The sequence below is a fragment of the Filicampus tigris genome, chromosome 20, assembly GCF_054856515.1.
Source record: "Filicampus tigris isolate MCC_2025a chromosome 20, RoL_Ftig_1.0, whole genome shotgun sequence".
Classification (NCBI taxonomy): domain Eukaryota; kingdom Metazoa; phylum Chordata; class Actinopteri; order Syngnathiformes; family Syngnathidae; genus Filicampus; species Filicampus tigris.
Genome location: NC_141236.1, coordinates 5,110,414 through 5,359,342, shown reverse-complemented (window position 1 = coordinate 5,359,342; position 248,929 = coordinate 5,110,414). Strand labels below are relative to the sequence as shown.

General features: G+C 41.0%; 15 protein-coding genes, 1 long non-coding RNA gene and 1 other non-coding gene across 36 annotated transcripts; 10 read left to right on the top strand and 7 right to left on the bottom strand.

Annotated features, from left to right (window-relative positions):
- Positions 1-700: 700 nt before the first annotated feature.
- LOC147127959 (uncharacterized) lies at positions 701-1,390 on the top strand. Its single transcript, XR_015083979.1, has 3 exons — positions 701-960; positions 1,037-1,120; positions 1,254-1,390. It is a non-coding gene; the product is annotated as an uncharacterized LOC147127959 (long non-coding RNA).
- Positions 1,391-5,661: 4,271 nt separating this feature from the next.
- cdc42bpab (CDC42 binding protein kinase alpha (DMPK-like) b) lies at positions 5,662-67,448 on the top strand. 5 transcript variants are annotated; one of them, XM_086018613.1, is made up of 44 exons: positions 5,662-6,991; positions 27,261-27,352; positions 31,367-31,450; positions 31,643-31,738; positions 33,191-33,339; positions 41,325-41,418; positions 42,115-42,315; positions 42,411-42,552; positions 42,766-42,875; positions 43,619-43,698; positions 44,539-44,717; positions 45,422-45,544; positions 45,673-45,806; positions 45,916-46,037; positions 46,586-46,706; positions 46,931-47,041; positions 47,477-47,724; positions 51,477-51,582; positions 52,595-52,719; positions 53,771-53,876; positions 53,951-54,099; positions 54,185-54,276; positions 54,669-54,745; positions 54,986-55,033; positions 55,574-55,612; positions 56,092-56,211; positions 57,200-57,283; positions 57,377-57,482; positions 57,845-57,981; positions 58,063-58,202; positions 58,341-58,422; positions 58,611-58,830; positions 58,973-59,035; positions 59,116-59,369; positions 59,453-59,577; positions 59,663-59,877; positions 59,966-60,063; positions 60,416-60,500; positions 60,724-60,847; positions 61,055-61,172; positions 61,773-61,890; positions 61,971-62,128; positions 62,703-62,777; positions 65,407-67,448. In XM_086018613.1, exons 1-44 carry the CDS (start codon positions 6,814-6,816, stop codon positions 65,536-65,538), a joined length of 5,460 nt encoding a protein of 1,819 aa, XP_085874739.1. In that variant the 5' UTR covers positions 5,662-6,813; the 3' UTR covers positions 65,539-67,448. The 5 variants fall into 5 exon arrangements, with proteins under 5 accessions (XP_085874739.1, XP_085874740.1, XP_085874741.1 ...); XM_086018614.1 differs by lacking the exon at positions 54,986-55,033 and having other exon boundaries at positions 5,663-6,991; XM_086018615.1 differs by lacking the exon at positions 62,703-62,777 and having other exon boundaries at positions 5,664-6,991.
- Positions 67,449-74,891: 7,443 nt separating this feature from the next.
- On the bottom strand, positions 74,892-78,668 carry LOC147127957 (uncharacterized). Its single transcript, XM_086019737.1, has 14 exons — positions 78,623-78,668; positions 78,436-78,496; positions 77,385-77,520; positions 76,713-76,757; positions 76,612-76,657; positions 76,331-76,387; positions 76,134-76,191; positions 75,934-76,067; positions 75,770-75,840; positions 75,636-75,693; positions 75,495-75,567; positions 75,276-75,414; positions 75,125-75,187; positions 74,892-75,046 (listed from the first exon to the last, which is right to left on the bottom strand). Exons 1-11 carry the CDS (start codon positions 78,666-78,668, stop codon positions 75,533-75,535), a joined length of 747 nt encoding a protein of 248 aa, XP_085875863.1. The 3' UTR covers positions 74,892-75,046; positions 75,125-75,187; positions 75,276-75,414; positions 75,495-75,532.
- A 1,283-nt stretch (positions 78,669-79,951) lies between these two features.
- fzd3a (frizzled class receptor 3a) lies at positions 79,952-95,057 on the bottom strand. Of its 2 annotated transcripts, none has more exons than XM_086019320.1 (9): positions 94,912-95,057; positions 93,721-94,233; positions 85,914-86,110; positions 84,754-85,216; positions 83,496-83,795; positions 83,153-83,404; positions 82,039-82,187; positions 80,802-81,056; positions 79,952-80,696 (listed from the first exon to the last, which is right to left on the bottom strand). In XM_086019320.1, exons 2-9 carry the CDS (start codon positions 93,919-93,921, stop codon positions 80,444-80,446), a joined length of 2,070 nt encoding a protein of 689 aa, XP_085875446.1. In that variant the 5' UTR covers positions 93,922-94,233; positions 94,912-95,057; the 3' UTR covers positions 79,952-80,443. The 2 variants fall into 2 exon arrangements, with proteins under 2 accessions (XP_085875446.1, XP_085875447.1); XM_086019321.1 differs by lacking the exon at positions 94,912-95,057 and adding an exon at positions 94,739-94,895.
- An 883-nt stretch (positions 95,058-95,940) lies between these two features.
- Positions 95,941-104,959, top strand: fbxo16 (F-box protein 16). The gene is made up of 10 exons (XM_086018911.1): positions 95,941-96,047; positions 96,403-96,510; positions 97,626-97,661; positions 97,755-97,961; positions 98,039-98,209; positions 99,162-99,412; positions 100,041-100,152; positions 100,430-100,676; positions 101,768-101,858; positions 104,690-104,959. Exons 2-9 carry the CDS (start codon positions 96,403-96,405, stop codon positions 101,830-101,832), a joined length of 1,197 nt encoding a protein of 398 aa, XP_085875037.1. The 5' UTR covers positions 95,941-96,047; the 3' UTR covers positions 101,833-101,858; positions 104,690-104,959.
- fam49a (family with sequence similarity 49 member A) lies at positions 101,934-134,912 on the bottom strand. 4 transcript variants are annotated; one of them, XM_086018912.1, is made up of 12 exons: positions 122,602-122,723; positions 113,344-113,394; positions 108,350-108,429; positions 106,579-106,700; positions 106,290-106,395; positions 106,080-106,216; positions 105,937-106,014; positions 105,589-105,705; positions 105,326-105,405; positions 104,792-104,918; positions 104,653-104,723; positions 101,934-104,081 (listed from the first exon to the last, which is right to left on the bottom strand). In XM_086018912.1, exons 3-12 carry the CDS (start codon positions 108,420-108,422, stop codon positions 104,018-104,020), a joined length of 975 nt encoding a protein of 324 aa, XP_085875038.1. In that variant the 5' UTR covers positions 108,423-108,429; positions 113,344-113,394; positions 122,602-122,723; the 3' UTR covers positions 101,934-104,017. The 4 variants fall into 4 exon arrangements, with proteins under 4 accessions (XP_085875038.1, XP_085875041.1, XP_085875039.1 ...); XM_086018915.1 differs by lacking the exons at positions 108,350-108,429; positions 122,602-122,723 and adding exons at positions 108,678-108,757; positions 134,878-134,912 and having other exon boundaries at positions 102,247-104,081; XM_086018913.1 differs by lacking the exon at positions 108,350-108,429 and adding an exon at positions 108,678-108,757 and having other exon boundaries at positions 102,247-104,081.
- Positions 134,913-154,057: 19,145 nt separating this feature from the next.
- LOC147127953 (uncharacterized) lies at positions 154,058-160,159 on the bottom strand. Its single transcript, XM_086018906.1, has 6 exons — positions 159,541-160,159; positions 158,481-158,521; positions 155,949-158,409; positions 155,361-155,504; positions 154,954-155,034; positions 154,058-154,477 (listed from the first exon to the last, which is right to left on the bottom strand). Exons 3-6 carry the CDS (start codon positions 158,389-158,391, stop codon positions 154,353-154,355), a joined length of 2,793 nt encoding a protein of 930 aa, XP_085875032.1. The 5' UTR covers positions 158,392-158,409; positions 158,481-158,521; positions 159,541-160,159; the 3' UTR covers positions 154,058-154,352.
- On the top strand, positions 159,816-179,130 carry vsnl1a (visinin-like 1a). Its single transcript, XM_086018916.1, has 5 exons — positions 159,816-159,995; positions 160,115-160,164; positions 163,446-163,612; positions 175,050-175,265; positions 176,765-179,130. The coding sequence occupies exons 3-5, from the start codon at positions 163,451-163,453 to the stop codon at positions 176,960-176,962; spliced, it is 576 nt and encodes a 191-aa protein (XP_085875042.1). The 5' UTR covers positions 159,816-159,995; positions 160,115-160,164; positions 163,446-163,450; the 3' UTR covers positions 176,963-179,130.
- Positions 179,131-179,871: 741 nt separating this feature from the next.
- On the bottom strand, positions 179,872-181,909 carry sf3b6 (splicing factor 3b, subunit 6). The gene is made up of 4 exons (XM_086018974.1): positions 181,748-181,909; positions 181,111-181,229; positions 180,509-180,647; positions 179,872-180,338 (listed from the first exon to the last, which is right to left on the bottom strand). Exons 1-4 carry the CDS (start codon positions 181,775-181,777, stop codon positions 180,249-180,251), a joined length of 378 nt encoding a protein of 125 aa, XP_085875100.1. The 5' UTR covers positions 181,778-181,909; the 3' UTR covers positions 179,872-180,248.
- Positions 181,910-183,145: 1,236 nt separating this feature from the next.
- Positions 183,146-194,159, top strand: tdrd6a (tudor domain containing 6a). Of its 7 annotated transcripts, XM_086018902.1 has the most exons (16): positions 183,146-183,405; positions 184,744-184,797; positions 185,420-190,279; positions 190,910-190,983; positions 191,117-191,180; positions 191,270-191,328; positions 191,402-191,447; positions 191,726-191,799; positions 192,253-192,304; positions 192,418-192,479; positions 192,553-192,574; positions 192,643-192,716; positions 192,790-192,880; positions 192,979-193,022; positions 193,192-193,247; positions 193,881-194,159. In XM_086018902.1, exons 2-16 carry the CDS (start codon positions 184,785-184,787, stop codon positions 193,882-193,884), a joined length of 5,595 nt encoding a protein of 1,864 aa, XP_085875028.1. In that variant the 5' UTR covers positions 183,146-183,405; positions 184,744-184,784; the 3' UTR covers positions 193,885-194,159. The 7 variants fall into 7 exon arrangements, with proteins under 7 accessions (XP_085875028.1, XP_085875030.1, XP_085875031.1 ...); XM_086018904.1 differs by lacking the exon at positions 185,420-190,279; XM_086018905.1 differs by lacking the exon at positions 185,420-190,279 and having other exon boundaries at positions 184,744-184,854.
- pla2g7 (phospholipase A2, group VII (platelet-activating factor acetylhydrolase, plasma)) lies at positions 194,084-199,834 on the bottom strand. Of its 2 annotated transcripts, none has more exons than XR_015083886.1 (11): positions 199,453-199,834; positions 198,681-198,818; positions 198,448-198,598; positions 197,723-197,816; positions 197,546-197,614; positions 196,361-196,526; positions 196,056-196,169; positions 195,445-195,536; positions 195,003-195,162; positions 194,757-194,905; positions 194,084-194,675 (listed from the first exon to the last, which is right to left on the bottom strand). XR_015083886.1 is itself a non-coding variant. In XM_086018909.1 (11 exons), exons 1-11 carry the CDS (start codon positions 199,513-199,515, stop codon positions 194,575-194,577), a joined length of 1,308 nt encoding a protein of 435 aa, XP_085875035.1. In that variant the 5' UTR covers positions 199,516-199,834; the 3' UTR covers positions 194,084-194,574. The 2 variants fall into 2 exon arrangements, 1 of the variants encoding a protein (XP_085875035.1); XM_086018909.1 differs by having other exon boundaries at positions 194,992-195,162.
- ints9 (integrator complex subunit 9) lies at positions 194,314-206,441 on the top strand. 2 transcript variants are annotated; one of them, XM_086018907.1, is made up of 18 exons: positions 194,314-195,591; positions 197,076-197,142; positions 200,255-200,382; positions 200,519-200,579; positions 200,695-200,757; positions 200,903-201,042; positions 201,271-201,357; positions 201,591-201,711; positions 202,275-202,409; positions 202,477-202,588; positions 202,678-202,858; positions 202,989-203,049; positions 203,682-203,853; positions 203,976-204,100; positions 204,916-205,083; positions 205,277-205,375; positions 205,712-205,849; positions 206,159-206,441. In XM_086018907.1, the coding sequence occupies exons 2-18, from the start codon at positions 197,107-197,109 to the stop codon at positions 206,333-206,335; spliced, it is 2,004 nt and encodes a 667-aa protein (XP_085875033.1). In that variant the 5' UTR covers positions 194,314-195,591; positions 197,076-197,106; the 3' UTR covers positions 206,336-206,441. The 2 variants fall into 2 exon arrangements, with proteins under 2 accessions (XP_085875033.1, XP_085875034.1); XM_086018908.1 differs by having other exon boundaries at positions 194,314-200,005.
- Positions 206,442-206,677: 236 nt separating this feature from the next.
- On the bottom strand, positions 206,678-208,527 carry glrx5 (glutaredoxin 5 homolog (S. cerevisiae)). The gene is made up of 2 exons (XM_086018917.1): positions 208,110-208,527; positions 206,678-207,418 (listed from the first exon to the last, which is right to left on the bottom strand). The coding sequence occupies exons 1-2, from the start codon at positions 208,405-208,407 to the stop codon at positions 207,246-207,248; spliced, it is 471 nt and encodes a 156-aa protein (XP_085875043.1). The 5' UTR covers positions 208,408-208,527; the 3' UTR covers positions 206,678-207,245.
- Positions 208,528-209,093: 566 nt separating this feature from the next.
- Positions 209,094-210,034, top strand: prkrip1 (PRKR interacting protein 1). Its single transcript, XM_086019894.1, has one exon. The coding sequence runs from the start codon at positions 209,128-209,130 to the stop codon at positions 209,695-209,697; it is 570 nt and encodes a 189-aa protein (XP_085876020.1). The 5' UTR covers positions 209,094-209,127; the 3' UTR covers positions 209,698-210,034.
- Positions 210,035-210,355: 321 nt separating this feature from the next.
- Positions 210,356-210,627, top strand: LOC147127945 (small Cajal body-specific RNA 13). Its single transcript, XR_015084088.1, has one exon.
- A 1,278-nt stretch (positions 210,628-211,905) lies between these two features.
- On the top strand, positions 211,906-217,437 carry clmnb (calmin b). 4 transcript variants are annotated; one of them, XM_086018935.1, is made up of 10 exons: positions 211,906-212,088; positions 212,235-212,354; positions 212,448-212,543; positions 212,794-212,877; positions 212,969-213,061; positions 213,122-213,336; positions 213,415-213,608; positions 213,762-213,844; positions 214,744-215,525; positions 216,878-217,437. In XM_086018935.1, exons 1-10 carry the CDS (start codon positions 212,071-212,073, stop codon positions 217,002-217,004), a joined length of 1,812 nt encoding a protein of 603 aa, XP_085875061.1. In that variant the 5' UTR covers positions 211,906-212,070; the 3' UTR covers positions 217,005-217,437. The 4 variants fall into 4 exon arrangements, with proteins under 4 accessions (XP_085875061.1, XP_085875058.1, XP_085875060.1 ...); XM_086018932.1 differs by having other exon boundaries at positions 212,969-213,336; XM_086018934.1 differs by having other exon boundaries at positions 211,911-212,088; positions 212,293-212,354; positions 212,969-213,336.
- Positions 217,438-222,140: 4,703 nt separating this feature from the next.
- On the top strand, positions 222,141-224,826 carry LOC147127943 (alpha-1-antitrypsin homolog). The gene is made up of 5 exons (XM_086018937.1): positions 222,141-222,244; positions 222,905-223,523; positions 223,597-223,867; positions 224,005-224,152; positions 224,322-224,826. The coding sequence occupies exons 2-5, from the start codon at positions 222,914-222,916 to the stop codon at positions 224,511-224,513; spliced, it is 1,221 nt and encodes a 406-aa protein (XP_085875063.1). The 5' UTR covers positions 222,141-222,244; positions 222,905-222,913; the 3' UTR covers positions 224,514-224,826.
- Positions 224,827-248,929: the final 24,103 nt, after the last annotated feature.

The following is a 248,929-nucleotide window of genomic DNA, read 5'->3' as shown; positions in this document are numbered from 1 at the left end:
ATATATATATATATATATATATATATATGTAAATCAAAACAGTTGGGTTAAAAAAAATAACATAATTTGGGTCTAAAATGGACCGATACACTACTTGAGTCAATTTCACCCAACTTTCTGGTTTGTTTTTGCATTAAAAAGGATAGTTTTGTACAAAACAACCTGAAAAATGTTTGTACAAAACAATGCAAGGTGGGCCAAAATTTACCCAATTTTGGATCGGTCCATTTTTGACCCAAAATTGGGTTATTTTTATCCTAACTGTTGTTAGTGTGTATATAACCTAATGACCGGTTCATTGATATTGACCACGACAAGAAACTCATTTCATCATAACTTCTTGAAATGAGCTGCACCATATTGACTTAAATCGTAATGCCACTGAATTGGCTGAATTGTTCCACTGTAAAATAAACTTAGAATTTTGAATGCTATCTCACTCCATGTATCAACATAGATATCGAATCGTCTTTTATTGGAGATGCACACCTCTAATAAATACATATATACATATATTGTACATTACAGTTGGAATGTGATTGTGAATAGTTGTAGCTCTACAGTATGTGCCCTGTAATTGACTGGCAATCATTTGAAAGTGTAGTCAGCCTTTCTCCCAAAGTCATCTTGGATAGACGCAAAATGGGTGAATGGTTGTTCTTATTGTGTCTGCTCCAGATGTGCCCCAGACAGACATCTCTTGACCCTGTGAACCCGGAGTGCCCCCTCTTCACCATAGCACCCTTGTCTGTACACACACCCCAAACTCTGATGTGTACATTCCACCGGACGATGTCAGGTCTGGGACAGTCTGGCAGTAGTCTCTCACACGCCAGTCTAATTTCGGGCTGTCTGAAGAGCCGTTGTTTTGTCCAGCGACAAAAGCGACGATTGGGTCATCCGGTCCGTGCCCAGCATGCAGCGTTCAATTGAGGTTTTCCCCAAAGGAGGAAATGCAAGGTAAGGGAGGGAGGGGCTGGAGGATTCGATGTTTATTCCGAGCCCTGTCACCCATTCTTGGTCCTCTCCCTGGCAGATTAAAATTATTAGCCAAACAGACAGTTAATCCAAGAGCCGGGGGGGCCGGCGAGGGATGTGGATTGGGGCAGGCTCTTCACAGGTTGGTGATTATCTGATTCCATTGCCAGGATTTGCCTTGCCTTTTTTGTCACACAAACATTACAAGAGGGCCGCTCTCACTGGCTGCCCACAAGGCCCTGCCTCTGATTGTGTATTGGCCTCTGTTTGCTTAGAGATGTCAGACAGACTGAAGAAGCACACAGGAAGAGCAAATGACAGATGACTGCCAGGCCTGCAGCTTGTGAGCGGGCAGAAGTCGGATCCTCATACTTCCTTGGCGTATGCATCACCCCAAAAAGTTCAAATCGGGCTTGGCATTCAGTAATGCAGTTAAGACAAATGCAAAAAAAAAAAAAAAAATTGGCAGAACTATGTGATAGCCAGGGGTGGTGAGGAGTCATATCTGAATGCAAATTTGATAAGAAATGTTTGCAGTCAATATCAATTATATCCATTATTTTTACAATCATACCACCCACAGTCATGGTTTCATGAAATAAAATGCACACATATCCAAAACCTTGCTCAACACATTCATAACACGAGCAGGAAAGCAGTATTTAGAATTGTGGAGAATTAAGTGATTTTTTTTTTTTGTTTGGCGTTGTGCTTTTTGATATGATTTGAATGAATGGTCCATTAATCACAGTATACAAAATGGTGTTGGCTCTGATTGGCTGTTAACTAGCGAACACGTGGGATACACTAAAAGCAGAGCAACGGCAAATAAAATTATCATTATTATTATCGTTATCTATTCTAGTAACATAAGATCAGCAAAACGTTGCTTGTTTACCTTTACTTGATCATACTTGTGTTGAGCAATGTTCTGGATATGCATGCATTTTCTTTCATGAAACCCTGATTGTGGTTGGTATGACAAACAATGACTTCTCAGAGGGTTATGCGACTTCCTGCACACTCACGTGGGCCGGTCAAAATGCCAGGGCCGATTTTTTTGTACCAGGCCCTGGAATTTAGCCCTTCTCGGACCATGTCTAAATAGTGGAGCTGCTGATCTAATGCAATGTTGGTGAATGTGTCCTTAGTCATCTACTTTTGAAATCATTACAAGGGTATATTATAATTATATTCTAATTCATCATGATGCTGACATATCTGAACCGTATCCCCCGCCCCACTCCTTCTCTTCCCCTGATGTGTGGGCCAAAGTGCTCAATCAGGCTGTCTGGTGTGTTCCGTTGTTGAGTTCAGTCAAGAGCCAGTCTAAGTGCCTATACACTAAAATACATTTGTCCTCCCTAATCATTACAAGGCCTAATTCAACAACTGAAGACGTCCTTTTGTGTGACGCTTCTCAGTCTTTCTTCCTTCCCATGTCGATCGGAGACAAGTTGCCTTTAGTTCAAAGCCACATCTCAATGCAACTAGGTGCCATTTCTTTTCAATCAAAGGCCACTGAACTCCCACAATCAACAATGGAGGTGTTAATTAACATGCAACATTTGCATTCAAAAGGCATCCAATTTATAGGTCGTTCCCTTCCATTTGTGCGCCACCAGATCCCCTTTGCATACCCCCAAAAATGCTGACCATGGAAGAATAGTTTTTTTTTTTTTTTAATTCGTTGTAATTTACCGTTTAAGTGGACAAGAAGCTGCGCTTGTGCAAATGCAAACACTCTTTTAAAAAGATCGGAGCGAAGGCGGAGCAGCACAGCAGAGTCAATATTGAACTTGTTGGTGGTCAGTGCAAATTCGTCATTATTATTCACATGCTCCCCCGATCTATATCTGAACGTCAAATATTTGACGAATCGCTCCTTTGCACCATAATAGGCCCCCGAGGGACAACTAGACGTCCAAGACGATCCACCGGCGCAGTCTGCATGCAATACAAACAATTGCTCAATAATCATCGATCAGTCTATCACAGGTGGAAAGCGCCAGACCAGACTAGACCTATGAACAATTATTGCTCAACGACCCAGTCAAGTACACGAGCGTCTAATTGCATTTCAGTATGGCTCTACTCTAACTAATCCCACGCGGCACAGTAGATTTAGACAAATAGGATCAGACATGATTAGATAGGACTGAACATTAATATTTGCATTAACTTTTAATTAATTGAACGCATTGGTCTCCCAAGATTTTTTCTTTTGTATTGTGGGAAAATCACAAATAAGTACATAATAAAGCACACATTTTCAGTCATGTGCACTAGGGGGCGGCATTGTCGCATAACTTGTATTCTATCTATCTATCTATCTATCTATCTATCTATCTATCTATCTATCTATCTATCTATCTATCTATCTATCTATCTATCTATCTATCTATCTATCTATCTATCTATCTATCTATCTATCTATCTATCTATCTATGTATCATGTAAAATAGATTGAAAAAAACAAATAATAGAAAAACAAACGGACGAAATAGTCCATAATTTGTATTTATTATAATCATGATAATTACGTCTATGAAAACCATACAGTAAAAAGCAAAAATGAAAATATAAAATATTTAATAAACATAAAAATGAAATATCTGTACAGTAATGTGACTTTTTTAATGAACGATTATAGAATTGAATAGAATATCATCATACAGTACATAATACATAGTGGGCTACGTAATATTTTTATTTATATATATTTATTATTCACACACGTGCCCACATGCGCACGGGCAAACGCAGGCCTTTATTTATTCTATTTGTAATATTTTTCTACCAATAAATGATACATGTATCATCGTATCGTAAAGTATTGGCATCTAATAGGGTATGTGTTTATTAGGTGTGAGATCCGTGATCATCCAAATGCATTTTAATTATGTGGTAAAATGTCTACTGTGACACACGGTGATATCAGATGTCATGATAAAGGTACTTACTGCCACCTAACGGCATCCATTGTTATTGTTTTCCAGAGGTGAAAAGGAGGTAGGTGTCTTGTTTTTCTCATTTGTAAGGGCCCTATTTTTTTAGACTGGCGCACACAGATGCACGATCGGTGGTGGGAGGCGGTTTCCGAGTGCCCGCTTTGCAGCGGCCAACTTAACATCATGAAGTTTTGATGATGATTTTATCTTGGTCTCATTTTTACATCACAAAAACCTGTCATTTGACTGGCGACCAGCCAAACTTCTATTAAAAGGTAACGACTTAAAAAGTGCATCTGCGACTGTGGATCTTCATGCCTACATTTAATCAAAGATGTCTACCAGGAAAGTCCACCAGAAATAATAGTAAGCGGCTGGGTATGTCATGCAATGACAAATACACAGTTGTATACCAGACGTTAGTTGCATAGCATTAACATGACAGAATGAAATGAATAAAGCTGTTGTTTGGAGGTCAAAATGAATGCACAGTGTTGGTTTCAATTATGTTCATGCTGTTGCATTATTGTACTTTGACACATAAATCTGTCAAAACTCAGTAGGCCCCATCTATCATCTTATGCTGGTTTCATACATTGTCGCTCTGGTGTTCCTCAGTAAAACCGCGCTGAGATAGTATGGCTCCAATTACACCTGATGTAGATATATTTTTAATACACAAATCTTGCATGGTAAATTGCCCCATGTAATGTGTACGGTATGAGATTGCATAACCACTGTCCTCTTTTTGCCCCTATTGCTAGTCCAAAGTAGGAAAGCCAGAATTGTGTGCAATATAAGAGTGCATTTTGGACCTGTGCACAATGACAAACACAAGGCCTCGTTCTTGATCTCACTCCAACCCCAGCCCCCCACCATTGAGCACACTCTAGTCAATTTTGCCTGTTAATCATTCATCGATGTACTTTGAGCTGTGATAAGCACCTCACTTCAAAAGCATGCGGTGTGATAAGTCAGAGTAATGAAAAATAAAATGTCACATGTTGAACTCCATTTGTGGTCAAAATGATTAGCAAATATTCCTTTTGGACCCCCTCTGCTTATAGAGGTTAATGTGATTTAAGGCTTTGAGTATACATAATTATTTCGAACCGGGTTCATACAAAGGTTGGACATACATCGTGCAAGTGATCTCTTGCAGATAGCATGTGATAGTCCACAGTACTGATAATGCACGCTAAAATTGAGCCGTTGGAAGTCATATAGCATACAGTACCTCCAAACCACTACGTGTGACTGCAATGCAACAGATTCATTTTTATTTTAATCCCCCATATTGTTGTACAGTACACTTGTGGTGTTTTACAATGGAACAAGCACTCGTAAAAACAAAAAAAAAAGAATAGCAATGCACTCCTTGCTATGCACCACGCCACCAGCAGCCTGACACAGCCCGCAGTTTCCATTCACATTTTTTGACAGCCCCCAGCATCACTCCCCTCCCCATTCCCTCCCTCTTTTCCGCACAGCAGATGCTGCGATGGGCGCCATGACGGTGATCTGGGATTTTGCCTGCAGAAGCAACCAAAGATGCTATAAGACGAGGAAGAGTGTGTCAAAATGAACTCCAAGATGGCGGTGTCGCCCGTTATACGCATGCGCGGCAACTTCAACCGTTTTGTATAATATGCGTCTCCGCCTCCCATTGTTGTTTTTGTAGCACCTTAAACTAAAATCTGTAACATGTCCTGTAAGCGCTTACATGGGCTGTTCGGGATTTAAACGTCTCCCTTTTATGCTTCGTTCATATTTTACAGACGAGCAAAGCTTCCCACAATGCAACGCGAGGCCACCACCAGGCCGGTTTACTTTGTCATCTCAACGTTTGAATGTCTCTGGTAGCGGGTAGCTTTGCTGTGTAAAGGCAGCAAAGAGGCAACCGAGCGGCGGGGGAGGTAGCAGGCGAAGCAAAGGAGACGAGGACAGAGGACAAGAGGGACTTTCGGCTGCGTCCTGTGTTTGGAAGCAGCGACACCAGACTTCTGCGTCCCCCTTGACGCAAGACGGGCTCCAGTGTAACCTTCAAAAAAAGAGAAGAAACCCACGCACATTTTGACGGCCAACTTACTTCTTTCGAACTCTTTAAAACAAGCGTCGTGTCGAAGTGGGTTGGAACTAAGGAGACGTTTTGGTTTGAGGACGGACACTGGGATTTAAAGAACCTCTCTGGCTGCACTGTGTTGCGACAACAAGAGGATATTTCGGGGGTGTAAATTACGAATACTATTTGAAAGGGCCCGACTTGGCTTACGTTTGACAGGCACGGTGAGCACATGACAAGGGGACCCTTTGAAGAAAATTGCAATGATGACATTTGGAAGTAAAGCCAAGTAACGTTCACATCGCTAGCTTGCAAGCTACTGGGCTAAGGTAGCAGACTGCTAACTAAGCCTGTGTCGCCCTTTGCATTCCCGGAGCAGAGGAGGGGCATTGAGGCTTTGTAGCATTGCGGCTGGAATGGAGAATCCCAAATGTGTGCCACATCTACTCAGGGGAAACTGTTAAACCGCAGCGAGAGGACCGTTTTCCATTTTTGTTCATTCAAGGAGCAGCGTCTAAACCAACCGGCCTGGGGCAGCTAGGCTATGTTATTTGGACGACTCCACTTTTCTCTTCTGCCCTGCGGCGATCAGGAATGTTAACATGGGGGGCTGCTGCAACCCATATGCACCCAAAATGTGGATCTCGAAGCAAAGATCATGAGCAAATCGGCAATACAGCGACTTCCCCGTAGCTGAAAGTTTGTGATTCTTATTTTCAAAACATATTCAAAGTGAGATAACTTTTTTTCAGTGGCCTGTTTGAGCCCACCTTTTTCATATTTTCACTCACTCATCATTAAACCCAACTGGACTGTACAAGCATGTCGGGAGAGGTGCGTTTGAAGAAGCTGGAGAAGCTGATTTTGGACGGGCCCACTGATTCCAATGGCCAGTGTCTTAGTGTGGAAACCCTTCTGGACGTCCTGATTTGTCTCTACGATGAGTGCAACAATTCTCCTCTCCGAAGAGAGAAGAATATCCTGGAGTTTTTGGATTGGGGTAAGGCACACCATCTTTTTCTATTATTTATTCCTGATTCCAATTTCTTTAGCCGGTGCACCCAGCCTCATTGTTGTTCTTTTTTGGTAAGACGATAGGCTAGTAACGTTGGTTGTGCACTGGCCCTCCCTTCCACATCACATTCCTTTTATAGTAGTCGTGGGGCTCACTTGGCCTTCTCTTTTCCTCAACAGGAACACTCCCTAAATAACAAAACAAAATTAAAAAAAAAACTACAAGCTAGCATACTTGAATGTGTCCTGCCTTACCCTTTTTTGAGACACCATATATAACCTTTTGTTGAGTTTAATTGCACACAGATTTGTATTAAGTATATGTATCTATGTATGTTCACTTGTATTAACTCTCCAAGCACCAAGGAGGCTTTTCTGAATAGAATCACTTCGAGGATGAAGTCTATCAATGTAAGAATTATATTTTGTAGAGGAGCAACGAATAATAGATTAAGCAACAAGAAATCAATTCCTCAAAATAAGCGCTACTTATTTTTGGTCGATTTCATCATTTGAAAACTTTTTTTCATTAAGAATTCTCTGAATTTCATCTTCTCTTCAGTAAGTATTCTCCGATTTCTGTTGTTGCGTTGAATCAAAATAAAACATTTGCTTTTACTTTGCAAAGCAATGATCAATGTTTGCGCCTATTTTTCAACATGTTACGTCCCAAACCAGTAATCATGAATCATACTTGTTGTAGTGTTATGTTTTTGATTAAAGGGGTCGAAATTAAAACCGTTAAAAAAAAAAAAAAACGGATTAATCAATGATTAAAATTATCGTTTATTGCAGCCCTAATATTTTGTACTTAGGAGAGGTGGCATTTTACAAGAATAATGTCGTATCATGAGAATAAGTTGTTAAAAGTCAAATTGAGTCGTTTTACTGTATTAAAGCCACAATTACAAACAGTAAGAAAACAAACGCATAATAATCACGTTTATTCTCGAGCCGCCGATGGCCACAGATGACGCCAAGTCATTTAAACATGCAGGCTAACTCTACACTCTTGTTCACTGATGCCTATGGTATTCACAGACCAATCCCCCCATTTTAAAGCCGTACACACTCAACGTCACAGATGTTACAGCATAATGAAAGGATGACGACCCTCAGAGGACAAAAATGTCCACTTCACATGTGCAATGTTATTGTGTTTTATAATCCAATCAATGACATAATCGGTAGAAAACTCAATTCTATCCATATTCAATAGCTGCCACCTTGCATGTAACTTCCCTATAGGTGTCACAACTTTTACGTCCTTTTTAGGACCGTAGGAGTAAACTTTTTGTTTGCTCTTCCAAGGCTGTTTTGTTTCCATGGTTGCACTCTAATCACTGTCGCTTGGCCTCTCCTTTCTAAGTTCTTGTGAGTTTATAACCAGGAAAGGTGTTTTCAGTGTAAAGCTTCCAGTTTTGTTACTTTTCCACTCCTCTCATGCAAAGATGGGGGGGGGGGGGGGAAACATCACATGAACCTTGGGGGACCACACACACACGCGCGCACGCATACTCACTGGTTAATGAGAAGCTATGAGTGTGTGCACGCCTGTGTGACACGAGGAGTTTAGTTTGTGCATGAAGCAGGAATGTGAACAACTCACCTTTTTTTAGCTAGCTGCCGGAGCATGCCTGCCCTGCCCTGCATGTCTGGGAAAGCCCTGGAAGCAGAAACAACTATGTGCCCTCACAGGAGGGAATGTGGCTTAATGATACGCCCGACAATGAAAGTTAAAACATCTAATGGAAGAAAAACACTTAAAAGTGTCAACTATTTTGCCCCAATTCATTTGTAATCATTTTTTTTTTTTAAAGACAGACAATAGCTGTGGTAATTACAGTAGGCGGCATGCGAGTTAAACGGTCAAATGGCGTTTCATTTTGGTCGTGGTTGCTCGGTTTTGCCGACCCCACCCATCGCCATCGGTACAACCTGTTGTTGGCCCGTTCTAAAAACTGATCTCTGTGGGCTGGTAAAACACTGGACGTGGTCGCTTGCTTAGCGTGGGAATGGAATGGCCTTTTCCCGTTTTGCCCGAAATATACCCAACTATTTCTTCTTCTTTCTTCAGTCTACACCTCCCGCGGCCTCGCGACTGGAGCGTGGCCGTCTCGGCCGTAACCGAGCGGTGCGAAGAGGGACGCTGGACAGGAAACTCGGCACTTGTTTGTAGTCGGCTAAAAGTGTCTGTGTATACCTTTTTAGTGTCTCCGCACAGCTGACGTGGCTCCTATCCAGATGTCAAGCTGGTATCATTGTCGTAGTGTTGGAGCATTCTTACAAGTATGAATATAATAGAGATGTGGAGTACTGAATGGTCTTTTTTTTTTTTTTTTTTTAATCATTGGACCACGGTAGCACATTTGTAAAATGATTCGTTCTTTCCACTAGCTTTCTCGGTAGATCACCCGGTCCAAAGCCCAGCGCACCTGTAGTAAAAAATTACAAGCGCTGTATTAGTTTGACAGCCTCCAATTTCTGCTTTACCACTACAAAGCAAATGTCACAATGGTAGCCTATTAAAAGCAGGCTACATCTGATAGATGGCATAAACACGGTTTAATTCTACATGCTATAAAACGGTTCAAGATGGTCTGTGTGAAACCCAATAACACTCCAGTTTTGAACTGAGCCGCCTTTTTCAGCAAACTTAAGAATGTCAAACAGTCATGGTGCGCATACACCTTTTTTTTTTTTTAAATGATATATCAATAAGGTGGCACATTGTTGTTTCTTTTCACCCCGCAAAAGCGAATGAGGCACCGTAGAAAGCAAACATTCAAATTGGGTGTGTTTTTCTTCTTGTTTGGTGACCTCATTCCACCTGAAATGGAGACCCCTGCGTGACCCAAAGCCACAGGGGGATACGAACATGGGAAAGTACGCCCTATCCCGATTTCTCGTGTTTACTTCAGCAGTTACAGTGTGCAGAGCAGACTTATCGAGTTCGGGCTTGTGCGCCCTCTCCTTCACTCTAACCGCGCAGATTGACTTGAATGTCTGCCCCGTTGGAATCGTTATCACAATACAATGAGTACCAGCACATTATAGACAGCCATATCTGCTAAATGGCTTTACATGGCAGCTTGCTAAGCACCAAAGTATTCCAAGAACTCCACAGCTACGTTTTATTTTGAATAAACCGACTATTCTGAGTCAGCCTTTGTGTGTGTGAGTCAGTTTTACTTATTACTCTGCTTTGCTCTTTCCACGTTATTGGAAGCGTTTTCCGATTTGCACAGAGAGCAATTTTCTGGATATCCTTCATTCTTCAGCTGCAGCTCATACATGCGCATAGTAGGGCTGTGCAATGAACGGAAATTCAATCACAATTACGATTACAGTCGACGATTTCAAAATTGGCATCATTGTAAAAAAAAACGATTATTAATGGGCATTTATACTGTTTGTTTACACAAGGAAATTATACTTGAATTTATACATTTGTTATTTATGCCTTTTTTTATTTTGTAATAACTAATTTTGTGAATTTTATTTGGTCCAAAAGGAACTTACATAATTAGTATTTAAAAGAGATTTGTCATTTTTTACGCTTAAACATTTTCTTGTTTTGTACCAAAAAATAATCGTTTGAATAATCGTGATTTCAATTCTTACCAAAATAATCGTGATAAATATTTTTTTCATAATCGAGCAGCCTTAATGCATAGTATGCGTGCTCCGTTTTGCAGACACACACACACACACACACACACGCACACACATACCCCGACACTCACACACACTTTGCTCTGTATGTGTGTGCACTCACATTTATAGACGCGCACTTGTTGTTTTGACTTGTGGCTCTAAGTGTCCTCGCTCCAGCCATTAGAATTAAAGTTTGGTTCCAGGGAGTAGGTGTTGTTTTACACGGTTTGAATTCTACGTCAAGCCCCTTTGGTTCCACCTCATCCCGAACAAAAAGCCTTGTATGTAAGACTGTCCTCTCAGCCCGTTGGCATCTTATACTTTCTGCCTATTACTGTTCCACCAGCAAGCATGTGATTAGATTCAGATCATTCAGGGGCTCAGTGAATTGGCTTTCTCAGTTGAATCGAAAGATTAAGATCACCCGGTCTGTGTTGCAATGATCTCGGTCCTGGGCCTGAACGTTTTATAGAAGCGGCCTCCTAACAGGACATCCTCACAACCTCTCAGGCGGTTCTGACGGTTCCTGTCTGGCTGTCCGGTGGTGACGGTGGGCACAGTGAACAGGAAGAAAGCACAAGAAGTCAATGAGCTAGTTGGGACTAAATGTCTACATGATGTCATTCGAGGAAGTGGGACAGCTGTACCGCATTGTATCATTGTGTTCTCACTCGTGTCCAGCACTGTGGTGGTGTTGACAAGCGGTTGAAGTCATTAACACGGTCATTTCCTTGCCAGTGAATGCAGCTTGCATAAAGCTCATGTCTCGTTTGTGTTGCTGGTTTAATACTACACTCAAAGGAGTTCAATGATGCTTGTTTGAAAGCACTTTGAAACTATTTGAGTCCTTGTATTCATGACGTCAAAGCCAATCTTAAATCATCCAACTTAATTTGATTATACACCGTCGAGCCCAAAAATGCCGTCCGCGTCTGTGTTTTGTCATCATTTTGCTGTTATCCTGTTGAGCAGTGGCGAGCAAAGGTGCGTTTGATGCGAACGTGTTAACGCAGGTGGATTGGTGGTTGTGGAATGGAAATCAGTCGTCAACAGTGGTTTCAAAGCGCTGATGGAGAATGAATGCCCGCCTGCCTCTTTTGGATGCCCCCGTTGAGTTCACTGCTGTGGAGCGTGCGCTCAGCTGTCAACTTCAATTAAAGTATTTATTTTACCTGGTTAATGTGTTTTTTTTTTTTTTTTTTGCTTCTGGACCTCAGTGCAGCATGTCACGGCTGTGACTCCGACTTCAGCTTCACACGCTATTGTCAGCTGTCTTCTGTGATGTAGCCCGTAGCATGAAATCTTCTGTTTTCTTTAGCAACTTTTCTTGGATTTACATGCCAGAAGTCGGATGGATCAAGACATTTCGGCGCCAGGTGTCGCACATCGCTGTCGTGCATATTTTGCGCGACCCAAAAAAAGCAGACAGATCAAAGAGCTGTGGGTTGCCGACCTGTTTTTAGAGAATATTAAACAGTAGTGATGGGAGAATGGAGCTTCAAGATGCTTCATGAACCATTTGTTGTATTTTTTTTTTTGACTCCTTAGATGGCACTCTGTTAAACATCGGGCTGAAAAAACACTGACTTTCCATTTCTTAAACCTCTTTCTTCGAGCCAACAATGCCATCTAGAAGAGACAAAAATACAACAACTGGTTCGCGAAGCATCTTGAAGCGTCATTTTCCCATCACAATTAAACAGCAGCTTTCCTGGTTGTTACAGTTTTCTGTGTATTTGTATTTTTCAGCTCAATAAGTAAATGCACTGTTCAAATATGGTTTAAGAAGAGCAAGATTACGTACATGGAATTTTGTGAAGGCAACATGAGTGACATTTTGTTGTTGACATCAATATTTGGCTTCAGGATGGGCATGATTGAAGGATTTATTCGAAAGTTTCGAGTATCCAGAAAGAGTTTCCCATTTAAGTAAAAGTACTATTTAAAAAATAAAAGAAAAATCAGTGAATTGATTAATTTTCACCTTTAATCATCAAACGTCATCGCACATGTGGCTCTGCCTGTCCAGACATTCCCTGGATTTTGGTTTGAATGTTTTGTTGTCAGAGACAGGCTTACTGTTAATTGTGATGGCTCATTAGAATGTGGCAGGGGCTGCTTTGACTTCCTTTCTGCGACTCTCAAAGGACACACTGCAGCACACGGGTCATTAGCCAGGCCCGCAGGACCCCCAGGACCTGACCGCGAATGGCATCTACCCCACCATCCTTCCCCTTCCCTCTTCCCCTGCCCTTCCCCACCATCTTGCTTTTAATCTTCTTGTCCTCTTCTGCCTCATTCTTTCCTTGTGGCTTTGGCTGACCCCTGCTCAGCTGGCTGTGTATCACGAATGCTTTCATGAATCTTCTTTATTGATTATTTTAGAGCTCTTACCTTCATCAGGTAGATGTTTTTATTTATTTTTTATTTTTTTTTTTTATCAGCTTGTCTGTTTATTTGCAACTACCTTCCTGCAGCTTTTCTTAAAGCATTGTATTAGGATCCATACACATTGATTGTTATGAAGTTATTTTTGTTTATTTCTGTGATGCCTCTTTATGGGCATGCATGCTGTTTCATGTGTACAGTGACTGTACACACGATGGCAACGTTTACATTGACACATTGACTCGGATTAAAATCCCGATTGGAATAAAAGTGCTTCATGCACACACCCCGTTCGGAATATTCTGACTCGATCAAGCCCATTCTGAACGAGAGGGGTGGTTTATGTGGATTGATAATCGGCGAGCATGGAAACGCATATTCCGAAAATTCGGAACAAACCGTCTTCAAATCGCGTGTCTGTGACGCCATTATACACGTTCCTTTTATTCCCGGAAGCTTGTAGAAGCAGAGCGAGCGAAAGACATGGCGGGTGCAAGACATTAGGAAGTGCTAACTCGACCTAACAACGCAAACAGGAAAAATAGGCGAAATAACGCTCAAATTCAAAAAGAGAAATGGACACAGCGATGTTTTGTTGACACGAAAGTCGCCACGGCTTCTTCTTCTACAACTGTTTCCGGTGTATTTGTTCAGTCTGCGCATGTCAAAATATTTTTTTTCCGATCGAGTGTGATGCATGAACACGCAAGTCCTAATCAGATCAATATGTTTAGTCTCCATCAAAACAGTGCCTCCGATAATTTTAATCCGAACTCTGATCGGATGAAAGAAATGTCCATGTAAACGTAGCCAGTGATATCGGATACCTACCGTTTTAAAAGTACATGCAGCTGGGATATTGAATTTGGGAAACTCCAGCCTTAAATTTGTTTCTCTTCCTCATGGAGCCTTTTAAAAACACATTTCTAGTGGATTTCTGTAGTTTAGCATAAAGCACACGCCTCATACCTCCATAACCACAAGTTTTTGTTCTAATGACTGGATTTGCAGGTGTTAGCTTGAGTTTATTTGTCATAGTACTATTATCCAAAGTGTCTACATTAACGTAATCAGGTTGTGTTTCTACAGGTCCCACGGGCTTAAGCATGGGAGAAGTTTGAACCATGGGAAATTACTCAACGCTTTAGTTGCGCTTTTAATGCCATGTCAACACTTTCAATCGGGAAACATGTCTGCTAGAAATGACTTTTCAGCTTGGAACTCCAATTAGCAAGTTCTTTATTTGTCTGCCAGCCTAGCTTACAATGAGTGACACGTCAACAAATCAATGCCGCAGACGGGGGGAAACATCTTGAATACCTTCTTCAAAGTTTCTCATGTTGTTAACGGGTCAAGTTTTGGAATCCTGCCTACCATTTGGGATCAAAGGGATCCACAGTCAGTTTGCCGAGAGCAATTGACATTCACATAGTTTTCTCTGTTCCCATTTGGTTGAGAGGAAGTGCGAGCCAGGAAATGAAAGCATGTCAGCTCTGGTCTGAGAAAAATGCCAGCTAAAATTGGTGAAAAGTTAAGTGATGATGAACATTTTTTTTGTCTCTAGTTGACTCTAATTTACAGAGTGTTGTGAAAGTCACTTTAAACTTTGTCAGATTTGTCAGTGTAGAATACAAGAGTACAAGAGGTACATAGTTATTCTATATTGTAACAACTTTTTTTTGGTGAGGTCACGGTTTGGTTGCACTTAACAGTACTTTTCAGGACGTTAATGGGAAGATGAAATTAGGGCAGACTGTAATGGCAGGAGAGTGGCTTTATTCAAAGCCGTTTTTTTTTTTTTAACAGGTACTGTCAGCACACTTCACCGAACTGTCCCCGTCTTTATTGGCTTTAATACGAATCAGATGCGGTTGAAATTAGGGCTGTCACCAACGACTCTTTTTAGAATAGATTTTCCAATGGATTATTCCTGATTACTCGCACTTTTTTCTTCACGTTTACCACAATAATCACTCACACACTCATCACTGCTTAGCCATGAGAGACAGCCAGCAAGCTATGCTAAGCTAAGTTAGCTGGAGAGGCTTTAACACCGCTTGGCCATTGGTTCCAGGTGCCGCATAGATGGTTTTAAAACTCTTAGTTTCCAGGCAGGAATTTTTCCGTCAACCAATTTTTGTGGTCAACCTAAACCAGAGTTAGCAGACTTTTTTTCCCCTAGCCCACGTTGCAAGAGTATGCTGCGATGTCACACCACTTAATGTCGTCGGACTTCATGCCCCAAAGTGCAAACAAGGTTTACTTGAATCTTGACCTAAACTGAAGTGTACTGTTAGTTGGAAATACGGCTATACGGTTGTGGTTTTCAGCTCAGTTGCCTCTAACGTCAGACGTCAGATTTATTCAGTTCTTTCAATTCTGGGGCAGTAGAACTGTCTGCCCAGTCTACTGAGCACATAGTGCCCATGATAAAATTGATACGGAAAGAGGATTAAAACAATGCAAAACGTTCCAAATTTGGAGCAAACTTCCTCTACCCGCTGTTAAATCTAAGGATTAGAGAATCAAAGGCTTCTTGGGATTCAGCCACAGAGGCAATTTGGCTTCCACAGTAGATCCGTTTTAAACCATGTGTACACACTATTATATCTCCGAAGTAATCTTTTTTTTTAGTCATGATAATCCTTTAATATGGAAGATGGGTTTGAAGGGTTACCGTAAAATTTAAATTGCAATGTCCATAAAACGATCAGTATGGGAGCCTACACTGTCTCGACCCCAGGACGAAACCTATTTGAGGCTCTTAAAACCAGAGCCTTCCACAGCTTTGTCACAGAACAGCTTCATAAATAACGTGACTTTTCTCTGGCCTCTGGTTTCTCCTCCTCCAGCTTGGCTTCTCTTTCCTGTTGCAGGATGTTTATCTGTCAGCAGAGTAACAAGCACAAAACCCCAGCTATGGTTGGATGGGGGATATGCCAAGGAATCCAATCAAAATCTGCTTGTCTCCGCTTAACAGCTGTGGGCATGTACTTACTAGTGGAGAAATACTTCTTTTTTTTTTCCAGTTTAGAAGCCTTATGACTTGCAGTTCTTGGGATTATTTAGAATCTTAAATCCAGAGCTCTAGATAAGGGTTTCCCCAAACGAAGGATCGCGGCTCCATTTTTGAGGGGCCACCTGTATGAAATTGCATGTATGGTATAATTTGGTATGTTGGGGTCCTGGGAAAGAACAGAATTCCTAATGTGGGTCTTGCGCTGATGTGTTTTGGGACACCCTTCTCAAGATTGTCATTTCCATGTGGTACCATTTGTTTGGACTACCTGCATTTTTGGAGTCCTCACTTGTATTATTAACTACATATGGGAAAGTGGTCAACATGTGTTAATGTGGTTTTGGTTCAATCACAAGATACTCCTCATGCTGCCGTACAACTCCCAACTGTGTAGACAGCAGACTTTCTAACTTCACGTGTGGTACAGGAATGGAACCATGACCTGGCACTGTGAGGCAGAAGCCCTTGCAACTGCTAGCTACAAGAGCGAGTTAGCTTCAGTTTATGATGCTAACACAGTATTACCGTACCAGTTTGCCCAGCTTGTACCTCGATCAGACAACATAGTATTGTACTCACATTCCTGAGGATTACTGCTTTGCAGCAAGCGGGCACAGCTATGATGCTTTATATTGCAGTTTGTATTAAGTTTTTAAAATAAAGAATATTCGCGATTCTATTTTTTTTCCCATAATTGCCCAGCCTTAAGTTGGCCAGAATTTAACAGGCTTTATTGGTCTTGCAGGGTCTTAGCCCTGTTGCTACTTGCAATTTCATTTATCCCGTTTTTGCTTTGTGTTGATTCATTATTACTTGGAGAAAAGATCATTGTCCTGACGAGTGCTTCGGTCTTAAGTTAAATTATGCAATTAATCAGAATAGCTTTGTGATGCCAGTGTCCAACCAATTTATTGTATATATAGCAGACCGCTGGATCTGCCTACTTTATATCTTTCTATGTTTGCCGCACATCTCCTGGTTGCTTTGAGCAGAGGGCTCAGTTGTGCGTGTAAAAAAAAAAAAAAAATGCTGACTCAGTCCGCAGCCCCCATTGCTGTGCTGCTTGTGGAATTTGGAGCTGAGGTGCAATGTACGGGAGCACAGCAGCTGTTTGGAAGGGGCCAGATCGACCTCTTTGTCCACCAGTTCCCCACTCACCCCTCCTTTGCATTCTGTGTGTCTTTCTGTCTGTCGGCCTCTACCCTCATTGTGGATTTCTTTGTGATGGTCAATGACGGTCAATCGGCTTCCATTCACTGGCGCATTCTTGAAATGCTGCACTCCAGCTATTGCTGATTTATTGTAATCGAGCATCTCCACTTGCTCTGATGTTTTTAGAGTTGTTTAATTGTCCGTTTCCTGTTCCTCATGTCCTCGTCGCACACCCTCCTTCCCTCTTGCCTATCCCAGCTTTGCCTAGTGACTGACAAGAGCGTCTTTGGGTTTGTCTGTGTGGGCCATGCACCATTTGGACAGCATGAGCTGTCATACTTTTTTAACGTTTGCATAATTAGCATGGTAAAGACTCGTCTATGAGTTTTAGTCGATCATAGTCAATTTAGGCTGCATTGCCCTGAAAGCACAGAAATGATCTGCATTACTAATAGAGCCCCTTTACTGCATTCATGCACATGTAGTTTGATTGATGTAGTCTTAATTTTATACAACATGGCTTTAGAGTATAATTTACTCAAATGTGAGAGCACCGTTGACACCGGTGTCAGCACCGTTCATCCATCCTGCAGCTCAATGTTGCTCATTGACTTGGTGAAGTCTCACATGCTGTTGATCTGAGAGCCTCCAGCCTGAATCACTTGCATTGTCTGGATTAACCTGATGATGTAGTGAAACTCCTGTGCATTGCCTGACATTCTGTTCAAGCATTCTCTCGTAAGCAAGATTCCTGTTCTAGCATGCTTTCAGAAAAAGTTGTCTTTTTTGAGGTCGTGGGTATTCCCGTGAAAGAAGTTTTTGCAGCACTTCCACAGAATGAATACCAGTGGCTAGAAATGTCGGTATAGGTAACTGTTGTTTCATCTTCCTAAAAAGTTTCTTGAGCAGGACTGGTTAAAAGACGCATTTTACTCATGGCCGTTCGAACCTCATTGCTAGCTAAGAATTGTTTTCGACCCCAGATCATTTACCATGTGGAGCAGGGCAACCTGAACATTCCAGAAGCTCGATGGCACAAGAACATTGTTTTCACGTAGAAAGTACGATCATGCAGTTGGCCATGGTGGGATGTTTTATTCTCAGAGGAGTACGTTATGGTTCCTTATGCACCAGCGCAATCTAAACGTGTTGTATAATCGATGCAGCATTTCCTCCATGTTACAGAATGTAAATAAACAATGACTTCAAAAATGTTAGTGGTATAATTTCCCTTTTACAAGGGTTCATGGAAAGGTTCCTTATTGTATCTGTCATACAATAACTATACTAGCCAAGACCTTTGAACGATACTGCAGTTGTTGCGTAATCATGCTAATAACCAACAAATGACAATGAAAGTTTAACCAACTTGACTTGCTCTGTCATTTATGTGCTGCACCCACATTCATCAAATGGTGACATGATAACTGTTACTATTTTAGTCCTTTCGTGATATGCAGGACATTGCTGCCCATTGGGGGGTGCGTGCAAAGCCCATTTTTGCGTACCTCATGGTCACGCTGGAGTTTTGCAACGTGGGCAGAGACATTTTTACAGAAACGCAACTGCAGCCTGCTTCTTTGATCTATGCACATGTGAGGCACGCAGATGCATTATAAAATGACACAGGTGTGGCAGTCTAGCCTGTTGAGCGAAAGTTGGCGCGCTACCTTGGCATGTAGTCGCCGGCATAGCCAGAGTGCAGCGAGTAGTTTATAAGTCTACACATTCACCTGGATGGCAACACGGCTCACACTCTATCCTCCCACGCAGACGCAATCTACTTATCTATGAGGTCACTTGTCTCCTACCTGTTATCTCGGACTCTGTCTGCTACTGTGCCAGAGCCTTGTTTGTTGCCACATTTTATAGGTGTGCATCCATCCTAAACGGATCAGGCCTGTATTTTGCAGGGAAATTGAGATAGTTTATTTGTCGGAAAAATGGCCTTTAGGTGTATTCACTATATGAAATCGAATTATTCATGTATCGAGACATACAATTTGAGTGACTTCCAACAGCATGGCATATTATCACAGTTGGAGTTTAAAACGACACCGGTCACATAACCGGTTTCTGTCGGAGCTTCTCGGCCTCCTGAACTTGGCCTCGCAATTTTATGAGCAGGAAAAACCGAGGATTCCTCTTTTCAGTTCGAGATCTTTTCTTCCCTGTCTCAATCGTTCTCCAGACTATGAATGACCACCTGGTAATGTTATCATAGCATCTCCTTCCCTCTTGACTCAAAGGTCATAACAAAAGACTTGTGGATGCTCTTTATACAAATGGGTGAATCCATTTATAGTAACGGGTGGACCCGATGGGACTCAAACCCTTAAATGGAGCAAAATCCTTGCTGGGCCGCACCACTTGAGGCACAGAGTGCTGTAATATAGTAACAGCAACCCCTCCACTATCAGCTGGGGAATAACGATGATGTGCCCAGAAAAGGCTTTTGGAAACGTGTGACGTAATATCTGCCAGGATGTTGTGACATGTTGCTGTTTGAAGGTGGATGGGATGTATACTGCCGATTGGTGTCTTTAATTTGCCCATTGTTAAAATGTATTAAGTGTTTCTTTCTGGAAGTTAACAAGGTGCCACAGTATTTCTACATCCTTGTACGCATAATGTGCCAACTTTGTCTTTTTTGTAAAACCACAGCGCTTTGGAAAATGTTGTCCAGGTTACAGAACATTTGTACGGCGTGGTATTCCTAGCTCTCAGGGTCAGGTTTAGATACTGCCATAAAGGCACTTGCTCCTGGAAATCCAGGAGAAAATGTTTCCTCTGGCTTCATACCGTTGACAGAAGAGTCATCCAACGATTAGTTTCAGTTTCACCAGTCACCAGCAAACATTGGAGATCATTCCAAGTTCCACTTGTATCTAAATGGTTCGATTCGAGAGGATTATTTTAAAGTGCTGCGGGCTAAAAAAAAAAGGGCAGGAAAAAAGGGGGTTTGCACACCCGTCATGCTCTTTGAGGTGTCGTGTGTTACAGCCGTACAGAGATGCTTCTCTGTGGGGACAAAACACACAGAAATGCACAAGTAGTGATAAAGTGCTACATTCTTGGTTTGAGCTCAAAATGACCTAATAGTTGTGCTGATTTCTGGACCACCACCTTGGCAGGCAGTTCGTATCATTCATGCAGTATACAGAAATCCAACCCTGTCTTGGCAACATATCGTGGAACGCTCCTGACAAGCTCACCTTCTCGACACTACACATTGGGAGGGCATGTTGACACAGAATTGCATAAATCAACTTGTTTGCACTGTGTGTCAAACATGTTGACTTGAAAGCTCGGAGAGTGTTTTAAAGTATACTTGCATGAACTTACATTATATGCTTGCATGAACAGAGGTGTGAAGGTTGACACCCAGCGCTTAATTTCTCCTGCCAAGTTGTTGGAATCAATTCAGTGAAACACAATTTAAAATGGGGAGTTGGGCGGAACCTTCACTAAAAATGGGGGCGTGTACCAATGTGTGACAACAGTGGCATGGACATGCACTGTTTTCAAGGACACTAAAAATGTTGATCCGATTAGGACTTGCGTGTTTATGTATCACACTTTTGATCGTAACAAATTATTTTGAGATTTTTGATATTTTGGTGGAAATAGTAGTCGAAGAAAAAAACGCCTTAGCGACTTTTGTGTCAACAAAACATTGCTCTGTTCATTTCTACTTAAAACGTTATTTATCTTGCGTGTTTTTTGCCTTGTTACATTGAGTAAACAATTCCTAATGGCAATACAGACCAGTTCAGTCTTGCCCCCGCCATGTCTTTCACTTGCGCTTCTTTTACTAGCTTCCGGGAATAACAGAAAAGTAAAGATGGTTTCTTCCGAAATTTAAAAAAAATAAGTGTTTTCATGCACGCCGATTGGATTATCAATCGACATAAACCACCCCTCTCGTTTGGAATAAAATTTTGATCGGAATGGGCTTGATTGGGACAGGATATTCCGAATGGGATGTGTGAATGAAGCATTTTTATTTCGATCAGCCTTTTAATCCAAATAAATGTGTCTGTGTAAACGTAGCCAATGTTACCTCTGGTGTCATTGCTGTGCGTTCTAGCATTAAATTGTATTTACTGCTCCAGAGCAAGGTTGTGTGCTGTTCTAGTGATGCCCATTCTGCCCTTCACTTATTTCCGGTAGTGGTGAACGATTTAGTGACAAATATTTTGCATTGCAAACTGGGAGTTTGGCTGCTGTCTGGAGCCTCTGGCTCTGCCCGCGGTGATCTCACAGCTGTCATTCACTAGAGAGCCAGACTCCATTCATTTGGGTTGGTGGTGCCCCACACACACATCTGTTGGGAGGACCCCTGTCTTTGACAAAGTGGCCTGCTTCTATTTTCATCTATATTTGAGGCAATTTACTAAATGTGTTCGGGCTACTTGCAGTTGTTTAGCTCAAGAGATGCTGTGTGCAGAGTCACTTTCCCCTTTGGTGACCTTGTAATTCTTTATTCAACAATTTGAAGCTCAATAACTCCCTTAAATGTTATTTATCAGGAAAGGAATTTGGAATAAATTTACTGTGAAGAAGCATGGGGCAACCAGCTCATTTTTGGAGTAGACGGTTCTGGAACACAATATTGAAGTTGTTGGGGCCAGCTTGAATTGATTCAGATGTTTCTGATGAATAAAAGGGAAATTAAACGGAACTCCTAGCTGGCGGTGACCATGTGACCCCACAGGAAAACAGCTGGTTATAAATCTATTAGAATTTTCGGGGGAAATGTGATTTCCTCATTTTTTGTGAAATGACAGTAGTCAACAGGAATTATATGAGCTCAGCTACTCGGTGAAATCCATTTTGTTGTCATAGCTGTGCACTAATTATGCTTTTATGGAGAACGCATTTGCTCATTTTTACGATGGATGGATGCATAGCTTATTCTCAACAAGGTTATTTTTTTTTGTCTCAAACTAGCCTCTGAGTTCTCTTCCATCCAGCATTGCCGTTACGGTCAGACAAAGGGGAAGGCCATCCACAGGTTTCTTCCTTTCCTCGTCTAATCCTGAAAAGTCACCCTCTCTTTCCATCTCTCTTTTCCCCTGTCTCTCTTGAAAACTGCATTTTTGTGTCGTTACCTCACTGTGGTTGTAAATAATATCCATGATGGCTTCCAGATGTCCCTCCATCCCACTGTGGAAGTGGGAATGGGGTTTGAATGTGGTGCGGTTGTAAAGGTTGGACACTTACTGTAACTGGCTCAACTGCTGACTGGTCTCACTGGCTCGTCACTCCGCACTCTGCACTGTCCGGTATGGCTTTGTGTTCTGAGGTGAACCTGACTGCTTTTCCAGTCCTTCGCTGCCTTGTCTGCATTTTTCTTATGTTCTCCTTCTGCTGTATGTTGTTATCCCACAATCATGTTCTCTAGTAGTTTGAGAGTTCCTTAACCGCAGACAAGGAGCAGACATCATCATCATCGTCATGTTAGTTTTTCCAGTCGAATTCATTAGTCCACTGATTCCTCACGTTTTCTGCCCTCCGCCCCATTCACAGAGGTTACGGAATTGACAAGGATCTGTGTCAAACAATGCCCACAAATTCTTGACGAGGAACCATACACAGTGCACACACAAATATACAATGCTCTGTAACTATTCACTCACTCACTTTTTACCTTTTGACTTTTGGCTTCATGAGGTCTGTGCCCATGTATGTTTGTTTTCTTAAATATTGACTGAGCACGGTGAGTGTGTCTTGCCTGACAGAACCACGGACATGAAGCGCAAGGCTTGCTCTAACATGAAAGTACAGCTTAAGGTGGTGCTGCGAGTATTTACATTGGAAATATACAGTGCTACCTCCAAGGTTGACTTCAGATTCCCATTGAGCTATATTTGGATACACTTGTTCCAGTGTTCCCACGCAAGTATTAGCCGCCATTAACCAGTCTAAAGAAAAATACTCTCTTAACCTTTAATGACAAACGAGAAGGGAAACGGCTAACCTTTAATGACAAATGAGGAGGGAAAACAAATGTTCATTGCTGACACACCTTACATGGCGCACAAGTATAAAATGACATCAGCTGCGACTGTAATTTTAAAACATAACACGTGACACACAATATTCAACCTCAAGATCACAATTGAAAAATGGCAGCTAGCCAGTAAGCACCAAGCTGGTAACTAATTATGGTGTGCTTACTTACTGTACAGTTTTCTTTTCACATTATTATTGTCATACTACAAGTCCTCTTTTTTTCAGAAAATGTGTCAAGAAGAGCAAAAACAAAACAGCAAATGTAAATTAATCCTGTGTGTGCTGATGTACAGTATATTAGTATTATGACACTTAAAGGGGAAGTCAACCTCCAAATTTTCTTTACAATAATATGCTCTATGCAGCCCCACTAGTCTAAACACTGCAACCAATCATGGCTCAGCTTCAGAAAACAGGTGAGACATAATTAGTTGTTACCTGAGCAACTGTGATGTCATTTTCAGTCAACTGCAAGTGACAAAATGGCCGCCACCTGCGGTGGGTAAAATCCGGTGGATTTGCCGCTTAACTCATATTCCGCAAACACAATATTGATCAGAATATCAAGTTTAGACTAGTGGAGTAACATATAACATATAATTGTCAAGAAAATTTGGCGGTTGATTTCCACTTTAAGGTGTATTTTCCCCTAAAATGTAGCCTGTACATGAAGCACTACACTAGAAATGATGCACTAAGCCAGCCCAGCACATAGAGAAAACCCAACAATTACAATCAAAAGCACAATAGTGTACTTTCAACATGAAAAACGTGCTGGTATATGTCTATACATGCATTCATTTTGACCGCTCTAGTCTGAGCTTCCTGCTGTGCGAATGAAGCATCAGTCACGCTGACATGCCAACTTGAGCTAAACCAAGCCAGCAAAATGTACTGAAATGCCTCATAAGTGTGCCGTTTGAGCTAAATAAACACACTTGCCTGAAACTGCACAAAAATGGCCCCTGTTATGATAAGGATGGATGAGCCAGATAAATGGTCTGGATTTTTGGGTGACAGCACAGCGCTACTACTTAGCTACATGGATAAGTTTGGCGTCACTCACGTTTTTCCAGTTTCACTGGCTCCTGAGGCCCGACATGCCTGTGTGTTTTTCACAGTGCAGATTGCAAATATGGCCCATCGTATGCAGCGTGCTCATTGCATGTAGAAGTCTTTCCCATGTAGGGTGCAAGACATAAAGTACTTGTGACGGACTTGTCATCTTTTTCCAATCTTGACTCACCAGCTGTGTTGTCATTGCAAAACCTCTTGCAAACAAAGAACTTCAGTCATGCTCTTGGATTGACACTTTCCCAATCGTTGCCAGAGGTTCTTGCCACACCTTGTCTTAACAACTGTTGCTATGTTTGGGTCTACCTGTGTGTTTTGCTAGCGAGTAAAGATGGATGACAAAACTGGATGGTATTTGCTTGTTTTGTGGTTTAGAAAAAAAAAAAAAAAAAAAAAGGAGCACAGCATGTTCAATTCAGCTGCTGGAAAGCAGACACATTGATTGCTACGTAAATGTGGGTTAGTTCATTGCTTATTGAATACAGGGCAGTGAGTGTGCATGACCTTACCTACACGCTCACACCCATAAGACAAATGCCAATAATAAATGACATGCCAGTAAAACAGGTTTTAGGCTGTGTTTCCATAAACCACTATGTTTTTTTTTTTGTTTTGTTTTTTTTTTAAATGGGACGTCAACCAATTTCTTTACAATATTATGTTCAGTGTAGTAGCCTCACTAGTCACGAGAAACACGAGATTCAGATTAATATTGCCCTGATCAAATGTCATGTCATTTTCAGTAGACAGAAGTGATGAAATGGCCATCCCCTAAGATGGCCGAGTTGAAACACAACATTCTGATTAATTTTGCGTTTGTGGAATATAAATTAAGCAGCAAAATGCACTCGTTTTTAGTCATCTCTGGGGACGGCTTTTTTGTCTTCTGTCGACCAATCGCGGCTGACCTGTTTTCTATATCTGAGCCGTGATTGGTCCTTGTGAGCAGTTGTGATGTCATTTTCAGTCGACAGAAGACAAAATGGCCGCCCCCAGAGATGGCTAAAAACGAGTGGATTAACACTTATTCCACAAACGCAATATTTATCAGAATGCCTTGTTTCAACTAGTGGGCCTGCTGGGAACGTATTCTTGAAAAAAATATGTTTGGGTTGACTTCCCCTTTAAGTCATATTCCACAAACAATATATTAATCAGAATGCCGTGTTTAGACTAGTGGAGGCACATAGAACATATTGTGAAGACAATTTTTGGGTTGACCTCCCCCTTTAAATTCTGAAGCAATTTTTAACCATGGAATTTCTATGAAAACCAGAGAGACAACAGCTCAGCATTCATCTGGTTTTGATGTGGGGAACTAGATATCATTGGGTGGATGTACACATATTTGCATGCGTGCTCTGTTGTGGCTAGGACCTGTGGGCTCCGAGATGAAAGCCGTTTCATGTGGTCGGAGCTCCTGACTCAGCAGACAGCTTGCTAATCACTTCTTCCTCTTCCTTGCTCCGTTACCTTTGCTCTGTGCCTTAACATTCATTTTCATGAAGAAGTATCAGGATGTCAGTGGAGGAGGAAGCAGCAGCAGTGCCAAAGGTTGAGGTTGACATTTCTCTTCATGATCTTCCTCGTGATGGGAATGAGACAATAAACAATTATAACCTGTGTGCTAAGTGCTGAATAATTGATGTTGCCTTTTAGAATTTATTGATACGGCCGTCCCCAATGACCTATGCCGATATAGCTTGCCTCGAGGGATTGATCGGATTTCACAGGGGTTTCGTTAATTTTGCTACTAGAATTAAATAAGTGGAGCTAAGACAGATGTATTCGGTAAATAAAATGACAGAGGTAGGAGAACTTGGGGCATCTGCCAAAGAACAAACGTGTATTTTGATGTATGTTCTGCGAAGTCATCTCATAAATATTGTAGTAGTCACATCATATGCTGGCACTTTTATATGCAGCATGCCTGTTGAATTTAAACATGACGCTGGAGTTGCAGAAAGCAGGATGGGAAATTAAATTACCGCCAGCCACAATTACTGAAATCATCTTTTTTTTACTACTTAGCTGTGTCTTGTTTCTCTATTTGGCAGCAAAGCAGTGTTCTTATGCAAAGATTTTTGGTTCATGGTGTAACCCACCAGACTTTCTTTTTTGTGGACTCCTCTGTGAGAAAATGCTTTCCAGGTTTCTCGCAAATATTTAAAATCCACATTTTTCAAATCAGCAGTGATGCAAATTTTACAACCTCACAGTTTGTCTGTTCAGGCCCGAGTATGACTGTCTCTACTGATTTAAGTTTGACAGATAATTTTAATGAAACACAACTCGCTTTTTCCAGCATCTTTGTTTTGACATCCTTGTATGTTTTTTTCCTAAGATTTCATTTTGAAAATGCAATTGCAATACTTGCACAGTATCCTCGTGCTTTGCAAGTTATGCGCTGAACATGTTGAACATGGTCTGTTTACTAAAAAGTTAAACGCAATTGCCTTTTAAAATTTTTTTTAATTGGCCCTGACAACATGGCCAGTTCACGAGTATGCGTGACATAATGTGTGCGGCAGTCATAGCAGCCCGACTATGTCAGCCCCTCATGACTCCGCTAAGAGTGAGCACTTACTGACCTTATGTGTTAGCTTACTTTGACCAAAGGCGTTTCCCCCACAGTGTCAGAATGTCATTTTCCGGAACACTTGTGGTTCTTCTATAAAATCATGGCACACACCCACGCAAACACAAGTGTAAAGGGCGTGGACATGCGTAGTTGTTTGACTAATGATATCCATTGTCTACCAGTAGTATAATTTTCCTAATTTGATAGGTTTCCACATCCATATATGGTTAATTACTATGGAATAGGATCTATTTTCTGATCTGACTCTATTGTTGTCAATGTATGGTTCACTCGTACAGTTTTGTAGAAGTCACCTGATACAGATTTGAATGAACTTGACCTCTCTTCTCTTCTTCCTCCTTAAAGCAAAACCCTTCACATCCAAAGTGAAGCAGATGCGGCTGCACAAAGAAGACTTTGAAATCCTCAAAGTGATTGGACGAGGAGCTTTTGGAGAGGTAATGTTCCTTTGTGTTTTCGTACACTCAACGTTACCTACATTCACAACCTCCAATTGCCCCCCCCCCCCTCCTTTTTTTTCATGCGTAAACAGGTGTCATGAGGGCTGTTTGAAGCGGCTCTTTACTCACGTCAAATCTAATGTGTTTTTTGTCTACTTGTCTGCAATGACTTGAGACATGTCAAAATCTGCAACTTGTTCCTTGGAGCAAGTTTTTGCAATCTGATCCAAAGATAACACTTAGCAGCAAAAGACAATTATCTTGTACCTTAATGCCTTAATTACGAAGACATAACAGGCGAAGAAGTCTGATATTGGGCAGCAGTGTGATGTACTTGACTGCTGCTTCAGTGTGACTCCACTTCTAACGTTACAAGATAAAAGTACCTGTGAAACCAACCACTAAATACCACTTAGTTCATTTTGTTCTTCCTTGTATGTGTACATATAAGGAGGTTGGAAGATATTTGTTAATGGGTTTCAGTTGATTATGTCAAAGCAGTGGAATGTTGTAAGGACAGGTATCGTGGCCCTCAGCCAATACTCTTACATAAAAACGATATTCAGCAAAAGCCAGCTCCAAACTGATTGACAATTACCTACCTTGAGAATGTATTTTATTGCTTAATTGATATTGATATTCCCCTACTTTTTATCAAAGCAATTATTGCAGCAAATTTGTACAAACCAAGTCAGTGAGTTCCATTAATGCATAGTTTCTTATATTGCAGCTCCTAGGAATTTCACTAGCATCCAAATTTGCTAAATTACCTAATGTGTTACCATAATAGCAAGAAAAATAGATTGAAAATAACTGGCGATAAAGCAGAAAAGCAGAAGACATTCATTTACTCCAACAAACAAGTAATTGTGCCAATGATTTGTGTGGCTGGTTGGAAAACTAGCTTTCAGCATTTGACTCTTGACGATTGGCCAGTCACCCATTTTTAAGAGAGATTGCTTTAAACAAAAATGATGGTGGGGAAACTGAGAGGGAAAATAGCAAATAAAGCGACTGCTTGATTGATGGATGGTTGGAGATACATTTGGACACAACCATCAGCTTGTAGCTATAATTCCGATGCAATACACCAATGTCTTCACTTGAGCCTCTGCAGCCAGTGCTGGAATGTGCATGCATGAGTCATGTGTTTCCCGTGTGTGTGTTTTTCAGCATTGTATTCGGGTTTATATTGGGCTTTGTGAAAAGGTGTGAACTTGTGGTAACATTCTGTCAGCGGTGCTACGGCCACCTTACTTAATAAATAAACAGTGTGGTTATTCCATTACTGTACCATTCAGTCATCTGATGGAAACACTTTTAGGGCGGTGATACCAAAATCATTAAATTTAACCGTCTAGACGTGTAGGCAAAAGATGATTCCAAACGGCGCACATAAATGAGCTATTGTGAGGTCATTGGGTTTCCACTATCATACGATAAAGTTTTGAGTAATTTGTCACGCAGAGCAGCGGTTAGAACTCTTGAGGTTTTAGAAGCCCTTTTTTCAAAAACATTTTGGTCAAATTCCAATTGTTTTGGATATGTGTCATAAAATTAAATACCAAGTGACTAATGCAAACACAGATAGAGATACATTATGTTCTGTTTGTATTGTCACCTAACGTGAACCTTCATTAAAAATGAGCATATAACTGAAATTAGGAGGGATATAGGAACAGATAAATTGTTGTTGAAACCATCATTGAACATTTTTCCAAGCAACCTGCATCAATTCAGATCCGTAAAAAGTATGAAATGCATTTTTTGGGCCAAAACAAAACTTAAAAAAAAAATCATCTCACTAGTTGATTAAAAAAAATAAATTGCATAATGAGTCAGAAAAGTCAATAAATATAGTGATCAAATTGCTAACGTTGTCTTTCTTCTCACTGTTTGCAGTCAATGGGAACTAATACTAATATGAGAGCAATACAAATAGGATTAAAAAAATCTGACTCCTCATCAATTATAATTCCAGATGAATGCTGTAAGGTGTCCACATCAAGTTAGAAAATCTTGACTTTCTCTGCAACAATCTGTCCCCGCTTTAAGAATTTAGTTCAAGTAGCCGGAAACAGTTGTGCACTTTTGTGAGCCATGTCGTCGTTTCTTTCCAATACAAGGTCAGGCCTTTGCATGATTGAACATCCCATTGTTTTTCTTCCAAAAGGCTACACAACCAAACAGACAAAGAGGAGATTTTCAGCCATGTCTAAAAACCCAAAACATGCATTTGATTACATTTACTGACTGCCCACTTCATTAAGTAAACAAACTGCCCTAAAGTATACTTAGAATGAATAATTACGGAAAAGGGATGAACAGATAATGCTGGGGGGGCGGGGAGCAAGAAGCAAGTGAAGTGACAAGAGAAGACAAAAACACCAAGGCGTTGCCAAGAACAGTGCGCTCTCCCCCGGTCCTGCTTGCTTCTTCCTCCCTCCCGCTATGGAGGGATCCAAACACTGCAGGAATGTTATCGTTGTATTGCATTAGCAACATTCCCCAGCTCATTTAATAGACTACAGACCCCGTTGCATGGGCTTCTGTTTGTTTCTGTGTGTGTATGTGTCACAAATTCTTCTCTGTTTACTCTTCGGTTCCTTTCTGCCATACAGAAACAGACATTTTGTTTTTTACATTGCAGACATATATATTACCACCCAAGACACTTAACTGCATAAAGTGACACCTAAATAATTCAAAACAGTAGCTATGTTGGGAAAGAGGTACAAGTAGGTATTAGAAGTGTAATATAATAAAAGTTGAGAGGCACTAAAAAGGAGTTGTGAGATAGTTTGTAATTTCTAAAATGTTGTTTGCAGATGTTTGTACGTTCAATAAGAGCAGGAAGTCGTTTTCAAATGCCTGAAATGATCCAACCGGAATAGCCTTCTGTTTCTACTGCGTTGTCTTTTTCCATTGTGTTCATGTCAACAGTGGTTAGCAACTTCCATCCAAATATCGCATCTGCACAAATGTTCCCATTCCCAGTTGATTGGCTTGCAGTTTCATATCCATAGACAAGACTTTTTTTGGAATTATGAATCATAATTAAAGTATCCAGCTGTGATTCCCTCCTACATTTTTTGAACTTTGTCAGCCTTTCTCCGCTTTGTGACAATGACTGTCATATCTCCCATATTGTCAATTTTATACTACTCCACCGAGTTTGTGAAATAAAGAGATTAGAGATTAAGTGGCTGCTTACTTTTACTTTGGGTGACACAAACCTAATCCTATTTCAAGTCTCCTAATTCGTACTTTCTCTTTCACGGTTTGATTGATCCTCTTAATATCCCTTATATTTATGTCGCAGACAGGTGCAAACTGACATTTAAAATTAGAACCCATATCTTTTTATCATTCAACCACAGCATGGATGGGCAAATTAAATGCTGGGGGGGACACAGTTTTTCATTGGTGTTGCTGGGGGCCCCACATACACACCTCCTATCCAGATATATGAAAAAAAAAAGTTATTTTACCTATGGACAAAACAAATGCATACATCCAAACAACAAAATAACCACATACTGTATTTTTCCCCCTGAGTGCAACGGGCTCTCTTGCGTAAAAATTACCGTTCAAGGCTGGCACAAAACTGCTCAACAAGAAACCAACATTAAGTGCAAGAACTCATTTTGTACATTTTTTAAACAAAAATCAACTCACACAAAATGTTAATATTATTGAGCTGCTATCTTAGTACTTCATATCATTTCAAATCTGAAATTAGAAATAGAAACAAATTAGACCATTTGTATTAACAGTTACTTTGCCGTAGTATCTGGGCGCAAGTGTTGGTTACTGATACTTCGCTTTGTGTGCTAAATAGTTAACACCAGGCAAAATTGTATAATCGTTAATTTTGGTGAATTTATGACAAATGCCTAATTTATCGCCTTCCCCGCTCGGTAGAGCACTTGAGATAATTGACAGTCTGGTAAGATGCATTGTGGTTGTCTGTATGCATTCCCAGTTCTTATCAACCTGGTCTGTGTACAGGTAGCAGTCGTGAAGGTGAGAAATACAGACAAAGTATTCGCCATGAAGATTCTTAACAAATGGGAGATGCTGAAGCGAGCAGAGGTAAGTGTCAAGTCGCCAGCTGCTAGGGGAGCAACAGTGAGTTTGTGTTAGCATTGAGCTAACATGGATTCTTTTCCCCACTATGTTTACGTCATTATATTCACAGTTGACTCGCATCTCAAGAATGCTCGTAATATTTTTTATTTTGTGTGACACCTTTTGTAAATTGCAAAATCTATGTTGTTTCTTTAGACGGCATGCTTTCGAGAGGAGCGAGACGTGTTGGTAAATGGGGACTCCCAGTGGATTACCACCCTCCACTATGCCTTCCAGGATGATAACAATTTGGTAGGCTGCAATAAGAGTTGTTATGTTTACATGACATGTTCCAAGCTTCACGTAATAGTCTTTGTATTTTTCGGACCATGAGGCGCACTTAAAATCTAAAATTTTCCCCCAAATTACGTTTGCGTTGTCATTCTCATTCGCATCTACTCGCTAGCAGGCGAGGAATACTTCCTGCTTCTGTGTCTTAGAATAATGGGAAATGTAGTCCTACTAGCCCGATTTGCAGCGCCGGTACCCCCAAAGCTTCCGGCTGCATATATCCAACGTTACAATGTGTGACCGGACCGACGCAAGGTAAACAACACAGGTAGCTTCCAGTAGCTGCCAAGACCAAGCAAAAAATGTGAGATAATGGTGAGTGTATTGACTTGTTGACAGATCTTGAACTGTCAACCACGACAGCATTTATCATTAGTCAAAGTAATAACACAGCCACCGGTCACCAGATTGACTTCCGATGTTCAAATGGTTTTTTTTCGTCTGTCAGAGGAGCCCCTCCTCCGCCCGAAGCAACCCCCGGTGTAATTACACGGAGAGGAAAAGCAAGCGATACACGCGGCGCTACCCGATAGCATAATCGCGCTAAATCAATCAAATAAACAGACGGTACAATTAGAACAAACTATTTCACACACAATGCTTCACAAAAATAATGCGCCCTATGACCCGGGGTGTCTTATGTATGATATTTAAAAAAAAAAAAAGAGACCCTTTCATTGATATTGCGCCTAATAATACGGTGCACCCAATGGTCCGTAAAATACGGTAGTCTTTACTCGGTCTCTTTTTGCACCAAGCAGCTCCATCTGTCACTTTCACCAGTTCACTCAGCAATCCACGTTTAGAACACAATACTATCTCTACAGTATGGCAGATGACCTGCCAGCTGCTGACCTGCACATTCATTTACTACAGCAAAGCACAACATGATGAAGTATTGCAGGAAATCAGGCAACACAATTGCCAATTAACATGAATCCAAAGAGTTGTTAGACTTGCAAACCTTCCATTTTGAAACCATAGCCATCATTCGCCATTTAACCTGACAGTCTGTCCTGGCTCTCTTTCTCCCTTTGACCCAGAGTTTAAATGCCGGGACTGCTTGTCATTCCATTTCCCACATTCTCACAACAAATACTTTACCCGAGACACTCCCAGAGACTCTTAAGACTAGACACCACTGCCCTTCCAGTTATCTCATTATAGAAAGGGCAAATTGTGTGTACATTTTTCAGCACTCACATCCTCTGGTCCCATCTCTAGTAATAAATGAGAAGGGAAGGGGTTGTCTGTCTTGAGTGGCTTTACTTTGGCTTCTGCCCAAAAAAATAAATAAATACAGTCCCACATAAATGTTAGGATGTTTTGCCTCCCCCCAACCCCCGCACTACACACTTGTCCATCTTAGTCCTCTGTCACTGCAATTAACACACATCTCTAATGTTGTTTTAGTACCTGGTCATGGACTACTATGTGGGTGGTGACCTGCTTACATTGCTCAGTAAATTCGAGGACCGACTGCCCGAGGATATGGCCAGATTCTACCTGGCCGAAATGGTGCTTGCTATCGACTCTATTCACCAGCTTCACTACGTTCACAGGTAAGGCGCAAGTGCAACACAGGACGAAACCCGGTGTTTCTTAATTTATTCTAGAAGGTTTTCATTGTTTCTGTTCTTTGTAATACTCGGGCAACTCCTGGTCAATAAAAAAAAAAAAAAAGGTTTTGGTACCCTGTCAGTAAGCAATGAGAATCTAAACACGGCATCGTTCATTTTTAGACTATCAACGGTTATTTGTGACTATACTGAAAAGATTCCAGATTTTTTTTTTTGTTATGAGAATAAAGACATAATTTTACACATTGAATGTCATAATTTCCACACAGGTGAAACCGTTTAATACCAGCAGCTGCTCTGTGCCACTTGACAGAAGTCAGGAATGAATCATATGATATCATAAAACATTTTTGCTTCTAGTTGATGATTCAACAAAAGATTTCAGGTCAAATGTTTATATGGTAACATTCAACCATTACAACACTCATAATGGTGTTGATGTGCCTAAAAATATTTGAGACTTTGCAAAGTGCACCTTGACAAGATCCTCACGACTCATTTTCCAAAACCGTATTCTTGTTTCAACTTCATTCTTTTCATTCTTGCCCTAATACTGCTTCTGAGTAGACCCGAAGATAAAAAGGAGGAATAAAAACAGCGTTTCCATTGTCAGCATCCTTTTAATCACTGTTTTCTTTCAATTAGTCAATCCTATTACTGTTTTCTATCCCTTGAAATGCCAAACATATCACATGTGCATTACTGCATGTGTGACCCAAGTGTTATTTTATGACCCTTTTCTTTCAGTACTAAATTGGATGTAATAAAAATGACTAATCACCGATAGTTTAACTACCCAGCTGCAGGGATTGTTTGATTTGAGAATCAAGTCGGGGAGACAAAACACTAACTATTCTAATTCTCCAAAGGGGGTTAGAGGGTTTGGCTTGAAACTGAGCAGAGGACAAAACAAAACATGTTGCAGCCGGACTGCATCGCTCCCGGCTGCTTGCTGCTGCCGCCTCCGCCACTGTATTCCAAAAATGAAATGGTTTATTTTCAAATGGCAAATGAAGAGAAAGAGGAGGGGACTGGTGGGAGAGAAGAGCCACTTGATGATGACAGTGTAATCAGGCAAATCAGTGGCTCCAGATAGTCAAAAGGAAAGTTGTTCTTTCAACCACAATGGCGGTACCTGTGGTTGCGCTATTACAGAAATGCTCTGCACGTGCATGTGTGTGTGTGTGTGTGTGTGTGTGCGTGTGTGTGTGTGCAAATTATACTTTCATTTACGTATGAATGGATTTGTATAATGTATATAGGGTTGGGGTTACAGTCATTACATTTTGCGCTTAATGATGCACAAAAATCCCAATTTGATACGGACCTCGTCTTTGAGTTACTTTTTGGTTTAGTGTCGGAATAAATGCTGAAACTAAATTTGCAATCAGGGGTTAAACCGACTAGTTGATGCAATGACTTAACCACTCTACAATGTCAGTTACAGCTTGAGCACAATAAATAGCCAGTCTCGTGTTTTGGCAACAACGCAATCGCCTTGCAGAACCCACCAGGTAGTGGGCGCCTCAAGTGTATGCAAAATGCAAGCTCCTCCTGTCGATGATGGTTTGAGAAGGTGCATAAAACGATTGGAAGATGCATCCGTCCCAGAAAGCAAAGCATAAACCCCATCAGACAGCGGATGTGCATCTTCACTGAATGTCAAAATTATCCACACTTTCAGGTACATGTGTGTATAAAATGGTATCCAGTATATAAAAAAACGATTTTATTCTTAAGTGCACTTGAAACTTAAACCATCGGAGGGGGTAACCCACTTTTATAGCGTGGAAGCCCACTGTAGTACAGAATGTACTATAAACACAATGACTTGGAAAGGACTTCTTTGTTTTAACATTTTCTATGTGTGCTTGCCAAGTTCACTGTCATCCTTGTCAATATTAGCTTAGTGAGCTTAAATGATGGTTCAAGTTTAAAGTGTTGAACACTATTTCATATTTTGTACCACTTGTGCAGTACCAAGGAAGTCTGACATTGCAAAAAGGGACTGTCACTCTAAAAACAAAATTTGAAAATAAATGCTGTGATCCTGCTTGTGCATTGCCACAATAGTGCTGACAGGCAGCTAACTTAGTGTCTAACTGGCTAACAAACCAACTGTGCTACGATGCAAGAAAGCTTGGAAATCAATCACAGAATGAAATGATCTTGTGTTTAAAAATACTGGGGAAAATCTCTGATTACTGAGTTGAGAATTTCTGTGGTCACACTGGGGGATTGCGAGCCTCGCGTTGGCCACCTCCGCCGTGTAGTGAGTGACAGCTGCATGGGACATTTGATATGAGACAATTTCAAGTGTTTCACTGAGCTATTAGCGCAATGCTTGTTCGCCAGTAACAGCAAGTGGAATGCTGCAGCCCACCATCCGGTTCCATGTCTGTGCCCACACATCAGGAATTTGACACGCTTATCTCACAGGTTTAAAATTTACATGAGAAGCTGATTGTGTTATCATGTTGTTTCGGGTTGCCATAGTTTGTTATTCCTATAGAGAGTACAAACCACCAGCATGGGTCTTTTTAATTGTAAGACATTACGTTTCGAAGGCAGATTGGGTATGTTATTTACTACGTTTGTTACTGGCCTTGCTTCAAGTTTCAATTGTCACATCCTCTCCCTTTGACTAGATAAAAGTGGCGCCTTGACTCACGAGTTAAATTTGTTACGTCACCACACTTGTAACTTAGATAACTAGTATCTCAAATCCAATATCGTCATTGAAATGAATGGGAATTCCATTAATTAGTTCCAAATCCCTAAAAAAAACAACAACAAAAAAAAAACACGTTTCTGGTCGGCCCGGTTCACGTTTGATGGAAAGATGCTGACATTAAAATGTAGACACAAATGTAAGAATAAAGAAACTGAGCGGGGAGCCGCTAATTGTATGTTGTAATCTTGGGGCCGCTGTGGGGGCTGGTAGGAGTGGCAGACATGGAAGAGTGGAAGGAAAGGGAAAGGAACATGAAGGGGGGGATGACACTGTTTCCATTGAAGTCCCCTTGTGGACTGCTTGGGACAATAATGATGGGGTATGAGAGGTGTGTGGGTGTGGTGTTGATATGTCGCCCTATGTACTCACCCTCAGCTCCTCCCCTCCTCTCTGTATTTTATGTCCGTGCCTTCATGAGAGAATTAGTTTTTTTTCTTTTCTTTTTTGCAGAGGGTGGAGTCAGCCAGACACATCCCTTGAGGAGGGTGTGTTTTGCTGGCTGGTCCCATCTGAGAAAGTGTGTTCATGTGTGTGTGTGGGTGCGTGCATAGGATCTTGCCCGTGTGTGCGTGTGACACTGTATGTGTGTGTAGCAGCATGAATATGAGGATGTGTGTTTTCGTTCTGGTTGTGGCGTGTCTACAGATGACGTCAAACCTGTTTCCTATTCTCATGACTAAAGTAAAGGACAATGCAATCACCCTATAAATTAGAAGCCCATGGTGGTCATTAATTAGGAAACCATTCCTTCTCTTCATCCACCCAACAGACTTTATTCAATTTCTATTTGCCCTTGTAAAGGTTGCAGTTCCAAAGTAGATCAAAGATGGTTTCCCCCTGGGTAATCACAAATGAAGTCTCCAGGGATCATTAATGGTCCCACTCTTTGTTTTGCAGGGACCCATCTTGAAGCCTTATTTAAGACCTCAAATTTTAGTGTGGCCTTAAAATTTCAGATGGATGGTAGTGGTATTATTCGTAGACCAAATTTATCCAGGCACAGATTGACATTGATGTGGATGACGGAGACAAAATCAAGCATGGATGGAAGAACACCAAAGCTTTTTGTTAACCGTTGGCCAGCTCCCATGAGAGACTAAATGTGTACGAGTCAAATGAAGGGTGTGCGTTCGCACGTGCATTCAGTGGCCAGTGATCTGCGTGGCCTCACAGAGGGGCCTGACAAATGTTTCAATAGCCAAACCCACGATGGCTTAGCGCTGCCTAGCACCACATCTGTCCCGTGTGGGTTTGTGTGGTGAGCAAAAGGCCTATTCTGCCAGAGTGAGAGGAGATGTGGGGGTTGGTACTGAGGAGGGGTTTGCCATGTGTGGACAGATAGAGGAAGAGCTGCGCTGATGACAATGTTGACTATTATTCCAGTCCTTTAGTCATGAAATATACTGTGTCCTGTGTGATAGTAATCCTTTGTGAGTGGAATCTGACCACTGCGGAGGTTTGCATGTGTGTAATATGGTAGGTTGTTTTATTATTGATCAGGACCATGTGTTGCTTCGTGGCTCGCTGATGTATGAGAGAATGGCTTTATTTCTCTGTGATAACTGTTCATATTTTAAAGGCACTACACTTGAGCATTAATGCTTCAATCAATGCTCTGCTTTGAGATTTTTTTTGTAAGCCTGTTTTAGGAATAGGAAAACAAATAAAATCTTATTTAAGTGATGCACAACTACTATGTTCTATAGACGAATACCGGTAACTGTAAAATAAATATTCCGAATCATTGACAATTCTGATATTGAAAGGGGAAGTCAACCCACAATTTCTTATTTTATCAACAATATTATGTTCTTGCCCCACTAGCCTAAACTTGATATTCTGATTAATAATGCGTTCGTGGAGTATGAGTTCAGCAGTAAAATCCACCTCTTTTTGCCCATCTCAGGGGCGGCCATTTGCCACTTTTCTGTCGACTGAAAATTGCATCACAGTTCACACACACACAACCAATCATGGCTCAGCTTCAGAAAACAGGTGAAACGTAATCGGTCGCTACCTGAGTGACAAAATGGCTGCCCCCCTGAAATGGATAAAAATCGGTGGATTTTGCAGCTTAGCTCATATTCCACAAAGACGATATTAATCAGATCGCCATGTTTAGACTAGTGGCGGCACGTAGAACACATTATTGTCAAGAACATTTTTGTGAGGACTTTGCCTTTAAAGATTCGGCCCTGTCAAATGCAGAGCTGGTTTCAATGCCCCCCACCCTACCCCGTGTCAAGTGGTACCAGAGGTCACACAGTCAGAACAATTGCTTGCCTAGATCCATGTGAGACATCCTTGTCTGTGCAGCTTCCTGTGTGTGTGTGTGTGTGTGTGTGTGTGTGTGTGTGTGTGTGTGTGTGCATGTAGGGGTGTGCGCGTGTGTGTGCGCACGTGCGGGCGTGCATGTTTATTGTCAGGCTGCAACCAGATGGCCCTCCCAGATGGATGTTGTGTCTTAGAAGAGCTTACCTCCCTCTATTCTAGTCTCGATGCTGCTCTTTAAGACCACAGGAGTCTTGTGACACACTTGCCCAATTAACTGGACTAACTAGCCTAGTATTAGCTTCTCCTTTGCCGTTGCCATTAAAATGTGTGGAAGCTAGGGTGTGCTGTGTGCATCTGCGTGCGAGTGCACGCATAGCCGGAGGCGTTTGTGCTGCAGCCATCGCTGGTGAGCTCCTCACATCAGTCCGGTAACGTCTGATTAAGAAAAGATGAAGTGGAGCTGCAAAAAGTACAATTAGGGAGAGTAAACACAATTTGACAGGATAAAGATGTTATAAGAAAACTGGAGGGCTCTGTTTTTAAAAGAAAATGTCATCTTGCAATTCAGCACACAATATCATTCATGACTTTGCATAACTTTGTGGAACTGCTTGTAGAGTGAAAGAATTTAATATGATTATTATCTGGTGAGGATTTTTTTTCGTGCTTTTCATTATCTGTTAAACGCCACCCCAAGTAAAGGCAACTGCAGCATTTAACATTTCAACATTTCTTCACGACTTGTTTCTGCTCACTTTTGTGTTTAGCTTTTGGTGTGAATTGCTTATTTAATCACCTCTTTGCTGTTCTGAGTGGTTTTTCCAGTTTTCACTGTGGTGATCCCATTAAAGTTGGCTTATTTCAGCTTGAAAGTACCTAGATGAAAAAGATATTCAATCAATATTAGTGATTTCACATCCTGTGTTGATGCTGCACAACAGCTTTGTATGCACTGGGATTGAGTATTGTCCAAGTCAGAAACTTTATTTACAATATCCACTTTGGAAGCAGCATGCAATCCGGAAATCATGTCGGGTGCTTCAGGGTCTACAGAGAGACTTATAAGTGATGTGATAATATGCAGTATATTTTGAATTACAGCCAACTTGAATGTGTTTACCTTACATATGTGGGAAGAGAATTCATTTGTACCACTACAACCGTCAGCCCCTCAAATAACATAACGATTGAACTGGACAAAAACTAATAATTGACTTGACTTCTGACTTTGGCAACATGGTCAACCGATTCTCAAAATGCATCAATGTACATTTGTACAGAACATCTAACTTTTACTCCAGACCTTGTGTATTGGGCTGTGTCACAGTTCAGGGTGCTAATAGGGGTCACACACACTTACAAGACTGACACTACCCTCTGAGGAAATCTGTGTAATGGTCAGGCATTGACAAGGCCTATATTTAACTATGCATTATTCATAGCGGTGAGTTCCGGCAGCTGGATCATGTCGATTTTTAAGGCATAGTACTAAGCTTGACTGGAGGGGGCCATCATTGGAAAACAGCTGAATGTCTAATTCTATCCGGGCTCCCTCAAGTAACACTAGTATGGAGTAATACACTGTAAGTTTAGTGACTGGACTAGAACTGGCCGAACTGTAGATCCGGATGGATTACCCCATCATTTGTGATGCGGGTAAAAGCATGACTAAAATAATATACCATTCTGTAGGTCAGCGATTCCCAACCTTTTTTTGCACCACGGGCCAGATTCACATAAATGAATAATATGACGGACGGTGGAGGAATAAATAAAAACAAGTGTATTCAAAGTTCAACTACTTATGGCACTGAATGTAGTTGTTGTAATAAGTGGGAGGCTTGCGCTTGCTTTGGTCACCACAATTGAAGAAAGTACTGCTTCAGAAAAAATAGGATGTTGCAAATGTTAGCAAGATATGCTCTGCCTATGCTGCCTTGACTTTAATCCAGGCTTGTCTGAATGCCGGGTGCTTGCTCACCCATGTGCAGAATCAGTTTTGAAGGCATCATTGCCTCGTTTGCAAACCTATCGCTACATTTGATACAGAGCAGGCTTGGTGTGTGAGAATCACCTCTAGCGCTAAACCCGAATTGTAAATAGGACAGCTGATATTGTCTCCGAAATGCAACTTTCTTTTTTGCAAAATTATTGGCTCTTCTGCCTCATAATTGACTTTTTTTTTCTCCCATTCTGAAGGTCTCTTTTTTTAAAACGGATTTTTGATACCTCATGGGTTTACATTTTTACTTCTGTATCACATGACCAAAACGGGTTTTTTGACATGTACTGAGGCAAAGGCGGACACACTTTATTTTTTAAATGATACCTCTTGCAGGGTCTCATGAGCAATACAATAGTTTTTGTTCAGTCTCTTTGTGTGGCCTTGTCCCAAATAGCCCACGGAATGGTAAGAGGACCGCGGCCCGGTGGTTGGGTACCATTGCTTGTAGGTTAAATCTTGTTGGCTGGAAAATTCATGCGCTACAGTTTGTGGGAACTTAGGCGTTTCAGTTACTGTGGCCCATCTTACTTAGAAACAAGCAGTTTCCTTGTAGTTGTCTTTTTTTAGTCATCTTTTTTATCAACACAAAAAAAAAAGCTAACTCGCCACTTGAAAGTGGGAAAGTACGGTACTTGAGTTGATGCAAAGAGAGGACAAATCTCACCTCAATTTAACCGCAGTAGTGGTAACTTCTACTCTATATTCTAATTAATCCTGCTGACATGACCTACAAGCAATATTCTAAACCTGTTCTTGATTGTAGAGTTGCAAAAAAGATGTATGTTGACAAGGCGTTTATAGTGCCGAGTGCTCTGTGTAGAACTTGAACAATGTTAACAGAATTTTCCATTCAAATAAATGCTTATTATTGGATTGGACTTTGGGTGCATTCCTCTATCGATATTTTTGCATTTTCACCCTTAATTTCTTCATTCTCTCTCAATCTTCATTCAGGGATATAAAGCCTGACAACATCCTGCTGGATAGGAATGGCCATATCCGCTTGGCTGACTTTGGCTCCTGCCTCAAACTCATGGAGGATGGAACGGTATGCATTTACCATGCAGCTGCAGCTGCTGTTCATTGTTGTTTTTGTTGTTAAAGCATTCAAATATATGCTCTATTCGGATGGAGTTGAGAGCTATAGTAGACATAACCCCAAACCACAGGTAGGTCGATTGTTATCGTCAAGTAACTGCTGCTGTTGCCTCCTTCAGTCCAGATTAATTAAATGTTGGTTATTTACCTTGGGAAATTTTGAATTAAAATTGGAGCAAATCAGTTTTTCTCGTCATAACCAAGAAATGCAGGGGAATCAAGGAATTTAGTCTAAATGTTCTAGGCTGGAATACCAATTCACATCAACAGTGGCTATACAAATAAATATTAATTCAGTGTTTCATAGGAAAGCAATGCATTTTACCATTTTTTTGTTAGTTTATATAATGAATGTTTTACTTTTTCTAGGGGAACCACTGAGAATTCTTTTTTTTTTTTTTTTTTTTTAACAGCTGTAAAGCCATTGATATATTTTTTATGCTTAGATTTGGAATAGCATGTGCAGCGTTACCACATTTCCACATGTTTCACATGTGGAAATAAAAGCAGTCAATGATTTTTAGCTTTAGTCATCATTTTTAATAGAGACTAACTGCCGTTCTTCTGATCATCATTAACAGTATTTTAAGTTTGGTTCCCCTTTATATAAGACTTGTAGTCATTGATTTTGTGTTGTTCATTCCAGGTCCAGTCCTCCGTGGCTGTGGGGACGCCAGACTATATCTCTCCAGAAATCCTCCAGGCCATGGAGGATGGGAAGGGCAAGTATGGACCTGAGTGTGATTGGTGGTCCCTCGGCGTCTGCATGTATGAAATGCTTTATGGAGAGACCCCCTTCTATGCCGAGTCCCTCGTGGAAACGTATGGCAAAATCATGAACCACAAGGTGAGCTGATTTGGCAGGACACCATTTTGTGATTTGGACGTAAATTCACCCAAACTGCGCTGCTTTTGCCATAAACATCATGTATGTTTTTCCAGGAGCGATTCCAGTTCCCACAACAGATAACGGATAAGGTTTCAGAGGAAGCAAAGGATCTCATACGTCGGCTCATTTGCAGTCGAGAGTACCGAAAAGGACAGAATGGGATTGAAGACTTCAAGCAGCATCCATTTTTCGCTGGTATAATCGAGTTCTAAATTTGTGCATGATAATTAGGTGGCATTCCTCATAAATGTTAATACATTATCCTGTAGAGTATGTGGTGTAGAGTATAAACAGATTGCAGTGCCTTTCTTGGAAAGTACCGTACTGTTTCAGAACTGTTGAAACAATTGGCACATTTTTCTATGCTCCTGAAGTTTATCGGTTATCTGTGATTTCCTTAATATGCAGGTATTGACTGGGACAATATCCGCTTGTGTGAGGCCCCTTACATCCCTGAGGTCAGCAGTCCCACAGATACCTCCAACTTTGATGTGGATGACGACTCTCTCAAGAACTCAGTAAGTGTGTGTGTGTTGTCAGAAGGCAAAAAAATTGTCACCTGATGACCCCATGATTTCTAGCCTTCTGTAATGTATTCTAGGGATGGCAAGATTAGTCGACTATTCACGATCGTGTCGACAGTTAATTTGATAATCGTCTGCGTTTATTTTTTTTAAGCTTTGTTTTCTCGCCAAACTGCCTCTGAATCTTTCGCGCTGTAGCTGCCTTTCTGTCCTTGACGCTCATGCTGTAGCAGGTATCCGGGTCAGCCATGACGTAACCGGAAAAACTGCATCATGCCTCACCGCTGACAGCGGAGGTCTAACGGTTTTGAGCATTTACCAAAAATACTAAAGAATGTAATGCGAAAGGCAACACACGACAGTCATGCAGGAACATATAAAGAGGAAGCACGTTGTGGCTGATTCCATTTCTGATGAAGAGGGACAATCGTCTCTGTAAGCTTTTACAAGTAAAAAAATATTAAAAAGACAGAATATCACCGTTTTAATTTGCAGTTTCATGTATAAACATAATAAAACATGTCAGGAATACCGATACAACCAGCATGCAGCAGAACGTCCATTGCTATCTGTTTTGTCATCATGGTATTAGTCCAAACAAAAATACCTTTGTTTGTTACCTTGCATTTGAAGTGAACAAGAAACTAAAAAAAGCCCCAAAAGTAACCGGTGACTAGTTGACTATCAAAATAATATTTTGTGGCAGGCCTAATGCATTCATTGTTTTTTTTCTACAGGAGACCATGCCCCCTCCCTCTCATACTGCCTTTTCTGGCCACCACTTGCCCTTTGTTGGCTTCACCTACACCAGTAAATGGTAAGTCAACATGTGAAATGGGTTTAGTTCAAAGACAAGTTAAAAGTAAGTGGGGGGGGGGAAACTTCTTTCCTAATAAACTGATGTTCACATTCTCACTGAAGCTCTATCCGTGGGAAAGCCACCCTTATCTCTTCAAGGCTCAGTGATAATGGTGTTTTCCATCCACTCTTTCTCTCCTTCCAATTCTCCCATCACTCTTTCACTTGCTCTTTCAACTCCAACAGTTTTGCGTAATGTCACCGTGACCAGTCCGCAATTCCACTTTCACCTTCTTACATGATTCTGACTTTACTTGTGAGCATGAAGTTACCTGGCTTAATCTTTCCAAATAAATGTATCAAGTCAAAATTTTGCATCAAATAAGTTGTGACGACGAAGTGTCAATGTATGCTTTATTTAAATGTTATTTTAGCATTCAATGTCAATTATCCTTTCACCAACTGAAGGCAGTCTATTTGTTGTTCTCACTAGAGATGAAAGGGCGGCAATTGCCAGCCGTACCAGCCAAAAGTGCCCTAATTCCACATCTTAGGGAGCCACACCCTCTTGATTCTCATGAGAAAGTCAGACTGTTGAGTCACAGAGAATATTTTTAGTCCCTGTGATTTCCTTGTTACTGATAACCTGGATGAATTTACAGAATTGTACAGTTAAAGTAGTTGTATTCTTTGTTCATTTGTGGGTACATGTATTAGAAGATTCTTGTTAAAAAAGTTTTTTTTTCTTCTTTTTTTAAATAGGCACTTCATATACATACATTCTGTTGTGTGTTTGAAAGTACTGCCCAAAAGACAAATGCTTATTCAACCCATTCTTTACCATTTTCCTCCTCTTAAGCACAATCTCTGATCGGGGTTGCCTGCGGCAGCTGTCAGGTGCGGCAGGCAAGGCGGGTCAGGAACAACATGACATAGATGTTCAGCGCAGCTTTAAGGACAGCCTAGCCGTTGAGGCCTACGAGAGGAGAATCCACCGCCTGGAACAGGAGAAACTGGAGCTCAACCGCAAAGTTCAAGGTGAGGGAGGAGGTCATACTACTACTAAAACATGTATACAAAGAAGCATAATACTGTGTTAATTAGTGTTCACTTGTAACAGACATTTGAGCTAACGAATCCAGGGTTGGTGCTGGATCATGAAATCTTATAGCCAATATGGCTAAACAGTATAAAATCGGTTTCGCTGCTACGTGTGCCACTCATGCATGTGCACGGCAGAGACATTGTGGCCCAAATAACACAACACACAGCACTTCAAGGAAGATGTATTTTTTGAGGTTGTGGACATGGCTTGATGGCTAACTGCACGTTGTAGTGGTAAAAATGGGCCGAGTTAACTGGATCGCAACAGAAGTGCTACCTCGCTAACACTCACGAGCATGCCCGCCGCCACCAGCAGATGTAAACAACTGGAATGAAGCGATGTTGTGATTTATACTGAAACCAACCGTGTGTCATTGGCTGCATGGAGGATATGGGGATAACTGTATGCAATTTGCCTACGGACATGTTTAATGTTTATTTTATTTATTTTTTGCATGTATGGACATTTATGCTTAGTAGCCAGGTTCCCCCAGTCCAATTCTAGCCGACTAATTGGGCTGTTCGCCAATGCGGCAAGTGTGGGAAATATTTACCTTGCCACTGCCCATTTCACCTCGTCTTTGGCGAGGTGGCGAACCCTGAGAATCTCTCTGTTGAAGGCTATATTGACATTGCAGATTTGTCAAAGACGGTTCAAGCACGTCAGCACCCAACTGGTGAAGGCCCTTTGAGTGGCAGCAAGGAGGTGGAGATCAGGAGTCTAAAGACCGAGATTGACAACCTCAAGAAACAAATCGCTGGTAGGACTTAATGATATAAATCTTGCTCATTTCAGGTGTGCAAAAATGTAATCCTGTAATACAGCAAGTACAGTGTTTGAGTTGAATGAGTTTCCTGGATTCTTTTATTGACTGTGTGTGTATGACAGATTCAGGTCAACTGGAAAAACAGCTTGAAGATGTGACCATGGCTCGTCGAGAACTAGAGGACTCATCCAAACATGTCAAGGTGTTAGAGAAGCAAATAAAAAGTCTCACAAGGGACAATGAAGACCTGCTGAAGGTAGTACCACAGTTGAATGGTGTTGTATATTATACGTAAGCGTTATTGTTCCAACTGTATTCAGGGCATAAATTGCATCATATTGTTTACTTTTCTTTTTTGTGGCTAGGACCTCGTGGAATCCAACGAGAAGGTGAAGTCGCAGTCAAAGGATCTGAAAGAAGCTCACGGTCAGAGAAAAGTGGCCATGCACGAGTTTTCAGAACTCAAGAAGGACCTCTCAGACCTCAGGTATAGCCTCAAATTAAACGGATTTAACACGAGGCCATTTTCAACTGAAAAAAGTTAACAGCAGTTGTTTATACGACAACAATGTTTTTAGCCTGAAAACACAATATTGTTACAATTTTCATGTCCATGCCGTCGAGTGTCAATTTATAGCGTATGTGAAAATGGAAATTGATGTGCAGGTGCATCTTGAGTTTTTGAAACAGCAATGGTAGAACACAGAACTCACTCTTTATTCTTAACATTTATTTGCAATGTTACTGTCAAGCAGAGTAACACAGGCAAAGTCACATAATATGCCCGAGTTTTCTAAGGAAAGTTTCGTCTATATGGACGAGCAGCTCGTGTATGCGCATTTTAAAAAAAATTGTTTTTGATTTTTATTTATTTTTTTAAAGATTCTTTAAAAATGCCAGCGACGACTACTGGCGTACATTTTTGAAAGTCAAAGTGAACAGCAATCAATTTCATTTCACTAGTTAGATTTGTTCGTCCACTATGTTTTCTCACTTTTAACTTTTATCATTGACTACATATGACCAACCCCACAGGTCGGAAAAGCAGCAACTTTCTCGCCAGCTGCGTGACAAGGCGGAGGAAATGGAGAGTCAAAATCAGAAAGTCGAGGCTCTGCGCCTTGAGGTGCGAAAGGCTGAGAAGGCCAGGAAAGAGGTAGAGTAGACTCCCTGTGGTTGCTAATCGTCTCTTTACACTGATTGCTGTACAATTCCGTCATAACTCACTTGAGTAAATCTCCGAATAATTGTAGACGTTAGAAATAATTTGTGTAGTAACCCAAGACCCTATCAATATTTGATTGCTTTTTTTTCATGTGTAGATTGTGTCGGTAATTTCCAAAGTCATTGACAGAAATAAATGTTTAATCATGTAATTAGATGGAGACTCAGATGGAGGAGCGCACAACAGAAGCGCTTAAAGAGAGGAAGGTGAAAGATCGTAATGAGCAGTACACCCGACAGCTGGAGGGGGAGCTGGAAAGGCTGAAGGTAATAGTGATAAACATCATCCATCACACATCTGCACACCCTTGAAACGCCATATGCTCACTGTTCCAATCATTGTCATTTTGCATATTCAACTTTCCATTGCATTATACAAAATGGTACGCAGCTTGTCCTCACAAGTTTGTTGATACAATACAATACAATACAACTTTATTTATAGTCTCCTTGAGTGTCCAAATTTTGGGAGGCATTTTGTAGACCACAGATAGAAGTATAAATAGATGTGTAAAGGTCAAAAACAGCTTTTAAATCTTAGAGTCGCTGATTTATAATCCCACAATCACTTTCAAAATGCTTCAGGTCATGTTAATATTTAATTTAAAAGTTAGTTAACTGCAATGTCACTGTCACATTCACGCTCATCGGAGATTGTTGGGACCGTGTAACCTTGTTCATCGCTCCCGTTTTTTTTCCCAGGTAAAACAAGTTGGCTCCTTTGCTGCCCCGACCCCATCCAACCAATTCCTGGGAGTGGGCCGTCTGCGGGGTGACCTGGAGAAGAAGACCCACCTGCACGAGGAGGAACTGTCACGTCGAGAGGTTCAACACAGCACTGAGTTGAAGGGTTTGCGCAAGGAGCTACATGACGCCGAAGGCCAGCATCTCGGCCTGCAGAAAGAAATTCTGATGCTCAAAGACAAGCTAGAGAAGACTCGAAGAGAGAGGTCTTTCATCCTTTTGTTATTTTTCGTATTTTCTGTGTTTACTGTCCTTGGATTTATTACCTCTATATTTAAGTGACAGCATTGTAACGTCAAGTCCACATTTTTAATGCTGTGAGGGTTTATGGCTTTGCAGCACTGTATAAGTTGCCTTTCGGTGATAAATACAAGCAATCTTTACATATGCTCATATTTTAATCGTGTCTAGTAAATGCATTGATTTAATTTCAATGTATTATACTTTCAAATCACAGAGGGAAGTCTATACAGTATATTCTTAGTGCATGGATTACATCACACGAGCAGCCGAGTTACGCACACGCGAGCAAGGGAGAGTACAAGCTGCAAAGCGATTGATTTGATCCAGCTATTACATCATCTCACTCATAATAGTTGTTCTCATTTTGGTTTCTACTGAGCCATTGGTCATGATGAGTATTAGAAGTGATCTACTCCTATTTTCAATTAAAACACACAAAACATGAAGCTGCTAATCTCAAATCTGATGGAATTGATGGATTAAAACAGCGTGCAGTACACCGCAATCTCAAGAGTGAGATTGATGAGCTCACTGGTACAAGTGACTCAGTCAGTGCGAACCCCATCGTTCACATTGGCAAAATGCGAGAGTACCGTCTATAGCCTCTCATTTTGATCTGCACTGATGGAAACGTCACTGTCAACAAATGTAAGTTGTAGGAGTCCCATTCGTCCGTTACATGAATACGCCACCTAAGGCAAGTACACAGTAATCAAGATTCCAAAAATCTTGAAATTGATCGAATCAGAGCAATCTCTGAAAATTAATTACTGCAGTATTTATGTCATGGGAGGGACTCAGACAGGTGATCACACTGAGCTTTTACTCAATTTTGTTTTTGAGAGATTTTTTTTTATGGATTTATTTTTTGTACTCACGTGCCTGAAAATTGTGCTTGCGGCCCCATTTCCCAATATTGATCAAGCAAGAGCGACAAGAGCTTATTGATTCTTGTTTATTATCGTAAACCCATCCTTACCTTGTGTAGTAATTAGTGTATGTACAATATGTCAATACATCAATTAATTTAATTTGGTTCCCGGGGAGTAACCAAATTCTTAATTTGGTTCTTAAGGGGAATAACACTGGGAAGGCATTCACTAGCCCTACCTATCAAAATCTTTTTGCCGCTTAATTTAAATGATTTGCAAGTCCTTTTCAACCCATATTAAAATGAATACACTACAAGGACAACATATATGATGTTCAAACTGAAACATGTTTTTTCCAAGTAGTTACTCTATGTTCACAAATATCTTGGACAGGGGCATGCTACTCTAAAGCAGAATCGTTGATGGTTACGTTAACCTTCATTCGATGTGCATAGCATAGCAAACTAATACTTTCTTGGAGCATAAGTTGACCAACCATCTTAATACTTCTTTTTAGCTGGCTCATGTCATAGGTCATTTTTTACTTGCCTGTGAAGTGCGACGCTGAGAGGGTCAGAGCTAGCAAGTCCTTTACTTCGACATCACTTATCCATCCGAAGGTGTTTGATTGTGTTAGTACGCACAATACAATCTTATTGCAAGAGTTGCACTCATTCAGCGTACGTAGGGCACGCACACGCTCGTGCGTGCACTTTTTCTCCTGTGGTTTGGCATGCCTTCTCCTCTTTGGCGGACAAGGTTCACAGAAACAGTTCTTGTGTACTGAAAACATTCTTCCGTGCTCCAAATTTCCTCTCATGTGCTTGTAATCTGCACACAGAATGCCGGGGTCGGGGGTTTGCTTCCTGATTTATTCATTTTGAATCAATATATTGACCACAATTTCCATTGATATTGATAACATGTATATTGCGATATATATTGATCTTGAATTATTGGATGGTCTTGAACCAGGGTGCCTGTGGCAGGTGACAATATTAACCACTTAAATTCCGCACTAAACATTGAGAAACGTTCTTAAACCGTTGGACTACTTGCTCATGCAGTTGTTCACAAACTTCACAAAGTAGTGAGCCTCAATGTTCCAAACACGTGTTTATTTTTATTTATTTTACTGCATTTCTCAACTTGTTCCAGTCTTTTTGTTTCCAATGCCCCAGTTTTTTGTAATGTGCTTCAAAATGAGAGAATGTTTTGAAAAAGAAAAAGCAGCATTCATCAGTTTGAACATTGTCTTTGCAGTGTACTCAATTTAGTATGGGTTTACTCAACTAACAGGTTAACCAGTCCTTATAGGCCCAAAACTGCCCTATATGAATATAAAATGTTCAGACTTTCAATCGCTACTCACTGTGGCATATAGCGAGTAAAACTGAACCAGTTTCGCCAGTTACCTCAAATAAGATGCAGTGGGTGTTTTAGATATCGTCACAGTCAAGTGGATTCTCCCACCTCCTAGATGACAACTTTTCAGGAAATTAAAAAAAGAATTACAATTACCTGAATTTCCAAGCACGCTTTGGTTAAGTTGGTATTATACCTACATACTGTGTTGATATCATATCCGGTTCACACTCACAACACCCCAAAATTGTATTGGGTCGCTAGTTCATTATGCTATTAAAAAACACAAATTTATTACGCTATCATTGATTAAAATACTGAAGTAGAATTTGGAGCCGCCGGCCACAGCCATCCTTTTCATAAGCTTCTCTCACAACAAGCCCCCGACCATACAAATGGTCTTTAGCTTCCATTCATCCTTTCTCTGCACCGCGTACCAAACAAATGCCTGTTACATCATCTTCCGCAAAGTTTTTCAAAACTTTGAGTGATACAGCACATAGATTTGATACTTGAATAAAGCTTACTGAAGTCATCAATTAGGCGGAAATGAATCAGTGCAATCTTACCTTATTATGCCGCATGACTTTCTTCCACAGGACGAGGAAGTAGCTATTATCACCACTTTAAATTGGTTAATATTGCGTAAAAATAACAAGTGAGGCTACACAGATAATGTACTACTTAGGTTTCAACCTAAGGCGCTCCAAAATCTGCCATAACTTCAGAAAACAAGTGAGTCTGTTTTGGGGCGATTTTTTTTTTTCTACAGCCTTTTTTTTTTTTTAAGTCCAGAACTATAAAACAATTCCCAGTGCAAACATTGGGGTCATTACAGAGGACCTTAACAGCCTCCGGTCGCTGGACTATATCCCACGAGGTAATTGCGGAGCTTTTCCCATGCCGGAACAACCAACTAGCCACCAGCGATCGTATGGGCTGGCAGGCTTCCGGACGCTGTGGATCGTCTTGCTTGGTGTTGTCGTCGCGTGGGTTCTCATAAGAGACACTTAAGTCAAAGTTATTCGTTTATTAAACACAGTGGTACAGACATTTGAGCACATAGTTCCTTCTACTTACAGCTACAATACTTTGTGTTCCTGAATAACACTAAAAATACACTTGCTAATTTAAATGACACTGAGCTGTTCTGTAAATTGTGGCATCGAGCCAGTAATGGAATGAAGGCACTTATTTGTTGTAAAGTAGGGACGATGTGAGTCATGCTGGATGTGCAAAGTGGCACTGGGCAACGTTTTAGCCACGCTCAAACAATCCGGAAAATTAAAATGGTGAAAAACATTTGACGCTATATCGCCTTTTGAGTTCTCAGCCCTTGCACATTTTCAGTAATTATCTCCAAACACCAATCATGTATTTAGAAAGAAATTTCTAAATTCACTTCACAGGGTCAGAATATTCCAAGGTTTTCACAACATCACAAGTTTAACAGTCTTGTCTTTTTTTCTCCTCAACAGTCAAAATGAGCGGGAAGAGTTTGAAGCCGATTACAAGCAAAAGTTTGAAAGGGAAAGAGTTGTGCTTACTGAAGAAAACAAAAAGCTGTCCAGTGAATTGGATAAGGTAAGATATTTCAGAAATGCACCCCATCGGAGGGAAAAAAAACTCCAAATTGAAGTTTATCTTGTGCTTTAGCCATTTCCTCTAACTGTCTCAGACAAATAAATCAGTCCCTAACCTCAGGTAACCTCTCTGGGCTAGCCCAAATGTTTTCATCACATTCTTCCACCCCACCCCCTCACTAACTATGCCAAAGAAATCATTGGTCAATCGCCCACTTAAAAGCATCCTGTAGCCTCCGACATTGTTCAGTGGAATGACACTCTGGATTCTGCTGAATTACTAATTTGGAAAAAGGTTCTCCGGGGTTCAAAAAGGCCTCTACTTTAAATTCTTATAATAATATGGGGGAGATTTTTTTTTTTTTTTTAACATTTAGAATCCAAGAAGGTAACAAGGTAATAATTGATCGCTGTAGTCTTTGCAATTTCATTTTTTTTGGACCTGTAAACTAACAGCATACTTACTGCATGAGCCCTGAAATTTGTTGACTTTAGTGGCCCAAAGCACTTCCCAAACCTTACCGTGGCTTCGTTATCTTGACTGTCGTCAGACGCTGCCGCTCCCGAGCTTGGAAAGCCTCTGCCAAATTGTATTACATTATACTGTATTAGTGTGAACATTACCTCACAGACCTGACAGAAATAAATAGTGCTTAGTAAGTGAGGCATTTGATCAAACAATAGAACAGTTTGCGATTTGTTATGTCTCTATGGTTACATCCTCTTGCACAACACACATGAAAGGAAGACGGCTCATTCTTAAACAATGTAACTCACTTGTTGAGTGTCTCCGGTCATGCAATCAGAAAGTTGTCAAGACCTTCAACATTATTCAATGTCCAATTAAACAAATCATTTCAAGGCCGAGCCCCTTTGCTTCTGGTAGCAGATGTTCATTGTTTGAAGTTTTGATTTATACATGAATATGACCTTCGTTGTTTTTTTTTTTTTCTTGCTTTAGAAAATGTGATGTTTGAAATGATGCACCTGACTTCACATGCTTATTTCCTCAGCTAACAAGCATGTTTGAGAAGATGAGTGTCTCCAACCGGCAGCTTGAGGAGGAGATGAGAGAGCTGGCTGACAAAAAGGAGAGTGTTGCTCACTGGGAGGCCCAGATCACGGAAATCATCCAGTGGTGAGAAACACACATTGTACTTAGGAATTATTCTTCATGGACTCATTTGTGGGTGCTCTCCTCATCCCCCAGCCAAAGCTGAGCGGGAATTCACTTTTCCGATTGCTCAACACCTGGCAGGAGATGTGGTTCCCTCGGACAGCCAAACCAAAGAGCCCTTCGGCTAGCCTAGAGCACAGATCCCGGGGTCCTTCATTTGGGAGAAAATGAATTCGCTTATCTATCCTTTCCTCATTGTGGGCCTCCTGCTTCTCAACATGCGTTAGTCGTGACAATAGTGTGATGGAGTTCCTCCCCTCAATCAGCTGTCCGCAATCGGCCCACTTCTCTGTCAAAATGTCTACTGCACAGAAATGCCAAAGCAGCAGTTGGGGTTAATCAAATAGCACGTTTCATAATTTGTACATTGTAAAGAAGCCGACACCTACTTATGGCTGTGGGATGTAATGTTGAGCACAGTGCACAGGTTCGTGTTTCAATATATATTGGGGCATAAGACAGTTGTCCGGATATGCTGTTGACCAGTATGGTCGTTAAATTGTCCGACAGCGGGTCAATTTGCCAAAGCACTTTTGAACACAGCTAGGCAGTGCTGCTGCAAACAGTTTGTCCTTTTTACTCATGAAGTGCGCGTTGCCTTTCAGTGTATTGGTTTCCACCTCACTGTGTTAATGCTACATTTTTTGCATACCTCTAAGGATCATGAGCTGGTTGACCCTCCCTCCTGCTCAGATCACTTCCCTTTGCAGCTGACACCTTGCCAGCTGCTTGGCCTCCCTCTGTTGGACAAGCCTGAAGTCCTAGCATAGTGCTCATACTCGTGCACACGCTCACATATTTAAAGGGCAAGTTTGGAATTTTCATTGGGAATCCTCTAATTTTTATTGCCCCCTGGTGGATGCATTTTCATATTTATCGGTGCAGCTCTTAGGGAAGCCAGAGTTAAAAAAGTAATATTGCGATTATGTCAGCTATTTTTCTTGATAGATTATGTAAAGTGTATCTACTTTCTTTTGGTTATCCCTTTCCTAATGAAATATGGTTTCCGCAGGGTGAGTGATGAGAAAGATGCACGCGGCTACCTGCAGGCTTTGGCCACAAAGATGACGGAAGAGCTGGAGGGCCTGAGAAATACCAGTCTGGGAGCGAGAGCTACGGTAAAACACTCGCGCTTATTTGACATGTTAGAATCATGTCCAATGTTTTTTTACCTCCGTCTCCTGTGCCACAGGACATGCCTTGGAAGATGCGTCGTTTTGCCAAGTTGGACATGTCAGCCCGCCTGGAGTTGCAGTCCGCCTTAGATGCTGAGATCAGGGCCAAACAGAGCATTCAGGATGAGCTGAATAAGGTCAAGGCTAACAACATCTCCACGGAATGGTACATCCATTTTTGATTCTTGGTGTATTTATCCTTAGAAATACGCAACTTGTGAAATGACGCTTGTCCTTCCACATTCCACCAGTAAACTGCAGGACGTCGAGAGTAGAAATCAGGAGCTCCTGGCTGAGATCGACAGGCTGAAGAAAGAGACAGAGGAGCTGCGGTTACGTAGAGGTGCCAGTAGATATTTGCTTGGATATGATAGTCAAAAATCTACTTGGGCTACAAAAAGGAGCAACTTTAGTTTGATGTAATGATGACAAAGACAATGATCAATATGATGCAGATGATGTCATTTTCAGTTAAGCAAGTAAACAGAAAATAGATATATATTGCTTCAAAGTGCAGTTAAGCATTCAAACAAACTTTTAAAAAAAAATTCAGTCTTCCTTTAGTTTTTGTGCCAGGAATTAAAGCATACGTTTATCACATTTTATTGTTCGGTCATATAAAAGCCCTTCTGAGAAGCAATCCTGTGACTGATAGTTTCAGAAACAACATTGCATTATTTGCTCTTTGTCCCTAGTTTCATAACCGACATTGTATTTTTTGCCCCGTGTCCCTAGGTGTCAAGCACCAGGATTCCCAGAATTCTTTCTTAGCGTTTCTCAATGCCCCCACCTCAACACTTGACCAGTTCGATGTGAGTGTTTGTCAGCTCATTAGTGTAAAATAATGACAGCTGCTAACAATGCATATAACAGCTACTATATGTCTATGAATTCATTTTAAAATGTTACTGGGAGAGTCAATAATGGCCACCATTTTGTTCTCAAGTCTAATTTGCTTCATTTATTTTTGAACAGCCAACTTTTTATTTTTTTTAACCTTTCCATCTTTGTATTGTTACATTGTTTGTCCTTGCTTTGTTTTTATACATCAGGACTCTTATTCCTCTTCTTCATCTTCTTTAATTGAGTTTTGGGAAGACGTAAGTTTTCTTAGTTAGATGGAAGTACTTGTTTGTGTTGTAACTTTACCCTAACAGCTGAAAAGGGCGGTGTAGATGTGTATGTAAGTCCATGCTTGTTTGAGTGTAAATGCAACTCCAAGTAGAAATCCTTGTAGTGATTGACATTTTGCAGTACCGGTTCTATTTAGTCAGTCTATGTTAATTAATATGTGTGAATCGCTCCGCTATGGCTTTCTGGTTGTGGGGATTGGTTTGAACTGCACCACCAAGAGTTCAGTGCATTTTTATACAAACGTGATCCACCCCATTTTCCAGTCATAGATATTTTTTGCTAAAAGCTGACCGTGATTAGTCGCCGTGCGGCATACTGACTTTCCCTGCTTTTTCCTCACCCGTCTGTGTATGTTCTCTTTCCGAACTGTTCCTCAGCCCAGCCCCACTGCACGATACAAAAGGTTTAGATGTGTTTGATGCTCAGCTAGATGACCTTAAGTTTCTGATACTCACTCACTTCTATGTCTCTGCCACACACGCCGCGCCTCTCCTCTGCCGCTGAAGCGCTCGCCATCCGTTGGCCCAGCTAGCAAAAGCAGACGTGTAAGCACCATCACCGCACTGTGTGACCACTCTCGTTGATTCACTTGCATAGTTCCTTTCATGTGTGTGATGTCTCTGTATGTTTGCTATAAAGGTTGCATGGCAAGGGTTGGGATGTGCTGCTTTTTTTGTGACTGGTGTGGTTTCAAAAGGCATATTGGAGTTGTTATATTTTCATTATATGGGCCTTTGTTTGCTTTGGGAATTGCCATGCAGGTAGCGGGTGTATGGTGGCAATCGGCATGGGCTTTAAATTTTGCTTTTGTTTCTAGATCATCAAAGATAAAGGTGTGTGTCATGTGTTTAATGGAATCTTTCTCATTAGTGACTTGGAGTGACGTCATTTTTTTTCTTTGAATGATCTGACAGATATCACCCCCCCCCCAAATGTAGAGGACACATTTGGGTTGACTTCTAGTATAAACTAGTATTGCATTTCTGTCATTCTGCTTCATCATTTCTTTCATCCATCTCACCAGGTGGACTCAATGGATAATTTCACAACGTCCAACACTCCATCTCGGGAAGATGACCAGAAGTCCCACCTCAAGTCCCGCTCACGTTCACCCTCATTGGCCAGTGATATGGAGCCCATAGAGGTGAGACAGCTCCATATTCCCTCAGTGTGAGCTAGAGTGACCCTTGGCTTGACACATTGATTCATTCACACCGCTACATGTTTCTAAAATATTTAATGACTTCTTGCAAGCATGCATGTGCGTTCTGTAATGTTGCGAATCCAATTCAAACGTGTCAACGTGCTTGCCATACCAACTCAGCGTGGGAAAGTGTTCAGCTCACATTGGTGACACTGTCTGACAGGTTTGCCCTTGTGTATTGCCGCTAACACAATTATTGAGAAATGTAAGCTACAACAGTTCAATGATTAGTCAGACAACATCGAGGCTGATGTGGTATCGGTATGTTCAATGCATTTTGTGAATAGGCCATCAACAACATGACGTCTTACAAAATATTTGTCTGCTGTGAATTAGGTTACATTCACACTGCAGGGCATATGATGACCTTTATATGCGCTCGTTCACATTACGAAAACAAATGCGACTTCTAATGTGAGCGGTCCGGCATGTGACACGCATGCGCACAAAGCACGACGTCGAGTGACCCGCACAAAAAATGTCACGTGGCACAGATTGTATGGAAGTAAATATAGTCCCGTGTGGAATGGCTCGTTTCACAATGACGGAGGAGCAAGGTGGGAGGAGATAGAAATATTTTGGAGAAAATATTCAATCTACTAAAGATGACCTCGCATCATTGCCGTGCATAACAAATGACAACAAATGTGTGGATTAATTGCTGCTATCGCCGCATATGTCCACTTTAATTGCATTGAATACATATTCAATTCATATCCACATACGAAAGAGGCCCGGGTCGGATTTGGGGAAAAAAAAATCTGAATTGTACTGTTCCGCTTGCATGAAAGAAATCTGATACATGTTGCATACGGACAAAAGAAATTGGAATTTACCTGCAGTGTGAACATAGTCTTAAATAGCTTCTCTAACTTAACCCAATCCTCACTTTTCACGTTGCTTTGTTTCGCTGTTCCTCATTCTGCAGTTGATAGATCATTCTCCTCGTGCCGTCCAGACCCCCACTATGCGCTCTGGAGGATATGGCAGTATCGGTCGCTCCTCCCCTAAGGTTAGCTATTATTCTTCCTACTGTTGGTTATGATCAAGTTCGAAACTACATTCCATCTCACCTTTCTCTTCCTTGTTTTTTTTTTTTTCAAAGCCAAAAGCACATCAATTTGTAGTGAAGTCATTCAGCACACCCACTAAATGTAACCAGTGCACTTCCCTCATGGTGGGACTCATACGTCAAGGTTGTACCTGCGAAGGTAAGAATTTGCGAATTGAAGCATATTTCATGAGATTCACAATACTTGTTAACTCAGTTTCAAGCCACAACCTCACCCAGCACCACATTGCTAACAGCTGCATCTAATGGAATTGAACACAAGAACAGTATTTTGCCTCTAAATAGATCCGAAATTATATAAGGGGAATACGTATGCTCAGTTTTAGGTAGTAATGTATGTGTTTGCAGTTTAGTAGAACTGAACTGCTTCATACTGAGATCTAAAATGTTGTCCTACTCATGTAGTGAATAGTAACCAAAATATTACAATCAGTCAAAATCAAAATGGGCAAGTGATTTACATCAAACCTCTAACCTGTCTCCTGCTCTCTCCTCATCCAGTGTGCAACTTCTCCTGCCATGTGACATGCGCAGACAAGGCTCCAGCAGTATGTCCCGTTCCACAAGATCAGACCAAAGGACCGCTCGGCATCGACCCTCAGAGGGGCATCGGGACCGCATATGAAGGGCATGTAAGGGTAAGTGAGCTCAGAAATAACTGTTTATAGTAAAAGTTATTTTATGTTTCACATTGCAATAACATTGTTTGTGGGTTATAGGTGCCTAAGCCAACAGGAGTGAAGAAGGGCTGGCAGAGGGCGATGGCAGTGGTGTGCGACTTCAAACTGTTTCTCTATGAACTAGGCGAAGGAAAGACAACACAGCCGAGTGTAATTGTGAGCCAAGTCATAGATATGAGGTAAGAAAACGTACTGCTGGTCAGGTATTATATATTACGCACTAGATACTGAGGACTTATATAGATTGCAAAAATATGATTTAATTGCATGTCCTGCTGCATATTTGACCTTGTCTTTCCTTGTTTTGTTTCATCCAGGGACGAAGAGTTTTCAGTCAGCTCTGTTTTGGCCTCTGATGTCATTCACGCTAGCCGCAAAGACATCCCCTGCATATTCAGAGTGGGTTCTTCTCATCTGCATTCATCTTTAGACTGTTTGTGTTGGGAAAAAAATCTGCACTCATCCATATCAGATTAAATGAGCATTTTATAGTTCAAGGGAAATTACTTTCTTTCCTAGCCTCAACAGCAATAGTGTAAGCTTATTTATCTCTCCATGTTCACCATATGTCCCCACCCTCGCTACAGGTAACAGCGTCTCAGCTCTCCCCCTCCAGCAGCCACAAGCCATCCATCTTGATTCTAGCCGACAGTGACCAGGAGAGAAACAAGTGGGTGGGGCTTCTCAATGAGCTCCACCGCATCCTCAAGAAGAACAAGCTGAAGGAGCGCTTCGTCTACGTCCCCAAGGAGGCTTACGACAGCACGCTGCCGCTCATCAAGACCACACAGTCTGCTGCTATCATAGGTGACAATTCAACACGTGAAATATAGTCACACTTTTGCTTAGAATACAATAATACAACACAACTTGGGCAACCGATGAGATTAGAGCTAGCATTCACAAAAGGACATGCTCTCAAAAAGCCATTTTTCTGTTTTGCTCTCAGATCATGAGCGTGTCGCCCTGGGCAACGAAGAAGGCCTCTTTGTCATCCACGTCACCAAAGATGGTAACATCCACAAAATAGAATGTTAATAAGTGACCTGTATCACTCCATATAAACCCTTCCAAACATGCGTCCGTCCTCAGAAATCATTCGTGTGGGCGACAATAAGAAGGTGCACCACATCGACCTGATCCCACAGGAGCAGCTGCTGGCTGTCATCTCCGGAAGGAACCGCCACGTCCGACTCTTCCCCTCGCAGGCCCTGGATGGCCGCGAGATCGACTCCTTCAAGCTCGGCGAGACAAAAGGCTGTCAGACCATTGTCTCCGGACCCGTCCGAAACGGCTCTCTCACATGTCTCTGTGTGGCCATGAAGAGGCAAATCATGTGCTACGAGGTTTGCACAAACGACTACATTTGTTTTTTGGTGTAAGGTCATGCCCATTTTTGTTGATCCAATATGTGCTCTTTGCACTCCAGGTGAACAAGAGCAAAGTCCGCCACCGTCGGCTGCGGGAGCTGCAGGCTCCAGGGCTTGTCCAATGGATGGGGCTTCTCAACGAGCGGCTCTATGTGGGCTACCAGTCGGGCTTCACCCGCTACAGGTACTTGATCAGCTGACCCTGTGTGAGTTTGGGCTCCTCGTTTTTATTGAAGGTCACTCATAACCTCCTCTGGTTGACTCCACAGTGTCCACGGTGATGTGTCTCCAGTCAGCCTGCTCCATCCCGAGGATCACACCCTGGCGTTTATCCCGCAGCAGAACCTGGATGCCCTTTGTGCTGTGGAGATCTCAAGCAAGGAGTTGTTGCTGTGCTTCAGTGCCATCGGGGTGTACGTGGACTCTCAAGGTCGCAGGTCACGCCAGCAAGAGCTCATGTGGCCTGCTGTGCCAAACAGCGCCTGTAAGCGTTCTCCAAGTTAAACTGCACATGTGATGTGACCTTAACAGTAATGTGAAACCAGTAACAAAACTTTCCCCCCCTCCTTCAGGCTACAATGCCCCTTACCTGTCAGTGTACAGTGAGAATGCAGTTGATGTGTTTGACGTCAACACCATGGAGTGGATTCAGACCATCCCACTAAAGAAGGTCTGTGGCTAACTGTTTAACCCATTATGGCCTGAAGCGCCTGGCGAATTTAATATTGCGTTTGTGGAATATGAGTTAAGCAGTACAATCCATCTGAGTGGGCGGCCATTTTGTCACTTCTGTCGACTGAAAATGACATCACAGTTTCTCAGGGCTCAGATAACGACCAATCATGGCCCGGCTACAGAAAACAACACAATTCCTATATGCGTCTGCAGTGAAAGGCCAACCTCTGTCTCCCTCTTGTGGAGGAAATATGAAGTTGTACCATCACGGAAATGGAAAAGTGCTTGGTGGACTTGGATCAAACGAATACAAAATGATGATGTCCCATCAATGTGTATGACTCCAGGTGCGACCTTTGAATGTCGATGGCTCCCTGAACCTGTTGGGTCTGGAAACAGTGCGGCTCATCTACTTTAGAAACAAAACAGCAGGTGAGATGTCCGATGTGAAAATGATCAACTACAATCACAAAACGAATCAAAGTTGTATTCATCGCACACTTTGAATTATAACAGCTGATTGAGTGTTGTAACAGGCTATGACCCAGATGTGTCTGTGGCAACACTGATCATGTTGTCAGCTACCTTGTGTGCATGTGAAGTGCTTTGTAGTCACTGATGTAAACATGCCCGCGGCTTTGTTGCCGTCTTTCAGAGGGCGACGAGCTGGTCGTCCCGGAGACGTCAGACAACAGCAGGAAGCAGATGGTACGCAGCATGAACAATAAGAGACGCTTCTCCTTCAGGGTGCCAGAGGAAGAGCGACTTCAGCAGAGGAGGTACATCACCAAGCATTCTGAGGATGCTAATTGTGTTTTAATTTCCACTCACAGAGAGGTATTTAAATAACCAACATATTAGTAATACTGGACCTCTACACGACATAATATGTTATGGCTAATCTGCCGTATTGATTATTAAATCAGTTTTGATGTTAACAACTAAATGTTGAGCCCTGCATGAAAAAAATGCTTTTGCGATTGCAGAGAGATGCTGCGGGATCCAGAGATGAGGAACAAGCTAATCTCCAACCCCACAAACTTTAACCATGTTGCCCACATGGGACCTGGGGACGGGATCCAGATTCTCAAAGATCTGCCCATGGTATGAAAACGTGCTTCAAAATGACACCTTCAAGCCTTAGAGGAATTTGCAGCTGCCCACACCGACAAGCCAAATGCCCTCGGGACAAACTATTTTTCATCACATGCCACAAAGATTGAGCTATTTCGCCACATGGGGTATTATGAGGAGGCTTGAAAAGCACAAAACTCGAGCGTGGTGGCAACATCATGCGCTGGATTAATGGAGGGGGACCACATACACAATTTCATCCTTCCAGTTCCCTTCAAATCAGCAGCTAGACAGCTGAAACTTGCACGCACACATCATAGCCCGTTTTGGAATGGATAAAGCAGGCTTAAAATTAAACCTCAGGAATGGCCTTCCCGGAGTCCTGACCTCTACGCTATTCAACATTTGTGACCTTTTCTTAAGAAGTGGCTATGTGCCAGGCAACCAACCAATGTAAATGAACTCCAAACCTGCCCAAAAGAGTGCTCACTTATGCAACCAGCATCTGTGTGGACTTCGAGAAACCAATAACATAACATATTCAGATTTACTACACCCTTCAGTTTCTTCAGGCATTTGTCGACTTGCATATGCCTCACTACATTTTGTGTGTGTGCGCGCTTCCTTAAGAATGTCCGCATCCAAGAGAGCCGTGCAGGCTTCAGCGGTTCGGTCAGCATCCCTTCCATCACCAAGAACAAGGCCGAGCCGGGCCGCTCCATGAGCGCCAGCAGTGGATTGGGCATACGTGAGTTGGACGACGTCACGGCCGCCTCGTAGCGGTCCGGGGCCCCCTCTTGACTTCCTTCTGACTTGGTGTCGTCGCAGGCTCGTCCTCCCAGAACGGCAGCGCCCTGCGTCGGGAGCTGTCGGGCGGCAGCTACAGCTCGAAGCGGCAAGCCATGACGTCGCCCTCGGAGAGCTCCCTGTCCTCGGGTGGCGGCGTGGACTGCGGGGAAGCTCCCCTCTCTCAGTTTGACAGAGAGGTCAGTGCGTCGCACTTCCGTGTGAGGAAAAGTAAAGCGGGGGACTAGTCATAGCTAGCCTACCCGACGACATGATTGTGTCTTTGCATGTGGTCGTAGTTGTTGCACATCCTCCCCATCCGCCACAAACCTCATCCTCCTGTTCCAAGCTGCTGATTGGTCGGCACCCTGTGATGTCATCTTTCCGCAGCAGCACCCACCTAGCCGGCTCTTTCTGATCTTGACTGTTGCTCCCCGTGGTGTTTCATTGGCTGGGTTTTAGCCTACATTGTCACTTCCTGTTGTGTGAAAGGGAAGTCTGTCATGTCACGCCGCATTGAACAATAAGCGCTGTAGTTGTTTGGTTATGGGTGACTTCTGCCACCCATCTAAACAAGCCCACCCCATTCCCACTCCCCCCCCCCTACCCTTCTCAAACTCCGTCGCCACCCTCATGGCCACTGAGCGCCGGAAGCCGCCCGATCCCATTTTGCCCCATTTCTCGCCTCTCGCGCTCCTTCAAACCCCGCCAGCCCGCCCCCGCCCCAGCATGCTGTCTGTGGGTGCGGCGCTGAGTCTGAACTCTCCTCTGCAGTGGCAGGCAGTTTCGCCGTCGGAGAAGACCCCCGATCTGAAAAGGGCTTTAAGGACCTTGCTTAGTAAGATGAAGGTAATGTCAACAACTGCAACGACCTGCACCCGACACACAAGCGAGAGCACCCTACAAGATGTGTGTGTGTGTGCGTATGTCCGTGCCTGTGTGTGTGTTACATGCATACCAGCACACATCCTCACTATGACTGGATGTGTGTTTAGTACGCAAACGTACCCACGCGCCACATTGGGACATCCCAGGGGAATGACGCCTCGTCACATCGCTCACCAGAGCCTTTCAGCCTGAGCGCCACCCCTTGATCCCCTTGAATCACGATCGCCGCCCACTCAGCCAATCACACAGCATGTCTGCTTCCACTCAGACAAACATGAGCCAGTTGGTATCGCACACTTTTTGCCCACCTTGACCATGTTTGATGTGTACACTCTGTTTGGGTGCTGCTCTTCCGACAGGCACAAGGTTAACGTTTGAAAAAAGTCGTGGCACACAAACAAACAAGACAACACAAAACAAACTTCTTAAAAAGAAGTATAAATACTGGAAATCACATCTGTTCTCACTCACAATATGGGCCTGTTTATTATCTAGTGGAAGAGCATATTGACATACACGTGGACAAAATTGGTGGTACCCCTTTGTTAATGGGGGGAGGGGGGGTGGTGGTCTTGGGGGAGCACAGTGGTCACAGAAGTAACTTGAATCTGACAAAAGTAAAAATAAAAATTCCCAATTGATGACAATTTTGAAATGTAGCTCAACAAATGTATTTTTCGAAACTCATGAAAAAGGCCAGGACGAAAGTGATGGTGTCACTAGTAAAGATGTTCAACCAAGGCGTGTCCTCTAATTAGCATCACAGGTGTCTTCAAAGTTGTGATCGGCCTTTCTCAAGGGTAACAAATAGCCTTTGTGCTTTTTGTTGACATGGTGTGTACTGCAATAAACATGGACCACAGTGAAGGGAAGCAGAGATTTGTCTCAGATGATTAAAAAAAAAAAAAGATTGACAGGAATATTAAAGGCTAGAAGACCATCTCCAAGCACCTTGATGTTCCTGTGACTACATTTGCACATCGTATATTCAGCAATTTAAGATCGATGGAACTGGAGCCGACCACCCTGGACGTGGCCGCAGGAGGAAAATTGCTGACGAATTGAAGAGACGGATGGGTAGTATAAATTCTAACATAAGAGCGCAGAACAAGCTCCAAAGAAATTAAAGGTGAACTCCAAGGTCAAAGCTACATCAGCGTCAGATCGCACCATTTATCCTTGTTAGAGCCAAAATGGACTTCATGGGAGATGACCAAGGAAAGTGCCTCTGTTGAAAATAAATCATGGGAAAGCAAGAGTGGAATTTGCCAAATTGCATGTTGACAGACCACAAAGCTTATGGGAGATTGTCGCATGGACAGACGAGACCAAAAAAAAAAAAAAATGGAACAACTGAAGTTCTACGGTGACAAAGCATACCAAGAAAAGAACACTTTCCCTACTGTGAAACATGGACGAAGCTTTGTTTTGTTCTGGGGCTGCTTCGCTGCATCTGGCACAGGGTGTTGAATCTGTGCAGAGTACAATGTGATCTCAAGACTAATGCCCAGTTTCACAAGGCATGAGTTTGTTTTTAAAAATAATTCTGTTGAACCACAATTTAAAATCAATATCTGATATTCATTGGTTATTAATTTTTTTAGTAATTTTCAAGTTTTTACTCAATACATTTGTCAGGTTGGTTACTTCTGTGACCAAATCTATTGGGTTTGCTTTCATTGACAGTGTGATACCAACAATTTTGTCCATATGCGTTGAATTAAGATACATTATTTGTAGGCATTAAAAATGTTTTATTATTTATTGATTTATTTTTTACCAATTCCTGGCAGAGTGGTTGGGAATTACTGTCTTAAAACTCTAAACATCCACTTGGAGTGTACAAGCATTCCAGTTGAACAACCAGTCAGATTCATAAATACTGGGACATCTGCACTTTTTTTTTTGCTGTAAACACCACCACAATGGATTTGAAATGAAACCAACAAGATGTGCTTTCACTGTGGGCCTTCAGATTTAATTTAAGGGTATTTTAATCCAAATTAGGAGAATGGTGTATGAATTACAACCGTTTTATATGTGCCTCCCACTCTTGAAGGAATCTTCCATGGCCAGCTGCGCATGTATGGCTGCCAATGGAACTGCTTCACTTGGATTTATGATGTGACTGCTGGCACAAACAGCAGCATGAATTCTGAAATGTTCAGGTCAAAGTTATCAGCTTTTTTTTTTTGTTGTTTTTTTGGGGGGGTCGGTAGAGTTTGGTGCAGAGCCATTTTCAGACCTCTCCAAAGATGTTCAAATAAATTGAAGTCTGGAGTACGGCTGGTCCACTTCACGGTTGTCCCGAAGACACTCGTTTGATATCTTGGCGTGTGTGCTTGCGGTCACTGACAGTTCTTTGTTCGAATTCATGCTTGGTTTGTGCTCTGTCAACTGTTGGCATCGAGATTGTCAGGTGTGCTTTTTTCCAAATCAATCACTTTGTTATCGTCCCATTTCCTGCCATTATGCGTTGTTGTGATGACCACCCTCCATGTGCATACGGTTACCATGGCAACAGAGGGCATCTAAAAGAATCCAAGTAAACCTAAATGCTTTCTTTTTTCTTTTTTTTTTTTTTTTGTAGGACTCTGACTCCCCACGTCACTCGACGGCCTCCAACAGCTCCACCTTCAGCAGCCCCCCCAGTCCGGCCTCGCCTCACAAGACCAAGTCATTGTCCTTGGAGAGCACTGACCGCATGGGCTGGGACACATGAGCCGGCCCGCCCGCCCGCCCGACCGACCGACCGACCGACCGCGCCCTCACCAGCCCGCCAGCCCAGTGACAGCACACGACTCCCCACCCACCCTCTTGCCCACACAACTTTACCTCTCTCGCCACCCTCCCACCTCCTTCCACAGTTCTTGGTGGTGTCCGAGTCAAATGCTGACACGCCCCTCCCTGCCTCATTCAGATGCAAAGACAGAAAAAAAAAAAAAAAAAGATTTGTATTTGTACATAGGAGCCTTTTGGGTGTTAGGGGACAATATTTTAATTTATTTATCAATCTTAGACTAGAAGCATTCGTTTTGCGTGGCGGCCCGAAGAGCCCCCACCATCCCCCCCACCACCAAGCTGCAGACTTTACTAACACTAAACTTCCCCCTTAGTTCAGTCACTTTATGATCCGTTTCCCTTCCAAAATAAAGCCGATGACCTCATGGCCCATACGCATTGGTCCGTTGTAAAGGACCTCATCGAAGGGGTTCACTTTGGCCCCTAGCCCAACCACCACAATAGTGTATATAGGTTCAAAGTAGAGAGTAATATATGATAAGGAAATACTATAGAGAACTACATGGGGAAATGTACTCTTATTTTCCTTCTTTTGTTAAGTGATTTGGGGTTTTATTCACACAAAATGCATTTTAAAGCTTTTTGTTTTATTGATTTGAGTTTAGATTTTCTTATTTTATGACACTTTGTCCCCCTCCCCTACATAAGGATTTGAATTTGAAAATCTGAATGAACACACGTACGCACTGAGGGGATGTTAATGCAGCAAAAATGTTTAAGTGTGCGTGTGAGCTTCAGTTGGTAACCCCCAAAAAATGGCGGAGAAAAAGAGGGCAACATCCGGACTTTCAGTGTAGCCGTTGCTTATATTGAACAATGTTTGTTTGGATCATCTGCTCATTTACGAGGAGAAAAAAAAAAAAAGTGGTGGAATACAAAGAATGTCAACACTGAGGGAGCTTATTGTTTAAAAACTCACAGCTCCTTATTTCCAACTCACAACCCAATCTGCTTATCATAGCGCTGACTGTTATTTTTATTTTTTATTTTCCTTATACTGGTGGATGCAAAATGTCCTCAAACGTGACACTATTATGTGGATATTCAACTAAAATATTCACAACACTACAGTGTGCTTCTAATGTGCTATTGTGTCACTTCATAAGTGTGGTTGTCAGGGAAACAAAAATACATTTGTGGTCATTCCTCTTCAATGAGCTTTTTTTAAAACACTATTCCACACATGTGCGTTTTCCTTTTAGTTGAGTTACTAACAAAGCCGATTTGATTATGATTGAAAGCACCTCCTGAGCGCCTGGCATGTGGAATGTATTATTTTAGAGTGAGGAGGAGGACCTTTTATTGGCCATTGTTGTACACTGTACAGGTGAAATAAAACGATCCCGATGAAAAGAAAGACTAACTCAGGAAAAGGTTGGAAGCAATATGATGATTTTATGGCAGGAGTGGATTACAATGTTTTAGGGCTGATGTGGAGAGAAAAACTTAAGAAAAAAAAATCAATTGCCTTTGCATTTCAGTGAGGTCTTATCTACAATACCTTCTATATTTTGCTTTCATATCATAATACACTTTGGTTGTTTTCTAGGATTGCTTTGTAATAATTTGTACAGTTTTGCATGTTATAGATGTAATCATTTGTTTTTTTTTTTGGTTTGTTTTTCTTTGGATTTGCTTTTTTTTTTCTTAACGGTTTGGGTGTTTTACTGAGGATAACCCACTACAGGTGATGTAGATTCTTTTTGCACAAAAATATTTAAGGTGTAAGGTCAAAACAAATGTATGGAACTGGCTGCCACACTTCGGTGGACGACTCATATTAACCTGACTCCGATGTATTTCAATAAAGCGGAGGGCTGTTACAAATGCTGTGTGCGTGTGTGTGTCATTTATTTATCCCCTCCCCCCAAAACGTGCTGTTTTCAATTTATTTAAAAAAAAACTGTATTAAAGAAAAATCACAAACCAAGAGAGTTTTGTACATTTTTTGCACAGCTTTTAGCCACCAGGGGAACTAATGGTCTGGTTGACACAGGGGTCGGCGAACTTTAGTGCTCAAGGACCACATTTTGACTTTAAAACTTTTAAAAGAGTTGCCAAGTCATTTGTAGATGAGGTAAAGGTGGAAAAAATGTATAAGATATGCAAAATAGTGTAATTTGAAGAATCCATACTAACCTTATATCTTGGTGTAGTTTATTTCAGTAATATTTTTCATTTTATTTGAATAAATTACCAATTTCATGATATAAATCAATAGATATCGATGTTTTTAAAAACTTGAATCAACCAAGTTCTAGGGAATATGGCTGTATTAATACAGGAACTATTACTACCTACTACTCTAGATAAAGAACGAAGTGGGCCACATGTGGCCTGCGGACCATATTTTGCCCACCCCTGGGCTACAGTATAAGCAATGACTCATTATTCTGATTTTACCAGCAACCATTTAGAGCCTGATTTATGAAGATTCCAAATAGCGGGCACAAAATTGAGATTATAGATGTGTTGCATGTAGACTACTAAGATTGCAATACAAAAAGTGTCCCTTATATTTTTGTTTCTGGCATTAAATAAAATACACAAAATCAGCCAGCACAACTGGACTTTGATATGACACATTATGTGTACTAAATTAATTTGCACTGAGTCCTCACTCAATGCACGAAATGAAGTGGATGGCATTTTAGCGCATCTGCCATACTCAAGTTTGCTCCCATTTTTGCATGTATAAACCTTTTTCAAATCAGGCTAATAGTAGTGCTGTTCAAACTGTAAGGCAGAAATTTGGATTCAGCGCTGTGACATTCCCGATTCCACTCCCTTAAAAAAAAAATCAAGGTTTAAGAATTCTTTCCCTAGCGCAATCACCGAGCATGAAAATGTTCTGAATGGAAGGATTCCAGAAAGCCAATGTACCAAAATGTGCAGTCAGCGAGCAAATAGGATTCAGTCCATCCTGCTGATCAACACACACAAAAGGCCAACTAGTCAATAAGTGAGAGCTAGAGACCATCACGAGCTCAGTTTAATAAAACCAAAAAGTAGCCGGTGAGTCTTTGGATTTCTCATCACGATTGAACGTTACGTTCAGACCAAAAATGCAAGTCCAAATTCATGTTCAAGTCCGTTCTGAGTTTTGGGACCCATCGGGTGAAGTCGGGCTCCCGCGGGACCTGCCGGCTGTCCACCATGGCGCTGCGGAGGGACGAAAGGCCGAGAGAGGCGAGGGGGCAGGGGGCGGGGAGAGGTGCGGGGAGGGGGGAGGGACAGCGGGAAGGTGGACGGGTGAGGGGCGTGGTAGTAGAGGAGAGACGGGTGAGTGGACCAGTCGCTGTATGGTATGAACCAGACTGTAAATCCAGCACACGCCATTTGTGACGAGTGTGAAAGGGGTGTGCGTTGTTGTCGTACTCTTTGCGTCTCTTGCCGTGGAAGAAGCTGGCCCACTCGACGCAGGTCTTCTTGCTGCCCACCCACAACACAGACGGAATGCCCACGATCAGCATCATCACGTACTTGATCAGGAAGAGGGACAGGTCAGGACGACTGCTCTGCTCCACCTGGGCCCCCCACTCATTATTTCCGGTAATTATTTCACTGTACTACAATTAAATTCATCAAAATACATGAAACTTCTTACACGATTCACTGCAATCATTATTTAGATGTCTCTTGAACACACACACACACACACACACACGGTTGAAATCAAATGACAAGTAGTACAATAAAGAGAGAGGCCAACGGTTGAGAAGGATAATACATGGAGCTGAAAACACCTACAACTGCGTCTTACTGTACATCATATTTCAAAATGTGTGCATGTGCATTTGTGTATGTGTGTGTCATCACACAGGAGATGTCAGCAGAGGTCCAAGCCTTCAGGCAAGTTTATATAAAAGATAAATATAGAAAGGCGGTGAGAGTAGATGTTGACTGTGTGTGTGTGTGCGTGTATGTGTCATTTCATGAAAATGATTGAGTGGGTGGGAGTTGGGCGTGAGCAACCGTAACGATGCGAGCTGACTTGAACCCAAACACCTCCCCGTACACAAACAAACACTCTGGATTATAGTGCTGCTCTTTTTCCTTTTTTTTTACACCGGAGTTTATAGCTGCGCTCTTGCTTGTTTGCTGAGAACAAGATTGATAGCGCATATTAGTGTTTTATGAATAACTGATTTAATCTTTGCCACGAATGCCTAATGTAACAAATTAGACAAGAATAATGGAATCAGGCAAATGTCAAATATGTGCTTATGTTTCCATTTGAACTGAGCTTTCTCGGTTACCGTACATATTACTAACTTTGTGTTTGATCCACTGTGACAACGTAAACATAAATTGCTTGGCAAATGTCTTTGCGAGCTCCTGTACAGTAGGTGGCGATATGCACCAAGGAGATGTAAAATTTTAGAAGAAGAAGAAGAAGACGAAGACGAAGAAGAAGAAGAAGAAGAAGAAGAAGAAGAAGAAGAAGAAGAAGAACAACAACAACAACAACAACAACAACAACAACAACAATAACAATGGTATACATCCGGTTCAATGAGATCGTCCGGTGACCCCCAGCTATGTATTCAGTGAGTAATTTAAAGATTTTTAAACTGTCTATTTGCGGTTTATATGTAAATGTATTTCTGACTCAATTCGGGAGCATAATTACGGCACTTGGGCTCTCAAGTTTGTTTATTGTTACTTAATACGTCACGTAACACATTGTTTATTGTTACTCAATACATCCGTAAAACAACAACAACAAAGGTGGCTTGTCAGATAGCACGCCCACAAGTAGCACTCAGCTGTCAATCAAGGAAAGCGCTTGACTTGATTGGTATGAGTATTGGTCCGTGTGATTTTTCGTGGCGATTATTCAAAGTTTTTCTGGCATTACGCATCGTTGCATTATTGCCTAGTTTTCGCTGTCAGGTCTTGTCGTCTTCCTCATAGAGATACCGATAAATAACCACTAGAGGGAGCCTGCCATCATTACCCGGGCGCAGTCCTTTGCGTTCAAGTTGTTTTGCGCCATTAGATTAATCATAACTCGTTGAATTCTTCACCAGTTTAGACACTGATTGGTTTCTTTGAAACATCAAACATGCAGTTATATTACCAGACACGTTGGCAATGTTATAATCCGGGCTTTCATAACAACATGAATGTTTTCAGTCAAGCGCAAAGGATGTGTTTCTGCAGAGGGAACCGGAGCCGAGAATAGACACGATATGGTATAATACCATTAAGAATCAATACTATTGACAACCACCAATGTGTTGTTGTCATTGTTCGTGTCCACCTTTATCAAAAAAGTCACGATTTATGTAGAAAGAAACATTTTCAACCCACACTAATTTCGTATTGTAGCCACATGTCTGTTTGCGACAAAACAAACCGGAGGACAACCGCTTAGAAATTCAGCAAGTTATGTTTTAAAGTGTGCTCATGCCCACGTCTGAGACACGGACACGTTCTAAACATGCTTTTAGTTTTAATCGTGTCGATTAGAACTATTTCAGAAAATATTTAAGTACCTTGAAATACGCAATTGCCCTGCGACTGACTGGCGACCAGTTCGGGGTGTAGTCTGCCTTCGCCCATTGACGGCTGGGATAGGCTCCAGCAACTCCCCGCGACCCTATATAGGATAAGCGGTTTGGAAGATGACATGACATGACATGACATGACATGACATGACATGACATGAAATACGCAATATGTATTTTTATTGTGTAACTAGCAGGGCTCCCCCCAGTATAAGCCCACCCGCCAGCCTAATAAGGCGGCTCCACTTGGGTGCGCAGGCGCCCAAATTTCATAATGTGGAGACCGAAAACAATTATACGTTGTACATGTACTACCAGCCGAAGTCTCCTCGACCCTTAAAACATATTTAGCATAAATATTGAAGCTTGGGGTAAAACTTTCACGAGTCCACGCTGGCTATGTTCCATTCACTTGGAAGGGAACCGCAGCCGAGGCTGCCGAGGCAGTCACCCGGCCCGACGGTCGTGGCCCCGCCTCGAGGGAAGCAGCTTTAGGCAGCCGCCGGAGTATGATGACGAACGAGCCGTGCATTTTTCCCTTTAACTGTAATATTTACCTTAGCTGCTGGATACTATAATCGTGTGGATTTAGTCGAGATTGGATTACAGTACAAAATGACGAGTTTGAGAGGGTTTTTTTTTCCCCTGCACTTTCAACTTCTCGGGCGAGATAGCGAGACGAACGTGACTTGTGGCTTTGTCAGGCGCCTCAAGTGGCGGAAGCAACGTAAACAAAAGAGGGACTGCCGAGATGAGCTACAGCTACGCGGCTAGACTAAGGTAAATGCATTGCTAACTACTTCAAATCCGCTGCCGAGCTTTCTCTACCCCCCGACGCCAGATCGGTAACGCACAGAACGGATGATCTGGAGCGAAAACGGGTTCGGAACTGCTGCATTTGTTAATCCGCCGCGATCAGATTCCCCACGCTACAGTGCAACAGTACTTGAGGCTAACCGCACCACAAGTTTCATCGCTAGATTCTGATGTCCAGTAATGCGCAGACTACCGGTACAACTAACGACAACTCTATTGCGTGCATGCATGTGTGCAATGTGCATTATTAAATGGTCGCTGCTAATTAAATAATTATGTGAGTGATTTATCCTTTAAAGCATTAATATTAGATATATTTATAGTAAAACAGGTGCAGTCCTGTCATGTTCCTGACATAATTCCAGTTTGTAATTTTAATTTGTAAAATTCAGATAAATTGTTCAGGAAGTAAGGAGGAATGTAAGGCAATAAGATTTAATTTTACTCTGCCACTACAGATAGTATTGTATGTGGTGTATGTTAATATCTGTTGAATGAGGTTAAAAAAAAAGAGCCAGTCTTTTTTTAATTTAATATGTATTCATCCAAGATATTTTGTTGTTCTGCATTTCAATGCAAATGTCATTTTGAGAAGTGAAAGATAATTTCACTCAAAAGATAATTATTTTTGCTCTAACATCATTATGATGAGTTCAGACTGCAAATGAAGCCAGCACTCAGGTGAGCACCCATAAAGATGGATTGTGAAGGCAGCTTTTAAACACAGTGGCCAAATTCTATGTTGTCAGTAAATGTGTAAAAGTGTGCTGGGGCGTGACGTTGCCAAACAGAAAGAGGCTCCACCCCAATAAATAGATAAAATAAAATAAATTAAAATGCTGCTTTTAAAAGGTTATCAAATATATACATTGATCCTGAAAAAAATATATATTTCAGTTCAAAATTGTATGAATGTACAGTTTAATCTGTTATTTCCAAAATTAATAATGTCACATTCTAACTCAAAGGATTATTAGGGCCAGAGTGAAAAGAAACAAAATAATTGCGCTACGAGAAATAAACTTAAAAAGTTAATGTCGTGTTGTAAAGTGTCATGTTTACAAGGGGGTAAAGAAATGATATCAGAGCAGCAGTTTGCTGCCTGTTGTAGTAGTTTTACTTTTGGTGTACAGTTGAACACCATTGAGCAACTCAATATTTTAGCACATAAGCGGAATATTTTCAGTTGGAAGCCTTTGATGTCCTGCTTGACCAGTTGATTGAAAGGAGCATTTAGTTACTCATTGGATGTCAGGTGTGGAGAGAAAGCCACCAGCTGATGGCTCACACAGATTCATTACCTGTGTGGGCCCAGTTGGAAGTGGATGTGTTAAAAGTGAAACTATATCACTTTATTTGACTAATAATACGACTTTAATCTTAAAAAAAATAATTAACAAGTCAACATATGTGCAAAAGAGTGTTACTCACTGCTTTTTTTTTTTTTTTTTTTTTTTTTTTTCTGCCTGACCAGATGGATCGAGGAGGCTTGGGGCTCAAAGGTGCAGCCGACTGACTTGTGGGACATGCGAGGGAAGGTAAGGCCAAGCTACATTTGGACCCGTCTGAGTATTGAGCAATGTCGTGTGCTTGACCAGCTCATGTGTGATGTCACATCGCACCACAAGGTGGACGTGAGTGCACTGACCTCTCTCTTGGGGAACTTAAACTTCTGCTTAGACAACAGCAACATCATCAGATGCTTCTGGACATGTTTTTAAAAGGCAATGATGTGGGCCAAGTTAGTTAAAACAAATAATGTAACATAAAAAAAAGTCTGTCTATTTTTTTTTTTACTAATTTAGTTCTTATCAGTGTCATTTAGGAACATGCCCAGAAGTGTCTGATGATGATGTCGAGCAATACCTGATACCGTCCCAGGGAGAGATGTCCGATGTGCTCACATCCACTAAGCTTGTGCGTGTCATTAGAAGTAAGTGACATCACACATGAGCTCGTCAAGCAGGCAACACTTGAGCTGCTTCCATCGTGGATGTCTGTGTGTGCAACTTGAGTTAGCTCACACAAACATTGACTGGTGAAATGCTTTTAAATGGTCATGTTAGCTTCCCTGTCCAATAAATAGTTCAACTTGATTTGCAGTCTTTGTGTTTTATTGGTAAATCTGCCTTCATTTGAAGCCTTTCATGCGTGTCGGTTGCTGCAGTGGAAAACTATTCCAAAGGCCGCTTGAAGTCTTGAGGTGAGAGTTGCACGTCAGTCACGACTACTGTGGACACAAGTGTCACATTACTACTCCTGTTTGTCTCCTCACGACTCAAAACTCGAGCAATCTTTAACTTCATCGAGCTTTGGGTCATGTGAGATTGAGGGGAATAGTAAAAGACTTGCGTCTCATGTAGTGACTGAAGTGCAACTTTGACCTGAAGACTCAAAAGTGCCTTCCCAAAAACTATGTGCTGCTAGCACCGCCCCTAACTCCGCCCAATTTTGAATCCACCAATCACGGTGCGGCTAGAATTTGCATAGCCAATCAGAATGCAGTAATTTGCATAACCACGCCCACTTTTGGCAACCCGACCAATCACATCGCTCCAAATTTGCATAACCACGCCCACTTCGGAATCCACCAATCGCAGCGCTTCTAATTTGCATAAACACGCCCACCTTTCAACCAATCACAGCCTTTTATCCGCATTGCTCCACCCACTTCCAGACCCATCAGCGAATCAGAAAGCCTTATTCCAGCCTTCCTCCCCAAAAAATGGCAGAAAAAAAATTTGTACAAAAATTTTTGGGAATAAAAATTTTTGGGAAAAAAAAATTTTGAAAAAATATTTTTGAAAAAATATTTTTAGAAAAATTTTAGATTTTTTTTTTTGTGTCTTTTACTTCAAGGAAGTGTTTTGTGATGTGTGTAAGAATGAAGTTGAGAGCTTAAGTGTTATTTGTAATCAAGCTTTATTTCTTTTGCAGAGTAGACAATCGCAAACAAACAAGTTGCAAGGTGGATGACAATCTGCTCGTTGCGAAGTGGTCGGCCAGCAAGAAGAACGAAGACAAAGTTGCAAGTCGGATGACGGTCTGCTCGTTGAGAAGTGGTCGGCCAGCGAGAAGAAGTTGGACAAGCGTGTGGACCTAAGACAAGAAAAACATCTGTGAGTCAAAAATTAAGTCAACGTCTGGTGCAGAAGATGTTTGGGGCTGGAAACCTACCAGCGATCAAGACTCAAGTCTTCACAGGTGAGTGATGATGGAAGATGATCTTTTCCTTGCTGCCTAGAAAGGGGAAGGAAATCCAAAAGTATTGTGTCAGAAAGGTTGTGATGAAGATTGTGCAGTGAAATTTTTTTTTTAAAGAGCATACCTTCAAAGTGTAAATGTCTCCCATTTCTTCTCAGGCTGCCTCCAAGTTTGGCTTCAGCACCTCGTGGATGAGCAAGCAACAAGGCAAAAGTGTTGCTGCTTGTCGCTGGCTGTGAGCAGGTACTGGATCGTGCTCCACACTGGACACAAGAACAAAATCATTCAACTTTGTCAAGACAACTGGAACATGCTCGCTGAAATTAAATGTTCCTTTTCTTACCAGCAGAGGACTCCTCCTCAGGCAGACGCACTTTTGAGTCATGTTGCAGCTCGTAGCACTCCAGTGGCGCCATCTGCAGGACAAGGAACATGTGAGTAGACAATTCTATTACTAACCTCAAATGCTGTTACGTTTTCGTACGCTTCTGCAGGAGCTCCTCATCGATGAACGCCATGGCAAGCTTCATGATGTCATCCAACTTGAATGGTGCACATGTAAAGACAGTCTCCTCGTCGCTGCACTTTAAAATATTTTGATTTACTGTAGACTGGAACCTTCCACTGCAGCAGCTGGTCGAGCTCCTGAAACTCTGGACTGGTGAAGAGACTTCTCCCGGATGGACAAACTTGCAAATACCACAAAGGGACCAGACAAGCTGCTATTTTTAGTATTTTTATTTACATGTCTTAATATTGAAATTGTAGGCAGCTTTGAGGACCTTCCACATTTATGGAGAATTTCTTTGCGCAGCAACTGGAAGAAGTCCTGACGGCCCTCTTACTGGAAGCTGCAGTGTTGCAGAGTTTTTTGTAGCATGTAGCCATGATTCCTGATGGCCTGCACAAGCGCCACCTAGAACGACAACAAGCAGTCAAGTATTTTGATTCATCAAGTTTGTCTTTTGCAACAGGTCCCAACCTTGACCAAGAGGAAGCAGTCATGACTGATGAGTGTCCTGACTGCAGCATCGGCAAAACTGCAGAGAAAAGAAAAATGCTCACTTGATACGCCGCCATCTTGTTTCACAGCTCTCAATGAAGTTCTGGCATGACTGCAGGAAAAACAAAAAGCAGACATTTGGATGGGGACACTGCTGGAAAGTCCCATCAGGTCACCTGCCACTCCTTCGGTTTCATCCAGAATCCTGGCTGGTGCTTCTTCCTGGAGTGATACTGCAACAAACATTAAAGTTGCCATTGAGTCCATGTTCCCACCTGACACAGCTGTCAAATCCAGGTCCAGAAAGTAAAACCCCATCCACAGTTTGGCTGTAGCCGCAGGTGCTTCCACTCAACCGGCAGGTAAACGAGCTCCCCAGAAGCTGCTTGAGTGGAATCACCTGTGGCGCAAGTCAAACTGGCTGGGTTTTCACTAACGGGACATTGATTTGACACACCTTTGCTGATTGAGAGGATCACAGGAGGCCCCTTGGTCGGCACATGCTGAAATAATTTAGTCAAACATTTGTACATGTATGAAAGCGTGTGTGTGTTTTACCAGTGTGGAGAGCAGAGCTGGACGCCTCTTCAACAGCATGGTGGCCTGTAAGACAAGGAACGTAAGCATTTGACTTTAAAAATACTCAGCCTGACAAGCTAGTAGCTTAGCAACCTCACATTTTGGTTGATATGCAAAAGTCTCAAGACGCCATGTCCCAAAAAGTCAGGAAATAAGAAACACACACAGTCAGATACTTGATTTAGTCTGTTTAATAATGATATCTTGTATATAAAAACACAAATTGTGCCATTTTGCAGTCTGGCCGTTCTGTTGCAAGCCTGTGGACAGAAATGAGACGATTAACACGCATGCATGAAAATATCCTTGATTTATTCAGTTTAATTGTGAAGTTTTGTGTACTTACCTACCTAGATTCTGGAAAAGATTGGAGCAAATGCTTCGTTAGTCATTGTCACACAAAGTTGCTGCATTACTGTTGAATAAACATGAATAAATACTGAAATTGCGTTCATCTGTTTATCATTATGTACGTTGCAAAAACGCGTTTTGGTGCAATTTAAAGTCGTAGGAAGCGTTAATCACCAACGCTAGAGCAAACGCTTTAGCTTGCCATGTTAGCGAGGCGCAAGCACACCAAAAGTGCAACTTTAAGTTCAAAGTGAACAAAAGCAGGGAGTTTTAAGAGGCTGTTAAAGATTTAGCACTCACCTTGTCAACGTTTCCTGTGGAGGAGACTTGTGCGGAGCAGCAGGTGGACGAGGACGACCGGAGGCTGTCAACGATCTGAGAAAGAATGGTTTCTCGCTTTTTCCCCGACTTAAATAGGTTTCCGGTGATGACGTCACTTCCAGGGGGAAAAAAAAAAAAAAACATATTTTACACAGAGAGCTAAGTAGTCGACGCTGTTTAAGAAGTTGTGTTACATTGAAAATGCAGGAGCGAAGTAATAGAAGAATTGTCGATGTTTCTTGCCGGGACTCGAACCCTGGTTGTCTGCATACTATGTAGCAGTGTTTACCACTTCACCACCACTTAGTTACCGCCTTCACCTCTCCTAGTAGTATATATCTCTTAAAATGACGCAGTGAATATGCGGATGTGTAAATTCATGGATATATTTACCCATTCGAACAATCCCAGAAGATCTGACATGGTCGAGTGGTTAGTGTCGTGAGTTAGTGTTCAGGAGACCCAGGTTCGATTCTTGCTTTGTTCTCCATTTAATTTGTAAATGGAGCAAAGAGTGAGGTTCGAACCCGGTTCTCCGGAACGCCACGCGTCATCTTATACCACTCGGCTATCCTGACGGAGAAAATTCGAAATTTTGTTATGTATTTATTAGATTATGGTCAACAGTTGGACTCCCGCAGTCTTCCAAACATCTATCCAGGCATTACCCAAGCCGCTTATTCTCAGTTATATGAAAAAGAAAATGGAATTGGGGAGATGTTTGGCACCCCTCGTGGTCACTTACACCGCTAACATTCCACGTGGACTGTGTGATGACACTCAAAACTAACACATAACCCCCACTTGGTTTGAAATTGAAGACGAACATGACAGAGTCAGACTAGTTTGTTACTTTGATTTATTGGCGATTGTGAATCAAGTGCATGAACAAAACACGAGTCTTCTTGCCTGCTTCGGTCAGAAACAAAACATCCATACACAGTCACAAATGTTTAGTTCGTTTTTTTTCATATGCTTTGTTGATTGGCAGCCCTGCTGGAAGGTTGAGACGCTGGGGGGGGGGTCTCACCTAGATGGCTGGGAGGGCAGAGGTGAGGGTTCTTTGCTGGTCCGATAGGTCCGTAGAGGACCTGCAAAACACAAACAAACACGGTGAAATCGAATTTAAAAACTATTGATACTGTTGGAGAGGAAAAATGGGAAGACTTTCTGACTTTCTTCCCAAAAAGGCCTTGCTATATATACAAACGCCTGACTATACAGGATCTTATTCCACCCTCCCCCAAACGCCTTAATATACATGGTCGTATTTTTCTCCCAAAAACGCCTAACTATATATTGTCGTTTTTTCCCCCAAAACGCCTTACTATCCATGGTATTTTTTTCATAAAAAACGCCTTACTATACATGGTTGTTTTTCTTTCCAAAAAACGCCTTACTATACATGCTCATTCCCCCCCCCCAAAAACGCATTACTATATACATGGTTGTTTTCCCCCCCAAAACGACTTACTATGAATTGTTTTTTATAGTTCCTTATTATACATGGTTGTATTTTTTTTTCTTCCAAAATACACCTTACTATATGGTCGTTTTTTCCCCTCAAAAAACACCTGAATATACATGGTCGGTTTTTTTTCCCCCACAAAAACACCTTACTATTGCCATGGTCGTTTTTTTGAGAAAGAAAAACGTTTTTTCAATATTTTTTTTCTAGTTTGCTTTCATATCATAACTTTGGTTGTTTTCTAGGATTGCTTTGTAATAATTAGTCCAGTTTTGCATGTTACAGATGTAATAATTTGTTTTTTGGTTTGTTTCTCATTGGATTTTTTTTTCCTAACGGTTTGGGCATTTTACTGAGGATAACCCACTACAGGTGATGTAGATTCTTTTTGCACAAAAATATTTACGGTGTAAGGTCAAAACAAATGTATGGAACTGGCTGCCACACTTCCGTGGACGACTCATATTAACCTGACTCCGATGTATATCAATAAAGTGGAGGGATGTTACAAATACACTGTGTGTGTGTGTGTGTCCTTTGTTTATCCCCCCAAAAAAAACATGTTTTCCATTTATTTAAAAAATGTATTTCAAAAAAACCAAAAAAAAAAAAACATCACAAACCAAGAGAATTTTGTACATTTATGCACAGCTTTTAGCCACCAGGCGAACTAATGGTCTGGTCGACACAGGGGTGGGCAAACTTTAGTGCTCAAGCGCCACATTTGATTTTTAAAACTTTTAAAAGGGTTGCCAAGTCATTTGTAGATGAGGTAAAGGTGGCAAAAAATGTATAAGATTTGCAAAATGGTGTAATTTGAAAAATCCATATCAACCAATCCATAAAGGTAAGTTATATCTTGGTATAGTTTATTTCAGTAATGTCTTTTCATTGTATTTGAATAAATGACCAAATAAACACAAAGATTTTTTTTTTGTTCAAGGGGAAATAGCAGGAACTATTACTACCTACCGCTCTAAGCAATAAAGAACGAAGTGCGCCACATGTGGCCTGCGGACCATATTTTGCCCACCCCTGGGCTACAGTATAAGCAATGACTCATTCAGATTTATCCAGCAACCATTTAGAGCCTTATTTATGAAGATTCCAAATAGCAGGTGCAAAATTGAGATTACAGATGTGCTGCATGTAAACTACTAAGATTGCAATACAAAAAGTGTACCAGTTATATTTTTGTTTCTGGCATTTAAAAAAATACACAAAATCAGGATTTCAGCAAGCCAATGTACCAAAATGTGCAGTCAGCGAGGAAATAGGATTCAGTCCATCTGCTGATCAACACATATAAAAAGGCCAACTAGTCAATAAGCGAGAGCTAGAGACCATCACGAGCTGAAAAAAGTTCAATAAAACCAAAAAGTAGCCGGTGAGTCTTTGGATTTCTCATCCAGATTGGACATTATGTTCAGACCAAAAATGCAAGTCCAAATTCATGTTCAAGTCCATTCTGAGTTTTGGCTAGTAGGTCTGGCACCTATAAGGCATCGATCCATGCCCCCCCCCCAAAAAAAAAAAAAAATAGGATCGAGCACATTGTCTGCAATCTGGTTCATGCTACGTCTTCCTCCAGCACCCTGTGAATGCCGTTCACGGGGACCCCCAGCGCGGCTTGGGGGACGCAGCTTAGGTCCCTGACGCTGCCGTGCCGCGACTGGATGTCCAGCAAGTGGGCGGAGCCGTGTCGCGACAGGCCGTCCAGGCGCTCGGCGCTCGAGTGTCTCGTTCGGGACGGGTCGTCCAGGTGGGGCATGCTGCCGTAAGGGGCGCGGTCGTCGGACGCTCGGAAACTGGAGGCCGTGTATCTGATGTATGTGATGATGACGATGACAGAAGACAAGAAGAAGAAGAACACGGAAAGCCGTTTAATCGACACCCTACTAGTGTGCCGGCCCACCTTTAACGCTTACCCGCCATCTCGCGAGCGGTGCAGGCTGCCGTGGTAGCTGCTCAACTTGGAGCGGCCGCTGCGGAGCGAACCCGCCCGGCTGGTGCTGCCGCTGGGGGGCTCGTCCAGCATGGCCAGGTGGGTGGAGGAGGCGTGCGTGGACGTGCCCTGCGTGGACGTGCCGCGCGACTTCCTGGCGACGGGCTCCGGGGGGTCCCTCAGGAGCAATCGGGTGAAGTCGGGCTCCCGCGGGACCTGCCGGCTGTCCACCATGGCGCTGCGGAGGGACGCGGGGCCGAGGGGAGCGGGGAGGTGGGGAGGGACAGCGGGAAAGTGGACGGGTGAGGGGTGGGGTAATAAAGGAGAGACGGGTGAGTGGACCAGTCGCTGGGAGACGGGCTCAACCCTCTTGAGTTGGGGGCGGGGGGAGTGTGGACAAGGACCTGCTTTAACGATAAATCTGCCCCAAAAACATACAAATACAGAACGTATAGAACGTCAACTATACAGTTGGTACCTTGCCTTGACGGAAAAGTTTAATTTCTTCCATGACCAAGATCGTAACTCATTTTATTGACAAATCCGATCAATATGTTCTAGGCCCCAAAACAATTTTTTTTCTTTGTTGTGTTTTAATAAAAAACTGAATGTATGGTTTTAAAAAGTATACTGGTAATTGCCTCTTTGTGTAGTATTGATAGTTGTTATTGTTGCCACGTCATTGTTGTGGTTTTGAAGAGGTGGATTACGTTTGGTAAATTCCTACTTAAAGGGGAAGTCAACGCAAACATTTTTATTCAAGAATATGTTCTATGCAGGTCCACTAGTTGAAACACAGCATTCTGATAAATATTGCGTTTGTGGAATAAGTGTTAATTCACTCGTTTTTAGCCATCTCCGGGGGCGGCCATTTTGTCTTCTGTCGACTGAAAATAACATCACAACTGCTCACAACGACCAATCACGGCTCAGACTCAGAAAACAGGTCGGCTGTGATTGGTCGTTGTGAGCAGCTGTGACGTCATTTTCAGTCGACAGAAGACAAAATGGCCGCCTCCGGAGATGGCTAAAAACGAGTGGGCCTGCTGGGAACATAGTGTTGAAAAAACTATGTTTGGGTTGACTTCCGCTTTAAGGCTCCAATTATGCAGCCCGTCACCGTATGATATGAACCAGACTGTAAATCCAGCACACGCCTTGCGACGAGTGTGGAAGATGTGCGTGTGTGTGTGTGTGTGTACATTGCGGTGTTGTCGTACTCTTTGCGTCTCTTGTCGTGGAAAAAGCTGGCCCACTCGAAGCACGTCTTCTTGCTGCCCACCCAGAATACAGACGGAATGCCCACGATCAGCATCATCACGTACTTGATCAGGAAGAGGGACAGGTCAGGACGACTGCTCTGCTCCACCTTGCGCGCAACACACACACACCGTTGTCACATACGAGAAAAAGGGGGATGAAGCGTTCATCTAAAGTTAGATCATTATTTCCTGTAATAAATGAAAGCTCTTACATGATTCACTGCAATCATTATTAAATTAGATTATTTTAATTATCATATTTGAATTTTCATTTTGTCTCGAACACACACACAGTTGAAATCAAATGGCCAGAGAGGCCAACGGTTCAAAAGGATAATAAAATAATCTGAAAACATCTACAACCGCTTCTTACATCCTATTTCGAAATGTGTGTGCGTGTGTGTCATCGCACAGGAGATGTCAGCAGAGGTCCGAGCCTTCAAGCAAGTTTCTATAAAAGATAAATATAGAAAGGCGCTGAGAGTCAAAGATGTTGACCGTGTGTGTGCGTGTCATTTCATGAAGATGATGTAGTGGGTGGGGGTTGGGCGTACACAAACAAACACTCTGGATTACAGTGCTGCACTTTTGAACAAAATTCCCAGATTACACGTCATATTACGATCTAGTCCACCGTCTCACTGCATCTACTTTGTAAAATACAGTGCATCAGTCTGCATTTGATGCCACAGCTTCATTCCAAAATTGAATAAAACAGCACAAACTGAGCATGAAGTCAACCATGAGAAAGGAAACTCTTTGGTCTGATGAGACAAAGATCAGACTCGTCGTGTTTGGAGGAAACGCGGCAGCACCGCCCATCACCTGACCAATACCGCGAAGCACGGTGGTGGGGATCATTTTGAGCGACTAGTCGGGGATTGAGGAATTGGTGAATGTAGCAATGTGCAGAGACATCTTGGATGAAAACCTGCCAGAGTGCTCAGTAGCACCTCAGAAGCTTTGAGCAAAGGCCGTAAATACTCATTTTCATAAGATTGCCACGTGGAGAATACAACAGCAAAAATTTGTTTTTAAAAATTCACTTGTGTTGAGAGTGTTGTAGCTTCACCTGGTAGGGACAGGGGATGTGGTAGTCCCGACACTTCTCCTGGACCCATGTCGTCTCCCAGACGCCCCTGTGGCCGTTCTCGTAGAGGTAGCAGGCCAGAACGCTCAGCAGAGGCACCAGGTAGAGCACCGAGAACACGCCGATACGAATCATGAACTTGACCAGTTTCTCCCGGTTCTCCTTCTCCAGGGGGATCTCCATGCGGACGCGGTTGAGAGCTGCGATTCCCGCCAGCAGCAGCACCACGCCCACCTGGCGGATTAAGATTAAGGCACATCTCCTCGTCAGTCGCCCGCTACGACGCGGCGACGTGGGTTCCCCGTCGCCGCCCGGTCTTCCTCACCACCACGTCCACTCCCAGCGGCGCCAGCAAGAACCAGCGCAGCGCCGGCAAGTCGTAGAGGCCCACGAAGCAAACGCCGCTGACGCTGTCCCCCTCGATCTTGTTCATGGCCAGCAGGCTGACGGTCAGCACGCCGGGCAGGCCCCAGGCGCACGCGTGGAAGAGGAGGGCTTTCTTCTCGATGGCCTCGCTGCCCCACTTGGGAACCGCGGCCAGGAACCACGTGATGGTGAGGATGACCCACCAGACGCTGCCCGCCATGGTGAAGAAATACAGCACCATGAAGAGAAGGGTGCAGGCCTGCAAAATGCAGCAACGAGGTGTGGAAAAGAGATGAAGGTGAGAAAAGACGGCTTTACTCTCCACCAGAAATTCACAGGGGCTAACTAATTGCAGGGTTTCTGCAGGTATCTGCAAATCTAATTTAATTTTTTTTTTTTAAGCTATTCTTAAAACTAATTTACAGTCCACGTCCTACCGCATACAAACACATATACGGTACATACATGCATATTTTCTGTACGGCTGTCAGTCGATAAAAAAAATCTGAATTAATTGCATGATTTGCATGCTTAACTTGCAATTAATCGCAAATTAATCGCAAATTTTAGATTTGTTCCATAAATGCGAAATAAAAAACTTGTTTCAAAATTGACCATATAAGTGGACAAATATGTTTACCTCATACATTTTTTTTTATATCCGCTATATATGCCTGTGAGTATTGTTTTATAATCTTTTTGTACGTGTAGCTGCTCTGTGTGTCACATCAAAGCGAATTTCCCTAAGCCTGTTTATGGCATTTCACATTGTTACTATTAAATGGGCAGACTTTCATCGGAGAAAACGATATCGTTTGTTCTGCCATTTTGTTATTTAAATATACAATTGCAATTCATCCTCTTTTGTTTTAAATATCTGTTTTAAAGTAAACACACTAGGTTGAACAAATAAAAAAAAGCTGGAAACAAGCACGCTGTGCCTCTTATCTGGATATGTAATCAAGTCTTTCTTTCATTCCTTGTAAGTGATTGTTGCATTTTTGACAGCAAGAGAATAATAACAGGTGCTAAGGAATATCTCTGATTTTCAAATATCCCACACGATAGCTACTCTAGCGCCAGTTTTCTTATGAACTGTATGACATGTCGAACATATCCCATCATTTCCTCTGAAATCCGTTGACCAGCAGCTCTATTATGGATCAACTTGGAGGTTCCGCTATATTCCATTTGGAAACACGGCTATGTGGCCTCACCTTATTATGAGATCCTTGAGTCACAGTAGAAGCCCGAAACCTCCCGGGAATGGCTGCGTTACATGCCACCCTGTCCTCCAGCAGGAAACCAAGGAAGAACATGAGGGACACCATCATGTAGCACACCGCGTAGAAGATAATGGGCCGCTCCGGGTAGCGGAAGCGAGACACGTCGATGAGGAAAGTGAGGAAGGTGAAGAGGGTGGCGGAGAGGCACACGATGGACACCACGCCGATGAAGTAGCGCGCGAAGGTCAGCTCCTCCCGAGTGAAGTACATGTTGGGACATGGAGGCGAGCAGTCGCGGACCCCCATGAAGGAGTAGCCGAGCTCCGGGTCTATTTTGAGCTCTCGGGGGCACCAGAATCCGTAGTCTCGCTGGACGGGGATGGCGGGCTCCGTCGTGTCGGCGCTGGAAAGAAGGTCGACGGGACGGGGGTAGGGCTCGTCACAGTCTGGAAACCTGGCAGGTGACGAGATGAGGTGCAGCAAGTCATGTACTGTATTCCGCTCACTGGCAGGTCGTTTGGGAGTCATTCTGCTATGTTGGTACTCAAGGTGGGAATCTCGTGCAACATCACAATTTAATTCGATTGCCATTCGTTTGTTATTTTTTCATTGTGTAGAGCAGTAAAAAAAAAAAAAATGCATTTATTACATTTAAAGGGGAAGTCAACCCCCCCCCAAATCTTTTTAATAATATGTTCTATGCACCTCCACTAGTCTAAACAAGGCATTCTGATTAATGTTGCGTTTGTGGAAGATGAGAAATCCACCCGTTTTTAGCTAGCTCAGGGAGCGGCCATTTTGTGACAAAATGGCCGCCCCCTGAGCTAGCTAAAAACGGGTGGATTTTACAGTTTACCGTAACTCATATTCCACATATGCAATATTAATCAGAATGCCGTGTTTCGACTAGTTGGCCTGCATAGAACTATTGCCACAATTAAAGAGTAAGTCATAGATACATTTACCTCCATTATTATATATATATTTTTTTTTTATTGAAAAAAAATCTCACTGTGGAAGATCTAAACATTAACATTGTTATCTCTAAATCGATCTCATTTCGCAATAGTCTTGTCCTCCATCTCATGCTGACTGGGTTACTGCTCATCTCCCATCGGGCAAATTTAAACTGCAGCTGTTCTGGCACCAACCTGTTGCAGTCCATCCCCTCGGGCCAGCTGACACCGAACATGTCCATGAGTTTGTAGCAGTCGCTTTTGGCCTGCAAGCACAGCCGGCGGCAGGGCAGGGTCACGCGGCCGTACTCGGTGCACACGGGCGCGTACAGAGCGCACAGAAACATCCTGAGCTCAGGAGAGCACTGCAAGTTGACCATGGGGTGGAAGGGCTGCGGGGAGAGGGGGAGGGTGGGGGGTGGGGGCCACAAAAGACACAGGAAGTGCATTTTAAGTGTTTATGCTACTCTGAAATGTGGGCCAAAGTGGCACAAAGGAGGCAACGGAGCATGTCGTCTGACGGTTGAAGTTGATGAGTGTGTAAAAACAACACTGGCCCTGTCTCAATAATCCCCGATACCCCCCGCGTCCATCTTCCTTCTCGCCAACCTCGACATCCCCCCAACAACGCACACACACACACACATATTACGCGCACGTACCGCTGCTGACAAGGCCTTTGTGTACCAAGGAGGACCACGCTGCGACTGATTGACACAACGAGGCACTCCGTGTACACACAAGCAAAAGCGACAACGGAAGTACAGTCGCGTTCTTTAATTGCATCAGCATCATAAATTAGGACTGCGGCAAGAGATGGATCGTTGGGTTTGCGCAATGTGTGGGACTGATAGTCCATTCATCACATCTTGCAGTCGTTGATGGAGTCTTAACTCGTTTGTTGTCAAAAAGAACAAGTCAAATTGTTAAGGAAATGTGGTCAAAATGGGAAGCAAGTCTGACAGACAGTGGCAGGAGGAGAGGGGGAGGGGTGAGCAAAGGCAGGCAATCTATCTGTCTGTAGAGGGGAGCGTATTAAAGGGGAGTTGCTACCGAGTCCAAAACAAATTAAACATTTAGCCACTAATACATTTGCACACTTTTTTTTGACCCAGATTAAATGAAACCCAATTCAAATCCAAGGGCCGTTTTTATAATTCAATAAAAACAAATACTAATTTACTTAACTAACAAATCTACCTTGCATGACATTGAAGATAGAATGCATCTGTAGGATTGTTTGGAAGTACGTTTCTGTCCTAATTAGGTTCCAAAAATAGACTCAAGGTATCAAGTCGTAGTGCAGTCTGCCACCCACATGGGACGCATTTATATAAACGGATTAAAATGATTTGGCCTTCATGGCCCAAAGCTCTCACTCCCATTATGTTGAGGAGAAGTGACCTGGTAAGGCGGCTTGGTCATTTTCCACATTAAAGAAACAATCAAAAAAATAATTCAACCTCATGAAAAATAAAAAGCTTCAAAATCATGATGCTGGCTCACTGACTTACAGTCTAACAAGGAGCGGAGTGTCCATGTTTTGACTACAACTTACCGAAAACATGATTGCCGTGGCCGCCGGGAAAGAAATGTAAACATAGCGTAATATTAGTGTCCAGCCAGGACACTTTCATGTTGTGTTTGTTGTATAGCGGCTTCCCGATTGGCTAACACATGAACTTTTAATGCTAATTTGATTCATAAATATAAACAATAAAATATAAAGGAGGAATGGCCAATGGGGAGGTGACGTCGTTCGGACCAATCAGCCTCATTAGTCATTCGTTGCATCTGACTAAGCACCACCTGTCATATCATAATAAAGCGCGCATTTATTGTCCATACATGTTAGCTAGGCAGCTTTTTCAAACTGATGTGCACAGTACCGTGTCCATTTTTCTCAAGTTGCCGGCCATGCACTTACTGTGCTAAAATATCTTTCTACATTTTTTTGCGTATTTATCTTTCTGATGGTTTTGATTACCGGAGGCTACCGACATAGTTCACATGAGGCAAACACACCGCCATGGTTGAACACAAAGGCCACAAGACCTGATGATGTATGCGTTTAAAAAGGGCTTGTGTTACATTCTTCTTCCTATTCACCATCTTTCTCTATTTTTAACCCCCTTCACAATTCAAACTCGGTCTTCCGTAGGTCCCCTCCTCCACCGCTTCACTACGCCGACAGCCATTTTATTGTAAGTGTCAACAGCCACCATGCAGGCTGGTGTGAGGCGGGCCGGAGCTGCTGGCGGATGTGACATATGGCCCATACAGCCCAAGCAACTACTATCGCCGATGCGTCCAAGAGAGCCTGAGGGGGGGGGCGGGCGTTCTCCGTAGGGGATTGAACGTTAATGGCTACACTGGAAACAGCTGGCCAACCACTGGTCCAATTATCAAAGCATGTAAGGAGCAATTGCCACGTAAACTTGCGCAGGTGATGGTTGGTGTTGTTTACAATGTCATTTCATTCTCAGTGGCAACTCCGGTTTTGTAAACAATTCATCGGTGTTATTTATTTGTGAGGATTAATCAACCACTTTGAGAGTCGTTAACATAATACAGCGCGACTTAGATTGTTGTAAGCCATTGATTTTGTTCGGAATGTTATAAATTGAGCTTGAAATTATATAATAGCGTTTTGGGATCATAGTGTACTGGTATACAGTATTTACAGTTTAAACTATTACTATAGGCAATAATAAATCATTTTGGGGCAGTGTCAATTATTCTTTTATATATATATATATATATATATATATATATATATATATATATATATATATATATATATATATATATATATATATATATATATATATATTTAAGGCAGGGAGGGCCAAGTTTCTATCCCCCGCCAATAGCTTGGGTTCACTGTATGTTTTATTGGTGCCTTTTTTGATGATTAAGTTGTTGCAACGTACTACCACTACTTTTTTTCTTTTTTTTTTTAAATAGTACTGTAATATATAACCAATGGCAAAGGTTATTTTAGATAAAACAATAAACAAAAAAATGCATAGTGTATGTATTTAATTTGAAAGCATTTTAAAAATTATTTTATTGTGATGAAAACTAATACTAATTAGGAATTAGAATAAAAAAATAGCGGTGTCACCACAGTACATTACTTGGTTGAAATGTTTGTATGAGGTAATTTTTGGGATGGTGCTGATTTAATTAATTTTGATGATTAGTAAAACAAAAATGTTCAATAGTGCAAGCCCTCCTCCACGGCTACACCCAGTCACCTAATTCAGGACAATCAGCCCTTTCTTGCGTAATCCAGATCACAGATGGACAGACAGACAGACAACAGAAAAACAGAAACACGCATTGGCAAAAGCCAAACTGTTTAGGCAAAGGTACAAATTGTGTCATTTCAAATTTCAAACTCGTTTTGTGGCTGAAAATATTGTACAATGGTGCAGTTTTCAGCATTGTTTTTTGTGTTTAGTGAAACTAAACATGTGATCTTCTAGGCCTTGACCTTAGATTCACCCCTGAGCAGTTTGCTGATTATGCAGCATATTTGAATATGATTAAGATCAGAGTCCAATCAATTATTAATACTCCCTAATCCTATAAAGTGCATTCAAATGTGATAGCATATGTCTTCTTAACTGCTAAAGCAATTCATTTTTAATGAAGGCAGCGCTGACTGCTGGTCATCACCGCCAAATGGTCTGCGCTGATTTGAGTTTTTACAAAAAAAAAAAAAAATCCAAGTCACTTCTCTTCCCGTCAATTCCTCCCATCACCCCATTTTCCCTCCTCTGCCGCCATTCCATTCTTCAAATTTCAAACATTAGCGTCATGGCAACGCCTGATGCATCACTGGGGTTGTGTATGTGTGTGTGGGGGGCGGGGGGAAGCAAGGTTCGAGGAGGTCAGGGTGCGGGGCGGAGAGGACCACCTCCCGGGAGGCAAGAAAGCCTCCACTCCCTTTGTTAATAGCACAATTGGGACAGTTTCCTGGGCAACGGGTGAGCCCTGCGTAGGGGGAGGGGACGGACAAAAGAGATTGGGGCGGGTGAGAGAGCAGAGGGATGGGTCGACCGAGTCAGTCGTGTCATTCGCCGCTAAGAAAGTGTTTCAAAACCTCGCCTGCAGTGTGTAACGTCCGTGTACGCGCACTCGCAGAAGTGGCGCCCCACTCTTCGGATGAGCTTCTCATTCAGTCGGCAGCCAATAAACAGCCTGTCGGACATTAAATAAAACAAGGGGGTCTTTTAAAGCCGAGGTCACGCTGGCTTGGTTTTACCAGACCGTGTTGTGTCTGTCCTTTTATACGCCAGTGTTTAGCGGGGCTACGTCGTCGCTAGCCAGGCGCATGAGCGCTTTTCCTTCCCAAACCTGTTCACACAGCACGGGTGGAGTGTTTGTTCAAAACTATCCGTAGGACGCTTGTAACATGACACACAGTCTGGCTGGATGTGCTGTAAACCTGAGCATGGGGGTCAACTAACTCTATGAAAGGACAAGAACATGACTTGGCAGTTTTAAAAAACAGGACAGTCTTTGTGTCACTGCACACTTTTTTTTTTTAATTGGCTCTACCTGGAAACAAGGTTCAGCTTGGACTTCATGTAAACAATGCATGCTCCGTATTGTTAATATCAATGCAACCTTAGTCGACCCCGATCTTTACTTTAACTCATTCACTGACAGACATTTTCAGACCCTCTTTTATTCTAACGTTTGAAAACAAATTGAAAAAAATATAAATAAGTAAGGAACTTATTTGAATGGCTGGACTGTGAAAAGACAAATAAATTCGTCAATGGCAGTGAATGAGTCAAAGCGCTCATTATTTTTTGTACCATTATCGCCATGACTCCATAACCTCAACTAAAAAAAAAAAAAATCATCACATCACTCAATTCAACTTGTTACTCTCCTAGACAATTTTAATTTTCAAATGTTCACGCTTGTATTTTTAATACTACCACTACTCTCTGAGTAAATGTACGCCCTGCTGAAAAAGCCGCATCAAACGGACCACATTTGAATAAAGCACACTTGCACCATCTCTGTTGTTACTCTACAAAATGGCGTTGCCATGTAAACACAGAGAAAGTGTCGTTTTTCTCCATCGTGAATAAAACGCGTTACCAAGTAACAGGGCCTCCGAAAGACGTGGTATACGCTTTTGATAAAAAATACTTCATATGGATAGTGGTGGCTATCGCTAAGGAATGAAAAAAAGTTAAGGATGTGATGAGAGAGAGTTCCAAGTAGATTATTGATAGATGTGATCTTATTGTACAGTAAGGCCATCGGTTCTGGATGTCCGGGACAGTTGAGTGATTCAGTGTGATGAAGCCACGCTGGTCCACATTCATCCTTCTCCAAAGAAAGGATTTCACCCAGTTTCTTTTCTCTTTCTGGACACGCCAGTCAAATCCGCCACGCTCCCGCTTATCTCGGGAGACTTCGGCACTGTATCGTTGTGGCCCAGAAATAACCAATTCCCAGCCCTGAGGCCGCTGTCCCACTTTGGCTGCGAGGTCATTCGCCGGTCAACCGTGACAGGGTCCAGCGAAAAAGGAATACCCCAAAACAGAAAATTGGTACAGATACAGTATATAACACGTATTTTGGGAGAATCAAAACAGTGCTACCCCTGAGCAATTCTAAAATAAATATCTTTACTGAGGCTCGACATCATTTTAACTTAGAGCAATTTTGAAAATATAATCGTATCTTTTTTGCATTTACAGACAGAAAAAGGAATAAAACATCCCAACGGAACCCCCTAAAATAGACTAGCAGTGACACAATACTTGAAGGGGATTTAACAAAAACCGCAAGAAGGACAGGCGTTGGTTGCAGTCCAACTCCCACTCTCTGGCACGGCATTCATCATCATTGTCTTGGCTATTCAAGGAACCTCATTCCTTTTAAAATCATCTGTCAATTCTCATTTGCCTGCCCTGAACATCTTAAAGGCTTTGAATTCTCCCATGAACTGGATCCAGGGCGAGTTAGCCACTAAACAAGCGCCGAATGGGGCAACCATCCCATTTGGTCTCTGTGTGTTATTCCCGACGCAACCAGCATTTCTGGCCTCTAAAAGAGACTTAATTGTGGTTCCATGACCAATCAAAGTGAACGGCGTCAAAGCCAGACGTGCTCTTGCTGTTCACACTACTACCACACACCGCGAGCGGTATTGAGTCAACAACACTTGTTTGAAAATAAACAGGGGAGGGGGGGGCGGATGCTATTTACTTTAAAATCTGCATTTGACAAAATACTGCGGACAGCGCGATAAAAATATAGAAACAGGCTTTTAAAGAAAGAATGTCATCATTTGCAGTGGCGAACGCAAATATGAGTGCAGCGTGCGACGCGGGCCGTGTTCAGGTTACATAATTCTGGATTTGACTTCTGTCTCCTGCTTGGGCAATGCGGCCAGAGCGGGCGAGGCGAGGTGGAGCGGGCACAGATGGCCGGTGGAGCGCTACACTTCGACACCACTGCAAGGGCGGGGTCAAGGGGCGACGTTAGGGAAGGGATCACAATGCTCCGAATAGATAAACTGAAATAAACAAGAGCTGACACTGAGACAGTTCTGTCATTGTTTTGTGTCATTAGTTGCTGAAAAGATTGAGCTCAGCCGACAGTATATGAAATATGGGATTTATTTAATGAGGGAATGCATCTGCTCCTTGATTGTGGGATGGCTGTGAAATGTACGGATTATCTCAAGGATAAAGAAAACAATAAATTGTGGATTTTCATCTTTAATCCATTGATGGAAACAAACTGCGCACATCGTATGCCACGTCCCAGCGAAACATGGCAAACGGCTTAAAATCTCGAGTTCAGAATGTCGCCTTCATATTTTGAAGCATCACGAGCAACATGCTGGAAGTGTAACGCCAGCAACTATTTTTGGACAACATGCCCGTATGAATGAATCACTGACGTTTAATAATGCACTGTTCTCGCTGCCCTTGGGCGCCAATATTAAGAATTCATTTTCTGCTTAATGTTTTGGGAATGCACTGCAGGCTCCAGAAAAAAAGTAGGCTATCGCTTTGATAGTGTATTACCTACAGTACCATATAGGCAACAAGACACGGTGAAGATTGTATCTTATTTTGAGCCTTTATGGAAAAAAAAAAAATCAGAGCACTATCAGCGACTAGTCCATGTCGACTCAACTTTCTCAAAATTAGTGTGAACTTTAAAAAAAAAAAAGTTGAGCAAAACCTGCAGTTTTTTTTTTTTTTTTTTTAAATAAAGATAAAATTCCAAAATATTTTGTAAAAAATAATTACAATTTCCCGGAACAATAATACCAAACGCACCGTAGAAAATTGATTTGTGTCTTGATAATATAAAACAATTATTTACATCTGTTTGAGACCAAAATTCACATGAAATATAATGGATACAACAATTTGATTGATTGTATTTGTTAAATATAATATGGAGCTTTTTCCCCATTAATATTAAGATATTGAGTATTAATTTTCATTCATCTTTCCTATATATAAAATATAAATATAAAATAATCCTTAATTTCTCAATGAAAATGATGAAATTTAGACATGTCAACTGATCAAAATTAGAACCGGAGGAGACGTCGTTCAGTCAACTCCCGAATTGAGCGCAACTGCATACAGTATGCTTGAATTTTGTCATCAATACTGATTCATAATTCAATAAATTGTTGTACAACGCCATTTTTCATTTTTTCACAAAACAAGCAGTCCAAGCGGAAAAAAAAAATTGGCATTCAGTAGAACTTCAATTCAACTTCACATTATTTATATTATATTACATTACCAAATTTAAGTCAAGTTCACTGCCAATAAATGTACCAATTTGGCTTTAACAGCACCACATGTAGACTTGTAGAAAAATTGTTTTTGTTTAATCCAGGCTAGCATCATTTACATATCGCTTACAATATATCGACAAAATATACCCTAATTCATTATTTTAACTGTAGCATTTGTGTGTCAGTGATTTCGCGTACCTCCATGGCCAGCGCGGCCGTTTGCTGATCGTAGTGGTTGAGCACGTTGGGCATGAAGGTGGTGTTGTAGGGCAGCCCCTGGCACATCCGCAGCGTGATGGGCTCGCAGGTAAACAGGCTGTGGCTCCCCGCCGCCGCGTCCATGGGAATGGCGACGCACGCCGTCAACATGGACACCCACAGCACCCATAGGAAACCCATGATGGGTCTGCTGAAGAGGTAGCAGAGAAGCTCGGACGACAGCTGAGGAGGTGGCGCGATCTCAGGATCGTCCGTTTAAATAATTCCTTCTCTCCAGATCAGCAGAAGACAGCGAGGGCCCGGCAGTGCGGTCGGCCATGGTTCAAGCGCCCATTGCGCTTGAGTCATCGCGACGCCATCAGCTCAGAGATGCTGTGGTCCTTTAAGATGTGGCGCTTTGAGCAAATGACTCATATGATTCTTCCTCCTACAACCTCCGGCACGGATGCTCTGGAAAGAGATCACTGATGGCTTATCATGTTCAATGGCAATCTGTGGAGGAGCACACAAATGGCTAAATTATCATTTTTATTTCCACATTGGATTCAACACACACACAGAAGGGTGGTTAAAACGGAATCTCATCATACTTAAATGTAGTATATTGGTTTTATTCAGTGTTTTACAACAACATCATCTAACAAAAGGACAATAACCTGACAATCGGATAAATGTTTTGCATGATTTAAATTGCTGAATGTTGTGCCATGTGACTGTAATCACACCCATTGCAAATCAACGGCTTTACATGCACTAGTGCATCAATGCTCATTTCATACAAATAAAAAGAAACGTTTCAAGGGCAACTGCTCGAATTCTGAACCACGAAACGCACCTGCAATTATGAGGTAATTAGATTAATTTTTTTTTTTTAAAAAGACAACGATGATGACGTGAGGGCGTTAGCTAACAAGTTCGTCCTCATGAGCGATTCATTAACAGATAAATCAGCCGGATTTATCAGTGCAAACCGTGACGCAACCGAAGCGAGACCTACCTTTTTTTTTTTGTAATCCGATAGTAGCCACGGTGAACCTTTTTGCAGCCACCTCCACGCCGCCGGTGGTGTGCAACTTAATATAATTCACCGCAATCAACCGCGGGCTACTGACAGATGTGTACGCGACAAACAGCTCATCTTCAAGCAACAATCAAATGGTTGAAGCTTACCAGGCCACTGGAAGCAAAATTCACGTGTAACGACCTCGCCGCTCCTCGAGTTGGTAACAATGTGCGAGTGTCCCTTCACCCGCACCCTCCTATCCGCCCCCCACCCCACGACTGTCCTCACCCACACCGCTGTCCTCCCCCTCCTCGTTATTCGTGATCTGCCTAGTGTCAAGCAATGGTGGATAGCAACATAACTTCTGGTCATTACTGACAAATTAAAAGCGCCAAGCGGACTCACTGGATGCGTTACGAAGCTTGGAAGAAATTTACTGTCAACATTCAGACATTACAGTGAAATTAAATTAAGCAAAATATGATATAAATGAGAAACGCACGTACAAGAAATAATTTTCAAAATCGCACATTCCTAAAATTACTTTGATAGGAAGTGGACGGTTTCCGTTTTACGCCCAGTGTCTCTGCTAACTTGACACAGCCGCGTCTCTTTCTTCCGAGCAGGTTTTCGGTCCTCTTTGCGCGCGGCCGCCGAATCGGGCGCGAGCTCGTTTTTCGCTACCTTGAATGAGAAAATGCTGCTTGAAACAAAAACAAAGAAACACGAAAAACCGATAGACTAAAGTTAAATAATGCAGCATTGCAATTAACTAAACTTGCAATCAATTACAAAATTAAATACATTTAACATACCAGTATGTGTAGAGCGATTTTAGTATTTTTAAAACTAACGTAAGGTCAAATAAAACCTTAAAAAGTGATGAATGACCACAAATCTGTACTAATATAATATTCACTTCTCACACTATTTGCACGTCATACATTCTACTTACAAATATACTGACGCACGCACGTTTTACACCATCAGTGTGTAGCGCTTGTGCAGCTGCAGCGTCAGGCCTTCTCGCAAAACATTTATCATCATTAGAGACACCGACGCTTGCACAGTGCACAGTGCACACCCCCCACTGTGGTTTGCTTTGCAGCACCCCCTCGGTGTGCGACATGCTCTGGCAGCCAGTCTGTGTACGGAAAGCACAGTCACGGTTTCTATGGGAACATGTAAACTATGCACAGGAGGATTGGGAAGACGGAGGAGAGTTATAGCTCGATAGATGGAGAGAAGTCGAGAGAAGCAACATTGTGTTTAGATGTTGGATTTATTCCCTCCTTTCTGAAAGGTTGGTGAGTTAAATCACAGAGTGTATACGTGTATGTGGTCATGTGTATGTGAGAGAGTCCGTACTAACAAAATACACTTAACACATGGGTGTGTGTGTGAGAGCACACAGTTTACAACATCAAGTAGCCGTTGGAATTTTCCATTTTAAACAATGGGAATGTGTCCTACAAGTGACAATAGTTTCAAAACAAAACACAGGCCTGCGAGAATGCATGGTTTGTCACATAAAAGGTATCACATATATCTCACATTGGAAGACGTAGGGTTAAGCAGTCTCTCACGCATATGGGAAAACAACACAAATGCACTGACCATGTGTTTGTTTTAACACGTTATCGCCGGCGTCACTCCAGATGAGCAGGAAGATGCCGCATAGGGCGATGCCCTCTGCAAGTCCTGCTAGAATGCAGACCAAGATGAGCGCCTGGACACCTCTGAACCACTCTGTGTCCAACAGCAAGGTCAGAGCAGCTCTCATGTTCATGCTTTCAACACCAAGACACTAATTGTTTGACCTCGTGAGGGGCCGCGTATAGGTCAAATTTATATTTACCTCTCGCATTCACCCAAAAAGTATGAAGACGAATATTAGTCTTAAGTCCCTCTAGTCAACAAATGTTGACTGTCAGACAAAAAAAAGGTCTCACACCTCTTTTTTTTCTGTATGTGATGTGCAAGAGAGTTTAATAAGTGTGAGGGGTTTTAGGTGGAGATGTTTTTTGGTGTAAGTTTCTGGTTTGTTGGTTCATGTCAGAGTTTTTTGGTTCATGAACAATAAGAGGGTTTTTGTTGAGTATGACAGGTTTTCAAGTGAGCGTGTGAGATTTTTCGCAAGGACTTTTTGGGGTGAACAGTCTTTTTAATGTGAGATATTTTGGGTGAGTGTGATACACTTTGGCGAGTTTGAGGTTTTTTTTAGGTTTCTGGTGTGTGAGAGGTTTTTGTGTGAGAGTTAGTTTTTGGGTGATGGTAAATGGTAAATGGGCTGTCACTTATATAGCACCTTTCTACCTTGGGTACTGATGTGAGAGTTTTTGGTGCATGTAAGAGGTTTTAGTGTGAGAGTGAGTTTTTGGGTCATGCGAGAGTTTTTGGTGGTTTTTTGCAGAGTTAGCTTTCTTGGTGGTAGTGAGAGATTTTTGGTGTTCTTGTAAGAGTTTTTTTTGTTGTTGTTGTTTATTTTCGCTGTGTGTGTGTTATATGTTTTCCTGTGAGTGAGTATTTTTGGTCAGTGTGATTTTTTTTGGTGGGACTGATTTAATTTAATTTTTTCCCAGAACAACAGGAATGCAATTAGCTGTACTATATGTCACCAACAGGCAACAATGAACTGAGACCACTTTTTTGCCCAGGAACAGAATAGCACAGAGTGTAAATAAAAAGGGAAAAATGATAGAAAATGTTGACAATCATCAATTTCTGTACATTCCTGTACGTCGGCCTCTTAAACTGCCCAATGACTGATTTGACTTGAGTATAGAAATGCATTGCCATGAACCAACAAACATGCTTAATGAAAACATCAAGTCTTTTGTTTCAGATAAACAAATGCCACCATTGTCACTTTCTCTTTCAGGTTTTTGAAGAGAGACGAAGCCTTCTAGCAAAGTGGGTACGTTCAAAGCGTCAAGTGTGCGCATTGTGCTCAGACTCCGCTGGGGTGTCTTTCTTCTTTGGATTTGATGGCCTTTCATGTGCTCATCAGTTTGACAGCTGGTCTGACAGACAGAGGAGGTTGGTGCTGCACGACTTCGTCAAAGGCTGCTCAAAGCAGCAGCTCCGATTTGTCGACCTCTGCGTGAGTAGACAGCTCCCCCTGCAGGCCGCTGACTTCACCTGCCTGCTACCGAGAGCAATCTGCCTCTACGTCTTCTCCTTCTTGGACCCGCGCAGCCTCTGTCGCTGTGCACGGGTAGGAATGAACCAGCACACACACTTCAACATGCCACAATGCAATGCGTGACGTTTGGCTTGTTCCTGTGAGGACAGGTGAGCTGGCACTGGAAAAGCATCGTGGAACTGGACCAGCTGTGGATGCCCAAGTGTTTGAGACTTGGCTGGCTCATCAGTTTTTCCCCGACAGTTTTTGAGCAGGGTGTGTGGAAGAGACACTACATCAACACTGTGCAAGAGGTGCTGCTGGCTGCACCAATCAAAAAGGTCTGCAAGAAGTAATGTCCCGCGAAATAACAAGGGTGCTCTTATTTCCTTAGCTACAGACGCCTCCAAAAAGTATCGCGATGGCAAGGTCAATTACTTTAGTTTTTTGTTGTATCGTGAAGACATTTAAAAGATGAACATGAGATAAAAAGTTCATAATCCACGTGTTCAAGCACCTTTTGCTTTCCAAGTGAGCTAAAGTATTGCAACATGTCAAAACTAGGTGGCTTCAAACAGAAGGTGCTCTGTCCTGAGTTGTTTAACTCATCTAGATGTAAATACCATGAAACAAAAGCTGGACTTTTGAAATTTTATCTCATATTCATCTCAACACAAATGTCTTCAGTATAAAACAAAAACAAAGGAATTGACCTTGCTCTTCTAATATTTTTGGAGGGGACTGTATATTCTTATTTTATTATGAAATAATGTACAGTATATTTGCTTTATTCAGTAATTGGTTAAAAGGGAAGTCAACCCCAAAATGTTCTTCACAATAATATGTTATATGTGCCTCCACTAGTCGAAACGCGGCATTCTGATTAATATTGCGTTTGTGGAATATGAGTTAAGTAGTAAAATCCACCCGTTTTTAGCCATCTCAGGGGGCGGCCATTTTGTCACTTGCTGTCAACCGGAAATGACATCACAGTTGCTCAGGGCTCAGGTAACGACCAATCGCAGCTCACCTGTTCTCTGATGCCGATCCGTGATTGGTTGTTACCTAAACCCTGAGCAACTGTGATGTCATTTTCAGTTAACGCCAAGTGCCAAAATGGACGCCCCTGAGATGTACAAAAACGGGTGGATTTTACCCCTTAACTGATATTCCACAAACCCAATATCAATCCGAATGTCATGATCAGACAAGCGGGGCTGTATTGAACACATTATTGTCATAATCTAGCAAAAGAGTAGTAGTCCAAACATATCACTCGCCCTGTCTCAGCAGCAGACAGCGGTTCAAGATGTCGCAAGAGTCAGCAGCAGACATGAGGACCCCAAGTCACAAGGGGTCTACCTAAGTGAGGGGCTTCAAGTATCCACCAACCAGTGCGCTGGAGGTACATCCAAAAGCAAATTAAAAAAGGACAAGCATCCAGCTGTGCTTCCACCTTGGAGAGACTCGGACAGATGTCCCAAAGACATCGTCCGCTTCAACTACCTGGACAACTCGGACCCTGTCGGACAAGCCAGCGCAGCGTAAGGCAGCAAGCAGCTTTCCAATATGGTTCAGGGTGATCATAGAATTTGTTTGTTTTTTTCTGTGCTACAAGATACAATGTACTCTTTTGTACTCCATATCATCTGGACTCCAAAGTATCAGTTCCTTTTCCAGGGCCAAAAAGCAACATATATTTTCAATATCTTCAAGTTAAAGGGGAAGTCAACACCAAATATATTTTTTTCAAGAATATGTTCTATGCAGGCGTACTAGTCGAAACATGGCATTCTGATTAATATAAGCTGCAAAAAAGCATTTTTTGCCATCTCAGGGGGCGGCCATTTTGTCACTTCTGTCGACTGAAAATGACATCACACACCCTCAGGCTCAGATAAAGTCGACAGAAGTTACAAAATGGCCGCCCCTTAGATGGCTAAAAACTGCTTAACTCATATTCCATAAATGCAATATTACCGGTAATCAGAATGCCATGTTTACAATAGTGAAGGTGCAGAGAACATATTAATGTAAAGATTTTTTTGGCTTTAACAGTTAAAAAAATAAATAAAAGTAGTACACCGCCCCTCTGTACAATCCATTGTCCACTAAACGATACAATCTCCTTTTCCTGAGCGTACGTCAATCAAGGCTATTGTGTGTCTCCAGGCAGATGAAGAGCAGAGCAACCACGTGTAGCAGTAAAACAGAAAAGCCAGACGACGAGAGACCAAAAACGCTGTCCGAAACCACTTACAAACTCCGGAAAGCCAAATCACTGGTAAACCACGTTTCATTCATCACTGCAACACTAACCCCAACGTGACCGTGACCCCGAATTGTTGAAGCTCCCCCAGCGGCAGACTTCATGCATTATGGAGCGGCTTTTTACACGGGGATGCATGTTAATGGTGACAGGCTCACAGAAGGAGGTGATGCAAATTAGGCTTAGGTTTTACAAGAAAGTGAAACAGAGGACAACGCGGCATTAAATAGTCCACAAATTTGCCGTTGACCAATCAACAGAAATGAAATATTTTCTTCTTCGTTTCCTATAGATGTTCCTCACTTCAAACAGTAGACCCAGCCATCCTCCTCATCCTCCTCCTCCTCGTCAAACCCAGTCTCGGCCCCTCTGGGCATCTCACACTCACACTCACCCTGTCACCAAGGAGGTAGGAGAGATCTTGCTGCGCCAGGCCCGGTGGAATGCCGGGAAGCGTCCGGGTCCGGTGAGGACGGCAGTACCCAGGCTGAGCGTGGAAGCGCTCAGGGCATCCCAGCGTTCCAACAGGAGCGTTCCCAGTAAGTTATTGTCAACCCCCTCTCTCCTCTGGGCTGGAAATGATGTAAGCACATAGCAAGAAATACAGTCAGGAAACTTAAATGTTAAAAAGGATTATTCAGACGGTGCACATTATGCTCCTAACAAAGCATTGAATAAATGCTCATTTAAAACACTGAAAAAACTTAGTATGGTCAGTAAAATCGTGCCTGAGTGAGTGTGATAGAAAACATCTTTGGGATGAACTCGAACCAAGATGAAGAATCTCATCCTTGCCAATGTGCCAATACTTATGTCCAGAGATTGTCTATGTAAGCTTGAATACCAGATAGTAAAAAAAAAAAAAGAAAGTTGGGTGAACTCAAAATTTCAAGGCAACAAACTTTTTGATAAAATTTTAAACTGGGCAATTCAAGTAAATATTTTAATAACACAATAATATATTCTATGCAGCCCCACTAATCTAAACACGCTATTCTGATATTGTGTTTGGGGAATATGAGTTAAGCAGCAAAATCCATCGATTTTTATCCATTTCAGATAGCGGCCATTTTGTCACTTGCTGTCAACTGAAAATGACATCACGGTTGCTCAGGGCTCAGATAACGACCAATCATGGCTCAGCTTCAGAAAACAGGTGAGCTTGCGATTGGTTGCTACCTGAGCAACTGTGATGTCATTTTCAGTCGACAGCAAGTGACAAAATGGCCGCCCGCAGAGATGGCTGAAAACGGGCTGATTAACTCTTATTGCACAAAATTAATATGAATCAGAATGCCATGTTTTGACTAATGGAGGCACATTGAACATATTGTACATTTTTGCGTTGACATCCCCTTTAAGGAAATAAGGAAAAATAACTCAATAACTTACTTTGTATGCTAACTAACATTGTTGCCATAAATGTCAAAAATTTTAGCCCCCAGTCCAGTAGCTGTGTTAAAATTCAACAGGAAGGTGTCACCCAGCAAAATTAATAAGCAGCAATGTGTTGAAAGTAGTGTGTTTCTGTGCTAGGTTGTAATATATCCCGAGTTTGACCTTTAATTTGTGCTACTTCAGTCCATAATGTTAGAAATGTCACCCTGTCAAACACGACTTCTTCTTCCAGGTGCACCGCTGTTTGAGTTTCAGCCCTGGACTCTCCCTCTGTCACTCACGCAATACGTGGACTGACACGCACGCTTCCGCTCAACCGGCAGGTAAACGCGCTCCTGAGTAAAAGCAACAGTGGCTAAAGCCAAACTGTGAATCAGTCGGTCATATTTTTCAACAAGTTGAGTAAGAAATGTACCACCTTTATTATCCAATTCACACGACCCTCTCAGCAATATAATACAAAGCAAATGATGTAATAAACAATACCACATATGTTTTAAAAGCAACAACAAAATAACATGTTCTGACCCAATAATGCATTCAACACAGTAGCACATCAAGGGCCCGCTTTGTGTGTGTCTCGTGATCATGACAGCGAAGGTACATCTTGTCATTACACAGATGAACACGTTTCAATTCCCAAAGTATGGCTCATGTGTGTACATATTAAAAAGCACAAGTCAGTGACCAAAATGAACAAGACATTTGAAATGAGTGTTCATTGAATTGTAATTGAATCATTGACGGGTACAGTATAGCTTCAGTCAAAAGTCATTCCTATTTATGGATGTTTCGTAATACAGGGTGACCCAAACATTTTTGAATGCATTCTTACAGGAGGATCCCATCTACAAGACGTATTTTTGTGACACTCGCAAAGAACATATTATTGCAAATAACATTAGTCACTTGACTTCCACTGTAGAGATGGCAATCAAGTCAGATCAGTAATTACAGGAACATGTGGGGGGGGGGGAAATAACAGACGATTCATAGTCTTTAAAGAGGAAGTCAACACCAACATTTTCTTGACAATATGTTCAATGCGCCACCACTTGTCTAAACACGACATTCGGATTAATATTGCATTTGTGGAATGTGATATACCCATTTTTAGCCATCTCAAGGGTCGGCCATTTTGCCACTTGCCGTCGACTGAAAATGACTTCACAGTTGCTCAAGGATCGGGTAACAACCAATCACGGCTTAGCTTTTTTGAAGCTGAGCCATGACTGGTCATCGGGTAAACAACCAATTATGGCTCAGCTTTTCTGAAGCGTGATTGGTCGTTGTCTGAGCAACTGTGATGTCATTTTCCTTTGACAGAAAGTGGCAAAATGGCTGCCCCGAAATGGACAAAAACGGCTGGATTGTACTGTTTAACTCATATTCCACAAACGCAATGTTAATCAGAATGCCGTGTTAAGACTAGTGGGGTCGCATTGAACATAATATTGTAAAGAATTTTGGGGGGGGTTGACTTCCACTTTAAACATAAATCATAAAATGTTAACTTAATTTAAATGAAGTCCAACAGTCACCAATGCTGTGATTGTCCAGTCTAGTTCGAGGAGCTCCCCGATGCAACGTTAGCAGAATCAGATGGATTAGCGATAAAAGAATGATTGATAACCAAGCTGATTCAGAGTCACGACATCAGCAAATGACAATAACACGCAGGTGCAATGACCCCATGATCAATGACAGTTGCCGTCAACATAACATTTGACACAGCAGATCCATTTTAAGACAATTAGAACAAGTACAGTAGCTCAAAATGTTTGTTTTAAGGCAATAAAAAGACAGGGGATGGGAGCAGAATAAAAATTCATAAAAAAAAAAAAAATCTTGGTAATAATTTACAAATACAGTAATTCCTTCCCCTCACACTCAAACAAAGCATAAAAAAATCTTTCAAAACTGGCAATCAATCAATATATTAACAGTGAAATAAGAACGTGAGGGGGTAAAAAAACAAAAAAATCCCAAAAAAACGGACTTAGTTAAAAACACATCATGCATAATTTAAATACATTTTTGGCCTCACTCTTTACACAAACAAAAGAACCGAATCAATGAAAACGAAACTCATAATTGATTGTGTGGAGTCCATCCAATGGTATCCTCTCAAGCACATGCATTGTGCAGTTCTATATTAAAATGTGAGAAACCTTATGACGATACATCTAAGCAGTCAGTCCCTCGGCGAAACAAGTCCTCGACTGCACAAATTGATTGGATAGCAAGTCAACATTTGACTATTTTGTGTGCGCAGATAAGAAAATTGGGAGATTTTAAGAAGGAACCTCGATTATATAAGGCTGACAGAATTCTTCTTGTCGTAGAGTAGCGTGCACCTTTAACTTGGAGAGAATGACTAGGCAAAGTGTTAACAGCTCTTTTAAATAATGTAAACATATACATCTTATTTGAGGTCAGAGCATCGATCCTCTTCATTTTGATACGATTAAAAATGACAAAATTACTGCAGCATCGTCCGGATGTTTTTTGGAGTGGACTCATCGTTCAGGTGTTTTGTGGTGAATCTGAAGCGAGAAAAAACAAAACAATAAGAAACACACATGCTTAATTTGATATGAATATCAACAACAGTGTGACAACCTGTACAACTACACTTAAAAAAAAAAAAAAACTATTTGAGAGGTGAAATAAAAACAAACAAATGAAAAGATAATGACATAAGTGTGCACGCCCTTTGTTAACAGGTTGTTTGTCATGTTAAAAGGGAGTCAGCACACGCCTGCCACTTTTTAAATTGCCTCCGATTAACCCTAAATAAAGTTTAGATGTTCTAGAAGGCTTTTCCTGGCATTTTTTTTTGTGCTTTATAGCAGAAGCATGAAGGTTTTGTGACAACGCTGACTGCTATTTGGAACTGCTCATAATTCCCTCCACTTTAACAAATAATTTACATTATGATAAAAACACCATTTCGCTGGCTACCCAACAAGTGCCTGGTACGTTTTCGCAGTTAAGAGAAAATAAAGAACCTGCCGTATTTCTTTGTCTGTTATACACATTAAAAACACTGTTTTGGTTTTAAATTGTTATTTTGAGCATTTTAGCGTGCGTGTATCCAAAAGGCAGTTGACCTACTTGAGAGCATTCAGCAGGCCTTCTACGTTGTCTGCAGGCTGGTCCTTCAGCACTTTTATGCAGCCTTTCATCTGGTGAGACAATAATCCCGTGAGACCTGCGTCACACTGCACTGATGTGTGCGTCGTGCGGAACCTACGTCGATTTTGGAGGACTTGTTGAAGGCGCCATTGGGGTGAACGTGGTCATAGAGAATGATAACGCCGACCATGACCCTCATGCAGAATAGGAGAGTGTCCTCGCTGCTGAAACGACTGGAATATTCCCTGTGCATAGAAGATGGCATTTATGCATGTGGGAGGGGTAAAAAAAATAAAATAAAATAATAATACTGACAGTCGGTTTGTTTGGTTTAAAGTGCTATTAAAATATCGTTGCTGTCCTGTGAAAAATACTTATGTCAATTTTTCTCATTTTTCTTATTTTTACGTGAATGGAGTATCCGTTGTACAGACATCGCATTAACACGAACATTTTTTTAAAATTCCAAAATTGGACATACGTGTTTTTCACAGGACAGTGATGATATGGTACCTTATATGCATTTTCTGCATTTCCTTAAAACACATTAATCTAATGTGTATTGAAAAAAATATATAATTTTTTTTTAAAGTATTATTTTGGGACAAAAGCGTCAAAATAAAAATGATGCTACATTCACGTATGAACTCACGGTGTCTCCAACATGACTTTACAGACGCTGGCCATGGTGCTCAGACAGTCCGTCGTGTTCTCCAATGGAAGAGTCTTGTTCTAAAAATAAAATGACACAAATCAAAACATATTACGACTCATATAAAATATATGATCACTAGACATGTACTGACAAAACAAAATGTGGTGAAAAAAATGAACAGTACAAAAATAACAAATATATTACAGAATCTTTTCTACATAGCTTGCAATGCAGGAATGAGAGAAATGAAGCTAGCTTACCTCAGTCACAAAGTTTGTGGTTGCGTTGCTGAGTGTTTTTAGCATCGGGGTGGCCTCAGCGTAAAACAGAGACATCCTATTGGCCATCTCGTTATTCACTTCATTTTCAATATCCAGCTGTACGGTCACAATGAAAGAAACATGTTTTTTTTTTTTTTAAATGCCAACTCGTCATTTAAAAAAAAAAATTTTTTATTAAAGGCAAAAACAGCTGATTACATCAGGAAGTTGGACGTTATCATGAAGTACACATATTGATAATCAGAACGAATTTCAGCATCTCATTTCATTCGAGGTTAAAAACAGGTTTACGTTCCTATTATTTACAGTATATTCGGAACAGCTCACATTCATGTTGTTTATCCGGTTTCGACTGATGGTTCTTCTGTAGTAGCTGAAGTCATTCTGGATGGCGGGAATCCTCATCTGAGGTAAAACGAGTCAAACGGTTGAAGACAAAAATCACACATCAGGGGTGGATCGTTTGTCACCTTGAGCTCATCGAAGCGTAGAGTGAAGTGGAGGATTTCGGCAAACTGCTTGGCAAACGCCTGTTCCTTTTCCAGGTGCTGAGTGGGTGTGTAGGGTGGACATGTCAGGGACTCCAGCAAACTCTGTAGAGCCTCCTCTGCACACAAATCCCAAATCGCAACGGTTGGTTTGTGCTGAAACCCGAAAAGCGTTGTGACAACGCCACGCACCTAGTCTCAGAGAGAAACTGTAGAACTTCTTGAGTTTGATAACAAGCGGGCACACTGAGTTCCAGGCTCGCTCCTGAAGCATGAAGTCACTTGGGTTTTGAATTGCCTAAAGAGGAAACACAATCAGATCAAATATTAGCTCAAGAATGGCGATCGCTGGTGTTAGCATAAATTTACATCGTTGCGGGTGGTGTGAGGGGCCATTCATTGCTGCTCATGGTTTGAACATACATGATCATGTTGAAAATAATGGGGGGCAAAAATAGATTTCTCTCAACGCTCTCCTCACATCTCTGATCTCCTGCCCGGCTCCTTTGTATGCCTGTAGACCTGACAGGATGCTTTCAGAGTCCTGAAGGACGGCGTTCACCTGGTTCCAGACTTCACGCTCTCCTTCTGTGGGCTGCGCATCTAACATGGAAACCATACACAAAGCTCACAATCGCGGTTCAATGGGGATCTATTCATGTTCAGATTTGCAAGACTATAAATGTATCCAAGTTTAACACCTTGAATTGAGACAGATTTAAAAGGCATTTATATGATCATAAAAAAATATACTGGGTGAAAGGCAGCAGAAGATTCCTTTGATTGCGTATTGTGTTTCCGAAAGTAGTATTTTATGTATTGGATTTTGTTTAATTGCAAATGTCCACTGACAGGTTGATTTGGTCAACAAAAGTTAATTTTCCATGGTTGATGCAGGACCATTCTAAATGAGGACTACATGTACAGCACACTCAAATTGCGGCTGGTGAGTATTCATATCCTGTGAACATGGCCCGCCTCACACTTCAGGGAATAATTCACCCAAGTGTGAGCAAGCATACTGTAAATTCTAACAGTCATCCTTTATGTCATTTTACATCTTGGGCCGTCAAGGCCACAGCCAGCCAGCCAAACTAGCTGCTGTAAATATAGAGCATCACTGACATTTAAACTGTCCTGTCTGGCGTCTGTTTTATATTTCAAAACTCTTCCCATTATCCCATCGTTTCCTCTTTACCGGGTAAACAAAGACTGAGGAAGGATGAAATGCCACAGCGAAGACATGATTCTGGCCGAAGTAGAAAATAACACCTGTCAGTCCGTTTACATGCACACATTACTGCAGGGCTCTTCAATCCAGTTCCTTGAGGGACAGGATTGAAGACCCCTGTATTAGAGGGTGCAATTCAATCTTTAGCTAAAGTGTTTAACTCTGCAACACTAGGTGGCAATCGTGCTCCTTTCAGCTCCAATAGCTGTGGCATTACACGAGGATGATGATGGCTGCGAGTGTCTAACTCTGAGGTCTTCAATCCTGTTCCTCGAGGGCCGGCGTCCTGCCTGTTTTCCATCTCTTCTTGCTGCAACATACCTGATTCAAATCAGATAACCAGCAAGGTCTTCAGAAGCTGTATAACGATCCTGACCATTTGAATCAGGTGTGTTGTAGGACGCCGGCCCTCGAGGAACAGGATTGAAGGCCCATGGGCTAACTGGTCCATGTTGAGCCATTAAAGAAACCATTTAACACCTGTGTGCGTGTGGAAACACTTCTTTTGGTTATGATGACATTAAAAAAAAAATATATATATATATATATATATTTTGTTGACTTTTACTACTAAATTCCTTTTAATTTTTGGTTGATTAAAAACTAAAATCTGGTATGATACCAGTGGATTAAATCTCATTCAGTGTCATGAAGTTAGTTTACGGCAACAATCAAGATAGAAATAACTAGCAATTGCAATAATAATAATAATCACATCAACAGGTTACAGAAATATTTTGTTTCCCAAATGCGTACAGCACACATGCACAAGACAGTAAAAGCAGACTGCTCAGGTCAAGGGTCAACTCAATTTTTAGCCAATTTAGCATTAAGCGAATAGATATTTGGAAAGCATACTGCAATCAATCATAACAACAAAGGCTTTCTTAAACCGCATTGGACAAAAGAGAATGGTCGGCCAATCCAGAGCTGAATACGATGACCCTTGACCTCTTGCGAGTAAAGAGGAGTGATTTAGGAAAAATGACTTTGGCCAAGCAGAAAGAAAGGCTATGCTCACTTTCAAAGTCAAGGAAAAAGTTTGGCCCCTGTTCAAGCTCCGTGCAAGTGAGCACTTTTAACAGATTCCCCATTTGGCTTCTGCAAAAGAGAGAGGGAAAAAAAAGAAGAAAAAAAAAACCAGACACACGGGGAGAGGAAGAAAAAGGAAGAAAAGTGTAAGTGATGTTAAAAAGTTTGTTGAACAGCGAGAAACGGCGAATTGGAGCTGAGAGTGGAGTGTCATGTCTGTGCGAAAAGACAGCACACAGGAAACCAGCAAACAGAAAAGAAATCGTCTCCTCTTTCCATCTTATCGCTGTTTTTCCCCACTCCTCCGCCAGACTTACTTTCAAAGTCCAGGAAAAAGTGTGGATAGTTCTCTATTTCCCTTGTAAGGACTTTTAGCAGGTTACCCATTCCAGCAAACCTGATGGGCAAAATGGTGGTAAAACACACAAAAACAAATCAATGCAGACGGTACATGTTCCTGGTGTTGCTAACGGTATAATTGACCAACACAATCAATCACTTAAAACAGATTCTGTTGGTACGATGTGGTACGAAACACCCCGACGAAAAAAAATAAAATGAAAAAACGTGGGTGCACAAGTGCGTACACCTTCTTATAATTGGGGACGTGGTTTTGTTCGGAATTACAACTCGCTGAATGAATTGACTGAAGAGATGAAAACGTTAACGCATGAGCTGAGCTCATGCACGAATCATCATCAGGTAGACACAAAACAATTAAAGCAACACTGTGTCAGTTTTTGTTGATTATGGCGGCGCCATGTGGACAAAAGCGGTAGTGTTTTAAGTCAACCACATTTCCCATGCGCGCCAGGATGCAGTGTTGTGAAATCATGAGCTCTCGCTGGCCTGCAAGTTGGACTGACTGAATTACATTTCTATTTCCAGTGGCTGTGTGGAAGATGAATAGCGATGAGGTAATGAATTTAATAATTTTGTTTGAACAACATTTTTTTTATTGAGTTGATTGTTTTGGGGCTTCTGCCATGACACCAGCAATAGCGCGTAGACGTTCGATTCGTCTTCCATCCTTATAGCGAAAAGAGGAAGTAAGTATGCCGTAAAGCAATTCAAGACATTCATATTTTTTTTTGGTGTGCCAGGGTTGCTCCCATCATCTTCAAAGTTGCTTAGTGCCAGTAAAAACGATACAGACCACCCCCCCACGGGGCATGGCAAAAGTCCCATTCAACTACTTGTAAGTCAATGTTCCATCAAAAGAGTTGTGAATTTTTTTTTTTTATTATGGTCGAATTCTTGCCCAGTGCTGCTTTAATAATCACTCCTCCATTACGCAACACCTCAGTCTATACACATCATATAAGACTGAATTAAAGGGGGGAAGTCAACCTCAAAAATTTCTGCGCAATAATATTTTCATTACCGTCGTCTAGAGTAATGATTAGATCATTGTTTTCCATTCTTTGTGGAGCCGAGGCACCTATTTGACATGAGAAAATCCACACGGTGAACCTCAAACCACCAAACAAAAATATTTTAAAAAGTACCAGTGAACTCTTCTAACAGTTCTACTGTGTGGTGCTTCTAGACTAAACTGCACGGATCTGGAACAAGTCTCTCTGGATTAGTGCCTTTTTAAACAAAGCCAAGCAAAGGAGACAAACAAGCCTAAATGGCAGTTTCTCTATAAATATTTCATTGGACGCAAAAGTCCAGTTAAGTAGGTAGCAATTTCATGGGACTATCCCCAGCACTACATGAGGCCACATTTACAGGAAAACAGCTCACGTCATATAGCACGTCACATGGATAAAAGTGGGAACAGCGTCATTGAGTTTTAATAGCATACCACACAGGGCATTCGCGAAGAGTGGGTTGAGTCATCATCAAAATGTCAATCGAGTAACTCGAATAGACTGAAAATGGAGACGCAGTCGATGAAAGTGAGATGAAACTGCACATTTAGCAGCTTCGAGAGAGGAGACTGAGTCTTTCTTCACCGCCGCAAAGATGCAACTTGCCAGAATCAAATGATAGTGTGAAGTCACAACAAAAGACACACTGTGCTTACAGTGCGCACATGATGATCACACTGCAATTTTCTGTGCAGCCTCCAGCAAGCCACGGCTGAAGTCAATCCTGCTATTCATTCCTCAAGCTGAGCTCTTCATACATTCACGCGGACAAAGAATAATTAAAAAAGACTGCTTCGACAGATTCGGCTTGGATTCCTGGCGAGCGCTGGATTTGATTGCGATGCAAATTTAAGACATGCATTTAAACAGCTGACTAAATAGGTGGTTACACCAGAAGGGGGCAGTGCTGATTCAACTGAGCTTCTTAAAAGGTGGCACTTTTCCAAATGCGGTCTATGGCCTGCAGCTACAGTGCGCTCCTCCGCAGCTTCACTTCCCTTCATTATGAGTCAGGCACTATTTTAACTACCCTCAGGTACAAACCGGTCTTTCCCCGTTTCTGGCTCAGCCGGCTGTCAAAAAAACCCCACATAATTATATGCATTTAAAAATACAATCCCGCCCCCCCAAAATACATATATCATAGTATCTATATTATATATGTTATGTTGGCCCGTGTAATTTTTAACACCTTTCCAAAGATCTGAAAAGGAGTGCAAGTCTTTCCACTCTGTTGGAATGCCATTATGTCACTTCCTGAACATCAGAATTGAACTGAACAGCCCCTTGGGAACAAAAAGAATGTCACTGTATATTTGTGCATTAACGGAGGAATTTCAGTGGTTTAATAATGGTTTAATGTGGCTGCGTCATGTCATGATTTTTAAGAAAGTTAAACGGTAAGTTAAACATGTGGCACCTGATGAAAGCAGAAGTTTCGCAACTTTAGGTAGGTAGGTAGGTATATATAAACTAAACACATTAAACTAACACATATCACCTGTTTATTCCTGAGGAAAACACAGGAAAATCATATCGGCTTACCATTAATCATGTGCAACCGATGTACATGTTTGAATTAAGTAAATCCTTTTTTTTTTCAGTGTATGTGCTTCCACTAGTCTAAACAATGCATTCTGATAAATATTGTTTTTTGGAATATGAGTTAAGCAGCAAAATCCATCGATTTTTATCCATCTCAGGGGCGGCCATTTTGTCACTTTCTGTCGACTGAAGATGACATCACAGTTGCTGACGTTGACAGCATGTAGAAATATGGCCGCCCTCTGAGATGGACAAAATCGGGTTGATTTTACTGCTTAATTCATATCCCATAAACGTAATATTAATCAGAATGCCGTGTTTAGACTAGTGGGGCTACATAAAACAATGTTGTAAACAATTTTTGGGCGTTGACTCCTCCTTTAAAAACCCACTTTAAACAATGAAAACACATGCAACCTATTGGGAGAGAGCAAGAGCAATAATTGCCTTTTGTGCTGTCGAGCTTTATCAAAAGAATATGTGCTTAAAGGTCAGAGTGATTAGTTGTACGGATGATTATAGCTCTTACGCATTTACTGTGAGTTGATCATCAACAAATGTGTTTGATTCACACTACATAAAAGGCAAAAGCGTCACAGTAAAATTACACGTCATAAATGTTAATTCAGGCTGAGGTTAAATAAAAACGCCTTTGAAAAATTGCTGTGAATACACAGTGGTGCCTTGACTTTTTTCGATGCATTTTCTCTACATACATTTCTTTTAAGATACAAGCTCAAATTTGAGATACGAGTGCACATCAGTTCATCGCTACATGGGGGCAGCAAACCTCACAACTACTCACAATTCACTTTGGTTTGCACGCAGTGGGAGGACATAATCAGTTGGCAAAGAAAAAGGACGGACAGTATATTAGCTACAGTCGTTTTTTCCCGTGTTTGCGGGTTTAATGGAGAGCAAATACTATTACTTACGAATGTAATTGCATTTTACCCCACCCCCCGTACTGCGATTGCGATTTAATCAGAGATTTTATTATCATTTTTAAAAAAATAATCAACCACTAAATTAATCTGTACAACATTAAATAATATCTGACTTCATTTACAAAAATGTCTTTTAGGTTAACAAACATATCCAGACACTATATAAATAAAGCACAATATTGTTGACTCAAATTGTTTTTGTGAAAAAAAAAAACCAAACACATTTTGGTGATTTTTGGTGGGGCTGTGACGGACTAAGTGCATTTCCATTCATTTCTAAGGGTAGAGATGATTTGGGATGTGAGTGTTTTGAGATAAAAGCATATTGACGGAACAAATTACACTCGATATTCACTGGCTTTCTCCCCCCCCCCCCCAAGACTGTGTCCACAATCATTTATACCCTTTATTAATGAAGGCATATCTAATGTTAGAAACATATAGAAGATTTTTCTCCAAGTTACCGGCATCCTATAAAAGGGTTTCCTTCAAATCAGGAATCAAAAATGATAAGACAAATTCATTCATATCTCAATCATAACTCAAGTCCTTTGCCATTCTGTTATGTCATTTCCCGACATAAATAACCCACTCAACAGAAAAACATGAAATTCAACTCCAAATTTGCCCAGCGTTATACAAATCAGGTCTTAACTGCATAATAGCTCCATTGTTAAAATCACATTATTCACATACTCTAATTTGATCATTCCTGATCACGCTTCTCAGCACAGAATCAATGAGCCTGTTCCGGTAGATACCCTGTGGCGACACCTACTTTGAATGCAGACAGAACAAGTGCTGCAACCGCAACTGAACTTCAGCATGCAGCTCGAAACGGAAACTGACAGGACGGTCACTTTCAGTCACAGTCACGGGGCCCGGGCGGCTGAGGATGTTTACGAGTGGGCATTTACAGATGAGGCTTTCTGCACTGAACAGCGTGTAGACTTTTGAACACTCATCCAAAGTCAACCGGACAAAGTGTACGTTATTAGGACTAAAAACAAAGAGGGAGAAACTATTTGGCTGTTTTCTAAATTCATCCACAATGAATATTGAATTCTTGTGTCGACTGGACTGTAATTGAGCTGTATTACTCGTGTGCGTTTTACCTTCTCTGGTGCAGGACCTCAGGTTGCTATCAATATCATTCGTGTTGTCCTCTGAAACAAGAGAGAAAAACAATCAATGTGGTCTGAGGGTAAATGAGACTGGAAAGGAAAACAAATCACGCAGGGCGTTTAACACGCATGTGGATGTGCCGCCCACAGCCAACTGGGAGTGCGGGTACGCTATCAACTTTCCACATCAACACACTTCCCCTTTTTCTCCTGACTCATACCGGCATTCAGACAGAGCACAACACATACACACACACATCACTGAATTATTCAAAACTGAAATTGACTCCATTGTATCTAAAATAGAGCTGATTAAAGCCTGTCTGCTTCATGTCCACCGGAGTATCAAATATCAATGGCCGGGCTGCTAATGGTCACCGGGATATAGTACAACCCCTCAGGAGTGAGAAAAGGATAATCACAAAATTAACAAAAAAAACGAAAATATCGACAAATAGTCAGATCGGTGCAAAGTCTACTGATTACCACAAAAACATGTTGAGGGGTATGGCATGGACTAAATCTTCACTTTGAGAGGTTTTTGTGGATGTCAGCGTGTCCGCCATATTTGATGTGGCAGGGCCCCGTAAACTCATGTACTTCTGTCTGCCTCAACTTCATAAAATGACAACCTATCAAGTGCACAAGATAATTCCTTTCATGCAACCATACACACACAAAGTGATTTGAGAAAGAGATTGGCGCCAATGTCGTTTTTAAATTTGCTGATTACATGTTTGCTCCCACATACAGTTGGGCCATATTTTAATATTTATCACCTCAGTAAGTCAGATTCATTAGTAGCTGAAAACACTCATGCGGAGGTTAGTTTAAAAAAATGCATTCTTCTAAATAATATAAGTGAACATAAATGAATACTTTTAAGTTGTTTAATTAAGATGTAAATGTACATTTTTTACCAGTCCAATATACAGTACATTGTCACTCAGCAAAACCGTATGACTTGCTTAAACTACGTAATGACTTGACCTGCTTGAAATGTGGTGACTTGCTTGAATTTCATTTCAACGGTAACTTCAGACTTGCATATGTGACTTAATAGCCTCTGCCTATTTCCTGTTCTCTGTGATGCAGGCCGCAAAGTCATTATCATATCTTTGCATTCTGGTAGACAACAGCAGACCACAGCGTAGTGATTTGCTCTTCGTTGGTATAACTTTCACACTTTGGCAAATGTAGGGGAATACAAAAACAAGGGGCTGCCATTTTGGAGGAACATTCTAAAAAAACAGGGAATAAACGCCTCTAAAAATCCTCCATAACATAAATTCACAAGAAAACAAATGATGATTTAAGTACATGACCTTTACATCAGGCTAATTCGGGAAAAAAGAAAATCTCTATTCAAATATATATCATCCTATATTAAAGTCAAATGAGCTAATTGGCTCAATTCCTCCGCAGGATTTGGGAACAGAAGTGGCATAGCGTGACAGCTGTTCTGTTTGCGGATGTTCAGCTTTGAACATGGTAATCAATTATTTACATGATTGAGCATCAAATCCAGCAAAGGAACTTCAGGTCAGCTCCAGGTCACGCAAAGGGGATCTTTTGTGCACAAATAATCCAGTCAATGCCAGTCCGACTCTATGCGAGACAACCCCGCCCCCTCCTTCTGCAGCAAGAGAACCAAACATTAGCGCCGGCAATGTGTGGGCTGATGTTTGGGTAGAAGGGGACCCATGTGTCTCATTATGGGTTGTACTCTTCAAACGCAAGGGCTCACAAAAGGGTCAGTTGAGTTAAAGTTCAATAGGCTGGAAGGCTGTTGCGCTCCCATGAGTAAATGAGGATGCATGAAGACGTGCCTGTATGTGACAACTGTAACGAGTCATGTCTGCAGTTTCTGCATGACAACAGTTTAGGATTGGCTGCCGGATTGGTTACAGCTCAGGGGCTTTTAAATGGCTTCGAGAAAACAAGCAAGGAACTTCATGAAGAATTAATGTTCAAATGTGTCATTATTGTTGCATGACAAGGTGTTGGTTGACCCGCCAAAATTACCGCTGGAGCACAAAACTGCCCCAAAAACTGATGCGTGAAATGAACAAGTTTAAAGAACAGCTATTTATGAAAAACCTTACGCAGCATTTGGTCAAGCGCTGCTCAAGTTAATCTCATTAAAAAAAACAAAAAACAAACAAAACATTAGCTCGATGCTTTTTTTTTTTTTCTGGCAAGGGAAATGGGCCTTCAAATTGGGTTAGGGGAGCAGAGTCTCTCTTGGGTTCCCTTCACTGGAGCAAATGTGACAGCGTAGTGTGTTGGGGGTTGAGCACCACTTGCCAGGAGGTTGCTTACATTTTGCCCTAATATGGGCACGGGTTGGGTGGGTGCAGGGTGTGCTGTAGTGAGAGAGGGAAACCTGCCTTGCAACATCACTATGGCAGCTTTACTTCTCTCTGCTGTATCACTGACACGTTGTCATTTCCTCTTACAATCCGTTTCACACACCAGGACAGGATTCAACATTCATTAAGGAGGTCCCTCTACAACCACAAATAAACCCAGCAAAGCTTTTTACTGAATACAAAGTTTGGTCTCTGCAGAGCACACGCCAGCCATTGTATAACCCCGCGCTTGAGTCGGTGACAACACAATCAGGCTTGATGCCTCATCTTAAATTGACTCATTATAAACTCACTACTTTCCCTCTCTCAGATCTGGCCTACGGTGAGGAGTTGAACAAGGACGACTGAAGAAGAAACAGACTCTAAGCACTCAATTACGACGGGCATTTGCAAAATGTCTTGATTGGCTGTGGGAAAAACTAATGATGGAATAGAATGATTCTTGTAAAATAATAATAACAGGAATCTATTCACCATTAGTGTAGATGGCAGAAAATATCATGTGTTTACAAGGGCCCGTCCCATATGAACGATTCAATTCGACTCAAAGGGAGAGACGATTCGATATACGGCTCAGTTAACTTTTTTTTTGGTCATTTTACATATATCCGAAGGAACGTGTCAGTACTGCAAATGTGCCGTTTCCTTCAAAGAATTATCTCTCCAACAAAGCACGATTGGATACGCATCTCTATATATTTCAAAGTGGAACAATTCCGTTCGTTTCGATTCAATCCTATCTTTTAAATCAAAAAACGTTTGTTCGTTTCAAACCCCTATAAAACACACTGACAATTCCAACAGTGTACTACTTCTTGTGGAGGAAAATGTGAAGGCAAGCTTCTCAATTTAAATAGAAATATAGCACGCTACATAAGTGAGCCTTCTTAATATAAACAGCAGTCCATACAAATAAATGTAACGACCAAAATAAAGATTTTATAAAACACTCAGTTGACAAATCGTTTTTTTCCACCCATGCCTTGTGTTCATACACTGTATTCTGCTTTGCACTGCATATTATAAACATTTCAGCAAGGCTTTTGTGAACACTGTAGACACACAATGTCACGAGGAGAAAGTCAGTGTGGGGACCCTGGCGAGACGCGTTGCAAAGAACAATAGGGAGAGGAAAACAACCCAGGGCAAGAGGCAAGAGGGAAAGTAAAGGAGGGTGTTTGGTATTTGAAGAGGAGGAGGCAGAGTGGCTGTTTGACCACTAGCAACCATTGCAGCGTAAAAATTCCTCCGACTCCTCTGCTCAATGCCACTTCTGTTCTACCAAGCAGTGCATGTCAACAGGACTGCAGATACAAAGGATACCATGTCTATGTGTGACTGGAGCGTGTGTGAGAAGCCGATGTATGCTAGCGTGTGTATGAGAACGTGAAGCAACTATTAAAGATACTCGGATGCGTGGTGGTCAGTGAAGTAACCAAGCTCAAGTGACCAACTCTAGGTGATGGGTAGTAAGAAATGAACGGTGTCTTAGCGTTCACATTGGAATTCAAAACAAGTTTCCCTGGAAAATTTATTTAACTCATAAACCTCCGAAGGCAGTATTTCCTTAGTTCAGGAATGGGTTTTTTTTACGAGAGCAAGCAGCGAAGTATTATTTAGGCACAGATACCATTATTATTGTTGTTCACACACACAAAGGACCTTTGGGGACTTTTGAATAAAAACAGGCAATGCCAGAGCAGACTCAAGGGTGTTGCCTGTCAAAACAAACTTGTTTATGGCTCCTGGTAAATGGTGGTTAGGATGTGAGAGATGAGTGCTAATCACTTTAAAATGGACTGAGATGGTGTCTGAACTTAAAAGACCGCAGAGTGCTTTGGTCTGCCATATAGGAAAAGTCTGTTCAAACCAATGGAAAGGATGCATACTGTCAATCATCCAATGTAGCTTGCCCTTTAACTCATTCACTGCCATTGACGAATTTACTTGTCTTTTCACAGTCCAGCCATTCAATCCCGGGAACTTATTTATATATTTTTTTCAAATTTTTTCAAACATAGGGAGGGCGAAAGAGTGTGTTAATTTGCAGAAGCAATATTTTTGGAGAGAGATTCCTCCCGTAACATTCATGAAACTTGAAGCCGTAGTCCTTCCTGTCAGCTGGCATGAATGAATTTGCTTTAGTTATATGACTCGAGTCATTTGGTAAAATTTTCAGTATTTGTCACAATATTCTTGTAAAGAAGCAAAACGGAAACAATCAAGCTGGCTGAGTCTGTACAACAGAAGCTTGTGGTTAAATGTGGCATCCTCTAAGTTCAGTGGAAAGGTTAGGATCAGCTACTAAACAAACTTAGAACCTGGCTGTATAATTGTTAAACTAACAGTCAGATGTCCAAAAGTGAAAGAAAAAGCAAGTATCATACCCTTGTGTTTGTGAAATATGGGGTAAAATCCACCCGTTTTTAGCCATCTGAGAGGGCGGCCATTTTGTCACTTGCTGGCAACTAAAAATGACATCACAGTTGCGCAGGACTCAGGTAACAACCAATCACGGCTCAGCTTCAGAAAACAGGTGAGGCGTGATTGGTCATTACCTGAGCCCTGAGGAACTGTGATGTCATTTTCAGTCGAAAGCAAGTCACAAAATGGCCGCCCCGTGAGATGGATGAAAACACGTGGATGTTGCTGCCTAACTCATATTCCACAAATGCAATATTAATCAGAATGCCATGTTTAGACTAGTGGAGGCACACAAAACATTAAGAATCTTTTGGGGTTGACTTCCTCTTTAAATCAATAGAAGAGCACATTATCAGATGGAAACGTCTTAAACTAAGACAACAATAACTAAATACAGCCTACTAATTCTGGTTGAGAAAATTCCTGCAGCTGAAAACACCTGTTCCAAACGCTGTACATACTGATGTGCTAACAAAATGTAGCTCGCCAAACGGTCCTTCACCAAATATCACTATTTCATATTTTAGTCAGTTAGAACGATTTTTAAAAACATACATAAATCCAGCACGCTGCATGCACTTCACCTGCACGCGAGTGGGCAACGAGAGCATAAAAAAGGCTGAAAACACTCACAGAGAACTGTTGTTTCGCTTGACAAGAAGGTGCGTAAAAGTGAAACATGAACAGGAAGTGCGCAGGGTCATGAGGCAGCACAGTTGCACACAGAGTGCTAAAGACAAGCAGACAGACAGTTTGGGGTAAAAGAGGAACTTGCTGCAGTCAGTTCGATTGTCATGGTCACACTGCGACACATGGATGGCTTACTATACAGTGCACAAGTAATTTTCTCGGCGGGGAATGGAAACAGGAGGTGACAGAGGACTGCCAACAATGCAAAATAATAAACATGGGAGAATGGCAGCCTAGAACAACAATAACATTAGAACTAATGAACAGTCAAGGATTGTGTTGTTTTAAGAGTTGCAATGCTAAGCTTTTAAGAGATAAGCTTCACCCATAGCTCGGGTTTAATAATCCTGTTTGCCAAATTGTGAGACTGAACACGGTTCCTGCTGAGAGTTACTGGCATTTATGATTCACAGCTGTTTTCAGATGGTGACAAAAAAATCAAAATGTCCGCACCGCTACTGATTAGTTCTGGTGTGCGGTAAAAACGTCAATTCAAGAAGGACGATAGACACACAATGCGACAAATGTGACCTATATTTGACTTAAAGCACATGGATTGAAAGGATTTAAAACATATTACCAGGTGTAAAAGGTCTCTGATAAAAGATATCCTTTGGTCTAAATACACAAATGATAAAGAATTCCACCACAACTCCCAAAAGGTCTTTGCAATAATATGTTCTATGCGCCTTCACTAGTCTTAACACGCCATTCTGATTAATATTGCATTTGAGGAATATGAGAAATCCACACGTTTTTAGACATCTCAGGGGGCGGCCATTTTGTCACTTCTGTCGACATCACAAAAATGACATCACAACTGCTCAGGGAACGACCAATCACGGCTCACTTGTTTTCGGAAGCTGAGCCATGGTTGGTTATTCGTTGTATATTTGGTCGTGCAATTTCACAATTGATGATTAGGAGCCACCAGAGACCTGACTATTTTTCTGTAAAGAATTAAAATGTTTTCCATAACGCATCCCCTGTAATCATTTAAATTGCGAGATCATTAGTAAAATAACTAAGAAACTGAGAGAGTGCTTACCATCCTCGCTAGCATGAGCAGTGAGATGGTAATATACGGTGACACACTGTCAGCTCGACATTGGTGAAATTCCACTATTAAGTAGCATAAGAACATTTAAAATAAATCATTCAGTCTGGCATAATACTATTACTGCAAATTTGATAAATAAAATGTCTCGCCACACTCTAAAAACAATTGGGTTAAAATTAACACAATTTTTGGTCGAAAATGGACTGATCCACTACTTGGGTCTATTTGACCTAACTTTCTGGGTTATTAAAAAAAAATGTTGTTTTGGACAAAACAACCTCCAAAATTGGGCTGGTTTGTACAAAACAACTCACGAGGGTGGGTCAAATAGACCCAATTTGTGGAACGGTCCATTTTTGACCCAAAATGGTGTTATTTTTAAACCCACTGTTTTTAGAGTGCATGACAGTTTCTAAATACAAAGCTCGCGTTTTACCTACTGTACAAAAATGAAATCTCCATCTTTTGCCTTCCTCTGGCAATCTTTGATGCCGCAACATGACAAATTTGTCACTTCTTTGAGAATGTGTGAAGATGCCATATCCTGTTTTTTGTCACAATCTCACTTTGAGCTGTGAGAAAACTCGACTAGGACTCATAATGAACTGTAAACAAAACATGAACAACAACAAAACGTTGCAGAACACACGGGCACATTCAATTGCCCAGACACTCTTCTTCTAAATTGCAACTTTGCATCATAGCAACTAGTTTCTTCCTATTAAAATCAACTACACCTGAGCTACCAACAACATTATCTTAACCTCGCTGTACCCCAAAACATGATTTTCTTGTGAAACAAGTTGATCATTTATCCATCCTAGTGCTAAAATTAAATGCCATTGCTCTTGTGTTGGTGGTCTCAAAATGTGTGCAAGTGGCCGATTATTTTTCAGAGACGTCCAAGAATCTGGCATTTATTGAAATGCTCAAATGCTGGTTGTTGTTGTGAGAATTTATACAAGACTTCTGCCCTTTGTTTTGGCTTGGTAGGAAATCTTATAACACCAAACAAGACCCCTCGACCTATGCAAGAAATAAGAGGCTCATCCACAGCAGCCATTGTCCAGTCGCATTCGAGCAGCATTCCGTAAATGCTGCAGTTGGAGAATAGAAATTGGTGAAGGAAAATAAACTTGCGCACACACATTAGTTGTGAATTGCAGCTGTTGCTGTATGCTCTCTCACCAACAAAAGGGGTGCCATTCTCGTAAAAGAAGAATCATGAAAAGGATGATTTATAGAGCACAGCGTTTCCTTCTAGAATGTACACAAAGAGCCCACATTTCATTTGGGGGCGCATTTCAGCACATTGCAAACATCGAATTATGAGGAGCAGTTGTGATAATCAATTCATTCACTTGAGGAGCAGCTCTAATTTTGAGGAGCATTTTTTTGCAGGTTGAATCAAGAGACCTGAATCAAGAGTTTTATTAGCAATAAAAATATGAAAATATAATATACTAATATTATAAATATTCCATAGATGATAATAAACCTACTTTTAAGCTTATAGGCCACGCCTTCTGGATGACGTACGCACACCATAAAATATAGGATTGGATTGGTTGCCAGTCAATTTCAGGGCACATTTAGACAAACGCTTCACACTCATGCCTATAGACAATTTAGTCTCAATGAATCTAACATGCATGTTTCGAAAATGTGGAGGGAAGCCAGAGCAGCCAGAGTACATGGGGAGAAAATTCAAATTGACAAGTGTAATGCAGCGGCTTGTGCTGCCTCCAAGGAGGAAATAGAATCCATGCTGGCTTGTAGATTTATAGCTTCCTCTTAGTCATCATGGTAAAGAAATATCTACTCACCATTGGCCCTGCGAGGTGAGATGAGGGCTGTTACACTTGCACAAAGCAGGCTGATTTCAGTAATACAACAACCAGGGCGTGCAGAGTTTACAAGCATTGCTTTTATTCATGGGCTATTTTGATGTTATGTTATTAAGCTACCTTGGAATTGGATTAAAATTGTGAAAAATGCACAATGTCCCCTTTAATAAGATCTGAGTCATATTGAAAATAAGGGAGCATGAATGTAGTAAAAGTGTGCTTTTTTTTTACCAATATCCCAAGGGTCAGATTTGGGAGCAGCCCACGTCAGGAGAGACAGCTGTTGCAGTCATATATCTCCACCAACAAGCACACTGGAGGCTTTCCACTGGCTTTTGACTACTTTGAGCCCCTCCACTGCAGAGCAACAAGTTAAGATGGTATCCTCTTGGGACGCCCTCAACAGGAGCGGTGGTTCCCAATCAAATGCTGCTAAATTGCTCGAAGCTATTCGGAGCATTAGGGATTAAACGAATTACAGCACAATTTAGGGGCGTAAAAGCTAAAAAAATAAATAAACAAAGTTTGTTTCCAGGATATCCAGTTAACAAAGTCTTGTAAAGAAAAAGCGTAAAGAAAGATAATCAAACGCAGGTGGCCAAAGGGCACAAGAAGCATTGGGAAAAAGCTTTTATGATCCGTGCAGCGACTACAGCAGAACGTTTGGATCATTGCAGATCTTGGGCAGGCTAATTGAAGCTAGCGGGTTAGCCTCCCCGGCATCTCTTCCCATGTGAGCTCATTTGACAGTGAGGGGCTTGACGGGCATACACACCATTTGGCAAGTAACCAGCGGGTTAAAGCTCAGCTATCTAAACGGGAGTAAAAGTAGCTCAAAAAGGGGGATCAAACTCACCGGTTTGTGTCTTTGTGGAGTAGTTATAGCAGGTAATAAATGAAAAAGTGTGTGAGTAGCCCTTTTCGGCGACCTTGGTAACTCCGTCTGTCCAGCATTGAGTCACAGCAGAAACCCCGCCCACTGCCTTCAGAACCCCCCCCCCCAAAACGGTCCGACACATAAATCCCGCCCATTCGACTTGTGATTGGTCCATATTAGGGACAGTGCAAAATTAGCCAATTAAATCCCACTCACTTGCCTCGGTACAAGTGGAGCATTCACACACACACAAACAAGCACACTTACATACATTCGTAGCTATGTATATACAAAGTATATAAGTATATACTTTATATATATCCCACATTCCCAAGCTTCCACACATTTCATAATGAGAGATATTTTACACATTTATCTGTTCCCTCCACATTATTTAAAACCATTCTAGCTTCAAAATATTCTACTAATTTAAAACATCTGGAGAATTATTTTTCATATTCCCAAAAGTTTTCAGGACATCATTCCCAAATTGAGACATTTCTGACATTCTACATTTCAACAGTTCCACAGCATGTACAATTTCTGCGGGAACTGCATTCTGTTGTTCTTATTATTATAATAATCATTTCATTAAATTTGTATCATTATATTAGTACACAAATGTGTGAGTAGTTGTTTGTAAATACTGTTTGTGCACTGTGACTGGCTGCCATCCAGTGCAGGGTGGTGCCCATAGTCAAACTGGGAGAGGCTCCAGCTCACATGTGAACCTAATTATTAAACATGCAATATCTAAATGATTATAATCCCTCATGAAGAAATTGAATTTACACACTGCTGTATATCTTGTGTTGATGACCCACTCAACCCCCCGCCCACTCCACAAATGGAACAATTGTGAACATGTTTGAACATTGTGTGCATATTTTTGCCCTCAGGGATGCAATGCAAAAAGATGGGGACACTGTTTGTTTTTGCTCCTGATTGAAAGGAGACATGATGGGGAAAAATACTTTTTAATGGCTTGTTTACAAATAGTCTGCGGCTTGCCTGCCCACTCATCACGTGTGAAAGTAAACAGCAACATAAATCTTTTCACAAAATGTGTCTGAAAGCAAGCCGTTCTGCACTTCTCTTCTGATAAATCAGAGGGGCTAATTAACATAATAACCACCCTCACAGTGAATATTGCTGGTAAATGTGTTTGGTGACCTGTCCATGTGTCACATGTACAGTATATGTTTGAACCTTTGCCTCCATGAGCCACCATTGCTATGTTTCGACTAGTAGGGCTGCATAGAACATATTATTGGAAAGAAAATTATGGTGTTGACTTTCTCTTTAAAAACTCACGATTCAAAAGTGACGAGTAAAAGGATACGTGCAAGGTTGGAATGAGTGTCGAAAAGTTTTGGGACTGCATTATTGTCAGCAGTGTTGTGAAAAATCGCTGACGGTGAGTAGAACTTCTGAGCATTTCTTTTTTTGGGGGGGATCCCAATCATCCTGGGGGCCCCTGTGAACCTGGGTTGGAGTGGGTTATTAAAATTTGTGTAAAATATATGCCATTACCAGTGTTGATGGCATGCTCTACAATTACACGTACAACCCAAAAATTAGACTGCATTAATGATATTTATATTGTGTTATTATCATTTAACTGATATTTTGTTTCATCATGATAATAACAGACATTCCTAAGCCATAATAGTGGGTGAAAAAAGTAGCACCGGTATTATTTTTATCCAATACTGACATCTAGTGGTGTGTTTTTTTTATTGTTGCCAAAAGTGGTGGAAAAGCCCTTTTATTTGTTTGTTTATTTTTGTTGTTGTTATTGTTTAAAAAAAAAATATATATATATATACATATATATATATATTAGCGTTCAAATTCGGGTTATTTCACCACCATAGGAACAGAATTTTGTCGTGAACTGAGGACCCCCTGTAATAATTAATAATCACCCTGATGATGATGATGATGATGATGATGATGATGATGATGATGAACATGATGATGATGATCATCATCATCACAATCGTCATTATTAGAATGGCGTCCAGTCTTGTGTCTGGCTGGCACAAAGTCAACTTCCCTTTAAAATGTTGAATTAATACATTTGAGCCTTTTGGTGGCAGTAGCACACCTCCGTGTTTTCTCACTGCGTGGTTCACTTGGTTTGACTGAATGGCGACAAAGTCCATTAATGTTGAACATAACTTCTAATATATTTTGATATTTTACTGTTATTTCATCTGTCTGCAAATGTCAATGTTCGATAAAGTAAAATGGATTAACGCAATTTTATTTTTTTCTTATAGACTCGCGCTATTATTCTAATGCGGCAAGCATAATAAATCTTCAGATCTCTGTGGATATGTGGCAACAGAATCAAGATCCGTTAATAATAGTCAGCAATACTAGGTCCTATGGCTTATCATGTTTGTCGAGCCATCTGCTTATGATGCAGCAAAATCTTATTTTTAAGCTTCAGAGCGGATGAGTTTCAGTCCATCCAAGGTGACTTTTGGCGAGAGGTGGGGTAAACCGTGGACTGGTTGCCCTCCAAAATCAGGGCAAAGAAACACATATCAACATTATATTGGGTACTAAGGCTGCTCGAATGTTCAAGAAAAGTGTTAATAAAGTAACAACATGGCCGATTATCTGAAATTGTAGCGATTCTGGGTGTTGAAATAAAAATCTATTTGAAATAGGTCTGCATTAAATGCAAACACGTGCTCACATATCTCTCTCTCTCTCCCTCTCTCCCCCCCTCTCGCATACAACCCCCCCGCCCCCCCCGCCCCCCTCCCCCCACACACACACGCCTTGACAGTAAACAGCCTTTCTCAGATCTAACAGGCTCTGCAGACTTTGGAGCAGTTGTTGGATCTTGGTGGACAGTTTCATCGAATTATCTTGGTCATAACCTCTGCTCCATCCTTCCTCTCCACCCCTCTGTCTGCCTCTTTCTGTCGCGTTTGACTTTGCAGTTCACTCAACCCTTTTCTCTTAACTGCTGCTTAGAAATATGGTTTGATGCCATGAGCATTATGTCTGCCTATTGTTATATCTGTTAACAGGGGATTGTCCGTGTGTACTGTATATAATGCTATGGCACATCAGCTGCAAAATATGCCGTAAGTAACGTGTATTTAACACCTACGATATATGCAATGTCAATCTTTGATTGTATGTTATGGCATTGTTAGAACAAGGAAAATACAAAATGAGGATCAAGGCTAAGGGAGGACAAATTATACATCAGATCATTAGAAGAGGAATATTCAAGTTGAGTCATTGAATCACAAAAGTCAGGACATTCATTTTCAAAAAATGAGTATCATGAAAGATTAACATAGGAACATCCATATTCTATTTTGTGCAGGATTTGAAAGAATAGCATCTGCCAAATGGCTTTAAAATGATAAAACAACATAAATGGGCTGTAGATGATACAAAGCTTTTGCCACAACTGCATTGCATGAATGACATGCTCTTATGCTAATGTCATGCAACCTTAGCGAATCATTTTGCATTTGTGAACTGCACTGCGTCACGTTAGATAAAAGAATAGAGATCCATCCGTCCATGTGGAAAGACAATGATAAAAGATTTAACGAGTCGATGAAGTTATAGCAAATCATATTCGGGTCAAACAAACTCTTATTAAATATTTATTCATGGAGTCATTGCTATAGATGGAAGTGTTGCAATTCTGAATGATAACAGTGGAACTTATGTAGAAAAAAAAGATGATTCCTGATAGTGAGTCAAAAAAATTTGACAACATTATCTTGATGTCCATCCATCCATTATCTATACCGCTTATCCTCACAAGTAAGAGACTTAAATCAGTTTAATAGCATAGAGCATTATTCCAAAGATTTTTTGGGTGTTGACTCCCCCTTCTTTAACTGCAATATTTAATTCATGAAGCTCTTCCAAATTGAAAGGTGTGAGCAATTGCACAGCTCCTGTTTTTCTTCTCTTTCTTCATTAAATAAGGAGCCACGAGCGACTGAATGAGACAGTAGAACAAGTCGGGTTCTACTGTCTCATTCAGTCGCTCGTGGCTCCTTATTTAATTTGGTGGTGTTGGCGCCCTGGGAGGGAGTCGCTCCCTCAACATGATCGAGCAGAAACTAGGCTGTAGAAAAGAATGTAATTAGGCCACCTGTCATAAACAATATTGAAATAAGGAATGTCATAGAGTGCTAATGAGGAAAAAACATGTACACAGTTTTTTCTCAAAAAAATGTACATTTGGAAATTCATAGGTAACAATTAGCATATTTTAGCTTTAAAATGATGAGGCATTACAGAAAAAAAGGATTTTGGTAATTACCAAGGCTGTTAAGCAATGAGGTGGTCTAATATATTTGCTAAGTACCATATAGCTGTCAAATACCAACGCTGCTGCTTTGTAGCGGTGACCGCCCCCATTTTCCTTTTCATCCGAGCATGCTCGCATGCTGATTAGCCATTTGTGGGAGGAAAATGTCAAACTTGTGACAGGAGCCCTGACAACAGTTCGCTTTCGCATAACAATCTTTCAAGACCAATAATGGTCTGAGAGTAACATTCCCGGGATGCCAGGGAGAGATGCTGCCCACTCACTGAGATGCGCTCTTCATTAACTCTAAAAAAGACAAAGTGATAGAAAGGGAGAAAGTCACAGCCAACTGCATCGACTGAATAATCCATCAGCCTTGAAATATACATGAAATATTTCACTCTGCACTTGAATTATGTAATGCTGGGCCTGGTGGATCAAGCGTCTCCAATTACAGCCGAGAATGAAGTCTTCTTGCATAACATTCAAAAACAGAAGAAAAACATACCAGCCGACAATTCATTTCTGCTTCGCCATATGTAAACGGGGACAGCAATTACCTTTATGGATAAAATAATAAGTCTTCACTGTGTGTGTTGTTTATATGTGTCATTCAGAATAACACCAAGTATACACAAACCGATCATCAAAGAGAGCTCAGAAATTTGTAATGCGACAACCACGCAAACGCAGTTGTAGATTTGTCGGCATTTTGACGCAAATGTTACGTGGCTTCTAGCGTCCTGAATCTGGCCATATACAAAATTATGAGGACTAAACCTTAAACTTAATAAACTACAGTCTAGCAGGACCTCTTAACTCATTGAGTGCTACACATTTTCAGACCCACTTTTACCCTAAGGTTTGAAAAAATATGAATAAATTCCTACTACTCACCACGTACTCAGTACTTGAATATTTTTTAAATGAATACCGACGTATACTCAAGTAATTATTTGGAGGACTGGCTTGAAATCAGGCAACTAACTTGGCCGTTGGAGAATATTCTTTAGTTTTCAGAAAGTCTCGATTTGCTTTCACGCTATGTCCAGGGTCATTATTCATTTGCACTGTGAGGTGCTGTGCTATCAGTTTTTCTCGCTTTAGGTGGAATGTGAGCAGAGAGTAATATAGCCCATCACAATTCATCTTGTTACATGTGTCAACATCAATAAACAACAGCCGGTTCCATTAGCAGACACACATCCCATTGTTACAACACTGCCTCCATCATATTTGACACAGGATGTGGAATGCTTTGGATCCTGAGCTGTTCTTGAAACTTTTCTCTTCCCATCATTTTGATATTGGTTTCATCTGTCCCAAAATTTCGGAAAACATCTGTTTTCTTTTCTCGACTATCCCATGTGATTCATTCTTGATTCCAGCTAATTGTGTTTGTTGTTCGCCATCGTTTTTTTTTTTTTTTTTTTATAATACTATGAACAATATATTACATTCAACAGGTCCAATAACGGCATTTTTATTTGACAACGGCCTCAAGCAAAACGCCCCAGGTGCATCAAATGAAAATCTACAAAACCAAGGGCAGCATCAGTGGCTGATCTTCTGTGTATTTTCCACAGGAAAAAAATGACTCCACATGGAAATGTCTCCGCTTGCTCTCAAGGTTAAAAGCAGAAAAATGGCCATGCCGAGGTGCTGCAAGGCATGAATAAAAATGAGGTAGAACATGAGTGTAAATCAAGGTCTTGAGCGAAGAGGCAGCTGTGAATTGCTTGTGATGGGAAAAAAAAAAAAAGAGTTTCAATGATTTTGACCTACGATGCTTCTTTCTAACTATAAATGCTGCTTTAAAGGGCTCTAATGAGGACGCTTAAGTATTTACCGAAGACCTTTTGTGGTTGTACAGTACATGCTGCTGAGCCAAAAATGATTGTGTTTTATTAGGTTTCTAATACCATCTTTTGCCATAATTTAAATATTTTAAGCGCATGTACACAAAAAAAGAATAAGAAAGAATTCACTTCACCACAAATCTCGAAAGGAATCCCAAATTACTCACAAATTAATGGTACTAGAAATAATTTGATGTTTTAGGCGTGGTTTGTTTTAGTTACCCAAACCTAATCTCATTATGCAAATTATGGTTCTGCTGGAATTAGCATTGGGTTCTGTAGACTGCATGCTAAAACTACATGTTATTAACAATGGACAAAAGTCATCATCATTAACATGTTATATTACTGAAATGTGTTTGAAATTACCTGTTATTAGGTTAAATACGACATGACATTGGGCTAATTATGATTAACTCAAGAACGTCTTCTTGCTTTGCAAAATAAACAAATTGCACAAATTCACCCTGTGGAAAAAATATAGTCGCGACAAAAATGCATTGAACTTGATTAATAATGTATAATAAAAGGAGGGATTTTGTTAATCAGTGAATTACTCCATCATTGGTTGGGCTTGTCCCCTTATGCTACTTTCAAGAATGCTGAAAACTTCAAGGCAGGTTGTGCAATGCTATTAAATCATTCAAGCGGGTGCTCTACAACAAGCAAGTGACACGAAGTAGTCCAGAAATGCTAAATTAAGCCATCTGACACAATGACTGTGCACTCTCCTGTCAACGTCTGCTCCTGCATGTTAACCCAATGGGCCACATATTCGTAGACGGTGTAAAAGCGGGCGCGTCGTTATCTTAATTTAGCGTGCTTGTAAATTTGGTAGACCGTGCATGCTATGTCTCGATAGGCTCGGTACATCTGGCAATTTGGTGACCTATAGTAGATTTTAGACTCCCCAAAACCTGGTCTAATTCGTGGCACGATTTTGGTGGATTTCAATCGTAGAAATCACTTCATTAAACAATTTTTTTTATCATTATCATATATTTTAAATATAATAGAATATTGGATATTATACACATGGAGCTTTTATGAATATTTTCTGCTATGTAGCAGGCTGAAATATGATAGCAGCAATCAAAATATGCTCTCATCTTGTCTGTCAAAAAAAATGGGCAGAAATTGTGGAAACGGGCTTCTGTCTAAGTATGACAGAGGTGTATCCACCTGTTTGGGCCTTATAGCTGATGAAGATAAATATCTGTTGCCATCCAGACAGTTTACCCATGACTGATTGATTACTCTGCTTGGCTTTCCAAGCTTGAAAAATTGCTGGCTATCAAATGTTAGCACTCATCTACGTCTGCACATAAAACCTTGTCAGACTGTAGGCTACAAGTCACATTTTCAACGTACACAGTGAGCGACTGCATTACTTCTTTTTCTGGTATTGAAAGCACAACCTTCTTCACATTTGTATTTGGAGGCATCTGGGATCCAGCATTGTCATTTGTTGCAGTTTGAAAATGCAACTTCAAAAAAAAAAAATCACTAGCGTCAGGAAGGGCATGTCCTGTACTCCTGCCTTGCCTCCCCTACGCTTGGGTCCTCCACTTCCATAATTCCACCACAAAAACCTCCATCGGTGACAAAATTATTATCGGGAATTGTTGATGTGCACGTTTTAAGGCTAGTCGGTATGTTATACAATATGCACGGTATACTGTGAAATGTATTCATGCCTCTTTTGGAACTGATTTATGGATGGACATCCTTTGAGGTAAACATTCTGCTCCCCAGTTTTCTGTCCGCAAATAGCTGAGAAAAATGAATTAAGCAAATTGTTATTCCAGCTCGGCTCCCATCGAGCGTTGCTGGTCCCTGAGCTCGTCGCAAGACTTCAATCAATGGCTCTTCCATTTTTAGAAGCAGCCACTTCCGTTATCAAGACAAAGCAGCCACCACCTGACTACCAGACGTGTGCGCGCTCACAGTCGTCACCCTCCTCCCCCTCCCTCTTAGTCCTGCACCCCCAACTCAGGGAAAGCCTGCCAGGGAAAATCCCTTTTCATGAACTGCGGCGCTCAAGCCTGCTCAACTGGGCCGGGAAGAGAAGTGGAGATGTTTTTTTTTTTTTCCCCCCTTCTCCCCATCTTCCCTTCTTTGATTCTCCACTGCATGCATCCCCTCTTGCTCAGTCATGGAGTGTCGCCCTCGCTCACTGATTGGTATGCAGAGCCAGGCCCTCTCTGTTCTGCAGTGTGGATCTGCTGCTGCGTGTCAGGGAGAGAGGGGAATCGCACTGCAGTGGCGGGTGGGGCTCGCAAACACGCTTGCACGCCTACATATGAGCAACCTCCTCTCCACTGCGCCAGGAAAGCCGTTTTGGAATGTAGTAGGAATATTGTATGGCGCACAAAGAACAGTGTCATCAGATTCAATATATGTGCTTGCTCCATTTAGAGGCTTTTTTTTTTAATTTAACATTCGCCCCTATAAACGGGAAAGTGGACAGTTGCAGAGTGGACTTACAAAAACTATCAAGAACTGATATCTGGTCAAATGAACGAAGTCTGATTTTAGTTTTAAGCAGGCATTTTATGGTCATTTCCTGCCAAGTTTGAAGCATACTAGACAGATGGACTAAAGTAAATTGCAAAGAATTGCATGTGGGTGAAAGTTTGATGACTCGCTATAAAATATGAAACTCGAGTCAGCTCCACGAGGTCAGAGCTTGATAACTCCCTACACTCGGAATACATAAAGTGGAAATCAACACAAACACATTTTTTTCAAGAATATGTTCCCAGCAGGCCCACTAGTTGAAACAGGGCATTCTGATTAATATTGGGTTTGTGGAATATGAGTTAAGCAGCAAAATCCACCCGTTTTAGCCATTTCACGGGGGCGGCCATTTTGTCACTTCTGTTGACTGAAAATGACATCACAACTGCTCAGGGCTCAGATAACATGACCAATCACGGCTCAGCTTCAGAAAACAGATCAATCGTGAGCCTGAGCACTTGTGATGTCATTTTCAGTCAACAGAAGTAACAAAATGGCCGCCCCATATTTAAGACAGTCCTATATGTTCGGCGAAATTCCCCAACAAGGGTTGGTGCGAGGATCTGTTATTTCTTTATTCGATTTCATTTATAATGAATGTCTAAACCTATTATGAGGATTACTGTAAAAAGATGAAGTGTCTGAAATTGAGCATTATTATCTCCAACGGCTGAATACAGCTTTAGATTGTGCAAGTGGTTATTATAACATGGTTATGTGTAATGAATATGAACGTTCCCTTGTGTCTTTTGCTATAAAGCTACACTGTTATGCAATCTAGTTCTCAATACAATAGAATCCATGACATGGCTTATTGTAGTCATTGTCACACGTTATTGTTATTTGCATGCACTGCAGCTATTTAAAACATGTCGTCAGAGTTTAATATTACAGTCCGTAATCCACTTTAGAGGAATCATGAGCTGTAAGTCAACTCAAACGGGGCTGCTAAGCATCCCGAAAGACACCTTAGGTCTTTATTAGCAGGCTCCCGGCTATTACGGCATTAAGGTGGAAGATGATAGCCGGGTTTGCTTCATCTGGACAGTAATTTCACTGCAGCACTGCAAGCACTGTCACTTCAAGTATTTTTTTCCTCTGTACTTTATATGTAGATGTATGTTGGTGTGTATATACATGTGTATATGCACACGGTTCCTGCGTATATTTACATCCATCCATTATCGATACCGCTTCTCCTCACAAGGGTCGCGGGGCGTGCTGGAGCCTATCCCAGCTGTCTTCGGGCAGCAGGCGGGGGACACCCTGACTAGGTTGCCAGCCAATCGAACCCACGACCTCTGAACCGTGAGGCGGACGTGCTAACCAGTCGACCACCCGCCCGCGTATATTTACATATTTACATTGTTTTTTTTTATTCTGAATGTTTGCTGTTAATGTTATACATTAACGGCTACATCAGCAACCTGCTTTCCACCGCACTGGTAAGGAGACCTCAGTGGATTTCCATTCCTGGCGCTGCTTGAGCCCAATTACACTTGAAGCAATAAATCTTTCGCAATGCAATTTCCCCTCTAGACAAGATCTGCAGGGCTATCCCCCTCGCTTGCTCCTTTTCCTCTCCGACACACACGCACGCACACTCCTCCGGTCTTTCTCGGAGATTTGTGCTTTCTTGCTGCACTGACAGCACAGTAAGCCACATTAAACCATAGTTACACAGTGAGGTCAGAAGCGCCGCACCTCAAGCAGAGTGAACAGCCTGACGTCAGCTCACAAATACAATATATTGAGTTTAAACACAACCTGTGAAGTGGTACACTGGCCAACAAAATGTACTCACAATTTTCAACATTAGTTCACTGTGGCCACCATGTAGAGTAATGTTAATACATTTTAAAAAAAATGGTGCTTGCACTCGGTCGAAGGACAACAGGGTTGGATTTACAAACCGTCAGTTGCCTTTTATGACTGAGAGGCGACAGAAAAGGGACACTATAAAGCAGTATAAGTTGAAAAGTGAAGTGCCAGGAGGTAAAACCTCACAGTGACCGCTAAATGCAAGACATTTTGTGTAGTCTTTATCTCATGATAAAAAGCCCAAAATGCCATTTTAAATGTGGACAAAATGCATGAATGCGTGCACAAATAGCCGCTGAGTGAAAATTGTTTTACAACTGAATGAATTTGAACATTTCTCCGCTGTGCCGCTTCAGAATGGTCAGCTTGTACCAGTGAAACACTTGAGGAGAACATAAACATCATTTTAATGTGAATGATATCCCTCCTGCGGGTCTGAAAACTGCACGTAGCAGCTCTCAACCTTCAACCACGGACTCTTTTAGATATGGCTTTGAAAATTTAATTAAGTCTCTGTCGCCTATTTTTATCAGCTGGCTCAATTATTCAAAACCCGATTTGTCTTTTCCCCCTCTGCCGTGCTGTATGTGTCATTGGAGCATCCGTGCAAATTTGCCTCATTGCACGCGTTGGTGTTTGTAGGCATTTGTGTGTATTTGCCTTACATGCACAACAACACAATGAGCGTCCATTAGAATGAGGCACAAAAGAGAGCAAGTGAAAGGAAAAGAAAGCTTTCTTTATCTCCCTACCTGTGTCTGGGCACATGCATAAACTGCACTCTGAGCTACCAAGTGAGGACATCGGATGAGTCATTGTATGCCGCTCTATAGGGACACAAACCTGCTCTCTCTTGTGGGATCTGAAAGGCTCCAACTGAGATGTAAAGAAAGACTTGAGGGGAAGCAGCCTTTTATTTTGGCATGTTTTAGAATCAGTGCCGCTGGAGCCTCCTCATGAAAAGGTCTGCTTATGAATAATAAAGCCTAATAAGGCTCAGGCATAATCAAACCATCCCAGTTGGCCGACAATCAAACAAACCATGTGCCCAAAGTGACCTTGCTGGCTTTAATCTGCTCCCTGACAACAGGTTTGGTTTGAAACTAGAGAACTTCCCAATGCCACCACATCTAATGTAACCTCATTACAAAGCGTAACTGTCATTACGAAACGATTAAAACTATATACAATTCAGAATGTGTCGTCTGCGAGTGACATCACTGTGTGTGTATATATATATATATATATATATATATATATATATATATATATACATATGCAATATTATACGATATATTCATGTCATTTGCATTTGTATGGGATGCAAAAGGAAGTAAAAGAACACACACGCACACACAAAAGTAATTGTGAGAAGCTCACAGTCATAACACACTTGGTGTGATTCCATCTTAGTGCAAATAAATCTAGAAGGCCAAAGGCATCATATGCTGATATGAGACTCTTGAGTGTAGTTGAAAGCCCGTTGGGTCCTATTGGGCTCCCCACGAGTGGTTGCGTATTCGTGTCGACGCAAGAAGTGGTTGTTATTTAATGAGCCATTTGACATAGTGGATAGAGACTGTTTTGTTCTGACACAAATATGTGTGATTCTGCGTAATAGCTTTGTGTGTTCTGAAACACCGTTGCATGATAAGATTTTACACAAGGCTGAATCATCCCTAATTGAAAATAAACAACGTTTCATTTGTTTTAGGCATAAAGAGACAAATAACGGGACAAACACAAACGTACCGCGAAGAGCTGTCGAGTTGTCGTGTTTCGCTTTCTGACTGTTCTCTGCCGTGATCGGGACTGGCGCAGCGTCACCTGATGGGATCAGCAAGAAGGACATTAGTAGAGCTTCAGCGCTCGTGTCACCGCCCTGGAAAACACACCAGAGAGAAGGCACATTGTATTTTATGACATTTAGTCATACAGTCGTTGGGACGGTCTTAAAATGAGTCACAGTCTGACTCACTGCTGCTCTTACAGCCTAATCAAAGAGAATTATGACTACCCAGAGGCAGAGTCTGTTATCCTCTATAGGACTGTTATGCTCTCATCGGCCGCAATGTTCGATACACTCACATACGGTAATCTAATGCAGCAGTGACCATGCATGTGGCCCGCGACCACACTGAGTGTCCCCTTGATTTCTAACCTCCTCCCCAGCCCAAAAAAGGACAATTTATTTCAAACCCAATGAATTCTCAAAAAACACTGAGAAACATTCATTATACACATTGCTCAAAAACGGGGGTTCAATGCAGAGAAATATCCAGTGGAAAAAAGAATAAACCATATCAAACACTATGCGAATTTGCGTGCGCCAAACTGCAAATATGCATCGACTGTAGTTTTAAGTTGTAATCTCACCATTCACCACTAGATGGCAGATATGGCTTGGTTGCGCTTACAACCAATACTTATACTTATACTGACCAATACTACAACATGAGTATGCCAATTTTTTTTTTTTTGGAATTATGTGCAGGAAAAACCTGAACAATATTAAAATTTTGAGTGAGTTGTTTTTTGTACAATAAAAAAAATGCACAAAATAAATTCTTGCATTATTTGCTGTTGAGCAGTTTTGTGCCATCCTTAAATTGCTACTTTTATGCAAGACACTCCTTTGCACTGTAAAAAAAAAAAAAAAACATGACAGTATGTGACCGTTTTGTTATTTGCCTGATATTTGAACAGCGGTGTGTAGACTTTTTATAGCCACTGTACATACTGATGTATCAATAATTGCTTAATAGTTATGCTGGGAAGCTTTTAATAATATTTCTTACATTCATTCATTCTTTCAACCATCCATCCTCTCATCCCTCCGGAAACGCTGCATTTATATAAGAGATGCAGTTGCCGGGGCACTAAAAGCCAAATGCAGTGAAGTGGATCTACATTACGGCCTCTGTTATGAGAGAACTCCAAATGGCATCACTGCTCACTCGGAATTAATGGAGTTAGTTACACACAAGGGGGAGGATTTTCTTCAATAGCGGATCTGCAGTGTGCTTCAAGCCTCTCGATTCCATCACGAAGCAAGTTGCTGTGGTGTATGGAGTAAAGAGGATCATTTTAATAAGAACTAATTGCACACTCCATGCAACTGCTTGTGGAAAAGATAAAAACGTAACCGCTGCAAATTAATTTCATTTATTGATGAATACTATTAAATATGTTGCAACATTCACATTTGCTCGGATTCATGTTAAATCAAGAGCAACGCAGGGGCAAAAAAACGCATTTTTGCGAGGGGAAATGAAATACTTAAATGGAAGCAGAGACACAATAGAGTTGAAGCACATCAAGGTGAGACAAGTAATCAGACAATAAATGCCAAGAAAACAAGATTGTGGACTGACAAAATAAAACAACGAGAATAAATAAAACATGGCTGTATTTTTTGCTGAAAAACAACACCAAAATACCTTCTTTTCACCTCCATGCTAGAATCTGGGGATTGTGTCCTTAGGGTCATACTAGAATTTTTTTCATCTCCTTGATGCCACATAGTTCAACTTTTCGTTCATCTGACCAAGACACTTTCTCTTAAGCCTTCACTAAATGTTTTAGATGTCTACTGGCAAACATCAGGCGGGCATGTTTGGTATTTTTAAAAATTTTGCCAGTGATCATAAATAAAATTCAACTCAAAAGCATCTAATATTACTGCATCTTACTGAGGAGTTATGACCGTATCCAAACAGCCCCCAGGTGGCCAAACTGTCTCAAAATCGAGATTTGTGTGTGACAACATTCATTGATACCTTCCTGCTATTTGAGCTCCTCCATATTTTTCAATGTATATAAAGATAAATGCCTGCTCAAAGAAGTATGAATTCTTCTTCCTCCTGGAGAGCCGCAGAGGACTGCAGTAATAATGTGCAATCTTCTCCTTTGTTTTTCACTCCCCGGACTAATACATCAAAACTTCACTGTGCAAATCAAATGAAGTGCTGCGTGTGTTATTGTCCTCATCGTTCATCACGGCGCTCTGCTTGCTTTTGAAGCTTTATCCACAATGTGCACTTTAACTGCCAAGCAATGCAGGCGTTGTCAGAACGTCGGTGTCTGTGAAGAATATATTTTCCAATGTGATTGCTTAAACCTTTTAAGGTCATTTATCGCAACAGAACACACAGGCAGCAAACCTCCATTCCAATTAGCCTAATCTGAATTCAAAGCGATAGCTCACTCCTGACATGACAAGGAATTATAGCCGATGCGCATACAATACACGTGTGCGTTGCCATGGTGAAAATACGTGTTTAGGGAACGCCGCAACACAAACACAAGCCTGGAGGAATAAGGAGACATTCTCCGTTTATACAATGAAAAAAAGGACGCGCACACACACAGAGTCATATAGGCAAAAGCTGAATCCTCCAGGACAACATGTTCTGGTGAATTTGCAGCTCTATTTATTCCAGTGCAGCTGGCTCAGGGCCCCACTTCCAGGGCTAACGAGGCCTGCATGAGGCCACACAGTGCCCGTGGATGGGAGCTGCTGGCTGGGCTTCAGGAAAGATAAGAGCAGGCAGTGCCAGCGTTATCTAACACAAGCGCCAAGAAAATTAACAAGTGCTTCATGAATTACACACGATCAGATAGTTTATACTGATTTGGATGGAATGTAGATTTTTTTCTTATTTTTAACTCATTCACTGCCAGGTATTTTCAGACCCTCTTTTACCCTAACGTTTGAAAAAAATATAAATAAACTCCCGGGACTGAATAGTTGGAATGTGAAAAGACAAATAAATACGTCAATGGCAGTGAATGAGTTAATACATTTTTTTTTTCTTTATCCTATCCTCAGTAAAAGCAGTCCGCTTTAAAGTCACTGTGTTGTACGCCGGCGGGATGACAGCAGAGTTTGGTCCAACAAAAATAGAAGCAGTATTGATCTCGCTGTTAGATCTTGTTACACATGTCCTATTTACCCCTGAAAATATGTTTGTTTGTTTAGCAGTTTGTCATACCGCTGTAACAAATCGAATCAAAAAGGTGCACATAAACATAAAAGGAAGTTGAAAATTTAGCAGCCTTTATTTATCCCTAACCCTGGAAAAAAAAGGAATATTTACAGCAGGCTGGTCCATACAACGACCTTAAGATGGATATCAAGGGCATTGAATAAATGCTCAGCTTTCCATACGGCTACTACAATCTTTTAACTTCACGGTCACTGTGATATAAGAATGTTGTATACAATATACAAATATTAGCAGCAGTAGAAGCAATGCCAGGATAATGAATGTGCACGCTAAAGGGGAACAAAAGCTGATCTCACAAGAGGAGGCCTCAGTAGATACTACAAGAACAAAAGGCTTTTCATTTATATTTCTTTGTTATTTATTTATTTGCTTCTCAGTAGCACAGTGAACGGCATCCAATTATTGTTCCACCAAGACTACATTTTATAGCTAATAGCTAGCGTTTGGAGAATGACACTTAGCAGCACTTAACGAGATGAAATAAAACATCATTTCAATATGTGCATTACAACAGAAATAATCTTGAAAACTTGAGAGGTGTCCAGGCTGGTCCACCGAAAGACCACTAAAGCAGCTAACTGGGGTCGCCATGACGACGACAGCCACCCTTTTCAACTCATTGCAAGCCAGTGGACCGTCCAAACAACGTTGACGCTGTTCATTTAAGGTAAAAGTGCTATTTCCCTCTGCTTAAATGATGTTTGACTAAAGAAGCAATTATACAAATGAATGATAAGACGGTTACGAACTAATTCAGCGTAGCGCGTAATCATGATGTTCCGGGAAAGTACGGCGGACGAATTGATCAGGGGGCATTAATGGTACAGGAAGTGAGTGAAAGTGTGAGATAGCCAGTGGATGAGTAAAGCAGTGGGTGACTCATGGGCGACCAACTGCAACATGCCCGTTGAATTCTAATGCTGGCCTTCTGCAAGTCACCACCTGCTGAGCCCAGTGCGGACACATCCAGCTGTGAAGACCCGTGTAACATTTATCTTTGAAAGAAGACGAAAAGTCATTTTGCTCAAAGGAAAAAGAAATGATAACACCTTATATTGAGCAAACAATAATGTTAAAGTTAAATATTTATCATACTCTGTCTGTCCAGAAAATACAATAAAAGTGTGCCCATGGTGACTGAGTCACATTTGATGCTTGTACAGCTTGTGGACGGTTGGATTTTGGTCGACACATCTGCCTCGCGGTCGGATTGGGTTTAGAGCTCGGCTCAGGTATTTCTGTGTGGCGTGTGCCTCTCTGTGACCTGGAAAAATGGATGCTACTCTACACGCCTACACGCGTTTGAGCTGTGAGACTATACTCACTTAAACCTTCCAGTGGGTACAATATATTCCATCAGGTCATCGCAACAATGAGGCGCTCTAATGCGGCCACGCCAGCACAAAGCTTCAGAAAATAGGTGAGCCGTGATCGGTCGTTACCTGAGCCCTAAGCGACTGTGATGGCATTTTCAGCCGACAGAAGGGACAAAATGGCCGCCCCCCGAGATCAAATTCCACAAACGCAATATTAATCAGAATGCCATGTTTCGATGAGTGAAAGCGCACACAGCATTTAATTGGAAAGAATTCTGGGGGTTGTCTTCCCATTTAAACAGTTTTTCTGTCAAATCTTAGTTGAAAACTCTAAATTGTCCAAGAGTGTGAAACATCTTTATCTGTCAAGTGATTGACCGCCTCTTCCATAAAAGGGGATTCATGGATTAATTACAGTGAGCAGACAATAATGTACCAAAACAGACCTCACTTTAATATTTTTTTTAACAGTTGATTTAATTGAATTCAGTGGGGAATGTAGACTTTGTGTTTGAGGTTGTTTTTAGACTCTAAGCTACTGCACCCAAAGGGAAAATACTGAAAATGGCATTTAACTGAAAAATCCATAAGGCGGTGACTCAGTCTTGCTGTGTTAAAAAAATAAAAAAAGGGTGTATGTGAGGTTCTTTTGGCAATAAAATGTAAGATCTCAAACACTTGTACTGGATCATTTTGTACAGCACGCATATGGATGATTTAATCATGAGGTTTCCTCTTTCTGTTAAGGACGGCAATAATAGCAATAATTGGACACATGCATTGGAGATTTAAGGATCTGATACATTTACATTGGCTCTTTCAGAATTTAAAGAAACATATAGTGAGTCGGTTTAAGGTTGATCTTTCAGCCAGTCACTGAATAAATAATTAAATAAATAAATTCCCCGTCACATAAACCAGATTATCATCTCACTTTAGTTAGCGTTTTGGAGTCTTTAAATTGCCAAAATGTTAACAAAGAGACTCAAAATGTCTTTAATCTCCGGCACAGAAACAGAAGCAGGGGGTTGGGGTGCTTTTTCCATCTATAATAGAAACACTGGTCTTCTAAAAGTCACTTTTACTCATGAAGGCCATCCATGTTCATAATACTGATCATTGTTATGTAATCATGATTCATCCCACTGTAACTTTAGCTCATTAAAGCCCCAACACTTACTATTTTGAGCAGAAAGTTTCATAATCCTACACAGTCGAGGGCTGGACTTCACTTACATCAACAGTTGTTTTGAAAATGTTAAATGTACTTTTAATACCAAATACATAAGCTCTCATTGTAAATATATGACCAATGTATGTTTTTATGCTATTACAGTGTTCTTTTGCTATAATGAGATGGAAAGTGATAAGAATTTAGCAATTCCAATTCCATTATCCATATCGCTCAATAATCGGATTCCTTATCGATTCTCCTATCGATTGTTATTGGATGAGGGAATGAAATAACACTAATGATTTCATTTGTTTCAACTTTAATATCTTCAACTCTGAACATAAGATACAGCATACCCCGAATGCGCTCATTGGGCTCTATATTAATGTTCAGCTCACTCTAATTGTGCGAGGTAGCTGGCTACACCAAAATTGGGTGTTTTTGCAGATTAACACAATTTGGCGCAGTTTGCGCCATTGTGGGCGTGAACACAGCCGACTTGATTCGCAGCCAATGGAAGTGGCTCCTCTCATTCCCTGCAAACACTGTTGAATGATGTAAAGTTGGCAAGGGCGATCACAGATCCCCACTGAGAAGTGGGCATTTAGAGACCGCCTTCCACCACGATGGTTCATGCGTGACCGATTTGTCTGATGACTCAGCTCCACCGAACTGTACCTCTATTTTATTGAAAAACTGTCTTACATTAAGGCCAGCCAGAGTATTGATTGTCCTTTTCTGAGCAAGTGAAAACCTAAAGAAGACAACATTTTCTGATTTCTTCTCTGTGATTCACAAAACATTTCCTCATAAAAGACAGGTGATTTGGCTTTGAAAAGGTGCGTCCGTTCTACAAATCATAGTTTATGCTCCAGCCCTTGTTTTCTTCAAGATGCCCTTGTATGTAATCGACTGAGTGCTCCGGTTTTTATAGCCTGTGCGTCAGTGATGGGGGGTTCGGTGGGCAGCGGGGAAGAGGTGGAGGCCCGCGGATGTTAGCAAAGGGGATGGAAATTACCTTTCGTAACAGCATCAATTGTACAGAGAAATGGAGGAGGTCGTTAATATTCATTGAGCACAGCACCTCACATACCAAAGGGGAGTCGGAGTGGCGCGAAACATGAATGCGTGTGAAAACGAGCAGCAGCAGCGTCGGAAACGAGTGGCAGAAGCCACAGATGCTGTACAATATGCAAATTCATCCAGCGCATAGTTCAGATCAGTGTGGTGGTCTGCCGCCAGTAGTGTGGAAAAAGGCTTTCAGAAATACATAATGAACAAGATCATGTTTTTGACATTAACGTTTCAGTTTGTTTTTGTTTTTTCAGAGGGAAACTCAACGCTCTACAACTCTACTTCTATTGTGGAAAAAGCCTTCCAGTTTTCTTGCACTTGGTTCTGGCATATCACATTGAACTTGTCTGTTTGCAAAGAGGTTATGTGGCCAAAAAATGTTTCAGATCTTTTTTTTTTGATGATTTTATCACGATTTTTAGAGTCTGAGAATGTGTTTAAGGTTTGGCCAAGAGTGTTTGATTTAGATAACAGCTTTAAGTCACTTAGAATTTGGTACGGTAAGGGTTAAATTCTTTTAGCAATTGAGAAAAAAAAACAGTATAGTTTTACACACTATACTGTAGTCTATCGCGGGGCAAAATGTAAATGTTTGCCTTTCATTATGAAAATGTGGTGCAAATCTATTTTCCACCTGAATTGTTAGTAGATTACATTAGTCACCCGTGAGAAAAAAAACGCACCGGCCGAGGTTTAATCCAGTAGAGCAGCTAAGAATACAAATGAATGCTGAATACATGTGAGGCTGTTATGCTAATCTTAGTTGATAGGCTTTAATGAGAGGAGGAGAGCAAGCTCACAGTGTTCTCCAACTCTTACAAAAAAGGCAAGATCAAATATATTTGACTGAAAATGTGATGATTTTTTGGCTTCCAAAATAGCATCATAAATAAATACAATCTCTGATATTGTCATTTCAGAGCTAAAACGGTGAACATACTAATTAGGGTTTTCATTATTGGAACGTGTCGTCGAAACTTAGTCTAAGTTAATGTACAGTATATGTAGTGTAGTTATTTATTTTCATTATTGATAATATTGGTGTTGATTGACTGACTGTGTTGGAGAGAGGAAAAGAACAGCTCATGATTCCAAATCATAACACATCATTGTCAAATGATATGGGCACGTATGACTGCTCATGGTTAGCTGCTCATGTTTATCGATGATGTGAGTGCTGACAGAAGAAAAAGCTGAGCGCGAGAAGTATTTTGGTTGGTGTAGGAGATTTTTTCGTGAGGGTAAGAATTTTTTTCAGGTACGTTTTTTAGAGCTCGAAAGATTTAAATGTTATTTTACACAGAATCCCAAGTCAAGCATTTGTATTTTAACATATTGTGGTGATTACTGGAAACATTTGGCAGATCCAATTGATCTTATTAATTATTAAACATATGTTTCCAATATGCACTTATCCTGCGCAGCGTTTTTCATGTCTGACATGCTGTGGCAAAGCCAATTTCCAGTACAATTACTGATTATTAAAAAAGCTCATCAGGCAGGAATTTTTCATGTGTGCATAGAACTAATAGAAAATGTTAATATAGTTTGCCGTCTATCATGCATGTATTAGCCATTGATGGCTGCTTATATGATTAATTGATTTCCACTCAAATTCCCATTGATTACCATTAGTGCCATAACTTCTTTTAATGCTCCTAGGAGATTGCACTGCTGTAATTTACATATGTGAAAAAGAATCAGGGCTTATTTTGCAAGCTGAGCTCACATTTATTTACAACATTCCCAGAAACATACATCAAGTCAATTTTGCTCACTGTGCTTGTCAGGAAAAATTATTCAGAGTCGCTTTAATGTGAGAATGCCTATCCGTCTTTACGGCTGCCGTGTTATAATGGCGGGGAGAAATGTATGTCTTTCTTGATAGATGTTGAGGCTTGTGGTACAAAGATAAAAAGTCTGATGCTGTCTGTACTGTAAATGAGGGGCCTTGTTAAGTCTGTAGATTCCCGCCCACAGCACAACCACATTGATTTATTGTGATAAAATGCGGCTCAGGCGTAGCTGCTGCTAAAAGATTTAAAAATGCACGGGAGAGACTTTTAGCCGAAAATTTAGGGCCTAATTTACTACGATCCCAAATGCAATTTAAGGAACTGTGCATGCTGTTTAAAGCGGAAGTCAACCCAAACATATTTTGCACTTAATAAAATAAATAATAATTAATAAAATGCACTTGTTTTATCCATCTCTGGTGGCGGCCATTTTGTCTTCTGAAAATGACATCACAACTCCTCACGATGACCAATCACGGCTCAGATTCAGAAAACAGGTCAGCCGTGATTGGTCGTTGTGAGCAGCTGTGATGTCATTTTCAGTCGACAGAAGACAAAATGAAATAAAATCCGTCAAACTTGATCTACTTTGCCGGAGTTGCATTGGCATCCATCATCAGCGCGGCGTTTGTACAAACACCTGACGGGTTCACACCTGCCTTTCAGATGTGCTATTTAAAGACACAAAATAACCCACCGCAATTACTCTCATAAATGACATGGTGCGTGTTAAATATATATCTTTTTTGCATCAACTGTGGCATAAATCAGGTCAAGTAAATATTTAATCAATTGATGACAACTTGAGCGCCTCTCGTGCTGCTAATAAAGTCAGCTGTGTTCACATCCACAAAAAACACCCTTTTTTAAAAGCGTTACACTGCACCCACTTGCACGGGCCTGCGAAAATACCATAATTTGGGCTATGTATGTATGTACAGGTAAATAAAATACACAGATTCTGAATGTCAATGTCCTAAATGTTTATTTTTCTCATGTGCTAAATGAATAACAATTAACAACCATGTTTATGAGAAATGGACACCCTTCCTCTGAACCCATTAAAATTGTACTCTTATCATCACAAGAGACTGAAATCATTCGCTGATGTATTACAAATTCAACAAGCAATGCTCGAGTCAATCACAAGACAATGAGATACAGTGCACAGCTTGTACTTTGTAGATGCGAGCAGCAACATGGCAGGCAAAACAGTGACAGGGCATCTAACAACAAGAAATGGGCAATGACTGAAAAATTACAGGAAACCAGATTTTTAGTAGATCATAAAATTATATTATGAATTTACCTAACAGCCAGCCATAGCCCTATTTGCCATCCTGTCGTCTTTTAAAAGAAAACACTATTCCTCAAGATGAATGAGTCGTGCACCGACCCTGGAAATTTAGACGTGTTTACAACCCCTTTTGATTCACACACTGCTTGGATTTAAAGAATGCGTGTGCTTTTGATTGCGGTGTATATAAACTGCCAAGGGGGAAATTCATTGCACAGATGTGAAGTCGAAGCCAGCAATTGCATTGAAGCCAGGTTCTGTTAAATTTGACTCTTCATTATAGTGTGTGAGAATTTGGAAAACAAGTCCTTGGCCAAGTCATTTGCTTGGTCAAATCCAGATGGGGACTTTTTTGGACCACTAACTAGAGGCACCAGATCCAATAAAGAGCCCTGACATTTGAGACAAACAGGACCAACAACTATCAAGAAAACCACAGAAACCCGCCACCATCATTTGCAACACCTGCGGCATTCAGTGCGCATCAAGGCTGGGTCTCACTAACCATCTAATTGGACTAATTGGAGTTATCATCATCCTCAGCTTGAGGGATAGCCAAAAGTCTGTCACTAATCTATGCTAACACAGTAGTAAAATCCTAATTACAGTAAATATTTGCATGAAAAACACTCCAAGACCATGAATATAAAACAATCAGATGAACCCCCCCCTGCCCCCAAAATTTTAATCTTTAACTGAGGGTGCCTTTTTGTGCGCCATGACAACATTCTTAAGATGCATGACGTTTGAAACCTGGAAATGTCTTGTAGTGACCTTTGTAAACTAAGAACTGCCCGTATTGTAGCTTGTCCTATAAATGTACTGTCATGTTCTCTCAAAGAACATTATACTTATTGGATGAGATAGATAACTTAAGATAGATATTTATTTTCACCAATTAATCACATTTTCCATAATTGATCGCGATTAATCACATTTTTCAATAAAACATTTTTTTATGAACCTTGGAAGCAATATTTACTTGAGGAAAATATTGGAAATAATGTGGAATTTTTTTTCATATATTTGGATTCAAAGAATGTTCTAATAGCTCTCTTTGATCAATGAATACAATTCTTATCCTGTGAAATACAACTATTGAATGATACACCAAATACGTACAACTAATATATTTGAATTTGGCTTTGAAAAGTGCGCAAATTATTTGGGATTTCTCCAATGAGCCGTTGATCAACTTTTTAAAGCAAAACTACGAAAAGTCAGCAGAGGTCAGCTGTCACAAGAAGTAAATAAAACTGAGTTAACTCAGTTAATTTGTTTTAATGCATTATGAAATTTAAATTAATCTCCATAGTTAATGCTTTAACTTTGACAGGCTTAATATATATATATTGTGACAACACAAAAGGTCCACTAGGGCAAGAGGAGTCTTCTTAGGCCCGAGTGTCCACAAAATCAAAGTTTATTATTTTTTGTCACGTGTCAGTTAATGTGCAGAAAAAGCAAAGCTGGCAAAGGTCTCAACCCAAGTTTGCAAAAACTACAAACGGTTTCAACTAAAATCTATTCTCAAGGTTCAAAAGGTAACTTTCCTCCACATTGAGTGAGTTGCTCCCTCGTGCGTCTGTCCAGTTCTTTTTCTCTTCTTCCTCTCCCATTGTCTCTGCTCCTTGGTTTTTATTTCTTCCTTCTGCCATCCAGCCACACCAGCTTTAATCAAGTGTCTTAAGCAGCCACACCTGTTGGGGTTGTGAGACGTGCTGGCAAACGTAGCGCCTGAACTGTCAACCATTTTAGTGCGTGGCACCGGCCTCTGAAATGTAACGTAGCGTCCTTATGATGCCACAATATATATAGATGTGTTCAGCTCTTTGACTACGTAATACACAAAAACGTTTTCACTGAAATGTTCTCTTTCCTTCCCTTCTTGTTCTTTCATCTTATTTATCGTGAACTGTCCGGCTCATAGCTCCAGGTGCTCTGTAGCAAGCAGAGGTCAACAACTGCCCTTCTCCTTCTTCCCTTACTAAATTATTCATCCAGGCAAGAACTGACAAGCCCATCACTTGAACCAGAACGGGCACAAATCTGACATGACATTTATTCTCAGGTTGTGTCACACCCAGAAACAAAACCTTGGCCCGAACGTTTTCTGCACCGGGCTACTATACGGCGTGCTCCAGCCACTTTCTCTCTGCACAGCTCTTGAGACGGTGCGTCATTATATGGCGGCAGCATAACTTCATGAAAGTTTCATTGTGGCTTTGAGCAAGCTTGATGGGGAAAATGATCCACCTACATGTGGCAGAAAGTCCCATCATTTTCTGGATTTCTACCTTTGCTGAAACGGACTACAGAAGTAACCGTTTGTTCATTCACAATAAAACTAACCTGTAATTCAAACAATTCACACAAATTGATATACATACTGCAGTCCTTGTCACGTTTAAGCTTGCCAATCAACATTACATTCAGACGTGATGCTTGCATACACACCACAAAGAAACGTAGTATTTGTTATATTTTTAAGTAGAATGTGTCTTATTTTGTGTGATTGCGTGTATTTTGCAAGGTGGCAGTTGGCCTCAACACCTGGTTGGACTAGCCTGTTGATTACATTCCACATCCGCATCCGCTCGCTCTCTCTCATTCACACACTCGTGAACTGAGTGATGCATTCACAAACTCGGAAATCGGAGCAGTCAAAGTGACAGAACATGACATGTTTGCCACAACCCCGCAACACATGAAAATAAAAATGACCCGGTTTATTCCATCTACTCCGCTAAAAAAATAAGTTCCTCCTAATCTTTAGTGTTTTTCTCTTTTCAGTTGCATACTTCATTTTGATTTTTGTAGATCAATTTAATACATAAAGGTTACCTAAAAACATAAAGTGAGAAATAACACAAATGTTTATTTTAGTATTCTTTGGCACGGTGCCTTTTCCTAATTTCGTAGTTTTTTGGTAGTTTTAGATTTCATAGTGAAACTATTCATGGTGTAAAGTTTTAAAATTTTAAATGCACCAAACATTTGCAGCCAAAAGTCTTAAGGCCACAGTATGGCCTTCAATTCAAGATGCAGCATCATTTATAAACATATAAACAAGTGCTGATTATATAAGAGCAGCTGCTTGCTGGTGCCATCTATTTACATATGATCCGATTAGTCGATTAATCGACTACTATCTGTGACTAGCCGACTGGAAAAATAATCATTTGTGGTTTAGTTGAGAATTGTTATTGCATTGCATTCAAGGACTGTAATGCTAAGCTATTTTCTTCACGTGTTCCCAACGCGAGCTGCCTTCACATCTACTCTTCTGCAGTTATTCAAAGCACGCTTTGGAGAATTTTGTGAACGCACACGTTTTTTTTAAGTTCATCACTCATCCACATGAGTGTGCTGTGGACGACGCTGACCTGAGTAACATCCCTGTTGACTCCATCAGAGATTTTGAAATAGAAGTTGCTGACCTGAAGGCCTCAGACATGTGGGCCAATTACTTCAAGTCACTGAATGAAGATTCTGAAATACTTCAAACTGCAGACCAGCTGATTGTCAAAGCTTGGAGCTTGCTTCCTTTCACATATCACACACTGCAGCATGTGAGTATTGATCATGTTTGGCTCTGCATCTGAGCAGTCATTCTCACATGTAAAAAAAAATCGCTATCATAAAGTTAACAACAACAGTAAGCAAGAGACAATTTATACAGTTCATTAATTTGGAATAGCTACCGAGATCTGTTCTTAGGACGTTGTGGTGGTTCAGCAAATAGTGGGGAATGCGTCAACTAGTGAATATACAACAATTACGGTGCCTTGAATCGAAGATATTCCTATTATTATTATCCGACGGGGATGATTTTCACTTTTGATAATGAGAACAATTCCACGCTTGTCTGGTTCATATGAGTGATGGTTGTAAAAAGAAAGAGCAAGCAGGAAAAATAAGGGGAGGAGGCGAGGTGGTGTGGCCTGTTTCCATGGCAATCGACTTGCAGAAGATAAATGAATTCGATTTTTTTTTTTTTTCATTGTTGCACATAAAAATTCCTCTCATCGGCTCTTCACTTCCTCAACTTTGTCACCTCTGAACTTTGACCTGCTTTATTTAGTATGCTTCTGTGGCATAAAACCTTGAAAAGCTTCTGTTTACTGTAGTCCAACACTGAGACAATATGGAGATGGAGCAAACCACTTTTTTTTTTTTTTGCCGGATAAAGAAGGCCACATTGAAAGATGCCGAGGTCACAGTTGTACCAGTGCATTCATCAGGAGATCTTAAAATGAGGTTGCATCTTAGGTCCTAATTGATGTCATCTCATTATTGCCATACTTTAAAAGTGTATATATGTTGCTTTCCTTATTAGGGTTCTGAGTGTATAATTGGCTATCACAGAGCTTTGTTCTGTTTACTGATAACACTGGTCAACAGCAAAATTCAATAGATGGCTTCATGTGTCCCTCAACGTATTTTTGATGCCGATTTGAAAAATGTCTTTTCTTTTTTTTCTAGCAGATTCTGCTTTTTCTGAATGTGCCATAGCACACAGTCAAACTATAGTATGGACATATGAAACAAACGCTATTTGTGGAGAAAAGGCGCAGGCTCAATTAAGTTATTGGGGTCATCTGATAATCGACCTCTGAACATGAATAAAAACAGGGACGAGCTTCTCTTATCGGAAACGTTTGTGAAGATTCTCGTGATTTGTTATGCTGCATTGCAGCAAAGGTTCCCACATGGTCTAGCTCTCTGTGGGAAGGAAAGAGATTATGCCCAAAAATAAGGCAGTTTTTAGCTTTCAGATGAAAATGGATTGATCAGCACTAACAGTGTGATATACACACGTATTAAAGATGATCACAGTGTTGTTTTTCCATCTGTCTAGACTTGGAAAGTTATTAGTCACAGAACTCACTTGATCTTTTCTGAGCTTCCCTCTAGAATTTTCTTTTCATATTGGCTCACTATATTATTTAATCAGTAGCACTAATGCTCCTATCATTCCAAGCAGTTCGCTTTCTGGACCAGATCGATGCAATTTATTAGCCTCTGCGCCAACACAGACATCAATTTCAAAAACATCAATAGCATTCTGTGTACGCTGTTGCCCGCTTCATTAAAGGGACAGATTCACCAAGAATCTTTCTTTTTTCTGTGATAGTTCGGATAATCCCTGATTTGAGCTGTAAAACAGCTGACTGAGAAAGTGTGGTCCGAGATCAGAGTACTGACAATCGCTCCTGTTGCGGTCAATGTTACTCATGACAAACCACCCAGTGGGGATGGGCAATGAATGACAAGAAAAATACTTTTTTACCTATTCATTTGTTTGATGCATTAAAAAAAAAAAACGAAAACCATGATTAAAACACTTAAAATTTGTGGTTTGACTACGCAACAACCTGAAACACCAAATGGTTTGTGTCACAAGAGTTTCAGAAATCTTTTTGTCTTGGTCAATTGGAATTGTTTTTAAAAAGTGTAACCACAATCAGATGAAGTGGAAAAGCACTTGGTTGAGAAACACTCAATGTCACTGGTTTGACATTTTGTGATATCTAAGCCAAAGTTTTTACTCTTAAAGAGGAAGTCAACACCAACAAATTCTTTATAATATTTGGTTCAGTGCAGCCCCACTACGATAAACATGGTATTGTGGGATATGAATTAAACAGTAAAATCCATCTCAGGGGGCGGCCATTTTGTCATTTCTGTCGACTGAAGATGACATCACATTTGCTCAGGGCTCAGGTAACAACCAATCATGGCTCACCTATTTCTGAAGCTGAGCCGTTGCCCGAACCCTGAGCAACTCATTGCTCATGTCATATTTCGTCAACAGAAAGTGACCAAATGGCCTCCCCCTGAGAGGACTAAAAACAGATGGATTTGGCTGCTTAACTCCACTCCATTCCACTTCAAAAATAAATGAATAAATAAATACTCAATTGTATATTTAGGTGTACAATAACTTGTTCCTGAGGCGGTTTCCTCCATGGCCTGTACACTTTACTGTTACATTTTGGGACCATGTCCTTGTTTTGAAAATGGAAAGTTATATAAATATATTTATATAAATAGATAGCCCTATGAGTCTTACTGGAATAAATTATTTCTTGAGGGACAGAAATAGACTGTGAGGCACAGTAGCTGTCACCTGTATGTGCTTAAAAGACGTTGATTAGCGGTAGTCAACAAAAGTCCCACAAATAATGTTACTTAGAATTGATTCGGCTCACTTCAGAGGGATGGGGAAAAACTAAAACGGAGCAGCTGGACCTGAGGGATTTTTATAACATTCTCATCATGTTGCGAATCCACTCTGGTGGTTTCCGAGTGATTAAAAGTCTGTCTGTATTAAGGCAAAGGTGTAAGTGCTTGTTAAATTATCCACTCAATTAAAATCTTTCTTCTTCTTAGCCTGCCAAAAAGTTGTTAATGAGGCAACTACAGAACATCTATCATATTGTTGTCCACGCTGTACTTAGTTTGTTCCTGCTAGTTGCTCACCTGATGTTTTAATTAAATGACAATGCATATTGTGCCAAAGTGTTTGCACAGAAGGAGCAACAACATCCAGATTACCAACACCATGGAGACCAATGAGTGAATCAGTATTCATGCGGAATGAAAATTAGTTGCAGAAAATCGATGCTCCTCCCTCCTATTTCCTCCCACAGTTGAAATTAACACACCTAATTAAGTGCCAGAGGCGACGCCGCATGAAGAACAAATCCCGACTGATCAATAGGGCGTCTTAAACGGATCGCCTCACAATCTAAAGATCAACACTGGTGATGCTAAAAACCAGAGGTTAACCTACTGGAAAGTGAAATAGCTACAGTATGTTTACATGAAAATGAGTTCCGGTACTCCATTTTTAAAACAATACCTTACAATAATGTCCATTGGAATAACCTCATCAATACAGTAAGCAATAATCATATGCATTGTTAGAAAACGGTATACACTAATCACACTCTTAGCAAAGGGTTTTTGAGCAATGGAGGCTCACACAGTTCAGTTGCCCCGCCCCAATCGAGCATTTTCAGACTCAGCCCTCATTAGCTGTTCAGAAAAAGTTCCACTTCTTAATGTGACATAACTCTTGTACTTGTACCTGACAACTTTTGATATACCACTGCAGTTTTTAGACCGACTGGCAACATATCTGCAGTCAGGGAACAAATTCCCTGGCTTGTCCAATGCAGATTAACACCCTCTATCATGCCCGTGGGGTAGGCTGAGAGGCAGATGCCGATTACTCATTGGTTGCGGAGAATTTATGACGGCCCCTCATTTTCACATCAGCTCACTGGCAAACACTTTGAATATCATTTAGCTTAATCAACCATGTGAACACATTGCAATGAGTTTTAAAGACATGACTTCCTCCTCCGAGCTTCATAAATTCTCCCGTATATCAGCAGGATTATACGTTTACAATGGTAAATACTCGAGTAGTAATTTGCTGCTGCTTCAAATGTGATTCTGTACGACGACCGGGATGTAAATGGGCGGTATTCAATCTGTGGGTGGATATAGCATGTACAGTCTGTCATTAAGTACCATAATGGAATTATGAGAGATTTTTGCACTTGTTAATTTAAGACATCACTAAATGGCCCCTTCCACCTACGTTGTTTTAGCTGATGGGCTCTGGCCCAGATTCCGTCCCCACGCACTCACTCATCGGAACTTCACCTCACTAAACTCACCATCGTCCACCTCATGGCTCATCTCGCAACAATTCGCGACGTTATGGGTTTTAATAATGATTTACTGGGTGGCCGGTTCAGCCCAAGGAAGCTAAAACCCTGTTGGAATCGGTCGAAGCCCCACTTTCACTTAAAAGTGGGCGTTCTCGTCTTATATCTGTTATAATGAGAAATGTCTGATCAAAACGAATGCACTGTTATTAGTCGAAATCCCACTTGTTTCTGGGGGCTTACTTAAAAATGTGTGCAAGTGTGTGTTTCCTTTTTTTTAATTTATTTATTTTTCCCTGTTACTGCTCTCTTTTTGTTATTTATGTTTTCATTTGGCCTGGATGGTTCAGTATTTAGGCTGGCAGTTGGCAGTGTTAAGAGCAGGAGGGGCTATTGTTGTAAACAAATCCTGTTTCCCACAAGGGATAAGAAATCAACATGAACTAGTTTTGCCTCTCAAGTTCCTGAAAGTTAGATAACCTATTTAATTGCATCGAACACTTTATGTAATAAATGAGGAAGAAATTCAACCAGTCTTTTTTGTTGTTGTTAATATACCGTAACACTATACCAAGAATCATGTTACCATGCTGGTTGCTGCTGACCATCTAGTAACCGCTCAGTAACTTCAAATTAAAAACTCACTTTTAAACTCTACTCTTCAGTTGTACGCGACTGCGATAAAAATGAAGTGCTCTTTTATGTTCGAGGCTTACAATCTATGCACTGTAGAGTGCTTACATAGACTGTAATCTGCTTTTTCTAGGTTAATTTTAGTCAAGGCGCTACTGTGCAACAGCGATGGATATTTGGGGTTGTATTTTTAGTCTCCAAGTGGGTCATATAATTGCGTCTGTGGTCCTGTGATTACTATTGATCTGCACTGGGCAACAAATACATGACTGGTTGGGTGCACAATACAGTACAGTACTGTAATGCCTGCTTCAGCCCCTGCTTTGTTTGCTGTGCAAAGACGCTGCAGTACGCCAGCTTTATACTGCAACTTTGATACTACGTACACACAGGTTGTGCAGCTATGTAAACATACTGCGATAACAAAAGAAGCACCAAGCAGAAACATACCTAGCTCACATGATTTCTCTACAAAGGAGCGTGTAAACTCATTTCTTACTCCGCAGACATTTTTGCTTAATTTTCACCTGAAATACAAAAAGGCTTAAGGTTGTTATCTTGCTGTTCAAACTTGGAAGTGTAATTTCCTTCAAAAAATGAATGAGACAGAAAGCTATTAAGATTTTCTCTATACAGTAGTTGCTTTCCTGTTGTGACGACATATGCAGCACTGTATGGTGCTTCTTTAAGATGCCGTTTATGCTAATATCTAATTCCCTGAAACCGAAACTCAACTCCAGCTAACCTCCAATAGAATTCCTCAAGGGTATATTGTAGAACTCTTATAGTGAAAAACAAAACAAAACCAAAACAAAACAACACATAAGGACAGTGAATAATTGCACTTGACTATCTACGCCCACGCACAACTGGAACAAGTTGCATATTGTATAAAAACACCTACGGGAAAATACATAATAGCCAAGTGCAGCAGTTGCATGTTTTGGATTTTATGGACCACAAATGAAGTGTTTTATTTAAATATTAACTTATCTAACGGATAATATGAATATTTCATGAGGTCAACAAGAGAATCATTTTGAAACCGCAACCATGGTTCAAAAAGATTATTAAAGAAGAATAAATATCTGGAACGATATTAAAAACAGGCAGTAATGGTTGTGTGTGTAAATGCAAATGTGTGGAAAAAAAAAAAAACTTACTGCAACACTGACATAACTACACAATGAGCAATGGACTGGGACTCAGAAATAGTCCCTGTGAACATTTGAAAAATCTTCTCTCACTCTTCTTTTTTGCACGGGTGGAAACGGTGCAGCGATTTGGGCTTGGCTCTCTTGGACAGTCCGAGTCGGATTGGCCGTACGCACGTCCTCAGGGGCTTCAGTCTCTTGGCCTCCCACAATGCTGCCGTGCATAAAAGCACAACGTAACAGGATGAATCGGCCCTTCAAGGTTTGCATTTGTTTTATTGCATGTACCGTAAATTTGCTTGAAGACATCGATACTTTTACTTTCATTAAGCGCCTCCTGCTGCTGTCAGCACACTGTAGTATTCTTGTTAGTTTGAAGCTTAATTGTGGGTGTGTATTCGGCTTTTTTTTATATGCCTTTTTGGGAGGGGAAAATTCGTATTTATTGTCTTTTCACAGTCCAACGTTTCAATCCCAGTAGTTTAGTTATATTTTTTTCCACGTTTTTCAAACGTTAGGGTAAAAGAGGGTCTGAAAATGTCTGGCGGTGAATGAGTTAAAATCCTGCAAATTGTTTTGGAAAACCTTGAAACAGTTACTGAATGGAAGCAACTTTCAAAGGTGCAACCCGTCATTGTGATAGTAGCAATTATCACCACCTTTGAATTAAGATTGTGATCACTGACTCACTGTGGCTTTGCGGCTGCATGAGAGGCAGACTCATGAAGGACGGTGACCACGCTGTCCTTTTCAGCTCTGTCTGCTGGGTCTCTGGAAGCGGCATATTGAAAGTGAGACACAGCCAGGGATGAGTGGCTAATCCTATTTTATTTGTTATCTGTTCCTCCTCATACAATGTGCCTCCATTCATACGAGTGTTATCGGTTCCCTGCAGGTAACCGAGGAAGGCGAACGAACCTCTGAATGCTGACAAGAGGTTACAAAATGATTCCCTCCCCCTGAATAAACCTGTTAAAAAAGCTGCTCTTTGAAACAAGACTTAGTTCATTTTAGATTTTCGGGAGTAGCATCTTAAAGAATTAATGAAACTCAACCTTTGTGTTTCTCCACAAGATAAAAAAAAAATGAAAACAAACCTTTCTGATTCTCCGCAGCATGATTTGATGCTTCTGGAGACATGTGGTAGCCAATGGGCACTTCCTGTTCACCTCCACGGCTGGTTATACAACTAGCCTCTGCAACTGTTACACATATCTCCATGCTGTGGTCTTCATTAGGACCTAAACGAAAATATACAGAACACGAAAACACCATTTTACAAAATTGTCTTTTGTCATGTTTGACAATTTAAGAACCAAAATTACTGTGTGTGTAGGGTCTGAAGCCATCAAGTATGCAAGAGTAGAAGACAGATTCAAATTTTCACTTCACCTAAAACTATGTGCTTAATTGAGACAGATCCTTCCAACTTGCATTTTTAATGTGAAGTGAGGTTGATGACTTGTTTGACTTGTGGAAGAACAGGATGTTCTCTGCAACAGTGGCCTTAGGCCAATCATTTAAGAAAAAACAACTTTAAATGAAAAATGTGTGGCCAGTTAATTGGAATACTAAAAGCAGTTATTATATCAACAATGGTCTTTGAGTAACTGCCTCAAAGGGAATGTTCCTAATAGTCTTGGGCCACTGAGAATAAAAAGCTCAATTGAAATGAAACTAGTTACCTGAAGTTGTATCTCTGTTGAGAGCCAGTTCTGGGCTGCTGCGACATTTGGAGACATCATTGCACAGCGCGTCCCCACACTGCCCATTGTCACATGCAATTTCACTTTTACAGATATCAAAATACACCTTTAGTTCCTTTAGGACCGAGTCAAATTCTTTTTTCATCTTAAACTCCAGGCGCTGCATTGGGTCTGGAGGTGGCCTCTTGTTCCCGGCAGCATCATTGGAAAAATCTGAAGCACTTATGTCCTCCTCTGATAAACCTTGAGTACAGTTGGCATCAATGTTAACATCTCTCTTGGCTAAGTCCTCAATGTAACACTCAACTCCACCACCTCCCTTGAGTACTTGGTCCCCCTCCATCTCTTTTGGCATCTCCACATGCTTACCCTCTGCTTCGAGCATGGAGTGGTCCATTTGTGGGGATTTCGTCAGCTGCGTGGCCAAGCTGGTGTGAGGACAGCAGTTCTCTTGGACAGCATCGTCATCATCTGGTGACAGTAGGATCTTGTGGAAGTTGTCAAAGCCCCCTGCCACATGGTTGTACATCGCGAAACCAGATGGCAATGGGGAGAATTTCCCCTTACAGTTTTGAGCCATGACGCGATCCGTGTTTTGTGAGCTTTGTCTGGGGCTTAATCCTTGAGGACCTGGTACAAAGGCATCACTTAATGAAGCCAAAAGTTCATCTTTACACTCCACCATCTCCACTGTTTGTTGGCATTCAGGGAAACTACCCTGTGTAGCCTCCTCTCCTTGTGTCAGTTTAGTGGCCTCTGTTAAGCCCTCCACAGGTGTTAGTTCACTCATGTCCTCATTGCTCGATCTATTTTGTTGCAGAACCAGCTCATCTGATTTGATTTCACCTGTCATTTCTTTTGGCACGTCTCTTGTGTCATCTCCAGGCGGTGAATGTTCAACATGCTGGGCCTTCAGGTAGTCGCAGCTGACAGGCAAACAGCTGGACTGCTCGACCAAATGATGTCCCTCAATAAGACAGCTATGTTGTCTTCCATCCCCAGCTGGAGGTGGTTTTGTAGTCCTTTGTGGACTAATGCAAGGATTTGATGTCAGATGACAGCTGCTTTCATGGCCAGATGTGTTGTGCATTCCAAAAGGGGGGGATGAATATGACTCACTCAAGTTCTCTTTTTTGTCTTCATGCTGCAGTGGTCTGCCATCGTTAGGAGACTGAACTGTCCAATCCGAAGTCGGCTGTAACGGTCTGGCATCAGATGTGGGAGGCGGAGGTATTTCCAGCTCACAGACTATTACTGATGGAGGTAATTCTTCACCTGCGATACTCTCAGAGTTACAGCAATTCCCTTCAGCCTCTCTGACAGTTTTGCCCCAGACTGCAAGCTCAATTACTCTGTGAGGGTCTGCATCGTTATCTCCTTCAGCAGGCTCGATGCTGATTCTCGCAGACATTTGATTCTCTGGCGTGTGATGAACTCCTTCCCTCTCTGTTTCGGCCGCCGTCGCACCATGCTCTCCTCTTGCCCGTCCGAAGTCATCATGGCTTTCTGTCTCAGTCGAAATGTACTTGGCTGGTGTAGCGTGGTAAGAGATAAGTGACACCTCAGTACATTCAACCGGAGAGGCGATGTCGCTAGTTCCATTTTTGTGAGCTTGGTCATTTGTTTCCCTGTCACCCACAGCATGACTATCACACATGTCCACTTTGCTTCTGTCCTCTGCCAACCTTACGGGAATATCCTTATCAGGCGGAGAGATAAATAATTGAAACTCTTTAATATGACAGGGAGATTTCTCTCCGTCATCCTGTCTCAATCCCTGTTGGAAGATAGCATCAGTGAAATCCTCCTCCTTTTGATTACTCTCATCAAATGCAACAGATTGGCTCCATGTACTCGGAACAGTGTCATGTCGGTTGAAATGGCAAGAGAAATCTGACTGATGTCTGACTTCTGCATCATTTGACAATCCATTTTTACAAGATAACTTGCAATCAACAGCAGGTTTGTCTTCAAGTGATTTCTCCAGGAGTTGACACTCAGGATGACTGGAAATGGCAGCGGTGGAGTCTTTCAAAGTGCAAGACCCTGATAATGGGCTGGGGCTGAGCTTGTCTAGCTGATCATATTGTTTCAGATCACTGTCTTCAGTGATTGCACAGACTTCAGGTGTGTTTGAGATTGTGACTTCAGACAGAGACCCAACAGTTACTACAGCGTCTTGAATTTGTTCACATGTTTTTTTGTCTTGAATATGCCCATTTTGTTCTACGCATATTATGTCTGCATCATTGGGTGAGATCAAAGATTGGGCTCCAAGAGTTTGCAAGGTCAAATGAACTGGGAGGTCATATGTGCTTGTAGTGTTAATCATTGTATAGTCTATTCTTGGTCTTTTGGGGGAGAGGAGAGAACTTTCAATCTCTGTTTCAAGGCTCACACTTCCGTGCGTTATGGCATCCATTTAATCTATAACGGAAACCTGTTACAAAAATAAAAATGCTGATTATATGTTGCATATCCAAGCCAAAGTAAAGAGACAAAATTGCTTACCTTTCACTGATCGATGAGAAGACAAAAAAGTAGCAACAATGCTGTTGATAAAAATAACTAGTTAAAGTCTCAAATTAAAACATTATCTCTATCTTTCAAGTAAACCAAAATGTCCACATCGTATATTATCTAAGTGTTTGCAAACAAAATGAATTCTTTTTTTTCTCCAAAATGACCAAGCTATTTTTCTTGTATTCTCAACTGCCTTAAATTTCAAATAGTATATATATAATTTTTGGATAATTCTAGTTTTGCTCAAAAACACCACAATGACTAATGGTGATGTGGCTGATTAAATTGATTGTAAACTCTTACATATCCTTATAAATAAATGATTACATAAAATCAAACCATTTTAGGTTGATTTCAAATTTATGACGCTAGAGTCCTTGTATATTAAAGAGGGGGCATTTCTTAACCATGTCTGAACGACAATGTTGGAAATGCACTCATGGTTGGGCTAGTAAAGAATACATATTTACATTCATTCATTCATTTTGGAAAGTGTTTACCAGTTTTTCAGTATTTGTTTAAAATTGTGTTTCTTTATAACTACTAAGATATTCTGTAGCTATTTGTATCATTCATTAAGCTTATAGTGAGACCAGCAACATATACTGTCTCTTGAGGTAACAAAAGATCATGTGGATTGAAGCTATACTTTAAAAACAGTTAAAAATAACATAATTGGGGGTCAGAAATTTACAGATCCACTACTTGGGTCAATTTGACCCAACTTAAAAAAAAAAGTCGTTTTGTACAAAGCACCCCCCAAAATTGGACTGTTTTGTACAAAACAATGCAAGAAGGTGGGTCAAATTGGTCCATTTCTGACCCAAATTGTGTTATTTTTAACAACCAAATTTTATGTAAAAGATGAGAACTCTTCTATGTAATGTAATGTAAAGAATGTATTGCTATAGCCCAAGATACTTGTACATGCTAACGCCAATTGTTCCATTCAAAGTAGTTTCTGAATATTGGACTTCTCTATTCATCTATATTGATTCATTTACAGTATCTATTAAAAAACAAACAGTGTCTCCCCTACTCAACTCACCTTCAAACCAGCCTGCCAGTTTTAGCAGGAGCCCACAACAGGAAGCCACTTTAGAACTAGTTAGCATCTAGCTTAAAATAGCTTCTCGATCGAGAACCAATTGTGTGGCGCCAACTTGTGCTGAGCAATATGATGTCAGTGTAGAACCCAATTTTAATTAAGCTGCTGTCATATTCGATGTTTGGTGTGCAATTGCCGATTGCCGCAGCATTTCTTTTGTGTGTTGAAACGCTATTAAATGCTGTTTCATGTCAGGCGCTGCCTAGGAAAACATTAACGACATACGCACACGCATAGAGGAGATAAGCGCATCTCCCTCTCCCTCTGCGTGTCTCTTGCTCAGTGCATCTCGGCAGTGTGCGTTTAGCAGCATCATCCTACGCACCTGCATCGCTCACTATTCGTCTCAAGTACATTACGATCCTGACTATTTAAAAAGACAGAGGAAAAAGAAGGTAAAAAAACAAACAAACAAACAAGAAAAGACAAGCTTGTGGCTCGACTAGGACGCGTTTTATTTTATTTTATTTTATTTTATTTTATTTTATTTTATTTTATTTTATACTCCTCGTAGTTTTGGACCTCTCCAGACGTTAGCTCGGGCTTCCCTCATCGACTTTCCAGGTAGGATATAATTCCATCCTTTATTTATTATTATTATTTTTTTCATGTTTACCTGCATGATGCAATCTAGTGCGTCATCCTGTCTGCTTCCATTGGAGTAACGGTGGATAGCCGACATTGACAAAAATCACATTGACAAAACACATTCCAAGACCATGTAGTTCATGTATGAGTTTGACACAAAATGTACATTTGCGTGGGGGATCTCTTTTCACAAGCGCGTCCCGCACCGTTCCGATTCAACAACAAAAGTGAAGGGAATGCTTAACTACTGCTTTATATTAGAAATCGTTCACTTCCATTACAGCTGCAAGTTGCAACGCTGTGTGCGCACGTTCATGCCTGCGTGCGTGTGTGTGAGAGAGAGAAAGATGGAGATGAAGTGTACTGTTTTCCATAACCTACATCACCCCATCTGTCACTTTTTTTGCCAACCAGTGCAGGTTGACCACACCTCCTCATCTTTTCTAATGAACGCACCCTTGTTCATCCTGCATGCTGACAACACATATAGATACGCACACACTCATGCCCACACATATGCATTAAACATATGTTTCCAATTAACCATCAACCACATTGTTTAAGCCTATTTTCCTCTCATACCAGGGCTCTTTCTCAAGGTCATGCCCTGTAAATGAATGATGGTAAGGGAGACTGCGTTATGTAATAGCCATCCCACCGCCTGACTGTGGGGCCAGTCTGCTGCACGTTGTTCACAAGGGATGTTGGATCAACCTGAGCAATTTGTCTTCATATCCGCATACATGTTGACGACTGTGCGTCATCGTTTTCCACTTTTTGTCTAATCTCAAGGGTTAGGAAGACAGAATGCTATTTAGTCCGGAGCCATTGTGGTGTGCTCTTCTGCCTTACACGCTGACCTGGACTCTGAAACTCATTTTATATACTGTTATAAATGACCGAATACAAAGTAGCCATTCAAATATCATTTTTGTTAACTTCGACAAGTTAAAATGGACACACATGACTCAACTCCAGTATGTGATTTTGCTCATTTACTCTTGTACAAATGGATATAGTATGCCAAAATTCACTAAACTAATTAAGGAAAAGAGTCTGGAAATTCACCAGAAATGTTCTGAATTTTTAACCTGAATCCCTATTTCTCATTCGAGACTATGTTTGACGACCTCCATTGTACTAATGCATCAATCATAACAAGTGGAATTCATCACTGATAATAAGACATTTAAAATGTCTGCTCTTTGTCTTCAACAGTGTGTACAAACCAATGAGGAACTTATCTGGTTAAACAGTAAACAAAAGCTGTGATTCAGCCAAGATGCCTGTGTTGTGAATGAAGTGTGCGTGCGCACACACTGAAAATGTGCATTCGCTGATGCAGATAGTCACATCTTGCCAGGGGTTGTTTCAATATGAATACTGACGAGAAGAGGAATTATATATAGAGGCATCTAAACAATGAACCGAGATGACTGAACACTCCACAGTAAAGAGTGGAACCTCAAAGGACCTCAGAAGTGTTTGGAATGATCTGTTGCACGGTCACACTTTTGTCTTCATATAACTTTGAAGGCTCTATTTTCGTGTTCAATGCAAGTGTAGCGTGAGAGGCAGTCTAAATGTGCGTGGGGACAGGCTAGCTTGACGCGGTTAAGAACAGGCGTTTTGTGCCGTTGTGGGCAACAACACAGCCGGCTTGATTCGCGGCTATGCTCGTTCCTTTAAAATCGGTGAACGAGAAGCGCAGTCTTTGACATGGCGGAAGAAGAAACTGATTTGCTGGAGTCTGTAGGAGGTCGAAGCTTGCAAAGTATATATATAAAGAACTGCAAGCAGACCTCCAAGCGAATGATGTAAAGTTGAACGGTGGGATCACAGATCTGTGAGGTGAGCACCGCAATCATACCCCAGGGGACAAACCCACCAAAAACATGAAAAAGGAAGACTCCACAGGTAAAAGTTTGAGTTAAAGCGGAAGTCAACCCCCAAATTTTCTTTTCAAGAATATGTTGTATGTAGGCCCACTAGTGTGGACATTCTGAGTAATATTGTGGAGTATGAGTTAAGCAGCAAAATCCACCCGTATTTTGCCATCTCACATTTGTCACTTCTGTCGAGTGAAAATGACATCACAGTTGCTCAGAGCTCAGGTAACGACCAATCACGGCTCAGATCTGAAGCTGAGCCATAATTTAGGGGGGGGTATTTTCTTCTCACGATGATCACTACTACGACATTCCTGGGAAATCACAACTGTCCCATCGCTGGTGAGCTATTTTTCGAACAGGCCCGCCGGCTCGTCATGTGGGGCTACCTCGAACACCACGTTGGTGACCCCTGCCCTAGACTAACACACATTTGTAACCTGTGCAACAGAATCTGTTTCTGTTGCAGCAAGCTATTCTCTGGAGAGTATCCAGGGCTCGCACACACCTCTTCTAAAAAAAAAACACATCTGTCTTCTGGCGGCTGCTGCCTCAAGGCTCGGGCCATCTCATCTGACAACGTACGGAAAGAGGCTAAACGCTGCTATGATCTGTTTACTCACTTGCACTGTTGCATCATAGCTGAGGATGTTTTTTAACTGTCCTCTCAAGTTTGCTACGGTATAAAATGAGAGTTCGGAAGTTCCCTCTCTAATTTAGTTCCCTCATTTAGAATTACAGGATATTGTTTGTATTGTTTGTATGGAACTGATTGTTGATTGAACACATTGGTCAGAATCTCAATCTTTTACTTATGGTTTTTGTTGTCAGTGATGGGTTGCCGTCGAACTTGCAGGGATTCCCCTAATTGCAATACGAAGAAGTTCAAGACACATTATATACCCCAAAAACATGTTTCTTCATATTAGTCTCTTCTGATCATGGCTTGCGGTCATTCGTTGTATTTTTTTTATATATACTACAACTTGGACACCAAAATATCAATGATTGTAAAAATATATGGTATGGTTTGGAAAGAAAATGTGAGGTAAAATAATGTAGCTGAAATGACACTTCTAAATATGACAAATATTCTTAATATAAATCAAACTAATAAACTACAACTAGCAGCTGATCAAAGTAAGCGAAAAAATTATTCATAAACACAAACACAGACCAGGACTTTATTCAAACACATTTCTGCCTACTCAGAGAACACCCATTTTTTTTATTTTTTACTTTGATTGCAGGATCAGCGTTCTCTCAAAATCTGTTTTCACTACTGATGAATCTTACTCGCTATTCTATTTTCGTAATAAAAGACAAACACCTTTGTGTGTTTGTGTGTGTGCACATGTTTGTGTGCAGGCAAAATGGGGAAACAGAACAGCAAGCTGACCCCCGAGGTGATGGAAGATCTGGTGAAGAACACAGAATTCAATGAACATGAGCTGAAGCAGTGGTACAAAGGTTTCCTGAAGGACTGTCCCACTGGCCGTCTTAACCTCGAGGAGTTCCAGCAACTCTATGTCAAGGTCAATCGCATGATCACATGTATCAAGTTGAAGATTTGGCATATACTAGATTTTGTGTAATCTATCTTTCCATTGCATCTAAATGTCAGTTTCTCTTAACCTGTAATTTGGTTTCATTTGCTTGAAAGTCAAGCTACAGCTAATGTTTGTTAGATAGTTTCTAAAACAAAACAAAGAGATCTAATATGTCTCTCTACGAGTTTGATCTTTTGTAGGTGACTGGAACATTCGGTCTATTGAGCATGCTGTTATAAAAAACGCAGCTGCCGTGCCCACTAAATACATGAGAGAGAGAGAGAAAGAGAGAGAAAGAGAGAGAGAGAGAGAGAGAGAGAGAGAGAGAGAGAGAGAGAGAGAGAGAGAGAGAGAGAGAGAGAAAGCCATTCACCGGATTGCGATTATACTGTACCTGCTGCTAATTTGGACTGGGTTGCAAATGGAAATTACATTTACACTCGTAGGTGTAAATGTACTTTCATGGTGGGGTCAACAATAATGCTTACTTGTGAAAGTGTAACCTTCCCTTTGTGAAAAGAAAGTTAATAAGAGTTTAAGTTTTTGCTATTGGGGAAAAAATAGCCCTGAGATTTTTTTTTAATTTTTTGTAAAGTACATGAAAAGTAACAAGTTAAAAGAATTCAAATTTAGAGAGAAGTTCAAACGGTCACCATCCAAAAATAGTTGTTTTGCTCCTTCATTTAAATCAGGAAAGTCCAGACTTTTTCTTCTGAGGGCCAAGATAAAGAAATATCAAAGGAGGCATAGATCCACTTTTGAACTAAGAAGGAGCAGAATCACATCTTCACATTTAAAACATTCCCGATGCAGCTGACCTTGGCATCACATCTTAGCGAATGATGTGTGATTGGTTGATAACCGGAAAGTGAGAAATGAGAACAAACGTCTTTTGTTCTCCGGCCTTGCCACCCAGTGTAGAAAGAAAGTAAGTACTGTAGTATGCTGTAGTACATATTTCATTTATAACATGAGCCGTGTCATTTGTGCATTTTAGTTTATAAAAGAAAATAGCAATAGTCTGGACACCCCTGATTTAAACCATGCATTTTTTTTACTCTGCACTCTAAATTGGAACCAGAATCAAAATACAGAACCGTTTTAAGATAAGACCACATCTACAGTATGTGCCGGGCTAACGTGATTTTGCTGAATTTGATCGGGGCGCAAAGCAGACAGATACCGAGCTGGGTGTATGGCCACCACACTCTTAGTGCCCGCTTGATTAATCAACCACCCACGCTGCCCAGAGAAATGTTGTTTTTTTTTTGTTTGTTTTTTTTAAACAAATCCCCCAAAATTTTTCAAAAAGGACGATAAACATTCAATATACGTTTTGACGAAAACCAGGGGAAATGGGGGACAAAAATCCCGGGAAAAAAAATTGAAAAAAAATCAAAAAATATGAAAAAATATTGGGGAAAAACAAAGAGGGCAAAAAATCTTCAAATAGGCGAATCTGCAGGAGCCGAACATTGAATATGCAGGGTTTGACTGTAATTTTAAGTTGTAATATCACCAATCACTGCTAGATGGCAAACATGTCATAGGCTAGGTTCACGCTGCAGGTCAATTCAGATTTTGTTATGTTTCATGTTTCAAGTGGGATTAAATTAAAGTCAATACTGTAACTCAAAACAACTGTGCCGATTCGATCTCCCAGCTCCCAGCACTCTCCCTCAGTCCACGCGGCGCACTTTTTGGGCTCTGGATGACGTCAATGTCGGATATATGCGACCTGGCCGTTCAGACTGTGGTCGCATTGCAAAAAATCCGATACGTATCCAATCTAGGAGCACATATGAAAGTGACCCAGGTCGCATTTGAAAAACTCGGATTGAGCTGTTCAGACTGTTATAAAAAAGAAAAAAAATCTGATACAGGTCGCATATGGGCAAAAAAAAATCCGATCTGGGTCACATTTGCCTGCGGTTTTAGTTCATTTCTGCCCTTTAGCCTACTACAGTGTGAGTAGGCGGAGTCATTTCTTGTGGATTTTGAATATGCAGGACAAACATAGCGCCTCAATAATATTACAATTTTTTGCGTGAGTTGATTTTTGTGAAAAAAAAAAAAAAGAAAAGTTATTTCATTTAATGCCGGTCTCTTGTTCAGCAGTTTTGTCTCATCCTTAAATGGTATTTTTTATGAAAGAGAGCCCTTTGCACTGAAAAAAACTGTATGTGGTTATTTAATAAGAAGTACGTGGCCCTACGTGAATCTCCCCCCAATGTGGCGCTGATGAAGGTTTTCAGTTTTCAGACTCAGTTTTCCACCATTCCACTCATCACAAATGACACAATGCATTGAAGAATTTGCATGATGTTGATTATAAATTGGTGATAGATAAGATCTATCATGTATCTCGGCAGAAAACCAACAGAGAGGCAGATATCAGATGGGCCTCTACTCACGTTAATACCTAGTCTACTGTATCTCATTAAGCAGCGGGTGTGAATTTATTCAATGACTTGTTAATTTCATTCAGTCTTGTAAACAGCGACAACTACACAATTAAACCGACAACGTGGCAAAATAACAGCTCTACTAATTCAGACCCTCACAACTGGTGGGATTTCTTGGAGAAACATGAGTAAAATGTGTTGGCTACCTGGCCTTTTTTAGAGGAAGCTAATTTGTATGGACTGAGAAATGGAAAGAATCAATTTTAAAATCAACTTCGAGTACAGCGTAATATTGCATGACAAATGTTACTCCGATTATATTTCTTTTGACCTGATACGCTTTTATTTAATTTGTGTTTAATTCCATTATAACAATTCTTAAAGGTGAAGTCAATCCAAAAACCTTCTTTACGATATTACGTTCTATGCACCTCCACTAGTCTAAACACAGCATTGCGATGAATATTGTGTTTGCGGAATATGAGTTAAGCAGTAAAATCCACCAGTTTTTAGTCATGTAAGGGGGCAGCCATTTTGTCACTTGCTGTGGACTGAAAATGACATCACTGTTGCTCAGGGCTCAGGTAACAAGCAATCACGACTCACCTGTTTTCTGAAGCTGAGCCATGATTGGTCGTTACGTGAGCCCTGAGCAACTCTGATGTCATTTTCAGTTGACAGAAAGTGGCAAAATGGCCGCCCTCTGACATGGACAAAAGTGGGTGGATTTTACTCCTTAATTCATCCTCCACAAACACAATTGTAATCAGAATGTCATGTTTAGATTAGTGGCGTTACATAGAACATAATATTGTAAAGAAACTTTTGGGGTTGACTTCCCCTTTAAGAGTTCAGATGCCAGCCTGCATTGTGAGTAGTGTAAGAATAAGCATTAATCTTTTATAACCGGTGCCAGGAAATGCCAGAGGGTGCTGCAGTTACATAAGACCCTCCTGCACGGGCACTGAGGTCACAAGTGCACTTCCTTTAAATGCCAATGGAGCTCACGCATCAGCTCCCAACCAGAAAAGAACGAGACAAACCTTTGCGTCATGGCCTTGAAGCTTTCAAATGAAAAAGTCACAGCCGAGCATGAGACACCACCTGAAATTTCCAATTCGGCCCATTGATCCTATTAAAAATGTTCAAATGATTTAAAATAGAAAAAAAAAAAAATCTCCTGCACAGTTACGATAGTAAATAAATAAATGAGCGTAAAAAGCCACCGCGGTCCTGTAGGTTGAAGGGAAAATCCCATTATTGATGCAACCTATTTTGTTTCTAGGCAACAGTGAATCCATGATAGGGCTTTATTTAAATCCAGCACGCTGATAAGTGGAAAAAACGGTCTGCTGTGACCTCACATTAACAGGACACATTGTTCCTGTGAAGAGTGACTGTGTGTGTGTGTGGGGGGGGGGCATTTGGTTGGAGCAGTAACGCTTGAAAACAGGAAACCAAGGGGCAAAGACAGGAAAAGTCTGCATATGTGTGTGTGTGCATTATTTATTAGTCATTAACTCTGATAAAGTCATGCAACGCAGCAATGAGAGATCAGTTTTGTTAGAATGTGAGTGAATGCGTGAGCCCATCTCTTCTCTGTGCATGCGTGTGTGAGATTGGTGGACTCACACCTGTGCACTCAGATTTTTTTTTTTTTTTTTTTTGACCCCACTGTGCTCATTTCTGTGCTTTTTCCTCAGCACAGTTCGGACTGTGCAGATATGCTCCCTGCTTTGCGGCTAAATACGCTGTTAAGGCACCTTTGACTACTAAATATGCTGTTTGGGTTGTTTAGTAGACAATTCTGTTCTCCTGTATATTTTATTCTTCCTTTTGCGCTCTGCCTGTCACTCAATTTAGTTTCCGCTGCCTTTGTAGAGGTAATCATCTTTCAGGCTATGCAAAACAAGGGGTAGTGAAAGTGGTGTGGAGGGAGGTATGAGGACGCAGAAAGAAATTAAGTGTAGTAGATGATGCATGACAGTCGGGCACATTAATTATCAAAGACTTACTCTCATTTTAAATTATTTGTTTTATTTCACTATTTTACATTCCCTGAAATGTTTTGTGTTCTACATTATTTTGACCAGAACAACTGTGGCAGGATGACTTGGCAATTGTGAAATTTAAATTAAATAAATTGATGGCCTCAAACAAGGTAACAATACGCAAACAAAAAAATGCAGATGATATTACTCTTTTTTTTTTTTTTTGCTCAACATCAAGCAATATTTTTTTCCTTTTGAAGCCACAGAACAAAATAATTTTAAAACGCAAGTTTCTAAACATAATTTTCACATTATCAAACCATTCACACTCAGTGCCATCCTTAATGACATTCAGATGTTAAATGAGTGTTTATTAGCATGTTGAATTCAAAAGGGAATAGATTATTCAAAAGCATGGTGAATTCTATTCTGAAGGCAGACTGCTGTAAAGATGGGTGGAGTGTGTAGCAAACATGAAATTAGACTTTTAAACTAATACAAATTGGTATTTTGGTTACACCACATACATTATTTCAGTTTAATGAGGTCATCACCTCCATTTACAACATTTTAATTATGCATCTTATTAAATAAATAAATCAAATGAATTGGTTCTTACTCTTGCTTAACCTAGATTCACCGTTCAATGTCGTATGATGCGTTTGAATTGATATTAACAGTTTAAGTTTGACTCCGATTTTTGCTGAAAATCCTTTTCACACTTTAACTGATCAATAATATGGATTTTATCATAGGTTCCGCCTGCAGTTCAAAAACATTTTCGGTACTTTGAGGACACTTAACTGATTTGACCGTGAGGAATGTAAATAGGCAGCAGAAGCGGTCTTCCAAATGGATGAATAGATCTTAATTCATGTCAAAACATGTTGGTCAAAAACACAGGATGAAAAACTTTGAAGGACTTATGCAGTGCTATTGTTGACACCAGTGCAGCCAAAAAGGATGGGTGGCTTGTTGTGACAATTCATTCACTGAGGCACTTATATGTCAGTGTGTGAAATTTCACATCCCAGACACATCAGCTCCTTCGTAAGCCATTTGGAACAGAAGCTGGTGATGTTTCCTGAAACATCCAGTTTGTCCTAAAGTTCTTTCCTTTCTCTTTGATGCTAAACACACGCTCAGAGATAGTCATGAAAATGCAAAGCTGTCAGCGAGGTATCCGTTCAACAATATGGTGATATACCGGAGCTATTCTTGGGTCAGCACGCTTGTGTGTGCGTGCTGTGCATGTGTGTGTGAGTAACACAATGATGCAAAGGTGGGGTGAGACGGCCAGATGTTGACATCATCTGTGTCAGTGAGGAAACACGGAAAAATTACCAGAGCAGCATGAAACCGTTTACGGTGACAAACTTTTTTATATTGCTATATTTGGAAAACAATATACAGTATTCGGTTTACTGTCACTGGGAAGCGGGAGTGATCACTACTCGAGTTTGTGCGTTTCATCTAAACGTGTTTAAGATGAAAATCAATGAATGAATGAAAATGAGCGTTGAAAAAGGTGGTCTCACCTCACTCAAGTCGCTTGCGGGTGTATGTTGCCAAGCTAACTGCGTCACAGCGAGCGGAGTCAACCCCAGTTTCACCTGCCAAACCTGGCAGCCGAGCAATGAGTCACTTTCTGCTTGATGCCCTGCTTGGCTGCCTTGTCTGTATCGGATTTAGAACACAGTCAGCGCATAGGAGGCAGGAAACTGCAACAGTGTGAATATTGCGCGGAATTGTCAGGTTAGGTCAATAAATGCATCCCTCAAGGCAAAAAGGGAAATCTGATAATAAAGTCAAATGTTCACACAAATTCCTTGTTTCAACTATTTCCTGCACTTGTACTATTTTTTTACACAGTCAATGTGTGTTACACATACATTGTTTGACTAGTAACATAGTGCTCACTAATTGTGATAGTTAAGGTAATAATGAGAATGAGTCAGAGGAATCTGTGGAATATGAGTTAAGCAGTAAAATCCACCCGTTTTTAGCCATCTCACGGGGTGGCCATTTTGCCACTTGCTGTCAACTGAAAATGACATCACAGTTGCTCAGGGCTCAGGTAACGATCAATCATGGCTTAGCTTCAGAAAAGAGGTGACAGACGTGACATAATGGCTGTCCCCTGAGATGGCTAAAAATGGGTGGATTTTACTGCTTAAAGAGGAAGTCAACACAAACATTTTTTCCAAGAATATGTTCTATGCAAGCCCACTAGTTGAAACTAGGCATTCTGATAAATATTGCGTTTGTGGAATAAGTGTTAATCCACTCATTTTTCGCCATCTGTGGGGGCAGCCATTTTGTCTTCTGTTGACTGAAAATGACAACTGCTCAACGACCAATCACGGCTCAGATTCACAAAACAGGTAATTGGTCGTTGTGAGCAGTTGTGATGTCATTTTCAGTCGACAGAAGACAAAATGGCCGCCCCCAGTTAATGGCTAAAAACGAGTGCATTTTGCTGCTTAACTTATATTCCACAAACCCAAAATTAATCAGAGTGCTGTGTTTCAACTAGTTGGACTGCTGGGAACATAATCTTGAAAAAAATATGGTCGGTTTGACTTCCACATTAACTCATATTCCACAAACATTAATCAGAATGCCATGTTTAGACTAGTGAAGGCGCATAGAACATATTATTGCAAAGAATATTTTTGGGTTGACTTCCTCTTTAAATCTTATTGTGACTGTTTATTTAAAATCCACGTGTGAAGGAAAAATAAAAACTTTGATACCTGCAACACTGTTAAAAGCTAATGCAAAAAAATGCATAGATATATATTTACATATATTAATGTTTTCGACGTAACTACCCAAAGACAGTTTAGCGTGTCATGGCATAACTAAGAACTGAGCATATTTGAGTGTCTTTGCAATGCATGTGTGTGTTTGCACGAGTGTTTGTTTGTGTGTGCATGTTAGTGTACACACCCTGAAGCTTTGGAAGCGGTGGCAACAATAGCAGTGCGCTGGCTGAGTTTCAGCCTCAGCCTTGCATGTCACCGAAGGTTTATGTAAGAGGGAACGCAGGCTCTTTCTCTCTCACGCGGACCCACTCAGACACACACAATCACACAGTGTAAATACTACCCCGCGATGGATTATGCATATACTGTATTCCCGTGCTGTGTCGCTCCCAAGCTTCTGAGCTGAAGAAAAAAAAAACCATCCAAACCGTGAGCAGCGGCGGTCAGTGTAGTCGGCCTGAGGCCCTGCTGGGTACTCCAAACGGGCTTCACTGCAAATGACAATGTTAGTAAAATGATCCATGAGACTAGGGCATTATTTAAGCAGTCCTCGGGCTGCACACAAGACTGACAGAAAGCAGAGGAAACAACTGATAGTTGGACTGTGATTCATTTCGCAGAGTCGCATAGACAAAGTACATTTTTAGTGTGTTAAGATTTAGACCTCCTCAACTTGTGGCTTTTTGCTTAACACGTCAAACCTATGAGCCAGTGATAATAAAAGTGTTGTCCTGTTGGATTTTACCATCCATTGTAATTCATAGCTACGACGTTTCAGGAAAAAAATTCCACCTGTTGCTGAATCTAACCCTTAAATCATAAATATTACAAAATACGTATTACATATTATTTTATTGTTATCATATTATTATTATCATTATTATGAAACCCCAATGTGCTAGAGAAAAAAACGAGGGCAGATTCGCTAATGCTAATTGATAATCTGTGCATTCAGCAAATCTCAATGCAGCTCTACTTACCTTTTGGCTTTGACATACATATATTGTTGCTATCATATTATTATTATTATCATTATCATTATTATGAAAACCAGATGTGTTATAGAAAAAACAAGGGCAGATTTGCTAATGCTAATTGCTAATCTGTACATTCAGTAAATCTCAATACAGCTCTGCTTACCTTTTGACTTTGACATGATAGCAGGTAGTGTTTCACACAGTCCAACAGCTGGACAGTAACTGCCGCTTGAAAGTGGCTCTGGATATTGCCTCAGTCTATCTGGTCGTGTCATGAGCAGACAAACCCGGTGTTAGGCGGCATTTAGTATGTAAATTAGCCCCAAATTGTTAAGAGGATTTAGCTAAATTGTTGATGCAGCTGAATTCAATTAATCCATTTAAATTTTCTTTTGAAGCACAAATGCAAAGCAAATGCTTTCTTTTTCCATATAAAGCAGGTTCAAGACCAAGGTCGTCACATTTTCCTTTCCACTGTTAATGTTTCACTAGCTTCCTTAATTTAATTATCGGTCATATTCAGGCAAGAGAGGAAATGCAACATCAAACACAATGCATTCCTTTTTACAAGAGAAGCTCAGTGAAGGGTGGAAATTTGGACCAATTCAAATTGGAAAATTTCATTTGCGAGAGATTTTTTGTTTATTTACAATTTGGCTCCATTCGATCCTTTATAGTTCCCAGATAACTGCCGTCGAATATAATCCAGTTATATGCAATCTGCAACTCCCCAAACTGCAACAAAATGCGCATAGAATAACTAAATCGCCCCATTTTAAATCCTGACCCTTGCTAGCTCATCACTGGAAGCTTTTAAGCTGCAAGATGTCTGTCCAGCTTAGCTGTTATCTGAAGAGAGGCAAGCAAACACAAATGTGGATCTGGGGGCTGCTGCTTTGGGGGTTATTTTCAACCCAAACTTGCTAAATCCTTTTCTCACTTCCTGATGAGCTTCTTTGTGCTATTTCACCAGTGTGTGAGCTCCATCATGAATTGAATTATGCATCTGTTCTTCGATGTTGCATCCAGTCTGTGAGAAATGGCTTTCACTGAAGTGCGACTCGTCAAGTGTCTCCTCCTTTCCCTTCTCTGCCAATCAAAGTGTTTGGAGGAGCACCAGTGCCATCTTGCAGCCTGATTAGAGAGGCTTTAATGTTCTGCTTAACAACAGGGTGTGTATGTGTTTTGCGTGTGTGTTCTCCAGACTGGCCTGTGCCAGGCTCACACTATTCACTGATGTTAGCTCTCATCAAGCCAGCTGTGTCTGTATAAACTCTGACATTCAACTTGTAAGCCCGACCGCATCACACAACCATGAATTTACAACCACAGGATGGAAATGAGACTTAAAGAGGATATTTTCACCGACAATCGTGAATCTCCTTCCCAAATCAGAAGTCATGACTGACCGACTGACTGAGAGACAGCACAGAGCATACAAATCTGGAAAACACAAAGAATTAAGAAGAATCACAGTTGGAAAAGAAGCTACACTAACTGCTAGCATCTATTAACGACATTAACAATGCTACATGCAGTTCCCTGGGCAGCGTCTTGCTATTAGCTACTTGCACGGCACACTTTTTGGACTAAAATGAGACATACTTCCGTCTTGGGGTCTAATATAGGAATATGTGTGGAGTACTTGCGTATGACACCTGAGGCACGCCACTCATACAGGATAACGACTGTGCGTCTTATTGTCATCGCAAAGCTCGGTCTTGCTGACCGACTTTGGGTGTACTAAAGTAGTACAAGTTGTAGACGCAATGCATCGGCATTTGATTTTTTTCAAATTTGTCATGATTGCCTGGTATAGGTCCCAATGGCAGGAGAAGCAGGGGGTACTAAAGAAAATATTTCATAACAAAAAAAACAGCACAAACAAAATCAAGCTTGAAAAATCCAAAACGCAAAGTAGCAAAGAAACACCAGAGAACAAAAGACAACTTCAGGAGAAACAAAAAAACATGACGGCGACAACGATCCGATAAGCACCGAACGAAAACGAGTACCTTAAATACAGGCATACTGACGAGACAATGAGAAGCACCTGGATGAGACACACAAGGTGGGAGGGAGATGATTGGCTAACATTACGGGGTGGAATGCACACAGGTGGACACAATAATCATTGACAAGACAGACAGATATACTGAGAAAACAAAACTAAAAAAACCCAAACACGACAGAATTTTCATGAGAGGCGCTGACAGTCTCCATGGGTAGCGTGTGACACATACAGCAATGAAAACACACTAGTGTCGCACAATCATCAAGCACAGAAGTGTTGTCAAATGTTCATCCCCAGCTAAACTGACATTCGTGCTGCCACTTTGAGCTTCTAAAAGTCAAAATACCCCAGTTACGGAAAGCTTAGTCTCTTACCCCCACATCCATTCGTCCCATTTTCCCCTCTCTCTCTCTCTCTCTCTCTTCTTTTTACATAACACAATGCGTTTCATAACTTTGCAGATTCTTAAGGGAACGCGGTTGCTTCCTCCTCCCTCCTTCATTACTTCATTTGCTTTCGTCCTCACGCCAACCCGACCTCATGTCTCCTGCTGTTTCCTCTTCCAGGGTTTGGCAGCAGATGGAGAGGCAGGTCATTGCCGTGTGTTGCGAGGAGAGTGTGAGACAGTCACTTACCCCTTCATTGGGCTCTTCGCAAATCAGTGTGTTGCCTCCTAAACAGAGCTGTCGCACTCCCTCACACTCTCTTTCGTGTAGTACACTCACCATTCCGCACACACGCAAGCGTCCACAAATGTGGATTGGTCTGGGAACAAAAAGTACACAAACCTCCATTCCCTCAATGAGTTGAACGGAGGGAGCCATTATTAGAATAGGAAGGTGTACAGTCATTCTTATCCGTCAGCTCCATGGAGTGGATGGAGATGCACCTACAGAGCTGGATTTTTAACATGAGTTTTCGATCAAGATTTTTCAGTCTCGGTGGAGGTCAGTTCCAGAGTGTTGAGGTCTTATTGAAAGCTACCAGTGTACTGCTAGCTAATGGATATTCTTTGGTTTGAGGTACCAGTGGAGCCAGATACTATACATTACAAGCATGAGTCAGTAACTGTATTTGCTTACGCCACGGGTGTCAAACTCACTTTTTTTCAGTATTCAATTCCCATGTCTCTTAATAACATATCTGTGGTATGTTTTCATCCAATTACACCAATGATTAAGAATTAAAGTACACTTTACACACTCAACGTATTCGATTTTGAGATCAAGTGAAAAACTTTTAAACTCCACCTCTTTTTTCCTTGTAGTTTTTCCCATACGGTGACGCGTCCAAGTTCGCCCAGCACGCCTTTAGGACCTTTGACAAGAACGGCGATGGCACCATCGACTTCAGAGAGTTCATCTGCGCGTTGTCCATTACATCGCGGGGCAGCTTCGAGCAGAAGCTTAACTGGGCCTTCAACATGTACGACCTGGATGGAGATGGCAAGATAACACGGGTGGAGATGCTGGAGATCATTGAGGTAGGAAGTCTCCAAATTGGATTGGAGCTTTGTGCCTAACATGGTCCGCACACATACTGTACAACTGTTGAATAAAATCGACATGCTGGATTTTGCAATGAAATGTGAAATTCCAAATTAGTATAGATATAAAATGATAATGGTGCAAAATAAGTTGAGTACAGGCTTATGTGGATTACGACTTTCAATGAACTAGTTCGTGCAGCGGCATGTGAATATGTCGCCAGGCAGTATGAGAAGACACACTCGGTTACCAAGTGTGGTTGCCTACACAAAAATACTGCAATTAACTCGTCTTCCTCAGTTTTGTTCTTTGCCATGGAGACATTGTGTGAAACTATGGAGTCACTGACAATGACACACGAAGACAAGAGATAAACAAGGGAGCCTGTCGGTATGAGTCATCATATTCGCCTGCTGGGTATCTTGGATCTTGCTGGCCAATGCACACATTTCCTTCAAGCCTGGGGCTTTTTGTCTGTGAGTTCCAAAAACAGGCAAGTGCAAATCCAGGGAGGTGTGAACCGTGCACACTGAGTTTTCGTTGTCCTATAACGCCCTCTAGAGGGCAGAGGCGTAACAGTTGTTGTTCATGGATGAGCAACTTTAACAATAGAGGGGTGTCAACGTTTTTCATCAGCGCAACTGGGGGGGCCACATACTTCCCAATTAGATGTATGGCAAAAAAAATGTCATTTTAAATAAGGACAAAATATATTTTAATGATGCAATGTAAGTAACTTAATATAATTTAATGTTCAAATGCAAACTCCTCAACTACAAAGACTTTGAACATAATGTATTGCGATAGAAGTGATTTGATTTTTTTTTTGATGAGATTTAGATGTCAGTTTTTCTCAAATGTTTTGCTCGAAGTTTTAAAGCCTCAACAGCGTTGAACTTTAGAGGTTCCACTCTATTTTCTTAAATGTGTTTGTTTGGCCATCTCCTCTTTATCGACATTTAGCGAGCTGTTTTTTTATTTTTTTTTTTAAACAAACATTTAGCTAACGTTAGTTCACCTATTGTGCTATCAAAACAAAGTGTTCCGGCCCATAGCTAGAATATCTTGCTTCTTAGTATGAGTTGACATCATCAGCAATGCTCCCTGGTTGACGGCTCTCCATTTCGCTGCGGCCCCTTTTTTTGGTCCGCTTTACAAGATCTCAGTCCATCATTGTCTCAATGCATCTCTTTTTGAAATATATGCGTAGGGAGTAAAAATAAGAATTTGTCAGAAAAATAAATACTCAATAGATACCATACCTGAAAGACTACATAAGTGCAAACAAAGTATTTGCACTTCATCACTTCCTACAACAGTCCAGACACCCACCTCGGCCTATTTGTAGACAAGCAATTAAAAAATAACATGTTACATAATATGATCCCCATTAAGTGCATTATTAATTACAGAGAGCAATGCGGACAGAAAACCCTTTATCGCCGAAATAGCATTAACTTGAAGGCGGCCTCCTCTTATGTTTCCATCCATGCAGGCTATCTACAAAATGGTGGGCACGGTGATCATGATGAAAATGAACGAGGACGGCCTGACGCCCGAGCAGCGGGTGGACAAGATCTTTTCCAAGATGGATAAGAACAACGACGACCAGATCTCGCTGGAGGAGTTCAAAGAGGCGGCCAAGAGCGACCCCTCCATCGTATTACTCCTGCAGTGCGACCTCCAGAAATAAGGTGAAGGGCAAGCGGAGCAAACCCGACAAAACGCCACCGCCGCTGCCGCCACGGACTGCACAGAAAGAATTTCATGTTCCATTCAGTTTGCAGCTATTTCCACTGAACAACAACAGAAAAAAAAAATGCTTGGACTACCTTTCAATGGATCTTGCTTCTTGTGTTTGAAACACTCGTGTGCATGAGAATGTTATTTGCTTCAACAAAAAATAAACACACACACGCACGCATACACACACACACACAACAATATGCCACTGTATATTAACACCACGCACAAGTAATATATAAAGATCCATAAATATATATTGAAATTATTTAAAGATCAAATGCCAAAATGTGAAGTGTGCAATGTTTTTTTCCCCTCCAGTTTCATTCTATTGAAGCCTCAGTGATGTGCTACACTGGATTTGCAGCTATACTCTATTTGTTGTTCCACTGATGCTAGCTGTGCGTGTTTACTCAAGTCAACCAAACCAAATTCCTCATGCATCTGCCTCTATCCATCAAATATTAGCTCTAGATAATAAAACAGAGGGGTTTCCCGGCGTTTCCTTCTCAAACATGCTTGTACTGTCAGTTAAAAGAAAAAAAAAAAATACAGCTACAAAATAAAAAAAAGTAACTGTAGTTAATTTGCATGCCTTTAGGTTCTGCCTTAAAATTCTCGTCATTTTGCGTCCTGCGAGCGAAGACAAGAAAGCCTTATCAAAGCTGATACCTGTGAGGAAAACATTTCTTACCGAAAAGTGTGGGGAACAACGTTATTGCGGGAGACAATTTGTGTGTGACATTTTACCCCGACTGCTTTAACCACGGGAGCATGTGTCCTTAATTGTATAGTAGCTGTCGTAGATGTCGCTGAGAACCCAACCCCGGATCTTGAGCATCGAAACACACCTTCATTAGAAAATTGCATGCCATTGATTTGAGGAGATTTGAAGGAAAAAATTAATAACACTTCAGGTGTCAAACGGGCAAAGACATGGTGTGAGTTCACCCGAAACTTCCTTGATCAAGGATCGAACAATCAATTCAGCTTTAAATTTTACATTTAGATGGCATAACATTTTTCCACACGTATTTCAGACTGATCTTTGTTTTTTTTTGTCTGAGAAGACTCTTAAAGGGGGAATTAAACCCCCCTCCCCCATTTTTTTGCAATAACATGTTCTATGTGCCTTCATTAATCTAAACAGGGCATTCTGATTAATATTGCATTTGTGGAATATGAGTTAAGCAGCAAAATCTGCCCATTTTTAGCCATCTCAAGGGGAGCCCATTTTGTCACTTGCTCGCCGACAGAAGTGACAAAATGGCCGCCCCCCTGAGATGGCTAAAAACAGGCAGATTTTACTGCTTAACTCATATTCCCAAAACGCAATATCGTATAGTGGGCCTACATAGAACTTATTCTTGAAAAGAAAATCTTTGGGTTGACTTCCCCTTTAAGATTGCGACCTGGATGAAACTAACAATCAATCGCTCATCATTGATGTTTTTACCCATCTAATAATATACTAATCGATTATGCCCATCAGTCATTCTAAGCATTAGTTTCATCTTCATGAGCATCAAGAGCTTGCAGGTTGCATATCAGTACAAATAACTAAGCATAGAAGAAGAGAATTAGGCCTGCATTTCAACTCCTGTTAGTCAAAGAGTGATCATAAGTGAGTTTCATTGAAAGAGAAGAGCCACATTAAACAATTTAACCACCTCCAAACTCAACCTTTTTGTACTTTTTTAATACCCCTATGTCGCTTTCATTGTATGGATGCAAAGTAGCCAGTGTCAAGGTCAGTGGAAGCGCGGGGCCTCCTGAGAGAGTCCAGAATTACCTTTTGGTAAATAAAGTCCACGCTGGCCACTTTACGACCCGCTTTAACTCAAAACAGCCTTGTGTTAATTTAGCAAATGTTCAGTATTGCTCAGCAGTGTTGCTTGTCCTCATCGCTTTAAACTTCTTTACACAAACCTTTTGTTGTCTCTTTTTGGGGGGTGGGGGGTTGTTTCTAACTCTGTTATTGCGAAGATCAAGATGCCAAATGTAAGCAAAAGGTAACTGTGTACAAGGATTCTTTTGTAGCATGTATTGTGTTCCTGACGACATGGCTGCACTACACCCTGTGTTGTGATTTAATCTAATAAAAGGAACTCTATGGGCTGTTTCACCTCTCTTGCTCCATCACAACAGTCAGACAACAGGCAGACTCATTGACATGGCACGAAGAATTATTGGCCAACAGCAAATTTTAATCAGAGATGGCTTCATATGTGTCACTAATTGTATTTTTGATGCTGATTTTAACAGTGTCTTTAATTCAGTGTTTCTAGCACATCAGGTTTTTTAGTTTTTAAGTTCAATCTATAAAAGCTTGCCCCAAACTCATTTTCCCGTTTGTTGTAATTCACAGCTTTGACGTTTCAAAAAAAAACTCCACCATTGCTGAACCTAACACTTATATATTACTATTACATATAAAAACCTAGAGAGTGCTTGAGAAAAAAAAAACAAGGGAAGAATTGGAATCAGCACAAAGACATTAAAAAAAAAAATTTGCCTCTCTGATTAAAAAATTTGTAAAACATTTGCTAACCAGTGTTATTTTATTATTACAAATTAACTTTTCGAATAGGCTTTCCTGTGTGGTGTTCACATGTAAGCATTCCTCCAACATTTCCAAAACATGTATAATGTTAGGTGTTAAAAGTTCCTATATGTGCCGTGTGATTGGCTGGCGACCAGTCCAGGGTGTACACTGCCTCTCATTCAATGTCAGCTGGGAAAATGGATGGATGTTAGGGAGCACAATGACAGATATACCGATGTGATTGGTTAATAGAAAAGTCAGGATTTCCAGTTCATTCAACCCAGAATGTGTACATGAAGAAGGAGACAACAGCATTTAGAGAAATAACTTTTATTTTACATGCAGCACAAAATTATTTTGGTCAACTCTAATTTAAAGTCAAAGACTGCTGAAAAAGATTAAAGTAAAACATCAATTTTGTAAAGTTGCAAAGACAAAATCTAAAACACGTCACATGACCGAGATAGCATTCCTGCACTTAATCTCCAACGTAACTCTAACCTTTACATTTGTTTAATGAGAAACCTAATTCCCCATATTAACAGAATAACGTTTTTTTTTTTTTTTTTTTTTTTTTTTTTTTAAATCGATGGCCATTTTCAAGAATGCAGTAGTACTTGACCACCACAAATGGAAAAAACAGCTTGCAAGACAACAGATGAAAAAAAGAGGAATAGATGTTTTCAAAATTCTACTTTGGGGGATCTGTGTTGATGCCATATTTCTCTTTTAGGAGCTTCAATTGTTCCTCTTTCTTTTTTGTGTCCATTTTCTGGAATGCCTGTAAAAAAAACACAAAAGACCAAAAAAAATAGTCCATAAATTAAGATTTAATTGAGTGGTGCAAAGTCAAGAAACAGCCAGTAACACAAACAGTGACATCAGAATTAAAAATTTAAGAAAAAATTATGCTGGCTTACAAAATAGAACAAACAAAAGGCGTGCACTTACCCTGTTTGCATTGTAGTAGAGAACCACCAGGTAGCGGTTGCAGACGTTGAAACCTGACAGATGATCACAAGCATTTTTGGCATCAAAAATATCTTCATAAACCACATAGGCTGTTCCTCTTGTTTCTGGTGTGTTGCCTCTGAAAAGAAGAAAAAATGCTCAGTGAATTAAAGTTGTTACATATTCTGCTTGAATTTCTTTCCAGGATATCAGAATAGCCTCCAGTGCTGCTGTTTGGATGGGAACTTTCAACCTCATACTGTAGATATTTTGCTACTGCCCCCTAACCTCACAGACATTTTGCTTAAGGTTGCTTCTAAGGACATCAATCATGTTGTTCATCAGGGGAAAATGGGGGCCACACACAAGTTTCTCTCTTTTTATGCCCGCAGCAGCCCATGACGCAGAGGAATTTCAGAAAGTTCTGTTCTTAATTTTGTACCATGGAAGAAAGTAGTCAGTCAGAAAGTCCATTTTGACACCTTCGACCAGCTCTCTCACCATGATTCCGGCTCAAAAACATTTGTGTTCTATTTTAATGTGTTATATATTTAAGACACCTATTTAAATGCCACCGACGAATGAATATTTGTAAAACTTACGTTCTGATTTGACGTATTGGTCCATATTTTCCAAAGATATCATACATTTCCTCTGCTGTGATCTTATAGGGAAGGTTCCTAATGTAAAGGATTCTGTTGACCTCTGGAGGCAGTCGTATCTAAAAAGATTGACAAGACATTCACAGAATAACAACATTAGATAACCACTGTGTCCAAACATGTTAGATAATATCAAACAGAAGGTGCCAATGAAAACCTCGCATAATTTACTGGATAATTCTGTAAACAAGAGTATTTACGTTTTAAATGATCTGATGCTATGACGGAGCTGCGCCGACATTAATTATTAGTTTTTCTCAGTCAAATGGTTAATTTCGAACAATAACTAATTTTATCACTAACGAGAAGCAAGTGTACACAAAAACAACGAACGTCTACGTTCTTTGAAGGTGAGCTACCAGTAACGTAATGCTAAATAGGCTCAGTGTAAACCCCATTGACTCCCGTCAAGTGAAATTAGTTGCGAAAAAATAGTACTGTAAATTAAAATTACCGCTTCATAGGCCCCAATATGGTTTCACTGCGTTAGTGGGCTACGTAGTTAGCAAACAACAACGTGTGTTAAATTTACCACAGAATTATTAACAAAAATAGCATGAAGTAAGGGAACACTTACGTTCGCGCGTTTCGCTGCTTGCATAGCCATGATGAATTAGTATTCTTGTATTTCTGGGAGAAACTCAAAATCGAAAGACGCAGGCTAACAACACTTAGCGTGTGTACGGCGTCAAGATAGCCCGGCCGCCTGTTGATGACGCACTTCCCGTATTGGATTTGGGCTTGCCTGCCCTCTACTGGATAAATAAATGTACTAGGCTACTTTTTTTCTTTTTTTTTTAATGAAAAGCAATTCTACAAATATCTTGGCAGTTAACATATGCAGATACAATTAACGTGCGGTCAACAAGGTACTAGTAACAAGAAAATAGAAGAGAACTTGCATGTTACATACACTCTTACAAATACAATGTGCTAGGCTACTAGTTGCTCACAGTTTTTATTTAAGCATGTAGGTATTATTTATCCTTTATCTTAGACAGCTGGCTAAGATAAAGTCCCTCCTTTCTCATCAGCACTTAGAAACAGTCATCCATGCCTTTGTTACATCTCGGCTAGATTACTGTAATGCACTTTATTTTGGAGTCAGACAGTCCTCTCTCAAACGTCTCCAGTTGGTCCAAAACACTGCTGCTCGCCTCCTAACTGGAGCTCGGAAGATGGAGCACATAACACCAATCCTGGCCTCCCTTCACTGGTTCCCAGTGCACTTTCGGGTTCAATTTAAGAATCTTCTATTTGTTTTTAAGTCATTAAATGGCCTCGCCCTGGCGTACCTCTCTGAGCTCCTCCACTCCTACACACCGTCCCACAGCCTCAGGTCTGCAGACCAGGCGCTGCTCAAGGTGCCGAGGACGAAGTGGAGCCTCAGAGGGGATCGAGCCTTTTCTGTCGCTGGTCCTTCCCTTTGGAATGACCTTCCATTGGATGTTAGGCAAGCCCCCTCTCTGTGCATTTTTAAAACCCGTTTGAAGACACATTTCTATTTGTTGGCTTTTGATCTGACCTGAGACTGACACATTTTCGGCTGTTTTTCCGTTGTCTATTGTACATATTGTTTTGTTTTAGCCCAACTTCGCAGGATTTATGAATGACTTTAAAATGTTTTTCTTGTGCCTTAAGAAAATAGAACAAACAATTATTTGATGAAAATATGTAAAGATTTTGCTAATTATAAATTGTATTGATTTTTATTCCTTATTTATGCTCATCTGTGTTTTGAATGTAAATGCTGAGTTTTTGTTTTTTAACCTATGAATCCACTTTATTTATTTATTTACTTTATATATCTATTTTGGTTGACATATTGTTACCAATTTGTATTATCCTCTGTGAGTGTTTTTATAATTTTTCATGTTCAAAAAAGTTATTAAAAGTAAAAATTTTTTTTTTTTACAAGATTATAAACATTTTTTAAAAAACAGGTGATTTCCGGGTCGAGAAAAAGTGGGCGTGTCTTTTACTTTTCTATGCTACTACGGTAAAATATATGGTAGTCGTCGACGTTTAGGAAGGCTGATTTGGACTTGTGAACGGCCGTACAAAATATATTGGCTAGAATAACATTTAACGGGTTATATTCTGCGACGTTTGGAAGGCTGCTCATTATTTAACGAATTAGCACCTGTCTGGATTTGGGCGGAAGCTCATTGGGTGAAACAATCGACGCCATCGTCCGCACGAAAATCCGTGGCATCGTCTAAAGAACAACAAAAGGTGAAATATTATAAGACAACAACAAAGCTCTTTTCAAGTATTTGAAAAAAAAAAAAACTTCCCCCCGTTTTCGAAGTGTCAGAGAGCGCTTGCAGTCTTAATTTGTCACATTTGTGCTCGTTGTGCGTCAGTGGTGATGCTAAAGTATTTTTACTACCAGAAGGCCGGCCGCAGCACGCCGTTAAAGCGGCTGAAGTGGACCGTTGGAAAAAAAAATCTCCTGGCACGCTGCAAAGAAGAAAAAGAAAAGGAGAGCATCTGTTTAAAGAGAATATTTTCAAAATTCGTACAGGCACACACATGCCTATCAGTTAACATCCTGGCAGAATTTCGAAAACATCGGCAATTTTTAGCTGTTTTAAATATGACTAACAGGGACCATCTCAATATGTTCTTTGTTTAAAAAGATTTGCAATATTCGTACAGGCACACACATGCCTATAAGTTAACATATCCTGGCAGAATTTCGGAAATATCTGTCATTTTTAGCCGTTGTAAATATGACTGATGACTGAACAGGGACCATGTCAATAAGTTCTTTGTTGCTATGATTTATTTTTATTTTATAATTGTGCTAATCTGAAATGCCTTAAGTTAGAATATACGATAAATTGCCTGATCCTTCATGTTTTCTTTCAAGAATGGTAGTTTACACGTCTCACAAATTCTGACAGGGTAATAAAACTTATGACCATAGCTGTTGTCTCCTTTACTAATTAAAAGTAAGTCTGCATTTCAACATGAGCGCAAATAAAGAAAAAAATTAAATTTGTGTGTTCAAATACACTGCTTAACTTAAAATAAATAAATAAAAGAAAGGTACGGTTTTGTAACGGTCATAAGTCTGACTACATTTTTCAAAGATTGATGGTGACAATGCATGTTTCCACAAGTGCAATCGATTATTAAAAAGTCATGGGGAAACACAAGCAAGCTTAAACAATTAGAAAAGGAAATGTGCATCTCATCTCACAGAAGTGCTTTTTGCAAACCACTTGCATGCACTTTGTTGCCCTACACCAGCTTTCTTTTATACATTTTTTAATATGAGTTTTAACCCTTCAATAGAGATTTATTCAAACTATTTTGTTTTCTTAAAATGATTGTTCTTATGTTTTCATTAATGTTGTCAAGTTTTTTTTTATATTAAAAAGATAAAAGCAGTGTTTTATTGTCAGTTGCCTTTTCCTTCGATTGCAGGGAGAAAGACTGATTTCAAATCAGAAATCAGCTTTTTTAGTGAAAGCAAATGTGAGACTTTATTTTCGAGTCATGTCATGCAACCTCACCTAACGGTCTTATTTATTATCTTACAGTATGTTTATTTATATTTTCCAGATTGTCCATTACTCACACGCAGTGATTGAGACTGACAAATCATGGAGAGTTTGAGTGAGTGAAACTGCTGCAATGTCATCCTACCCTGGACTTCCGACACAAGGCTCTAATGTAACAATCCTTATTACTAAAGTTGACTCCTATCCCCTTTGTGCACTCATAGAATTCTGGGGCAATTTTGGCCAGGATAAAGCCAGGGATTATCAATCCCTGGCCAAAAATATTCAGTCTCCTGTAAACCTATTTCAGGAGTTTGAAGGAAATTCTGGTGACTTGTGCTTAGTTCAAATCGAAGCTATATGGTATAGATCCCGCATAGTCACAAGAAATGGATCCAACTGCCAAGTCTTGCTCATTGACAAAGGGATCACATGTAGCACTACCACAAAGTCATTGGCTTGGGGCAAGAGAGAGCACTTTCACCTATCACCTGAAGTGGAGCTTTGTGTGCTTGCCAATGTATGGCCACATTCTTCAGAAAATAAATGGTCTCCATTTGCACTTGAATACATGCAGACTCTTCGAGGAAGGACGGTGAAAGCACATGTGCAAGATGTACTAGTAAATCAAAGAAAGCTTGTTCTGGACATACCATGCATAACCAGACAAATGTATGAAATGAGATTAGCAAAGAAACTGGAACCAAGCATCTTCCTTGATTTTGTTCTGTCACCAGAGTCTAAAACTGAAGCTGAAAAGTTTCATCAAACTTCCATGGGCAAAGTTGAGCAACTACACAAGAAGGATCTCTACATGGTTCCAAAACTGTCCGCAGGAGCTGTGGCGACTGTTGTAGTCACAGAAGTGACCAGTCCACAGCGCATTTTCTGCCAGCTGAAGGTTTTTTCTCAGGAGTTGAAGGAACTCTCAGAGAAAATCACACAGTGCAGTAGGGGCAGAATGGTCAGTTGTAGTGTAGATCCTGAAATGATAGGATTTCCTTGTGCTGCAAGAGGAAATGATGGCAATTGGTACCGCTCTGTTCTGCAACAGATATTTCCAGTAAGCCAACTGGTGGAAGTACTGAATGTTGACTACGGAACAAAACAATTGGTTCAAATGGAAAATGTAAGACCACTGGCCCCCGAGTTCTTCAAGATGCCCGTTGTGACCTATGTATGCTCCCTCCATGGAATTTTTGACAAGGGGGTTGGATGGACAAGCGCACAGATAAACTATCTCAAGTCCCTACTCTTGCACAAGACTCTCATCGCCAAATTCCAGTACCAAAGTATCTCTGAAGGTGTTTACTACGTTACACTCTATGGTGATGCAAATACAGACCTCAACAACGTGTTTTGTTCGAAGGAGAACTCTCTGCTGGAGCGTGAAGAATCACCTTGTGATGATGCATTTGGAAACGTGGCATACAGCAACCATAATCCACCCCAGTTTCAAATGAATGAAGGAATCATGTTACCTTCTGGGCAGACCAACGTGGTTGAAGCAAAGGTGGAGAGAATGAACATGTTTCCAATTGAGAACATCTTTCCCGGCTCTTCACATGTGGCATGTGTGTGTCACGTAATCAGCCCCGCCGAGTTTTGGATCCAAACACGAAACCATGCAAAAGAGCTTGATGAATTAATGGATAATATTTTCCATTTGTACAAATGCTCAGACAGTAAATATGTGATGGGAACACCAACACTTGGTGCATGCTGTGCAGCCAAAGCAGCTGATGGGGATTTCTACAGAGCTATTGTGTCAGAAGTTGGAGAAACAAACATCAAGGTGTTCTTTGTGGATTATGGAGGCACCGAGGCGGTTGGTGAGAGTAACATAAGAACTCTTCCCGATGGATTTAAAAAAATGCCACAGCTTGCACTGAAATGTTCGTTGGCAGGCCTTAGGCCAAAAGATCCCGGATGGAGTCGCTCTGCCATTGAGTTTTTCAACAACATGACCACAGACAAACTGCTAAATGTACATGTGATGGAAACGCACAGTGATACCTATGTTGTTACACTGACAGATCCCGAGTCACAAGGAGAAAGGGATATTGGTAAAATGCTGTGTTCTTCTGGCTTTGCCGAATGCAATGAGATTAAAAAGAAATCTGAAATCTCCACTGAAAATTCAGAAACTGGATTCTTGGGTGTTAACGGAAACAGTGAGGTTTCTTTGCAGACCCAGAATAATGTTGATCCCTCAAGCAAAGAGTTACAATTTGGAAAATTCCAGGAAAATATGTTTCCTGTTGGTAGTATCCTGAATGTAAAGGTGACTTGCATCGAGAGCCCAAATAATTTTTGGTGTCAACTCGCGCAAAACTTTATGAAGCTAAAATTGCTGATGCATGACATACAGGCACACTATGCAGGCAGCAGTTATGAGCCCCTTACAGCAGCAGCTTGTGTAGTTCGACACCCTGACAATGGATTGTGGTACAGAGGTCTTGTAATTGGCAAACACGAAACAACTCATGTGTCTGTTCTATTTGTTGACTACGGTCACACAAGGACAGTCTCTCTCCATGACCTGAGGAACATCTGCCGTGAATTTCTTGATCTACACGGGCAAGCATTTCTGTGCAGTCTATACAACCCTCTCGAGGTCATGTCAGTTGTAAACAATTGGAATGAAACTGGAAAAGAAAAGTTTCTCAACTTTGTGAAAGCTGCTGCCTCCAACTTTGTCACTTTGACATGCACTGTATACGCAGTCATGTACAATGAAGAGAAACTAGTTCTCAACATTGTAGATCTAGAAACTCCCTTTGAGAGTATCTGCACCAGTATGGCCAAACTGGACCTTTTTACACCTGCTGAGACAGTTCTCAAACCATCTTACCACCTGGACACATACTACTACTCAGCACACAGTATCAAAACTGGAACTGAAGAACATGTCACAGTCACATGTGTGAACAGTGTCAGTCAGTTCTACTGCCAACTCGAGAGGAATGCGGATGTGCTGAAGAACCTCAATAAGAAGGTCAACAATCTCTGCCGTCAGCTTTGCAATATGAAGACCCCAACATTATTTCAAAAATTGTGCTTTGCAAAGTACACTGACGGGCTGTGGTACAGGGCACAAATCAAGGCTACAAAACCATCAATCCTGGTTTACTTTGTTGATTATGGCGATACAGCTGAAGTGGACAAATCAGACATGCTTCCAGTGCCCAAAGAGGCCAATGACATAATGTCTGTCCCTATGCAAGCAGTAATGTGCTGTCTCTCCGATGTCCCAAAAGATGTTCCAAGCGAGGTGAATAACTGGTTTCAAACATCTGTGACAGAATGTAAATTCCAAGCACTGATTATAGCCAAAGAACCCAATGGGAGTCTCCTAGTTGAACTTTACCACAAAAACACCCAAATCAATTCAAAGGTAAAGAAAATCTTACAGCTACAGGTGCAGACTGAAGATCAAGATCCCTACCAGAGGCAGAAAGCTCTTGAGAATGCAAACAGGGAAAAAGAAACAAAGTCTGTTTCTGCTAAAGTCAGCTCAAAAAACAATGCACTTGACCTCAAACCAGGACATCAAGCGACACAACCTTCGGGACGGAACCTTCAGAAGGTTAAAACCGCTTCACAAGAACTGTATCAACCACCTCGTCAAAAGCAGCTTCAGAGCAAGCAAATCCGGAAAACTGAAAGAAAAGAAAATCTCACCGCCACAAACAACTCGAAAATGGATTCCAAGTCACCTGATAAAGAATTTGGCAATGTGCGCCCCCAAGCCAATTATCCGAAACTCCCTAAACTTGAAGACTTGCCCAAAAACGTCATCACATCAGTTATGGAAGCAGATGTTTATGTTTCACATTACAACAGCCCATCAAGTTTCTATGTGCAGCTTGTCAAAGAAGAGGATGAAATATTCTCCCTCGTTGACAAGCTTAATGACCCTCTACCCACTCCCCAAATCAACATCACTAAGGTAGATGCAGGCGACCTCGTCAAAGCAGAGTTTCCTGATGATTCCTCATGGTACCGGGCAGGTGTAAAAGAAGTGCTCTCTAGCTCCATGGCTCTTGTAGAGTTTGTTGATTTTGGTAACACAGCACCGTTACCATTTTCTAAACTAGCCCAACTCAGTCCGGATTTTGTGCAGTTGCCGAGGTACAGCACTCACTGCATGCTAAGTGAAGCGGAATCACTTGAGCCGCTTGATTCGGAAGTGGTGTCCACTCTGAAGAGAGAGATTGGCTCAAACGCAGACAAAGTGCTGAAATGTCGATTTGTGCAGCAGTTGGAAGAAATGTGGCAAGTCACTCTTGAGGATAATGGTGTGCAGGTCACATGTAAAGCACCGACAGCTGGTCCTGAAACCCCAACTGACAACGAACACAAGATGGAAGAAAGTATGCAGAACTCGGAAACATCACAGAATGTATCTTCTCTCGGATACCACCATTTAGAATTTACAGAGGGGCAACAGCTAGATGTTTACATCTCAGCTTTTTGCGATGCTCATAAATTTTGGTGTCAGCCTGATGACTCTGTCACATTGGATAAGATATCGGAAAGACTCTCAGAAATCGGAAATGCAGCTTATAGCACACTTTTCAGCACGAGCGTTCTCTCACCTGGCACACCGTGCGTTGCATTTTTCGCAGAAGATCAGGTTTGGTGCCGTGCTGAAGTACTGGGTAAAGATGGAGAGGAGCTGTCAGTTCTGTTTGTAGACTATGGAAACTCGGCTAAAGTTGCCAGCACAGAAGTGAGGGAAATGCCCCCTGACCTCTTACAAACTCATTTACAGGCATTTTTGTGTAAGCTTGACGGTTTTGACGAGTCTCATGGCTCTTGGTGCGACGGGGCCTTCAATGAATTGGCTTCAATTGCAGAAAACAAATTGCTGCAGATGACTGTGACCAAGCGTTCCAGTGAAGATGGAAAGAACATGTACCTTGTGCGGTTGGACTGTGAAGGTCAGAGGTTAAATGAAATTATGAAAAGCTGGTGGATGACTTCCAAACTGGAAAATAAACCGGACGCAGCAGAGCACATGACGGATGGAAAACTAGACCTAATTGATGCATCAGCGAAGAAAACAGAAAATGAACCCGCAGAGAGTGAAAACACAAGACTTGCTGTTCCTGGTGCTCACTCTGAGATAGATCATAACGATGATGACCTGTACTGTGCAGTGACAAGTACTCCAAAGGACATCCACAGCCCTCTTGATTGTCTTGACACTTCAATTCTTTCTACTGAGTCCCCACCAGAAGAGAGGCGTTTGTCCCAAAGGCACAGCCTAAGTGAAACAAGCGAAGGGGTGAAAACGGTCCCCAATGTTCTGATTCCTCACATTGAAACCAATGTTTCTCAGATTGATAGTGGAATACAAGAAAATGTGTTGCCCCTACAAAATATGGAAAAGAACATTGAAGAGAGTGGCCAAGACTTGGATGAAGAGGCTGCCTCTGTGGTGGACACATGTTTGTCAGATGAGATCAAAGCTCCACCAGCCAAGACAATTCAGGAGGCCACAGATGAGTCTGGGATTCCGTTGTCTCCATTTCAAGTGGTGGATAGCCACAACTTGAGCGACTGCGCTATTGTCGGGACCTATTCTGCTGGTAAGTCGGTTATTCTGTATAACGTGTGCAGGGCTTGACATTAACATTGACGTTATGAATATAATCAGAGGCGGGTGATGATGTCACTCTCACGAGCCACTTTGTTGGGTTGTGTTCTATATTTGGACCATACCACCTATCGCCCAAAAAGAAAGGGGATGTTTCTATTTGAAATGGCGCAGCATTACAGGCTTTACGGTAGTGACAAAACCTACAGACTAATTACATACGAGTTAAGCCTTAAGAAGTTATGTTAACTCATTCACTGCCAGATATTTTCAGACCCTCTTTTACCCTAACATTTGAAAAAAAAAAATACAAAAAAAATATGAATAAATTCCTGGGAATGAATGGCTGGACTGTGAAAAGACAAGTACATTTGTCAATCGCAGTGAATGAGTTAAAGATGTAAAAAGTGAGGAAGTTCAGAAAATGACCAATACAAGAAAGAGAAATTTTGAAGGAATGGCACTCTTCCAAACAAATAAAGTGGCTAGTGAAAATGCTGATTGGCTAGTAACTCTGGGAAACCACTTGCCACAGTGGCCGGTCAGCAACAAAGTTAATGTCGAGCCTTGGAACAATATCATGGCTATAAAAATGTTTTGATATTGTATGTTTTATTTCTAGATCCAAATGTTTCTACTGATGACGACAAGGTTGCAAATTCAAATCCAGTTATGAATGGAACAAATGTGAAAACGGTAAATTCTGTGGACTTCGTACTAGAACATGATGGTTTATGTTTGTAGAGTGTATACTGTATATAGAATATTTTACTGACAAATTTGCAGAAGTTTTATAAATAATGAATTCGTTATCCTTAATCCCTTTTAGGACGATATTGCAACCGAGGACAACATTATTGTCCAAACATTATTTGAAGTGAATGCATATTCAGGTTAGTTCTTGTCAGCTCCAAATATTAAAATGTATGAAAACTCCTGGTTTATTAGTGTCCTTAAGATGTGTATTTTATTGCCCACCCAGAACTTCCTGCTGACACTGATAGCGATTTACATATCGGCACAGTTTCCTCTACAGACGTAGTAAGTGCTCAATGTGCTCAATTGTATGTTTTGCTTGTTAGAGAAATGTAATTTAGGTATTGTTGCGTTTTAGGGTGCCGTGGCTGAGATGGCGATGCCTCCTGTTAAGGCTTTGACAGGTATCGGTACTTAATGTCTCACGTGCAGGAATACACTGTGATGACATATTAGCTTAGTTGTTGTACGTGGAACTCTTCATGAAGCTGGTTGACGTGCCATGTGATTAGCATCCAGTAGAGAGCAGTATTTCCACCACTGCTAATGCTCTTGACAAACATTTTCTCAAAAAACAAAACAAAACATCAAACTGAAACACTTCCAAAAATCTTAACGATATATAAATAACATTTCTACTGAAAAACGGATGATATAAACTAATATCACATTTGCATTGCAGATCCAAATGAGCAGAGTGATGGCGTAATGGCTGCGAGAAACCAATGTCGCCTTTGTCTGTCAGGAGAGGAAATGGTAATTTGCATCACACTAAATTTCCACATGAGTTGCGTATACATCTGCAGTGTTGTTTTCATTCTGTGCTCGAGTCTTTGCGTTAAAGTCACAAAATAAGGCAGGTGTGGGTAATTAATTTTTGTCATGGCATTCGACAACCCTTGTAGAGAACATTGCTAATGAGTGGAATGAAAACATTTTTGTGCTATGTCCCGGTTCCATCTGGTAGCTTAGTTATTAGCCTTATACTCCAGTGCGATTTATATGTTTTTTTTCTTCTGTATTATGCATTTTATGGCTGGTGCGACTTGTAGATGATAATTATTGGCAGATTGGAAATACAAATAGTTGATATTAGAGTTATAATGCAGGATCACCTCATGATTGAATACTTGCATGTGGTTTCTTTGGTGTCCTGTATTTTATACATAAGCAGACACATATCTAAGACCTCTTTATTATTTATTGTAGATGTTGAATGAATCACCGCATCCTTTTGAGCCTCCTATTGTGCAAGTAATTGGTAAGTTATGTGCAATGTTAAAATCATAATAGCCAGTGTGTCCACACTGGACGTGGAAAAAATGATATCAATGTTTGATGGAGAAGTTGTATGTCTTCTATTTTTATTAACAGAATCTTCCTCAGAACAGTCATTGCCAATTCCAGGAGAGAGAGACACCTCCCCACAGGACGAGGTAACACCGAATCCAACTTGATTTAGCAATGTTGAGCAGTTTGCCAACGGTCAAGGACGTGCCGTGTTTGCAGAGTAACACGGTGGCAGAAGATGGTATGTCAGATTTTCGTCAAGGTGACCATTCTGGTTTGTAACTGGTTAAGGTAACTGTTCACATCCAGGAATCAAAACTGTGTTGACAGCTCTGTCATTTGACACGGAGGCAGGATCCCACACACCTCTCAGTTCAGAAGAGGTAGTTATCATTCTATTAACAAAACCATCCTAGTCAGAAAGGACTAGTCTATGCTTATGTTCCTACTTTTTAGGGGGAAATTGAAGAGGTGACCTGTCTTGTCAGAGACTTGCACTTGACAGACACCCTTGAGCAAGAATATGAGGCCGCCATGCACGCTAACGGTAATAATCGACTTTCTGGTTCTCTAAGAGATAGAGTAACACAGATCACATGGTTCTGGTTTGTAAAATGTGATGCTGAGATGCCGTTCATGTTGTAGACCAAAAGGAGGAGGCGGAAACGGAGAACAGGGAGTACAACAAGGTCAGATGACACTGATTTGAATTAAACAATCATATTCTCTCTCAATTACTCATCGACAGTCACAATGATGTGAAAAATCAATTTGTTGTCAATGATTATCATAATGTCGTTTTGTTCTATACCTCTTTGGTCAAAATAAATCTAGTGATTGTTGTCTCCTTCTACAAAGGATTCCAATGATAGGGTGCATGCAGGTCCATTATCCCATGACAATGACAGCATTTGGTAGGTGTTAAGACATTTTTTTTATATAAAGTATGCGTTCATTTTTGATACGTGGGATATTTTAACAAAAGCATGTCAGAGACATTTTAACAGACCTAAGAACTTTAGTTGGGGGGGAAAAAATGGAGTCCCTGAGTGTATAGTGGTTCACTCATCCAACTTCCATGCAGGTAAAGTGGGTTCAGTTCCTCAGGTGGCTGGCTTTTGACCACAACCAGCAGATTGTGATAGAAAATGGATGGATGACTTTAAGATTTGAGGGCGTCATTTATTGAATAAAGTCAGAAGCGATTTTACACATCCTGCAAGAACAACCAGACCAACCAGAGAACCGGCCAGAGCTGTCAGTGCTTGTTGTGGTGGCAATCCCCAAATCCATTGGTAGAGACTGGTGACATGATGTCACGCTGAAGGAGGAAGTTGTTATTTTTTTGGGCCGTATTAGAATAGTGTAATTACACATTCACTACAGTTGGTGGCAGTGGCACTCATTTTTTGCATGAAATGGTTTCTTCTTCCTTGGGGGACAAGGGTGTATGCGTAACAGAAAATATTTGAGAAACACTGCTTTACAACACACTGCGTTTTTCGCCAGCGATCATAATGTGAATCTTTTTTTTTTTTTTTTTTTAGGTGATCTATTTTCAGACCTCATTCACCTGTCTGTGGATGGCACTGAGCCAGAGGAGTGACTGCCATTAAGTTTACAGTTTTGTTCTTGGAAGTTTTTCATTCTCCTTTGGTGTTGGAGGTAATGGGTGGCACGAATGTTATTAAATTGTTTAGTTTGGACTTTCTTGTTCACTTACTGAACACTTAAAAAAAGACTGCGGATGTAGGTATACAAACCTGATTTATTACAGTGTACACAAAAAAATAGACTATAGTCAATAAATGCCTGGATTTAACTAATTTTGATATGTACATAGTTTTTGCTGACATTCTCTGAATGAAGGCACATCTCACTTTGTTATACATGTACATTCTGTCCAAGTATTCAGTTCTTTACATTTGGTGCACTAATTTGGCGCATGATAAAAACAATTTTAAAATATATGCGGACACACACACACACCAAATATGTTGCACGTTTCATTAACGATACACAATCTGAAATGTACGACATGTTGATTTAAAAATAAATTGATAAACTGCTAGTAAATATGAACAGATATAAATAATACTTTAAAGTGGTCAGTTGTGTGCAGAAAGAAATATTCTCCAAATATTCATTTTAAAACCACCTGATCTTAAAATGTTTCTTTGCTTAACATTGTGGGGTCATCTCATGCGTAGAGTGTGAGATTTCAGAGACTTAGTTTAAATGTCAGATGGCCGACTGAAGTAAAATGACATTAGTTCCTGGAATGAGGTTTTCATCGTCCCCTTCAATCAGAGGATCCCACTGATTGAAGTCCTTTTTCAAACCTTAAAAAACAAAAAAAACAAACATAATATCACGCACTACTCATTTTGATTGACAGAGTTATGGTTTAAGATGAGTTTTACCAAGATGTCGTTGCAGAAATGCGAGCGATGCTTTGTTGGAGAGGTCGATCCCGATTTGTGGGTCAAGTTCACCCTTAAGCTTCATCAGCTTACCGATCAAGTCTCCTGTCAGAAAGGTGAAGTCTGGGAAAGACTGGTGCACGGTCCCTCTGGAGGAATGGAGGCCACAAAATCCATCAGAAGGAGAGAAAGTGACGCTAATTTTACATCAAATGTTCTTTTCTGCTCGTGCTACCTGATAGTCACCATTTTTCTCTCTATTTCTGACGAGTCCAACTTTTTGATTCGCTTAATGTTCTCCGCCCACTGGAATTTCTCAGAGTTGACAAAAAAGATAGGCTGATTCACTTGAGACAAGGTTTCATCTTTTAACGGGAACATCCAGGCATCCAACGCTACAGCACACCTGAGCGAGAGGAAGGTAGAAGGGCGTTATCAATGGCCAGGTAAGTGCTTCCTTTTCGACTCACTTTCTATTTGAGAGGAACTGACAGTTTGAGATATCAATGACAAATACAACATTAGACAGATAATGCTCATTTTTGAACTGACATTATTTCAACAACTTGTGGTGACTGAATTTAGAGGCAGATATGATGCAGTCAGCTGGAATAAGCTCCAGCTTCCTTGTGACCCTCGTGAGGACGAGCGGTGTAGAAAATGGATTGATGTGAAGAACTGCACTTACTTGAATTTGACCTCTTTGGCTAGAACTTCTATGGCGGTCGCTCCCCCAAATGAATGGCCCATCACTGCTACTCTGTCAAGATCCATGGAGTTCTGTTGTGAGCAGGACATTTTATCAGAGGTAGCTTTACCGAAAAACCGATACAAGGTACGTTGCCATACTTGTATAAAATCAAAGTGGAGGTCGAGGTAAAACGATTCTATTAAAACACACGGCAGCCTTAAAGGAGACATATTGAAAATGGACTTTTTAATGCTGCTGTGTACTCGTACCAGATACACACAGTGTAGTGTATGAAGTGCTGCATCCACGGGTGAAAATAGTTTGTCTTTATATGGGCACTTGCTTATTTTTCCCCCCACCAGTTTGAGGCAGACTCCCACAAATAAAAAGCTACTTGCATGTCTGGTCAATCAGATTGCGCTTGGGAATCATTAACTTCCATTAAAATCTCACATGCAATTTAGTGTTGATTCAATTGGACGTTTAAGTACTAGAGAAAAGTCAACACTTATAATGTGCAGCAAAAAATCAAGTCATTGAATACGCAAACCTTTTGCGAAGCTGCTGCGCTTTAGATGAATAACGCACAAGAAAATTATTTGAGTTACCTCCAAAGACTTCCAGTCAAACGGTGTATGCAAAACGTTTTGCATCGGAACCCCTGAGTTTATGTCCGTTAGTTTATGAAGTGCAAGGATGCATTCGTCGGCCCTCTGTTGCACCTGGAAAAGACATGAGGTACTGCAGCAAATCTTACACATACTGTATTTGAAATGCAAAAATAACCTTGTAATTTCACAGCCCCAGAGATCTCATATTACAGGTGATTTACTTTTATTTTGGAACTGCAGGCATCTGATGTTGTTAAAGTAAGACTCCACTGTGGGTATAGTGACAATTTAAAGCTTCATACTTGCTGGTTTCTCAGGGGGAATTCTTGCTCCCCTTGTTGCAGACTTCTGTAGTACATCCACTCCCTCACCAGAGTGTTTGCGAGTGAAGTTTTCAAGGAATTCTTGTTGGCTGTGTCCAAGTCGCTCTTTAGTCGTAGGTGATACGTGGCTGAGGCGGACTGGTCCCTGCGGGAGATAGAAGTGCATGTTTAATTTTTTGGACAAACGCCACTGTGTTTCAAGAGGTAACGCTGCATTTGAGTGTTCGGAAGTCTGCAATGTCCCGCTTGAAACTCAGGAGATCTAACCTCAAATTGTTCCAGTTAAATGAAAAAGAAAACATCTAAAACAATAGTGGCGTTCAGTACAGTTATGTTGACATGGTTGAACTTTCTGGCACCATTTAAACATGCATGGACTGGTATTCCTGCTGTATGACCCAATGCACTGTAATCCTTGAAAAAGGTTCATATTAAGTGCACACAGATTATACACCAGGAAATTACACACTAGGTCTTTACTTATCGTCGTGCTCATATATATCTGCATTTAAGGACAAAAAAAAAAAAGGGAAGTGGGTGGCTTCCTCTTTAACCTTGGATAAAAAGCACTGTGCCAATGTTCAAGGCTGGTAACTTTGGAGGAATGACTTGATCTCCTTCAGAGTTGCAGATTTCATGGTAGTGAGCACAGATGCACTAGGAGTCGTTTCATGAACATTCCTGTCTGCCGTAGATTTGATGAGTGACCTCCTGATGTGCAGTACATGAAGGCGTTCCTCTTTCAAGGCCATCAAGTATTGGTAGGTCAAATGTCCTCTCTTTCTACCAGCTGATACAAGTCACATGTATGCATGAGACAGACCAAACGTGGGCCGCAACTGCTCATGTGCTCCCCAAAATAGGTTTCCTGCATTACACAATTTGATGAAAATAGCACATCTGGGCATTGCCTAACCGCCACCGCGTTCTGTCCTGCATATTTAATCGACCACATGGTCCCGGTCCATCCCTCGTTGGCGACAGCCAATCGGTGTCGAGAACGTAACGTCACAAGCAGGCGCCGCACGAGCAGACACGCCGCCAAGCAAAGAAAAATGATCAAAACAAACACAACAGACACACATGCACAGCGTGGTGATCGGGGAAATTAAAACAATATGGGGCACATGTCATTGCGTCTGTGGGACTGCAAGGTACACATACCTGTGTTCCAAAGAGGCCACTATGAAGCCCTGAGAAGCTAGTTCTGTGCATATGGCTGAATACAAAGTCCTAACAAAGGGGAGGGAAAAACAAACTCAGATCATTCCTTTAAAGAACACATAAAATGTTACAATACATGCGTAAATATGTCAATGCCCACAAAAGGATCGTATATACCTGAAGGCCCCCAAACCATGCGAAAAGATAACTACTGGACATTTTTCATTTGAGTGAAACGGAGCATCCATGTAGGCTGGAATCTTAAAGGACCCTGGAAAAAAAAGAAAATAAATAATAAATGAACTGAACATTCTCCTTAGCTCTTTTCCAATAAGTGAAGCTAACAATTAAGTGCTTGTTCTTATGAACTATAATAAACATAAAATTGGTCAGAATGAGTGCAACATGGATATCCTGTGGTGACGAAAAATTGTGTGAATTAAATAACAATTGCAGCAGCATGAAAGAAATTGTTTTCCAGTATAGTGTGCATTGACAAGGATTTTTGGTTCTCTCTGGACCAGAGGTTCCTCAAACCAGGCTTTAGTATCTTAGAGGGGTATATATAAATGATCGGTATGGTATTTTTTAAAAGTGCATAGGCTGACGTACTTATGGGGAGTAGCGTGCCAATAACGCAAACAATACTAACCTAATTATTCCTCTCTACCTTGATGGATTGTGAATATTTAGGATGGTTGAAACGTTTGAAAAGTCAACCATTCCTATGGTATTTAGGTACACGCGTATTTTTCTTAATTGGTGTTACCTCATGCGGAGGTAAATGGAAATGGTACTCCTCTCTTGGGTTTGAGAACCCCTACTTTTGACATTATGGCCACTCACACACTTTAAGGACAATTAAAAAAAAAACTAAGACAAAAAAACAGGATTGTAATTACCAAAGAGACAGTTGAAAATTCTTTCACTGAAAGTCCTGTTGATCTTCATGAAGTCTGCCAGCCCATTAAAGTACTCTCTGTTTGGAATCCAGTCTGGCAACTCTGCTTTGGACATCTTCTGGCAAGGATAGTAAAGACGGAAGAAGCTGCCCTGTTGAGAACACAAATGTTTTGTTTTTTAGTTTTTTAAAAAAAACAATCACTGGTTGTTTTTTCCGCATCCTGAGCTTTACCTGCACTGTGTGATCCATCATAAAGTCAGTGCATCCTGCAGCATTTGGGCCTTTGGGTGGAGGGATTTCGAGGCTGTTACAGGACATGTTTCCCATAATTGAAAAATTAAACAAATTAAACTTAAAACCACGTCTGATCTGCAGGGAAAAAGGAGACATGGATTGTGTCAAGTCAAAAGTACAACAACAACAAAAAACGTCTTAGTGTGAGAGAAAAGCAAAACTTTAGTTTTGATGACTAACTAAAATTACATTACTCGTGGTAATCAATAACACTAACGTCGTTTTTATAATTTTATTAAATCTCACTGACTTCCTCAGGGTAACCTTGCCCTGAGCCGGCCTCTCATGCAAGATAAGGGAATACAAACGATTAATTTAAAATATATAATATAATATAATACTATTTTTTTAGTTCCTTAGCTTACATGAGATGCTGACCTAGGAGTGTGCCTAAAGGCTGGTCAGTACACTATGTGGAGTAGTCGGACATCAATAATAAACATGAAATTCATAATTGTCTGGCATTTTATCAGAGGATTATAAAGCGAGATGTTTTAGAAAGTTATTTCGTTTAATGTCCAATTTGACAACTAAACCGCTGATACGACAACGTGAAGGAAATACTTTGAATTTAGGAAAATCAATGCTTGCTTAACTTGCTCAACGCGTCAATGTCATACTGTACCATTTTTGGGCACGCATGTTTGGTTACCGGTTAGCGAGTGAAACGCAAGGACAAAATGACTTTAAAACAAAAATTATAGCTTACCTGGGGAGGTAAATACTGCTCGAAGACTACTGGGCAAAATTTCCGTAATGCATGTCGCAACATTCAACTCGAATGTTGCATTTATCCCGTTCGAAGTGTGAGTCACTGGGGAGTGGTTTTGACAGGTTCGAATGTTAGAAGGTAACTCCTCCCGTTAGCTACGGCTGAAGCGTAGGATTCCTTCCTCTAAACTTTTTGGAACTCGTTTTGACCGTACTATTATAAACATAGCGTGCATTTCTAATTATAGACGTATCTCCCTGTACGATTTCACGCATTTAGCATGTGTAATTAATTACGCTGTTCACTTGCTATAACATCCAGTAAATGCATACCAACGTAACGTAAACACGGACTTGGACGAAACCACATAACACCGGAAGTCTACTTTATCTTGTACATGTAGTCTTCCGGCATACGATAGGTGGCGCTGTGCGTCTGTGGGGTTTGTGTACATCCTATCGAAGAAGAAAATGGTGCAAGGATATTAGCGATACAGTATCAGTTTCCTTCCTATGTGTCTGCTGTACTCAATTGCACAAAAATGAAATTGGTAAGTAATAAATATGAATTATTCTGAAAAAGTAGCTGTATAGACTAGAGGTGTTGTTGTCGTAGTAGTTGTTTTTAGCTTAACAACTAGCAGCCTCTTCTGTCATTCACTAGCCAAATGAGTTAACTCGTACTCACATGGTTGGAGATCTGAAGATGCAATGTTGATATGTTACGTCTGCACATATATATTTATTTGTTTTCTCGGCAATCGATGATATTTGCTGTCCTACTGATTGCTTTCAATTAGTACTGTCTGTCTGGCCATCCCACATTACCCTGCAATGTACTCAAATTTAAATCGACTACCATCATGCTGGATTGTGGACTGGACACCACGTCTGTCCTCAACTTCTTGCCCCTTCCCCTCGTGCACAGGTGAGTAATGATGTCAGGCAATAGTGTCTTTGTTGATTTATATTAGCCACCGATTTGGTGATAATTCAACATTCCCTTTTAAGTGCCCTCTGTATTTGAAATTACAGTATGCAGTATATATGTTTTCTTTTCCCAGCCCAAGACTCTCAAAGCTACCAGGTTGGAGCGCCAAAGACGGAACTATAAATTTGGAAAAGGTGCGAGAGGCTGATTTTGGTTGATTCTGAATGTTTTGTTTTGTCTCCTTTTGTGTTGTCAGATCAGACTCATTGCTTACTGTGCAATGCCTCTCGCACACACTTTAATTTACAGGAGCTGAAAGAGTGTGCCGGCAGAGTGTTTGTGGACTCACAGCCAGAGTTCTGTCTTCCCGAGGTAATACATTCAGGAACTGCTTGCAAACTTTAGCCTTTTTTAAGACAGAATTCTCCTTCACAGTGGTGCTATGACATGACAATAATGTCCTGTAATAAAGTCCTGCTGCACGTTAAGTTCGATTTTGGGTGTGTGGGGGGAACAGAGAGAACTGCTGGATCTGTCCACGATCGATGTCATACTGATCTCCAACTACCACTGCATGATGGCCCTGCCGTACATCACAGAAAACACAGGCTTCACTGGCACAGTGTACGCTACAGAGCCCACCCTGCAGATTGGAAGGTAACGAGACATTATATTATATTATACCTATTTTAAATGGAAACATTAGTGCCATGAAAAGTATTCACCGTCCCTCAAAATCTATTTTTTTCACACCTTCCAAAAAGTTCAACATTCATCTTGTCAGTCTATAGAATGTTCTTCCAATTATTACGCTTTCACTTAATCCTGTAAATATCATTTGTGGATGTTTGTGTTTTAAAGTAATAGAGTTTATTATTTGTTCAGACTGCTGATGGAAGAGCTCGTGAAGTTCATGGAGAGAGTTCCCAAAGCTCAGTCTGCCACCTCCTGGAAGAAGAAGGAAATACAAAGGTATCTTACCTGGGCAATGTTATTCAAAACAAATTGTGCTTTTATCCACCAACCCTCCGTAGACAAAGACACATTCTCTGATTCTAAGACAGAACATGGACAAATAATCTTGGCATGTTTTTACTCTAACTGGAAACTTTTTTCATGTCTTCTTAAAATAAATCAAGTTGTGCTTATCCTTTTTTCTTCATATACTCATATACGTGACATTCAATTACATTTTTATTTACAAGGTTGCTTCCCGGACCACTAAAGGATGCAGTTGATGTCTGGACGTGGAAACGAAGCTACGGTATGCAGGAGGTCAACTCTGCCCTCAGCAAAGTGCAGCTTGTGGGTTATTCACAGAAAGTGGTAAGAAGCTGTCCCCGTTTTGCTATCCAACACACACACACTGACTTTAGGGCCAAACCGTATCCATGTACACAATAAAAAACACACGATTCTGTTGAAGGTTACCTGGAAGAAATGTGTTTTTAACAATTACAGATTAATATATATTGTTTTATTCGGATGTTTCTGTACATCTATATCTTTTATGAAACACAAGTTTGAAATAAATAATTGACTTGAACTAAGTAGTGTCTAAATCCAGATATTTGATATGTTGAATAAACGTGCGTTTAAACAGATATGATCACAAATAGCAAATTTTAATCAAAATTGTTTATTTTCATTTAAGCTGCAAATTAAACAAACAGATTGGTGCCATTTTTAACAAGTGCATTTTACAGGAATATGATTTGAAGCCGCATTTTAAGATGGCAGTATTCACCACGTTCTCGCGTCAATTGAAGTTGGCTCTATTCAAGCTGTTACCGTCTCGCTCTGACTGCATCTGGGCGGGAGTCTGAGTATTCAAAACGTCTCTAGTAGCACCAGAAAATGTTTCTGATTGTTCCTTTTGTTTCTTGCAGGAGTTGTTTGGAGCTGTACAAATCTCCCCATTAAGCTCAGGCTACTCATTGGGTAGCTCCAACTGGATCATCCAGTCCCATCATGAGAAAGTTTCCTACGTGTCCGGCTCATCTCTCCTCACCACACACCCACAGGTTGGCAGTAATTATCCCATTCCGCTGTGGTCAAAAGTTAAGCAGTCTCTCCTCTGTCTTCTCCCAGCCGATGGACCAAAGTTCCCTGAAGAACAGTGATGTTCTCATTCTGACAGGCCTCACCCAAATGCCCACCGCCAACCCAGACGGCATGCTGGGAGAATTCTGCAGCAATCTAGGTTGACGAAAATGTGCCAACTAGCTACTTTGCCACCAACCAAAGATGCCTCTTGTGGTGATTTCATTGTTTGTCACATGTGCCTTTTAGCCATGACGATTCGCGCCGGTGGCAATGTCCTTGTGCCATGCTATTCTTCTGGCGTAATTTATGACCTGCTCGAGTGTCTGTACCAGTTCATCGACAGTGCCAACCTGGGTACCACCCCCTTCTACTTCATCTCCCCTGTCGCCAACAGCTCCCTGGAGTTCTCTCAGATCTTTGCTGAGTGGTGAGGACATGGTCTTTCTATTGACATAGTTTGTTTTATTGACTTTGCTGTTGAACAGAACAGAAAAATAATTTCTTTTTAAGCAGCTGTATGTCATGCAAGCTGACTTTCATTTTTATGATCATTTTAGGCTCTGTCACAACAAGCAGTCAAAAGTGTATCTTCCGGAGCCTCCATTCCCTCATGCAGAGGTACGTCCTATACAATAATAAAATAACGTGATAAAAAATAACAGACCCACACGGGGACTGACCAATAGTATTTGTGTGGAAAAAAAATATTAAATTGACTAAATTTGGAGGTTTCTGCCCAACAGTGACAATTTGTCGCCCCAAAGTTTTGAGGAAATTGTCAAATGTATTTTTTATGAACTGCACACACATTTACTCCTGTTGACTTCTCTGGCAGAGGTAATAAGAAAAAAAGAAAAGAAAATGTGCACTTGGCAACAACTACCTTATAGCATGGAAATTCCTTATAGAATGTTATTTCTATTCTTGTCATAATCTCATCCGATCAGATTGTAATACGTTTTGTTTTTGTAGGATCTTCTTACATGAACATCAATGACTTACATTTTGGGGTGCTGTTAGGATCCTAGATTGCTGCCATTTACTCATGAATTTACTGTTGACAAATGTTCCAGATTTGGCAGAGGGCTACACGACTTTTGTGCTGTGCAAGTGAAATCAACAAAAATGTCAATTTAGACATTAACAGCTCAGTTGCTAAGACAACATCACTGGCACTGCACCCAGACAAAACATGTTGTCTTAAACAGGTGGCCGCTGGCTAATGTGTACGTCCTGCGCTGTTGTTTCAGTTGATCCAAAGCAACAAGTTGAAGCACTATCCCAGCATTCACGGTGACTTCAGCAGCGACTTCCGCCAACCGTGCGTGGTGTTCACTGGCCACCCCTCCCTGCGCTTCGGGGACGTGGTCCACTTCATGGAGCTGTGGGGCAAATCCGGCCTGAACACCATCATCTTCACCGGTGATGATCACTTTAAAACTTGGGAAACACTCACAACAAATCATTAACCTCAGCAGTACTACTTAAAAAAAAACTATGTACCAGTACCCAATGGCAAGATTGTCTTTTCATTGTACCGACAGAACCTGACTTCTCCTACTTGGATGCTTTGGCCCCCTACCAGCCACTGGCCATGAAGTGTGTTTACTGTCCCATTGACACGCGTCTTAACTTCCACCAAGTTTCAAAGCTGCTCAAAGAGGTCCAGGTAAGACACCATAGGGAAGTTTTACAAATACTGTACAAGAAAAAATAGCCTCATCTCTGTGTTTGTTTTTTTCAATCTGAGATGCTTCAATTTGATGCTTTTATGTTTTAATTTTTACTGAAACATGGATAGTAGTGACACTGAGCCATGAAATTCTTGCTTTGCTTGTTCTCCTCTTGCAGTACACAATAGTATTAAGAATTACATGAAATAAAATAATAAACCTAAATAAAAAAAATAAAGCAAACTTCTATGTCCAAAGTGTGCACTGCAGTTTGTAGCACAGAAAGTCACTGTCAATGCACAAATATTGTTCTATTATATTAATTATTTATGTAAATATTGCTATACAGTTGACCCCCTGGGCGAATGGCAAAAAGCTATGTATAATTGATGCCCACTCAAATGAATCTAAAAAAAAAACCACAAAATGCTGGTAAACATTCAATGTACATTTTCCTGAAAAATGGGGGGGAAATGGGTTTTAAAAAAAAAAGAAAAAACGATTTTCAACATTTTTTTTTCTTGAAACACACCTGCTTATACAGTATAGTATTTTCCGATTGAGCGTGAAGAGTTAGAAACAGGCATTGGCAGTAGGAAACCCTCAACATTTTTAGGAGTAACTTCCAACTGTTTGTGAAACAGCGCCTCCTAATGGCGCAATACTGCAATTGCTGTTAAACATACCCCAACTAGTGAAACGCTGGTCAGTGGTACGGTATTAAAAGTTTTCATCACGCAGGAAAAACCCTGCGTCTCTGCTTTACTGTCTAACAAACATGATCCCGCCCCCCGCATCCCTCTTCTTGTAGCCTGTCCACGTGGTCTGTCCCGAACAGTACACCCAACCTCCAATGACCCAGTCCCATCGGTCCGATCTGATGCTGGAGCTGCAGCCCCCTCCCATGGCCTACCGGCGCTGCTCCGTGCTCAGCCTGCCCTTCAGACGACGTTACGAGCGCGTCTATATTCTACCTGAGGTGAGACTCACCAGGAGGGCTACTACTCATCCTTCTAAACCAGCTGCCTGAAAATGAAAAATGTCCATACGCATTTCTTTAAGTTGGTGCTAAGAAATGTCAAGACGCAATTATCGGTATACTGAATTAAAAATCCTGTCAGTAAACAAGTGGGCAATTTTAAAATTTTGACATCATCTGCTTTTGTTCCTAGCTGGCCAACTCCCTGGTGCCCTCTGAGGTCAAACCTGGCATCTCCGTGGCAACCGTCTCGGCCATGTTGCATTCGAAAGACAACAAGCACACGCTGATGGTGAGTCGATCACTAGTGTCCAAACATACTCTGCTTGTACTCCGCCAAGGCTGAACTAACAACAAACAACACAATTGTCCATGTAACACACTGGTTAGTTCGAAAGATACTTTCTAGTTTATGGAGGAGGATTCGAAAAACTTGAGCATTATGATCCCAGTGGACACTTGTTGCCATGAAAAATATTCTATCATCCACATCCTTACCAAAGTTATAACCATTGACTGAATTTTGTGCATTCAAAACAAGTGTTGATTTTCTGTAGAAGAAAACATGACTTTCTCAAAGAAAATGTACTGTAATTGCAATAGATATTTTCCCATTTTGTAATGCCAGTCAGTACCAAAGCCTCCTCCAGCGCCCCCTACCAAGAAGAGGAAGCGAGTGATGGAGGAGCCCCCAGCGGGTCAGGCGCCCAAACCCCTTCTCAGTGGAGCTGTTCCTCTGGAAGCCTTTCTTGCTACTCTGCAAAAGGTTGGTTTTTATTTTTCACCTCATTTGGAGTAGGAATGGTACAAAAAGAATATTGGGACAAAGTAAAAAGAAAATAATGACACTATGAATTTAAAGGAGTAATCGTGCAAGAATAAAATTGCATGTTATGGAAATTAATTTTTTAAAATACTTTTTACATGGAGTAACTGAGAGCAAGATTGTCATCATTTTTGAGATTACAGTAAAGTCGGATGTTTTTGAGGCGTGAGGAATGTAGAATGTTTTGGAACTATATTTAACCAAACATTCAGCAATACAAACTTGTATTATGCACATCTGCTTTTGCAGCACGGCATCACAGAGGTCAAAGTGGAGGAGACGGCAGACGGACACATCCTACATCTGCAGGCGGAGGACACACTGATTCAGCTGGAAGAGGACGGCACACACATTGTGTGCGACAACAATGAACCTCTGCGCACGACACTGCGAGATTTGGTGCTGCGCTTCCTGCAGAAAATCTGAACTGTTACTCAGTAATTTGACACTATAAATTCACAGTCTTTACTGTAAAGCCCATCAATATATTTTGTAAATAGTATTTTGTATTAAAGGTAAGCTTGTGTATTGATTTGATGAATTTCTTGCAGGTGTGGCATTGCTCAAAAAGGTGGGATATAATTTTGTCACTTGATACTTTAATTGTGATTCGGTGCACAACTAAAATACATTTGATCTTGATATAAATGTACAATATATTATAATGTACCATTCCTATAGTAATGAAAGTCTTGGGCAGCAATTAAGCTAAAGTAATTGACAAGAGATTCCAGGCTTTTAGCTGACAGAATTCAAGTGTAAAAATAATACCCTTAAGTGGAGTGGTTTATTTGTTACGTTTCAGCGGATCGTTCTTTAAAAACAGAGGGTGACCATTTCATGTGTAAGAAACAAAACACCGTTGGTGTCATGGAGCCCACATCATTGTCTCAGGTGAGTACATTATAAAATTAATTAAATAACGATTCAAGACAGAATTGTCCCTTCTTCATACAAATGTTTTCTAGCGCAATGACATTGCATTCTGGTCCAACTTGAAAAATAGTGTCAGTCATCCTGAGGCGTCTAGCTTTTAGGTATTAAAGCTACAGTGGCATAGGTAAACAAAAAACAGTGTAGGTGATTTTACACATCCACCATTTCTGTTTAGCAATGTTCATGTGGGTTGCTTTACTTATTTAAATGCTAATTCCAAGTCAGAAAATCTCAGACAGTAGTCTACTGCGCTGCCACCTAAATTGCTCAGACTGGCAGCTCTGAATCACATCTATTGTCAGTCAGAAGAGTCAATTTTGTCTTGTGCACGCAACACGTGAGATTCAACCGAGTAAATGTGTCCCCCATCTTTAAGCACATTTAAGTTCATCTTCATCCTCTACTTGGAGTCTTTCTCGGCATCGAGTAGTGCAGACTGGACGCCCAGCTTCTTTAGCTCCTCTACCAAATCGCCATTCTGGTGCATCTGGAGAAGGATGTCGCAGCCTCCCACAAATTCTCCGTTGAAGTAGACCTGAGGGATTGTTGGCCAGTTGGAGAATGCTTTGACTCCTGTTGGAAGCAAAAAAAAAAAAAAAAAAAAACTGGTTTCAGACTTCCACTTTCAATGGGGGTTGAATAACATACGATGTGGGGCAGTGAGGACTAGGGATGCATGATGTCAGTTCAACCACAGAAATACGTATGGAAAGGGAACACGACTCCGGTACCAAACTACAACAAATTGAGAGACTTAAAAAAGTTACTTTCCTGATTGCTGCAAAGGAGTGAATTCATTTTGGCCAGGCTGCTTTAAGAGCAAGTAAGTCAGATGTTTACATAATGTATACACCCATCATGAGAAAGAATCTCATGTTGACTTGGGGATTTTAACAATTTATCTGATTTCCCTGGCTAAAGGTTTAATTGAACGTCCGTTAAATGGTCGTACCCAAATTTAAGACTTTCGTCCAACTCCAATGGAACAGCTATATGATTTTTGCACGGCTGATTTGAAGCACCACACCCTACGGTGCTCCTGCAAAATGCTGATAAAAGTCACACTAGGTTAAGCTAGGGGAGTTAGCCAAGAACATTGATGACGTTACAATCGACTCGTGACGTCTACACTACAGTGTTGTAATGACAGTGGAACGGGAAACTGCGACAACATTTAAATAATGATGAGTCATTCAACTTCGGACAAAAAAAGGTTAAAACTTCAGGTTCACTTGTTGCTGCTGCAATATCTAAATGTGCTGACCTTCTCGAAGCTGCTCGTCCGCCAACACGTTGTAAGCAGCGTACTTGTCCACTCCGTGCATCCGTAGAATCTGGACCACGGCGTTACTAAAACCACACATGGGCTGATCCGGTGTCCCCTTGATAAAAACCACCACCTTGTCCTTCTTCACCATTTCGCCAAGGTCTTTCTGGAGGTCCGACGCCGCGCACAAGAGCCGCGTTGAGGCCGTCCACACGCGTCCTTCGGCTTGTCTAGGAAGAGAGTACGCCACTCCAAACCGCAGACACCGAGAAGTGTATCTTATTAAGCTGTTCATGCTGCTTTCGGCTTTAACTTTAAATAGAACGGAGAAACAGCGCGTATCTTGCTTCGACAACAGACTCCAACCACTCTTTAAAAGACAAGTAAAAAAAACGTAAAACACTCAAGCCTGCAACCTAGGGGCGGGACCATAAAGTCCATTGATCATTGGTTGGGAGATCCGTCGATCGTATTAGTTACACAAATATATGATTAAAACCCACATTTGTTACGTGAAACAAAGATTAAATAAAATGACAATGTTAGAAACAAAAAATGCACTCAATATGAGATTAGATTAGGAGAGCAATTCGAATCGTGTCAAGAAATAATTGCAAAAATTGCATAAAAACTCACGGGTCACCCCAGCAAACAGACGTTTATAACGTTAACCAAATATTACATTTCGAATAAAATAACGCAGAATATCTGATCCAATAAGGATGGCAAATAAATGGTGCGAAGAAATTATTACAAACACGCATAAAAACTTAAACCACCAGAGGCGAAATCATACGACATATCCGAGTTAGTCGTTATTTTTAAACATGTACGTTTACAGTGTGAACAAAAATGTATATACAAATATTACAATGCAATAATAACATGAACTGAATGTGTTATTCACTAAAGATAGCAAATGAAATGCTGTAAATAAATGATTACAAAAACTGCATAAAAACTTCCGGGTCACGCGCAAGGCGGAAGCATTTGCTGGCTTCACTCGTCAAGCAAGATGGCGGCGCACGAACAGAAAAACAACAAAACGGCGAAACCAGGTGGAAAGGGCGGCCAGCCGCTGGTCATTGCCAAAACCCCTGCGGAAGAACAACGCTTAAAATTGGAGAGGTTGATGCGGAACCCCGAGAAACCCGCTGCAATCCCCGACCGACAGAAAGAATGGAACCCTCGGGCTCCGCCGGAGTTCGTCCGAGATGTGATGGGCTCCAGCGCCGGTGCGGGCAGCGGTGAGTTCCACGTTTATCGGCACCTCCGACGCCGAGAGTACCAGAGACAAGACTTTCTGGACAAGATGTCGGTGAAGCAAACCAAGGAACAGGCTTACTTGGAAAAAGTGGAACAAAACCAACGGGAAGCTGAAGAGAGAACGGCAAAGCGCCGGAGGAAGCGGGAAAAACTGAAACAGAAAAAACTCATGGTGAAGAAAGCCAAACAAGACCAACAGAATGGAGATGCTGAAAGAAGCCCTGATAGCAGTGAAGACGAAAAGGAGGAGGAGGAGGAGGAGGAAAAAGAGGCTGATGATGATGCTGAGGTTCCTAGCTTCATCATGGGGAAGAAGTAGTCCGTTTTGCAAAGGCCTGGACAATCTTTTGAAACATATTTGTTGCCATTTTTTTCATACAGACGAAGCAGTGATCTGGATCACTGGAAGAACATGACTGTCTGTAAACATCCATTTTTTTTGGCAAGTTTCGATTATGTTGCCTGATTGAATAGCCATGAAGCTGATGATTGATAACCTGCCTCAAAAGTTAAAACATTCTTCTTGTGTTATCCACATTTACTCAAGTATGTTTCTCTTGCGTCAAGAAATGTGTTATTTGGACTCTCAATTTGTTGCAGATCATCAATTTTACCTTCATTTTGTAAATGATTTTAATAAACACAAGTTATGGTAATTGACAGGTGTCAAGTAGTTTTATCCAAACTCCCAATGGAAACCAATTTAAGCATTCATTTGATATCCTACTTGAGGTCCTTGCTTGTACTAGTATGCTTTTTCTCCTCAACACTAGTATCATTTGGGAGTAATAGCAGGACGACATGTTACTCGTGAGTCAAAATTGTGCACTAGTTAACTGTGCCACTCGTGACATCAAATTCTACAAGTTGTCATTCTAGCACTAGGAGTGTTCGTTGTGCAGATATCAAATGAAATCCATTTCCACATTCTATTGCTTTTAGTCATTTTTGGATTTAGCAACAATCCCATTGTGACATTTCCGCAGCCTTGTGATGTTGCCCCTTGCACATGTCTGTTGCTTGTGGACACAACAGGGTTGCAAACAGCAATTCAAAGAGTGAAAAGGCGTCACTTCTGGAGGCTCAGAAGCACCACGTGCGATGTTCTTTGGACAAAACTCCTGCTTACCACGGCGGTGATGGTTTGTCTGTGGACATCACCTTTCTTGGGGCAGGTAGAGAAAAACGGCCGGATATTGTCTGAATCAGGTGAAGCACTTCCCGTTGGACACTGCTGGCTGTCACAAACGCAATTGAGACACAATGGCTTGTAGCAACTGAACAGTCCTTTACAGCTGGACTGTACTGCAAAATAATGTGTTGACTAATGTAACTGAAGTGTTGACTCCCCAATTTTTTTACTTTCATTTTTATCACTTTGACAGCAAAATTGAGGCATGTTTCATTTGAAATTAAAATGAATGTTGCAAACCTTTGTTGTACTGGTGACAATTTTTATAATTTTTTTTTTTTTTATCCAACTACTAATGAGTGTTAGGGCCACGTTGAAAAGAGTAATGGAGTGGGACTTTCAGGCAAGTGGCAGGGCACACCCAGGGCTCGTTGCTCGCCATTTGCACGTAAAATGTAGACATTGAACACACTTGTTGACAATTTAATGTATTCATATAATATTTATTGTAAAGTATGCTCAAACGCGACCTTTAAGAGAACGGGAGGCTGTGTTACTTTAAAGGGAAAGTCAACCGAACAAACAGTTGTATTTTTTTTGACTCCTCTAGATGGCACTCTCTGTTCAACATAGCACTCAAAGCACACTGACTTGCTATTTCTTAACCCCAGTTTTTGAGCCAACAGTGCCATCTCGAGAAGTAAAAAAAATACAACTGGCCCATGAAGCTTAATTTTGCCATTACTAACGACTAGTACGCGAGCACGAAGCTACACTTGCACTAAGATGATTCAATCCATCTAGTTGGCATTTACACCTTTTTGACAAATATTCACGATTTTATTTATAGCAGGTTGGATTGCATTTGAGCAGGTAGACTATTGCTCTGAAACAGTTTTTCAAAGAGGAATTGGTCTGAAATTCATCACAATTGTGCGGGTCTGATTTACAACCAAAATAACCATTTGGTTGCGGTTATTACTGCCACAAGAGGGACAAACGCTTATTAAATCCATAATTTCCCCGCCATGCACTGCAACGTTTACCTATTGTGTTCAGTAAAAACATGGAAGCATATAATTGTGTGGTATTAATCTGTCTGTTTATCAATGTCTATTGTGACTTAGATAAAAAAAAAACAAATACAAACGAGACTACATTTTATGACCACTTTAAAGGCCAGCATAATCAATTCGGATTAAAACAAGGAATGTCAATGCGTTCTTTGCTGGAGTTCTGCAACATAGATTTATTCATCATGAAACCACATCCATTGTAAGAATGTTATTATCCACAGCCACGCAACAGAATTTGTGTTGCATAGTTTTGAAGGAGTGGTGCCGTGCAACATTTGATGAATATCTCTAACGGCGTGCTTGGGCACGTCTCCTGCCTTCTTTGTCTTCATGCACTGCTCAACGCACTTCGTTGGGTCACAAGTGCCTGGGATTTGAAGGGCTCTCCATTCTTATCACCACGATGGTTCAGGTGCTGTGCTGAACCTTCATTTAATGAGAATGCAGGACAAGGACAGCAGCAGCCAGCCTTGTGGAATTAAAGATGTGCATCATTTTCAAGGTACACATGACACGCTGCGCTCTTGCGTCCATTTGCGTGAACATTTCAACATACCAATGTGCCGTGCATGGCTAACTCGTGTCAAAAACATACTAAGTGAATGATGCAAATGAATAATTCTTTTTTTACAAATATCTTTTTTGTAGTTTGACTGGAGACGTTCCCAGAAATTAAATCAACCGCGGTTACTTTTTTCTGTTCCAGATGAGAGAACAGCAATGCGGAAGAGAACCTTCAGCAGGTGGATGAATGTTTTTCTGCAGCGAGTAAGGCACAAGAACATTGGCTTGCATACTCGAACTGTTCCCTTAACACTACAGTCCTAACGGCGGAGTTTTTTTTTTTTAAATTAATTGCAGTGTGAGCCTCCCTTCAAAGTGCATGACCTGTTCATAGACATCCAAGATGGACGGATACTTATGGCGGTACTGGAAGAGCTGTCTGGGTGTAAACTAGTAAGGATCCAGCTTCATGTTGAATGTTCTATTATTATTAATAATATTATAAATATTGTGTTCTTTGTGTAATTTTTGCTATGATTGGCTGGCAGCCAGTCCTGGTTTATCTCGCCTCTTAGGTCAGCTGGGATTGTCTCCAGTTTACCTAAATGGTATAGAAAATAGAGGTTGATGTTCCTGGTTTAAAATCCCTTTCAAACCCGTCATTCCAAAATATTTAACTGTCTAAAAATGTAATTTGTTACAGGTTTACAGGCTTAGATCATCACCTCACCGTATGTTAAACCTGAGCAACATCTCCAAGGCCCTTGCTTTCCTGGATGAAAGACATGTAAGATTGCCTGCTTTTTTTTTTTTTTTTTTTAGTTATAAGAGTTATATTTCTGCTTGTTGCATTACTTACACTCCATGTTGACACTCAGGTGAAACTGCTTGGCATTGATGCTTCCGGTATTGTTGATGGCGTCCCCTCAGTGGTTCTTAATCTTATTTGGACTATCATACTGCATTTCCAGGTAAGTCTTGTAGCTCGTTGTGAGAAAGCAAAGAAACTCACACGCAATCTGCTAATTCAGGTTAAACGGTTGACGGCAGGACTCCAAAAGCATTCAAGCCGATCTTCGGTGTCAGTGAGCAGTTACCCCTCATCTGGTGAAGTTTTGTTAGATGATGGAGACAACTACTGCAGCAACACCCTGCCAAGCAAATGCAGAAAGGCTTTTAAAGATCGAAATCACAACAGAAAAGCAATTAAATCTCTCCTGCTGTGGGTACAAAGATGCACCTCAAAGTGAGTTGGAAAACAATATTCATCTTTAACTTTCAAGACAGGCACTCATTTGGAAATTTGTCATTTGTACATTGACAGGTTTGGTGTAGAGGTGCATGATTTTGGGAAGAGTTGGAGAAGCGGATTAGCATTCTTAGCATTGATTAAGTCCATAAACCCAACTTTGGTGAACCTGAAGGAGAGTCTGTCCATGGAGCCAAGAGAATGCTTTGAACAGGCTTTTAAAATAGCCCATCATTATTTAGATATACCAACTTTACTTGACCCGCAAGGTAAAAGAGCATCTGAAATCAATATGTAAAATAGCTAAGCTTCAAGTGGGTGACCAGACAAAAAGATTTCAAAATCTTTCGGTCCAGTTTGTTGAGTTGTTGACTTGTTAGAGGCCAGCAGTGTATTAACGTTAAATCTCCTTCTTTCCATAGATATGGCATGCATATCGCCAGATGAGCAATCCATCATCACCTATGTGTCCATGTTCATGGGGCATTATTCGCTCATTGATGAGGTTTGTATCTGGCTAAAATATATCAAATAAAGATGAAAACAGAAGCATGAAAAATGTATGTTTCTGGTAACGTGAAGGATCAGCCGACCTGGCACCACACATCTGTCGTAATTTGTCAGACTTTTTGCATCATTCTGCTCTGTGTTCCTGTCAGGAAGCTGATTGGTGGGAGTGTCCTTCGGCGCCGCACCTGTTCTGCATTACAATCAAGGACTTTAAAAGGACAGCGGCGTCGAAGGCTCGTTAGATTATTCTACCTTGCTTGCTATCATAGCGCCAAGTGTGTTTTTATTGACCCATCTTGTTCTTGCATCCTAGTATTCCCGTTTGCGTGCTTTTTGTCGGGTATTGAATTTGTGTTAGTTTGTTCAAACGGCATTTTTGTTTATTTTCTTATTGGAGCTTCCCTGATCCCGTTGTGACAGGTGATTTCGCGTTAGTCGATTTCCTTGTCTTATTTGCAAGCGTCTTTTGTTCTCCCGAGTTTTTCCAGGCAGCTTGCCTGTGATTTTATTTGTACTTTAGTCGGTAGTAATTGTTTTCTTTTTCTGGAAATACATTTTTGTTACATATTTCTCTTTGTCTGGATTTTGTGGGATCCAATCATTTCCGGTTCCAACGGAACCTTACACATTTACATCTTGCATTTTGAAGAATGCTCTTTTGTGGTCCCTCATCCCAACTCCATTGGACACCTTTTGGGTCAACAATGAGAAATAAACAACCCGTACGACAAAATCTTGAAGATAGTCCCGCTAGAGGAGGGGAAGTTTTTATAGCTGCTTAGGACCAACAACATTTTTTGTTGGTGTAAAGGCCTCGTGTTCTAATACTTTTGTCCATATAGTTTATGTTTTAGTAGCGTCACATAACATTCTACATTGAATTTTATATTACAGGATCAAACTTCACATATAGAGGATATCATTCCTGAGATTCCAAATTTTGGATCACTTGAGTCAGCGACCTTTGGCAGGACCAAGGATCCTTCAGCCCAAGGTTTCTTGGAATATCTCGAGAGGAGTAGTGAGCAGGAACTGTGGAAACGCTGGGCAAAAACGTCTTCAGGAAGCCCTCGCGGTAACTCTTCCAACAGAGAAGCCTCTGACATCCCATCATGTCACGGGTGTAACATCGCAAAACGCCCACCACAGGAAGCCTCGCCAATAATTGGAAAGAATGTCGGATTGACCTTTCAACCCCCGAGTCCGCTAGAGGCAGGAGGTATCAGTCAGGAGATCCGATCATGGATGGAGAAAGGCTCCAAGGATCATGGCTGCAACAAAACACACGTTGATGAGGGTCATTTCTCCATGAGCTCTGAGGAAGGGATTTATAGCTTGTCAACAATGGACTCAGAGGAGGAGGATGACTACAGCTACATCATGGACATGAGCAAAGACGTTTTCCTACCATACACTCAGCTCAGAAAAGGAGTGCCAATAGTTGACGAGGAAACAGTCAAAGGAATGATCCTGAATGGAGAAAAGTCAGACCATTCGAAAGCCTCCGACTTCCTGGCGTCCTCGGCTCATGATGTGAAAAGTGAAGTGGGGGGAGCTGTTACAGGGCAGAATAATGCTGATACGGATTACTGTGAAGAAGAAAAGGAGAAACCTCAGATGGGAAACCCGAAATTGAAAAATGACACAGGCGGAGGACTTGAAAGCTCCCATTTCAGGTACTAAATTATTTTTGAGTCAATCAGGGCTCCGAGTGGTTCAGCTTCCTACCACATCCCAAAAACGTACACGTTAGATTAATGAAGACTCTAAATTGCCGATACTTGTAGGATCCATCCATCCATCCATCCATCATCCAATCTAATAGCAAGCAAGCTGTCCACATTGAGCCCCAATCCCTGTGACTAAAATCAGTGGTGTTACCCACAGAGCCATCCAGGCGCCACCAACATTTTTTAAGAATGCTACATTAAATTGACTTCAACTTCACCACACAAAAATGGCAACAAACTTCACCTCTACAGCATACCAAAATCCAAGCTGCAGGGTCAAACCTAATGAACTCATTCACTGCCAGACATTTTCAGACCCTCTTTTACCCTAGCATTTGAAAAAAATAGGAAAAAAACAGATATAAATAAGTTCCTGGAACTGAATGTCTGGACTGTGAAAAGACAAATAAATACGTCAATGGCAGTGAATGAGTTAACCCAACCTCGAGTAAAGGCCCTGATAGACCAAAAAGACGGTGGCCAACAGTGACAGACGATTACCCACTGTGGCGTCCGGCCGGCTGTCGTCACGCTGGAGAAACACACCGCAATGACAGACAGCGACCCTGACCAATAAAGTACCTTCTGCGCATGCATAAGATGTAATACCCTTCCATACCTTCGGCGGCGGTAGTCACCATTTCTCATGGATAGAAAACTCCAACCGGAAAGCTGTTGGCCGGGGGCGGATTATAAAAACGTAAACAATGCATTCAGCTATATTCTTCGCTCATGATGAACTCCCACGCGAAGTAAACCATCACGTTCTTGACACGGTATTGTGAAATACTTACATTGACAACCCTCGCTCTTGTACTTGTAAGAACATTAAGGCAGCGGAGGCGTGCTCATTGTTTTTCCGCATTTGTCACTTCCCGTTGGTGCTCCGCGCGCTGATTTGCTAGCTAACAGCCAATCAGAGTGACCAAATGTCACAACTGGCGACCCCGATTCAACATACGTAAAACCCCCCCAAGACGCTTACAGACCGTTTACGACACTCCGACGGTGGCCGCGACACCAAACAGACGGCGCATTCAGACGCCGCCACGCTTCACGACCTCCGACGTCGGTTTGGTCTGTCAGGGCCTTAAAAGTAACCCAATCTACTCAACATCCACAGCTACCCTAGCTAGTGGGTTAGGAGAATAACCCAGCATTTTTTGCTGCAGAACAATGACAATATCAAAAATATATTGGTACATTAAATTAGTTTATATTCCTACATTTGTTTTCATTATCTCTGTCTAGTTTCTATTTCTAAGCCTGATTCTAATTCGTGGATGTTTCTCCAACAGCAAGAGGGGATTCTTTCTCCAATTTCCTGCTCTCTCTTGTGACATAAGCCCATTAGAGGTGGAAATGCTCCTGTTGCTGTGGATCCTGCTCTACTGCTGCCTCATCGTGCCTCAAATGAGCCTTTGAATTACCCGGCGGTATATTAAACCTTATTAAAATGCACCGTTTCCACGGGCCAAATTAGGCGTTTGACGCTGGGGATGGCTCTTCAGTATCCGTGTCACACCCTCAAGACAACATTTAATGACTCTGTTTGGCCATCTCACCGCCAACAGATGCTAAACATCACACAGCTATCCTCATAATTACTCAGATTTGCTTGCTCTGATAAGCAGCCCTTGCACTATACAAACTGTATATATAGTTTTTGAAGTATTGCGTAATGTCAAGAGGCACTACTGGATCGCGGTGAGCACGTCTTCCTCCCTGTTGAAGGTTAGCAGTTGGATTCCAGATGTGACCTTTTGGTGTCGAATTTGTATGTTCTCCCTGTCCTTATGCGTGTTTTATCCAGGTGGTCAGGCATGCATGTCAATTAAACTGAAGACCTTTAATTGTCCATACTAGTTCGAAGGTGAATGGTTGTCGTCTACATCTGATTGGCTGGTGACCAGGCCAGTGTACACGATAGGACAGGATACACGGTACAAAATGAATGACTTGATTTTTGCTTATTGCATGCCCAGCTGTTGTTGTCTTCTCTTCTAATTTTGCCATCACTCTTGTTATTTTCACTCTTCCCACCTGGTGGCACTACAACATCAAATACACAGTCAACCTGTCTGCTGAGAATCCCATTTTACCTGCGGTATAATTATGAACCGCACTGACATGATGAGATTGATCTAATCATACTTAATGAGCACTTTGATATTTCATGCTCCGGCTTTTCCCCCTGTTAAGACACCATATGATCAATTATTGAACTCCTTATAGCCTACTTATGATTTAAAAGGTCATTGACCCAGAATGTTTTTTTTTTTTTCACCACTGTTCCTTTTACTACTGTATGACATTTAGGCGCACTAGTCGAAAACTGAGTGCATGCTAGTTGAATGAGTAGGGTGCACTAATAGAACATCTTCACGTTACTATAGTGAGGCAAATTTGTGCAGTACTTGACGTCTGTGCGCTACTAGTAGCGAAGTGCTGAATGTTAACAAATGTTCATATACTAGTAGACAATTCAGTGCACTAGTAGGATATTGAACTGCTTAAACACTTGTAGACTTATACTTACAAGGGTTTGCTGCGAACACAAAGAATGTGAAGTAAAATTGTATCCGTTACATAAGCGTTCAAAATCCATGTTGACCATTTCAAAGGGGATGTGGGTTTGCCACATCCTAACTGTCTCACACACACATGCGCGCACGTATCCACACACATACACACACGCACAGCGAGGGAGTTTTCTACGAAACGAATAAAGCAGACTGCCATTGTTTGCTTGGAACTCAGCCCGTGGGTCAAAAGCTCATGCCGAGAGATCAATAGACTTTCAGCACCACCCACTCACAGAGCAAAGAGAGCAACACTTCACCAAAACCGGAGGTTGGCCTGTTTTGTCTGAAATCAACTGGTAGCGCCTCCGAATGAGACCGAGTCTGTGAGGAAAAGTAGTCACTACGTCTTTTATGTATGGTTTAACATTCATGCCGTGCCTCAACGCCAAGAAAGTCTTGAAATGTCCTGTGAGAGACCTAAGTTGGTCTTCAGATACGCCACAGTAGTGAATGCATCCATCCATCCATTTTATTCAGCACTTCTCCTCATGAGGGCTGCGGGTGAGCTGGAGCCTATCAGCTGTTTTTTTGGGCAAGATGCGTTGTTCACACGGGACTGATCACCATCCAATCACAGAGATGAGCGATGTCATTGTGAAATAAAAAAAAATAAATAAAAGGTGTTTGTTTTTGCCGACTCATCCTTAACTTTCTGCGTCGTGTTGGGGCAGTTGAGCCCTGTCCCCCAAACTGCAAAATAACAGCTGATTGAACGGAACTGGAAATTGCCAAGAATACAAGATACTTTGGAAAAATTGTATAGTATATCTGTACACTAGTTTTAAATTGGTAGACATACAATGTATATGAAATCTTTATCCTCTTTATCCACTGGTTAGCACATGTCATGTTTGGGCTTTTTTAGTTTTGTTTTCTCGGTATTTCTGCGTCTGTCTCATCAATGATTGTGTGCACCTGTGTGCATTGCCAATCAGCACCCTCCTACCTGGTGTGTCTCCTCCAGGTGTTTCTCGTTGTCTCGTCAGTATGCCTGTATTTAAGTTCCTGGTTTTCTTTCAGTTCTTTTTGGATGGTTGTCACTGTCATGTAGTTTTGGTTCCTCCAGTGTTGTGTTTTGTTTCGTAGTGTTTCCTTGTTATTTTGGATTTATCAGGACCTTGTTTAAGCTGTTTTTTTGTTAGTAAATATTTGGTTCAGTACACCGTGCATTTGTGTCCGACCTCTAGCATGCATTCATGTCACCACATCTGCATCTTAGTCGAGAGATCCTTGGTTTGAATCTCTGCTCACGTCCACCTACTGAAGTCAGCATCTTCATTCCGTGTTTGTGTAGGTTTTCTCTACTTTCCAACATGCCAGCAACACCCCCCTTTACACTGTAAAAAACAAAACACACACAACTTCGTTTTGGGGGGCTAAATAAGTACGTTCAGTTGGAATAACTTTAAAATATGAATTATTGACTGTTATGGTAACAATGTTAGCACAGAGCAAGCAAGTTAATTGCTCCAAAACAATTTGCTCAGTTGTTGTTTTTACTTCTATCTTTAACTTTGGGGACTAAACAAGGGACCATTCGTTCTGTAAACCCTTAATGTCTTTGAAAACTCGTTTTCTCAAAAGCAAAACTTAAAACATTTAGCTGAATAGCCCAACTTATTTTATCAAAGATGACATTGCCGCGATACTTTGAGTTCACCCAACTTTATTTTTTTTCTTTTTTACAGAAAATGTGTATTGAAGACCTCAAGTTATATATTAGCATGTTAGCATTGTCATCTCATTTTCATTGATCTCAAATGATCTCCTTTTAAAAATGCCACTTAAATCCCAGTGACAACCTCCAGCTTGCAGCAAGGACCAGTGTCGAAGTTGAAATTGTCCTCAGGTACAACTCATGTGAGTGATGCAACTGATCTTTTCAGAATGCCACCCTCAAAGCCAAGCTCCAGACCCTTGAGGACTCACTCATGAGGCTGCATGAGTGTGTTCAATTTTAAAGTATTCCCCCCCTCCCCCTGTTCCTTCTTTCTGGGCCACGCATTGAAGAAGCTGTTTTGAAGGGCTGTTGATTAAAAAGCGGGGCGGATGCCCAAGAGAAGCAATTATTTAACAGCTTGCTTAAATAATATACATTTCTTACTTACTGCTTATGTCTTGTAATGGAGCCTTGCTAATGGGTCTGTTTATGCCTTTATTTTCTGTTTCAATAGCCAACATAATTAAGGTAACACAAATTAAATTTTTCATTTTACTTCATCAAATGATGAGGCCTGGACTAAATTAAAATTGAATTTGACAATATTTTACTCCAGTGGTCCTGTCCATTTTCTTTGACATGTTAAATCCAGGAGCCGTAGGCATATGAGAATTCGGTTCATCGCGCATATTTATTGCAATTTATTGCAATTTATTAGTGGCGATCAGGTAAGCTATGGCCAATTGAAAGAAATAGCTCATTATGCGCAGTACTTTGGGCATGTACTGTATGTACAGTGCGCCACATGCGATTGAGTGTGTCCACAATGCGGAGTTCATGTCCTCTGGAGAGGCCATGCGGTACATTCCATCGATCCATCCCATGGAGCGCCCTCCGGCTTGTTCCCCGCACCTCCGCTTGCATTCTGTGCTTTCATAGCATGATAAATGACGCCGAGTAGATTTCAAGTCGCCGCTAATTACGGCTCTCTCCGTCAGCGAGCCAAGACAAGCAGTCAGTGTTGCTCGCATTCATTAACACACTGATTGCTGTTTTCACAAGGAGGCAGCGCTCGCTTGCCATGGTTGCAACATTCGATCGTTTACAAAGCCTCCCGAGCTATGAGGCACTATCACCCGTTTTTTTTTTTTAACCTGTCAGTCTGATGTTGAGACTTATCAAAAGGTCCCTCATTTTTGTCATCCAAACACACTTGAGTGGACTATAAAATTATAAGTTATAAGTTCACTTTCATCAATTATTGACACATGAATTGCATCCAGTACCGATTCTGGTAACAGATCATCCATCCATTTAATTTCTTTATGAGCTGGAGTCTATCCCATTTGGCTTGAGAGGCAGGGTGCACCCTGGACTGGTTGCCAGACAATTGCAGGGCACAACAAACAACCATTTAAACTCACATTTAGGCTTATGGGAAAATTAGAGTTTAATGTTTCGAGGATGCGGGTTTCCAGTTTTCACCATTGATTTAATGGAATAATATTTTTATATAGCCCTTTTAAAAAGAGTTTTAAAAATGAATTGACCCAACAGAGAAACATACATAAAACAAAATAAGACAAAATCACAAACACAATATCCAAACAGCTATGCAGGACATAAATAAATATTAAATAAAATATTTCTTTCAATAATTGCCCAGAGCTGCCAAAATGCCTAGCTCTGTTAATTAGAACGCCTTGTTTCAACTTTAAGTATGTTTTTAAAAAATTGTCACTTTTTGTGTATGATAATTTGGCCTACTGATTTGCTTGGGTAAAAAGAAGTTTAGCATTTCACAGAAATTTCTTAATCCAGTGAGTCTTTGCTGTTTTGGTTGCAATAAGCCAAAAACATGTGATACCTAGATAGGAGCAGCCAGACATAATGGAAATCTTTATCATCTTCACATACTGGGTGAAAAAGTAAACAAACACAAATTGACGCTTACACAAGCTGACCTTACTGGTGGATAGTTTGGACCTCCAGTCAAACCTCTGAAGAATGTATATCGTATTGCCAAATTAAGGAAGTTCTTAGCTTTTATTTATTTAAATTGAAATTTCAAGTGAACATTGAATAAGAAAAAAATATATATACATTTTTTAAATGTCATCTTTCTGTCACACAGCAGGTGGTGGATTTCTACTTCGGAATGAATTAAAAGTATGAGATGATTAACATAGCATCCAAATATCGGATACAATTTGTTTCCAAAAAGTGCCGCAGGATTTTTACCCATTTTTTGCACGTTGACTGTGTTACATCAGTGAGGATGGTCCAGACAGATAACGTATCTCCTTGCTAGGACAGAAGCAGGTCTGCTGGTTAATCTTTACCCAACGTGACTATCGGGGGAGGTGTATAAAAAGGAGAAAATTCTGCTGCTCTGCCCGCAGCAAAGAGGACATTTAAAGGTAAGAGATGGTGAGGGGAATCTCATTAGACTTGATTAAATGCATGTAGTGGTTGATTTTAAATACATATGAAATATTTAAGACTGCATTAATATGTGTATGTTGGTGAAATTTAGGGATATCACAATTAGATTTGTTTTGTGACTGTGTCTTTATATCGCAAAATCTCGACTCTATGCTTTGGTTACATACTTGTAAATAATGCAGTGGGATGTGCCTCAGAACTCTTCCCAAGACTCTGCATGAATTGTGTATAATGAAAACTTTTGGTTATGATTGTCTTACCTTCCCTTTTTATCATTCTACCATCCACTTTGCCACAACCGCTGGCTCCGACAAAAATAACCCCTCAAAAAAGAATCGTTGTGGATTTCATTCTTGAGATGTTCCTTTAATCCAAGCCTCATGAGATTAACTGATTCCTTCTGTGTGTTGGTTGACTTTGTTTGCTGTAAAAAAAAATCCAACTCTTAATTAAATAGAATTTTCACCCTAATCCAATAAAAGGTGATTATTTGACATACATATGCAGGAAACAGCATCTCTTCAAAACGAACGCAATCAAATAAAATATCACGTTTTGTATATAATGACGCTATCCTGTTTGCTTATACTGGTGCGCTCGGCTCTAACTTGCCTTTTCTAAATTGTTCCGAACAGGCTGGAAAGATGCACGGTTTCTTTGCAAGCTGCACTCTCGCGGCACTGCTGCTGGCTGCATGCCTGGCTGCCCCCCACGACAGCCACAACCACAACCACGGAGATGACATGAATTGCCACGAGCTGTCCCCTCCCAATGCAGATTTTGGTTTTGCCCTTTATAAAACCTTAAGAGCCAAAACAGGTGCTGCTGAGAACATCTTCTTCTCCCCACTGGGCATCTCCACCGCCCTGTCTTTAATGGCCACAGGGGCACACGGTGAAACCCACAGCCAGCTGTTTTCCACCCTGGGCTACACTGGCAAGGAGCAGGCTAAGATCAATGAAGCGTACAAGCATCTTTTTCATATGTTCGGCCACAATCAGGAGCACCAGCGTCTGGATGTCAGCAATGCAGTCGCTGTAGACGACAGCTTCAGTCCCTCCGACTCCTTCATGAAAACCGCCAAGGAATTCTACTCTGCTGACGTGCTCAAGGTTGACTTCAGCAAATCTCAAGAGGCTGTGGCTGAAATCAACTCATACATAGCCAATAAAACCAATAACATGATTAAAGACCATGTGAAGGATTTGGATGAAGCCATGGCTATGATGCTGATCAACACTGTCTACTTCAAAGGTAGGAGAGCGAAAAGAGAGAGCATGGCAGAAAGTCACTAAGTGTTTCAAAACTTGTCAATGCCCGGTTACAGGAGAGTGGGACAGAACCTTCAACAAATCGCTGACGGGGAAGGCTGACTTCCACGTGGACGAGACTACCAAGGTGGAGGTGGACATGATGAAGAGGACAGGTCGCTACGACATGTATTACGACAATGACAACGGCACCACTATCCTCATGCTGCCTTACAAGAGCAACACCTCCATGATGATCATTCTGCCCGATGAGGGAAAGATGAAGGATGTGGAAGGCTACATCAGCAAGGAATACATTAAGCACTGGCACGACTCGATTTATAGACAGTAAGAATGACAACTAATTCACCCAAACATTTCTTAGACTGTAATGACTAACTCGTTCATGATATGACTTTATTTATGTATTTATTTTTCAGTTTTGGTGCATTGCGCTGATACAACCTCTTGTTGATGTGTTTCAGATCCGTGTCCGTGTTCCTGCCCAAATTTTCCATTTCTGCTAAAGCTGCATTGGACAGCACACTGAAAGAAATGGGAATAACCGCTGCTTTCGAAAACACTGCCGATTTCTCCGGAATTTCCGACGATGTCAAGCTTAAGCTGTCGAAGGTAGATTTAACAGAACATAAAGCTATTTCTGGGGAAGGAAACAGTTTGGCATAGACATGTTGTATAAGAGTTAAGGGTCCAGGGTTTTAAGGAGACCATTCTTGTAAAAAGACATTGTGACTCCTAAACAATTTTCTCTCTCTTTAATAACCAACAACTTCTTCCACAGGCATCCCATGAGGCTGTTCTGAACGTTGATGAAACAGGAACCGAGGCAGTATCCGCCACTACCCTGGAGGTTATGCCGATGAGTATGCCAATGAGGATTCAAATGGATAGACCTTTCTTGGTCTTGATAGTGGAGGATTCCACCCGCAGCATACTTTTCATGGGCAAGATCTCAAACCCCACAGCCGAGTAAATAAAGGAGTGTAATTTGACTGTTTTTGTGACCTCATAAAATCCTGTACTGTCCTTTGACATTTGGTCCTGTGAGGAGATCTAAAAACAAGAGATCCAAGACACTGGATTACACAAATGTGTCTTTCAGTCTTGCCAAAAGGTCAACAGTTACCAGAACCAAGCCAAATGTCTAATTGTCAGAACGCATTGACAATGTGGTATTCAACGGTGGTGTATTACATCACTAAGAACTATCGGCAAAAGAATGAAGAGCAAATGGTGTTTGAGCATTGTACAACCTGATGAAATAAAGATGAGGAACAATGACGTTATTTTGTGGTAATCTTTCAACCTAGACAAGACATTACACGACGACGCGTTGGTTAACAATTGTTTTAATCCGAGATGCTGAGTGAACTTTTCGAGATGATTTTTTTTTTTTTTTTGCGCTGATTGCGAATCTGCAATTTATTAACATCTCTAGCATCTCCCCTTATAAATGACACTGAAATCAAAGTCCAGCATGTGGCAAGAAGTAGTGCAGACCGACACCACTGTATATCCTGCCCTCTCAAAGCCAAGCTGCAGCCTCGAGAGGACTCACGAGTCTGCATGAGTGTTTGCCTCTAAAGTAGAGCTCAGTTTTAAGGCAGCTTGTGTTTTCTGGGACTCACAGAATAGAAGGAGCTGCTTTGGGAGGGATATGATTAAAAAGCAGGGCGAGTACCCAGGAGAGGCAATTATTTAATGGCTTGCTTAAATAACATCCATTTTTACTTGGGTCTTCTAATGGAGCCATGCTAACGGTTCCGTGTATGTCGTCTCCGTTTCAATAGCTCAGAGATATCTCAGCTTCCACTCGAATGTAATTACGGTAACAGAAATTTAATTTGCCTGGAAATTAAATTAAAAATCCAGAGTATTGTGTTTCACTGGTACTGCACAATCCATTTTCGTTTGATGTTAGACAATTGTAGTCTCGGGGAGCAGTATGACAATGTACCCGTTGTGCCAACGCAAGCATATTGCAAAGAATCATTGGTGATCAGTTGGGCTATTGACAACTGGGAGAAATGGCCCATTATGTATGTGCTGCATGCACTGTATGTATTTCGCCACCTGCAACTGTGGCAACGTCGAGTTCATGTCCTCTGGGAAGGCCATGCAGTACAGTATATTGATTCATCCTACGTGTAGTATAGTTAATGTTATTGCGTTATCGCTAGCGCAGAGCAAAATGAGTTGAGAATGATGACAGGCAGAACGAGACAGTGATCCTGTAGCAACAGAAATGTGTTTACGACACTAAACCCAGAATTGCCTCCAGGTAGGAAATGGAAATGAGAAAATGTTCGCAATTACTTTACCTAGTTAAACAAAGGAAATCGTTTTTAGAATACATTATCAATCATTAAGTAAAGAAAACACAACTAAAGGACTGTTTATTGAAGACAACAAAGCATATTATGACAACAATGCAATTTGCGTTAGAGGAAGTCAACCCAAACATATACTTTTTCAAGAATATGTTCTATGCAGGTTCACAAGTTGAAACGTGGCATTCTGATAAATATTGCGTTTGTGAATAAGAGTAAATCCACCCGTTTTTAGCCATCTCAGGAGGCGGCCATTTTGTCACTTCTGTCGACTGAAAATGACATCACAGTTGCTCAGGGCTCAGGTAACGACCAATCACAGCTCACCTGTTTTCTGAAGCTGAGCCATGATTGGTCGTTATCTGAGCCCTGAGCATTTGTGATGTCATTTTTGGTCGACAGAAGTGACAAAATGGCCGCCTCCTGAGATGGCTAAAAACGGGTCGATTTTGCTGCTTAACTCATATTCCCCAAACGCAATATTAATCCGAATGTTTCAACTAGTCGGCCTGGATAGAACATATTCTTGAAAAAAATGTTTTGGATTGACTTAACCTTCAAACCAGCATGAAAGTAGGGCCCTAACTGTTAAATGGGTTATTTTTCCCCAATGTCATTGCTTCATATTAATCACTCCACAAACTCAACTTTAGATACTGTAGGTATTAAACCGAGATCCAGGATGCAAGTAAGTCTGTACAAAATGTTCTGGCATTCGACCGAACAACAGGAAGAGGCATGCTAAAACCACAAAGCGACCGTACAGTTGTGCTTTCAGTGTTTTCATAAACATAAATTATCATTTCAAAATTATGCACCAACATGTTTTTGGGCCCGTGCCACACCGTTCACCACACAGATTAAGGGAATATATTGAGTAGTCCTTGAATTAGCTGGGAACATACAAAGTCATTTGTAAAACATAATCGATTGCTTTGCAGAGGTAGTAGTACTGCGATTCCAATATGCAATGATGTTTTTGTCATTTATGTGGTTCTGTTCCTGCCACATCCGCTTGCGCCTACCTGGAGGGCATACTGAAAAGATATTGACACACTAAGACTGTAGGCTGTGCTGAATTACCTGACGTGTTTCATGTGGTGAGGCTCAAAGTCTCCAAGGCAGGGCTGGTTAAACACGGCTTGTAAAAATATCAATACGCTTCAACAGATGTGCATATTAGATTTGCGCATGGTCGAACAACATCTGAAACACATTTTTCCCCACACATTTGGCGCTTCTCAAATGGCACTGCTGCAACAAACACTTCAGTTAACTTGCGTAAACATGACACGCTGACAAACCCGTTCGCTTTTTTGTCAGCCTGGTATTAGAACATTGACAGCGGTAAGCAACTACGACAAAGTGAAGAAGCAAAGTCAATTTGCAAAAGATGCTCCGGCATCCATCCATATGTGCCCCCCCCCCGGTACCAGACCAGATGTGTTTTCCAATTTTTTTTCCGGGAATTTTTTTCCGCATTTTCCCCCGTCCCTGTAGGGAACACATAATATATTTTTATCAGTCTTTCCTGAAGACTTTTTGGGGTCTGTAATTTGTTGTTTGTTGTGTTGTGTTGTCTTGTGTTGTGTTACCCCATGACATATACTTGGCCCCCACATGGTCCCCTCAAGGAAAAAAAATCCTAGCTCTGCTCTGCCAATGGTTTGGGCGCAATGTACCTGTTCTCCTTACTTTTGTTCAGTCACAACTACCTATTTAGTATGCATAGAATAGTATTCAGATTAAATGTTATTCATATATAGCTGTCACTCCACTGCTGCTAGTTAGTATTGCAAGTGTTTATTTGCTTTACCTGCTTGTATATAGAATGTTTATTGAAATATACAGTTTACACCAATGTAAAAAAAACCAAACTATATATATATATATATATATATATATATATATATATATATATATATATACTATATAAAATGTACATTAATACATTTTTTATTCTTTTATATTATTTTTCATCACGCTCCTACTGTTAACTGTTGCGGTAAAACCTGAATTTCTAAAGGCCTATTCAATTCTTGCTGCTATTCTATTTTACTCTATTTTATTTTACCGGCGATCTGGGGTTGAAACGGCAATGTCACAGACACATTTGTCCTATCAAGACACTGTCCCATCAGCGTTATTTTGGAGCGGCTATTTAAAATGCTTACGTGTTGCTATGTAAGGCCTACAAGAGATGACACGTTGATATTTAGCCAGTTGGGTAAAATGATGAATCGAGAACAGTCTGATGACTAACAAAGCTTATCCATCACAAATAATACAAATGTCAGACTGCAAATGAGTTAATCAGTCTTTCAGCATGACACATTTATTACCATCACTCAATTGAACTTGTCGAGGTCCCCAAAGGTCCATTGTGTTTATATTGCATTCTGTTGACTCTTATTAAAACTTTGACGCCTGCTTTAAACCCCTAATGTGACTAGCAAATCACACTCCATATCTTTTTCTGCAATTACATGTTAATTGCTCGAAGCTTTAATGTGTACGATATATATTTTTTTATCAGACACGTCAGGATTACAATTGCCGAGAGGAAATTAAAATTCGCAATAACATCTCATCATTGCCCAGCCCCTTTTTTCTTGGCGAGACATTTAGATTCACGTTCATGTCAGATGAAGAGTTGTGCATAAAAACTTAATACCCTCTTGTTTTAGTCTGATCCTTGTTTAAGATCTTTTTTCCCAGCACTGATGTCATTCCTCCCACATAATCAGCTTTTGGGATAACGTCAAGATCCAGAGAGAAAATGTAATCTGCTTATAAACAAGTGTACAATAACAGCAATTGGTCTCAGTGATCCAGTTTAAGATTTCTAAATTAGCCCCAAGAACCCCATGAGCACAGCAAACTGCTGCTTTTGGCTTTTTGTTGTGCTATTCCGTGATTTGTCTTTGATCGATTTTTGTTTTGCTCCACATTTATCCCGAGTGAGTTGAGGAGATAGAATTGAGCAATGTACAAATAAGATGATGATGAGCTACAGAAAAACTACTGTGAGCAACAAAGTTTTCCTCTGGGTTAACTCATGCTGCGGTGCAGTGAGACATTGAATACAAAGATAGATAGATTTGGGCTTTTTTGTTTTGTTTTGTTTTCTCAGTATTTCTGTGTTTGTCTCATCAATGATTGTGTCCACCTGTGTGCATTGCCAATCAGCTCCCTCCTACCTGGTGTGTCTCCTCCAGGTGTTTCTCGTTGTCTCGTCAGTATGCCTGTATTTAAGTTCCTAGTTTTTGTTCAGTCCTTGTCGGATGGTTGTCGTTGTCATGTTGTTTTGTTTCCCAGTGTTTCTTTTTTACTGTGAGTTTTGGATTTCTCAGGATCTTGTTTATGCTGTTTTTTTTGTTTTTTTTTTTGTTAATATTTTCTTCCATACGCCATGCTTCTCCTTCCTCCCTGCATTTGGGTCCTCTATTCGCAAACCATGACAATGGATTTGCGTGGGGAAAGAAAAAGGCTTTTGTGTTGCTACAACTATAAGCAGGAGACTCAATGCAGAATATATTTTATGATCTGGCTGCAAGGTAAAATTTGTTGATGGAATATCTCTGCTGTTCTGGTAAACGGCGTCATTTTAATTCCCAAAAATACAGCGGCATTTGAAATGTATCAAGAGGTTTCATTGTCTATTTTTTTTTTTTAAGTTACTGTCATATTTTTTCACTCCCTTTCAAGTAGTGTTTACTTAAAGCGTGCATAGGCGCTGCATCACCTACTTATTATTTAGGTTAAACTTCCCTGGAACGCCACGGTACTCTCGACTGTCTAATATGTTTCACAAAAAAGAATCCTCTCCCAATTGCAGCGTTATAAATCACAAACCCCTCTAAAAGATATGAGTCTTGACAAGAAAAATAAAATTGTAGCTATCCAGCAGACCCAGTCACATCGATCAACAGAATAACTCAGACCCCCCCCCCCCCCCCACGCTGCATTTCCTGCACAAAACCTGCATTTCAAGTCATGCCGATCAGGTTTACCACCCTATCCTGTGATTCGGATCCCGGCAAAGGTTTCATCTCTACTTCCTCCGATAAAATGGAATAATATCTCGGACACGTCTGCCATCGGTCAAGATCAAAGCCATAAAAGTAGCATGAGGAAACGTTTCAAGGTAGCTTCAGAATTGTTCTTATTCAATTTCTTCATCTCTCCTGTGCAGCTCGAGCGGCATTAAACTGTTATAGTTGGGACATCCGGTGGTTAGGGAATACCTATTTCCCAGTTATCATTTTAATCACTACGACTGATTTTTTTTTTTAATTTTGGTATTTTTAAGGCTTCTGTGGTCACTGACAGTAGCGGTTCAATCTGCTGACATCCACGCAGGCAAATGTGAGTTCGATTCCCACCGAATGTGAGTGTGACTGTTTTTAATTCTGTATGTGCCCTGTGACTGACAGGTGACCCGTTAAGCACGGGCAGCAGTGGGTGATCGAAGGTCGAAGGGATTCAAAATTAAATTTTGGCCTTGGTGCTTACCTGCAGAGATTTCTCTAGCTTCTCTGAATAATATAATATTGTGAGATCTCTAAATTCCTTGAAATTGTACAATGGGAAACATTCTTCTTAAACCGAGAAAGTACTTGTTCACAAAGTGGTGAACTTAACCCCAGCCTTGCTTGTGAACCGCTGAGTCTTTTGGTGATTCTCCTTTTATATTCATTCATGACACTCATCTGTTTCCATTGAACCTGTTCATCTGGGGAAGCGTTAAAAAAGGTGTTTTTTTTTAGAATTTCTGAACTTCCCGAGTCGCTTCTTGTTCCTGTGCTGGCTTTTTGAAATGGGTTTCTGTAATCAAATTTAAATTGAGAGAATATTTCCCTCCCAAAAAACAAAAACAAAAATAACATTCATTAGTTTGAACATCAAGATCTTGTCTTTGTGCTGAATTCAATTTGCGCGATGTCCCAACTTAATTGGAATTGGTTGTTTGTTATTTCCTAATAAATAAGATGCAGTATCGGCCAGAAACTAATGAGTAACCTAATGGTTGTCAACTGCAAATGATTCATTGTCCTTTGACCTTGTCAACAGAGATTTTTTTACACAATCAGTACACATACACTTTGTCTCCCCTTCTGCCATCCCCAGACTCCGATTCCAGCGGACGACACAAGGGAGAAATGTTGATATGAGAAACCTGCGTGGGCGGCACTTTAAGAGTTGAGAAACTACTAGTCTGTCTGATTCTATTAGGAGTGCTACTGACCATGGCGCATTTGGTCCCAGTCTCCAATAGTGGAAAAAAGGGTGTTAAAATCTTAACTGTCTCTTAATGAGATGCATGATGAGGGGAGGGGGGCGGTAAGAATGCCTGCTGCTCTTAGTGTCATACATGACTAACCACGGCTCACCTGTTTTCTAAAGCTAATCCATGATTGGTTGTTACCTGAGCATTTGGGATGTCATTTTTTTAGTCATCAGAAGTGACAAAATGGCCGCCCAATGACATGTCAATGACAGTTTTGGGGTATGTCAAAGAATGAACCATATTGTTTTACGATGTCCACAATATCACGGAAGCAGATGAGTCATACAGTGGTAACAGAGATACCGCATTTCAGAAGCCAATCCAAGGGCCGACATGGACTTAGGCAGATTTACCCGATGAACATTTATTGGCTCCATCGAATCTGGACAGTTTTTGCGAGATGGGATCCACAGCTGAGGCAAAACAGGAGTACACGCCAGGAGGCTTGTGCAGTTACTCTGAGAAGATGAATACCGGTTCAGATCAAGGCCTGAGTGCACGAATACGAGCTGGACTCGACGGTGTAAGCCGATCTGGTGGCGTGGTGGAGTTCAGAACTGGCTTAAGACAGTGGAAGATGATGATGATTGCTTGCAGCTGGGCCCATGCACCAACAGACCTGACAAGGGGTGGGCGACATAGCCCAGTTAAAGAAAAATCTGTGTTAAGACCTCAAAGCATTTTATTTGTTATTCTAAAATAAATTTATAAATGATCTTCGCAGCCTCACTATATATCAGTCAAGCCACCCCTTTATCCCCAGGAGAGAAAAAAAATAGCCTGGAGCCGAACCTGATGTCTTGATAGCATGCTCCCATGTCAATAAAATGGATGGTCAATCCATTACGCATATGGCGTTATTTCCAGGCTTGAGCCGAGTTGATTTCTTAGTTCAAAGTAGTTGTGTCGGTTGAGTTAGACTAACAAATCTTGCACAGCAGTATTCACCCATACCAATGCCACCTCTGTCTTCAAAGCGTAACAAAGTCACCACCATCTCGGAGCCGCCGCCACACAGCCGCGTTCATTAGTCTTTCTAGTGTTCTCCATCTTCTGAAGATCCACTCAGATCTCTCGCCTTTGGTTTTTATTCCATCTTGAAGAAGATCAAATGCGTGGCACGCATGAAAATGAAGACATGATGTGACAAATTGTAAAGTCCGCATGCATAATTGATTTCTTTGCCAGGTCGAGGGCGCGTTGTCGTAGTTATTTCAGACCGTTGCTGTGCAGAAGGTGAAGTGGTGAAGTGCTTAAGACTCGATTCTCATCCCGGGCTGTTTGTTAAACGCGGTGACCACGCCTACAGATTTCCCACTTACTTTGGTCATGTTTACATACAATTATAAAGCCCAGTGGCTACAGCATTAAATTTAAACAGGCAGTACAGTGGCAGAGCCAGAATGTGGGTAATGGGTTCAAATAAAATGACAAACTGAATAATATGAAGTTCAGATCTTCCTTAGACAACCACAGTTATATGTTATATTCAATAAAATAAAAAAAACACAACGAAACGCAAATCAAAAAATAATTTTAATAATTTATTAATTTTAAAATATATATTTTTTCATTAATCTCACTGGGTGGGCATTCTGTCAATCTGGGCCCACCCATGGCTCCGCCCCAAAAACATATCAAAGATAATAATAAAGATTTTATATATATATATATATATATATATATATATATATATATATATATATATATATTATATATACACACATTCGTTCAATGCTGCAAAATCTGTCTGTAAAAGTATTGGAACATAATTCGGTTAATTTACATAGTAAGCGCCCCAACACTGTGTTTCTCGATCCACGACTTGCCAGCTAGGCTGGTCGAAGAGCCTCAGCCACTTTCAGGCAAGAGTGAGACTACACTGTCTAAAAAACGGAAGCATCGGCAGCGCTCAACTGAGTTTTGTTGCACACAATGATTAGCGTTAGCTACAGTAGCAGCATTAGCCTCTGATATCCATCACATGCTTGCTGGGTGAATTCGATTCCTATATATATATATATGTATATATATTTTTTTAAATTTTCATAACATGTCTCCTTTAACTCTGGCACTGGCTTTTCCTCCTTGGAAGTAATTATCATTCTTAAAAAACTGAGTACATCTTTGCATTAAGATAAGATCATAATTTTGCATTGCAATATGTATGCATTTTCCTTTCAAGTGGAAAAAATTGTAATACTGCTCTAAGGGTTATTGATTTTCTTGCATATTATCCTCTTCAGTGCTCACGGAGCTACACAGAAATGAGTCAATCTGAGGAAAACCGCACTCTCTGCACTCAGGTCTTTTTGATGAGCTCAGCGATCGGAGTATGACAGCTGGATGTCAGACTTCAATATAACCCTCAACTGAGGCGCTTGTGTTTGGGTGGAATTCAAAAGGTTAACCACAATTTCACCCGTCATCCCAAGGAAGAGGACCCCAGACATCCTGGCGCATCTCCTTACCTAAGCGACATCTTACCGTATCATGAATTGAACTCCTAATGAAGCGAGTGGCAGGGAATAAGAGTAGGCTCTGCATTCTGCTTGCTAACTCAGCTTCCTGTGCTGCATGGCTTCCCATCGGTGCTGTAATAGTGATGGATGAAGAAACGGCCCAATTTAGTCAAACTAACAGCAGCACTGCAAAATGCTACAACACTGCAGTCGGCAGTCGCAGACCGCTTGACAACAGAGAGAGTTTGAGATGGGATGGGGGGGCTGTGGTAAGCAAACGGGAGGGAGAAGAGTTGAAAACAGCAAGTTAATAACATAAAAACGACCCCTGTTCATTTGAAGTCAATGTAAGACAATGAGCACACTACTGAACTCGCCTAACTTTTTCACCTTTACTATAGCCTATGTCAATATCAATAATTCCTAACCAGTGTGCAGTGGCCCCGAAGGTGCGTAATTAATCTAGGTATCCATTTTTTGTGAATCATTTTGCTAAGGGGTGTATTGTGAAAATGCTTCCAATGTGAAATATGTGCCTTGACTCAATAATTGGGAAACAGCGGCCTATTTCATTTAAGCGCTCTATCTCATCCCTGCTCAGCACGACAGGTGCCGCTAAGCAATGAATATCGAGAATGCATACCTAAAATGTCACCTGTGACCCCTGGATGAGCCGAGACAGACATAAATGAAGGTGTCTCCAGAGGTTCACCTCCTACAGAATCTTCTCACATCGATACGAGGATACTTCATGACACGTCATCCGGGCCTCATAGAAGTGCAGTTACATTAATAACTTTATTTGATTGTTTTCACATTTCAATACTAACAGTGACTAACTCATTCGACCCCTGAAACAGATTAATTCCACAGTTATCCATTTCCCAATGGGATGAATAATAGTCTGTGACTGTGTGAATTCAAATAAAATCAATTCAAATTGAATTGACAGACACAGAATCAGATTCATCTTCTCTTATAAGTGATTCGTGGCGTTTGCTCATAAGCAATACAAATTGTATTGATGGATTTTTTTTTCTTGGATTGTTCTTTTCATTACAGAATTTGATGACGGATAAAAGCAAATGCATGTCGAATTCATTGCGCAAAAATAATAATAAAAAGGAAACAAGATCAACTGCACTTACATGCATGTGTGTGCATATATATATTTTTTTATTATCTGTATTTTCTACATCTAGTCCGTCAGGAGCAAAATGATTGGTTCACCCATGATTAGTATTTAGATCATTCAATAATAGAGATGTTAATTCATAAACACGTTCTCATCTAATTCTTGAGCAGGACACACAAGCACCAGTAGGTGACACTGTGGCGTTACAGGAGTATGTTTGGAGCAAAATCTCCTTGTCATTGTTCCCTTAGTGCTTCACTCATTTTGAGTTTATAATTTGGACCAAATCTGAAGCACAGCCGCTCCTCCGTTTATTGGTCTACTTTAAACATCAAAGTCAAATGAGCTGAATGGCTGGAAGGTCATGAAAACGCTCCTATCATCTGTTCTCATCTATGTGCTGCCGGCTGCACCCGAAGTCCATCCAGGCGAGCACACACCAAAGGAGAAATCTACTGGGGGGGAGGGGTTATGGGGGGGATGAGCAAGCATTATTGCCATCAGATTCCACTCTATAACAGATGCTTAAAATCAGCAGCCGTCTGCGTTTAAATGGACATTCAGTCACGGATTATAGGATCCTAATCAGTGTTTGGACTAATAGTGTATTTTTCTTTAATGATTACAAAATCATGGCTAGGATAGATTTTTCTTTTGTGTTGAGTTATTTTGCCACTTAGACTCACTCTAGGAGTGAAACAGTCTTCCTTGAGGTCAGCCAGAAGATCCGAATGGTTCCTGCTTGGAGCGCCTACAACCCACTGAGTACACAACACACAAGTGGCATCGACCCAAAATGTTGAGTGCCTGCGTCTAACCTCGTTAAAAGTGCATCAAAGTCGTAAAAAGGAGACATGGCGGAAGACAGGCTGACATAAGGAGGCTGCTCTTGCATTAAAGATGTACAATAAAGAAACCTTTTTTGATGTAATTATTCTTAGTGACATACACCCATGAGGCTGGATTGACACTGAAAGTCGACTTTTTGTCTCTTGGGTTGATGTGTGTATCCAACGTATATTTGTATATATATATTTGATGCCTGCTTACACTGCAGCACTGGCAGAACAAGGAATGTTTTCCTTAGTTGGGCCATGGGAGGGGTCCAAGTATATTTCGGGTGGGGCTCCGGAGTTGCAGTGCCCCTGCGGCCCCTGCTCTAGCTCCGCCTTTGCTTAAAGCAACACTGGGCAGGAAATCGACCTTAATAAAAAAATTTCACAACTCTTTTGATGAAACATTGACTTACAAGTAGTTGAATGGGACTTTTGTCATACCCTGGGGGGGGGGGCTCTGTATCGTTTTTCCCGGCACTAAGCAAATTTGAGGAGGATGGCACACCAAAATAATACAAATGTCCTGAATTGCTTTCCGGCATACTCACTTCCTCCTTTTGCTATAAGGAACTCGAACGTCTACACGCTATTAATGGTGTCATGGCAGAAGCCCCAAAACAAACAAAAAAACAAAAGTATTGTTTGAACAAAATTTGATTCATTACCTCATTGCTATTCATCTTTCACACAGCCACCGGAAGTAGAAATGCAATTCAGTCCAACTTGCAGGGCAGCGAGAGCTCAGGATTTCACGACACTACGCGCTGGCGTGCATGGGAAATGTGGTTGACTTTTGTCAAAACGCTACCGCTTTTGTCCACATGGCGCCGCCATAATCAACAAAAACTGACATGACACAGTGTTGCTTTAACTAACAACTAACTTATTGACCCAGGAATCAATAAAAATACGCTATCAAATAAATGTTTTTAGACAGATACGGCAGCAGAAATATAAATGTACGATGGGTACCAAAGTATAACAATGTGCGCATATACTTTGTAATTTACGAAATCATGAAAGTGAGGCATTGATATTTAACATTGAAATCATGGCAGCTCCCCATTCCTACGTTCATCAATCGGACATTTTAGTGAAAAAGTACTTTTACTGTCACGCATCTCAAAACGCGGTTGTCAACGCTTTCATGAAAATACGTAGGGCAAAATGGAGGAGTTTCTCTCTGAAGCGGAAGTACATGTTATGACTGTTTTGAATATAGTGTTATCAAACATGTATTCATTGGTCGACAAAAAAAGTCCGCCACATGTTTGGATGCCTGGCCATATTTGATTGTCTTGTCTTGGCCTTATTAGCATAACTGACACCGACAGTCCAAAGCACATCACTCACTAACCGCGCTGACCTTTCATGTCGAGGAAGCTCACGCAAAACACACAAATGTTGCAAGTGAGTAGCGGCGGCTGTTGCCTTGAGGATTGTTTTTTTTTTTTTTTTTTTTTTTTTCCTGAACGCTTTCTTTCATGCTCTGACCCTAAAATCTGAGAATGTCTGTGCTGTTGACAAATGGGATCAGACGTGTGTTATGACAGAGAAAGCCCCGTGCTGGAGGATTGATTGTCTCACTACCTCTGCGTTTTTGTATCACAACCAATCAGTAGTAAGACATGGAGCCGCAATAAACCGCATCACCCAAACAAGAAGAGCACCGCTCAGCCCGGGTTGTTGCTACACGAGTTGACTTTTATTTCTTTACAATATTCAGCTCTAATGTGAATGTCATTGTTAATAAATCAAATCTAAAGTGTAGCAAAATGCTGCCGGCCTGGTTCACACACACATAGCTCCACAACTCACTGTCTGATAAAGCCTGGGAGTATTTACAGAGCTATGTAAATTATCTGCAAGGGTGCTCAAAACAAAAATAACATTAGGCAGCATTTGATAAAACAGCGCATTAGGCGCAAAATGCTATGAGTGCAATAAGGTACACAAGAGACGGAATTCAAGGTGATGTGCTGATGGCACGAATAGAGGCGAATTTCATTCAGTGTTTTCCTACACAGCTTGTCCTCACTGCATTCATCTGTAAGATGAAGCCTATCTCACTAAGGTAAGCAACACACCAAGGTTATTAGCTTATATAGCTACTGAAAATGTATTAAAACTAAATTTGAAAAAAACCCCAACCCCACTTCTATCAACGAAATAAAATAAAAACAATATGGCTTAAAAAATGAATAGAAACTGCATCTTATGTTAATGAAATGACCTAAAACGAACTATATAATAGGGAAAATGTCCTTCGTTTTCATCTTTGTTAATTTGTCCATGTTAATGTCATGTGGTTACAGGGTTCATTTTAATGAAAAAAAAAAAAAAGGTATTTCTGTACATCTGAATAGAAGAAGGTGAAAGAGTCGTTTGAGAATTGTAGTGTACTTGTACTGTGTATGCCGTGTACTTATATATGTATATTTATACGTGCGTGTGTGTGTGTGAAAAAACAAAAACTCATGCTAAAACTAATAGAATCAAAATGAGCATTTGCAAAAAATAAAAATAAATAAAAAAACCCCACAAATTTGCCCCAAAACATAATCAAAACAAATGTGAAACTATTTTCCAATTTGGGCCTTGTCATTTTCAGTCAGTTATGACTATGCCCACAGTAAAATGTTCCTCCCCACATCCCTAATGTTCAACTTCAAAAACTAAGATGAAGTCATTTGTGGGTTAATTTACAAGTATTGGAACTATTATTGAACTAAAAACATAGCACAAAAAGTGAGGAAATTTGTGTTTGGGAGATGTTTTTCTTTGTTGAAATTACGTTTTTTGGCAATAAATAGCGTTGGAAAGCCTCTCTGTTTACCTTTTTTGCCACATGTGTGAGCAACATGCATTTGTAGGATGAGCGGCAGAGTTTAGTCTGTGGGTTACGCTCATGAAATAATTTGAGCGTCAAATGTTGTCAGCAAGCTGAACATTTGGAGGAATGTCATGCCCAGCGATGAGTCGAGATTTTACCTACAGACGTTGGATGGTGACATTAGAGTGTGGCGAAATCATAGAGAATGCTATGCTGATTGCTGGATTGATAAAGTGACATCTTTTGGGGGAGCCGTATGTATGGTAAGTGGCCGCATTTCTCCCTCACTGGAAAATTTTGGTTTGTCATTGGAGGCAATCTCAGTGCGGGGACGTCTCGAGATGAGATTTTGTAACCAGTGGCAGTCACGTATCTCCAGTCTGGGACCCAACTCTAATCTGTATGAAGATGACGCTCGACTCCCACAGAGCGGGCTTATCAGAGTGCACCCCAAGAATTTGAGAGAGGAGGGGATGGATTGTGAGCAGAACTCAACCCAAATGACAATTTTTGGTGATTCTGGTCGAAGAATGGGATGGAACCCCCGAGCAGTGCGTGACCAGGCAGGGGTGACCAGGATGAGGTACTAGGCTGCTGTGAGTCTAACTGATTGTTAAATGAAACGTTTTTTAATTGCCAATGTTGCTTTGTCAAACTTCAATCAGCTGCAAGCACATTTTAAAATCAAACACAATGTTCCATAAGTTGATTGGACACTCTAAATTGCCCCTCGGTGTGATTATGAGTGCGGATGTTTGTTTGTCTCTGTGTGCCCTGCGATTGGCTGGCAACCAATTCAGGGTTGCCCGAAGACAGCTGGGATAGGCTCCAGCACGCCCCCGACCCTTGTGAGGACAAACGGTATAGATAATGGATGGATGGACAATGTTCCATGACATATGTGTATGAATATTTATGACGTCATGCTCCTCAATGTTGACTTGGAATCGAAATTTACCATACAAGCAAAATGTACAAAAGGCAATGTTGCCCAAAGTGACATGATTTAGTAATTATCTACTTCAAAAACAAGTTAATTTATTAATTACATTTCACCTCTCATCCATCTGCCTTGAGTAGCCAAAGTCCCCCCCATCCAAAATATGATGCCAGCTTGGAGGTGGCTCACTTCCTCTGTCCGTGCTGCCAAAACTACGAAGTCTTTAGAGACACTACAAGTTTTCTCAGTTCATTTCCCAAGTTTTGGAGCTTACAGGAATCTGTGGCACGTCCTGCCTCTTTGTCATACCTTACTTTCACTTTGACTTTCACTTCACTTGCACAAAAGCTGGGATATGTGCCTCAGGCTCCCCTGGAATCTATCCAATAATGCCCCTTAGAAACCGGCGAGGAGAGGTGAGACCGCAGCCATATATTTCTACAGACCGCGGTCTTCTCTCTTGTGGCTTCAGTGTCGTTCGTGTCTTGTGCTAAAATAGCCCTCAAAGACACAATCCACACTTGCAGGAAGCTTGTACAAGTGTGCTGTTGTGTCCGGAGGCCAATGAGGACTTCTCGGAGTAAGTGCGTCCAAGTCTTTTAGGACAAAAAGCATGGTTGCAATGGTAAAGCAATATTCTTTTCATTAGTTGAATCCCTGCTCATGAACAAACCTGTCAAGCAGCAACATTTGTTTGTTAACAGATTTAAATATCACTTCAGTTTTGGAACTATGCATGAAGTTGGTTCGGTGAACTTTCGCTGATCATCAACCGCTCCTCTCCAGCACCTGCGCTGCAGCACGCCCAGGTTGACCGAAGACCCAGTAGGAGGCTCCCGGCTTTCAGCTTAGTTCGTAAGAGTAGTAAGCGTACACTTGACTACAGTACACTGAAAAAAATGGGGTGTTGAATCAATTTGATTTTGCCAAGTGGTTGCAGGAAATATAATCATCTGCATCCAGATACATTTTTTAAGCAGAATATACATCTACTTGGTCGATGTAGCCTATACATCTACTTAAAAAAATTTATCTGGATCCAGATGATTATATTTCCTGCAACCACTTGACGAAATCAAATTGATTAAATTCAACACACCATTTTTTCAGTGTATTGTGGTCAAGTGTACCACCTCGAGTCCCCCAAATTATTTTTTTTTAGTTCCTTTGTCAAGCTGAAATGCTGGTCCTTGCTTTGTAGGCCTTTTCACTTGGTCCCCACTATGCAGCAAGTACAAGAACATTTGTGTTTGTGTGTTTTGGTAACTTGATTTGGCTGTGTGTCTACTTTGGATGCGCGTGTGATGTAGTACGTTGATTTTTGCTGACGATTTACTGACAATCCTAAAATAGTGACGAACTGTAATTTAGCAGTGACAGAAGCGTGGTTAACATAACGATGTCGGAGTTGGCGGACTGTCGATGACGAACTGGCGGGCTGGCGAATGACGGACCGGTGAAATTTACTGACGCAACGACCTCTGCTGTTACCCTTGTAAACTGTTTATTAATGTCGGTCCGAAAATAGTGGTAACAAAATGCTATTCATCGATTTAGCGTGGATAAAAAAAACGACGACGGAGTGACATACTGACGATGACCGACTGGGTCAGCTTGAAATAATGACAGGCTGACAATGACGGACGGGCGGCCTGGCCGCTGGCGAATGGCGAATGACAGATCATAAATGGGGTGGGCGTGGCTGACTGGCATAGAAAGTAGAGTGAGGACCAATGGCTCTTCTGTTATGTTCATTGCTGAATGAAAAGCCTCTGCCGCAGATGAACATGCTACCAAAAGGAGATCTTAAAAGAAAGCTCTCCCTGCCTTTAGTTTGATGTCACGATCAGTTTAATACCCAGAATGCTTATCCTCTGTTATCGACCCTCCGCTTAATGGCTTTTCCTGAACAAGCAACATTCCAAACACGCTTCACTGCATTTTTGTTGTTGTTTTAACGCCTAAAAATCTCTCACACCCAGTCCATCAGCCACACTGTTTAATTGGTACCCTTCTACTCCATCCATTGTGAAATCCAACCAATTCGAATATAGATCCCTGCCCACATGTTTTTATATACCTCGTGCCAAACATGACGCTATGACAATTTGACACGGTCGGAGAGGTTAACATTATTTTTTTATTTAGGTCGCAGGGGGTAGTGAAGCCGAGGCTTACACTGGAAACCCCTCTTACACCGAATATTATAAACAACCTTGATGCACTCACCACCTCCCACTACAACCCCCGTGCTATAAAGCAGAGCAGAATTCATGACTGTGGTGGGTTGCATGATATTGCTGCGGGATGGCAGAGTGGAGTGTCGCTGCCTTGTGTCCTTGTTAAAAGGCTTCCCTGCGGTTTATTTGTCTGCTGGCACTGTGAACTGAGGCCTTGGGATTTATAACATCTCATTACAGAACTATCATAAAACCCGTGTTTATAAATGTTAATACTTGTGATTTATATCTAAATGTCACCTATATGTCGCGGTAGAAAGGTGTGCTAATGAGGGCTTGACAGCAGCAAAAGAAGGAGTGGAAAGACTGATTAATCGTGATGTCAGATGTGAGGGACATTTTGGGAAGGAAAATGAAATGACTGCGATTGCTTTTATTCCTGCGTCTGGTTTTCTCGCCGCCTTTGGCGAGTGTTCATGAAAATGTGTGCCACGTGGCCTTTTGGTAACCAATGATGTACATTACTCCTTTAGCCACAGGCAAAAATGCCATTTTGAGTTTGAGTGGGGAAACTCTGCTGGTAAGGTGATGTCGTGGAAATTGTCATTCCACGCGGTCAGCGCTCGACAGTGTGTCGGCGTACAATTACCGGCAAAAGTGGAAGTACTAACTTAGAAGTTACAAAAAAATACAAGCTCCTCACAACTGTAAGTACATAAGTAAATAAGTCAACGGAATAATGCTGGAGCCTTAGTGTATTTTGCTCCACATATTTGATAGTAATGTACTTGCCGATACCAGTCAATAGTCTTGAATGGCGCCCTTTACGACAACCGCTGGCAAGTATTACCATAGACAACGTTTACAGTGCATATACATAGATGCCATCTTGAGTATGTCCACGCAGCACCGTATTGTGGCAAAGTGAAGCAATTTGTGAAGATGCTTCATTCACTTGGTCCTTGGTATCATAAACCGGAACTCATTGGATTAGATCTGTGGAGCTATCAACATTCCACTGTTAGTGACCATCCAGCTATGAGAAGATCCCCGAGAGAGAAAGTCATCAATGGAGGAGCCATTCTAATGTATATTCCGCTGCAGTCTACCAGAAAGAAGAAGCACAGAGGAGCCACATTGAGAAAAAAAGACTGTTGCCGCAATATCTGATTCAACTCCAGATACTGAGAGATGTGTGCTAAATATCCTTTGTCAATAATATACACATTTGTAAATATCTGTTGCTCTTTCAAACATGTTTTGTAAAAATCCACTTCAAATTTGTAGAAAAAGTTAGCTCAATTGGATTTGAGCCCCCCAAAATTTGAACTTTTATCGCAACTTTTAGGAAAATTGCCCGCAAATTCAAGCATTTCAGACCGCAACAAACATAAAATATGCCTGCGTAATGACTCGCCGTACTATGATTCTTTCAGGGGCAGTCTAAACGCTGAATGTACGACTAAACTAAACATCACCTAATGTCCAAAAACTGTGACCAATGGTCACCAAAATTTACGCTGAGATCTCTACTTATGCTCACATCAAGCTCTGAAAAAACAATCGCCCCATAAAAATACCGATTTTATGGCTATAGCGTTTTTCTCGTTATTATCCGGTCAATGCTAACCTCGCAAGTATCCCTCTTCAAGAAGACATGATGCTAACACATTGATATCATCAGTCTATCAGTAGATAAGCAGCCAGTGAAGTGAGTCCTTTAAGTTCAACGACGGCTTATTAGTTTGGGGAAGTGTGGCGTATTTCAAACACTCAGGCTCACTATTGGCCGTAGCTCTGACAAGGGATTCATATGAATAAAGTATGCCAAGTAAATGTGCTCATCACGGCAGACAAACCTCTGCGCACTCGCACCCACTTTTCTCGGCTTAGAAGTGAGATCAATGTGATTTGTGCCACATGATCACATTTCCTCCCCGCTGAGGAAAAATATGACTCTTATCCACTTACCCTGGATAAATCTTATATTCTTTAATCACCACATTTGAACATGAACTTGCTCGCAATAATGAAGTTCTTGATTCTCGTCCTTGTTGAAGATTTTTGCATTGGCTTGATGGCACGGAAACAATATGTTTTATTATAGTTTTTTTTTATAGTTTTGTGGACCAGGAAGGGCAAAATGTTCCAGACACATTTGAATTTCGTAGATGTTTCAGTCAATATTTAAATGTCTGATTCCTGACCTGTATAATTTAACCAAAGGTGGCTAAATGCATGCCTGATTTTGGCCCAAAAAATCCACAGCTCTGATTTTCTTTTCAACCATTTCACATTTTCATGCTTATATCACTCCCATGAAAAAGTTATTCATAAATTACTAAAACTGGAATGATAGCCACAGGTGTAGTGTTGCCAATTTAAAATATATTTATATTATTAAATAGTGTTTAACTAAGCTATGATGCATTGCAGTCACTTGAAAAACATTGGAAAAGTGGTCTTTTTTTAAAAAATTTTTTATTTGATGAATAATTAATTAAAGCTAAGGCTCTCATGTGGTTGTGCCGACACTGAACTTTGATCAAATGACATCAACGTCCCAAAACGTATTTGTGCCAAGCAATCATATTGCTGAACAGTCAAAAGCCTTCAAATCCCCTGCCCAGTACGGATAAAATAAAGCCAATCTATATCATGAAAAGCAAACGTACCACCTGCCTGTGTCCGTGCTGTTGTCATGGTAACCATGACCAAGGACACACCAATCTGCTTTGTGGAGAGAGAAATAGCAGAAAAACAATTCACCATCAGCTAGCTAATTAAAGACCAAAACAACAAACAAGGCGAAAATGAAAAGGGTCACTGGAAGGTGGTCCTGTATTTTCTTTTTTCTTTATGCAACGCTGTGGGAAGCACAAATGGCATTAAAACCACAACACACTGTGTCATCGGAGGGTGCATGTGGGAGAATATATCATAGATAATTAAGCTGGTGGGATGGTGGGCTTTGTCATCATCATGGGGGGACATAGGCGAAGGTCCCTGGAAAAGAACAAAATTGGTGATATTGAACATGCTCTCAATTTATTCTCCGGCTAGTGTAATTAAGCCAGTATTGTGGAACAGATCGCGATATTGTTTAGAATTCCCTCTTCTTCTGGGCAACTCACTTGGATATTTTTTCACTGAGCGGTGAAGGTTTGCAAGTGCACATGTAGTGAACGTTGTTTTTTTCGTCAACGTTTGTTAAAGGTTGCAAAACGTTGCAACGATTTTTGCCGGAAATTTTAACAGTCACGTTTTTTCCTGACCCAAAGAAATTTTGGAACGTGTTCAAAATTGGATGGTGACAAGAAAAACCTTCCCCCTCATCGGCGGCCGTGCTTTGTCTTATGATCAATTAAGTCGATCATGCCCAAGGCCTATGCTCGCGACAACACATGAGGTGGAAACATGGACTCAAAAATTTAATTTCACTGTTGCAGAAACCAATGCAGTGTTCGAGGGTTTAAACTGCCATTATACCTCATTAGTCGGAAATTCTTGGAGTTCTGCTTTGTGGGGTGGTGACCAACAAAAGGAAGACATTTAGGTTGAAATCACCGAGACATGCGAATGCAAAGGGAAGAGGACTTTGTTAAAGATCACATTAAATGGAAGAATCTGTGGGCCAGAGCCGTATTGGAACTTGTTGAAGCAAAAAACACACAAACAGGCAGCTGACCCTTTAAGAAAGGTTAATACACACATGTAGTACTGGACATCATTGGAGGTGGGAACTCTGATCTGCACAGGATTCAATGTTGTTGGGGGTGGAGCCTACGATTGTAGAGGAACGTGAGCCAGTTCTTCCAAATGCAGAGAAAACTTTTTTTTTAATGGATCTCAGCCTGATTACCAAAGAACAACCTGGATCCTCATTGGTAGACAGGCACCAGTCAAAGCGGCTAAAAAAACGGCTTGAAGCATCCCTTATCAAATAATAATTATGCCTATGAATGACTCCTTAAATGGAAAAACTCAACGGGATAGCCTCTTAATACAGAATGTGAATTCCAGGACGTTCGTCATTATATATCACGACGCAATTCAAAAGATCGCGGTTGAAATGACACTTTATTTGATATGGATGAAAAACCATGTTTTTTGGGACCTCTTGGTCATTTGGAGAGAGCCAAGGCTGCAACGATTATTGTTCACCTGTAGATACAAATAACTGGTTAAGGGTTAGCTACAGCAATTTTCCCACAGTTGACAACATAGAGTATCTACAAGGAAAACCCATTTCATTCTGTACCAAAAAAGGTTTAAGTGCAAAATGTGCGCTGGAGAACAACTGTGATTGATTTGATCTCCCACATAGGTACGTTAGAGTCATACACTCAAATGGCTGTTAGTGGGAATCGGGGTCAGCGAGAAGAGCGAGAGGATGAGAAATACCCAGCTTCCCGAGATGTAATTTTAAAGAGGATCCTTGGCATATTGATTTTTTTTTACTTGGCGACAACCTATTCTCTCGCATTATGAGAAAGGATTCAATGTCCCTTTAGATTATCGTTAATGTCTTCATCGGATCCCATAATTCATTTCCTACATCTTAAATGTCCTGGAGGAACTTATTAGTGAGTGATCAACAAGCTCAGGAAAAGTTGCCCTGACCCCTTTTTACGTTGTTTCTGCATTAAACAGGCCCTGGCATTTCTAAACTTTTATGTATCCCATAATGTAATTATAATTGACATTAGTTTTGCCTGGTGGGTGGAAAATAAATGGCAGCTTGATTACACCTCATCACAACATGCTCCATGTAATGATGAAGCAGGGTAACCTCAAACTATAAAAGACAGAGCAAATACATTAATCACTGGGTCCGTTTTAAGACCAGCTGCATTTTCCTCCCCAGATATGTGCTCATTATCACTGAAAGCCAACTTTATTTTCATACCAGGAACGATAATGATGTTTTGTGATTATTATTCTTTTATTTTATTTTTTTTTGGGTGGGCAAGAGTCAAAACTTTATGAAAAACAACTTTCAAAGTACAGTCACCAATGGTAAGCAACATTTTGGGTCAAATGCATTTTCTTTTTGCTCAATCAAAGTAATAACAAGCGATATAAAACCGTAACAAAACTAAACTTAAACTGGTGTTCTTCAAGGTGTTAAAAATGCTAGCAATATATGAATGTGGGGGGCACTTCAACTTTTTTTAATCGTACTTATATCCCGATTAGTTCGCCGTATGTTTCGATACAATAGTAGGTAAGTACACTAGTCCATCACTGACGGACTCCCGTTTTCACAGGTGGGCTGACAACTGACGCTAACTATGAAACACTGATGGAATAAATGAGGCCCGAAGTGATTTCGGCCAATCCCCGCAGGGCTGTACGAAATTTAGCGATTTAGGAGATGTACGGCTAACCAGTCGTCCACCGTGCCGCCCTCAGATAAAACAGATCATTAAAAACATTGTTTCTTTTTATGACTTTGAAATAAAGATATATTGCAAATCTTACATATCATATATTGAAGCGACAGATGAATGTCCTTTTAAGATCAAATCAATGGTCCCTAATTGTTGAATGATGGCAAGGTTTTAATTTCCTTATGAAAAAAAAAAAAAACCTCTCAATTAAAGATGATACTGTCCCTTCTTTTCTCCCGTCTCAACCCTTCTTGGGTTGTTCATCCGGCTGAGAAGAGTGCGATTATGCAACTCTGTCACCCGAGAAATGTTGACATTTTATTTCCTCCAAGACAAAGAGCCAGTGATGGGTGATGAGTTTGTAGCTGCTGAGGGATTTGACAGACTCTGGGGGAATAATAAAGCAATTTCAGACTGTCTGAAAAGTCTGCACAAAGAGAAGGAAAATCACATTTTAGCATGATAGAAATCTATAATTTAATTGATACCGTGGATCAAATGGGAAGGGTGGTGAGTTGTAATAATTTTCGAGTAACTGTACTGTTCATCTTTTAACATTTTTTACATTGCTCTTTTATAAAGTTTATGTATAATATTTTGCAATCACCTTTATTGTAGCCTGAGAATTAGTCTAATTGCTGCTGGGGTGTGAAAAAAAACAAGTTGTGATACTTCCATTGTTGCAAACGTTTGTCTCACTCTCAGGGCACAAATACCTACCAAATTCCTCACTTTTTTCAATGTCCAATGAGAAGCGCACATTGTCCAAAGCTTTTCATGGCCATCTCATCTTGACATGCCATCCAACATTACCTGTCACATCATAAAGTTCTAGTTCTCCTTTATTTTTCTCATCAATCAACATTAGTTTTTTTGTATTTATTTATTTTTTACGACCACTTAAACTGAGCAAATTACCTGCCGAGTCATGCTTGAGCTGTGTGGTGACAGCAGGCTTGCATGATAAAAAACAACAACACCAAAAAAACCCCATCTTTTTATTATGGTAATTTTGCCTTTCAAAAACAGTAACTTTAAACCTTTGCCCTCCAAGTGCATTAAATTATTTTGACAAGCGGCATGAAAGTAGAAGCTGACTGCATAATCAACTGCAAGTTGACATTTAAAACATGAATTAAATGCGTTGTGTTCTAAAGTTTGGTGGTGGCGTATGTTGCCAGCATCTAGTCGTGATGAAAATGCACCTAAAAATAAGGCATGCTAGAAATGGCAGGATTGCTTTTAACAGGAAGAAGCCCTAACAGAAGCAGGAAAGAATTTCAACAAGGGTGTGAGGCGACTAAACATTGCAAGTCCCATGAAGTAAAGAAAACACAATGTGAAAGTAGAAAAGACTGCAGCATTGCCATGCAAGATGTCACATTAAAGTAGTGGGATTTTTATTTTATTGTTTTCCAATTTACTAGAAAACATTTTCAACAGCTGTTTATGCTTGTGTAACAATTGTTCCTATTGACAGAAATAGTCAACATTAAAAGAAGTGTATTTAAAAAAAACAAAATGCAGATGTGTTAATGTAACAACCAATATTAATTTTATTTGTGGTGTTAGAAACCCATAAAAGGCCATTATGATCACATAATCCCATTTTTTTTCAATGAAAAATGACATTTTAATGCATTATATTTTCACATATAAAAAACTAAACACAAAGACTCAAAAGAGGTAGATGGCGGTTATCTTTACTCACCGTTTCTATTTTATTTTTTTTTCCTCAGTATTTCTGTCTTGTCAATGATTATTGTGTCCACCTGTGTGCATTCCACCCCCTAGTGTTAGCCAATCAGCTCCCTCCTACCTTGTGTGTCTCGTCCAGGTGTTTCTCGTTGTCTCGTCAGTGTGCCTGTATTTAAGTTCCTAGTTTTTGTTCAGTCCTTGTCGGATGGTTGTTGTTGTCATGTTGTTTTGTTTCTGCCAGTGTTGTGCTTTGTTTCCTTGTTACTTTGAGTTTTTGATTTCTCAGGACCTT

Coding starts and splice junctions, on each gene's coding strand:
- fbxo16 (XM_086018911.1), top strand. CDS start 96,403: ATGAGCAGGAAGATGCCGCATAGGGCGATGCCCTCTGCAAGTCCTGCT. Junction 97,662..97,754: donor GAAGCCTTCTAGCAAAGTGG/GTACGTTCAAAG, acceptor TGTGCTCATCAG/TTTGACAGCTGGTCTGACAG. Junction 100,153..100,429: donor TCCGGAAAGCCAAATCACTG/GTAAACCACGTT, acceptor CGTTTCCTATAG/ATGTTCCTCACTTCAAACAG.
- fam49a (XM_086018912.1), bottom strand. CDS start 108,422: ATGGGGAATCTGTTAAAAGTGCTCACTTGCACGGAGCTTGAACAGGGG. Junction 106,217..106,289: donor CAGTTTCTCTCTGAGACTAG/GTGCGTGGCGTT, acceptor ATTTGTGTGCAG/AGGAGGCTCTACAGAGTTTG. Junction 104,919..105,325: donor AAAGTCATGTTGGAGACACC/GTGAGTTCATAC, acceptor TTCTATGCACAG/GGAATATTCCAGTCGTTTCA.
- tdrd6a (XM_086018898.1), top strand. CDS start 184,816: ATGTCATCCTACCCTGGACTTCCGACACAAGGCTCTAATGTAACAATC. Junction 192,480..192,552: donor ACACCTCCCCACAGGACGAG/GTAACACCGAAT, acceptor CCGTGTTTGCAG/AGTAACACGGTGGCAGAAGA. Junction 193,023..193,191: donor AGAACAGGGAGTACAACAAG/GTCAGATGACAC, acceptor CCTTCTACAAAG/GATTCCAATGATAGGGTGCA.
- glrx5 (XM_086018917.1), bottom strand. CDS start 208,407: ATGAACAGCTTAATAAGATACACTTCTCGGTGTCTGCGGTTTGGAGTG. Junction 207,419..208,109: donor GGACGAGCAGCTTCGAGAAG/GTCAGCACATTT, acceptor TGCTTCCAACAG/GAGTCAAAGCATTCTCCAAC.
- ints9 (XM_086018907.1), top strand. CDS start 197,107: ATGAAGGCGTTCCTCTTTCAAGGCCATCAAGTATTG. Junction 201,712..202,274: donor TGGGTTATTCACAGAAAGTG/GTAAGAAGCTGT, acceptor TGTTTCTTGCAG/GAGTTGTTTGGAGCTGTACA. Junction 203,854..203,975: donor GAACACCATCATCTTCACCG/GTGATGATCACT, acceptor TTGTACCGACAG/AACCTGACTTCTCCTACTTG.
- prkrip1 (XM_086019894.1), top strand. CDS start 209,128: ATGGCGGCGCACGAACAGAAAAACAACAAAACGGCGAAACCAGGTGGA.
- vsnl1a (XM_086018916.1), top strand. CDS start 163,451: ATGGGGAAACAGAACAGCAAGCTGACCCCCGAGGTGATGGAAGATCTG. Junction 163,613..175,049: donor TCCAGCAACTCTATGTCAAG/GTCAATCGCATG, acceptor TTTTCCTTGTAG/TTTTTCCCATACGGTGACGC. Junction 175,266..176,764: donor AGATGCTGGAGATCATTGAG/GTAGGAAGTCTC, acceptor CCATCCATGCAG/GCTATCTACAAAATGGTGGG.
- LOC147127953 (XM_086018906.1), bottom strand. CDS start 158,391: ATGGATGCCATAACGCACGGAAGTGTGAGCCTTGAAACAGAGATTGAA. Junction 155,505..155,948: donor CAACAGAGATACAACTTCAG/GTAACTAGTTTC, acceptor ATTTTCGTTTAG/GTCCTAATGAAGACCACAGC. Junction 154,478..154,953: donor CATGCAGCCGCAAAGCCACA/GTGAGTCAGTGA, acceptor TATGCACGGCAG/CATTGTGGGAGGCCAAGAGA.
- fzd3a (XM_086019320.1), bottom strand. CDS start 93,921: ATGGGTTTCCTATGGGTGCTGTGGGTGTCCATGTTGACGGCGTGCGTC. Junction 83,796..84,753: donor CTCAAGGATCTCATAATAAG/GTGAGGCCACAT, acceptor TGCATTTTGCAG/GCCTGCACCCTTCTCTTCAT. Junction 82,188..83,152: donor ACATCCCCTGTCCCTACCAG/GTGAAGCTACAA, acceptor GTTGCGCGCAAG/GTGGAGCAGAGCAGTCGTCC.
- sf3b6 (XM_086018974.1), bottom strand. CDS start 181,777: ATGGCTATGCAAGCAGCGAAACGCGCGAAC. Junction 181,230..181,747: donor AAGCAGCGAAACGCGCGAAC/GTAAGTGTTCCC, acceptor CAATCTTTTTAG/ATACGACTGCCTCCAGAGGT. Junction 180,648..181,110: donor CCAATACGTCAAATCAGAAC/GTAAGTTTTACA, acceptor TCTTCTTTTCAG/AGGCAACACACCAGAAACAA.
- LOC147127957 (XM_086019737.1), bottom strand. CDS start 78,668: ATGTATATTAAGGCGTTTGGGGGAGGGTGGAATAAGATCCTGTATA. Junction 78,497..78,622: donor GTGGAATAAGATCCTGTATA/GTCAGGCGTTTG, acceptor TGTGTTTTGCAG/GTCCTCTACGGACCTATCGG. Junction 75,841..75,933: donor ATTCTCCATAAATGTGGAAG/GTCCTCAAAGCT, acceptor GGTATTTGCAAG/TTTGTCCATCCGGGAGAAGT.
- pla2g7 (XM_086018909.1), bottom strand. CDS start 199,515: ATGTTGCGACATGCATTACGGAAATTTTGCCCAGTAGTCTTCGAGCAG. Junction 197,817..198,447: donor AATTTTCAACTGTCTCTTTG/GTAATTACAATC, acceptor TTTTTTTTCCAG/GGTCCTTTAAGATTCCAGCC. Junction 194,676..194,756: donor ATTTCTGCAACGACATCTTG/GTAAAACTCATC, acceptor TTGTTTTTTAAG/GTTTGAAAAAGGACTTCAAT.
- clmnb (XM_086018932.1), top strand. Junction 212,355..212,447: donor TGAATGTTTTTCTGCAGCGA/GTAAGGCACAAG, acceptor AATTAATTGCAG/TGTGAGCCTCCCTTCAAAGT. Junction 213,337..213,414: donor GTACAAAGATGCACCTCAAA/GTGAGTTGGAAA, acceptor GTACATTGACAG/GTTTGGTGTAGAGGTGCATG.
- LOC147127943 (XM_086018937.1), top strand. CDS start 222,914: ATGCACGGTTTCTTTGCAAGCTGCACTCTCGCGGCACTGCTGCTGGCT. Junction 223,524..223,596: donor CAACACTGTCTACTTCAAAG/GTAGGAGAGCGA, acceptor GCCCGGTTACAG/GAGAGTGGGACAGAACCTTC. Junction 223,868..224,004: donor CACGACTCGATTTATAGACA/GTAAGAATGACA, acceptor GATGTGTTTCAG/ATCCGTGTCCGTGTTCCTGC.
- cdc42bpab (XM_086018613.1), top strand. CDS start 6,814: ATGTCGGGAGAGGTGCGTTTGAAGAAGCTGGAGAAGCTGATTTTGGAC. Junction 42,876..43,618: donor ACGACTCTCTCAAGAACTCA/GTAAGTGTGTGT, acceptor TTTTTTCTACAG/GAGACCATGCCCCCTCCCTC. Junction 57,284..57,376: donor TCGGTCGCTCCTCCCCTAAG/GTTAGCTATTAT, acceptor TTTTTTTCAAAG/CCAAAAGCACATCAATTTGT.